Consider the following 244,529-nt stretch of genomic DNA (forward strand, 5'->3'; position numbering starts at 1 on the left):
TAGAATCATTAATGAAATCATCTCTGAAGAAGTGGCATGAACGCTGAGAATTAAAACCCAGGGTCAGGCACAAGCTTTGGTATTTGAAACACAGAAAAAAGCCAAGATTGCCAAAAGCCCAGTGAGTATTGGGAGACGAGATAGCATGGGGGGGTCTAGGAGAGCCTAAAATCAAGGACAGGGTTTAGGGTTAATATTTTGATTTTTATTCTGATTAGGATAGGAAAGCATCAGAATGTGTTAAATAGCTTCTCAGAAAAGAGGCCTGGTGGAGGCACAATTACATGATGGGGCAAACGGGGCTATTCTAGCTCCTGCTTCATGGTTTCATGCTCACATAACGCATGAGATTGTCAAAGCAACCGACTTCTGCAGTTGATGTTTAGGGCTTTATCCATGGAATGTGCTTTCCTCAATGAAGAAAAAAAAATTCAGGATGGGCCTCTGACTCCAGAGAGTAGAAAATTAGGCCAAACCTATCAGTTTATTCAACAGGGAAAGGCTATAAAGATTTAAGGTAGTGAGGTGGGCCACCTTGCTTTGAATCCTATATGTCTTCTCAGTCAAAAAAGGTAGAAAATCTTACCTTTGAGGGTCAAAGACCATTCATCTTTGTTTTAGAACTTCAGATACCACAGTTACTAGGGTTCCTACTCATCTCTGGGAAGTAAAACTGGTAGAAGAATTAACCTAAACCTAAACCTCAAGAACCCAGAAAATCAACCTTCCCAGGAACGGGAGTGTGCCACAATTGTACTGTGTCATTTCATGTCTTATCAGGAAAAGAAATGGCTTTAGGTATCTCAGAGGAAATGTAATACAGGAAATGGGAACATCTGGGAAGTGCCAACAGAGAAAAGCCAACAGGTGTAGTCAGTCAGAGAAATTGCTAGTATTTGCCAGAAGTTGCTCCCATCCTCAAGCCTGGGGCACCAAAAGGACAAGGCTTCTCATGGTCCATGATCTCCACGCCATTGCCAGAGCACCCACTGCCAGTGGTGTTTGAACCACGACTGTGGTTTCTTTGCAGAAAGTGTGGGGTCTAAAGTTGCCCACAGCAATCACGGCTGCTAGTGGAACCAGGATCCATGGTGGTTTATTGCACTGCCTGGCAGGATGCCAGAAGTCTAGGCTTTTTCTACCACCACTATTCCCTTGGCAGGACTTCAGAGGTACAGAAAGTTTCATCTCCTTTTCTCCTGCCTTCACATCTCCACCAGGGCCTCCCATCCACCGAGGAAGCCACCTGGCAAGGGAATTTCAGCAGTGGGGTTTGTAGACTTCTGGACCACCCTCCCCCAGCAATACACAGAGCATGGAAGAGGGGAATGAGCCAGGAACCAACATCCAGATAAATCAGCACTCCTCATCTTGGTCTTCACTGTCAGAAGGCCAAGGAAGCCACAGTAAACCCAGACTGTCTGGAGACATTCTGAAATGCATTTAAAACTAAAGAGAAGAGGGGGAAGATCAAAATCCAGAATGGAGGAGAAAAAGCTCATGAGACCATTGACTACATTGGTGCCTCGTTTTTCGTTTTTTAAGATTTCATTTTTCTAAGTAATCTCCACACCCAGCGTGGGGCTCAGATTTACCACCCTGAGACCACAAGTCAGGTGCTCTACCAACAGAGTCAGCCAGGCGCCCCTTCCACGCTCCCCCTGCATCCCAGATCCCTTCCCAAGCCACCTTCCCATACCAGTCAAGCCACTCACAAAGCCAACCCACGCTCATTCACGCTAGTGTGGAAATGATGGATAATAGTTTTGAGAACATGCCAGGCTAGTAGACAGGAGAAACTTATAAATAACATCAACAAAAGCCTTTAAAAAAAGAAAAAAACAATGCTTAAGATGTTCTATCTGGGTTAGATTCTGGTAAGGCCTGGGGCCTCAGGACCCAGTCAGGCCCACCTCTGAGGGTAGAAGGGCAGACTGACCACCTCCCAGAGACCTCTTAGAGGTCTCACAGCATCTTAGGTGTCACCGAATGGGCCCACTGCTCTAGAGTAAAGAAGGCCTTCACCAGTTGGATGAAACACCCCAGTGGAAAGCCCAACCAGATCCTACAGACCTGCTCCGACTCCACCTTCGATGACACCCCACTGACTGACGGACATCTCTTCACCGTGGTCCCTGGCTATTGTCGACATGACACTGACACCCTCACCTCAGGAGCTGGACTTTACCTTGCTGCCCCTTCTGACTGGATTTTCTCCCAGAAACTTGTTAATGTTATTGCTTATTGGGCAGCCTTAGGAACCTTAAGACGGATTGCTAAGTTCATAGAAAACACTATTACCAATAGATGATACTGATGCCCTCTAAACTAGGTGTTTAAAAGGGCATCAAAGGGGGGAATGATAGGGGAAAACTGTTCTCTAAGATGGCCGACCAAACCAGCTAGGAAATTCCAATCCCTGTCTCAAAGCCCTTCCGGGTTCTTCTTTCCTACTCCATTTCCCCCATGTATGCCAAAAGCACCAAGTATGCAGAAGTAGAAGGGTATAAATCCCCCTCCCTGCTTGTGCTCGAGTCTCAGACCTTTGGAGAACAACCTCCTCTGAGCCCACCCGTGTTAAATAAACCACCGATCCTAAAATAAATAAATAAATAAATAAGATGTTCTATCTGCCAGGATAGAAAATCTTGTCCTCCAGTTCATATCATCTAAAGGGGAGAAACACATGGTTCAAATAAATAAAATGCCAGGTAGAAAATATGTAACAGGTAAATAGGAAGGAGTAGTAGCACAAGGAAAACTCGAAGATGTTTCTCCATGTCAGTGCTCTTGGCATTTTAGTCCAGCTAATTCTTTGTCACTGGAGGGCTGGGGAGGGGCCTATGTATTAGTGGAGGTTCACCAGCACTCCTGGCCAGTAGCACCCAAACCTGTGACAACCAAGGATTTCTCCAGCTATTAGCAAACATTTCCCAAGGAGCAGGATCAAAGTATCCGACACTTCAGTGGAGAGTGAAGTATCTGAAGGAGTTGCCTAACCCGAGAGGAAGGCGGGGGTTCCAGGCAGAGAAACCCGTCACAGGCCAAGGTGTGAACAGATGTGCCAGCATTGGGCGGGAGCACAGGGCGTGTGGAGGAGCCTGGAGAAAAAGCTCAGAAGCAGAAAGTATGGCCTATGGTGAGCTTCATCTCTAGACAGTGGGAGCCACTGAAGGACTTTGAGTACGGCAGGAATTTATTCAGATTTTGCATTTTGGAAGCCTGTCCTCGGTGACTGTGTGGTAACCAAAGGGTGGGGGAGGTAAAGGGAAGGGGCACAGCTCACTGGCTGCCGTCATCCTGATAAGGACAGATGTGAAGGCCATCAAGGCAAGATGATGGGAAATCTTGGGAAATCGACATTACTGACTAAACAAACATGGGAATAAAAAGGAGGAAGACAAGAACTGAAGGCTCAAAACGATGGGGAAATGAGACAACTTGAAAAATGTCCATGGGGCGCCTGGGTGGCTCAGTGGGTTAAGCCACTACCTTCAGCTCAGGTCATGGTCTCAGGGTCCTGGGATCAAGTCCTGCATCGGGCTCTCTGCTCAGCAGGGAGCCTGCTTCCCACCTCTCTCTCTGCCTGCCTCTCTGCCTACTTGTGATCTCTCTCTGTGTGTCAAATAAATAAATAAAATCTTGAGAGAGAGAGAGAGAGAGAGAGAGAAAGAAAGAAAGAAAGAAAGAAAGATAGATGAGTCCTACCTTCAGTATGTGAAGTTTGAGTTCTCTGTAGACCTCCAGGTAGGAATGTCTAAGAAGCAACTCTATGTATACATATGTATGTACGAATGAACGCTCATTGCTCAGGGAAAGGATCTGGGCCAGATCAGCTGGGAAACCTTCAGAACAGGCAACAACTGATATGCCCATGAACTGCCACCACGGAGAGACGACAGACAGCATGAGTCAGGACCTAAGGACAGACATCCAGGGAGCGTTGACATTTGGGAGCAAGAAATCCAGACAGAAAACCTTAAAGGGATTCTGCATAGAAACAGAAGGATAGAAGAAATAAGAGCTGGTCGAATAGCAGCAGCTAAAGAAACAGGTGGAGAGGGAAAGGTTGGTTCACGGTGCCAAGAAAGCAAGCAAGAGGACTAAAAATGGCCTCGTGGATCGCATGATCAGGGTCCCGCGAACGTTCACCAAGGGAATGTCAGGAAGGTCCGCGAGTCTGACTGCAGGGAGCAATAAAGACAACGAGAGAAACAAGAGTAGAATAGGCAACTGTGTTTTATATATACCCACAACGCTTTCAAAAACCATATTATATTGCTGTTATTGCCCTGGAGAGACTGAACACGTTTACAGGTTAAGAGAATGGGCCCAGAAAAGGACCGATTAGCAGCGGTCAGTCCCTGAAGAAGGGAGTGGACCGAGGCATGGTGGGAGAACACATCTGACCGAGAGGGGTTTGAAGTAGGTGTGTGCAGGCAACAGAACATTTGTGCTGCCTCTGAGACACAGGAGGCAGGGCCACCCAAGAACTAGATCAGTTGAGAACATTTGAGAGAAAGAACTAGATTCAGCGTTCTGGGGAGGAGCAAACATTTCTGAGAACAACCTGAGGATGTTGGTGGGAAATTGCCAACCCAGAGACCAGGCAGCTTTGAGGATTCAGCTGAGATCTGAACCCACTTGTTTTCAGAAGGTCCGCTTTGTAGGGATGTGCAATTTTTCTGAGCTGCGCTCAGCAGCTCACGTTAGGCGTAGACTGAGTTTGGGTCGACCCCGATCCCACCATCAAATAGATATGGTGGAAATGAAGCTATGAAAGCTATACCTGCTGAAGGTCTTTGCTATCTTCACTCTTGGAGCCCTGAGCCACCGTATAAAGAAGTTTGACTCCCCTGCTGGCAGGACCATGTGAAGAGACAGAGACAACACAGAAGATGCCCGGCTAAGCCCAGTGTTCAGTGAACCAAGTGTTCAGCCACTTACTGCCACCAAGGTGTCAGGCATGTGAGCAAAGCTTGGCGTGGACCCTCCAGACATCCTGAGCACAGTGACCCAATCCCATGCTACGCGGTGCACTGAGTCTTGCCCAAATTCCAGGCCCACAGAATCATGATGGAAAATGATGGCAAGTTAGGGTCTCAGTCAAGTCGGAGACTCCAGAAGTACGGCTGTCCCAAGTTTGGCCAGGGAGTGGTCAAGATCCTGGAGGTGTTATAAATGTGGGCGGAGAACCTCTATGGAAAGTTTGGGGGGGAAGGAAAAAAATACTACCTAGGTTCAATTTATTGCTAACCATTTCTGGCTGTTACTGGTTTTTTTTTTTTTTTTTTTTTTTTAATTCAGGGAGGAAAATTGTTCACTACCAGTCACCTCAGCTGCCACTGTGATGCCTGGTGACACGTAATTAGAAAACAAATGACAGATTAGTTTAATAATATTCATTAACAACTAATGAAACTGACAGTGTTTCCTCCTGAAAGCAGGTCGGGTGTGCGAGGATTTTAAGCAAATTCTGCTCCAACCCTCCCCTCTGGGCTCCCTTCCCCTGTCTGCCTTTCAGCTACGGAGTGTGGGGGGAGGGGCACTGCAAAGGAGTCACAACACAGGGTGTCCAGGGTGCGATGTTGAGGGGACAAAGAGAACAAGCCAACATCAGAGTCGGTGGAGAGGGAGACGTTCCTGGGGGCCCAGGGAGAATGAGGTGAGTTTAACCTCCCCCACCAGCTGTCTCCAGACAAGGAACCATTGTTAAAAAACGAAATTTCCATTTGCCTCAGGAAGGAAAGAGTTAACAAGGGGGAAAAAAAAAAATCAGTGCTGCTTTTCAGGCATTGTTGTTTTTTTTTTTTTTTTCCTTAAGAAAAAAATTATCCTAAGTAAGAATTTTAACGATATGCAGAAATCATAGCTGTCTTGCTGAATCGCTGTAGGACTGACCCCCCTTGACAGTTCTTAAATTATTCAGCTATCAAGGGCCTGCTAAACATTAAATTAAGCATCCTCTCTCCCCTGTCCTAAACCATTAAGTTATGCAAATGCACAGATAATGGGGCATATGACAGCTGGAGGCATTAATCACGCAGCTCTGTCTCTGGGCTGTTGTTATGTAGAAACTGCATCTGCCAACAGACCGAACAGCCACAATTAGATCTCACTTATTGGAATGAGGAGACACTACCTAGCCCTCCACACTCGTGTTAGGTTGTAGACCCGGGAGTGAATAAGGCACTTGGGAGATCCGCCCGCTCTGGCTCCCCCTCCCCCCTGCTCTCTTTTTAATACCTGCTCCTCCAATTGAAATGAAAAATTACCTGTAATTGTTAACATTTGCAAACAAAACCTGTCAGAAGACAAACCTGCTGTTTACAATGGATGTTTTTGTTGTTCCCCAGGAAGATTCTTTGGGGAATTTCCTTCTTTTTTTTTTTTTTTTTTTTTAAACTAATTCTGTCTTGGAGAGAAGGCTGGGGCCTGGGAGTGGGAAGAAGCCGACAGACTTCCCAGTCCCGGCCTCTAAACGGCCATCTGGAAGACGCAGACTGACTCACCCCCCACGAGGCTGTTTGCTGGAACTTTCCGCAGCTCACCTTGGGCTCTTCAGTACCTGCTTTGCAGGAGTGGGCACCTGCCTGGCGGACAGCATCTTAGCTATGCTCCGCCCGGGTCTCTCCCACGAAGCCGTGAGCGAGATGTGGGGGGAGACGTCCCATCCTCTTCCCAGGAGCTGTTCATTTCACTTCCTTACAACTCAAACATCACTTTGCAGTTTATGAATTTTTTTTTAAAGCCTAACGGACCACCTTGTAAATGTTCAACAACTGGTTTTGTTGTTGTTGTTGTTGTTGTGTGTGTGTCTGTGTGTGCGTGTGTGTGTGTGTGTGTGTGTGTTTTGGAGGGGTGGGGTTGTTTTGTTTTTTAGTTTTAAGATACAAAGACCACAGGGATTCTTTGTAGGAGTATCTGTGATTTGCTAACAGTTGCCATCTGTCTACTGAGTTGGCGTATCTCTTTAATACCGAAACACGGGTTTCCAAATGGTTTGTCACGAAGCCTGTGGTTCCACACAGTCCTTCTGGGTAACTAGGGTAGGAGAGATTCATGACCCCCACCGTCCCCACCCCCAAACAGCAAGAACACCACTTTTAACTGTTTGGAATCCTGAGCTTTTTGTGTTGGGGGAGGAGGGATGAAAGTTCTTCTGTTTAAAATACGTAGTTTGGGGGGGCGCCTGGGTGGCTCAGTGGGTTAAGCCGCTGCCTTCAGCTCAGGTCATGATCTCAGGGTCCTGGGATCGAGTCCCACATCGGGTTCTCTGCTCAGCAGGGAGCCTGCTTCCTCCTCTCTCTCTGCCTGCCTCTCTGCCTACTTGTGATCTCTATCAAATAAATAAATAAAATCTTAAAAAAAAAAAATACGTAGTTTGGGAAACCACGGTTTTAAAACCAAGCCAAGGAGACATTCAGACTCGGACCCTGGCAGCATTCAGTCTCTGATCAACTATTTGCTAAAATTAGAATCCTCCTCAATCAATAGCACTTGCCTCCTTGCCTCAAAATCTCTCCAACACTTTTAGAAAGTATACACGTATTTATGAGCAAGAAACCCAAAGTGGAAACTAGGGTGACGACCTCTCTCCCTCCCTCATTAAATTCCACTAACCCCTTTTTAGGGCTGATTAGCTCTAAGCGGGGTGAGTACACCCCACCTCCCTCTAGAAGCTCCACTCCATGTAGAAAGAGAGCAATCCAGTTGGAGGAAATCGTACTGCTGAAGGAAAGACACATGCACCTGTTTTGGGTAAGATTCAGTGAAGTCTGCTTGAGCAGGAAGAGGCTGCATTGCGTGCCTGCCAAGCCTTCCAGGACTGCTCTGTTCCGTGCTGTCTGTTCCCAAACCATCCAGCCATTCTTCCTCTTGGCTCCATTCCCAAGTCTGGAAGAATCCACCCACATGGTTTCAGGTCCTGCTGGTCTCATCTGGAACCCTGGTCTCCGGAGTTCTGTTCCACCCTTCCCTGGCCCATCATCTTCCCACAAACACAGAGTGTTGGGAATTAAACAGGTAGGTATTCAGGACCAGGGTCCCCCACGAGGAACGAGGGAGTCGGGGCAGCTAGAATAAAACAGCACTGACACCCTGTTTTGAAGCTTAGACGGGACCCCACTAGCATCCTGCTTTCCAGTCTTTGGAGAAAGGACTTCTGCAAAATGTCCTAAAATAAAACCATTAACCACAAAACTTTTGTCACTATCACCTGCAAGGGGCACTTAAGACCTAAGCCCCTAGATGTCAGCCAAAAAATACCATCAGCGCACTGACATAAACCTAAGAGGTAGACAGATGCGTGACCCATGCCTAGATGGACCCGACTCTGCACACCCCGATGGCCTCAGAGAGTTTTGCTGAAGAGCGCATAGAAACCCCTCAACTTAGAAACTCCACGGGCAACCCTCTCTGGGCCCCCTCCCTCTCCAGGAGCTTTCTCCTCTTGCTCAATAACTTTGCTTTGGCTCCTCCACTCCTCATCTGGCTTACCTCTTCCTTCTTCAAAGCAGGATGACTGAGAACCATGGGCACTGAAGGCAGAAAATTCCTGCAAGAGTAGTAGTATCTCCACCACAAATCTCGGTGACCTTCCTCCACTTAACCCTGTATGCGTTTCACCAGTTCTTTATCTTAGGGGTGGTCATTGCCCTGGAAAGCCCTCCTAAAGCCCCTTCCAGGCCCATCGCTCCTATGCTAGCTGGGCATCGCTCATACCCCCTGCTGTGCTCCTGCTTGCAGCTTTCACAGGGAGTAGCCCTGCATTCGCAGGGGGGTCCGTCGTCAAACTTGTGACCTGATCCAGCTGAGTGTCTAGGCCTATCCGCCAGTGCTTTTCCAGGTGCATGCATGATTCACAGATCTTATTTAAAAAGCAAATGAGAGGCGCCTGGGTGGCTCAGTAGGTTAAGTATCTGCCTTTGGTTCAGGTCCTGGGATGGTCCTGGGTCCATGGTCCTGGGATTGAGCCCCATGTCTGGCTTCCTGCTCAGCAGGGACTCTGCTTTTTCATGCTCTTTCAAATAAATCTTACAAAATAAAATAAAAGGACGAATTCCATTATCTCAGGGTTGCGGGATCCTACCCCATGTCGGGCTCACACCCTGGGCCTGGAGCCTACTTGGGATTCTCCCTCTTCCTCTGTCTCTCCCTCTCTAAAAACAAAGTGATCACCGAGCGTGGGTGGGCCTGAGATTCTGCATTTCTAATGGGTTCCTGGGGACTGTCACTGTTCCCATTCGTGAACCACATCCCAAGTATCCAGGCCCTGGAAAATATTCTAACAGGGCCTCTGTGCTGAGAGTGCAAGGCTGGAATGATTAGCCACCTCCCACCACTGGTTGTTAAATGACTGACAGCCAAGTCTACCTAACGAGGCTTGTGTCCAATGAACCCACAATAGGCCCTCATATAATTAGGCTACTTGTTACTAGAAACAATTCAGGTACCCGGACAAATGGCTAATTAGCCCCCTATTCATCTCAAGGCATCTCAGAGTAACCTCAATAGGAAGCTGACTCCTCCCCCACCCCAGCCCCGCAACCCTGCCCCTCCCTGCACGACTGTCAGCGAGCAGTCTTCTCCCTCCAAGCACTGTTAGAAGGATTTTTTAAATTGAGTGATGGTGCTCAAACAAAGCAACAAAATCTATTCACAGATCTCGTTCCTGGCTTTTTGTCCGTCTTCCCACTGGAGGGGAAGGTCCATGAATGCATGTCCGTCTCCAGGTCTCATCACCTCATCAGTACAGAACACAGTGCCTCGCACTGAAACATCAGAAAGCAACTGGAGCGCACAGACCACCAGGGCACTTGAACCATAGGCTTCTGCAAGTTCAATGAGCCCATGCCTACTTTCCACGGAGGCTTTTAACCACCCTTGTTCTTCCTGTTATAAAAATGGATAGACCCAGAGCCAAAAAGGCAGAGATCTGATTGAAAACATGTATTCACCTTGCAGCAGAGGTACTGAACATCATTCAGTAGCTTTAAACGTCAGCCAGTTTTGGAAATGCTGATTTGCATGGGGAGGAAAAAAAGCCATCATTCTTCCCTGATGATCTTTATTTTTGAGGATCCTAGTACCTCCTGCGCTGTTAACATGTGTTCTAAGACAGAAAGCTTTCCATTTTTGTCCCAGGGGTTTGATCTTCTAGGAAAGTTGTTTAACAAAGCCCCCACCCATGAAGCCTGGCTCGGGGGAGGTGCATAAATTTGGAAGATGGTTTCACGAAGGCAGCTCTAAACTTTAGAACAACACTTTAAAAATGGCAGTAGAGGAAATTTGCATTTTCCGACAGTAAGAACTGGGCCTGGATTGAAATATTAAAGATTTAACTATTTTTCCATGAGCATTTACTTCCACAAATATCAGAAATTGTTTAGTTGAAAATTAAGAAACAAGGCAGGAAGAACAAATATAGACTCATCTACCCTCCCTTCTGTATTTCTAGTACTCTATTTTGCTCAGGTATATTTTCAGAGTAACAGTAGGTAACCCAATTCATACCAGTTAAGCTAAGACATAAAATGAGTTGGCTCATATAATGGTCAAATTCACAGCAACAGCATCAGGAATAGCTGGATCCAGGGTTTCTACCAAGGTCAGATATTAGATCTGTAACTCACAAATTCTTCAGCACAAACAGTATGAAATCACATATATGTTAGTTAAGCTTTAATTTTAAAGATAATGTGCAGCCCTAGTAGAACCATTACATAAAAAGGGAAACCCACAAGAGGCAACAACTGCATATAGTTCTATTATCTGTATCAAAGCCAACACCAAGGCTTTGGCAATTAACATAGTAAGTGTAAGAAAACAGGGGTTAGGGGTACCTGGGTGGTTCAGCCAGTTAAGTATCTGCCTTCAGTTCAGGTCACGGGGATTGCCCATATTAGGCTCCCTGCTCAGTGGGGAGTCTGCTTCTCCCTTTCCCTCTGCAGCTCCCCCTGCTTGTAGTTGCTTGCATACTCTGTCAACTAACAATCTTAAAAAAAAAAAAAAAGAACGAAAGAAAGAAAAGAAAAGAAGGGCTAGTTAATTAGCATAATGAATGTTAGAAATCTTTTTTTTTTTTTAAGATTTTTATTTGACAGAGAGGGAGAGAGATGGACAGAGCGCAGCAGGGGTAACAGCAGAGGGAAAGGGAGAAGCAGGCCCCCAACAGAGCAGGGAGCCCAAGGCAAGGCTCCATCCCAGGACTGCAGAATTATGACCTGAGCCAAAGGCAGATGCCCAACTGACTGAGCCACCCAGGCATTCCAGAAAGGTGTTTTTAATGGTGAAATTTTAAGTTATGTGGGCGGGCCAAGTATTTTTTTTTTCAGATGTTCCTATCCCTTATGAGAATAGTATATATCATTTCTGGTAGACCTATTGCTTTCACCCCTAGAGAAAGATCTCAGTGCTTCCCTAACCAAAATTTTATTATTATTATTATTATTATTACAGTAATTATTTGTCTTCCCTCTGTCAAACCCTGAGCAAACCACTTTCCCTGAGCTGCCTGTGGAGGTATAGGAAAAGGAACATAGAGGGCAGATGACACACAGGAGGAAGACCTATGGGAGCTGGACACGGCCCCTTCATGTGGCAAAGAGGCTAAGAAGGGTCACCATCAGGCAAAAGAGCCCCACGGCGTCCAAGAGGGGAAAGCCCAGAATAACGTAGGGGAAGAGGTGCTGCTTCAGAGAGGGGGTCCTGGCATAACCCATGACAAGGCTCCCAGACACAGTCCCAATCCCAGCCCCAGAGCCAGCCACCCCTACCACGGCAGCCCCAGCCCCAATGAACTTGGCTGCTGTGTTGATGTCCTTGCGACAGCACCAGTTCAGAATCTGTGGCTGGGAATGAGTGAGATCAGGGGACGTGAGGCTGCCAGGCTGCTGAGACTCTTGTAAGGTACCTCACCCATCAGCGTGTCCGATGGTTCTAGCACCCCTGCAGACAGTGATCGGCTCAACAGCCTGACCAAGAAGGGGGTTGAGATGAACTTCGCACAGGGGTCCATTTTCAGGGGTTGAGGGGCTGGGGCAGGAGTGCTCGTACCCGTGCAGAGAACTTCCCTGACCAATCTTGTGTCAAGCCATGGGTTTGGAAGGCTTCCGGTTATTGGATGTTGACCTTAAGGTAAAAGAAGGTCACCTCTGAAATCCCTCTGTCTCTGCCACCAGCAAACATTCTGTGTGAAAACTCTGATGGGGCCGCTCTGCAGAGGGACCCCACGCAAAATCTGGTTCTGTTTGTCAAGACTAAAGGAGAAGACACTGGCCTGGGTTTTTACCCTGGTTAGGGAGAGGGGCCAGGGAGTCAAACATGGTTTGACTTTTTCCTGCACCAAAGGAAGGAACACAGAGGCTAGAAAGCAAGTCAACTTGCCCACCTATGGGGCAGAAGGGGAAGACAAAGGCTTAGAAGCTGCCAGCAAACATCAAAAATATGAAGTCAGATTTTTTGCTGCAGGTCTAGAAGAATAAGAATTTTGAAATTCATCAATCTAATAAAGCAAATTGATCTATTTAGCTCCTGTTTCCACTTGAATTACTTAGCGCTTATCTGTGTATGTGATAGAGTTTGTGTCAGACCTTCTTTCCTTATAACCAAGAAGCAAGGTTCTTGAGTAGTCAAGCCTACCAAACTTAAACCTCTTGGTGGTTACAATAACTAGACAAAACCATGTAAGGGCGTGTCCATCAATAGATGAATGGATAAAGATGTATGTACGCACACACACTGGAATATCAGCCATAACAAAGAATGAAATCATGGGGCGCCTGGGTGGCTCAGTCATTAAGAATCTGCCTTTGGCTCAGGTCATGATCCCAAGGTCCTGGGATCGAGCCCCACATCGGGCTCCCTACTCAATGGGAAGCCTGCTTCTCCCTCTCCCACTCCCCCTGCTTGTGTTCTCTTGCCCACTGTGACAATCTCTATCAAATACATAAATAATCTTAAAAAAAAAATAAAGAATGAAATCTTGTCATTGGCAACAATGTGGGTGAATCTAGAGGGTACTACAGTAAGGGAATTAAGTCAGAGAAAAAGGCCATAGGATTTCATTTCTATGTGCAATCTAAAAAACTAGACAACAAACGAATGAACAAAAGCAGAAACAAACTCATAAACACAGAGAACAAAGTGATGGTTGCCTGAGGGGCAGGCAGATGGGCAAAATGGGTGAAGGGGCGTGGAAGATGCAGGCTCCGAGTTATGGAATGAGTAAATCCTGGGGGTGACAGGTACAGTATGGAGAATATTGTCCAAGATACTGTGATAGCATCATATGGTGACCGCACTTCTGGGGTGAGCCGTACCTTGTGTAGGTTGTGAAATCACTATGTTGCACACCTGAAGCTAATGTCACCTTGTGTGTCCACTATCCTTCAGTTTTAAAAATGAAAACCTATCTCAGGGTTTTACATGATAGGTAGGTTTACGAGACCTCTGTTTTCTATCCACTCAAACAGGTCCTCTCCGAGTTGTGAACAAAAGAGGTCAGCACACTTGTCCCCAGCGACCCTAACCAGGGGACAGGCCTCTGTTCTGTGAATTCAGGAATGGGTGGGTCGCAGGTCTCCACTAGACCCACACCTCTGATGGGCCAAGCCTGGTGCCCCTCCACTGGCCTGAGGACCAAGTTCCTCCACCAAAACCTCGTGGCCCCCGAGGGAGGAGAAGACACCCATCCATCTCAGGCCCTTCCCCGGGTCACAAGTAAGACCACCTTTCACCACCCTTTTCCAACTACCAGTGCAGGGTGCAGCCAACAGTGTAATACTGTCCAGCCGTAAAAACGAAGGCAGTCCTGGCACACGCTGTAACAGGCATAAACCTTGCCAACATGTCACTGGTTGAAAGAAGCCAGGCATTTAAAACTCACATACTTTGTGATTCCTTTTATCGGTGATATCTTAGAATCTGCACATCCAGAGACAGGAAGCAGATTGGTGGTTGCCTGGCAGTGGGGGATGGGGGAGTGGCCACTGATGGGCCTTGTGTTACTTTTGGGGGTGATGAAATGTTCTGGAATTAGTGTGATGGTTATACTTCCAATTAGCCTTACACTAACGTATGAATAGCCTAAAATCACTGAATTGTATAGAAGGTGAATTTTACAGTATGTGAACTCTATCTCAACCTAAAATGAAAATAGTCTGCATGTTTAAAAGAAAGAAAGTAACCTTATAGGTAGAATTAATTCTAGTAGAGGGGGCGCCTGGGTGGCTCAGATGGTTAAGCGTCCGTCTGCCTTCAGCTCAGGTTATGATCCCGGAGTCTTGGGATCAAGCCCCGCATTGGGCTCCCTGCTCAGCGGGGAGTCTGCTTCTCCCTCTGCCTCCAGCTCCCCAGGCTTGTGCTCTCTATCCCTCTTTCTCTCCGTCCCTCTTGCTCTCTGTCAAATAAATAAAATCTTTAAAATAAATTCTGGTAGAGAGGACTTTGGGCCACATGGTATTGGTCCCTTCTCCTTTGACATCCGGGAAGAAACTATGGAGGCCACAAATGAATTGATACTTGAATTATGCGATGGCAAGTCACCCATGTGCTGGCTGCACCTGAGGCTCTCTTCCTTCAAATCACAATTTCCCGCACTGGTCCTTGGCTGATGACAATTCCTCAGAAGTCTGGAAATACTGGATGTATTTAACAAGTTAAAAACCTTCCTTCTGGGGCACCTGGGGGGCTGGGTGAGTTGCGCATCCACTCTTGATTTAGGCTCAGGTCATGATCTCAGGGTTGTGAGATCCAGCCCTGCATCAGGAGTGGAGTTGGCTTCTCTCCCTCTCCCTCTGCCCCTCCGCCACTGACTGTGGCACTTTGTCTGTCTCTCAAATAAATAAATCTTCAAACAAACAAACAAGCGTTCTTTCTAGAGTGCCTAGATGGTATAGTTGCTTAAGCATTCGACTCTGTTTCAGCTCTGGTTGTGATCTCAGGGTCATGAGATCCAGCCCTGTGCCAGGCTCACTGCTCAACACAGCATCAGCTTGACACTCTCCCTCTGCAACCGCCTCCATGCACTCTTTCTCGCTCTCTCAAATAAATGAAACACACACACACACACACACACACACACCCCTTCCTTCTGCAGGATTTTTGAGGGTCTCATCATGCTAATGAGCATTGTGAACCACTAAGGAAAATCGGTATGGTTCTTCTCACATTTATTTGACTACAGAACAACTTGGGTTCGCCTCCCCCCAAGGAAACATCTTCTGGAATTTCATTCTATGGAAAGTACCTTGAAAAACCATCTCCAGAGCTATCAAACTCTTCATTTCTTTGGATTCTGTGTGTTCCTTACATAAGCAGGTCTCATTATAAAGGACGTTTAGTTGATGTCAGGGTTGGACTCCCAGCCTCATTTTTTTTGGCTATGTGACCTTAAACAGGTTCCTTTGCTGAGAGGAGTTTTCCATCTACCCAAATGCGAACAGTACCAACTTCCCAAGGATGTTAGAAGAACCCAGTGAGAATGGATGTAAAATGCCGAGCACTCTCCTTGGTACATAGCTGGTACTTTAAAAATGCATCCTCTCTCTTTTCGAAGTAGATCAGAAACCCTTGGTGAAGAGGTAGGCATAGATCTCTGCAAGCCCCCTCAACACTGGCAAGGGGCTGTGTTCACCACTGACTTTCAGTATTTGCTAAGTGCGTGAAGGCATGTTCGATGCCCTGTTGGCTCTACATGCCAGAACCATACAAATCCAGGGTAGACAGTCCATGACAATGTGATGATCTGAGATTTTCACCAAACCACCCCCTCCCCAAAATCTCTCTCTCCGCCTTGCTCTTGACAGATCTATGTGTCTCAAGTCTTTGCTTAAGGACACTGATGGATGACACAATATTGTTTCTCTACTGTGGACAGATGGATGTTCCTACTGCAGACAGCCTTAAAGCAGAGAACCATCAGTCCAGAAGGCCAAAACAACAACAACAACAAAACAAAAACACACACACACAAAAACAAAAACCCCAGCACTTGGACTTTGGAACCAGACTACCTGGGTTTGAATCCAACTCAGTCTCACATGACCATAAACAGGTACTTAACCACCTCAGGCCTCCGTGTCTTGTCTGAGCCCTTACCTGGAGAGCAGCGGAGAGGATTAAAATTGGTAAATGAGAAATACTCAAGAGCAGGGCTTGGATCCTAGTGAGTACTCCATAAATCCTGACGGCTCTTTATTAGCAATTGACCTATTATGAATTCTTCCTCGTAAACCCTTTCCAGTCCTGTTCAGCCCTTGTCTCATCTAACCATCCTCTGACATCATGGCTGAAACCTAAGAGACTCCACAATATAGAAGGAATTACTGAAGAAACTGGATTCATTGAACAAGTGTGGAAATTTCTTTTTATTGGTATTAAGAGGGAATTTTCAAGCTGTAATACTGCCTCTTTATTCCTCAAAGGGAAGTAGTTATTGTAATGATGTACTTTGAGCCCACGGCTAGTTAGCACCTTCTCTCTTCATTGGAGAACCATGAAATCTATTATGTTCCCTGAGGAGGCCAGTATTCAGTGAGAAATTGCTACATTTGTAAAGAACATATTGACCATGATGGAAAGATTTTATCCAGATCTACACAGTGATGACAAAATTGGATGTGACTAAAAGGTTTGGAGCAGCCCAGTTCTCAGGGACAAAACTTAGAAACAAATGTCATGATACCCAAGAAAATGCCTCGATGTGTCACAGGACACCAAGCGAAGCCTTTATTCACATTCTGGAATAGACGGCCTCCAGGGTGTTTCAGATGAGCAGTTTTCAAACGTGTTTGAACCCCTTCTCAAACAAAATCTTTGACGGAACTCAAATATGTAAATGAGAACAAAATAGGGCTGAGGAACTCTGGGTTGAAAACCCATAGGATGGGAGTTCCTTCCGCCGCCCAGCAGTAACCCCTGAGCTCTGCAAAGAATTTTCCAGATTCCAGGAGTCCCGGTGAGGTCTCAGGAGCCCCCTCCTCCAATAAACTCAGACACGCACTTGAAGATCAGGACAAGTAGGGGAGGAGAGTGTTTTGCAGTGTAAGAGACTGGAATTACCCCCGGAAGACTGATCACTCTCTAAAGGGACTTGCTAAAATTCTCGGATCATGCCAAGTTCTAAAGTGCGTCAGAGTAAGTAACATTCATTTTTTCATTCTAACTCCACGTGGGGCCCTTAAGGAATAGCCGATCCACTGGAGGAAAGCTTAAGAAACTAGGCTTTCTCTAAGCATGTCAGTTGCAGTTGAAATTTGCAACCCTGTGTGTTCTCTAATGACCTTCTCATTCTAACTGGGGCTTTCCTCAAGTTCTGCATGGTCAGCAGGTAGGCCTAGATTACTTTTGCAAGGGGCAGGGGTGGAGTGGGGGCGGGGGGCAGGGGCAGGGAAGACAACATCTTGAATGTCCTGAGACAGGCAGCAGCATCCCTAGTCTGTGTACTCGAGGTGCTGGCAGCAAGCCCCACATAACAACCTACAGTGTCTCCAGATATTCTTGATGTCCTTTGGGAGAAAAACTGCTCAACACTCAGTTGAGTGCCCTGTTCTAGCCAAACCCCTTCCAGACCACTTCCCATAGCTGCAGGAGAAATCTAAGACCCAGTCTAACCAAGGGCCTGCCTGGCCTCCCTGCTGCATGCAGGAACTTCCAGAGCTCCCACAGCCTTCAGAGGGCACCCACTGACCACAGGACTCTGGGACCTAAGTCTGCCTCCACTTGCATTTTGACCTTCTGTAGCCTCTATCCACCCCCCAACCATCATGCAAGACCTAAAGATGTGTGCCCACACTTGGCATTTGGTGCTTGCGTTCTCCTGTGTCTAGAACCCCCTCTCTCAACACACCCATCTCCCTGAGAGCTTTGCCCTCTTTTAAACCCCTGGACAAAACTCCCTTAGGAGCACCGTTAGAGGACAGAACACGGTTCCTGCTGAGACTTTGTGCATATTGCAATTACTGGTTTACTCATCTGCCTGTCCCTGGAGATTGAAACTCCTCAAGGACTTCATACAAATTCAGCAACCACCACATCTGTTAGAACTTAGTAGACTAGCATTTTGCCACACTTACTCAAATTCAAAATTTTGAGGCCTACAGTACTAGGGTTAAATGCCACTAGCGTTGGGGGGGTGGAGGTGGGGTGTGGAGCAGGGACACATAATCCACAAAGGAACATTCCATAGGAAAAAAAGATACTAGAACTTCTCTTATCTTGAAGGACATCAAGAGAGTAACGACTAGGGTGCCTGGGTGGTTCAGTGGGTTAAAACCTCTGCCTTCAGCTCAGGTCATGATCTCAGGATCCTGGGATCGAGCCCCACATCCGACTCTCTGCTCAGCAGGGAGCCTGCTTCCTCCTCCCCACCTCTTTCTGCCTGCCTCTCTGCCTACTTGTGATCTCTGTCTGTCAAATAAATTTTTTTAAAAAAAGAGTAACGACTATACCTAGGAGAAAGTGCTACTTGATAATTAGTTGATAAGTAATCCACTAATTTCAGTTCTATGGATCCTAAGATTGCTGGAGAAAAATAAGCCTGGTTGAATGTAATTTTGAGCCTTCTCTCCAAAAGCTTTGTACCAACCAAAAGCTATGTATTAGGTTAAATCTCCGCTGGCTTCTCTAAATTTGTGTCCAGACAAATTGCAAACATCACACCAACCGGTGGTCACTGAGTCTGCTCTTAACAGGCTGATTGATTTTTATAATGTTCCAGGCAATTTCAAGTTGTCAGTAAGAACTAATTCTGTCTCGTTACCGCCTTCACTCTTGGCAGCTCTGTGACCACTTATTGGTTTTTTGTCTTCATGTTCATTTTCTTCTGCTAATCCTAAAGTCTTTTTTCCCCTCTCCAGCCCCATTCAAAGGTCTGAAGCTATAACCGTAGGAAGCCCCCAGCACAATTATAGGTGAACACCTCTGCTCTTCTCATGGGCTCCCAAGCTGAACCCCGAAGCCCCACATCCCATGAAACCTTCTGCCAAACCCAAACCCATTAGAGCCTGGGATGCTGTATTACTTCATTAATCTGGTGACTCTGTTGCTGATGCCCTCTTTCAAGCTGATATTAAACCAACTTGTCAATCCATAATTGTGGAATCCTACACTCTTTTCTCAGGCAGCTTGGGAATAGAATTGGACTGGCACATACCTGACCTTTCTACATGTATTTCCATACAGTCTAAAATAGAAATAATTTACAGACCACTTTATTCAGAGTCCATATGGCGGGTAAGGCCTCATTGTCATGAGATCTCAACAAGAGCATTTTACAGAAGTGGGACTGATAAAAAAGATTCCTAATAGGCCTCACATATTCAGAATGAAATTCCCATCATTAGGCAGAAACATAGGCATTTATTCTCTTTATATCATACATACTTCTTAGGCAGTGGAAGGCACCGTAAGACCCAGACTCCAAAACACACGAGTGGCACAGCACACCCAATAATATAAATAAAATGCTCTATGCCTTCTCCCTAGTTGATGAGGTCTAGGTATTAGGAGGAAAACAATGACAGCTCCTCCAACAATGATACATACATGGTATCTGACCCCCACGTGATGATGGAGAAGCAAGCGTTCTTCAGGTACAACCATGAGGTGAATAAAATATGCCCTTGAGGAACTCAAAAATCAACTGAGGCCCTTAAAACAGACACTGTCATAAAAGTAGTAGAGACTATAGAGGTCCACAGAAAAGAGAAGCACTGAAACCAATGCCTCGTCACCACCACCAGCACCACCACCTCTCGCCTTAACCTGAAACTGAGCATCAGGGTGAATTCCACAGAGAAGAGGAGAGAGCTGTGCCGGGAAAAGAGGAGGAGGAGTCAGCCAGCAACAGGTAAGGCTGCACAGCTCTTTGTAGAATGGTCTAAGCACAGCCAAAAAAGCCGGGCAGCGTGGGGCGGCGGGGGGATTGGGGGGGGGGGCATCAGTAGGCTTCAGAAAAAGTCAAGACTGCTACAAATGAGGCTCTAGAGACAGACTTTGGGAAAAGTCTGTGTTATCCCATGCACCTCAGAAGTTTTAAACATCAGAGGTACTCGTTTTAGAACTCAAACAAGATGGCCTCAAAACTTCCCTCAGCTTAACTAAACTCCTTCCTCAGCACTGAACCTCGCTTTTCTTAGAGCACTTTCTTGAAACTGGTAAATTCTTCCTCTGCCCCCTTTGAAGTGTACATAAATCTTGTTAAAAGCCTCTTGGGAGTTTACAGGCCCAGGTCGGTCTTTCTCAAGGGCCTGGGTACCAGCTCTTGAAATGCAATCAAAGGGTGCCTGGGTGGCTCAGTGGGTTAAGACTCTGCCTTCAGCTCAGGTCATGATCCCAGGGTCCTGGGATGGAGCTCCGTATCAGGCTCTCTGCTCAGCAGGGAGCCTGCTTCCCCCTCTCTCTCTGCCTACTTGTGATCTCTGCCAAATAAATAAATAAATAAAATCTTTTTAAAAATGCAGTCAAAGTTGATACTACCTGAACCACCCGGTTTCTAGAGGAGCGTTGAGCCCAACCTCTGTGGGCTCCTTGCTGCAAGTCCTAAAACTACTTCCTCTCGTAAAATATGCGAAGTTAAACATTCCTTTGCATAAAGTCAATTAGCAAATGGTTGGTCTTTATTTTTTTCAGCACAGCCCTCAAAATCCCTACCACCCCCTGCTTCAGGCCATCAGCATGGACCACATATCACGCATCTCTCCTCTAGTGCAATCATCTTGAATAAAATCGTCCTTGTCTATTTAACTTTGTCAAGGATAGTTTTAGCTTGACAAAATATTCTTTCTTCCTTGGACTCTGCATCCCCCTTCAGCGACCCCTCCCCCCATTTCTCTTCCCCTCTTACAGCAAAACTCCTTCTTAGACTTGAAGTATATTCTGTCTCTCTTCCTCCCGGTCCCACTCTGACTTTCATACCCACCGCTCCACCAAAACTACCCTGTCACCCTTGCTGAGGACCTCCTATTAGGACTTCATTAAATTACCATTTGTTAGGTGGAACCCAAGGGTGCCCCTTGGTGAAGGGTGGTTCAACAGACCAGAAGAGAAATTTAGATCAGGTTTATTACTCACAGATCCTGGACGGGGTATATGGTACAACGCGTGGGGCCACACTGGAAGTCAAGGCAGAGTGTAAACCGAGAGACAGGACTTAGGGCATGTGCCTTTATTAGGGTCTCTGGGTGGAATGCTTTGGGGTTCCTGGGATATGACTGGATTGTTCAATTCAAACCAAAAGAGTTGAGTTCAGGTAAGCTCCCCAGGAAGGGGTCTTATCTAAGGGGAACACGAGGCGAAGGCCCTGGGAGGCAAGGAAGGCTACTGATCACAAAAGGATTGGGGGGTTCCTATCAGGAACTTCTAGGTTCTCGTAATTCCACAGGCTGTTATCCAGGCCCTATGTTTGCTTGAGGGGCTGGTGTCCATTTCAGGTCCTGTAAGCCATTCAGCTAAACGAAATGGACACACAGGTAAGGCTGCTATGGAGTAGCTAAATTCTGAGCACCTCCATTGCTAAATCCAAGGATCCCTTCTTAGTCTTCATCTTGCTTGAAGAAACAGCTCCGGCCCTGATCTCGGTGTTGTGAGATCAAGCCCACATTGGGCTGTACACTCAGCATGGAATCTGCTTGAGTTTCTCTCTCCTTCTCGTGCTCTCTCTTGTGCTCTCTTAAATAAGTCTTCAAAAAGTGTGTGTGGCGGGGGAGGGGGGGGTGCTTGGGTGGCTCAGTCAGTTAAGCCTCTGCTTTCAGCTCAGGTCATGATCCCAGGGTCCTGGGATCGAGTCCCGCATCAGGAACCTTGCTCAGTGGGAAGCCTGCTTCTCTCTGCCTCTGCCTGCCACTCTGCCTGCTTGTGCTCTCTCTCTCTCTGACAAATAAATAAAATTAAAAAAAATAAAAGCATAGAGGATTCAGTGCACTTAGGCCATGTGACCTCTTGCTACCTAACAGTCACAATCACACAAACCCATATGCAATGTGGACATCTGGTCTCAAAGACGAGGACTAAAACTGCTCTATCAGCTGAAATCCTTCCAGTCCCCAGCAACAGCCCACCAGACTGACATAGGCCGATGTGACAGACACTTCATCTTCTCCCAACAGGGGATCTAGGAACAGGCAGCCCAGTTTTGGGGACAGCCTTCCAATAGCTGGGCTTCAGCTAATTTCTGATTTTCTTTGTTCCTCTTTCTTAAATGTTTAACTCAGAGTTGTCAATCGGCTCCTACTGTTCCAATGTGTCATCACAGCGGTGTTCCATACTGGAAAGAAGAGGTAGGAAGGAAAGTTTTCTCCCCATAAGACTTTTTATTTGGGAACTTTAAAAAAAAAAAAAAATTCTCCTAGAAACCACCACCATGGGTCAGGGCCATGTGTGACCAGTTAGAGTCACAAGGGAAGTTGGCAAAAGGAATGGATTACAACTGGCTTAGACCTCCAGGTCCCTTCTCTCAGGATGGGAGAAGAGATCTCTGGCTCCCTAACATCCCGGGATCTCCAGCCTACCAGAAGGGAGAGAGGATAAGGGCAGTTGCTTAGGCAACACACAGTTAGCCATGGCTGCCAGCGGTTATGGCTTTAAGGCCACTATACTAGTCCCAGAAGTCCCTGGTACATAAAATGGCTATGACCCACCAAACCTGACTGCCTGCCAAGGGCAGCCCACCAGTGCTGTGTTGTTGGTAAACGCCTACAAACAGAGCACTTAGGATCCCACAAAAGAAGTACTGGGAAGGGGGCACCTGAGTGTCTGCCTTCAGCTGGACTTGGGACCTCAGGGTCCTGGGATCACCCATCTATCTCCTTAGTCGGGCAGTCTCCGGGTCCTGGGATCAGCCTGGGCTGGGCTCCCTGCTCAACAGGGAGTGTGCTTCTGCTTCTCCCGCTGCCCTTCCCCACTCCCTCCCCGTGCTCTCTTGAATAAAATCTTAAAGAAAAAGAAATGCTATGAAGAATGAAATCTTGCCATTTGCAACAACGTCAATGTAGCTAGAAATCATTATGCTAAGTGAAATAAGTCAGAGAAAGACAAATACCATATGATTTTACTCATATGTGGAATTGAGAAACAAATGATCATAGGAGGGAAAAAAAAAAAAGAAACCAAGAAAGTCTTACTTCTAGAGCACAAACTGATGGTTTGGGGGGGGGGAGGGGGAACAGATGATGGGATTAAGGGAGGGACTTGTTGTATTGAGCCTGGGGTATGGTACCTAAGTGATGAATCACTAAATTGTTCACTGAAATTAACACTTCACTCTAGAGCTGTGACTCTTAATCTCACAAAACAAACTGAGGGTTGCTGGGGTGAGGGAGTGTGGGAGAGGGGGCTGGGGTTATGGACATTGGGGAGGGTATGTGCTATGGTGAGTGCTGTGAAGTGTGTAAACCTGGCGATTCACAGACCTGTACCCCTGGGGATAAAAATACATTATGTTTATAAAAAATTAAAAAATAAATAATTTAAAAATTTAAAAAAAAAAATGCTGTCGGGTTGACCCTTGCATACCACAAATTTGAACTGCTAGGGTCCACTCTATGCAGATTTTTGACAAATAGAGTGCCATTCTGTAAATGTCTTTTCTCTTCGGATTCTCAACATTGTTCTCTAGCTTACCTGAAGAACACAATGTATTATACACGTAACATACTAGACGTGTTAACTGTTTAGGTTCTCGGGAAGACTCCTGATCAACAGTGGGTTATTTATTAGTTGTTAAGTTTTTGGAGAGTCAAAACTTATATGCTGAGGCACTCAGTCAGCTGAGCATCTGAACCTCCGTTTCTGCTCAGGTCAGGATTTCAGGGTCCTGGGATCAGGCTGGGCATTGGGCTCCCAACTCAGCAGAGAGTCAGCCTGTGGAGTCTTTCTTCTCCCTCTCCCCCACCCCTGCTCACACAGGTGCTGCTGAAGACTTTCTCTCCCTTTCCCTGCCCATCCCCCACCCCTCCTCACACTTTCTCTCTCTCAAATAACCTTAAAAAAACAAGTTATATACAGATTTCCAACTGTGCAGGGGGTCAGGAGTTAGTACCCCTAGCCTCCCCACCCCCAACAGTTCAAGGGTCAACTGTACTTTCTGTCAGAAGTTGTGAGGCCCATGGCTGGGGGCAAGTAGCCAGCAACCCGAGTGTCCGCATCATAAGTCTTTTCTTCCTAACTAGACAGTCCCCGGCCTATGACAAGTGAGCCTCAACGTGCCCTACTCTGACGGCAATTCTTATTTTCTTCCCCAACAAGACTAAGCTCAACCCCAGTCACTACTTCCGCTTCCTCGGTGTCTGAATGTCAGGGGCTCACACGAGGAGGAAAGGATAAAGCCCCGGAGAGGCGCAGGCAGAGGGAACTCCCCATTGGTCCTGACGTCTGATGGAAGCACCAGGGCAATGAGCCTTATGCTGTCCTCACCACGTTCTAAGTATGACGGACTGTACTGTAAGCACAACCCTTGAGTAAGAGCCTGAGATCAGTTGATCTGGAAACTTTCTGAAAAATCATCTCAACCTGAGAATGCCAGTCTTTCTGTACCATTGGGAGTACTTCTTTTTACCAGCCATTTTTCAAAAGTCACCACTAGCCAGAAGTGTAGAGCGTTCATTTCCCAACTCGAGCACTTTTATGCAAATTTTTCCTCTTCCTAGGCTTGAGAAGCCCAAGGAAAACACGGATGGCGTGGGCTGCGTGGTAAAGGCCTGGCCCACCAGAACACAAGCTCCACAAAAGCAGGGATTTCTGCCTGGTTGGCTCATTCGGTGGCCCCCAGTGTGGGGGACACCTAACCCAGTGTGTCCACATCTGAAGCGTGGGTTGAACTGATGTCACAAGATGACGGTCCTTGTGCTGTAGGTTATGTCCTGCATCCCTCTCCCCTGGACGATTAAGGTATTGATGGAGCTTCCTTCCTTCAAAATCAATGGCATGCCCTGATGAGAAATAGGGATGTGGAAAGGAGGAAAGCATGTGAGCCAAAGCTATCTATTTAGTCTTAAGTGGAAACTCTCAGGAGACGCGTACCGAAGATGCTGGTTGGAGGCCCCAAGTCACAGCTCTCTTCAGGAGGAGCTGTGTCGTGCTAGGAAGTCCCTTAACATTAATAATAGCAAACGCTTACACAAACGCCACGCTTTATTCAAGTGCTTTGTGTAAATCACCTCACTTCGTCTTCAAAACAGGTTGTAAAGCAGACACTATTACTATCATGTCCCTTCAACAGACTGGAAAACTGAGGCAGTGAGTTCAATGAACTGTCCGATTTCACATACCCAGTTTGGGTCAGAATCAGAATTTGAACCAGGCAATCTGGCTTAAATATCTGGGCCCTGGCTTCGTCACTGTGGCCATATCAGCCTCCCAGAGCCTCCAGAATCCCCTTTTCCTGACAGGGGGAGGCTCAGGTGGGGTAGAGTGAGGAAAGAGAAATCAGTAGCCTTCCAACCTCCTCAGGTACCCCACTGTGTTCTTAAAAGAACTCCTCCCCGAGCTAGCCAAATCCACAGAAACAGGAAGTGGAGGGCTGGTTCCTCAGGGCTCGAGGGAGTGTGGAGGAGGGGACGACTGTCTTAACTGTCTTACAGTTCCGGTTTTGCAAGAGGAGAAAGTTCTAGAGATGTGTTTCATAACCACATCAACATTCTTTACGCTACAGAACCGTCTGCCTTCAAGTGATTCAGATGGTAAATGTTATGTGTTTTTACCACAATATAAAAGAAGAAATCTTACCTGGAAGCTCCATCCGTGAAGCAGAAGGGTTGCAGCCTGACGCAGGAGGGCGAGGGCCTACAACGCCAGCCTCTTGGCTGCTAAAACAAACGCTGTGCTCACCCATCACCCAGCAGGGAAGGCTCCTTCTACCCCCACCTTAGTGGCAAGTGGGGCTCTACCTCTGGGCCACAGGCACTCCGGGTGCCCAGTTTCCCCCAGCCTCTACCCGTGCTGGGGTCGTTACAAGAGCCCAGGACTCCCAGAGGGAACAGTAGAGGGACCAGCTCCGAAGAGACTCCAGCACAGAGAAGTGTTAATGACACCCCATCCTTCCCGATCCCCCGGACCCCTGCCCAGCATGGCTCTAAGCCCAAGGATCAGGGAAGGAGTGTACGGGGGCAAGGCAGCCTCGGCCATAAGCTCAGAGCAAAGAAAACCAAAGAACTCCAGCAGCAAAGTAAGCCAGGGCATTGGCACATCCTTTTCATTAAAACAAACAAAAACAGAAACAAAAAACACCTAACTAAAAGAACAATTATCATCTTTGTGATGTTCCTTGCATCTTCCTTAGGTCCTCAAGTGACCTACTTCTTTCTAGTACACGTACGTCGCACCTGTACCTGAAACCTAGCTCAGCTCTCAGGTTATATTCTGACCCAGTTTACACGGAGCTGACCAGAAGGAGGCACAGAACCGGAAAGCAAGGCACTTGAAAGGGAAATCCAAGCTTCCTCCTTTAGATCTGCACCAACTCTCTGGCCCACCGCGGGAAGTTATTTGGTTACTCATCCAGAGTAACCCATTTCTCTTTGCTTGGGAACATGGCGATTATACTCACAAGAGGGACTAAATAAGATAAAGGACATAACGAGCACTGGATTTCTCATTTGGTGAGCAGAATGAAAATCATTTCAACATATCCCTGTGGAAAAAAATAATCAATTTTTCATAGACTTGTTACAGGTTTCATAAAATACATCGCGCACATATTTTTAAAAGAAGATGGCTTTTTAATGATATTTAAAATATATGGCACAGCAAGAATTATTTAAAGTGCATTTCTGAGCCCGAAGTTTGGTACTCCCTGCTAAAATATAGATGATCTGGATAAGTCTGTTTTCTTGGGATAAATGTGAAACCTGGCTCATCCTTCTAGAAAGCTCTTATGACAGAACTCGATTGGGGCGGTTACATAATTGGGATAAATCCTCCCAAGATATTAGAACCCCTGAACCTCTCCCAGTGAGCAGTTGTCCATTGGCCTGTGTGACACTGAACTATCTTACCCTAGAGGACAGCAAGCCATGCACACGCAGAAAAAGCCAATACAGAGCAGAGCAAGAGGAAGCAGAGATGAATCCAACCCAAGTATGAACACCGCTCATCCAAGAAGTGTTTCCTGAGCGCGCAGCAGGCCCAGGAATGCAGGGATACAGGATGGAGGTGGTCTGGGGTCTCGATCCCTGATCCAAGGAGATTAACTTCATTTTCAGGAGCAAATGGCTTGATTTCCCACATTGGTAAGCATGCTTTCAACAGGTGTACATGTCCAATCTAGTGGAAGACGATGCCTCGTAAGCATTTCATGTCGGTCTACAAAAGGGCCGGTAAGAATCGGAGAACCACCTTATCCCCACAACTGCGGAAACAGGCATCTTTAGAGTCATGGTAGTAAGTCACGAGGGTCTTGTCCCTAGAGCATGGGCGGCCGCATTTATCACCGTTGCAGAAAATCAAAGTGTTTTCTCCACTCTCTGCCGAAGAGGGATTGCCAGACATGTATCTAGCTCCATGTGTTCACGCACATGACTGAACGGATGGATGCACGGATATTTAAAATCTATCTGAAGCAGATCCAATATACAAAAACAAGTTTGGGGGGAAAAAAAAACTTGGCTTTTTTTTCTATCATGTAACAGGCTACTTAAACATTACACTATTTTTGTGTCTAACATCTTCAAGAAGCTATAAGACATTCAACATCAGAACTGATGATCTAGCTAAGAGGAGGGGACATGCCCGAAACGAAGGTCACATCAAATACAGGACCCCAGCTTTAAAGCTTCAAGAGTTTACAGAAGAGAAAGGCACTCCAGGACAAGAAGCAGGGTGCACTCAGGACATGGCTCGACGGTAAACTGGAGATTATTAACGATGTGGAGGTAGAAGAACACAAGCAAAGCTTTAGCAGCAGAAACAAGCATCCTGTTTTGCTGAGAGCTAAGACAGTCCTTGCCCTGACCACAGCTGCAGGGAGACAGGCTCTTTATAGGGGAGCATCTTGTAATAGAGGAAAGGGTTAACAGGCTGCCTGAGAAGTTGATTTGTTACATTACGGAATCATTTTAGGATCTTCAAGGAGGAGTAACAGGGTGTTCCAACAGTAAGGAGAGAACTCACCCCAAGATTGCCTTGAAGAACACACGCCCCTTGACACGGAGTTGGGGATCTCATTTGCACTCAGCTTTTCAATATCCCGTCTCAGTGGTTCCCAACTTACACGCCACAGAGTTATGGCAAAAGTCCCCGAAGTCCAATAAGCACTGCCTAGAAAATGACTGGCTCCCGGAACATTGCCACTATCTGGTTCTAATAAACGTAGATACAGGGGAGATGTAAAATGCAAATTCACTCAAAAGCAACAAACCAGAATTATCCCCAGGCACCAGCCTGTGGCTGCACGTGGTCACTTTGACAACAACCCCAATGTCAATGGCACCAATCTCCCTGCTTATGCAGTACCTCAGCCTCCATTAAAATGCCCCTCAAGCCTGGGTGGCTCCGTGGGTTAAAGCCTCTGCCTTTGGCTCAGGTCATGATCCCAGAGTCCTGGGATCAAGCCCCACATCAGGCTCTCTGCTCAGCAGGGAGCCTGCTTCCCCCTCTCTCTCTGCCTGCCTCTCTGCCTACTGTGATCTCTCTGTCAAATAAATAAGACCTTATTTTAAAAAATGCCCCTCAAAATGTAAAACGCCCCTCACTTTTCTAGTAGTTTCCGGGGATTTTGCTCCTGTGCCTGCAAACAGGTTCATTCTCTCCAGACAGCCACTGGGTGGCGCTGCGTCTGCACAGCTCCCTCTCGGGCTCCTTCCCGTGCCCCATGCCTCAGACCCCAGCTAGACCAAAGCTGCAGGATGGTTTACACAGAACAGGGGAAAACGCTGTACTCCTCTTTTGAACTACCATGCCCAAAGCAGGCGTATTTGTGCCACACACTATTTTACCAAGGAATTTGGTCTTAAACAAAAGGAGTGCTTCCAGGTTTTACTTAAAGCCCCTAAACTAGAAATGAAAACTGTATTTGAACGTGAACCCGGTGGTGGTGGGTCAGGAAGAAAAAAATACCAGGGACAGATCCCATTCTGTGCTCATCGTTGTGCCCTGTAATCTGCTGTCAAAATGTCCATTCCTCCTTGACCCAAATTAAACTTCTAACTGTGTGAGTGAAAAGGACCCAAACGTCTGGCACAGAAAGGGTTAAATTAACTGCCCAGTCCTAGGGAAGGAGATGAGGGGCTGTTAAAAACAATGAGGTTGGCTTCTAAGTACTGCTCTGGAAGATTCAAGCTGTATTAAATGAAACAAGTCAACTGAAGCTGGTAACCAAAGAGTTAAGAGTTAATAGGGCACGTGGGCACAGCCACAATCGTTTTACCAAAATTTGCTCATTCTGGGAGTGCAGTCTGCCACCATATTTCTCTAATATTTTTGCTGACACCCTGGTAACCAAGTATTAATTTAGTTGTTTTGCAGAGACTCGAGGTTTCATCAAGAAGCAGGCCAGCACCGGTCAGGACCCCTGACCATCTCTCTGAGCACAACAAATGAAAGAAACCCTCCCCTACTCATTAACTTCCTTTGTCAGAGTTTGAGTCACATAGCCCCTGTCCCCTTTACCCAGACCCTTTTCCACTTGCCTTTAAAGATCCCGGAATCTGGGGCGCCTGGGTGGCTCAGTGGGTTAAACCTCTGCCTTCAGCTCAGGTCATGATCTCAGGGTCCTGGGATCAAGCCCTGCATCGGGCTCTCTGCTTCACAGGGAGCCTGCTTCCTCCTCTCTCTCTCTCTCTCTCTGCCTGCCTCTCTGTCTACTGGTGATCTCTGTCTGTCAAATAAATAAATAAAATCTTTAAAAAAAAAAAAAGATCCCGGAATCTCCCCCTTCCCAGAGGGAGAGCTGAGCCTTGCCTTTCCATCTCCTCCTTTGGCCAACTCTCCAATCAACCCTGTCCTTGTTTCCTATTCCTATTCAGTGACTGCCTTTTGCTGACCAGGTGGACGAACGTGGGCATGGCTCCATCAGAAGACATTAGGTATAGCATGACCCCATGTCAGATGGAGGGAGGGGGTGTGGCAGGGAGAGAGGTACACATGGATATTCTATGTCAGGAACAAAGTCTATTATAGTACTGACAGTGTTTCCCCCCAGCCCCACCTAAAGAGAAGTGGTTTGTTTCCACCCCGACCCATCTCAAACTTATTTGGGAGACAAATACAGACAAGTGCTGGAGTTCTCAGTTGGCCCAATTGTCTTCAACTGCTTAAGACCTGGACCGTGGTAGGGAAATCTGGCTGAAGTAACATTTAACCATCTACTTTTGGTCATGTGCCATATGACCGAACCACAGAGTCTGCCAATCAACCCCTGACCAAGATCTAGAACACCACTGAGGTTTGGGAATCAGATTGCTTTCTTTCTTTTTTTTTTTTTTTAAGATTTTATTTATTTATTTGACAGAGAGAAATCACAAGTAGACGGAGAGGCAGGCAGAGAGAGAGAGAGGGAAGCAGGCTCCCTGCTGAGCAGAGAGCCCGATGCGGGACTCGATCCCAGGACCCTGAGATCATGACCTGAGCCGAAGGCAGCGGCTTAACCCACTGAGCCACCCAGGCGCCCCAGATTGCTTTCTTTTGCATGTTTCTGTGCTACCTATGAGAGGAAAATAAGAAGCCTAGTTGAAAGGTGCCTGAGTGGCTCAGTGGATTGAGCCCCTGCTGAACAGAGAGCCTGCTTCCCTTCCTCTCTTTCTGCCTGCCTCTCTGCCTACTTGTGACCTTTGTCAAATAAATAAACAAAATCTTTAAAAAAAAAAAAAAAAAAAAAAGAATTCTAGTTGAAGACTACAGGTGAAAGAAAACAGCCAGGAAAGACATCCCAGAAATTATGCCAATGGTTACCTCTGCAAAGTTAGATGAGGTACTAGCGTACATTGTTATAATGAGTATATATTTTATTTATGTCTTTAACAGACATGTCTTTTACTCATACTTGAGACAGGAACTTGGGTGAGGTATGGTGCAGAATTTAAGGAAACACTGGCTCTCAGGGGCTTGCCAGCTCAGAGCTGGCAAACGCCCCTGTGAGGGATGGCTTACTTAAATTTAGCACCCTCGTCCCCCTGCTTGCTTCACCCCTGTCCTGGCCCTGCTCACCTCTCTTCTAGTTCACGCTCATAGTTCTGAATCTCAACTCAAGCTGGATGCCATCTGCCACACCATGACACACAGAGGAGGTTGTTATTTTCAAAAGTATTTTCACATACATATTTCCCTGATTCTTCACAACAGTCTTGGAGGAAAACAAGATAGATGTGAGAATTTCCATTCTATAGATGCAAGACTAGAAAGGTTAAGGCACCTGTCCAAGGTCAGCTCAAGTTGTGGTAAATTCAACGCAGTTCAGCTGACTCATTCCAACGATTGCCCATCCCCCTAGTGTTTCCATGATAACAAGCACACACACAAGTTGATATTGTTCTTCCATCAGAGAAATATGAACCTCTGAAGTGATCCTAAAGCAAATACTCTTGTCTTCCATCAAATAAGGCTGTGTGTCCATCCTTGCCCCCTTCCAAACCACAGCAGGAAGAAGCCCACTGGAGACCAAAGCACCCTCCCGCCAAGATGGCCGCCCTACCCCCTCACCCCGGGTGCAGCCCCTGAATTCTCCATCAGAGCCGCCTTCCACGAGGGCCTTCAGGCAGATCTGCGGCTGTTGGTTGGCACCAGGTGTGAGCCATAGAAACACTCTGAAAGTCTGGGGGAGGGGTGCATCTGCACAGAAGACATGAACCTAAGAGAAATCTGGGACTTCGAAAAAGCTAACAGGAATGCATGCTACTACTGGGGTCAGCAGTTGTTACTTTTCTCCTCAAAATGAGCAAAAGGGATAATATAGCACCAGTAGCTGCTAACCCAGAAGCTCAGCCAGGTGGCCTGGCTCCCTGTACGTTTGCTTAGGGAGTGGTTTCAGGTAGATGCTGAACCACGCTGTCCTTCCCGCTGCATCGTGGAGGACTGAAGATCTCAACACTGCATTGGATAAAACTGAAGACCATCCCTTGCCTTGCCCTCTGAGGATTTGTTTTTCTGGGTTCCCAACTGGTACTAAAACTGAAGTCAACAACAACAAAAACAAAATTAAGAAACTGAAAAAAACACTCTGGCTTGCTAATTGTGTGTGTTTTTTTATTCATTGGCGGAGGCTCTGTCATCCCTGGCAGAGTTCGTCCTGTTCTTGTTGACCTCCTCCTCTAAGAAAATGGATACATTTCTCTCTGGCCTAGGGTTTAGGTAAGGTGTTTAGTCAAGGTCTTTGCCTCCCTCTTCTGTTGAGAACAGAAATAACATGCCGCCAATTCAAATTTCGTATCTGAGAAAACTTAGAAGGAAACTCTACCCCAGGATGTTTACATAAGCAGTGTAAAGTGTATTTAAAGAAAGTGGGGTATTAGTGTTACCCACAGAACACTCAGATTAATACTTCCCAGAAAAAATATCCTTTAAATCAGATCAAATTAGGATAAATGGCACACTACCTGAGTCATTGGACAAAATCGATGCAGAGACTCCTTGATCACTGGACTAAAAGGTTCAAGATTGATTTTTCTCCCCCTTTTAGGAAAATACAAAACTCCCTGGTAACCCAGTGTACTACTGGAGTCCAGTATATTGTAGGAATTTACGTGGCAAAGGCATAGCATTCTTTCAACAGCTCTACCAATGGCTGAATTTGCATGATCTCATCAGGCAATGATTTTTAAAAGCATTAACCTCACAAATAGGGGGTAAAAAAGATTCAAGTTTCCTGCTGAGTACGAGAAATCTCAGTAATGAATTAATTTTTTTGCAAACTCCGTTATATCCTAAAGAATCAGTTACGACCTCTTGAGATATTCAGTGATATACAGGGAAGCCTGACTTTATAAAGGGCCTCCTACTTTCCAGAACGTAATGGTAGATTCGTTTAAGGGAGTTTTTCTTTCTGGGGAAGATGCCAGTACACCATGGACTACTAGAAGATTCTGCAGGGGCCCCTGCCACTTAATGATGAGCTATATCCGCGGTGGGGTCCCCCAGAAGAAGGACCATAGCGAGCATTGTGTTAGGCACTGTGCATATATACAACGAGTTATGATTATCTTTGTTTCTCGGGTTAGGAAATAGAATATAAAGGAACTTACCAGGGCATGTGGATGGCTCAGTTGATTAAACGACTGTCTTCAGCTCTGGTCATGGTCCTGGAGTCCAGGGAACTAGTCCTGCATCAGGATCCCTGCTCAGCCGGGAGTCTGCTTCTCCCTTTGACCCTCCCCTTCTCGTGCTCTCTCTCTCTCTTTCTCAAATAAATAAATAAAATCTTTTAATAAATAAATAAGTAAAGGAACTTACCTAAGGTGGCAGGTTAGGGGAGAGGCAGAGCCACAACACCAATCGACAGAAACTCAACATCTAAGCTCTCGACGGCAACACCTACGGCCTTTTAACAGCTCTGACGTAGCAAGAAGGCCTACCTGAGACCAGTATTTCTCCAGGGATAACAATCACCTGTGAAGCTTGTTTGCTTTCCTCCCCAAACACCCTACCCTACAGATTCTGGCTCAGGAAGTCTGTGTTCAGCCCAGAAATTGTGCTTTGAACAAATGAGCCAGGTGATTCTTATCCTCAGAGAACTATGGGAGTGGCCTTAGACCAGTGGTCAGCAAGTTAGAGGGCGAAAGAGTATTTCTGGTTCTGTTGAACCCATGGTCTCTGTCACAATACTTTGGTTCTGTCACCGTAATCAAAGTAACCAGAGAAACGTCATCAATGAAGGGCATGGCTGGGGTGCAGTATTTTATTTGCCCAAAGCAGATGGCTGGCTCTAGTTTGCTGTCCCCTAACGTAGACCCTTCATAACACCATTAAAAAGACACATGAATGCTTGCTATCTGTCACCTTACTAAGGTTGTTTCTCAAATGACAACTGATCCAATGGAAATCTCCCCAACGCCATAACACATCACCTACGGCAAGGGATGAAGACAGGGTTTGGTCTTCTCTCCCTCTTCAGGGAGCTGTACTTTTAATGTTGGAGGTGGGTTAGCGACTAACTCTGTCGACACAACTCAAGACAGTAGGGGAGGACATTCGGGGTCAGGCACAGGCCCATAAACAAAGCTTTCGCTTCCACCTAGTGGGATGTGTGGTAGGCAGAATTCTGAGATGGTCTCCAAGTTTTCCAACCCCTGTGGATTCACCCCTTCTTCCAATTATCCAATCATGCATGCATTCCAGGACCACTCTGCAGGGATTTTGCAGAAGTTTTTAAGGCACCAAACCAGGTGACCTTGGGATAGGGACATCATCCTAGTGGGCCTGATCAAATCAATGAAGCTCTTTAAACCTGAGTCCAGAAGTCACAGAGGAGTCAGAATCAACCTGAGAGGAAGAAACAGCTTGAGAGAAGAGTCTCCAATGCTGATAGAGAGAGGGCCACGAGGCAGGAACAGTGGGTGACCTCTAGAAACTGAGAGGACCTGCCTGACAGCCAGCCAGAAAAGGGGTCCTCCTGCCCTATGACCTCAAGGAAATGAATTCTTCCAATGACTCATGAGCTTGGCAGAGAACACAGATCCACAAATGAGCGCCGAGCCCTGGCCAACACCTTGACATCACCTAGGTAAGACTGCAGCAGAGCGGAGATCCAGCCGTGCCGTGCGCGGCTGGGCTTGCGACCTACAGGAACCACAAGAGAATTAAGGAAAGCACAGCAGGCTGCTGAGTTCGGGCTCATTGGTTACACAGCAGTAGAAACCTTATAGAGAGGTCCAGGGCTTTCATGTCTCCACTACTGCTGGAGATTTCTAAGTCCGAACATTTCTGGATTTAAATATAGGTGGAGGTGTCTTTTTATAGCCACATTCATACATTGTGCCCAGATCCTCCTATGACCCAGGCCTATGTGCACTGCCCGCCTTTCAGAAATATAGTTAGGGCTGCCTGGGTGGTTCAGTTGTCTAAGCTTCTGCCTTTGGCTTGGGTGGTGATCCCAGGATCCTGGGTTCGAGTCCCACATTAAGCTCCTTGTTCAGTGGAGAGCCTGCTTCTCCCTCTGCCTTCTGCTCCCCCTGCTTGTGTGCTTCTCTCTCTCTCTCTCTCTGATAAATAAATATAGAAATAAAATCTTAAAAAAAAAAAGAAAAGAAAAAGGAATATAGTTAAAGATGATTCCTGCAATGATGTTTATCCAAGATCAACTTGCAGGCTTATTTCAACACACCTGCCCTATGCAAAGCATCAAATCAGATATTGGGCAGTGGATGGCTGATAGGGGATGACAAGATAAATAAGGAGTTTACATCCTGGGTGAGGGACAGATGTTTGAAAAATTAACTGTTAGGCAGGCGTTATAATTGAAATCTATTTATTTAGACTCAATTACAGGCGTTTAGAAAGCAGGACAGTTCATTCTGATCCCCCAAAAATGGAATTTACATGAGAGGCCACTGTCTAAGCCACCGAACAGAAGTGCACAGTATTTTAAAGAAGTAGAAGCTGGTTGTACGTGTAAAGGAGACCGGTGGTAGGGGTGGGCTTTAGATTATGTTCTTCCTGTAAGGGACCCCAAGGACCCTCCTCCCCATCTCTTCCTGCATCCTGGGATTTAGTAGCTCTGACCACCACATAATCTTTCAGGACACCTGTTGTCATAGCCTTTATTTTTATTTATTTATTTATTTGTACTCTTCCATCAGAATGACTGATGCTCAGCTGAATCTAAAGGAGAATTTGATCTGTCTGGGGTCCTCTGGGGATGCCCCTGCCTAAAGGCATGAAAAGTCACTCAACATCACAGATCATTCAGCCACGAAGGTGAGAGCCACTGTCACCTCACCCCACCTCCAATAGCCAATGTCCTCTTAAGAGTCTCCCTAGTGCAAGATACAGAGGTGGGAGAGGAGAAGCAAATGAGAGCATGTGGCTTAATACAGTGGAATTTCTCTTGGCACCGGCTCCCGAGCAACCTTTTAACAGAGATGTTTAATTGATCTTTATTGAGCAGAACATTCCCTTCTGCTTATAAAAGAAAGGATCGCTCTCCCCCCTGGTTCTATCTGGAGGACTTAATAGCCCCTGTTTTCTCTTAGAGCAGAGATACTTAACGACCGGGAGCCCAGCATAGATAGAGTTTATTGTCCAAAATACAAGCCATGTTCTCATCAGCCTTCACACTGAGATCGCCTTGCTTGGAGGTGCTGATTTTTTCAGGGGCTTTTTCCGGACTGACAAGTGCATTGTTCTTGCCACTCGGGTCTGCTGTCAAATTAACAAATGCCTTCAGCAAAATAATCTATAGGCCCTTGCCAAAGACGCTTGAGGATGCCCTAATGTATATCGATTGGATTCCCTCCTGCAGCAGCTCTTGGATGAGGCCCAAGAGCTGAGCCATCGTTTGCCTGCCTCGTGCGTGAATATTGCACAGGCAGGAAGACAATCATTGCAACAGACCCAGGATTCAGGCATCCTTCCCCCGTCGGTACAAATAGAAACATTGCTCGGTGAGCTATGAAGAGTGATTGAGAGGAAAAGGAACATTTTCTAAGTTCCTTTTGTTCATTTTTGAAGGGATTTATTGATATTAGCATTACTCCTTGAAATAACCTACAAACAAACAAGTATTTCTATTTCCACTTTAGCCGGGAAATTTTGTCTTAAACGTTCCTCCTAGTACAGTATTCAAGGAATAAACTAGAGGCTAATACTTGATGCCTTAGAAAAGCATTATTATTTGGGGATTGGTTCTAGGGTTATGGATCTTCTGGCTCTTTTTTTCTCTCCCCCTTCTGGCTCGCCTTGCCCCCTGTCACCAGCCCCTCCCTCCTCAACCTCCAAGCTGCCATCTTGGCACGGTAGGCACCGTGGCCATAATTCCTGAACCAAATTTTGGAAACTGTTGTGTGGAATATACAAGTGTTCTTAGAGGGACAAGAAGACAGAATTTTTGAAATCATCACTCCCCAGAAAAATCTAAGGTATGTGATCACTCTAATCGCGAGGCTCTAACATAACCCCGAAAGGCTACCAAAAGATGTGGGAGGGAAGCACCTGCCCTTACTGACATACGAATAGTTTTTTTAAAAGATGTATTTATTTATTTGAGAGAGAAAGAGAGCATGAGCAGGAGGGGGAGAGGGAGAGAGAATCACCAGCAGACTGAACACTGAGTGTAGAGACCCCTGCGGGGCTCAGTCTCACGATCATGAGATCATGACCTGATCCTGAGATCATGACCAAGAATCCAATGCACCACCCCAGGTGCCCCAACTCAGGAATATCTTTAAAGCAGGCATAAAACCTGGGTCTGAGGTCTTACCTGAAACATAAGGGGGAGAAGGGAAGAGGTTTATCCCTGAGCTGTTGGCTTTTTTCCCAGTGTTAAGATATAACTAATGCATAGCATTAGTTTAAGTTATACAGCATAACAACTTGATATATGTATATTTGTGAAGTGACCACCACACTAAGTCTAGTTAATACCCATCACCTCAGGGCGCCTGGCTGGCTCAGCTGGAGGAGTTTGCAGCTCTTGATCTTGGATGAGGAGTTCAAGCCCCACACTGGGTGTAGAGATTGCTTAAATAAATTAATTAACTTTAAAAAATCCATCACCTCACATTGCTGTAATTTTCTTTTCTTGGGATGAGAACTTTTAAGATCTAATCTCTTAACAAATTTCAAAGAAACAATACAGTATTGATTACAGCTATCATGATGTACGTTACATCCCTGGGATTTGTTTTATAAGTGGACCCCCCCCACACACACACACACACCTCTGACAACCACCAGTCTGTTCTCTGTATAGAGCAGTTCTGTTTTTTGAGATTTCGCATTTAGGTGAAAACACATAGACTTTTTCCTTCTCTGGGCTATTTCATGCTCTCAAGGTCCATCGTGGCTTTTTCTTTTCTTCTTTTTTTTTTTTAAAGATTTATTTATTTATTTGACAGAGATCACAAGTAGGTGGAGAGGCAGGCAGAGAGAGAGGGAGAAGCAGGGAGCAGGGAGCCCGATGCGGGGCTTGATCCCAGGACCCTGGAATCATGACCTGAGCAGAAGGCAGAGGCTTTAACCCACTGAGCCACCCAGGCGCCCCATCCTGGCTTTTTCAATCGGTATCACAGTCAAACATTTCAGGACCATGTTCATGTTATTACCAGGCCCTTGTCAGGTGTGGGGGGGCTGAACCGTGTCTCCCCAAAATTCATACTAAGCCCTAAACCCTGGTACCTCAGAATGGAACTGTATTCAGAGTTAGGGACTTTAAGGTGGTAATTAAGTTAATATTAGGCCATTAGGGTGGGTCCTGCTCCAATCTGACTAGTGTCTCTCTAAGAAGAGGAGATCAGGACCCAGAGAAACCACAGACACCCACAGATGAAAGGCCCTGTGAGGACATGGGGAGAAGGTGGTTGTCTGATAGCCAAGGTGGGAGGTCTGGAAAGTTCCTTCTTACAGCCATCAGAAGAAACGAACCCTGCTGACACCTTCATCTTGGACTTCCAGCCTCCAGAACTGAGAGAAAATAAATGTGTTATTTATACTATCCCGGACTGAGGCGTTTTGTTATGGTAACCCTAGCAAACCAATACAGTGCCCCAAAAATGAACATGGAAGAAGGTCCGGAACATCTGGCATGTGACAAGCACTGTTCTGAACACATGTGCTGTGCAGGGAGCATCATCATTCTCATCCCCATTTTACAGATGTGGAAACTGAGGCACAGAGAGGATCGGTGAATTGCCTAAGGCGATACATCTGGTATGTGGCAACACCGGAATTTGAACCCAGGTACCAGCCTGGGAGTTCTGTTTTTCCTCAAATTCCTGCTGGTATCCCCCAACTGATCATCTATAAAACCTTCCAGAAAATCCAAATACCTTCCAAGACTGGTTTAGGAAGCAGCAAAGAAGGCAAATCTGAGGATACTGTTTCCCTCTCTTTAGAGGCAAGGAATCCCCACTTGGAAAGCTTTGGAGAGACAAGGAAAGTTGGTTCCTCTAAAAGACCCATGGGATGGAAGGAGATACGTGGGCCTGGTCAACTGAGGGCCAAGAGGTTTTCCCCACAATGGCTGTCGTCCCAACCCACAGCCCTGCAGGGATACGGCCCTGAGCCCTGCCTTCCTTCAGGCACACTGACCCCGACAGGCATAAGAGGTGGAGTCAGAAATGGCTCATTCCCTCTCCAGCAGCTCTTTCTCCAGAACGATCAGGGACAAGATGCCAGACTGAGAGGCAGGGAGGATTGCCTTCATCCTCCAGACCAGAGTTTCTCAGCCCTGGATCTAGTCATGGTTCGAGCTACATCTTTATTTGCTGAGCTGGGGTGGGTGGGGGAGGGGGGACAGTTGTCATGTACACTATAGGGTATTTATCAGCACCCCTGGTCCCTACCAACTAGATCCCAGTAGCATACCACCGACTGGTGACCACCAAAAATGTCTCTAGACATTGCCAAAGATCTCCTAAGGGACAAAATCACCCCCACTGAGAAGAATTTTCTATCCTTGAAGAGAAACAGAAAAAGATACTTCCTCAAGACACTTATTTCCATCTATTAGAAAGCTTTCATAATAATACATGCAAATGTTCTACATCTATGATATTGTATAGTGCACAACCTGCCCAAATGCCCATGGCAATCCTCCCTCTCAAGTCATTCTCAGGAGAATGAGACTAATCTGCCATACACTTGATCATTCCTCTCCACTTCCTAGACTCTGAGATACAACAAGGAACCCAAGGGCTGACTATACTGTCAAAATCCTTGCTTCCTGAACTAAGCTCGGGGCTGGGTTTCGGACTGACCTTTCTCCACCCTGAGGTAAAGATGAAGAAAATAAAACCTATACTAATCCTTCTGATTTTCTAGTCCAGCCGTTAACGTGACAGGCATGAGGCGCTAATAATCCTTTTTCTCCCTCATTGCTGCAGCGATAGATAAAACAATTTTAGAGCTGTGTTCCCCTATCCCTAAAGCAGGAAGTATTAATTAGGAAATAAAGCAGTGACAGGGTGTGCATTAATGGGCTATTAATGCCTGCCATGGGTGCCCTGCACGGTCTGGAGCCAAAGGCCAGGCAATTTCCACCGCCCAGTACGCACACTAATAGCCAATTAAAGTCTATCTTAAGTCGGCTCCTTTCTCTTGGTCACGAGTTTTTTCCATTTAAAAAAGTGATGAAGTTTCCAAGTAAACATGCGTTTGCTTTAATGCATGTTCCTTTTCTCGTCTTGCAATAAAAGGTGAATCTACCCACTGGGGATCAGGGGAAGGAAGAAGTGCAAGAAAGAACAGGAATGACGGGAGCTGATTTTTTTTTTTAATGTTTTATTTATTTATTTATTTTAAAGATTTTATTTATTTGTTTGACAGAGAGAGAGAGCGCGCAAGCAAGGGGAGCAACAGACAGAGGAAGCGGGAGAAGCAGGCTCTCCACAGAGCAGGGAGCCCAGTGCGGGGGTCGATCCCAGGACCCTGGGATCATGACCTGAGCCAAAGGCAGATGCTGAACCATCTGAGCCACACGGGTGCCCCTTTTTTATTTATTTGCGAGAGAGAGAGAGACCAAGCATGGGGAGCAGCAGAGGGAGAGGGAAAAGCAGGCTCTCTCCTCTGTGCAGGGAGCCCGACGCGGGGCTCGATCCCAGAGCACCGGGACCATGACCGGAGCCAAAGGCAGATGCTTAGCTTGACTGAGCCACCCAGGAGCCCTGGGAACTGACATTCTGACCCTGAAAGCAATACTTTGGGCCTGGTGGCTGGAGGCAAGGGGCACCTCTCTGTAGGCTTATTTACTTCCCCTAGAAGAAGGCTCACATGCTGTAAGAAATTTTGTTCTAGAGAATACTTAGTTCTGTTGACACCTTATCGTCTAACAATACTTGTCTCCTGGTAGAAATCACAGCTAATGTAACACAGACTGGAGGGTTACTATGTACCTGGGCTATTTATCTCATTCAATCCCCATAATGGCCCCTGAGAGATTATGATGATGGAGAAACAGACACAGAAGTTTAAATAATTTACCTGAGAGCAAACAGCCAGAGGGCAAGAGAGCCAGTTTTTAAACCCAGACTACCTGCCTCCAATTCCAGGTGTGGGGAACCAGACCCACAGCCTACAGGTTACCTCTGCTCCCCTTGACCTGGTGGTACAGGCTTGTGAGGGAGGTGGGTTATAGAATTCCCGTTACTGAAGTTTTCTCCTTCAGCAGCAGACATCTGGCCCTCCCAGGAGGCAGCTGCAAACGCAAGAGCTACAACCTGGGTATTTCTTTTTTTTTTTTTTTTTTTTTAAGATTTTATTTATTTATTTGACAGAGAGAAATCACAAGCAGATGGAGAGGCAGGCAGAGAGAGAGAGGGAAGCAGGCTCCCCGCCGAGCAGAGAGCCCGATGCGGTACTCGATCCCAGGACCCTGAGATCATGACCTGAGCTGAAGGCAGCGGCCCAACCCACTGAGCCACACAGACGCCCCACAACCTGGGTATTTCAAGAGCGGCCCCCGACCACCACCTGGGAGCTCACTGGAAACAGATGCAGACCCACAGGAGAACGATCAGGTCCCCCGTTCTGATAAGATCTACAGAAGAGTCATACACATCTTAAAGTTCGAGAAGCATGAAGCTAGAGTCCAAGTATCCCATCCAAGGGCCAAGTTCTTCTCTGCAACTAATGAAAAGGAAGCCAAGATTCATTCTATGCCTTCCACGCCTGCTATGCCTTAGTCACCCGGATATAGCACAGGCTCATGGCATCCTCCCCAGGACTGCAAATGATCCTGAGGGTCAGAGTGGTTAAGCACCCAAAGTGAAGAGGGCCCCCTGCAGTCCAGAGCCCCCATCAGAAGAGCCCCTCTGCACAGTGCCTCAGCCCAGCAGCCCAAGCTGTGGGTCAAGGAGGTCCTCAGCAGAGCACAGAGCAAAGGTGAGACATGACTTCTTTTTGTGGAGTCTCTGACTTTTGAGATTTAGAGAAGAAAAAGTCTTTTTCTGGGCTGGTTAAAACAGTATTACCAGGGAGTAAAGAGAGGGTGTCTCCAGGCCCCTTCCGGACTTAGGATTTAATGCCTATTTATTGAGAACCTCTCGGTGCATTTGCTCAGCACTACATCAAAATGGAGTTGTTCTCGGTGCCCTAAAAGCTTATGATCTAAAAAGGCCACAGAAATGGGGAAGACATAAAAAATGGCAGAACAATACAACAGCCTTAATCAGACTGTCTTTGCTTTTCTTTGCTTATAAGTCACCGGCTTTAAATTTAATATAGTGTCATGTCTTTATTTTTCTTGAAGTTTTCTTAAAAGACCATATAAAGATTTTCTTCCATGGTAAGACTTTTATATTGTATTTTTCTTAAAATGGAGTATGGTACATTTACCCTTCATCAGATGATTGCTTATAAGTCACCTTGCTTTATTAAGAACACTGCTAGAGGCTTCTATGCCCCTAGTAATAAAAATGTATTTTCAGGCCCATTCAAACCAATGAAAATCTGAGTTTTCAGAGCACAAGATAATGAAAATTCTCTAGATCGGTGTCTTTTACTACTTTTAATCTGTTAACAGACCCTGAGTGTCTCAGATGAAAGGTACTCTAGTGTGAATTGCTATCGTTAATAGCATTCCATACAGGTAACTCTTGATTATTCCAATTTCTCACAAATTTGGACACTTTTACTACCTCTATAACATCTCTAGGGGGTGTGAAAGAAAAGAGGCCTGTACAATTTATTTCTCAAAATATACACAGAAATATAATTGCACATGCATAGAGGAAACCTTATAAATATGTATGAGGAGCCATAGACTGTCAATCCTAGAACTCCTCATTTGGAATGACAGCACTGGTCCCAAAATGGCTCCTCACCAAAAGTGACTGGGAATTTCTAGGGACCACCAAACCAGAGATGGAGAATTACAGGAATCTGAGACGTTTGAAAAATGAAGGTTCCCGAAGACCTCTTTGCTGTCTTCCAACATGGCAAGAAAGTTGTCGTCCACATAATCTCCTTGTATCCTCACCCTTGGTGAGGTGACTTTCACAGCCTCTCCCACGGAGAGGCAGACTCAGTTTCCAGAACCCTGGAATCTGGGTTCACCGTTTAACAGGCCTCAGCCATTGGAATGGAGCAAGGATGACGGTGTCTCACTTCGGAGCCAGGCCTCAAGACACAGCGTCTACCCTTCCCTCCGGAGCCCTGTCACCACCATGAGGAGAAGCCCTCGCTCTCTGGCGGCTGGAGGTGGGGGGTGTGGGGGATGACCAACCTGCGGCCCCGTCCCCTGCGGACAGCCGGCCCTGAGCTGACCCCACTGTGATAAACTGGGTTTTGAGGAGGAAGAAACAATATATAGTAGGCTGTATAAAGTGCTCCGCATACGTGAGATACTACTTTTCCAAAGCATTTTGCTGCAGTGGTGAATGCCTGCACCGCCATCTTGAAAACACCCCTCCAGTCAGTGACAACGGAGAGTAAAGGCACACTGAAACTGAGAGGAAAATATATTAACCTGCCCAAATTCACCGAAGATGTTTATAAATGAGCAGACAAATCGTCTGAGGGAAAACAGACTCGAATGAGAAAACGAACCAAAGAACAAGGAGGGTAAGGAAACACATCAGTGTGACACCAGCTAGGCCTCAAGGGCGTCCTGGAAAGTGTATGTTTGGTTCTTCTATTGTTCGGATCACCGAAGCATTATCAGATTGTACCGTCTTAGAAGAAAAACAAGCATTAAGATTATCTATGGGTTTGCAAACTGGTGGCCGCTGGAGGGCCGGGGAAGAGGGCAGAGAGAGGCAGGTCCTGCAGAGGGGCAGGCGGCAGTGTTAAGCCAGGGAACTTACCAGGCTTGTCCTGGGTGGACGCGAAGACAGAGTGTCTCTGCACCCACCAGAACCTTCGGAGTTCGGACAGAAGCCCTAAATGGTTTCAGACGATCCCGAGGACCCACTGCTCTGCCAGGGTTGTGTCCTTGAAAGCAGCTCCCGCTGTGGGAACAGCAGGCAAGAGGGAGTGGGGAGCCCCCGCTTGCCCAGATCCAGCTTGCAGGTCAACTGGGGGTCAGGACCTCTGGATGACCTCTGCCAACGTTATCAGTAAGAACGAGGAAAGATACCAGAAAAGAGAGCCCACCGCAGAAACCACTCTCCACGTTATGGCGAACGCCAGGGCAACACAAAGGGGTAGATAGATACACAAGTCTCATTAGGGCTTGGAAATAGGAAGCATCCGGGGACCAGCCCTAGGCTGGTACCGACCTCCCTCCCCTCAGGGACAAGGATGGCAGGAAGCTGGATGGGGTCAAAAGGGAAAACAAGGAAAGGCAAGTTCGGGTGTGCAGTGATCTGTGGATCGCATGTCTCGGAACCGGAGCCCCCGGACCTGCGATCTCTCCCCATCCCCTGGATCCCCACCTCTCGGCACTCAGCCTCAGGCTTGGCTCACGCGGTGGCCTCCTCACCTCTGCCCACCAGTGTGGGTGGCAGTTCCCTCCCGCAGTGAACCAGCTTGGGGACCCAAGAGCTGCCGGGGAGGAGTGAGGCCACCAGGAGTCAGGAGAGGAAACAGGTTGTCGACAGGACAGGTGGGGAGGAAGAAGCAGCGTTCAGTGAACTCCCCTTCTAATGGGGGGGGGGGCGACAAATGGAAGGGGGATCCTGACGACACTGTTAATTTACATATTATATTTTATATGAATTCCATTAAAACCGTTCTGAATACCAAAGGGGGAAAACAGGATCCTTTAAACCGTGTCGGTGACTGTACCTCCCACTGCGCTCCATGAGCTCCCAGCCAGAGAGAGAGGGTGATGGGGGGGTGTGAGTCTGCCCTCGGTCCTCTCAGGAAGCCTCAGGGCTCGGAGCCTTGTCCTTGCGAAGTGTCTCTCCTTTTGTATTTTTCTTTTAAATGTCGTATTTATTTATTTGTTTATTTGAGAGCGAGAGAGCACAAGCTAGGGCAAGGGGCAAAGGGAGAGGGAGAAGCCGACTCCCGACTGAGCAGGAAGCCCACAATGGGGCTCGATCCCATGACTCCGGGATCAGGACCTGCGCTGACAGCAGACACTCAACCAACTGGGCCATCCGAGCGCTGCTGTCCTTTTGCGTTTTTCAAACAAATACTCACCAGAGCTGGTTTCTGCCCCATGACCCTCATGAAAGCAGTCTCTTTGATGCCCCAGGGCTTTCTCTGCTGATGAGTTCAAAGAAGTGCTTCTCAAGCCTCATTCATTCATTCATTCACTCACTCACTCATTCATTTAAAGAAGACTCCATGCCCAAGCCCAACGTGGGGCTCGAAATCACAACCCTGGAGAATCCTACACGTAACCATCGGAGCCACCCAGACTCCCCCCTCATCTATGTGACTTCTAAGCAAAGTCACCAACTCACACAGTTTCTAACGTGGCAGTATCTTCTGTCTTCAGTTTCTGTGCTGGCCAATCCTCCCAAAGTCGTTCTCCCTTGCCGGTGTCTTTCTGAGACTTCGTCTTTGGACCGTCTCTGCTCTCCTTCCCCTCTGCTGTCTCTCAGAGGATCTCACCCACCCCCCTTCTCCACCCCACCCCACTCACTGCGGCTTTCCACCTATGCACGTGACTGCCTGTTGAACACCCTCATTCCAATGTCTCATACAGGCACCACAAACTCAACACGTCCCTATTACTCAAGGCCCACTCAGGAAAATACCGCAAATTTCATATGGTGACAGAAATCTGAAAGGCAGGACAGGATGGCGAGACAGCCCAGAGAGTCACAGCAGCAGAAGCCATAGCTGCCCCATGGCTGGAGGGACTAAGAAAGGGATGACGTTGCCATGGCCAGAGCCAGGCTGCCAGGCGCAAGCTGGGAAAGCCTGCCTGGTTGGGACTGGACGGGAACTCAGAGGCCCAGCTGCAGGTGCCTGAAGCGAAAAGAGAGGGAGGCAGGAGATAAACCTGGCTTTGACCTTCCTCCCACTCTCCAAACTCTTGCCAGTGCTTTCCACTGGCTGAGCCTACCCGGACAAGAGGTGGCAAGGAAATCAGAGCAACAAGGGTTGCGGGGGCTCTCAGCAGAGCCATGGAAAGGCAGGTAGCAAACGGGCAAATGACAGCACAGTACACGTGTCTCCGTGTCCCTGATCCCGTTGAGTGGAAGCATCTTTTACTCATCACTTGCACCACACTTGACCTTTCCCTTTCCCTCACCTCCCACATCTGGTCATTCACCCTGTAAGGAGCTCATCCATCCCCCTCACCTCCCCACAGCCACCGCCATCACTCACTGTCGCCACCGCCATCACTCACTGTCGCTTCCGCCATCACTCACTGTCACCACCGCCATCACTCACTGTCTCCTGTCTGCAGACTCCCCCTCTCCGATCAGCCACTGCACCCGCCAGGACTCTTCTCAAGTGCACATCTTCTGCTGCTTCATGTCCTACAGCGGCTACCCACTGTGCTTAGGATCAAGTCCAGATTCCAAGGTAGGACTTGGCTGCCTCTTCGTCTTCTTGTGGTGACAAAACTCCACCCACATCCTGAACTTCAAGTTTGCCCTTGAGTTCCCTGGGGGCAGCTGGACTCCTGGTCTTTACGTGTGCAGAATAGCACGTTCTTCATGGAACACTCCCCCCCACCACCACCACCTGGATCCTCTCCCTCCTGTCCCTGTCTCGTGGGTCTCCATGGGAATTCTCCTAGGAAGGCTTGCCCCGTCCCCCTGTGTGTGTGTTCCCTTGCGCCTGACCCTTCCGCAGGTGGTGGGGTTACCAGATTTAACAAATAAACCATGCAAGTTTAACTGGACAGCTTGTTTTATCTGGCAGCCTGACCTGGTTTACTTGTCCCAGAGTATGACAATTGCGTGTTCATATTTTCCTTTCCCTACCAGGCTCCAATCCTTTTGGGATAATGATCTTGTCAACGCTGTTCCCCATTTCATTAAATGAATAGATCAGTGTGAGTGCGTTGGGTGGATGGATGGATGACTTGCCCAGCCTGTTCTGAGAGTCCATCGCCCAGCTCTAAAGCTTGTCTGTGCTTCTGCAGAGCTGAAAATGGCAGAAGAGACTGGAAAGATGATACCAAGGAAAAAATATCTTCTACTTTTTGCCTTGGGATGGTTTTCTAATAGAAAGCTCAGATTTTGCTCTTTGCAGACCCCGTACCCAAGGGTCAGGTAGGTAAAAAGTATGACCAAAAAAGTGGGCAAGGTCGGGGGCACGTGGGTGGCTCAGTCAGTAAAGTGTCTGCCTTCAGCTCAGGTCATGACCTCAAGATCCTGGAATTGAGCCCCATGTCATCAGGTTCCCTGAGCAGTGGGGAGTCTGCTTCTCTCTCTGCCCCTCCCTCCACTCGTGCGGGCTCTCTCTTTCATAAGTAAAATCTTAAAAAAAAAAAAAAAAGTGGACGAGGTGGAAAAAGGTAAGTTAGAGCCCTTCTCCCCATCTAAAGAGCAGCACTACTGGTTCCAGACACATGTCACCACACCGGAATGCAGGCCCAAATGTTCTATCCCTTTAAGAAAAGACAAGAATCAAGATATTAAGGCTTCATCTCATGATCTTTTAATATGGCCATTAATTTAATAATAAGTAGTAGATGGTTCAACCAAAACACAACTGAACTGATCACTCAGTACGGGCTTCCAAAACTACACAACAGAATCAAAGTGTATCTCCAGGCAGAGATCCCCTCACTCGGCAAAGCTCTGGCAGATGTTGATCCCAATGCTTAAGACACTTCAGAGAATATAAGAAAGCATTTGTGAAATCTTACCAATATCAATCAATATGAACATAGATTATTTTCCCATGGCTATCAATATAGTCGTTGATATGCTCAGTCAACATTTACTGGATTTCACCTACAGAAGGTTTGGTGGTCCTCAGGCTGTGGGAAGAGGCTGAGAAGAACAAGATACACTCAGGGCTGAAATCCAGCGGGTACACACACCTCTGTTGCCCTACCAGCTGTTTACCTGTTTATCTATGTCCAATCTACTTGGTTAATTGTCCCCATCCGAACTCCAGCCCTGTTGGCCCTCAGATCCCTGCAAGAAGAAGAGGGCCCCAGGCACCACAATGGCCAATGCTGGGTGCTCATCTCACCCCCTGTGGCTGTGGCCACGTGTGGCCAGGTGGCCCTTTCCTGCAGTTGCCCTCCTGTGGCCATTTGTACAAACTGTGGCATCACAGACCAATTCTTCAAACAGAAAATAAAATGATAAATGTCCCCCCAAATGCCCAAATTGCTCTTGTCTCTCCCTAATCTCTTTTCCCGATTAACTCCTGTTCTATCATTCAGATATCAACTAAAACATCACTTCCCACTTCCCAGTCCGGACTGCATCCCCCTGGCAGTCTCACACGTCTATTCCTTTACTTCCTATCTTGGATCCAATTTGTTTACTGTCTGCCTCCCCTGGTAGGCTGTGAGCTCTATAAGGGCAACGGAAAGCAGAATTTATTTGGCAAACTGTGTAGGCTTCCATAGGATGTAGGTGGGGTTGGCTGCCCACCCAGCCCCAAGGACGAGCTCTGATGTATTGTAGCCACTGAGCATATCCCCTCTTCCAAGCCCTAATATTTGGTTCAGGAGAAAGAACCTGACTAGGGCAGTCCAAGCAGAGTGAGCCTGGACTCTCTCATTGGGGAGGCACAAGTACAGACCTCTTGCCATCCCCTGGTCAAGCCAAGTACTCAGAGCCAGTGTCTGGTCAACCGCTGCCTCCACGGTTATTGTGAAGCCAGGGATGAAGGGCAAAATGTCCTAGAAAGGTGAACCCAAAGACCACATGTCTTGGGCCTCTGGAGCAAACCAGACCTGGGCTGGAACTACCTTTGAATTGTTCAGTTCCATCAGCCAAAGCCAATGGATTCCCTCCTCTGTTTTTGTTGGTGTGGTTTGGCTTTAGTCAGTTTAGATTAAGTTTTCTATCTACTGTGACCAACAAAATCCTAAGTGATAGGATTTTGCTTTGGTTACTTTGCTTGCCCCTGTGGCTACAAGAACCTTGCTCATGGAAGACAATTTTAAAAAGCTGCTAAACGGGGATACCTGAGTGGCTCAGTTCATTAAGGGTCTGCCTTCAGCTCGGGTCATGATCTCGGGAGTGGGGCTCCCCAGTCATTGGAGAGTCTGTTCATCCTTCTCCTTCTGCCCGTTCCCTTGCACTCGCGTGCACACTCTGTCTCAAATAAATAAAATATCCGCTGAACAATGCGACTGGGAGATCAGAAATGGCTTAATGGGGGAAATGACTGGGTGAAAGCCAGGTGGAACATTAATTTGAGTGTATTTCTTTGGAAATTGTAAGATTACCCAAGATTTAAATGCATCAAAAATTCAGAAATGTTTCCCCCAGTGTATAGTTTATAGCAGAATGCTTGCTACCTGAGGTTATTAACCTGCTCACCTGTCATTTCCTAACAACTTCTGAGGATTTCTGCTTCAACCTCTGGACTTTCACCCTAAAGAAAATATGGTTTTAAAGTGGGGGAAGGGAGCAGGAAGGAATACTGAGCCAGCAGGAAAACTTTTACTCTGCTGGGTAAGATCATTATTTTTCCCCCCAGAATGCCCTATAACCTCTTATGTTTCTTACATTTCAACTTCAGGTTTTACTTCTCAGACATTTAAGATGCTTTCAGCTCTTTACCTGGCTAGGTGGAAGCCGAGATTTTATTTTTCTCTTGGGGGCTATTCTGCTAGGATAGAAACATCAGAAGCAACCTTAACTTTAGGTTTTTATAGGACATCTTTCAAAGTATAATCAGGCTGTGTGGTTCACAATCCGGCTATTAGATTAAGGGCCTGTGTTGCCAAGGGGATGTTCTTTTAAAAATATTGAGAATTAAAGAAACCTGACTGGACAGGGATGGAAAATTCTACAAGTTGGTCCCTATATCCTGATCATTAGATTCTTTTCCTTCTTTCCTGTTTCACCAAAAAGCACACTTGCTCATAATATTCACGTTCTCAAAACACATTTGTTACTCTCAGGGCTCCTGGGATCTATAACCCCAACTGTTGACTTTTGACGCCCCAATGTATTATTTTTTTTTTTTTACACAACTTTGCTTATATGTTAGGGTTTCTTTTCCCTCTGGGAGAGAGAGGAGCAGGTTGTAGAAATATTGGTGGAAAATTAGCCATAAATCACTTTACCTTCTCATGATGAAGAACAGAATAGTCGGAACCTTGAAATCTCTCTCCATAAAATACTTATTAACTACAAAGGGACAAATAATAACCTGACAGTGGAGAATCCTCATGGACACCACCTTAAGACACCAGTAAGACAGACGGACATCAGATGCCTCCTGTCAGGGTACGCAGAGAAGGACATCACTTCTGTGGTACCCCTGCCAAAACAGGAAACAGGACCAACTCAAACCCACTCCATGATTTTCTACTACAAGCAGCCTGTGTTCTGCCATGGTCAATGATGTGAAAGACTAAAAGGTTGAAGAACTGTTTCATATTTAACTTAAGGAGACATGAGAGCCAGGCGTATGAGTGGCTCCGTCAATTAAATGTCTGCCTTCAGCTCAGATCGTGATCCCAGAGTCCCAGGATCAAGTCCCACATCGGGCTCCCTGCTCATCAGGGAGTCTGCTTCTCCCTCTGAGCCTCCCCCTGCCCGTGCTCTCTCTCTCTCTCTCTCAAATAAATAAATTTTTTTAAAAAAGGAGACATAAGAACTAAGTACCATACATGCTTGTAGACTGGTTCTTGGACTAAAATAAATAGCTATGAAGGATGTTACTATAATAACCGGCAAAATTTGAATACGGACTGCAGATGAGTCAACGGTATCAACATTACATTTTTGATTTAGATCATCACTGTGGTTACACAGGAAAATGCCCTTGTTCTCTGGAAATTGTCACTATTTGGAGGTAAAGGAGCACAGTGTCTCCAGCTTATCCTTAAATGGTTCTGGGGGGGGAAAAAAGTATAGATAGAGTGACTACCATAGCATGTGAAGCTAAATGTTAATAATTGATGAATGTAAGCCAAGCAAATAAAAGAGCTCTTTGTACTAATCTTGCGACTTCCCTGTAAGTTTGAAATCAGATCTATCTACATCTATACATCAGCACCTAGATAGATAAATAAAATAAACCACACAAATTCACAATACATTCACCACCCAGGGCATCAACCTAGAATCCAGCCTATTCCTTGGGTGTTCTCAAGCAATCTGTACAGAACCAAGGCTAGGATACCCACGGCGACCAGGTCAGCAGGCTCACTAATTAGTCTGTCTACATTTCTACTAGCTTCAATTATGTTTCATTTGAATAAAATGTATCAGACTTCCTTAAACTTAGTACTGATGACTTACACGCTTAAACACTCAAAATACAAATTCCATACTTTTCCCCCCAGTGAGGCCCAAGGTTGTCAATATTCTCACGCCCTAATAAGTAAGCAAGGCTACTTGGTATAACCCAAATGTAGAACTTCTGTGTACATAAACTTTTTCTATTATGCCCAGTTCCCTACTTTCCGAGAAAATCCAATTTACATCCCCAGGATGCCAGATACCAAAAATACCATGCTCTTGTTTTTGTCACATCAAATGAACCATTTTATTCTTTACCCTTCTTAAAAAGAAATTCAATAAATCTTTGCTCGCTGTTGGCTTTTCTATCTCTTGCCCAGCACCTCCTTCTGTGATTAAGCTTTTCCATCCACTCTGGAATAATCCAGGGGTAATTAGAACTTCTTACCTTCTTTAGCCCAACAGGAGCCAATTTATCACAAACTGTCATGAATTCCGAATCTAAATTACCAAGAGTCCAATTACCGACGGAGGCAAGGAATCTTCTTTCCAATTACAGTGATTGATTTCTTCCCAAACCCAGTAGCATTTCACTTTTTAATTATGTTCATTCTGATCAAATGTGAGAAAATTCTTCCTCATTTTATTTTCTTTCCAAAGAACACGTTACAACAAACATTAATCACGAAGTGATACAAGGCCAGACCTACTAATGCCTTCAGCGGAAATGAACATCTAATCTATCAGTGGGTCTTGTCCCTTTTATGGGTCTTAGTGGTTCCTTCAGCTCGGAACTGGGGGAAAAGGAATAATTATTTGTTACATCACCTAGTTCACCAAAGGGCTTGTCAAACCTTCCAGCATCGGCTAAATGGTGATGAAGGCTCATTGGACAGATAAACACAGACCAGTGGGGAATGAAGACTTGGAGACAGAACAGTTTGTTTCTTGTGCAAAGAACAGAACCACCGTGTTGGGAGACCAAGTAGCGTGTGGAGGCGAACGTAAGGAATCTGGGGGCGCCTGGGTGGCTCAGTGGGTTAAGCCACCGCCTTTGGCTCAGGTCATAATCTCAGGGTCCTGGGATCAAGTCCCACATCGGGCTCTCTGCTTGGCAGGGAGACTGCTTCCCTCTCTCTCTGTCTGCCTCTCTGCCTACTTGCGATCTCTGTCAAATAAATAAATAAAATCTTTAAAAAAAAAAAAAAGGAATATGGAAACAATTTTGTTCTTTCTCACTCAAGCAGCATTAGAATGACTATGTACTGGGAACAATTTTGAAGGAGAAAAATAAAACCTCAAATTCAGCTTGCGGGGGGTTGGCGGGGGATTTGGGAGTATCTGGAGGAACGTGAGGCCGTTGTGCCTTAGACTCCCCGAGGCCTGAAAGACACTGATTTTGTCTGCTCTGCTTATCTTCCAGGGAAGGCTGGCTGGGTCTGGCTCTCGCGGCCTGCTGACCCGGGAGCCTGTACCCTTATCTTCCCTCACACTTCTCTCCCTGTGGTCAGCAGACTGGCATCAGTTCATTCACCTGAGACACACAAAGGCCAAGGTTTTCACTTGACAAGCATTTTCCAGCAATCTGTGTCCCAACAAGTGACTCCCCTTTGTACTTGTATGGATGCTGTCCACTGACCATTTTCACAGATTTATAACGATGAGTCAGGGAGCTCTCCAAGACTTTCAATATCCCTGTTCAACCACGGAGTCCTAGTTGACCACTGTAGTGGAAAGTGAAATTGTATCATACACTTAGGTTTTAAAAAAAAAAAAAAAAAAAAAAATCCATATCTGTTAAGATTGTGCGTCTGCCTCTATTCCAGGTTCAGTTCGTAAAACTCAGGAAGACCAATACGACCTGCGTAAGACTCCTCATTCCTCGAACAGACGACTATTGAGTACCCCTGAAGGGCAAGGATGCCGGGTACCAGAAGTGGAGAAACAAGGCTCCTTCCGTGATGCTCTAAGGGGAGGGGCAGAGAAGCAGACACCTTGGTAGGGAATGCAGGCCTGTGAGGGGCGAAGGGGTCACCCCGTAAGAACACCATTCCAGGAGCACCTGGGTGGCTCAGTGGGTTAAAGCCTCTGCCTTCGGCTCGGGTCATGGTCCCAGGGTCCTGGGATCGAGCCCCGCATCAGGCTGTCTGCTCAACAGGGAGCCTGCTTCCTCCTCTCTCTGCCTGCTTCTCCCCCTACTTGTGATCTCTGTCAAATAAATAAGATCTTAAAAAGAACACTGTTTTGATGGAGGCACAAACGAGGCGGGAACTCCAGGCCCACTAGCTGTGCAAGGGAGGGGGCCTAGGGGAGACCAGGCTGTAGAAATAATCCGCCAAGGGCCAACATCAGAGCAGACCCTGGAGACGGGAATGGAAGTAAGTGGCAGTTTGAGACTTGGGGTTGGTACAAAGCACAGGGGCTTGCAACCACCAGGAAAGGATGAGAAAAGCGAGGCTGACTCTGAGCACTGTTTCATGTAAACACTGAGGAGGATTCCATGGACCGGCTGGCTTTGCTGTATAAACATTGATTGTAGTTATTATTCATATCTTGCCTTGACTCCTTGTTTGAAGCTCTTAAACATCTCTGGGACAAGTGGGGGAGTTACTTCAATCCTTCTTTTTACAGATGAGAACGAAGACAAGGGAAGTGTAGCACTGACCAGGGGAATGCAAATAACCCAATTAATTGATGCTGAGCTAGAATAAGAGATCAGCACAGTCGCTGTTACATAATCCAACAAAATAGAGAGATAGCTCAGAAGTGTCCTATGGGCATGTTTCTGGCCTAGGTGGGACAGAGTTCATAGACCTTTATACCATGAGCTGTGCTGGAAGGTGGTTTCTTGATAATGTCCATTTCAAGAGCCAATGGAAAGCCACCATGGTATACCAAGTCATTAAAAAAAAAAAAAAAATGGATGCACAGGACTCAAGACTTACACCTTTGGTGGAACTAAATTACCCTTATCAGATCCTACTTTCAGACTCAAGTTTTTCTATCACAAAGTTTTTAACAGAACAATCTGTTTAAAAGCAGGTAAAGTGGGGTGCCTGGCTAGCTCAGTCAGTAGAGCACATGATTCTTTATTTTTTTTTTTAAATATTTATTTATTTGACAGAGAGAAATCACAAGTAGGCAGAGAGGCAGCCAGAGAGAGAGAGAGGAGGAAGCAGGCTCCCTGCTGAGCAGAGAGCCCGATGTGGGACTTGATCTCAGGACCCTGAGATCATGACCTGAGCCGAAGGCAGCGGCTTAACCCACTGAGCCAACCAGGCGCCCGAGCACATGATTCTTGATCTCTCCAGGTTGTAAGTTCAAGCCCCACACTGGGTGTAGAGGTTTCTTAACATACACACATACATTAATAAATAGCAGGTAAGGAAATTTATTGACAAACGTTTAGATGTTTTGGGACTTTCATGTCTTCCACACAGTCAAGAGAAATACTGACAATGGACAAACAACAGGGAAAAAACTCTTCAGCGAAGGTTCTCCAGAACTCACAGCATCACTAGTCAAACACTATAAAAAACTGTCAAGTGAACCAACGAGAAGGGAGCTTAACAGAGAATTTTAATTTAACAGCTTAACCGAAAAAAAAAAAAAAAAAAGAAGAACATAGCAACCAAGCAACCTTCTCTTCTATCCACTAAAAGGAACATAAAAGGAAATCAGAGAACTTCTAAACCCTGTGAAGCAGGTATTTTGGAGAGAGAAGAGAGAGAGAAGGGACACACCGTTACAAGCGTTAACCCGTAATACGTGAGGTTAAGGATTCTAACAAATTCTCTTTAGTCTCTATGTGCATCCCCAAGAACCGTATTATTAGAAACAGACTGCACAGAGATATAAACTATTTGGTATTAAAAACAGACTTTGCTATGTGAACATATAGTATGTCACTTTTATCTCTTTAACGAGAGTAACAGGATAAAGAAAGATCCCCCAGCTTGCCCTTGAGCCTGGAACCTCTAAACATCACCACACAGGCAGTGTGGACCCGAATTACCAGGTGCAGAACCCAGGAGACGCCACCATGTCATTTTGTAAAGGATCAAGACTCAGCACCTGTTGAATCCCGGTCCTCACCCAGCCTCCGTGCCCTGCCTGAGTGTCTCCAGAAATCAGTAACTTCAATTTGCATCACTAAGGCCACAGGCAGGTTTGAATATTGAGATCTAACTAGAAAAAGTAGCAGCAAAGACAAAGTTAGCTAGAATTCGCTAGAAAAGCTAAAGGGAGTTTTTTTTTTTTTTTTAATGCTTCCAGTTCACTTGAGAATTAAGGTGGAGGCCATTAAACCCACCAGCTTTGCAGAGCTGTGGATGTTCTGCTGTCGTTATTTAAAAAAAAAAACTGAGATCTGTAATAAGCACGTTCACTCAAGAAAAATACCATGTTTGCTAGGTTTCTGTCCTCATTCCCAAGTTACTTTAGATTTTATACACTGTTCAAGGGCAGAGTATATACTGGTCAAGATGTGTTCATAGCTGATGCATCTCCAGAAAGTTCTTCATGAAGGCCGCCAGCTTTTGAACATCCTCAATCGTGACAGCATTATACAGAGAGGCCCGGATGCCTCCCACAGACCTAGAGCGACCAAAAATGCAGCCAGTGAGAACAAAAGCATCTAATTGAGCATCGAGACGACGGTCTTTCCAGTCACCCGCTCCTAAGAGAGACACAGCACCTGAGGCCATCATGTCCAACCTGTCACCTGAAAGCCCCCAGGTGGCCAGCACATCACAAGAAAATTCTCCCTAATGTAGCGACAGACCATCATGCCCACACGTAACCTGGATTAACTCAGTCAGGTATCTGATGGGCCTGCTCGGGAGGAAGGCGGGAACAGGCAACCACTGGGGGGCCGGTGTCTCGCCTCCCCTGTGGTAAGGACACACACTTTTCATAGAGCATGCAGGATTAACTATTTGATGTTCAGCCAGAGCAACACGGATCTGTTCTCTCCAGTCAAGGGATGGAAGCCTCAGGGCCGTAAAAGCCATTTCAGAGATTTGTCAAAGGGAATTATGACAAAAGCCTGCAGAGGTGGCCCCACTGCACACTCAGCCAGGGAATCATGCTAAGGGTTCCACAGGCAAAAGGAGAAGGGCGCCTGCCTGGCTCAGCTGGTAGAGCATGTGACTCCCGGTCTCGGGGTTGTAAGTTCAAGCCCCCTGTTGGGTGTGGAGATCACTTAAAAATAAAATCCAAGGGGCACCTGGGTGGCTCCATTGTTAGAGAATCCAGCTCTTGATTTCAGCTCAAGTTATGATCTCAGGCTCATGAGATCAAGCCCCATGTTGGGCTCTGTGCTCGGCATGGAGCCGGCTTAAGAGTCTCTCTTTACCTCTCCTTCTTCACTTACCCCCATTCTCACTCACGTATTCTCTCTCTCAAATAAATAAATAATAAGATATTTTTAAAAAAGGATTATCCTGTGACAACTGGTCTTTCCAACAGTTACAACAGCAGCTATTCCCAACTTGGAGACTCCTAGATGGGTAGATAGGTTTTGTTCTACATTTGAAAAACTATGGGGCACCTGGGTGGCTCAGTCGCTTAAGCATCCAACACCTGATTCCTGCTCAGATCATGATCTCAGGGTCAGACACACACACAGCGAGCCCCACTCCCACTTATGTGGGTGCTCTATCTCTCAAAAAAAAAAAAAAGGAAAAGAAAAAAGAAAAGAAAAAAAAACCCACTAAACCAATTCTTTGGTAAGTTTTTGGATTGATGTGTACTCACTCACCTATGTCCTTTCAAGGAGATCATATTGAGTTCAAGAGCTTTATCGAGAAATCTTTTTTCTAAAGCATCGTCTCCTTTGGCATTGCCAATGCGGAATGGAATATTCATCTTGCTTCTATACTTGGGCTCCACTGGACATCTGAAAAACATGATTGTTCCAGCTACTTCTCTGAAATGTGCAACAGCCACTAACAAATCAACAGAAACACTGCTTTAAACATTTTGTCAATACAAACAGAAGTTTAAAAAAAAAAAATCTGCCCCAGGACATGGATAATTTTTAGGGAGAACTCTCTTGCATATGGAACAGTGAGTTAGCATTCTCTTGTATGACTTGTACTTAATTTCCATGAGCCTCAGTTCCCTCACCTGAATAAAATGGAAATAATACCTTCATTTCAGACCAGCTGTGAGAGCTCAGAGGCACAACATATAGGAACCTTTCAATACATGGCAACCACATAGAGACGTGAGTGACCCTCTCTCTATAAGGCTAGAGAAAAAAACATATATATATGCTGGTCCTAACAGTGGCTGAGGGACTCAGCCATTAACAGCTTTCAAAGCCCTTGTCACAATGCACTGCCCCAAGCTGTGTGACCCTGAGCAACTTACTAAACCTCTCTGTTGTGTCTCACTTTCCTCATGTATTCTGGGGAGATTAATGGAACCTACCTACTAAGGGTGATGTAAGATTTAAGTGAGCCAGTATTCATAGGGGGAGTTTGTGGCTTCTAAGTGGCCACAAATTTGCTACAGCCCTCCAGGCAAGAAGTGGGTCTAGTTCTTCACATTTTTTTTTTTTAAGATTGATTGATTGATTGGTTGGTTGATTAGAGAAAGTGAGCATGAGTAGGGAGAGGGGCAAAGGGAGAAAGAGAAGCAGACTCCCTGCTGATCCCAGGACCCTGAGATCATGACCTGAGCCAAAGGCAGCCACTTAACTGACTAAGAAACCCAGGCACTCCTCTCCACACCTTTTGAATCCAGCTGGCCTTGTGACTTGCTTTAACCAAGAAACTGCACCATCAGGGTTGCTATGCAACCTCCAAACCCAAGCCTCAAGGGGAATACAGCCTCTATATCTGCCCTCTTAAAACATGGCTGCCATGTGGGCAAGCCTGAGCTAGACTGCTGGTAACAGGAGACCAGCAACAGCCAGCACCAACTCCCAGACATGTGAGTGAGGTCACTGTTGACGGCCGGCTGCAGGTGAATCACCGTGGACTCTAAATACATACTCCAGGTGAGAACAGCCGAAGAACCACCCAGCGAAGCCCAGCCCAGCCCGCTGACCCAAAGTCAAAAGCAAAAAAATTATTACTAAGTTGTTGCTTTAACAAAAACTGGTTTGTGTGTTCTGTGATGCAAAAACAGTGTCTGAGGGGGTGCCTGGGGGGCTAAGTCAGTTAAGCGTCTGCTTTCAGTTCAGGTCATGATCTTGGGGTCCTGGGATCGAGCCCCACTTCAGGCTCCCTACCTAGTGGGGGAATCTGCTTCTTCCTCTCCCTCTGCTGCTCCCCCTGCTTGTGCTCTCTCTGTCAAATGAATAATTAAAATGTTTTTAAAAATTTTTTTAAATAAAAATAAAAATAAAACAGTGTCTAGAACATAGTAAAACAAGCTAAGTATCAGTTAAAGTCAACAAATTCATCTTTTTGGTCCCAGCATTTTGCAGAAGGCTTCTCCAAACTCTCAAAAATGAAAGATGTGTGAGTTTTTAATCTAGGAGAGGTTAGTATTTTGACTTCAGTTTCTGATTGGAAAAATCAGCAGCCAAAATTATGGTCCATTGACAGTCAAAGGAGACAAAGGGAGGAGTGGGCATCCACTCCAGAATAAAAGTAGGAGGAGAACATGTAATCACCCCTTCTCCATTTTTAAGCTCACCCTGTTTTATTTTCACACTTGTACAGGATGTGATTCATTAAAATTAAACAGCAAATAAAAGCAGTGTGAGGAAGCCCCCCTGTGAAAAGTCATGCTCTCCCCTAAGGGCACATACATAATTCCTGCTAAAGTTAATAGGAGTCAAGTGCGCACCTACAGGCAAAAGAGATGCCAAGCAGGGAAAACAAGTATCTGGAATGGTCTTTGAGCCTGAATTCTGCGCACCACCCTTCCACGAGGTGGTAGGTTTCGTGGCTGACATTTAAATTAAAAATTCTGGCTACCCTCCTGATATCCTGCTGCCTCCGGCTCCCCGAAGGAAGGTCTAATTATAGAAGTGCCAGGCAAAGAGCACGTCTAATTTAAGGGGGAAAAAAATTAAAAGGAGGAAGACTTATTTACAGTCCAGCACCCTATGGACCCATCCTAACATGAAAGTGGATGGTATCACGGGAGCCATGAGTCAGCACACAACAAATTATTTACATGGTGCCTGAGACAGTCTCTGGGAGAAGGATCAGGAAGGGAAACAAGGATTCTAGGGGATTCACTGCTCCCGATCTAGTGAGATGGCTGTGTAGGGAATTAACATGCCACGTCAGAGGTCAAGTAGCACACAGCCGAGCAAGGAATTCTGCCCAAGAGAAAGCTGAAATGTTTCAGAGCGACATGGCAAGGTTAGGATGGGGTACGCCGGAAGGAAGGCCATTCTGGCAAAACTGCATCTACAAAGCCCTGGGGGACCCCCAGCAAGAACTCCGGGAACTGCAGGGTTGGGCTTCCTGGCCAGGGGCTGGGCCCGGACGGTGGGGGGGCCCTGCAGATACACTGACAGGAACTAGACTGGGTCCTTGAGCCATGAGGAGCAATCAGGTTGCAACAACATGAAATCTGAATTTTAGAAAATGAACACTAGCACACAGAGGAAAGAATGGAGTGTGGAACACCAAAAAGTGGAGAGACCTGCTAGAAAGCTCTTACAAAGATGCGTCCTGGTCAGGGGGCACCTGGGTGGCTCAGTGGGTTAAGCCTCTGCCTTCAGCTTAGGTCATGATCTCAGGGTCCTGGGATCGAGTCCCACATCCAGCTCCTTGTTCAGCAGGGAGCCTGCTTGCTTCTCCCTCTGCCTGCCACTCCCCCTGCTTATACTGTTTCTCTGTCTCCGGCAAGTAAGGAAATAAAATCTTAAAAAAAAAAAAAAAAAAGGACCCTGGAAGCAGCCCCCCGTGTCACCCCTCCTGTGCATATCCTGGCTTGTTCCCATTTCCCAGCTGCCCCTTCACCTGTCTGTGCCTCCGGAAAAAAGCCTTCAGTGTCTGCTTCACAGGGCTGTGCTGACAAAGGGTCAGTATTTGTAAAGCACTAGGGCTCTGCCTGCTTCCCTTTATGTTAGGGTTATCGCTAGACCCGTCACACACTCCTCTCTTTCCCAGGGTCTGGTCCCCACATGAAGGTAGCGAGAAAGGTGACCTCGGGTCTGGATATGGACACTATCACTTGGACATCTTTTGAATATCAAAAGTCAGCATTCTGAGTGCTTTCCATTGTAACCCAAAATAATATTAAGAACTAACTCTTAAGGAATGTTCCTTAGATGCCAAGTACTGCTTCTAGAGCTTCATGCAAATTAACCCACAAGGGAGCCCATGTTCTTAAGCCCTGTTGTATATTCTTTATTCACATGGATTTTCACTTAAGTCCTCAAGGCAGTCATAAGAAGTATGCCCATTGTATCCGAGTCTGGAGCAGTTAGGTCGTTGGCTCAAGGTCACATGCTAATAAATGGCAAAGAGGGGGTTCTCTACCCAGAATGCTACACTGTCCACGTGGGCGTAAGTCAGGGTCGACCAGCACCACGAGGGCGGTTAGGCCATATGAGGAAGAGAGGGACTTCGACGGCTGTTTCATCCAGTCTCGGCATCTCTACCAGCCTCACAGCCCCCAGGAAACTGCCCAGAACTCGGTTCAGTCTCCTATTTCTAGGTTACTTGGTATTCCTCTTTAAAACTGTTCACCTCCAGAGCGCCTGGGTGGCTCAGGCCTTAAGGGTCTGCCTTCGGCGCAGGTCATGACCCCAGGGTCCTGGCATCCAGCGGGACATCAGTATCCTTGCTCATCGGGGAGGCTGCTTCTCCCTCTCCCTCTGCCTGCAGCTCCCCCTGCTTGTGCGCTCCCTCTCTCTCTCAAATAAATAAAGTCTTTTAAAAAAGAACTGTTCACCTCCCTTTTGGCGCCGTATTTCTATAGTTCGAAAGAGAAACGGAGCATTTCCTGAAAATCCAGCGATCCCAGAAACAGCTATCAAGCACTCCGCAGGGAACGCGGAGCAGGGAGCAAGCGAAGGCCTGCGGACTCCAGTAACAGCGCCCGCGTGAACTCAGGCACCAGGCTGACATTTTCTGGGCCGGCAGCCCAGGGCGGATGGAAGTTCCCAGAAAGAGGTTTACTCTGAAGAAGATGAAAATTCTGGGTCAAGGCAGTACATAAGTAAATGAGAAGTTTGGGGGCGGTGGGAGGGAAGGTGACCTGATTGCCCAGGAGACAACCCACCCGCCGTGCTGGCCACAGCAGGCTACCTTCTGAGAAATGCCGGATTGGGTGCTTGGAGTTTAAAGCTTGGGGGAAAGGAAATCCAGGGATTCCCGGGCTTCCTCCTATGTTCTGTTTTGTTTCTAATTCCTGGATTTTTCCAGAGGCATCATTATTTCTTTCTGTCTCCCCATTTCGTTCCTACACATCTCCTGAGAAATAAATGGAATCAAAAGCTACTAGAAAATTTGGCCTCCACAATAACCAAGTGCTTTTCCTCACGTTCAGGTTCTGAGCACTTTTGGGGAGTCAGGAGAGATGCCTGTTCTTCTGGGCATCCCAGAGCCTAGAACAGTTAGCCGAGAGTAGGTGCTCAGGAACATGGGCTGGATGGTCGGACGGTGGATGGATGAACGGACAGATGGGTGTGTGAGTGGATGACGGACGGGTGGACGCATGGGTGCACAGGGGTGTGGGTGGCTGCCGCAGAGATGGGCGATGTCCTGGGTGGCTGGATAGATCACAGATAGAAACGTGGATGGTGGGTAGACAGGTAGAAAGGTGAACAGAGGACTGAACAGGTGGACGAAACATGTCTTCAGACCTTTCCCTACCTTCCTTCTAAGTCAGCATAATCATCACCTCCAGAAAACCCACTCTTTGCTCCCCAAGCACAATATCCTTTCTTCCCTCAATACCTTTGCAGGGATCATTCCCTGCCTTCCAAAAAATCCCTAACAGTAGTTTTGCCCTCCTCTGACTAACTCTAGTAAAACTCATTAAAAACAAACAAACAAACAAAAAACTGAAAAACCAACAACAAGCCTCCACCCCCTACAGGCTAAGTCGTCCTATCCTATTACTGCTCCAAGCTTCTAACTACTATTTAGCCCTTGGCTGGGAACTTCTTAGACCATCTGCCAAGCCCCCAGTCTGCACTTGGCTGTGGCACAGACCCAGAGCAGGCAGAAAGCACAGTGTGCACCCCTTCCCCCAGCCGGGAAAGGAGCCTAGAGGCTAAGGCATGCAGCCAAACTCAACTCCCCTAGGGCCTATGGCTGGAGGGTCACTGCACGGCAAGAACTCAGGGGAACAGGCAACAAGCATTTTAAGGGCAGAGGTAGCAGAAACATGCTGCTTTATCCTATCTGCTCCGAAAATAAGCCCTCAACCTCCACCCTTGGGTGGTCACAGGGACATATTAGAAGTCAGGGTTAAAGCACCATTTTATCCATCCCGTGTGGCACATGAATTCTCAAAGAAGAGTGTACACTCTCCTGTTACTATTGGTCAGTTACTATCATTGAACCCAAAAGAGTAGTGGTCCTTGAGGAGGAGGTCCCAGGCTTGGAAAATGAGTATGCGTTTACATATATGCGTGCAAATGTGTACAAACACCTATGTGTAGCATGCACATGCACACACACACACACAGCATAAAGCCTCATACATCTGACACTTTGAAGGCAGGGAAACGTTAATGAAAAGAGCCATCTATCAAGCTCCCCGTGTGCCAGGCCCTGTACTGGGTGCATCACACCCAGCATTTTGGTGAGAGGTCTCTATTAGGGGACTGGACAACCCCCAGAACTTGTGGATGTGACCTATTTGGAAAAAGGGTCTTTGCAGATGTCATTAAGTTACAGGCCTCTAGTTGTGATCAATCATCCTGGATATCTGGGGAGGCCCTAAATCCAACAACCAGAAATGAAAACACCCAACAAAGGCGAAGCCAGAGACCAGGCTGACAGCACCAACAAGCCAAGAGCTACCTGGAGCCACCGGAAACTGGAAGAGACCAAGAAGGGATTCCTCCCTAGAGCCTCTGGAGGGAGCAGGGTCTTGCCAACGCCCTGCCCTTCTGGCCTCCAGAGGAGTGTGAACAGGTTTCTGTTGTTTTAAGCCACCAAGTTCCTGCGTCTTTGTTCCAGCAGTCCTACGAGGCTAATGCAAGACCCATACACTCTCGTCCAGCGGTCAACGCACATTCATGATTCATCTGGTCACAACAATGTTTAACTAGAACTCTCCTCATACCATAGCCAATACCATTCACAGATGGCAGGCCTGGGATGGTGACATCCGTCCTAGAAGGGAAGCAGTGGACTTTCCTAAAAAAGGTAAGTGACCTGGGGTGCCTAGGCGGCTCAGTTGCTTGAGTGTCCAATTCTTGATTTCAGCTCCGGTTATGATCCCAGGGTTGTGGGATCGAGCCCCGGGTAGGGCTCTGAGCTCAAAGTGGAGTCTGCTTTAGATTCTCTCTCTCTCTCAAACAAATAAAACTTTAAAAAAAAAGTGAAGTGACCCGGCTGAGGGGCCCAGGAATGGGTATTTATACAAGGTTCTCCAGCGGAGTCCCTGAGTAATATTGAGAGCTTTTAGCAAGTACACGTGTTTTTTCCCAGGAGCCCTACAGAGGAAGCAGAGAGTGGGAGAAGGGGTCTACGCTGGAAGGAAGGTGAGATCTTTGGTGTGAGAAACATCACCACCCCTGGGGTTCCCCAGGTGGGGATGCACAAGGGAAGAGCTCACCTGCCCCGTAATCCTGGGGCCCTGGACTTCCCAGATCACCGCACTTCTAAGAGCTCAAGTAAAGGGACGATGTCCACTCCTCAAAGGCACACGACATATACACATTTTAAAATGCACAAGAGGCAAACTGTGAGATGAAAGCGCATCAACTTACACATAGAATCCTTGAGAATTATCAATAATATCATAAATCATCTGCGATTTGATGGCGCTGAGCTTCTCCATGGCTGCGGCCCCGCCATTGTTCTTAATCCACTCCAGGACCAAGCCCATGACGTAGATGCTGAAATAAAGATTAAAAATCCATCTAGCTCTGCTTTGCATAAGACATTCAGAAAAAATGTTTTAATTATAGACTCCTCTCGAGCTCACACCAATCCCTACCTGTCCAGCCCCAGCCCTAATGTAAATCCTCCTCTCTGGTTGCACCAGGTGTCCTCAGGACCCTGGCTCCCCATCCCCACCCAGTTAACCCCTTCACTTCCTACACTCATAGAGCCCTCTGCCCATCCATCCCATAGTTTGTACCATTCACTCACTTACTTTCTATTTCTCTGTGTCCATGACTTGGACTCCATGGCTGTGGGAGACCTGAAGCAGCGTTCAGCTTTTCTACCCCTGAGCCCTCCCATGCGGCCCTCTACTTGGCGGGAGGCAGTGTGGCAAGACGCTAGGAGCCCAGGCTCAGTCAGTCCTGACTCTAGTCCCATGGCTGCTGCCACTAACTAAGAAGACCACTCAGGGTTATTCACCTTGGGAATCCCAACCTTGGCTTTCCCACCTGGAAAGAGGGAGGCCTACCACCCTATGGGGGACACCTGGCATTTTAGCTGCCCTGATCCTCCTAACCCCATCCCCACCCAACAGGCAGAGCCAGCTGGGTCCCTTGTCCCCTGGTCTCACAGCAGGGCTGGGGACCTAACTGGGACAATTAGAGCCCTCCCCGGGACTCTCTGACTTTGGAGTGAGCACAGAGACGCAGACCTGTGTGTTGGTGACATTGTGAGTCTCTGAAGGAGACTCATCTGAGAAAATGAAGTCAATATTCCAGCAGAAAGAAGCAATGATCAGAAACAGAGAGCAGATGGGAAAAGGGGTGGGGGGGAATCTGGGTCCCTGGTTCCAGGAGCCACGGCCCCTTGGCTGCTCGTAAAACTTGGGAGGGTTCCTTTCTGAGCCAGAATGTCAACTCTGCCAGCCGTAAGACCTCGGGGCCCGAGAGGACTAGAGAAGAGAGACTAGGAGATGGGTTGGGGAAAGTGCTTAGCGCAGGGTCCAGCACCTGGTAGCTAGGTCACACAAGTGTAGATAGTGCCATCTTCATTACGAAGCCCCCAAAACTAAACCAAACACACACAGTGTTGAAGCGCGGTGAGTGGTTTCCCAATGGTCTTCTGAAAGCTCGTCTCTTATAAAGGTACCAAGGGCTCCTCCGAGTGCACCTGCCTGAAAGTCTGTAGGGACAGGAACACAGGTGTCCAAGGGAAGAGACTCCATCCTCTTGAGCTGGGAATATGAAGACCAGCTCTCAGCTAGGCACTCTCCAGAGGTGGGACAAAGCCAGTCCCCTCATGGGAATCTGTGCAAACTGAGTTGCCAGGAGTCAATGCCCAGCGACGATCCAGGATGCTAACCCCTGGACAAGAGCTACCTTGTTTATTAACACCACGGGGCTCTTTCCACCATGACAAGTTGAAGCAGGAGATCACTGGATCTGGAAAACACTCTAACAGCCAGAAGCTGGTGTCAGGGGAAGTCTGAGGCTCTGGCCAGTTCATTCACTGTCTCAACCTGGTAGGTAGAGGATTCTGGTGTTTCCACACCCAGAAGTTAAGCGGAAGTCAATGCCAGGCTGCTCGGTAGGCAATGGGCACCCAAAGCCATGTAAAAGGCTTTCTGGAGGGTGCCTGGGGGCTCAGTGGGTTAAGCCGCTGCCTTCGGCTCAGGCCATGATCTCAGGGTCCTGGGATCGAGTCCCGCATAGGGCTCTCTGCTCTGCAGGGAGCGTGCTTCCTCCTCTCCCTCTCTCTGCCTGCCTGTCTGCCTACTTGTGATCTCTGTCAAATAAATAAATAAAATCTTTAAAAAAAAAGAAAAAAAAAGGCGTTCCGGAGGCTTCCCTGCTTGAGGAATGAGAAACAGTAGCTAGTGGAGGAGAAGGAAGGAAGCAGAGAGTCCCTGAGTAATTTGGGGCCACAGCTGTCGCTCTCTGGATCGAGACTGAGAATGAGAGAGACAACGAGAAAGAAGAAAGAGGCCAGAGTATTTCCTAACATCTGTTATGGGGCCAGGCGCCCTGCTAGCTGTTCTCCCTTTCGCTCATCACAATAATCCTGAGGTCAGAGCTACCAACAGCCCATTTTACAGATGAGGAAACTGAGCTTTGGGGAGCTTAATTTGGCCAAAATCACCCATTAAGTGGCCAATAAAGCCAAGATTACAACCGGGTTGCTCTGACTCCAAAGCCCAAGCTCCTTCCACAGTAACCAAGGCATCTGGTTCAGGAGGGGCTCCAGGACCCCCCACCATGACCTCCCCTGCTCGTGGGGCAGCCCGGCTGGCACCAAACCTCCCAGAAACAGCTGCCAAGTGCAGGGGCTACAACAGCTTCATGGCACACGCGTGTGCATGTGTGTTCCAGACAGGATGCTGCCCACCCACCGCTCTGTTCAGGAAGATGCTCTGGAATTCCCATCTAACCCCAAACTGCTCACTCCCCCACAAACCCTGCCCTGTGATCCAAGCAGAGCCATGTGTGCCTGTTCACTACTCTTCAGAGGCCACATTGTGCTTCTACCCATAGCCCTGTGACCCTGAATTCCCTGACTGCTTTCTCGCTACTCAAGTCCAAGGCTGCAGCAAGGCCCAGGGCAGGCCCCCAAACCCAGCCAGTCCTCAGCCCCAACACACCTCCCTCTCTGTGGCTGTTGAGCTCAGACTCACGCTCACACGCCCTGCTGAATTTTTTTTTTTAAGACTTTATTTATTTATTTGACAGGCAGAGAGGCAAGCAGAGAGAGAGGAGGAAGCAGGCTCCCCGCTGAGCAGAGAGCCTGACGCGGGGCTTGATCCCAGGACTCTGGGATCATGACCTGAGCCGAAGGCAGAGACTTTAACCCACTGAGCCACCCAGGCTCTCTGTTCTGCAGGCGCCCCTGCCCTGCTGATCTTGGGGATCTGAGCAGCCAATGAGCAGAAAGCACCCCCCACCCCCACCCCTGCCCCCCGCCCTGCTTCACTCCCTGGCTGCCCGGAGCCTGCGCCCCGGGCCTCCTGTGAGGCCTCAGCCTGAGGCTGACCCCTCAGAAGGAAGCAGGTTCTCCCTGAGGCTTCTCATTCATGATTAACTCAGATTGCTACCCCTACACAATCCAAACTCTTCAAAACCCAGGGGACCTTGATGCTCACGCAGCTGTGCAACTTCACCTCAATTCTCCCCACACATCAGTGGAACATGCCTGATTTCTCCCTTTACTTCTAAAACGCCACCGGCTTCACACAGCAGCAAGTTCACCATCTAAAGCCACCTATTGATAAGTAACTCAATAAACCACAGGAGATCCACAGAATACCATACAGCACCTCAAAGGGGAAGAAAGAAAAAAGGCAGACATTTAAGCTGTATTAGAGTGTAAGAGTATACTGCACATGGCATATTGCTGGGGAGAAAAAAAGGAATCCACAGAACAGTCCATATGGTAAATTTCCACTTGCAGAATACATGGCTCTGGGTACTTGCATAGGCCCAGACACACAGCAGTTAACAGCGGCTACCCCAGCAGTTTCTGCTCACTCCAGAAACCTTTGTTAAGAACGTTAATTTTCTTAAGTAATACAATGTACTCTGTGTGCTGAGGCTTATAGAAGCAGAGCAGAGGGGTGCCCGGGGGGAGCTCAGCCGGTTAAGCATCGGACTCATGGTCATGATCTTGGGGTTATGAGATGGAGCCCCCGTGGGGCTCCATGCTCAGCGGGGAGTCTGCTTCCCCTCTCAGCTGCCCCTCCTGTGCTCACACACACTCCCACAAGTGTGCACACTCTCTCTCTCTCAAATAAATAAATCTTAAAAAAAGAAAAGAAAAAGAAAGGGAAAGAAAGAAAGAAAGAAAGAATGAATGAAAGAAAGGAAAGAAAGAAAGAAAGAAAGAAAGAAAGAAAGAAAGAAAGAAAGAAAGAAAGAGAAAGGAAAGAAAAGAAAAGAAAGAAAAGCATACCAGGAAGTCCTTGGGAAAAACTCTTCCTAGCTGTTTGTTCTGAAGAATCTAACTGCAGAGGCATATCTGCCTCTGGGGTTCATGGTGAGTGAGGTTAAGGCCCTGAGGCAGCCCCACGATCCTACTCTGCTGAGAAATGTGGGCTTGAGAGATGATGAGGTTATTTTGTTTCTTCTTGGTTACTTTACTTACTTCCTACTAGAGCAAAAACAAATTAATACTCACAGGTTCAGTTAGTTGTGGTAAATAACTTTTGTGGGGACAGAAAGGAAGCTTAGGCATCTTATTGCCTGTTCATTCATGGGCTCCAGTGTGATCTACTAAAGGGGGAAAACAGAATGACCACGTGATCCTTTCTTCCACCCCAATTCACTGCTCAGGGCTACGGCCCATTACGTGAAGGCCCGTTAACCCAGCCCAGTTCGCACAAAATGCCCAGAGCCTGTGGTCATTCAGCTCTGGTTTTAAAAGAAAATACAGAAGTAAATCAAGGCTTCTTTTCAAATATGGGGCCTTTTCAAGGACTTCTGTGTCACACAAAGTTCGGAAGCCTTTGGGCTGCCTTATCAGCTCACCGTCAAGAACTCGGGGAGAGAATGTGGCACGAATCTTCCCCTCTCTACCTTGGAGCTTATTCTCACTGGACAAGCTGTAATTTTCTAATCTTGAGTGTTTAAGTACCATGAGTGAATCTGAAGTTTTTCGAATCATAGATTTAGAGTAATTGCTCAATTGTACACACTTTTATTTTTCTTTCAGGGTTAAAGAAAGCAAAGCGACACCCGTTGGGGTCTTGGTCAGCATGCATTTAACCCAGACTCTTTCATCTGCTCCATTTCCACCATTCTAATCAACATTTAACAATCCTGCCCTGGGGTGGTCTCAGTGAACACTATTCTGGTCTGCCTAGGGGAAAATGTTTGCCCCTTTTCTGCCTTTGTTTCTGGCTCAGCAACCCCCTTAGGGCAGGAAAGCTCTGCGGAGGCAGTGCCCACCCTTCCCTACCGCCCACCACACCACCCTCCCCCAGGCGACCAGGTGACCAGCTGACCTGACTGGTCCAGGCCTGGGGCTGATGCCTGCGAGGGGCTGGGAGGGCAGTGCTCCTCCATGAGAGCCACTGGAACGAGCTCTTTCTCTCAGCCTGTCTAGGTCTGACTCCAGACCTCGTTATCTCCTATCATTGTCATATTTATTAGACAGACTGACCTGCTTTCTCACTGACTTTTCACCGCTGACTTTTCACTCTAATATTAACAAACTGCATTTTAACATATTCATTGCCTTGTTCAGAATTTGCTTCCCAGCAACTCGTAGTTACCACAGAAGGTAGCAGAGGGCGTGCCCTCCCCCAGCTCCTCCGGGCGTTCCTCCAATCTGACCTTGCCAGCTCTCAAGACACATTTCAGGGACAACATTCTCCTTGTCTCCTCCTGGAGCCCATGGTGGCCCCTGCCTTGCCCTGAAGGCCTCGCCTAACTACGAGCCAGGCCCTGGCCCCAGGGTGGGGACAAACACCCTGTCACTGTGCAACTTGGCATCTAAGCCGCTTCCCCAGGGTCCCTGCTCCCGTGCCTTCACAGCTCAGCACAACCAGTTCCCGTGTCCAAGCTGGCCAGTGATCCCTGGTTGTTTCACTGGCTGGAACCCCCAGAGACAGGACAGATGGGGTCGCGATTCAGCCCCACTGCCCCACCCCCCCCCTTTTTTTTTAAGTTTTACTTATTTCACAGACAGAGATCACAAGTAGGCAGAGAGGCAGGCAGAGAGAGGAGGAAGCAGGCTCCCCACTGAGCAGAGAGCCCCGATGCGGGGCTTGATTCCCAGGACCCTGGGATCATCACCTAAGCCGAAGGCAGAGGCTTTAACCCTCTGAGCCACCCAGGTGCCGCTGCCCCACCCTTAATAGGCATTTCAGAGACCCTTTCAACCACGGTGAAACAGAGTGGGGTTTACAGCTGACCGAGAGAGTAAGCACCAGAACACCCCATTCCCTGAGGAAAGCAGGAGACACAAATGAGCTGCTGTGCATCCCCGTCCGCTGTGCAGAAATCTAGCAGAAAGTTCCATCAGAAATCTAACTTTGAGGGGCGCCTGGGTGGCTCAGTGGGTAAAGCCGCTGCCTTCGGCTCAGGTCATGATCTCAGGGTCCTGGGATCGAGTCCCGCATCGGGCTCTCTGCTCGGCAGGGAGCCTGCTTCCTCCTCTCTCTCTCTCTGCCTGCCTCTCTGCCTACTTGTGATCTCTCTCTGTCAAATAAATAAATAAATAAATCTTTAAAAAAAAAAAAAAGAAATCTAACTTTGAAAAAAACAACACCTTTCTTTGCTATAGCCAAATAGTTGGGAGATTTTTCTAGAGGCAACCCCGTGGGGGAGAGCTCTGACAAAATCCCAACCTGGATGGAACCATAGCCTGACCCAGCCTGAGCCCACACTTCCACCCGCCACAGAAAAATCCATGAGTGGAAGAGCTAGACTCTAATGGTGACCTAGTCTCCTAACATGGGATCCTTCAGACACAAATAAATGCACACTGATAACTGCGCTTGTGGCAAGCATGAAGGTGCAGTGTATACAGGCCCCGGATCTGGAGCCAGGCTACCTGGGTTCAAATCCCAGCTCTGCCGTGTCCTCCAAGTATGGCCTCTGCTTCTTTGCTTGCAAAATGGATGCTACTTCCTAGGGGGCTTGGGAGGATGAAAAGGGTCACACATATGAAGTGTCGGCATTCTACACCATTATCTGCCCTGTGGCTCTCCCCTCCCCTGCCAAGCCTCTGGGAACTAACACAGAGACAAACAGCAATAATAGTAATACAGCAGCTAGCTTGCATAATCACCAGTGCCAACCATGAAGTGCTTTTCATATATGTTCTCTCCTCACAGCAACCCAGTTGGCAGGGTACTGTTATTACTCCTGGAGGAACTGGCTGCACAGAGAGGTTAAGTGACTTGCCCAAGGTCACACAGCCAGTGAGCACTACAATCCCCCAGGCAACTGTTAAATCCTAGGTGTCACAAGATTTTCACAAAATATCTGAGGCCAGCTTTTCAAAGATCATGGGGGGCATAGGGGGGCAAGGCTTGCTCTTCCTGAATGTGTTTCAACACCATTTTCTTGGCTAATGGGAAGCCAAGCTTACAGGGCACCTGCAGACTGGGTGAAAAACCAGAATGGTGTTTTTTCCAAGCCAGTATGTTTGCTGCCACGGCGGCCAGCTTCGGGCAGGCCCAGCAGGGCAAGAAAAGAAAGCGGGGGAGGCCTGGCCTTTCAAAGTCCTTTTCCAAAGCTTCACCGGTTGTTTGAGATACAAGCCTGCCACTTCATCTGCAGAGAGCGTCTGGGTTAATGGTGAACCACTAAGCTATGGAGATCAAACAAAACACCACCCCCAAAAAGAAAGGGCAAGAAAAACTGATCTGACAGTGCAGAGAAGGTTAACAGAGAGAGAGAGGCGAGCTAGGCCGAGAAGCCTGATAGGATGTCTGAACTACGAGGTCACTGGTTCATGAAAACACTCTCTACCTTAAAAAGCTATCTGTCTCCGCTTTGATGGGAAACAGTGAGACCCCTTCCATCAGTCCCCTGCCCCCTGCCACCCCCCAACCCCCCACCAGAGTTCACCTGAAGCACGGGGGCGTGTTGTACAAGGAGCCGTTTGCAGCCTGTACTTTGTATTCCAGGATCGAGGGGCACTCTCGGAGCGCGAACCCCAGCAGGTCCTCGCGGATGATCACTACGGTGACCCCAGCAGAGCCCACGTTCTTCTGTGCACCGGCAAAAATCACGCCAAACTGAGCAAGAGAAGACACGCTATTGTAGATACATACGGCCATTTTTCACACATGTAGCCCCATTTCCTGGTCTCTGTCCAAAGCACGAGGAACCAATTTTATTCCAGTTCTGCTCAAAGTGCATTCCGTTCTCTACTGGCATCTCCATCTGGGACAGCACATCTGTCCTCCCCAGGTCTGGGGCCTGCAGGTTAAGTATGTGCCTGGTCCTTCTCACCAGCAAGGGGCTAGTCTGAGCATCTCTATAAAGATCTTATACATACTCACCTTCGCTCTGTATACCTCCTTTCTACACCCAAACCAGTATTTAAAATGAGGCTGCTGGGACACCTGGGTGGCTCTGTCAGTGAAGCGTCTGCCTTCGACTCAGGTAATGATCCTTGCGTCCTGGGATCGAGTCCACATGGGGCTCCCTGCGCATCGGGGAGCCTGCTTCTCCCTCTGCCTCTGGCCCTCCCCCTGCTAGTGTGTGCACACTCGCTCGCTCTCTCTCACTCAAATAAACAAATAAAATCTTTTTAAAAATTTAAAACAAAATAAAATGAGGCTGCTAACTTTTCCTGGTAACCAAAAGAAACCATTCTTAACGTATTCATGTTTGCATAAAAGGACACTCAGAAGATGCTGAGAAATAGACAAGCTACCTGAGAAGAAATTTTAGCAAACAGAAATTAAGCTAAATGAACCTTTAGCTTAAAGGAACTTCAGAAAATGTTGTCCTATAAGACACACAGCCTTCTCCCACCTCCCCCCATGAAATCCTTCTAAACAGCAAATGGCATCCCAAGTCCGAGGGAAGAGGGTCTGGCCCGGAAGGGAGTATGTCACAGTTAGCATTGTTGAGAATTGCCAATGCACAGATCTGGTAATAAAAAGCAAGCTACAAAGAGAACGTGGGAGAACCACCCCATGGAATATTATTCAGCCTTAAAAAGGAATGATGTTCTGACACCAGCCACTGCATGGCTATCCCTGAGCCATACTCTAAGTGAAATGAACTTGACACAGAAGGACAAATACTGCATGAGTCCCATTTTATGAGGGAGCTGGAGAAGTCCAATGTGGAGAGTGGAGGCTCCCGGGGCCTGGGGGAGCCCTGAGGACTTACTGTTTTAGGGGCAAGAGTCCCAGTTTGGGAAGATAAACAGTTCTGGAGACGGATGGAGGTGATATTTGCACAACAGTGTTCAGATACCTAATTCCCCTGAACTGTACATGCAAAAATGGTTAAAATGGTATATTTTATGTTATATGTATTATACCACAATATTTTTTTTTTTAAAAGGCAGGCTACCATTGAGTGTGTTTGTTTCTAAATGCTTTACAGTTATTACACGCCCTCACGGCAAGCACCTGAGGGCACTGCTCCCCTGCCCGCCTTGACGTGCCGCCTGGAAAGCCCACGTGTCCTGTGGATGCTCTTGGAGTTGAGGTGGGCTCAAGGTAAGGGGGAGCCCCTTCCCAGATCCCCCGAGCTTGGATCATCTGCAGGTTCCCCAGAAGTCAGTGAGCTACTCCCAATGTATTGACCAAAACATTTCCTAAGAGGCACCCTCAAAGGCAGATGAAGTTCCCAAGGACTCCCTGTGACTCTGTGAGGCCATCATTAACACAAGGTGGAACCCATCAAGACTCACACGTCCTGACAAACTACTATAAATAAGGAACTTTCAGCCAGGGCATCGTGAGTTGTCTTGGCTTCAGGGTCTCTGTTGGCCCAAGACATTCTGGGCCTTTCCTTGTTTTCCTATTTCTTAAAATGCCTTCATGAAATCCAAGACACAGGGGTTCCCCCACCTGGCCCCTATACACTCTACCTTGGAAACATCCACTGGCTTGGAGAGGAAGTTTGAGGACATGTCGCAAACCAGCACTGCCCCCTTGACGTCAGGGATGAAATCAAACTCCACTCCGTGCACGGTCTCGTTGGCGCAGTAATACACATAGGAAGCGTCCGGGCTGAGGTTCCAGGTGCTTGGATCTGGGATTTCTATCACAGAAGAAGAGGTGGAGAGTCTGTGCTTTCATTCCTCTTTGCTCATGTAGATGGGAATGGCCAGGCAGGACAGCCCTCCCCTAGCTGTGAAAGGCTGATTCCAAAGTCCTCCCAAGGGAAACCACCCTATCCATCTTATATAATAATCCCCATCAACAACCTAAAAGGATGATTCATCCCATCCTCTTGACGGTTGTTGGGGGCAACTAATCTTCAAGAATGGTATGGTGGAAATTTTTCCTATTACCCAGTATCCATCCACCCTATGTCCACTGAGTTCCTTCTTGGGGCTCCAGCTGCCCCAACTCAGTCCATGTAGTTCCGGTGCAGTCAGTTTCACCCGCAGCCACATGACTGAATGGGAATGGGGCACAGGACATGTGAGGCTGTGACTGGGAATGCCTGCACGAAGGCGTTGAAACTTGGGAGAATATAAGGCCAGGAGCATCCTCTAAAAGGGAAAGGACTGTGGAGCCATCACAGAGGAGACCGGGAGAGACAGCAGGACCTGCAGACATTACTGGGGCCCTTGATCAAGCCATACCTAAAGCCAAATCAGCCATAGGTTTTTCAGCTGAGTAAATCAAAGAATATTCATTCTGGGGTGGCTGGGTGGCTCAGCGGGTTAAGCCGCTGCCTTTGGCTCAGGTCATGATCTCAGGGTCCTGGGATTGAGTCCTGCATCGGGCTCTCCGCTCAGCGGGGAGCCTGCTTCCCTCCCTCTCTCTCTCTCTGCCTGCCTCTCTGTCTACTTGTGATCTCTCTCTGTCAAATAAATAAATAAAATATTAAAAAAAAAAAAAAAAGAATATTCATTCTGTAGCAGCCAGTTAGTAATCTTAACAAGGGAGACTATCCACTCTAAATGGTATCAAATCAGCTACCAACCAGAAGGAATTAAAAACTGCAGGTTGCCCTGGGCAGGGATAACCAGGTATCTGAAAAGGGACCACCCACTCGGCAGCATTTGTCCACATTCTATTATCACTGTAGAGCTCAGATCCCAGCACTTACTCGTGTAACTCCCAAGTTTGGGGTGGACGATATTCACAGTCCCGAACTTCTTGGCTTCTTCTGCGGCCTTAGCTGACCAAGAGCCCGTTACCACGTAGTCAGCACACCTTCCTGCTTTCCGGCCAATCAGGTTTAAGGGGACAGCACTGAACTGGCCAGACCCACCTCCTTGCACAAAAATCACCTTGTAGTTATCTGGAATGGCTCTGGGCAGAAGCATGGGAGACAGTAAACAGAGACACACAAAGTCAAAGAAAGAATGAGCGAGGCTCTACCAGCACTTTACTTTGGGTGGATATACTACAAGAAATGTGGTAAAGTCCCAGCCCTGCTTTGCCTTCCCCAAAGCCCTTCCTTGGGCTCCCTGTGGAAGCCTATGGATACTTTTTGGAGGGAAGCTAGTCACACCCTGCTGTTCCTTTAGGGAATCACCTTGCTATCACTCTCAGTCCCCACGGTTCTAGGGTGGCCAACCCTGACTCCAGAGGATGAGCCCACAAGCCAAGATGGCCAGCGGAGTTCAGTTCTGAGATCTTCGCTCAAACTTCTGGAAAAGATGAATGGTCTCTATTGAGGGAACGAATAAACTAGCTAATCCTGCAACCACTGGTGGCCATCTGGTGAGGCCGACACATCCAAAAGCAAAGCCAGGAGATGGAGGAAAAGACCTTCCTGGACATCACCTGAGCTCCTCCTTAATCGCTCCTGCACTGTCCAGTTACACGAGGTAATACATTTCCTCTTCCGCTGAGAGTTGGGCTTCTGCAACCAGAAGTCCTAAAAACAGACATGTGCTGGTCCCTTACAGGAACCAAGTGGACCCTAGCAAAGGATCTGAGATAATGTGTTAGGCTTAAGCACGTCATCACATGTTGATGAACATCGAGATTACCAGTGAAAATCTTTTTACTCCAGCGTACAAAATTAAGATGTTTTCTGGAATAGCTGCAGGCAGTAGAAGGCCAGCCCCAGAGGGACTAGGCCATGGAAACTGGACCCCAGCCTTGAGGAAGCTCAGAGCTTAGGAACAAAGGCAGATGGCTGGGGACAGAGGTCCAGCACAGAGGCCTGAGTACCAAAGGGCAGGGCAATGTGAGAGGGTTTGAATGGGTGGTGTGCAAGTAAGTATCTGGTCCTGAACCCCATCTGCCCGCAATCATGTAGGCTAGCAGGCAGCTCGCACTGGGAGGCTCTAAAACACGAGGTTCTCGGCAGCCTTGAGGACTGGCAGCCCAAGGCACCGTTCCAGGTTTATGTTATTCAGACGCCAGACAGATAAGCAGGCCAACACCTGGATGGAAGGACATGAGACACAGGCCCAGGGACAGGGACACAAGACAGGCACTTGGTTAGGAAAATAAAGGATAGGCCCAGAAAGTGAACTGGAAGTCCGGTCCCAAGAGGCTTGCAGCCATACGGGTCAAATGCCACATCTTCTGGGCCGGGGCTCCAAATACCTGTTCCATGAAGGATGGCCTTGTGCTGTGAACATGACATGGAACCCAACAGGCACAACCCATGTGAGGCGCCAATCAAATGATGACCGGTTCTGGCCACCCACAATGCACTGGGCTCTAGTGCTCCTCACAAAAATGGCACCAGCCGGGGCGCCTGGGTGGCTCAGTGGGTTAAGCCTCTGCCTTCAGCTCAGGTCATGATCTCAGGGTCCTGGGATCGAGCCCCGCATCAGGCTCTCTGCTCGGCAGGGAGCCTGCTTCCCTCTCTCCCTCTGCCTGCCTCTCTGCCTACTTGTGATCTCTCTGTCAAATAAATAAAATCTTAAAAAAAAAAAAAAAAGGCACCAGCCCGCCCTACCTGAAGACTTTTATCAAGACAGTTCAAAAGGAAAGTAATAGTACAATTCCAATCGTGTTAGTGAAATCATGCAAACTTGCACCCTTAAAATGTTAACAATAATTACTTCTGACGGATGGGGTTATGGAAAATTTCAGTTTAGTTTGTGACATTCAGTTTTTCCTAAACTTTCTACCATGAATATACACTAGTTTTATGAGCAGGAAATGTTTATTGTTGTTTTTTTTTAAGATTTTATCTATTTATGTGACAGACAGAGATCACAAGTAGGCAGAGAGGCAGGCAAAGAGAGAAGGGAAACAGGCTTCCCGCCAAGCAGAGCCTGATGTGGGGCTCGATCCCGGACCCTGAGATCATGACCTGAGCCGAAGACAGAGGCTTTAACCCACTGAGCCACCCAGGCACCCCTGGTTTGTTTTTTTCTAAAGATTACCGCATTTGTAACATTTATGTGACTATACTTAGATAGTATAGAAATCTATCCCTTAAACAGCAATCTACTTAAGAGTAAGGTTTCCTCTGGGTAAGGAGAGTAGTGCAGATAAGCTAAGAGGGATCATTTGAGAAGTTCCTGGAGTGAAGAGCTCTTAAAATTACCCAAAGAGTCTGTTAAAGTTGAAGTTTCTACAGAGATTCTGATTCAGCTGGGCATGGTCGGCCCTGTACTTGAATTTTTTAATACCTGCCCACAGGCAGGTGACTGAACAGGTACTATGAGGCCCTTGCTTTAAGAACCAGTACACTGACCAAGATGACCATTTCTCTGTTATTTAAATCCCTTTTAATCCTGAAAAATCTTTCTTAGATATAATGATTTCAAATCATTGGAAACACCATTTAAAATAAAAACACACAGGGGTGCCTGGGTGGCTCAGTCAGTTAAGCATCTGACTCTTGATTTCCACTTAGGTCATGATCTCAGGGTTGTGGGATCGAGCCTCACATCGGGCTCTCTGCTTGGCAGGGAGTCCATACTGGGCTTGGAGCCTGCTTAGAATTCTCACTCCCCCTCTCTCCCTCTAAAAATAAATAAATAGGGGCGCCTGGGTGGCTCAGTAGGTTGAGCTGCTGCCTTCGGCTCGGGTCATGATCTCAGGGTCCTGGGATCGAGTCCCACATGGGGCTCTCTGCTCAGCGGGGAGCTTGCTTCCGCCTCTCTCTCTGCCTGCCTCTCTGCCTACTTGTAATCTCTCTCTGTCAAATAAATAAATAAAATCTTTAAAAATAAAATAAAATAAAATAAAATAAATAAAAATATAAATAAATAAATAAACAAACAAATTAAAATAAAAACACAAACGCAGGATGGGAAACAAGTAAAAAGCATATACTAATTCAGTGAATTTGGGAAAACTCTTCAAAAGATTATTTTTAACTATGAAATATTCTTAACACACAGCCAAGTAAATATTGTTAACAGATATTCACATATACAGATTATCAACCAAGAGTAATGACTCTGTTTAAAATTTTAAACTTACAACAATTCCCGCACAAGATTCTCTGCGTTGTTAATAATCTTGGCAAAATCTGACGACCTATGGCTCATTTCTGTGGAAGGAAAGATAAATAACAAGAAAAAAAAGTTCCTGTTTAAAACCAATCACACAGAAGTAACGTTAGAAGTAGCTACACAGGGCGCCTCAGTGGCTCAGTGGGTTAAAGCCTTTGTCTTCGGCTCAGGTCATGATCCCAGGGTCCTGGGATCGAGCCCCGCATCGGGCTCTTTGTTCAGCATGGAGCCTGCTTCCTCCTCTCTCTGCCTGCCTCTCTGCCTACTTGTGATCTCTGTCTGTCAAATAAATAAATAAAATCTTAAAAAAAAAAAAGAAAAAGAAGTAGCTACACACTTTGCAAATAAGATGATAAAGGGAAAACTCAGTTATTTTGCACTCAAATTGTGGGCCAAGTCTCACTTCGTCTATGGGGAAAATCCAAACTAATTTTCAAATTGCAAACATTGGAGACTTCTAGTCACAGAATGATTTTCAAGTGGCATACTCATTGAATGAGCCATTTACTAATTCATCCTTCTGTCCCTGTGATTTCTCAACATACTTCTCACAAATATGAATCCATGTACAAGGACTGCCCCATAGAAATAAGCCACTCTGTGGCTCTCACTGCACAGAAACCCCAGCGTGGCTGGGACCAAACCCACAGGAACAAAATTTAATAGCAGTGATCCTACAGTTAACCCTATAATCTCTCCATATTGTGCATCCTTGGGAGTTACCCCCCCACAAAAAAAAAAAAAAAAAAGGAAATTAAAATTTAAAATTTTTAAAATTCAAAGGACCCCTTCCTCAATGATAAAGGAGAAACTTAATGCAATTATTAAGGTGCAAGATGTGAGCAAAGGCTTATAGACTTTTGAACTTTTACTAGGTTCATTTTCAAGTTCAGTAAAAGAGGGCTGGAGTCCTGGGATGCGTATGTTCAGCATCCTCTGATCTCGGACACTATAAATCGCAAAAGTAATCATGAAGTGGTAAACGGACAAGCAAGAACCCCTCACCAGCATGTATGCTGATTTCAAAACTGCTTCTAGGAGAACATGGGTGGCTCAGTCAGTTGAGTGTCTGCCTTCAGCTCAGGTCATGATCCTGGGGTCCTGGGATCAAGCCCCACGTCAGGCTCCCTGCTCCAGCTCAGTGGAGGGCCTGCTTCTCTCTCTCCCTCTTCTGCTGCCCCCACCCTCATGCTCTATCTCACTCAAATAATTAAATAAAACCTTTAGAAAAAAATTTTAAAAGGTTTCTATCAAACATACCAATATTTAAAAATATATTTACAAAGGCCTAAAGGAGACAGAGGTGAAAATTCAAGGCAGATGCATTTTCATCAGTTCTCTTTGGAACCTGGATATTTAGAGTCAAAAAGTGAATCTTACCAAGAACACTAATCCCAATTCCTTTGTAGTCTAATAGTTCTTTTTGGATCTCTAACAATACCTAGAAGAAATAAGAGAAAATAAAATGATTTGAATATTCAGTCCAGAGCTCTGCCTCTGGACATCAGATCAGAGAGGGATTTTCCCAAAATGAATTTACTTAGATAAAAAAATTCACCTAGATTAAAAAAAAGAAAAATCAAATAGAGAATTTTTCTTATGACAACCCTTAATGATCAAGATAAGACCATTGGGAAAACCCAGATTCCCCAGACAAGTCTGCTCCACAGTTACACTTACCACTCTCTGAAAGCAAAAGTGCAACAAAATGCATTGAGTCCTGGGTTCAGGGAACAACAAAAAGATCAATTGGGCTGAAATTAAGCAGATAAATCAATTTCCCATCTTGCCAGTCTAAGGTGCTCAATTGGGATAGGTTGGGTGTACAGAAATTAGGAAGCTTGGCCTTGAATAAGATCAGTCCAGGAATAATGACATACTGATCCCTCTTGCCAACAGAGCCATGCGGGTGATACTCCTGTCCCCAGTTTGCAGAAGAGAGAGATCAGCAGAGGCTCTGAAGGGTAGGCACCTAGCCAGTCTCTTGACCCCTCTACTAAGATGACTGCAGCCCCTCAAGCACGTTCTACCTTACAGGGACACATGGGCAGGTGGGACCCAGTATACTGGCAATCCCAAAGAGTCAGAAAACAGGGGCACGGCTCACCACCCCTTGCAAAACACAGCTGACCTGGGAGGAGCCGTTTTCTCCCCCAAAGTGCGAAGAACGCAAGTAACTACGCGATGGGGAAAAAACCAAAAAACAACACCAATCCTTTATTTATTTATTTATTTAAAAGAGTTTATTTATTTATTTGACAGAGAGAGATCACAAGTAGGCAGAGAGGCAGGCAGAGAAAGAGAGAGAGAGGGAAGCAGGCTCCCCGCTGAGCAGAGAGCCCCATGTGGGACTCGATCCCAGGACTCTGAGATCATGACCTGAGCTGAAGGCAGCGGCTTAACCCACTGAGCCACCCAGGCGCCCTATTTATTTGTTTTTAAAGAAGACAGATAGAAAGTCTTATCAGAGATGAATGCTAAAGTGTTTTTGTGAAATGACATGATATCTGGGATTGGCTTTAAAATAATCCAGGGGCGGCTGGGTGGCTCAGTCCACTAAGCATCTGCCCTAGGCTCAGGTCAAGATCTCAGGGTCTGGCTCCCTGCTCAGCAGGGAATCTGCTTCTCTCTCTCCCTCAAAAAAAAAAAAAAAAAAGAAAAAAAAAATCGAGGGGCAGATAGGGAAAAAGAGGGTGTAGATAGGTGTTGCAAGTTAAAATCCTCAGAGACGTGTGCATGGATTCCCCTGCCTACCTTTGTGTCTGGGAGAACTGCCGTAACATGCAAAGAGAGGGGGGAAGCTCTAAAAATGTACACGAAACAGGTGAGACAAGCTCTCTGTAGAAGCATCCTGCCATCAAATTTCCTTGGAAGACAGAGACTAAATCAGATGTCACAAAACAATCTAAACTGGATGGCAACTTGTCTGAAATACAACATTTAACAATAAAGAATTAGACAAAAGATTTCCTGGCAAGGGGGCGTAGTTTAAGAATTTTTCATTGTTGGGGCACCTGGCGAGCTCAGTCCGTGGAGCATGTGACTCTTGACCTTGGGGTAGTGAGTTCAAGCCCCATATTGGGTGTAGAAATTAATTAAAAATAATAATAGGGCACCTGGGTGGCTCAGTTATTTAAGCGACTGCCTTTGGTGCAGGTCATGATCCTGGCGTCCCAGGATGGAGTCCTGTATGGGTCTCCCTGCTCGGCAGGGAGTCTGCTTCTCCCTTTGACCCTCACCCCTCTCATGCTCTCGCTCTCTCTCAAATAAATACACAAAATCTTTAAAAACAATAATAATATTAAAAGCTAGCATTTTAAAAAAGTATTTGTCACTGGTTTTGCAAACTATGGGATGATTATTATTATTGATGATTATTATTATCAGCACTGGCCGATTAAACACACTTCATGAATCCTTTCTTTGGTGAACACAAACAGATAGTAAAGGCATCTTTGCACCTGTTTAAGACAGGATTTCTCTTACAGGCAGTATCCCTTGAAATGAGTTTATGATCCAAATCATTACAAAGAGTTTTAAAGACTTCTACCCAAAAAGCATGCCCCTCTAGTCCAGTGGCGTTTATTTTTTCAAACTGCAGAATGCAATCGTTCTTATGGGTCACAATACATTTTTTTAAATAGAACAGACTAGCATTGAACACAGTACAAAAAGTATGTATGTCATAGTTATTTAGGCTAAATATTTCACAAGGCTTTAATTATACATACACTTCGTCATTTTGTAAAATATATTTCTCATTGTGGTCTCGGTCAGCAATAAAGTTTGAAAAGCTTCTCTAATCCTTACAATCAAATCAAATCAAAACTCATAAAAAGCAACATCTGCCACGTCCTCCCACCCCTTCACCCCTCAGAGAAGGCATCTGAGGAGAAAAATCCTCCCAAGAAAGTAAGAAATAACTGTCAACTTCCATTATAAGAAAGGCATAAGAAATTGCACAGAGAGGGACACCTAGCTGGCTAAGTTGAGATTCTTGATCCCCAGGTCCTGAGTTCGAGCCCCACAGGGGAGAGAGTACTTTTAAAGGAAAAAAAAAAAAAAAGAAATTGCACAGGGAACAAATACTCAGAAGGCTCCAAACCACGGAGACAAGACAAAGTTGAGGAGGGTACAAAAATCACTTGCACAGCTCTAAGCAGGGAAGGAATTTCGCCTAAAACAGGCTGCAGTAAGTGGGAAAAACCAAGCCTTGCTCTTTCCACTACTATGAGCTCTGCCCCTAGGAAAGCACGAAGTCCTTTCCCTTCTAAAATTGTTAAGATTCTCTGTTCTTACAACACAGAAGAGGCTCTATCCCAGGGAGATTTCTACTCTGTTCAACAATAGATAATTGTAAAGCACTTGGCTAAGCCCCATGTTGCTACAACATAGTATCAGAGTCAATGTGGTTAGAAAAATGAAAATATAACAACAGAGATAGCAGCTTGTCAATCAAGGCACACCACAAACTGCCTTCTTCACAGTTGGTGGGGGCGGGGGCGGACTGAAGATGATGTGGGAAGGAGAATGGGCGTTTGGGGGGAGGAGCCGAAACCTGGCGAGGGGCCTAGGGAGGCAGGGAGTGAGTTCCACTTGCACTTGAAAAGTCTGGTTGTGGCCCCGGGGAGAATTTAATCATTCCATTTCCTCCGAAACAAAGTGAAGCAAACTGGGCTGGCCGCCCACTGCCTACCAGAATTTGAATACTCGAACGCCTTTAGGAGTCAAGCCAGTTAAAATTTAAAATAATAATAATAAAAAAAAATTAAAAGCACGACTGAAAAAGGCGGGGGAAGGGAAGGTTCTCTTGGGAAACAAGGAAGGAAAGCCGGGACTGAAGGCTTTCAAATTTACATTTCTGAAAAGCAATGTTCCCAAGTGCTGGCTAAACCAAACACTCCTTACAAGAGGTCAGGCGCGGGACTCCAGTCTGCAATCCCCTCCAGTTTAACGCGCGATCCCCATTCACCATTCACTCAGTGTCCATTCACGGATCCACTCAATACTGCCTGGCTCGCAGCAGTGCCCTGCAAGGCGAACCCAGCGATGAGAGCTTTTTGCTTTGCGCCGCGCCCGGGCCCAGGACCGGAGAAGGCAGACCCGGAGTCTGCAGGTGCGCTGCGCCGGTGAGTCACGTCGTGCAAGCCGCTCGCCGGCAGTCGGCGCCAGGGGCAGCTGCACAGTCCTGTTGCCCAGTTTCCTTCTCCCAAGCGCATTCTTCCAGAAACCCACTTGCGAGGGGTCCCGAACTGGGCGTGCACGCTGGCGCAGAGGGTTCGGAGGGCTCCGACCGGGGAGAGGGGATCCTAAGACCCCGTGCAAAGATGCACAGCCACCCGAGCACGGGCTCCCGCTCGGACCCCACTCCCGGCGCGCGCCCGTGGGGACTTACCGAGCGCGGTAGCTTGGCAGGCCCGGGCCCGAAGTTGACCACCTGCGTCGGGGCGCTCATGGTGCGGCAGCGTAGGCGACAAGGACAACGGAGAGAAGCGTGCGCGGCGCGGGTCTGCTGCGGGCGCAGACCATCTGTCTTCTCCCAGCGCCCTGCGGCGCCACCATTGGCCCGCGCAGGAGCAGGCCCTGCGCTAATTGGTTCGCGCTACGGGGCTCGCATCCCCATTGGTCGTGCTCAACAGCCAAGGCCCAGGAGCAGTTGCTCCTCCTCTCGTGTACTGTTTCAACTCTTTTCTGATGAATGCAAGGCGCGCGGGAGATTGCGCCAGCCTTGGGACTCCGCAGAGTGCCCGCCCTAGCATCGTGGGCGGCGGGAAAAGGCTGCCCCTGCTAACGTGAGTTAGTGCCTCTGCATCCTGGATCAAGTCTGTTTCCGCCCTCCAACCTTGACCCCAGCCCCTCTCTCTCGGTCGCACCGGAAGATGTGGAGGAAATCGCTCCCCAATCCAACCACCTCTCCTTCACCAACCCCTGGGTTCTGATGCATATTTCAGAGCCAGCAGTTATTAATTCACCAAGCTTTTCTGAGCTCCCCCGCGGACCCCAGATACTCCAGTGGAGAGGCAGGGCTCCCAAGAAAGGAACTGGCGTGTGAAGGATGGGCCGGGAGTGGTGGGTGGGGAATGAGGTTCTCCGCACGTGCCCGGCGGCCAGGAGTTCCAGCAGGATGAAAGGATGGAAGCAGCCAAGGACTCTGGGAGGGGCACTAGCCCCGGACACCTGGATTGCACCCCCCCTTCCCCTTCCCGGGAGTCCTTGTAGGTTGCTGATTCTCCCTTTACTCCTATGAAAAGAGCGAGCTAGAATTAGACTTTAGCTCTCAGTTTGCGCCACCGCCGACAAGCTGTGAGTTTAGAAATGTGAGAGGTATTAACTGCAATGCAATATCCCTAGGGAATCGGCGCAAGCCTGGGGAGAGGCCCAGAGCCAGGCCGGGCGCAGGGCCAGAGCTGCTCAAACTTTTACACAGATGCATCCCTCTCAAAAGAACCCCCATGGGGTTCTGAAACCAAGAGGCCCCCTTCCCTATAGGAAAGACATTTCTTTGAAGTCTGGAATTTCATCATTTTTTAAACTACAAAGTTTGCTTTCTACTGCATCATGTAACCTAGTTTCTTTGAACATAAAAATATTGTACCAAATCTTTGAGCAAAATTGATGCTCCAGGAATATAAGCAGTGCCCATCCTGGGACTTTCTTAACACCCTCCACAGCGTCAATTATCCCAGTGTGAAAAGGCTTGTAAGCTAGCAGGGTTTGGGGCTTTTGCTTGTTTTTTTGTGGTATGTGGGTCGGATAGGGCAGGGGGCAGAGGTTCTGCTTTGGATTTGTGAGTTGGAGGGCAAAGTTTCTAGAAGAAGCTGAAGTGAACAAGGTCACTGCTTTCCATAGCACCTTGTTTAAAAACTGCAAAATTGAGCAGAGGATATGAATCTCAGTCCATAAACTAAGATTGCAAGAATCGTCACTTATACATTATTTTATATCATGACTTATCTGTAGACCCTTAGCAGCTAGTCCCCTGGGGAAGTGGGGGAGCTGGCCTTCCTCCTTCCTGGAGTCCCCAAGCACGGGGATATACATGGTCCTAAGGTTTGGGATGGAGGGGAAAGCAGGCATCCATTTAGTCCTCCAGCCCCAGAAAATATGGCTGTGTTGCGTCCGCCATCCAGGTTTATATGGCGGATTCAGCCAATTAGCTCTCTACCACTCCCGTGTCTCACAAGGTGATGAAATGTGGATGTTTTTGAGTTTGTGAGTGAAGAACGAATTCTTGAGAGCTTTTTGGGTCCAAAAAGGTGATTGTCTTATAGCACAGAGACAGAACCCATGGGTAGAAAGAGTTATACCAGGATTATGAGGAGATTATATATACATATATATATATAATTTATCTATCTATATATATTATATATAATACACACACACACGTTTTAATGAGTGGGGTTTAGGGATAGTGTATGTCTCCAAGGAATGTGGAAACAAGGCTTTCTGGTCCTTGAGGGGCTCAGTGCCATTAAGATAAGGTTATTTTTAGTCTTTCATAAAACGTAAACATTAAGGCACCCAGGCAGCCGTGAGTTCCTTGAGGAAGGTCAGGCTCTGCATGTCTCAGGTATCCATCCGTGGGCTGTCCCCTCAGTGGACTGTCCGCGATTAGGAGATTTAGTTCAGGCTGGATTTCTCTTGCCTTTGTTTCCCTCATCAAAGGGACACAGGAAATTTGGGTGGGGGGTTGGGGCGGGTGTCATCTCACCAGCCACCACCTGTCACGTTCAGTCATTCCACCTAGGGCCTTACAGTTTCTGAGATGATATTACAGGGAAGTGAGGCACACAGACCCTCAACTCAGGGACGTCGTTGTGAGTGTGCTTGCTACAAAGGCGCACACACAACTTCTGTCTTTCCACAATGTCAGATTTATTCAACCATAAAGCAAAGTTAAATCACAATTAGAAGGTGGGTTCAGGATTCCAAACTCAGTGACAGTTCACCGTGTGATTCAATTGGCTTCTTACACAGTGCACAGAGTAGGACAGAAGACAAACCACGCAACAAACAGGATAACAGAAGGGAGCAGGAAGTTAATGAACCAAATGCGAAGTCAGTCTGTGGGTGTGAAGCTGAGATAAGGCCACAGCCTGGTCCAGGTCAATTCTTGGCACTTACTGCTTCTGATGTTCAAGCAGGGAAGGCTTCCAGTTCTGTTCGGAGATCAATCAGGCAGAGCCTTTGGCAACAACTGCCTTTTTTAAGTGGTCAGACATAGAGGTGTCAAGTCTGAAGATTCTGACAGTTTACTCCCAAATCCTCCCCTTTTCAAAGGGATTTAATCAGTTTTGGGTCTCTGCAGACCTCCTCTGGTCCTGCTGCTTCTCAGTTCTGGGGTGTCAGCTGACATTGGTCTCGGTGATATCTCCTAGCTGTAGTACCTTAACTTAACTGTCTGCGTCTTTGCTAAACATGGGTCCTTGCTTGACACAGGCTCCTGCTTGACGTGAGAGACTCTGTTTTGCCCTCTACAGACTTGTAGACCTCTGCCTCAATGTCTCTCTTCCGCCCAGCACAAGGGAGCCTCTTTTTCATCCTAGAGAGAATCCACTTCTTTCTGTTTCTTCCTCACACTCTGTGCACAAATACCTTTGGTAACTGGTTCTAAGTCTCTCCTGCTGATTTTTCAATACAGATGTACAAGGACAGCCCGGGGAATTCCTGCATTTCAGGAAGGTCCCTATTCCCTTTTAGTGGCCTGTGTTGAGTAGGTAAAAAGAAGCTTCTTTATGAAAGACATGTGTTGTAAATGTTAATTTCCAGAAGAGTTTTTATTGGGCCCTTATTATACACACGTGAAAATGCTGCTGTTTCCAGTCAGATTGGCCGTTCCATTTCCAGAGGCATGAGGAGAGAAGGCAACTGAAGAGAGAAGAATCCCATTTGGAATGAGGTGAGATTATTTCTGTTGCCCTTTTTGTAGCTGGAGCTGAAGATCCTTCTTCTGTATCATTCATTATTCCCAGAGGAAATGAGAGATGGACAAGGGAGTCATTGTAGTTTAAGTAGCAAAAAAGAAACAAAAAGTCAAAGTCCTATAACATTCTTCATTCTGACCCCAAAAGACAGAAAAAGTTACTCATCCTACTCATTTTGCTTACCTCAGTTTATTTTTGTCCCCTACTTTGCTTCATTTTTAAAAAATTGAGATAAAATATACGTAACATGAAATTTACCATTTTAACCATTTTTTAGATATATTTCTTTTTTTTTAAGATTTTATTTTTTTCTTTGACAGACAGAGATCACAAGTGGGCAGAGAGGCAGGCAGAGAGAGAGGAAGGGAAGCAGTCTCCCTGTTGAGCAGAGAGCCCGATATGGGGCTCGATCCTAGGACCCTGAGATCATGACCTGAGCCGAAGGCAGAGGCTTTAACCCACTGAGCCACCCAGGCGCCCCCCCATTTTAACCATTTTTAAGGGTAGTTCAGTGGCATGAGTACATCCAGTGTTGGGCAACCATCACCACCCTCCACCGCCAGACTTTTTCATTTTCCCCACTGAAACTCTGACTATACCTATTGAACAGTAGGTCCCCACTCCTCTTCCCCCAACCCCTATAAACCACCATTCTGCTTTCTGTCCCTATGCACTCAATGGCTCCGAGTATCTCCTGTAAGTGGAACATACAGAACTTGTCTTCTGTGACTGGCTTATGTCACTTAGCACAATGTCCTCAAGGTGCATCCATTTTTTGAGCAGGGAGCCCAAAGTGGGGCTTTATCCCAAGATCCCAGGATCATGACCTGAGCCAAAGGCAGATGCTTAACTGACTGAGCCACTCAGGTGTCCTCTGTCCTCTGTTTTTATATGATCAGTATAGAGAGCATTCTACTGCAAGCTTTGCACAAGTAAAAGCTCTAAGGGAATCATTTTAAGAGAAATATTCTCTGTGGACCAGTGGGCAAAATTACACAGGGGACTGCACACCGCTTGTATCTTCGACAGCCTGAAAAGATTCTGGTATGGTAAAGGCATTAGGATTTTTTTTTTTTAACCTGAGAATGTACTTATTTCAGTACTGTTTTTTAAGGAAAGGAGCAAAACTGCTTGCCACCATCCATCTGGTGTGTAGACATGGTGTTCGCCACACCCAGCCGGACTCACAGGTGCATTTTTGGATCAGCATTCTTCACCTGGGCTACCTCACGCCAGGGTTTCACAGAGGCATGAAAATGGCTGCAGAGCACTTGTTTAATCACCTGTCCGGGTCTATATGTGTCAGAGTGCCTGGGCGGCTCGGTGGATTAAGTGTCTGCCTTCCGCTCAGGTCGTGATCTCAGGGACCCAGGATCAAGCCCTGAATTGGGCTCCCTGTTCAGCGGGAAGCCTGCTTCTCCCTCTGCCACTCCCCCTGCTTGTGCGCTGTTGATCTCTCTCTCTTTCTCTCACTGTATCAAATAAATTAAAAAAAAAAAAAAAACCAAAGTCTACGTGTACCTATTATAGAAATCATCAAGTCTCAGAATGACTACTGTAGTGTTAGTGATGTGGTGGTGATTTTATTTTTTCCTTTTATTTATTTACTTGTTTTTAGGATTTTATTTTTAAGTAATCTCTACATCCAGCGTAGGGCTCAAACTCACGACCCCGAGATCAAGAGTCATGCACTCTACCCACTGAGCCAGGTGGGTGCCTCTCCTTTTATTTTCTTTCTGGGGACCAGAGCAAATACCAGACAAAGGAAAGCCAGGGTAAATGGGGACAGAGCCCGTGGAGGACTCAGAACTTCCCGTTCCTGCTCCTTCTTTTTCTCATCCCCCAAACTAAATCCCAACTCCAACACACACTGCTTCAGAAACAGACGGTGGTTTTACCTAACTGATTGACTACCTTACGTTTGGTACAGAAAGGCAGCGAAGATTAATAAAAAATAGCAAGGATTCAGAGCTGCAAATGAGAGCCATTTCTGCAATCCTAGAGATGAAATGGAGGAAAGGCAGGCTGGAGGGCAGTGACTGAGAAGCATGGGGAGACGAGCTCAATACATCATGATTTATGCACGTGCTGAACTGCTGTACCGCTATTACAGGTGATGCATGCGAAGACCTTTATTATTTTTTTTAAGATTTATTTACTAAAGACAGAGGGAGAACATGAGCAGGAGAGTCAGGGGGAGAACATGAGCAGGAGAGCCAGAAGGAGAAAGAATCTAGCAGACTCCCTGCTGAGCGTGGAGCCAGACACAGGATTCGATCCCAGGACCTTGGAATCAGGACCTGAGCCAAATCAAGAGTCAAACTCTCAACGGAAAGAACCATCTAGGCACCCTCCTACGAAGACTTTTAATGACATAGGAATATACTCAGTATGAAAAAATCAAATGAAAACAAAAGCCACTTTCCATCACTGCAACCATGAACCAGCTCCATTCTGCAAACATAACAAGGATTTAGCCACTTAAATTAAAAGGGTCCCCTCGTTGGGGTCACAGTTCCTACTCACAACTTGGGCAAAAATTTATAGTCCCAAACCAGAACATTAACAAATGCATTCATTCAGTCCCATTTATTCATTCCACAAATACTGCATTCCTACCATGTACCTCAAAGACTGCAGGCATGGTCCTTGCCCTCCCACAGCGTCTGCGGTTTGATACGTTTATAGAGAATCTTTTCCTATTTTGCAGATGTCATCAGCTCAGTGAGGCCTGCCATGATCACCTTGATAATATCAAAACCTCGCCCTCAACACCTGGGGCTCCTGATTACTCTTACCCTGCTAACATTTCTCTTTTTTCCAAAGCATGAATCATCTTGCCCATGCAATAGAATTCATCCACTTATTATTTATTCATGTGTATGAAGGGAAGGAGAAATTCTTCTCTGTCCTTCAGGATCTTCCAGCTGGACTAAGAATTAAATTGACATGAGACCCATTCCCAGGAGGAAAAAGCAGAGTTTTATTACATGCTCATGGAGGTTCAGTAATGAAATGGGGACCCAAGAAATGACCAAAGCAGGCAGATTTCATACTTCTTAGACAAAGAGACAATAAACCTGTGAGAAATTGACAAGACAAAGAGAAGTTAACTGGGAGCTTCACTTACAAAGGAATTCTCAGCTGAGTTTGGGCTAGGGTAGCAAATTAGATTAGTAAAAAGTAACAAAGGTTGTTCATTCAGGCTTCTCTGCTCTAAATTTTCCATCTCTCGTGAAAAGGATGTCTCTTTACGGCCTGGTAGGGGAGGGGACTTTTCAGAGGAGAGTGTTATTTCCTGCTTTCAGGGGGATGGGGGAGGGGCTGAGTGTCCTTCTTGCGCAAGAAAATTTTATTTTTAATAATCAATATGCCAAAGTGGAACATTTCAGGGAAGCCTGTCCTTGGCCCCTCCACCTATACCCTGTGTGGTAGAATTCAGAGTCTGTGGATTTGCTGGTACACCTAGATGAATGTCTAGTCCAGGGTAAGCTCACAAGGATCTGTTGACTGAGAAAGACTGAGATTATAAATACTAGATCTGGACACCTGGGTGGCTCCCAGGCGCCAGGCGTGGTAGTTGGTTAAACAACTACCTTCGGCTCAGATCACGATCCCGGAGTCTCAGGATCGAATCCCGCATTGGGCTCCCAGCTCCACGGGGAGTCTGCTTCTCCCTCTGACCTCCTCTCCTCTCACGCTCTCTCTCACACTCTGTCTCTCAAATAGATAAATAAAAATCTTTTAATTAATAAATAAATACTAGATCTACTATGATAATTTTCCTAAACCAAAGAGGTCGGTCCCAAGGTTGAACTCTCTTCCTCTAGGGACAGAAAGCTGCTTGCCTTTATTTTTTTTTTAAGGTTTATTTATTTATTTGAGAGACAGACAGAGCCCGTGCCCAGGCGTGCAAGCATGGGGGAGGGGCAGAAGGAGCAGGAGAATCTCAAGCAGACTCCCCCTGAGAGCGGAGCCTGATGAGAGACTCGATCTCATGACCCTGAGATCATGACCTGAGCTGAAATCAAGAGTCAGACACTCGAATGACTGAACCACACAGGTGCCTTGCTGCTTGCCTTTAGTAATAAATGATTCCCCACCCCATTCTGCAAGGTTTCAGAGGAGGGTACACCACACCTTCCCTCACCATCCTATTTAATCTCTTAGCAAGTCTATTAAACCTCAGAACTTTTCTCCACCCCATCACTTCTCTCTGTCTCTGCTTGCCTAGCCAAGGTCCCATGGTCTCTCTCTTCCCAGACTCCTAGACCTGGCCCCCTTGCTTTCACTTTGCCCTCTTAGAATCCATTCTTCAAACAGAGCAACAGTTTAAAAAACACACAGAAAAAAACACACATGAAGTAGATGTTATAACTGCGCTGCTTAAAGCCTTTAACATTGGGCCATTACCTTTAGAAAAAGACCCAAATTCCTAACAGGCCCACAAGATAATACCTGGCCTGGCCCTTGGTCCCCCTCTTGGCTCCTTTTTACTCCATCAGTCCTGGAAGCCTCTCAAGCTCTTTCCCTTCCTAGCATTCTCTGGCCTCCCCAAGGCGGGCTCTGCCCATCCCACAGTTCACACCACCTCCCACGTCTTGCCTGGTTACCTCAGCCACAGTAGCCCCAGCAGACCCTTCGGCCCCTTACCATATTTCCTACGTTATTTCTCTCAGAACTTGCCAGTCTCTGAAATACTCGTATACTTAGTCACTGTCCACCCTCTCACTAGAACACACGTGCTCTGAGAACTGAGACCACACCTGCCCTATTCACACCGTCCCCCCAGCATCAGCACCATACGCGCTTGGTAATACTTTTTGAGCAAATGTCCAGGGCAGGAAGAAGGAATTAACAAGGCTGACAGTCTTTGTTGCTAGGAAAAAGAACTTGCATCTCCTAATGCTCCAGAATTTTCTATAGTGAATATTAAAAACAATAATCATTTTTTAAAAGTCGGTTATTTTTAGGGGTATCTGGATGGCTCAGTTAGTTAAGCATCTGCCTTTGGCTCAGGTCATGATCTCAGGGTCCTGGGATCAAGTCCTACATCGGGGGGGGCGGTCCTTGCTCAGCGGGGAGTCTGCTTTGGCCTCTGCCCCTCCCCCCACCCCTCCCGAATGCTCATGTGTACGCTCTCTCTCTCTCAAATAGATAAGTTAATTTTTTTTTAAGTTGATTATTTTTAAAGAGTAGGTGGGGACAGGCATTCGACCCTGAGAAAGTCTGGTGATCCTGGCCTACCACTTTGCCACATGGGGACTGCTGGGGCCCATCCTGCCCAGGCATGTGCTGAGACTGGAAGGCTTCCTTCTGCATCGAGTATGAACACGTCGCCGTGCAATTAGAATTCTAGGCACATGTTTTCACTGGTAAGGGAGGCTGCAAGGGGGACTCAGCAAACCTCTCACTGGCACTGGACCTGTCCGCACTACCCTGACCTGGTGCAACCCCCAGAGTTCACGGCAGCCCTCGGTGAGTTGCAGGTTGTGGAAGCGATGCATTTTGTCAGGGAAGAAGGGGTCGATAGAGGAGCAGGGGGCAGGGGGTGGAGACAGAGTGCCTGCAGAGCCGCAAGGAATCTTGGAACGTCCTCTCGAATCATCCACCTACACATTCTCAGAGCCGGCCTCTCCCAGCATTGTCCTGGGGCAGCAGGAAGGAAAATGACTTCCCCCTATAATCCCATGAAGTCCCTCCCCTTTGACTGCCTGAGGATTGGAGTGGAAGTTTACAGAACTGAGGAAGCGGATGAAAGATTGAAGACTTTTTCATTGATAACCATCTTTATATTGATGATGTCGGTCCTGGCAACCCTGTAACTCATATCGCCAAAAATCCTCAGGTTACACGGGATGACCTGGTGCCAGGCTGGCCCCGAGTCTCAAATCTCTAAGCATGACTAAACTTCCTTGCATTACTAACCAGGTAGACTGACCCTTTGGAACTCAGGGGTCGCAGGAAACTGTCTGCACTCTAAATGCCAAGGTTACAGATGGAAGAAAATGACCAAGTGTGCTTCTGAAGAATAAAATGAAAAGCACCTGTCCTCTTTCAAACACCAAGGGATGCTTCTCAGGTATGAAACTGAACTACTTCTGGTGTGTCTTACATCTGTCCTGGACTGTTTACAGCATTCACATGGTAGATCTCAGGCATTTACTGCAACTCCTCCAGCTTCTGATGAGGAAAAGGGATGGTTAGGGCTGGTCCTGCCCTCTGTGGCTCCACGGCTGCTACCTCTTGCTGAGGACTAACACCTGGTCCCACCTGGCAGAAGGAGAACGGAAACCCAGATCAAGGATTTGTCTAGGGTCACCAAGAGTCTGGTCAATCAACCCAAGAAGATAACAGACCATTGTGTTCTGAGTCCCCAGAACATACCCTTTGTCTTATACACACTTCCTTGCTTTCAAAAATGACTTCAGGGGGCACCTGGGTGGCTCAGTTGGTGAAATGTCTGACTTCAGTTCGGGTCATGATCTCAGGGTCCTGGGATCGAGCCTCACTTTGGGCTCCCTGTTCAGCAGGGAGTCTGCTTCTCCCTCTGCCTCTGCCTGCTGCTGCTCCTGTTTGTGCACTCTCTCCCTCTCTCGCAAATAAAGAAAAACTTCAAAAATACTGGGTGATGGACATTGGGGAGGGTATGTGTTCTAACGAGCACTGGGTATTACAGAAGACTGATGAATCTTGATTCTTGAATCTGATGTACTCTTGAAAGAATACATTATACGATAATAGTAAATTTTAAAAAATTAAAATTAAAAATAAATAAATAAAGATCACTTCGAGGTGTCAGCAAGATTATTTAAATTCTCCCACAAGCTCAGAAAATACAAACTGAACCCTGGGCGATCTGAGATCTAGAAAGGAAAGGGCATAGGCTGGGGAGGGAGTTGCATTTGCCCCACTTAGCCCCACCTCCGCTCCTCCAGGAAAATGCTGCGACCTCTCCAAAGTGTAGGCAAGAACTTCATATGAGTGTTCCCGTGCCTTTTGACAGGCATTGCTCCCCTGTTCTGCCAGCCCCGGAACTGGTCCAAGGTATCCCCAACAGCCTTGGTTACCCTTCCCCCATTTTTTTCTGTAGATCTGTGGTCCCTTTCCATCCCAAGCTCATTATCAGCTGATTTCATCCACTTACCAGCAAGTTAGCTGCTGCTGTTAGGCTGGTCTTCAGTCCTTCTGGAATTGCGAGTATAGAAGCAGGGTGGCAGAGGGTGACTCCGAGGAGAAGCACCGGTGATCTAAATGTAGAGACGTTTGTATTAGAAACCCAGTGGTTGGAAGAGTCCCTCTTCTTCCCTACTTTTTGAACTCGGTGCATTTATACACAGTCTTGGTCCTCAGGGAAATATCTGGCACTTTGCCTTTGTCTTCTTGGATCTCTGTACCTAGGAAAAATGTTAACAGCATGTGTAATTTTCCCGAGGCATATTTAAACATGATTGCTTTTAAAATGTTCAAATATGGGTGCCTGAGTGGCTTAGTCAGTTGAGCATCTGCCTTACGCTCAGGTCAGGATCCCAGGATTCTGGGATTGAGCCCCATGTTGGGCTCCCTGCCCAGTAAGGAGCCTGCTTCTCCCTCTGCCCCACCCCTGCTCATGTTCTCTCTGTTTCTCTCAAATAAAAAAATAAAATATTTTTTAAAATAAAAATAAAGTGTTCAAACATTATAGAAATTCAGAGCATAGGCAGAGAATGTCCAACTTTGAGACACTTTTACTTTAGGTACTGAGTCTATTTTTTGAATTGATAATACATTCACATGGTTCAAAAATCAAACATATAAAAGATGTACAGTGAACATTTCCTCATCCTCCACCCAGCTAGCTCCTATCTCAACTCCACTAGTAGATACCTTTGTCATTTCCTTTTGTGTCTTTTCAAGTTTCTTCAGCAAATACAAGCAAATATAAATATATAATTATTCCCTTTCTCCCTATTACACATAAGGTAACATAAGCACTGTTTTACATCTTGCTTTTTTATTGTACATAATAGATACCAAGCAAATTTTGATTAAGAATGTAAAAAAAAAACAAACAGAAATAAAAGCCCTATGAATATATGTGCACATGCATACACACGGGTCTGTGTGTGTGCCTGGGGCATGCACACGTGCGTGCGTGCGCGCGCGCGCATACACACACACACACACAAACACACACACTCTTGTTCTCCTTTTCTTTCTTTCTTTTGTATAACTAAGCAAGATAAACGAATTAAGCTGATGATTGTTCAATCTACTCCTCTCCATGGGCCAGAGGAAGAAATATACCAGGGATAAGATCTGACGAGAAGATTCTGTTTGATGGGTTGTAGCAGAAGGTGGGAGTAGGTGAGCCCATGGAGGGGCCAGAACTGCTCAAGTTCCTGTCTTGCTTGCTCAGAAGAAACTGTGAGATCAGCTACTTTAGGGACAACCAAATTTGTAGCTGTCTCTCTACTTGGAACCATTCCACCCTTTGATTCTTTCTATCACCAGGAAAGGAAAATGAGAGTACACCAAGAGAGAGAAACTAGAGAATGGGCTTCTTCTTCTCTATTCTTTACTAAATACAATGTCAATATAAATACAGACCTCCCCCATCTGTCTGAGAATAAGACGTCCCCACAGTCCAGGTAGCTTCAGGCCCGGAACTGGTGGAGCTCACTCCTTAGCAGGCAGCCAACAAAGGCTTTTTGCTATGAAGTTCAGCCAACTCTCTGAAAGCAGAATTATTGTAAGGAATCCTCTGACCCATTTTTAAATTTCTCCCAGCACAAACAAAAACTGAAAGTTAATGGGTCAACCAATGATAATCTTTAACTTCTTGAGCGCGCGCGCACACACACACACACACATGCTTCAAAGGAACAAGCAAGCATATTTTTCAGAGGGACATATCCTATTCAAGAGACACGACACTACTCCCCTTCCTCACAACACAGATGAGATATTTCCTGAAAAAAACAGAGAAATCCCAAAGTGTTTTGTTTAAGAACAACAATCCCAGGCTGTTGAGAGGCTCTTACATAGTTAGGTTGGGGGAAATCACACCTACACCGGGAGTTTTTCCAAGCCTTCCAAAGTAGCAACTCCAACCACTGCCCAAACAGCAGAACTCAACTCTGTCTGCATATCCCCTGCATTTTCAGCCACTTCTGTCCTGCAAGAAAACATCAGCCCGTGCATAGTAGCATTGAGCCTCAGGAGCAGAAAATGCCAAGGACAGTTGGTGATTCTTCTTTCTTCTGCCTTCTTTTTATGCCCTATAATGTCAATAACAGGTATCCTCTCTTTATTAAATATCTGATATTTCAGCTGGGGAGATACAGGGTGCACCATCTCTTCGTGTCTTACTCCCTCTAGCCAACACAGGAAGGACTAACGTTTAAACCCTGTTAAAATGAGCAAGACTTGGGATGCCTGGGTGGCTCAGTGGGTTAAGCCGCTGCCTTCGGCTCAGGTTATGATCCCAGGGTCCTGCGAGATTGAGTCCCACATCGGGCTCCTTGCTCGACAGGGAGCTTGCTTCTCTCTCCGCCTCTGCTTGCCTCTCTGCCTGCTTGTGTGCTCTCTCTCTCTCCTTCTTGCTGAAAAATAAATAAATAAAATCTTTTTTAAAAATGAGCAAGACTTAGGCAAAGAGTTAAAGGCAGAGTTGGGGTCAAAACCAAGAGAAGACTCAGTAGCATAAATCAAACTGACATTTCGATAGTTGAAAGAATATAAGCTGAAATGCCCTTTGGATGGTATTGTCTAGCTCCCTCGTTTTATGGAATTCTAGAATATAAATCATTTAGATGGTGCAGTTAATGATGGAGCAGAAGGCAGAGTCCAGTGTTCAAGCCTACTTCCTGCGACTCCCTGTTTTCTCAGGAAGGGAAGTCAGTAGCCTAATGTTGCACTGATTTATCTTCAAGGGACTCTCCTTGTCCTGTGGTGCTGGGTGTCCCATGCAGATATGCGCTGGGCTGCATCCCTGGACTCTTTCCACTGAAAATGACAGAAACTCAACTCTGACCAACTCAGGCAGAGGAGAAATGAATCCATTCATGGAACTGGGAGCCAAACCTCAAGGCGGTGGGCAAGGGTGAGGCTTTGCTTCAAGGACAACCTGGACAAAACCCCCACGCACTGTAAGCTGTGATTTTGCACATGTTTTTGTCCCCCATTTTTGTTTTTCTTTTCACACCATTTTGTTCTCTCAGACTGGCTTTCTCCTCAGGCCTGAAACCATGGCCAGGGACTGTCCCGTCTTTGCCATGAGAGAAGGGACTGTCTTCCCTTGCTTCTAGTTCAAAATCACCTTGAAAGGACTCTGGGGCCTTTGGGTCACACACCTACTCCTGCACCCAGGGGTGTGGAGCAGTAGGACTGGCAGCACCCCAATACTGAAGTGAGGTAGGATCAGCTTAATCCCACAGTGGGATAGTCTTCACAGAGGAAAGGCAGAGGGCTGAGAAAGCGAACACTATATATCCCCTCTCCTTCCCCTCCTTTGCATAGTTTGGCTTGATGACCTCATTCAAATTCTGTCAATAATCAGAACTCTTAGCTGTTTTGCTGATGTACACTGTCTGTCAGACATTCCAGTTCATCACCCATGCGGGTAAGACTACTCAGTATGAGGTATTGGCCCAGTGGAAAACCAAGTTTCAACAGAAAATCAATGATTAACATTTTTATCCTGAACCAAAGTGCTAGGTGACATTACAAAAGAAAGACATTTTTATTTTAAAATCACTAAATCCTTATTGCTGCAAATTGCACATGACCTTAAATGAACTCAGAAGATCATATATCATTGGGAAATACTGATCGTGTAAGAACACTGTATCCTAGGGCTTCAGCAAAAAAAGAAAAAAAAAAAAATAAAGACTGTCTCTCTTGCCCTTCCTGTCCTGGCATCTCAGATTGAACTTCTGAGATTTATTAATTTCATTCTTCTCGGCTTAGACAACTCGGAGAGTTGACACCTCTTTCTTTTACTGGTTAAAAAAAAAAAATACAGAATTGTTTCTTCTGCAAAAATTCCAATGACTCTTCAGTTTCATTTATGATTTTCTTTACCACAGACATTTTTCAGCCACAGGATTCCAGAGCTTTCCAGCATCTCACTGGTCTCAAATTATATGAAGGCTGGCGGCAGCAGCAGTGGACACTCAGGGCTCCTTTCTTCATAGGAGTGGAGGCGTTCTGCGCGGACACTGCCCACTGGCCACAATTGATGGCTTCGAGAGTGAGCCCCCGATGCAAGGGGCGTTCATCACAATCTCCCCCAGGATTTAAAAAAAATTGTGGTAAAATACAAATAACCAAAAACTCTACCATCTTACTCATTTTTATATGGACAGTTCAGTAGTATTAAGTACATTCATACTGTTGTGCAACTAACCACCAGAAGGCATCCAGCTTGCAAAACTGCAACTCTTTACCCCGTTAAACAACTTCCCCTCCTCCCAGCTCTGGCTGCTGTCATTCTACTTCCTGTCTCTGTGCATGTGACTACTCTCTTGTACATCGCATAAGAAAAAAACCAGTATTGGGGCGCCTGGGTGGCTCAGTGGGTTAAGGCCTCTGCCTTCGGCTCAGGTCATGATCCCAGGGTCCTGGGATCAAGCCCCAAGTCGGGCTCTGCTCAGTGGGGAGCCTGCTTCCTCCTCTTTTTCTGCCTGCCTCTCTGCCTACTTGTGATCTCTGTCAAATAAATAAATAAAGTCTTACAAAAAAAAAAAGAAAAAAAAAACAGTATTTACTCCCATAGGACTATCATGCTCACCACACTTCTGACATGGGAGGGGTGAGTGCTTTTCCCCACCAAGCAATTCTGCTACACCAGCTGAGGATCCTGCAATTTAACTTGCTTCTGACCTCTCTGCCTCATGTTAGCGTCAGATCCCACAGGGCAAGGGCTCAGTCCCTCAAGACTTTTAATGCCAACAGCAAGGAGTAGGTCCCCAGTTTACCCACGTCTTCTGTCTGACTTGGCTACAGCTAGAGGTTTGCATGACCGCCCCCACTGGATTCAATTGTTTACTGCAACAGCTCATAGAACTCAGGGACACTTACTTCTATCTACCAGGATATAACAAAGGATATGGAAGAACAGCCACATTAAAAAAATACATAGGGCAAGGTCTGGGAGAGTTCTAAGGGCAGGAGATCCTGTCCCCTGTATGGCCCACAACACCCTCCTGGTACATGGATGTGTTCATCGACCTGGAAGTTCTCAGAAGCCTATACTACTGGAACTTATTTTGAGGTTTTCTCACGTAGGCATGATCAATTATTAACTCCATTTCCAGCCCCTCTCTTCTCTTTAGAGAAGGAGGAGCCGAGCTGAAAACTCCAAGCTACTAATTATGTCTTGTTTCTTTGGTGACCAGCCCCCAACCAGGAGCCATCTGGAAGCCCACCCAGAGTCACCTCATCAGAACAAGAGATGCTTCTAGTGCTCTTATCACTTAGAAAATCACAAGGGTTTTAGGAGCCCGATGCCAGGATTCAGGAGCCCATGTATACAGATTTTAAATATATGTATTGTAAAGACTAATATATCTATTTTCTATTACCTCATATATATATATATACCACATTCTGTTTATCCATTCATCCATCAGTGGATGCTTGGGTGCCTTCCACATTTTGGCTACTGTGACAAATGTTGCCATGAACATGGGTGTGCAAGTACATATTTGAGACCCAGCTTTCAGTTCTTTGAGGTATATATTCAGAAGTGGAGTTGCTGGGTCATATAATAGTTCTATTTGTAATTTTGGGACAAACTCCATACTGTTTTTAGTAGTGGCTGCACCATGTCACATTCCCACGAACAGGGCACAAGGCTTCCTCTTTCTCCACGTCCTGACCAACCGTGGGTACTTTCTGGAGTTTGTTGGTTTGTTAGAGTAGCCATCCTAATGGGTGTGAGGTGATTTCCCTAGGATTTCTAACTGGAACTGAGGAAGATGGTCATTCTCTCCAAGGACAGAAGCCATGGTTAAGTATTATATTTTCTTGACAAATGTATGTTGTTTCGGGGATGCTAATTAATTCTACTGTTCTTCCAAGTTCTGAACCCAGCTGAAACCTATTCAAGGAATCCCAATAGGCCCTAAAGGGGATTAAAGTAGCCACTTGAGTACTTTTCAAGGGGAGCTGCAGCCTAGGAAGGAGGGCCAAATCCAAACTATCTTTGGATAGCGCCTTCTTCCTTCACAGGATGGAATGGACTTACCAGGCAATGGCAGGCTGTGGGGACAGGCAGGATCCAGAAGATATCCAGAAGGAGGAAGCTGAGCCTGTGTGATGAACAACCCCCCTGCTGACCTCAAACAGGCAGAATAAGGCCCTCCATCTTGGGAGAAGGAAGGGCGCCTGACAAGGAGAATGAACGCTGAGAGCCTAGAAGTTCTGAGAAATCAGACACTCAGCTTTACGGACTTCAGCTGACCCAAGAAGGGAGGGGGGAAAACGTCTCTCTCCTGACGTCCCCAGTGTTTCTAACATTTGGGTTTCTTAACACACACAGCTTGGCCCTGCCCAAGTGCAGCCATTCTTCCTGGGAAAACGTTGAGTGCTCCCCGGCCTCATCAGCGTCCCCTTGTGAGTCCTCCTGAGCTCAGCCATGGGACCCCGAAGGCTCTGAAGTGGGTCTCCGTGGAGCACGGATTAAACTCCCCCAAGCCCATCCCAATGCTCTGGCCTCAAAATGCACTCCGCAGTCTGTCTTCCATCTTGGATTTTCCCAGGTAAGGCATTCATTCATTCGCTAGAGCTCACTGGACATTATGCAATGAATTCAAATGAGGCATAAATCCATTCCAAAGAATAAATGCCGGATATATTAAAATGCCCTGATTTGAACTGTATGAAATGCCTCACATTATTAAATTCTCAGGGAGGAATTAAAGTCTAAAAAAAAAATTAATATCCTTTCTCTTGAAGGTTGAGCTCTACAGAAATTAAAAATCCACAATTATTTCCTGCCCACTTTCCCTTCAGTTCAGGGTCAGTCCGAGGGGGCTCGTTCAGCGACGGCGGGAGAGTCGAATTCTTTCCACAGCGGCCTCCACGGCAGCACAGTCTCGGCTTCCGGTTCTCCAGGCGGTCGCTTCCTGCGCTGTTTGTGTGGAGTCGCTGACTCGTGAACGGAAACTCAGCTGGGAGAGACCCACCTTGGCGGGGTCAGTCCTGCCGCCACGGAGTCCTCCCCACGGCTTGCACAGGGCCATCCCTGGCCTGAGGCCCCTGTGCTGTGGGGGGAGCTCTCCTCAGAAGCGGCTTCTCCTCAAAACCCACCTCAGGGAGACATCTTGGCCTGGGAGGTTAAGACTCGCCTCATTCCGGCAGGGACCCTGTCTCTTCCTCATGGGCCTTTGAAGTCCCTGAGGAGATGAAGCTGCTGCTGATTCCGCTGAAGTCCCCGGCAAGGGCTGAAGCTTCAACGTTGTTAGTCAGACGGCCGCCGGCCCGCAAGGCCCATTTCTCAGCCAAGGCGCGACGCATTGACTCTCCTTCAAGGGAGAACGAGGGAGACGAGACATAGGCGGAGAGGCATCTTTTTGTTGTAGAGAAGAGTGACAGGGACAAACCCTAAGTGATTACAATCTCTCTGTGAATTGAGGAACAGAGTTAGCTCCCGTGAGTGGAAAGTTCCATGCTGGTCCTGTTTATAAAAGGAGATACCTGAGTGCTTGCTTTGGCCGCACATTTGTTGAAATTGGGACAAAAAGGGAATACCTTATAGGTATGGCAAAATCATGGACAACTGAGGGTTGTAGGCCTGAGGCTTTATTTTAACCTAAAGCACTAAAATCTTAAGCCCCAGTAAAAGGTTCAGGGTAAATCTGCTCCTATCAGTGAAAGAAAACACCCAACTTCACCTTATCAGTTGTATTCAAAACCCAGGCCTTGAAGACTATGGACTTCACTCTGTATATGAGGAGTGATTTCTGCAAAAAGTTATTATTTATTTTTAAGTAGGCTTCACGACCCTGAGATCAAGACCTGAGCCGAAACTAAGAGTCCAACGCTTAACCAACCCAGCCAGGTGCCCCTGGCAAACGTTATGTAATTTTATATTTAATTGTTAAAAATAAAAAATGAATGGAAATCTATACCAAAATTTTTGAAGATTAGCCAATTTAAACTTATTATTTAGTTACAAGATTATTACATTAACTTCATTGGAGAAGAGAGCAACTATAGAAAATAATATAAGCATCCATAAGGAACGGGAAACCAAGAAAACCATGTTCCATAGCTTTAAATTTGCCTTTCTTGCCAATCAACCCAAAAAACAGCCAACTGTTCACTTGACTCTTAGCAGTAGCTTGAACCAGGGTATGACTGATAGAAAGGGTATGAAGATAACACCTTTGACCCCTCATAGGTTTTCAAGTCTTGGAACAATATGTGAAAATGTCTCCTACCTGATGTACAGCAAGGCACTAGATTCTTTCCTGCTTTCCTTTTTCTTTTTTCTTTTAAAAAACATTTTATTTATTTATTTATTTGAGAGAGCGAGAGCATGCACGCGGAAGGGCAGAGGAAGAGGAGAGAGAAAATCTCAAGCCATCTCCCCACTGAGTGCAGAGCCCAACGTGGGGCTCAACCCCATGACTCTGAGATCATGACCTGACTCTGAGATCATGACCTGAGCTGAAATCAATAGTTGAGCGCTTAACTGAGCCACCCAGGCGCTCCAATGTAAATCTTTCTTAAGAAAGATTTAGTTGGACTTTGGCGTAAATAAATTAGAGCTATTTACTAAGTTGATTTTAGGTTCTTTTTTAATTGAAATATTTTTGACATATAACATTTTGTTAATTTAAGGTGTACAACGCATTGATTTGATACATTTGTATGATTGTCATTGTAGCGGTAGTCAGTACCTGTACCACATCACACAGCTATCATTTCTTTTTAGTGGTAGGAGTAATCACGATCTAGTCTCTTAGCAAGCTTGATGATTATAATAAAAAATTGTTGCATTTATTTACTACACTGCGATTACATCTATAGGACTTACTTAGTACTTGTTGTAAGTTTGTAGCCTTACACAACACTTCTCCTATCCCCTCTCCGCATTTTTGTTTTTTCACACCATGGCCAAATTTTATCATATAAGATAAAATGACCTGGGATTATCCAGTTTTAAGATCCTTGTGAAGTTTTTTTTTTGGTATTTCTGGCATAGAGATAAAAGCCTCCTCCACGATGAAGGACGTTGAGGATTGTCTTTCGGAGACCTTAAAATAAACCACTGGTCAAAGTAATCCTCACTGGTCACTCAGGAACAAAGTTAATGATTATCTAATCTATAGGAGGTGTCCTTATTTAAATCTAAACTGCTTGGTTGTTTTTCTGTTTTTCACTATTAAATTCACACTAGTTTAAAATTTACAAACTGTACTAAGAGGGAATGAGCCCTTTCAACCCTTACAATAAGTACATTATGTGCCTTGTGAGCAACATCAAGTGAGGCCTTAAATCATAGACATTTGCCTTTTAATTCTTTGATCAAATTACATTTTTAAGATTCTGCATAGACGCATCAGTGTGAAAACTTGGGCTTTCACTGTAACGAAAGGGTTTTTTGTTTTTGTTTTTGTTTTTTTAGAGGGGAATCTCACATAAATTACCAGCTCAAGAAAGCTGGGCTTTGCAAGGAATGCACAAATGGAGAAGGACTTTGCCCTATAGAGGAACTAAGCAAAGGTGATTTTACACCTGCTGCAGTTTGGTCAAGAGTGGGCAGAACACATGTCTGAAGCATTCTCCCCAGTGTTTTCATACCACAGCTCATGACCCCATAGTGGATTGTGAAACCTACTTTAGTGGGTTGCAAACAGAATTTTCTTTAAAGGAATGAAACAGAACAGAACATACTAGAGTGTCACTAGAAGTACAGTAAGAACTGTTTGATGAAATTTTCCCCTCGCTCTGTGTGCACACAAGGCACTTGTGGGCCAGGACAATCACCTTTTCCTTTGTATAAAGTATAATTTTTACTGTGGGTTGTGGTTAAAAAAAAAAAAAAGGCAGTTTGAATATACTATGTAGGAAGCTGCCAGGGGTACAAAGCTCTGAGAGGTTACATGGTAAAGCTCATTTTCCACATGGATACTAGGACAGACATTTAAAAAAAATAAATGGACACAGGACATAACATACAGGATGACAGATTATATGTTTGTATTTTCCAAGGTCTCTGTGATGAACTCAGGGTCATGAGTTCAAGTCCTATATTGGACTCCACATTGGGCATGGAGTCTACATTGAAAAAAAAAATCAAATAACTTAAAGTGGAGTAAAATATGAAAAGCCCCCGTTTGTCCCTCCACATAGTACTACTGCCTTCTGCAGAGTCACCGTCAACAGCTTGATATGTATTATTATTTTCTAGGCACGCACAGACCCAAATGTATATCAGATGTTTGTAACCAAATAAACATAAAAAGTGTGCAATAAGTATTATGGCAGGACTTGTTTTTCATATCAGTATGTCCTTTTTGTCTTATTTTTTAGGTAATCTGTACACTCACCCTGGGGCTCAAACTCAACACTGATATCAAGTTGCATGCTTTCCTGACTGAGCCAGCGACGTGCCCTGTATCAGTACATCTTAAAAATATTTCCATGTCCATACTACAGAGCTGCTGTTTTTATCTGCTGCAGAGTACTGCGTGGTAGGAACTGATAAGTCCTAATTCAATAATTTCCACATTTATGTACAATTATATTGTTTCTTTTTTATTATTTCAAAATATGCTTCAATACACATTCTTATTACTGACTTTTAGGACACTTGTGTAAATATTTCTTTAGGCTGGATGCTTAGAATCATGGTTATTAAACCAGAGGCTAGACACGTTTTAAATATTGATATACACTGCCAAATTGTCCACCCCCAAAACTGTATGAAATTAAACTTCCTTTAGCAACAAGAGTGTTCTTTGCCCACATAATCTCCAGCACTAGCAGTCATCAGTCATTCTGTATCTGCCACTTCAAGGACTGAGAAATACTATTTGACTTTAATTTTTGATTTCTTATGAAGTTGAATGTTTATGTTTTTCTATATAAAAGTATTTTTATATTCTTTGTCCATTTTTTTCTCTGGTTATTAACTATGCTTAACTTGTTAGGTTTTACATATTTTCCCAAACTTTTGTCTATTTGTGTACAGAAGTTTGACTTTTTTTTTTTTTTTTTTTTAAGATTTATTTAACAGAGAGAGAGAGTGAGTGCAGGGAAGCACGCACAAACGGGATGGAGAAAATCTCAAGTAGACTCATGCTGAGCTTGGAGCCTGATCTCAGGACAGTGAGGTCAGGACCTGAGCTGAAACCAAGAGTGGGACACTTAACCCACTGCACCACTCAGGCGCCCCAGAATTTTAACATTTTTTTTTTTAGTGTGGACAAATCTATCAGTTTTTCTTTTGTGGAGACTGGGTTTTGCATCTTGCTTAAGAGGGCCTTCCTCACCCCATTTATTAAAAGTCGTTTTCTGATATTTCTAGTTATTTTTGTATTTCATCTGGATTTTATTTCTTTTCCATGGTATGAAAGAAGAAAATGTTTTCCAAGTAATGACTAATCAGAACATAATTTACTGAATAGTTCAAGTCTTCCTTACCTATTTGTAATGCATTCAAGTACTAAATTCCTGCGTATACACACATATCTCTGTTCCTGGATTCTCTGCTCTGTGCCTTTAACCTATTTGATTATTCCTGTGCTGGTACCACACTATTTCATAACTTTGGCTCCCTGGACTGCTTTGATTTCGATAATGTTTTGTGCATGGTCTTCCAGATGAGAATTGTGATCAGGTTGTCCTGTCCATTTAAAAACCTTGTTTTGGTTGTATGAAATTGCTTTGAATTTACAAGTTTATTTGGTGGAATGGACACATTAACTGTATTGGGTCTTCCCCTTAGAACTGTGGCATGCCTTTCCATTTGGGGTGAGTCTTTTTTAATATCCTTCAGCATAGATTATTTTTTATTATTATTCATAGGCGCCTTCACATTTCTCTGTTAACCTTATTTCTACACGAATGGGATCTTCTCCTCCATACATTTCTTAACTGGTTATTGCTGGTGTATAAAAAGGTTTTTGGTATTGGCGTAGGGTGTTGTGCCCTGACTGCTTACTGAGCTTCTCGTAAATTATAATACCATGCCAGTAGATGATCATTAGTTTCCTTTTTGTCCAAAAACATTTATTTACGATGACAACTGTCTTACTTTGTGTTGTGATTACTTTTTAGTACTATCTTTGGGCAGAGGAGAGGGAGAGGGAATCTCAGACACTCTGTGGAGCGCAGAGCCTGACTTAGGGCGTGATTTCACGACCCTGAGATGAACGGAGATGAAATCAAGAATCGAATGCTTAACCAGCTGAGCAACCCAGGCATCCCAGTATTTACCTTTTTAAAAGAAGTTCTCATACTACCTTTCCAATTTCTCCTTAATTACTTGGTCTATTTACATTTTCTACTTCTTTTTTTTTTTTTTTTATTTCCAGCATAACAGTATTCATTATTTTTGCACCACACCCCGTGCTCCATGCAATCCGTGCCCTCTATAATACCCACCACCTGGTACCCCAACCACCCACCCCCCGTCCCTTCAAAACCCTCAGATTGTTTTTCAGAGTCCATAGTCTCTTATGGTTCACATTTTCTACTTCTTATGTATTTTTAGTTCCATGTTTTTTTTTAAGGTCCTCACATTTCATCTAGTTCTTTCAAATTTATTGGAATGAAGCTATATAGTCACATTAGGAGCAAATTGTAATAGTACTCCCTTCAAATTAAAAAAGTCTCTATATGTACGTTATCTTTCTAAAAATTATTCTCATTATACATTTTTGTTCGTTACTTCTTACTATTTTTATATTTTTAAAAGGTTTGCCTTTTAGTGGTTTTTACTTTAGAACCTTTTAATTTTATTGATCAAAATATGTTTTCTATTTTATTAATTTCTGCTTTTAACTTTTAAATCCCTTCTTTCAGCTTACCTTGTTTTCTGGTTTCTAAAGTTAAGTTTTATTTCACTCATTTTCTGACTTCTCCCCTCCGTCCTTTCCACCTTTTTTAAAAAGACTTTATTCCTAAGTAATCACCACACCGAGTGTGGGGCTAAAACTCACAACCCAGAGATCAAGTTACATGTTTCGCTGACTGAGCCAGCCAGGTGCCCCTATTTTCAATTTTATTGCTTTTCTTTTTTTAAAGATTATTTATTTATTTATTTGACAGAGATCACAAGTAGGCAGAGAGGCAGGCAGAGAGAGAGAGGAGGAAGCAGGCTCCCCGCTGAGCAGAGAGCCCGATGTGGGGCTCGATCCCAGGACTCCGGGATCCTGACCTGAGCCGAAGGCAGAGGCTTTAACCCACTGAACCACCCAGGTGCCCCTTGCTTTAACATTATTATACAGTACAAATGAGATGGGAGGGGGTGCAGTTCCATGATTAAAAAAAAAAAAAAAAGATTTTATTTATTTGACAGAGAGAAATCACAAGTAGGTAGAGCAGCAGGCAGAGTGAAAAGGGGAAGCAGGCTCCCTGCTGAGTAGAGAGCCCTATTTGGGGCTCCATCTCAGGACCCTGAGATCAGGACCTGAGCTGAAACCAGAGGCCCAACCTACTGAACCACCCAGGCGCCCCCAGTTCCATGATTCTTGACCTATGTATGGGTTCGTATTACCACCACCACAATCATAATCACAATCATAATCCAGAAGTTCATCACTGAAGGGTACACCTCTGCACAGCCTCTTTGTAATCAAATCACCCCCCTTCCCCCAAACTTGACAACCACGGATCTATCCTCTATCACTATAGTTTTGCTTTTTCAAGAATGTCAAATACATGAAATCATGGAGTATGTAACTTTTGGGCTTCTTAGCATAGGACTTTGAGATCTATCCAAACTGTTACATACGTAACTCATTCCTTTTTATTGCACATGTGGATAACACTATCATTTGCTTATTCACTCGCCTGTTAGAAGAAGACATTTTGGTGATTATGAATGGAGCTGCTATAAACATTCACGTACAGGTTTTTATATGAACACGAGTTTTCATCTATTTAGAGTGAACACCCAGGAGTGATGGTGGGGTCATATGGTATGTTTAATGTTTAGAGACTGCCAATCTGATTTGAGTGGCCACATTATTTTGCATCTCTGCCAGCAGTCTATGAGAATTCCCATTGCTCTGCATCCTTGTGCCACATATTTTTTTAATTTTAGCCATTCTGATAAGTGTGTAGTGGAAGATCTACTGATTTTGGAGAGATGTGTTAAATCCTCTCTCATAACTGGTTCATTTTTCCTTACATTTCTAAAGTTTTCACTCCGTAAATTTTGAAACTGAGTTTTTAGGTTGCAGATGTATCTTAAAAAATCTTTCAGCAAGGGGTGCCTGGGTGACTCAGTTGGTTAAGCATCTGCTTTTGGCCTGGGTCATGGTCTGGGGTTCTTGGAATCAAGCTTCACATCGGGTTCCCTGCTTATCGGGGAGTCTACTTCTCCGTCTCTCCCTCTGCCCCTCAACCCTGCTTATACTCTCAATCTAAAATCTTTTAAAAAAAATAATGTTAAGAAAAATCTTTCAGCAAACTATACTTTTTATTAGTCAAAAAGAAATGCTTTGGGCACCTGGGTGGCTCACACATTAGGCATCTGCCTTCATCTCAGGTCACGATCTCAGAGTCCCGAGATCGAGTCCCATGTCGGGTTACCTGCTTGGCAGGGAGCCTGCTTCTCCCTCTCCCACTCCCCTTGCTTATGCTCCCTCTCTTGCTGTCTGTGTCAAATAAATACATAAAATCTAAAAAAAAGAAAGAAAGATAAAGAAATGCTTTTTTCTTTGTCTCCTTTAATGGTTTTCATTTTGGATTCTATTTATTCTTTTTAGCCAGAAGTTAACAAAGCCACATCCACTTTTGTTAGCATCTGTCTGGCATGCCTTTGTCTGTTTCTTTATAATCCATGATAATTTAGATTTGCTTTTTTGTAAATAGTGCATAGTTGGATTTTGTGTTTTTACTCAAGCCTAAGGAATATAATAATAAATAAGTATTTAGCCTACTCACACTTACTGTGAGAAAAGCATTTGGTCCTTTTTTTTTTCCTATATAACTTGTTGCTTTTCTCTTTCTTGACTTCTCTTCGATTTTCAAATTCCACTCCCCATTTCTGGTCGTTGGTAGCTATGAAAGTTGTTGACATGTATTCCCTTCTCTCTCCTTGTCTTGGCACACACTAAGTCTGCACTCTGCTTCCCTGCTCTGAACTCAGGCATGGCCATGTGACACTCTTTGGCTAACAAAATGAGAAGTGGCATGTGTGCAGAAGCTATAAGTCAGTGAATGTTGCCTCACTCTCTTTTTCCTTGGGTATTACAACCAGTAACATTCTAAATAGGGATGCTTCATCAGCTGGCTCCCAGGTTAAAGGTGATATGGAGTTCACTTTATTTTCCCATAGGCAGTAATATTCATTCAGACTTTTCTGATTATAGACATCTCATGATTACGGAGGGGAACAGCAGGTCACATGGCATCATCAGTTGCTTTGATTTAAAATCTTATCATGGGGATGCCTGGGTGGCTCAGTGGGTTAAGCCTTTGCCTTCAGCTCAGGTCATGATCTCAGGGTCCTGGGACTGAGCCCCACATCAGGCTTTCTGCTCAGCAGGGAGCCTGCTTCCTCCTCTCTGTCTCTGCCCACCTCTCTGAATACTTGTGATCTCTGTCAAATAAATAAATAAAATCTTTAAAAAAATAAAATAAAATCTTATCACAGATTCACTGTTCAGTTTGTTTAGTAATTCTTAGAGAAAATTTCTTTTAGTTGTTGAGTAAAAAGTCTAATACTGAAATCTTGTGTTTTCTCATTAATTCCCCAAGTATTTGTGTGCTTATTATATGCCAACTGCTTACTACTTGTGTAATTACTATACATCTGAGTTTGTGGAGGACTTGTACTTTTCTTTCATAATATTTACCTTTCATCCCTTTGCAGGGCATATTGGGGGATCTCTCAAATATTCCATCTCATGAATTTAAGCTTCAGCTGAACCCATTCTGCGATCTAGCCCATCTTCTGAGTGGTTTTTCATAAGCCTATTTTTAATTTTTAGAAATTAAATATTTCTTTTTCCTAGCATCTTATTCCTTATGGATACAACATGCTTATGACTCTCTGAAGAACTTAATCATATTCATTTTTAAATTTCTTTTGTTTCTTCTACTAATTACTTTCTTGAACAGGTTAATTTGTTTTAATTTGCTCTTGCCTTTTACAATACTGGTTTTCTTCCTGATTCTTGGCATATTTATAGATACGGATCTAAGATTATAGTTTGAAGTGATTTTCCTCAGCCAAATAATTGTTTCACTTTCAGCAAACACAAATGCTGATCGTGGCACCTCTCGTGATTAGAAAGGGAGTGGCTGGTCCCCACAGCCAGAGTGAATGGGTCCCCACAGTCAGAGTGAATGGGTGGCAGCACATCTTCAGTCCTTGGGGTCATCTGGATAACACCCTTCTTCTCTGATCCCAGTGTGTTCTGCATTAGAACTCCTACCTCAAAGTAGGTAGGAGCCTTTCTGAGCCTTAGCCTGGTGTTAAAGTCCAGAATTAGGTGCTTCAGAGGTGCAAGGAATAGCTGAACTGTTTCACTCTTTAATTAACTGATCCTTTGATAATCTATTTTTTATCTTCTAGTAATTCCACTCTTCATTTTCTTGTTTTCCAATTCTGCTATTAATCTATTTTTAATATTTCTCCAGTCATTTCAGTGAGATTCTGGAAGAGTAAAAGAATGTATTCAGTCATCTCTGTTAAGTGATAGGCTCCAGCATATAGTTTATAATCAGAATCTTTAAAAAAAACTGTCATCGCCTATCTTGCTGATCCTCTGAAAATCTTGAGATTAGGGATTATCCATGTGAAATAGGACTTCTTCCTGGACACAGTACTGGACAGTAATGGAAAAGTAATTATTGCAATAGTAATTATGACCCTTTGTAATTATGTGTGGATTTAAGGGAGGAGTACAAACTCCTTGCTACAACTGTTTTAAAAACTTCAAAAAACTCCTCTTTGCATAAGTTGCACATACTCTGGTAATCATTCAGCAAAGGTACACAGTAACTTCTCAGTAAATGTACAGGCTTGTAACTTCCTCTAACCCAGATGAAAATACTGTATTTCAGTGAAGTGACATTGCTTCAGGTGTGGTATTAGAAGTTTAACACCAAACTTCTAAAATCCTCACTTTAAACGACAAAATATCCACATCGATGATTCTTCTTTTTTTTTTTTTAAAGATTTATTTGAAAGAGAGAGCGAGTACCTTTGCAGGTGCATAAGCAGGGGGAGGGGCAGACAGACAGACTACCTGCTGAGCAGGGAACCTGACATGGGGCTCATCCCAGGACCTTAAGATCCTGACCTGAGCTGAAGGCAGACACTTATCTGATTGAGCCATCCAGGCACCCCGATGATTCTTAAAGAAATCATTTCAAATGATTTTTTAAAAAGTCACATAAACGATGCAACTATTTTAAAACTGTAATTTTGAACTTGTTTGTCTTTAAAAAACTGTGGTAAAAGAAAACGGAGGTTCTCAGCATAAACTCACTTCTACTTCTTCCTAATGCTGTTTCACCCCAAACTTGCCAGAATGCATCCCACTTGAAGAGTACAAGTCATTCTTAACATATTTTGCAATGTGAACTGTATTCCTGTTTTTTCCTTACCGTATTTCCCTGTTTTCCCGGTTCCCTAAGTTACTTCTCTCACCATTTTGCACTGCACGCATGGAGGTGAGCCGCCTCAAATTCACTGAGCAATCAAGTAATCTACATCCACACCTGTTCACATCTCTTTCTTCCGGTCCTAATAGCATTAACGCATCTCATGCTCCCGCCTCTGGCTCCTGCTCCTCAGGTGAGCCTTTCACTCCCCAACACCTTTACTATCTTTGTCAAGTTTGTTCCTTTCAATCTATAAACACTTAAGTCACTCTCAGTCTAAAAAAATTCTTTTCGAACTCATCGCTTCCTCTTTTCATCCAGACTCCTTCAAAGAGTAGTCTATACCCACTCTTCAGTGTCCCCTCAGGGTGGCCCTGTCCCCTCAACTTGTCTCAGTCTGGCTACTTGTCTACCACTTCACTGAATGACTCCCTCTAAGGTCACCAGGAACCTAACTGCCAAAGCCAAACACATTCTCTGCAGCAGGACACTGGTACCTCTTTCCTCCTTCTTGAAATGCTATTACCGCTCTCCTCAAAATCCCTTCTCTGCTTCTGACTTAAACTTTTTTTTTTTTAAAGATTTTATTTATTTATTTGACAGATCACAAGTAGGCAGAGAGAGGAACGGAAGCAGGCTCCCTGCTGAGCAGAGAGCCCGATGTGGGGCTCGATCCCAGGACCCTGGGATCGTGAAGGCAGAGGCTTTAACCCACTGAGCCATCCAGGCATCATCATCTCCTGAATTCTGTTAGGCAAACGTGATAACTACTACACTATGGAAACCCCACTCATCTCCTGAATTCTGAAGATGCTTTATTTTTTTAATTTTAAAAAGATTTTATTTATTTATTTGACAGAGAGAGAGATCACAAGTAGGCAGAGAGGCAGGCAGCGGGTGGTGGTGGGGGGAAGCAGGCTCCCCGCTGAGCAGAGAGCCTGATGCGGGGCTCGATCCCAGGACCCTGAGATCATGACCTGAGCCAAAGGCAGTGGCTTAACTCACTGAGCCACCCACGTACCCCTGAAGATGCTTTAAAATTCAACCTGTCCAAACCTTAACTCTTCTCCCTGATGCAGTTTTCTTTCTTTAAATATTTTATTTATTTATTTTATTTGAGAGAGAGAAAGAGAGAGAGAGAGAGAATGAGTGGTGGAGAGGCAGAGGGAGAAGTAGGCTCCCCGCCGCCAAGCAGGGAACCTGACACACAACTTGATTCCAGGACCGTGGGATCATGACCCGAGCTGAAGGCACACATAACCAACCCAGTTACCCAGGTCCCCCTCCCCCAACCCGCCCAATACAGTTCTTACTCCCTCTATCCAACCTCCATGATACCATCCCCGACCTCAGCCACATAAATAGGAGTCCAGCCTCTGCCTCCTACCACCTCTTTACTTCCCACAGGCAAGTCTTGCTTATTTTATTTCCTAAATAAAATTCAAACTTATTTCTTCCCTTGATATCTTATTTCAGATCCCTTTTCCTCTTGTTATTGCCTAATTCAGAAGTTACCAAACTCTTGTTTGGTGGATCTAGTTGTTAGACACCCCTTTTAAAAAAGGATTCTAGGGGCGCTTGGGTGGCTCAGTCAGTTAAGTGTCCAGCTCTTGATTTCAGCTCAGGTCATGATCTCAGGGTTGTGAGGTCAAGCCTTGTGTCCGACCCAGTGCTCAGCGCAGAGTCTGCTTGAGATGCTCTCTCCTTCTATCCCTCACCACCTCCATCTGTGCACGTACACTCTCTGAATTTAAAAAAAAAAAAAAAATGAAAAGGGAATCTATAATCAAATATATTTAAGAAGGGCTGTGTAACCTATGCCTGTCTTAGAAATTCAGAATGACCGTTAGCTTGCAGTAGCCCTGAGAAGTCATACAGTAAAGAAACCCGCTTAACTTTAAATCAGGATCTCCCTTACTTTTGTCCATGGAACCCTTTCAGTAAAGACGGGGGGAAGTCTTTAATTTTTATTTGAAAATTTAAAAACGACACTCCTCAGAAGAGTATGGCATCATCTCTGATCATTCATGATCTAACATGCAATCCTCCACATGTCATTACCGTTCTTCAATCCTTTTACTAGCTGAGGAGAAAGAACCAGCTCCGTGCAACATGGCTTGTAAGTCTCCTTGATAGCACTGTCTGATGACATCCCACCAACTCTGAAATCTACGCGGCCTTCCCCAAATACATCCCTCTCATGCCTTTGGCTCTATACTTCCGCTTATGTTGTTCTCTCTACCTTGAGGATTCTTTTCCTTCCTCCCCATATTCACCTGTTTCCAACAGGTGAAACAGACTTTCAAGACTTTAGATGTGAGCTCTTTAAATGACCTTTCTTGGCCCCAGTTCTCTCTTCCCCAAACACGGGCTACATTCCCTAAGTGGTCCCATTAGAGGATGTGATCTCTGCTTGTGCGTTTCCTTCTCTCATGCTACCTACTGGTTAAGGGCTATTATCTTTCTTTATTGTTTTACTCCCACAGCACTCAATCCATGATCCATGAACTCAACAGTACTGCAGTGGTCCTTTGAGAACAATCAGGCAGGGCCTTATAGAAGAAATCTGACACACCAGCTTTTCTCTGATTTTACCTGTCAAGTCACAGTCTGGTTGAACTTAATCTATGCATGTTCTACATAGGGAGGCATAATTTGGTCCTGAGATGTACATTCATATGCTTTTTACATATTCTGCCTTTAAGTACCTGACCTTGATGGGGGAGGGTCAGGCATACTTTCTGATAGTCCTGCTCTGCACTTGCAATGCTCACTGGCTTTTCTCTCCACGGCTTCCTCAAGCCCTTCTTCTCTCTCTCTCTCTCTCTCTTTTTTTTTTTTTTTAAAAGATTTTATTTATTTATTTGACAAACAGAGATCACAAGTAGGCAGAGAGAGAGAGGGAAGCAGGCTCCCTGCTGAGCAGAAAGCCCGATTTGGTGCTTGATCCCAGGACCCTGAGATCATGACCTGAGCCAAAGGCAGAGACTTAACCCACTGAGCCACCCAAGCGCCCCACGCCCTTCCTCTCTTAACAAGGTCACAGGACACAAAAGGGATTAAGAGCAAAACATGGGTTCTGGTTCAAATCCCAGCTCTACCACTTGTTTAAAGCTCTGTAATTTTGGGCAACTTACACCATCTGTCTCCTCAGCCTCCACATCTATAAAATGGGCCCAATAATGGTTTCTTGGCTTATATAGTTGCTATAATCCAGAAATAGGGTTAAGTACTTTGGTAAATGTTTGCTGCACTGGTTATTATGAATTAGGATATGCCAGTGGTTTCTGGCCCGTGATTTACAGTATTTCCACTTTTACCCAAATGTTAAAACTCCCCAATTTATTACCCTGTCTTTTCGAGGGCCTTATCATGCTTCCATATTTTTTTTCCTCCCTCCACAGGATATTAATTCCATCAATGTAAAGGTTTTATTTTGTTCATTGCTGAAAGCAAAAGCACCTGGAATAGTATCATACATATTAGGCCCACAGGAAATACTTGTTGAATGAAAGTTGGAGAGTGTCAAAAAGAAAACATATCCAAAAGTTTCGTTGCAATAAAAAGAATGAATCTTTTCATTCTTTAATGGGTCTCTCTAACGTCTTCCAGTACTATATTTTAAAATACTATATGCCACAATGAAAACATAAGTAATTTATTAAAATTTGAAGGCAAAAACATAATTTTAAAAGGTTTAGATCTATGTCAGGTGTGATACAGTATGGATGCTTTCTTGAAATTCAAAATCAGATCCAAGAGTATCACTTTCAGAGTGTTCTAACAGATTGAGTTTACTTTTAGTCGTCTTGGATGAAACAGTCACTATTCTACTTTCTTTCTTGCCAGAAACATGTTTTCTCAAAAACTCACTCTTAATTGGTTCATTAACCAAAGAATCATTTTGTCCGATTCCTTTACTATTCCTATTTACAGGTGAGTCAGAGCAAGAATGCAGATCCTTTCTGGGCTGTTTTTTAGCACAATATTTTTTGGTATATTCACCTGTTTTGGTCATTTTCTCTGAAGAAGATCTGTTATTTCTAGACAATTCATCTTCTTTTCTTTGGCTTCCAGTTCCAGACATCACATCTGCTGAAGGAGAACATGTTCTAGCAATGAATTCTTTGATAGAGTCCTGCTGCTGTTCATTGACTGGGACTTCCAGGTTGTCTCTAGACGTTTCTAAGGTCTCCTGCGTGGAAACGGGCACACGGAAGGAGTCAAGAGGCAAAGGAATTCTAGCATCACCTGTAATTTTCTGAAACTGGAGAGAAAAACAAAAGACGACAAAACAAAAATTCAGTGATGAACAAAGTCAACCATTAAAAAGTTGAGTCCATGACCTCAATGCTACTCTGTGATTGTATTATTAAGAGAGTCGTTGATTGGGGGTGCCTGGGTGGCTCAGTGGGTTAAAGCCTCTGCCTTCGGCTCAGGTCATGATCCCAGGATCCTGGAATCAAGTCCTGCATCGGGCTCTCTGCTCAGCAAGAAGCCTGCTTCCCCCCCCCCCGCCGCCTGCCTCTCTGCCTACTTGTGATGTCTCTCTGTCAAATAAATAAATAAAATCTTAAAAAAAAAAAAAAAAGACAGTCATCGATTAGTCAGAAGATTTTAGACCCAGTTTTTTTCTAATTCTATCTTGCCAGTTGATTCCCAACTTAACTTTGCTACATCCAAGGCAATGACTACTACATTTTCAGACTTTGTGTCTTGGATGATTCTTGCTCACTTCCCGGGGCACTGGGGTGGCTCAGTGGGTTAAGCCTCTGCCTTCCGGCTCAGGTTATGATCCCAGGGTCCTGGGATCGAGCCCTGCATCGTGCTCTCTGCTCAGCAGGGAGCCTGCTTCCCCCACCCTCTGCCTGCCTCTCTGCCTACTTGCGATCTCTCTCTCTGTCAAATAAATAAATAAAATCTTAAAAAATAATAATAATAAAGCCCTATTCCCTAAGAAAATTAGTTTCTTTTCTATCCTCCAGGAACATGTAAGGAGTATCCAATTTGTGATGAGACTATTCTCAAGCTGTCAGTTCCCAAGCCTGTCTAAGGTTGGCTGAGACGGGAGGTGAAGGGAAGGCTCCAGGGCAGGCCGGGAAAAAGCAGATGGGTTGTCCACTCTCGCTTCCCTAACTGGGAGGCTCCCTATAATATACTGTCTATTAGTTACGTCTGGATTACTTAGTTAAGAAGATTATCCATATCAGTACTTGTACCTTCATTAGTGTTCCTTCATTGTAAGCTGACTGCATACAAATAGAAACCTAGATGAAATATGAATAGAATAGACATTTACACAATTTAAAATTTGGAATGTTTTCTCTAATGTTTCATTTCTTTCTTCACTGAGGGTAGTTTGCTTTATATCATACATTTGCAAAAGACCTATCTTTCTTATTTGTAACTACACGGTATTATGAAATGGGTCCAAACTTACTAATTTCACATCTGGAAAGGACCCCTAAAAGGCTCCTCCCAAGTATGTGAGTTAAATAGGGACAGAGCATCATTAGTTTCTCTCTGACTTGGTAATTCCCTTTTGGCTAATCACCCTTAGAATCATAATATTCTTTTCTATCCACTTACTTGGATATTTTGCATCTGTCCTAGGGGGTTCTGCTTTGGTTCTGGTTTTTCTTCTTCAAGTGCCTTCTTTTCTTCCTTAGGCAGACTACTAAGAGTAGAATTCATCTGGGGACGACCCAGTAAATGAAAATCTGACTGATCTATACCAGCCATTGTGGCAAACTGCCCAAGCCTGGACAGGAGGAGGGAAGGAGGAAAAAGCAAAGGTTATTATAATTCCGTGCGAGCAGCTTCGATTTCCCTGTACCTATAATCATGAAATACCCTACTCCAGATACAAGCCCCTATTCTCTCCCAATTTCTGAGCCCTTCCAGATTCATGCTTTGGGACCACATTAGCCCACACAGCCTTTGCAGCCACCAGCCGATTTCTTACTCCATTTCAGCGCTTCAGCTTCTAGTAAGCACCCAGTGCATCACTTCTCACCTCACCCCCACCTCCTGACCACCTTTCCTCCAGTTTCCAAAAACGTGTTCATTCCTTCCTTCCCAACACCAACCCCTTCACCCACAAAACATCACTCCATCAATTTCAATCTCCAGTTCTTTCAGCATCTTCCTTTAGCAAAATTGTTCCTGGTTGAGAATAACTGATCTGTATCTATATGTGCCCTGCAGATTAATAATAATTTTTGTGTGTAGGACAAAAACCACTGTAATTCATACATATTTTACAAGGAAGATAAATAAAAGGGAAGGAAATTCCGATGCATTCTGGAATATTTTCAAGCAAAATTATCTTCATGTAGTCTTTCCCCAAAACTATACCTACAAATTATCTTATCAACAGGTTATTCTTTTATAATGGGCTCTCTCCTCTACCAAAGCAGGTTTAGCATTTTGCATTTCTTTTAATTCCTCACTTAACACCCTATATTACACACTAAAGACAACTACAGAAGCAATGAGAATTGCTCACATTTCTCAGTAAACCATCATTACAGATGCAAAGGGAATCATGCCACGGAGAGAAATTAACTAACCCGGCATCTTTAAGGAGGTCCAAGAAAGCATGGAACTTCTGAAAAGAATTCTCAATGCTGCCCAAAACACCTTCATCATCCAGCATCATGCCTGTCAAGGACTGTGCGTGCAGGGCTTCAGACAAAGAGAAGTTTATATTTCTTAACTGGGCATTTTCATGTTCCAGCTACAAAAGAAAATTGAAAATGTCTGACATGATTTTCTTCCATTGTCCTAAAAGAAACAGTTTTTAAGCAATAAAACTAAAACAGTTCAAATGTAATTAATTTGTAATTACTATTTCTGCCTATAAAGACAGAGACTACATCACTGAAGAATCAAAACCCAAGGGCTGCCTGAGTGGCTCAGTGGGTAAAAGCCTCTGCCTTCGCTCTGCCTTTGGCTCAGGTCATGATTCCAGGGTCCTGGGATAGAACCCGCATTGGGCTCTCTGCTCAGCGGGAGCCTGCTTGCCCGCACCCCACCCCCACCCCCGCCGGCCTCTCTGCCTAACTGTGATCTCTGTCAAATAAATAAATAATTATCTTAAAAAAAAAAAATGACATAAGTGGAGGGGCTCCTGGGTTGTTGCTCAGTAGGATATGCTCTACATTTGACTCAGGTCCCGACCTTAGGGTCCTGGGATTGAGCCCTACATGGGGCTTTCTGCTCAGCGGGGAGCCTGCTTCTCCCTCTCCTCCCTGCTTGTGCTCTCGCTCACGTTCTCTCTTTCAAATAAATAAATAAAACCTTTAAAAAAAAAAAAAAAAGAAAACCCACATATACCCAACAAAGTTTCCTATACAACACTTAGGTGGTATATAAATAAACCAAAGTAACCGTTTTAGTAAGGATCTTTTTAAAAATTAATTAATTAATTAATTTATTTGTCAGAGTGAGTGAGCACAGGCAGACAGAGTGGCAGGCAGAGGCAGAGGGAGAAGCAGGCTCCCCGCTGAGCAAGACCCACCCCCCCATGTGGGACTTGATTCCAGGACGGTGGGATCATGACCTGAGCCGAAGGCAGCCGCTTAACCCACTGAGCCACCCAGGCGTCCCTATTAAGGATCTTTTAAAAGATCTCTTTTCTAACTGGTTATATTCATAGCAGACCCTCATTTACATTAGAAAAATTAGTTGCTTAAGGTTCGCTTTAAATTAGAAAGTGAATTGGGGCGCCTCGGTGGGTCGTGATCCCAGGGTCCTGGGATCGAGCCCCGCGTTGGGCTCTCTGCTCAGCGGGGAGCCTGCTTCCTCCTCTCTCTCTGTCTGCCTCTCTGCCTACTTGTAATCTCTGTCTGTCAAATAAATAAATGAATCTTTAAAGGAAAAAAAAAATCAGAAAGTGAATTGCTACTCGGGCCTTTCGGCTAAGATCAAGTGTAGTATCTGTTCTTATCAGTTTAAATTAGAAAGTGAAATAGTCTGATTTGATCAAAGCATATTCCAACTTTGTTGGACATTAAGGATTAACTTTACTGAGCAAAATATTAAATGGCTAAGTTTAAAAGTTCTAAATCATACCCAACTTATTAACTGTACAATGATTAATATCTTCCTGGGCTTCTTGAAAATGTTTCCTCCCTCATGTGACTCCTCCCTCTCACCATCTATTCATCTAAAGCCACAGGTAAACCTGACTAGTATTTCTCAGAGAGGCTCTTTTGTTCATGACAGAGCTTTTACCTTACAGGTGCTCAACCTTTACTGAATGAATAAATGTTCGTCAATCCCATGTATGCACTTGGAAAAGTTCCTCACAAAACTCACCTTATAATAATTAATTACGTTTACATACAACTTCTGAGCTTATGTCCTGCTTCCATGCACAGTAGCCTAATGTAATTCTCATAGTATATATTTTTATTTTTCATTGCATTCTTAGTTTTCCAATATTTTATATGTATTAATTTAAATTATTCACTGTCAGTAAATAGTTTCATCATGTCTTTCATGTTACTATGTATGCTTTATAAGCATAAATGCTTTCTTTTTTTTCTTAAAAGATCTTGTTTATTTGACAGAGAAAGAGATATCACAAGTAGGCTGAGAGGCAGTCAGAGAAAGAGGGCAAAACACGCTCCCCGCTGAGCAGAGCGCCCGATGTGGGGCTTGATCCCAGGACCCTGAGAGCATGACCTGAGCTGAAGGCAGAGGCTCAATCCACTGAGCTACCCAGGTGCCCCCAAGCATAGGTGCTTTCTTGAACTGAAGTGTCATAAACAGAAAATAAGCTAACATCATAAATACACGCATGCACACACACACAAAAAAACCCTAAGATTTTTACTTTTTTTTTTTTTTTTAATTTGCCCCATGCCCAAAATAGGTGGACCTCAGTGCAGGGCTTGAACTCACAACGCTGAGATCAGGACCTGAGCTGAGATCAAGAGTCGATGCCTAACTGACTGAGCCACCCAGGCATCCCTAAGATTTTTCCATTTTAAAAACATTTTTTGGAATAGAGATCATATGACCCCTAAATATAAGGAAATACAGAAGTTCATATGATACAACCAACTCACAATATATTTTAGAATTTATAAACTGCATGTGTATGCCTTAAGATCAAATAAAAATAAAACCAAAACACTTTCAAAAGTATAAGAAAAAACTTGTTTACCTCACTGACTCGTTTATCAGCCTTAAGCCTTATTACTCTTTCCTCCTTTAACTGCTTTAGGCACTCCTCCAGTTTCTCCTAGTGTGAAAAAATAAAGTGTATTATAAACAATTCATAGTATCATATCCAAAAGCCTTTCCAGTTATAGATCTCACCAAGGATATAGGCACAGAGCCACAAGTAGACTCAGACTTCAGGATTTTTTTTTTTTTTTTTGAGAGAGACACAGCGAGAGAAGGAATACAAGCAGGGGGAGTGGGAGAGGGAGAAGCAGATTTCCTGTCGAGCAGGGAGCTGGATGCGGGGCTCAATCTCAGGACCCTGGAATCATGACCTAAACCAAAGGCAGACACTTAACAACTTGAGCCACCCAGGTGCCCCAGACTTCAGGATTATAATCTACTACTTATGATACCATACCGTGCTGGTGAAATTAATTACCAAAAATATCAAATTAGCATATTAAAAATTTATTTGAATCCAATACTTTTCAAGATAAATATGTGGCAGCTCACCATAAAAGGCATATGTGTATAATATAGTTGTCTGAAATAAATAAAAAACTAAGGCCAAAAAGGGAAAATTCTCCTTTTATTAATAGGTCCCTTTATAACTAGAAATCTTATTAACACAGTTAATCCACCCAAATTATGTTATTGCAGATTCAAATGCATTTTTTAAAAAGTAAACACCTTTAAAGCACGTAATAAAGCCCTTAGTAGGAATTTCCGGAATATTAATTTAATCATCAAAGCCCTACAAGGAAAGAACAATTATTAACTCCATGTCTTTTTGCAGGTGAGAAAACAGAGGCAGAGAGAAGTAGAGTAGGACACCCAAGACCATGTCACCTAAGACATTATGTTGTAGAACCACATTCTGAACTCAGGAAGCTGGGTGCCATGCCTGTTCACAGAAGTGGTCATTTCCCCATTCACCAACGTCCGTAAAATAAAATGCACACTGGTAAACCCCCCTTTAATTTCCAAGAACAAGACACTTAAAGTCCTTGCAGTGGTTGGCAGAATTCTAAGAGAGCCCCCCCCCTCCCGCCCTAAGATTCCTACCTGTTCAACTATAAATCTTCCCAGTTAACCAAATCCTAGTCTAGGTGCTGCAGTGAAGGGATTTTGCAGACGTAATTAAGGTTCCTCAAATCTTTAATTGATCTTAAGAGATTATTCTGGTGGATGTGACTAATCAGGTGGCCCACTGAAAGGGACTGGGGTCTTCCTTAAGATCTAAAGTAAAAAAGGGACAAGGGGAGATTCTCTGTGGCTGGCTTGGAACACGTCAAGTGTGATGTTGTGGCAAGGAAGGCAGGATGGAGGCCTCTAAGAGCTGAGCCTGTCCCCTGACATCCAGCCAGCACTGGATCTGTGTCCTACAACTCCAGGAACTGAATTAGGCTAATGAGCTGTGTAGTTGGGAGTAGGTTCTTTCCCAGAGCCTCATGATGGGAACACACCCTGACTGACATCCCGAGTTCATCTTGATGAGATGAAGCAGAGAGCCCAGTTGTGCCATACCTGGACTTCTGACCTACAGAACTGGGAGCTCGTCAGCAGGTGTTGTTTCAAGCCACTAAGTTCACAGCAACAGAAAATCAATATACTATTCAACCTTCAGGTTCATGAACAAAATAAGTGACTGTTACTGTTTTAAGCCACTGTTTTGGGGCTGGTGTCTTATGCAGCAATAAATAAATAAAATACCTCTATTTATTAAAACAAGGAGGTATATTTATATATTTTAAAGGCTTTTGAACAATCACTTAAACAAAGAATTTCAACTTAAAATTTAGTATGCCCCTGGTGCATGTGGGTTGAGGGGAGGAACTCTATTATATGCTGTCACTGAAAAAGGAAACTAGAACCAGCTTCTGGACAGTGAGTACATACCAATGATCTTACACCTAGGAATTTACCCTAAGGAAACCACCAGAGATGCGACAAAGACTTATCTACCGACATGTTATATGGGACTGTTTTAGAACTAAATCCTAGAAGTAAGCTACAAGCTTCCAAATTGGGTTAGTTTAAATAAAAACAGCATACCCATTTGAAGAAATGCTCCGTGAAGCCACTAAAAAACACTGACAACAAGAGGTCTTAACCAGAATTAATGACTGGGCCTCAGGAGTTCTATATACCGTGTGTTTTTTCAGGGAAGATAGTACATAAACTTAATCTAAGATTCTCTGGTGTATAAGAGTATTTAGTGATAGGACAAAATATTTTTGGTATCTTTCTATGGCAAAAGGGTAGATTGGGTATGTGTATATATAGAGGTGGCTTTTATTTTTTTCAGTAAGTTTTTCATTGTTTTTAAAATTTTGCTCAATGAACACACACTTTATACTCAGAACTTATGTTTAAAAATTTAAAAATAGTCTAATAACTTCAAATTCTTTAATGTTTCATTATACAGTTGAAGCCAGCCACATTTTTAATGGGGACAAAGACAAAAAAATTGCATAATTCCTCTACTCACTTCTATAATGGTTTTGATATTTAAAGCTTGGTTCACAGAAATTCTAAACAAACACCGCCGTCAGGGAAGGACAGACTGAAAGGCTCCATTCTCAACTGGCTCCAAGGATGAACAGCACATTGTGTAATTACCTGACACGGCTTCTCCCTCTAGTGGAGGGAGTCAGAACATCACGTTGGCTTTTCATGAGAAAGTGTACCCTCCTCCTCCAAAGTTTTAAGTAATTCATGCTCTTTAAAAAAATATGAGGGCGCCTGGGTGGCTCAGTGGGTTAAGCCGCTGCCTTCGGCTCAGGTCATGATCTCAGGGTCCTGGGATCGAGTCCCGCATCAGGCTCCCTGCTCAGCAGAGAGCCTGCTTCCCTCTCTCTCTCTCTGCCTGCCTCTCTGCCTACTTGTGATCTCTCTCTGTCAAATAAATAAATAAAATCTTTAAAAAAATAAAAAAATAAAAATAAAAATAAAAAAATATGAAATCTTACGAGACTCGTAATCATAGGAAACAAACTGAGGGTTGCTGGAGGGGAGGGGGATGGGGGGATGGCGTAACCGGGTAATGGACATTAGGGGGACACAAGATGTGACAAGCACTGGGTATTATGTAAGACTGATGAATCACTGAATTCTACCTCTGATACTAATAATACATTATGTTAATTGATTGAATTTAAATAATTTTTTTTTCAAAAGCTCAATGTCTACATTTAAAAAAAAATGGTACTAAAAGATTAGATAATAAAATTATGGGAGTGCCTAGTGTCTGCCTTTGACTCAGGTCACGATCCCAGGGTACTGGGATCGAGCCCTGCATCTGGCTCTCTGCTCAGTGGAAAGCCTGCTTCTCCCTTTCCCACTCCCCCTGCTTGTGTTCCCTCTCTTGCTGTGTTTCTCTCTGTCAAATAAATAAATACTATCTTAAAAAGAAAAGAAAATTACATGTCAGTCAGTTATGTAAATTAGACTAATGATCCTTCTTGTTATCTGCTCTCCTTGCCCTTCTATACATTGGTTGCTTTGATTTTTTCTGAAACAAAGCTCCCATCATACTATATATCTAATTTTATGTTCAATTTTTTTCCACTGTACATTAGATCAATCATTTTTTATATAATTAAGGGATTCATAGCCTTGATTTTTTAAAAAGATTTATTTTTTGAGAGAGAGAGCAGGTGTACCTGTGAGCTAGCAGGGGAGGGGGAAGAGAGAGAGAGAAAGTGAAAGAATCTCAAACAGACTTCCTACTGAGCAAGCAGCCCAACTCGAGGCTTGATCTCATGACCTGAGCTGAAATCAAGAGTCAGTCACTTAACCAACTGAGCCACTCCTAAACTTGAATTTTTTAATGGGCTATAAAATATTCCACTGAGCATGTCTCTTGGTTCTATAAGCATTCCCGCATTAAACATTTAAATTCTTGGGGCGCCTGGGAGGCTCAGTGGGTTAAAACCTCTGCCTTCGGCTCAGGTCATGATCCCAGGGTCCTGGGATCGAGCCCCACATCCGGCTCTTTGCTCAGCGGGGAGCCTGCTTCCTCCTCTCTCTCTGCCTGCCTCTCTGCCTGCTTGTGATCTCTATCTGTCAAATACATAAATAAAATCTTTAAAAAAAAAGAAAGAAAGAAAGAAAGAAAGAGCTGGATTTTCTTTAAAAAAAAAAAAAAAATTCTTTCTAGCCTTCCAATATAAAACAAAATAACTATTTTTACACATGAAGGCCTTTTTCCACATACAGAATTTTCTTGCAATAAGCCAATAAAAATGAGTTTAAGATCAAAGCAAATGAGCATTTTTAAGGTTCTGTGATAATGATCTTCCAAAGATTCCTAAGATTTTAGACTGCTTTCAGTAATATATCACTCGGTATATAACTTCTATTGTAACTGTTGGCTTGTTTCCTCACTTTAAAGTGCAAGAAATTTAAGGGAAGGGGGTATATCTTATCCTAGAACATGTGCCAGATTTAAAGTCCACGATAAGTAATTGCTGAATGAGATAAACCCATGCCAATATGAGATCTATGTGTATAATTAACAGTTACACTTCTGGGCCACCTGGGTGGCTCAGTGGGTTAAGCTTCTGCCTTTGGCTCAGGTCATGATCTCAGGGTCCTGAGATCGAGCCCCGCATCGGGCTCTGCTCAGCAGGAAGCCTGCTTCCCCCTCTCTCTCTGCCTGCCTCTCTGCCTACTTGTGATCGCTCTCTCTGTGTCAAATAAATAAAATCTTAAAGCAACAACAACAAACAGTTAAATTTCTCTTTCAGATTGTATTTTTAAAAATTCAGAATCTCTGGCTAAAACCTGGCCCTACCCCTTAGCAGTAGAACTTTGGGCAAGTTCAGGAACTCCAGGCCTCAATTTCCTCATCTCTAACATGAAGATAGGTTCCTCACACGACACAGTTCTTGGGAGAATTACATGAGTTAACACACACATAAAACTCAGAAGAGTGCTTGGTACAGAGGGTATGTTCAATTAATGCTAACGAATATATGTGAATGCAAACAGTAGCAAAGGACTTAAAATCAAATAGTCTCAACTCACTCACACATCCAGCCCCCTTGAGGAAAACTTTTCTTAAGCAGGTTTTAATTTTTTTAAGTAGTCTTTATGCCCACCGTGGGGTTTGAATTCACATTTCTGAGATGAAGAGCGGCATGCTTTATAGAGTGAGCCAGCCAGGTAGCCCTCTGGGCAGGTTTTAATTGTAAAATATGATATACATACTAAAAAGTGCATCTTTACATGCATGCATCCCTAGAAATTCCCTTTGGTTTTCCCAATTCTTAACTTCACTAAAAGAGAATCACAGTATAACCAGCCTTCCAGTCAATATTGTTTTTAAAAATTAATCTATGTTGTTGCCGGTAGCTCTAGTTCGTTAAACTTTATTGCTTTATAGTTTCCCACTAAATGAATACACATAATTTAATTTTTGACTCTTAAGGGACATTTGGGCTGTTTTCAGTTGGTGCTAGTGCAAATCACACACACGTCCTGTATGTGCCTCTAGTACATACACCAGCTGGGCAGGGGAGAGGGAAACTGGTTGGGTTGTGGAGTAGTAACACAACTTCAGGCAATGAATAATGCTGAATGCTTTCCAAAGTAGCTATGTAGATTTATATGCCTATATAAGCAGGGTGTGGGATTCCTATTATACTCCAGGTCTAGGAAACCCATAATTACCAGACATTTTTTGTTAATGGCATTGGAGTGTTGTGGCCTTTCATATTGGACACTTTTCTATGTTTATCAGCCATCTGGATTTCCTTTCTTCTTCTTTTTTCTTTTTAAATATTTTATTTATTTGATAGAGACACAGCAAGAGAGGGGACACAAGCAGGGGGAGGGGGAGAGGGAAAAGCAGGCTTCCCACTGAGCAGGGAGCCTGATGTGAGGCTCCATCCCAGGACCCTGGGATCATGACCCAAGCTGAAAGCAGGTGCTTAACAACTGAGCCACCCAGGTGCCCCATCCCTGGATTTCCCTTTTTTTAAAAAAGATTTCATTTATTTATTTATTTATTTGACAGAGCGATCACAAATAGGCAGAGAGGCAGACAAAGAGAGAGGAGGAAGCAGGCTCCCTGCTGAGCAGAGAGCCCGATGTGGGGCTCGATCCCAGGACCCTGAGACCATGACCAGAGCTGAAGGCAGAGGCTTAACCTGCTGAACCACCCAGGCGCCCCTGGATTTCCTTTCTTAATGAGCCTTTAGCCATTCTTATTTTCAATTCTTCTCTATTTCCAAGTAACAAACCTACATGACCATGTCATAATTAAGTTTTAGAGATTATTAACTTCCTACTTTACTAAATAAGATATTAATTCATTTACACTCTTTTCCTAAGTCCATTTCTCACACTGAAGTCACGTCCCCATTAGTTTTTCCACTGGTCATGAACTCTTGAACTTGCAGCGATATCCTTAAAAATCTGTATTGTTGGGGCACCTGGGTGGCTCAGTCAGTTAAGTGTCTGCCTTTGGCCCTGCATCGGAGGCCTCCCTACTCAGTGGGCAGCCTGTTTCTTCTTCTCCCTCTGCTCACCACTCCCCCTGCTTATATACTCTCTCCGAGACAAAGAAAGAAATAAAATCTTAAAAAAAAATCTATATTGCTAATTGACCATAAACTCTCCCCAAGCCCCACTTTGGGAATTGGACATTCATGCCTTTTTCCCTTCTTTCCACCTCTTGTTTACCTTCCAAACCTATCTTTTATGTTGTCAAAGCTGATATTTACATTTTGTTCTGTTTTCTGTTGAGATGCTAACAGCAAACAGTCCCTGGTCCTACCAGGTATGTGCTTTTACTCCTTTTCTTCCAACCCCCTACTTCCCACCCCCTCATGTTGCATGCTTTACTCAACTCTCAGACGAACCGGTTATTTTCTACTTAGGAACGAGAGCAGAAAGCTCCCCGGAAGCTCATGGTTGACTGCGAAGAGGTGGGTAGTCAGTTATAATAAGGAACCTCCCAAATACTCTTTTCTAGGGTGTACAACTGCACTGGGTGCCCTAGTTCTCCTCAGTTTTTTTCCTCAAATTTTTATTTAAATTCTAGTTAGTTACCATATAGTGTCACAGTGGTTTCAGTAGAATTTAGGGATTCATCACTTACATCTAACTCCCCAGTTTTTTCCAAAGTAAAATTATCTCATTTCAGGAGAATGAGGGTGGGGATGGGTGTCAACTCTCCCAAATACAAACCTCCCACACCCGCTCTCCGTATTTCAGTCACATTTTCACGAATTCCACTGTCTCCTCCCTGCGCACCTGAGGATGGAGCTATTCCTGCCAGGGGGATCAGATTCCCCTCAGCGGAAGCCAGTCCCTGTGCAATTCTAGGTTGTGGTGTTCCTCTGTTCACAGCTTCCCACCCTCCCACTCGTCTTCTGTCTTTGTAAAAAATGTTGAAAAATCCCTTCTCTTGATTGTTGTTAAAAATTTTGATACCAGCACTTTAATATCTTATCAAAATGGAGAAGAGCCGCGAGGGTCCTCAGCACATCTGAATCAGGTAATCCCTGGTTACAGTTCCTGACCTCCTTGGGGCTTCCCCAGTGCCTACTGCTGCTTTTAGAAGTACAATCTCCCTAGTGTCTTGGTGCGGGAAATGAACACATCTAAAATGACCATGACTGCAAATTAGATGGTCTGGGGTCTTGTCTCTACCATGCAACTTAGTAACAAAACACTTTAAGGGCTACAAATTGTAGATGCTCGTTTAGACGATAAAAGGCATAATTTGACATCAATTCCAGATTTGTCCCCCTCTAACATTTTATAATTTTCCAGGTACTTAGCTTAGAATTTCCCTATGTTACTGTCCTTAATTTTTATTAGGAAAATAAAAATCTGGCTTTCTTTTTTAAAAAAACAAATAGTAAAAGGGGCGCCTGGGTGGCTCAGTCAGTTAGGAAGGGAAAAATTCCTTTTTTGATTTTTTCTCTGAATTCAAATGTCTATCTTCCACATTGGTCTAAGCCAAGGAGGGAATGACAGAAGCCGTGTACAAGCTCTTCCGGTGTCCTGATCAGGCTTCCGCCTGCCCAATAACCACTACGGTTTAAAAAATTATCTCTGGATTTTTAAAGTGGTAACTTTGTACCTCTAATGCTTCTTGTTTTAAACTGGTTTTCTCAGGCTGCTCTTGAACACTTTCGGATGAATCGTCGACCTCTTCAATTTCTGAGGAGGAAGGACTCTCTACTGTCACAGTCACAGGAAAACCTGATTGCTTAGAGAAAGAAGGCAAGGTTGTAGAAGAGATAACAAAAATCAGATACCAAATATTATAGGACATTTAATAAAACTGATCTAAGGTATCATGTCATTATCTATAAATGTCTTCTACTACTTAGTCTAAAACAAGCAATGACAAAGTAAAATGACAGTGACTTATTTTTGCTGTCAATGTATGGAATTCTGTTAAGGTTAATATTTGGAGTCATCCATATTATTTTTAATTTTCTTTCACGTAAGCCAAGTGAGGAGCCAGGGTGCACATTTTATTCAGACCAACTTTACACTGAAGATGAGACATTTACTCTCCACTGTACAAAAAGTCTGGAAGAAATGTAGTTTTTGGAGGAAAAATCCATCAGGAGGGGAGTGGTAAGAATTAGAAGAATGATTAGAAAGTTAATGTTATCTAGTGAAAAAAATTTTTTTAAAAGTAAATCACTTACACATACACGACTAAAATGGACCCATCAAAAATCTCACCGTATCCTCCTTCAGCCACCGTAAACCAGAACTACTGTAACAGTAACACAACTCTCAGGTTTCACTGCCACTGGAATGCAGTTTAGTATGTTGTTTCCAAACACTTGAAAACTGACTTGATCACGACCCCATAAAGTCTACAGAGCAAAAAGAGGAGCGCTGGGATTGCCTAACTGCACAGAAGACAAGTCACTGGGGTGCCATTTTAACCACAGGCAACAAATCCCAAAGTACAGGAAAGTTCCAATGGTAGAAAGAGGTGTACACCCTTTCTTCTGGACATGCAGGGGGCAGGGCTCACACCTGGGGGGGGCTCGTCTCCCCATCCAGCAGTGTTACTCTACTAAGAGCAACTCTGCAGTCTCCCAGCACAAGGGGGAAGGAGAACCTGACACTCTGACAGGAATGGCTGGTTCTAAGACCATGAGGCAGCAGGAGAGGGAATGTGTATGATCTTGGTGAGAGAGGAAGTGCTCTGAGAGACGAGAGACTCTGGCTTCTTTATTTTGCCTTTCAAATCTGGAACTTGCACATGTAGCCCTCAAATAACATTTCTCAAAAACATAAGAACATTCTTGAAAATGACAACTCCATGTGTTAGGTCAGGAATAGCGGTCAAATTCCTTTCACTGGGTTAACAGGTGACCTGTGGGCTGGAGAAATGGCTTCCCTGTTTACAGATGGAACCACAAGATGCCCAGTGTGTGTCACAGTCACAGAACTACATGGTGTCATTGGGAGAGCAACCTGACAAGTTTCAAGTGGATTTATTTCAGAGAGGGAATGTTCCCTGCAAGGCTCTGTTTAGTCTAAAACACGAAGAGAATGACCTCCCACCGTTCTCACTTAATCTATATATGGTAAATATGAGAACTACATACCTGCAGATGATTATATACATCACGAGTTTTGATTAATGGAAAACCCCTAAAGAGATATCAACAAAGTAAGTTAAACATGAACATCATCAGTTAATGCCAGTTAATAAAATTTGCTAGAATTATGTACAATAATACTATTAGTAGTATATATGAATTTTGTATAAAAAAATAAGCTCAAAGTAAGGAGCCGGGAGGCTCTGCTATGGAGAAAACTGAACAGGATTTAGCAGATTGGCTTGTCATAACTCCCCGAACTGCTGAGGGATGTCCTCACTTTCTACGTTCAGGCTGGTTTAGACTTCCAATCTAACTTCTTTGACTAATAATCATTCTCCAATGGACAACTCCTTGTGATCAGAATGGTCTTGAGTTTAGTAAGTATCATAAAAAGATGATATGAAATCACAAAGTCATAAAACTGAAGTGTAAAGACTGGAGCCTGGGAACTAGAGTTTATGCAATAATAATTAATAACACCATTTGCAATGGAGAGTACATTTATCAATATAATGTGAGCATCAATTATTTTAGAAAGTACCTACCTCAAGTCTTATTTAAAATCAAGTCTTTGTATACAAACGTAGTGATCCGAAGGGGCACGTGCACCCGAATGTTTATAGCAGCAATGTCTGCAATAGCCAAACTATGGAAAGAACCTAGATGTCCATCAACAGATGAATGGATCAAGAAGATGTGGTATATATACACAATGGAATACTATGCAGCCATCAAAAGAAATGAAATCTTGCCGTTTGCGACGACGTGGATGGAACTAGAGGGTATCATGCTTAGCAAAATAAGTCAATCGGAGAAAGACAATATCATATGATCTCCCTGATATAAGGAAGTGGAGATGCAACATGGGGGGTTAAGGGGGTAGGAGAATAAATGAAACAAGATGGGATTGGGAGGGAGACAAACCATAAGTGACTCTTAATCTCACAAAACAAACTGAGGGTTGCTGGGGGGAAGGGGGTTGGGAGAAGGGGGGTGGGGTTATGGACATTGGGGAGGGTATGTGCTATGGTGAGTGCTGTGAAGTGTGTAAACCTGGCGATTCACGGACCTGTACCCCTGGGGATAAAAATACATTATATGTTTATAAAAAATAAAAATTAAAAATAAAATAAAATAAAGTCTTTGTTTCCTTTTTTCTTTTTAAAGATTTTATTTATTTATTTATTTGACAAAGAGAGAGACGCAGCGAGAGAGGGAACACAAGCAGAGGGAGAGGGAGAAGCAGGCTTCCTGCCAAGCAGGGTGCCTCATGTGGGACTCTGATCCCAGGACCCTGGGATCATGACCCGAGAGGAAGGTAGGCACTTAATGACTGAGCCACCCAGGCGCCCCAAGTCTTTGTTTTCTTGAGCAATTGTTAATCCCCAATTTCTTGAAAACTACCCCGTAAATTATTTAAAAATAATCTATAGCAAATTAATTCACTCAGCAGGCCTAAAATTATAGTTTGACCATTTAAAGAGACTTTTATACTTCTAGGATAAAAATTGCTAGGCACTGTTATCCTCTGGGTAAGTAATCAGCTAAAAGTAGTTAAATCTAATTTACTAAATCTGATTCACTAAAATGATTTAAGCCAGTTGACTGAGTTAGATTAAGTCTAATCCCTCCTCCTCACCCATTCTGCATTAAACTATTCCCCAGGCTGGAAATGTCTCTTTTCCCCCATTCCTTACATATCCAACTTCCTCCTCTTGCACTGTAGGGTCCTGCCCAATTATACCCACCTTTAATGAAACCTTTACTCACCTGTACCAGTGGGGAGAAGTTTATCTCTTCTTGACTCCCACAGGGTTACATTTGTTGTGACACAAGAAATAGCTTGCAACTCCCAATTATAATGGTTTTTATTTTGTTTTGTTTTGTTTTTCTTCCTTCAAGGACTCATTAGGCAGAAGCCACAGGTGAGTTATCATTTTTTCCTCTAGAGAAACCACTAGAGACCACCCACATAATAGAAGCTCCAAAATGGGGGCGCCTGGGTGGCTCAGTGGGTTAAGCCTCTGCCTTCAGCTTGGGTCATGATCTCAGGGTCCTGGAATCGAGCCCCGCATTGGGCTCTCTGCTCGGCGGGGAGCCTGCTTCCCCCTCTCTCTCTGCCTGCCTCTCTGCCTACTTGTGATCTCTATCTGTCAAATAAATAAATAAAATCTTAAAAAAAAAAAAAAAGAAGAAGAAGAAGCTCCAAGACGAAAATTTCTGAGTAACTTAAGTTAGGAAGATATATACTGTACCTGTTCCTTTTTGCACGTTCTGCTGTGCGCCACGGCAGGAAACCAGACACGCCGGGAGGTAGAGGTTCAGGAGCGTAACACTCTTTACCAAGGGAGTGTTTTCTTCCATTGCTTACAGGTTTCTTCGTGGCCAATCCTGTTTGCAAAAGCATTAAAGGACAAAATCAAGATGCACTAAATGGTGATGCAGCAATCATCATATGTTCACACTTTATAGAACAGGCACCTGCCAATAATGTGAGGCCATTAACAATAGGATCGTTCTGTAAAAATCCTTTTACATAGACTAGCAATGTTTACAAATACAAGTTCTCATAGAGTAACAAGTTATCATTTTAACTAAAATATATGAGATGTGCATATCATGCAAAAGTAAATAAAAAATACATCCCAAAGAATTAAACATGCATGATACACCTTATGTATCATGCAGAAACATTCATTTTATTGAATCTCAGAATATTTTTGGTATTTCTGAATCTCAAAGATAGAGAAACACTGATACATCCCTGATTCCTGCCAAAGAGAATCTGAATTGGACCAAAATTTCAACTTAAGTTTAGTTTTCCTATGTGAAAACAATCAAAGTAATTAGGACTGAAAGCTGTTAAGTGGCAGGTAAGTCAATGCTACCCTCTGTCAGTCTGTCACCTTCAATGCTCATTTGATTTCATATAGAAAATGAAAAAGAAATAAGACCCAATGGATAAAAGAGCAAAATATGGAGATTTGGTCCAATTTCAGTATTAAAAAGTCAAGCATCCTTATATGAAATGGTTAGTAGCAACAACTAGAACTACATGCCAATATTTTATTTAGAATAAACCATATATTAAAATTGACATTTAAATATTTTTTCTGTTACTCAAAATAAGTAACCTAGGTTCATTATATTATTCCTCAAATCTATTTTACTATACTACTTTGGCAGCATTAGGGTAGCATGAGAAGTAAAGTATATGTAGCAACAGAGGGTAAATATTTCATAGAGTATAGCTTATTGATAATCACATGACCTTGTATGATTTCTCTGGATGAATTTATATACCTCTTAAAATATATAAAAGTTCCATTCACTTTGCGCTATTTTTTGTTTTTAACTTAATTACTCTCAAGGAAAAATGTTTGTATATTTGTGGTTTGTATGTATACACTTCTCCCCTGACTTTCCGAAACTAATGCAAATATCATTTGTAATTAAATCCAAAATAATTTGCATGTATCTTGTTAGGAGATACAGTTCCCATTAAAGTTCCTATCTTCTTTCTGCACACATGATTACAATGTGAATGTGACACAACTCACACATTTAACCCTATACTCACCTGGATCTAACTACATAGCCAGACATTGCTGTGGCTTACCTCTATGTCTCCATATAACTGAGGCAAATACAAAAAAAAAGCCCAAGAAATAAAATTACTCTTAAATAGCTCAGTGAGCCTGTAAACTTCAGTTACAGTTCCACTTTGTTTAATCATGCTAAGGAAAAAAAAAAAGGACTTTGAATTTTTTATTCTCATTCCATGAAGTCCTATTATATACCACCAGATACTAAAATTACAGAAATCCCAATATAACATATATATTTTTTACCTATATATAATTCTATTTCTAATATTATATCAAGGGCACCTGGGTGACTCAGTTGGTTGGGCAACTGCCTTTAGCTCAGGTCATGATCCTGGAGTCCTGGGATCGAGTCCTACATCAGGCTCCCTGCTCAGCAAGTAGCATGCTTCGCCCTCTCCTCCCTCCTCCTGTCCACTCTCACTATTTCTGTGTCTCCTTTTCTCCAATAAATAAATAAAATCTTTAAAAAACAATAATATTATATCAAAATACCAGTTTAGACACTTTCAAGAATGTTTTACACATTATGCAAACTTTTAATAATAATATCTAATTACTGTGACATCACAAATCTCAGCTTCTTGCATATACTATTTGACTACTAAAATGTTTTAAAATAAAAATTGGTAGAAGAATTGTTAAGCTTTCTTTTGATTTAATAACTCCTACTTAGTATTTTATTGACCAAACAAGGAGATTAATGGAGAATAAAAAACATACCTTTTAATAGTTAAAAAAGAAAAGAAGTCGTATTTATGGAGATGTTTACAATACTATTAAAAAATTATATAATATTTAGGTTATTTTGAATTTTCCACTATTTATTTATTTATTTATTTGAAGTGGGCTCCCCCCCATGACCCCAAGATTGAGAGTCATGTGCTCTACCGACTGAGCCAGCCAGGCACCCCAAATCTTTCATTAATAAAAAATAGACTCAACTCAATGAAACCTTGTGAATACATAAATAAGTATTAACTATGAAATCATACAGAATTTTAATTCAATTTAAAATGAAGTGAAAGAAGGAAAATGGCAAATTTTATTTGAGCTCTGTGAAATCACATCAATATTCCATCCACCCTGTCACCTGTGTACCTACATTGTCTATGCTAATAGACCACAGGAAGAGAAAACTAAAATCTTAACCAAGAAATATATTCAAAATAATGAACTTTTTAAGAACACATCGCTGGTTAATTAAAAAAATGGAAATATTAGCATCATTTTAAAAATTGTTTCTAATTCCATAAATTCTCATAATCTGTATCTGAACATTTATAGTCTTTCCTATATGCAGTATGGTTAATCCTGGTTGTTACCCTCAGTATCACATAATGGGAAGAGATTCTAATTTTAGCCATCGGAACACATATAGGGCTCAAGTTCTAGCCGCGTTAAAATGCCAGGAGAGGAAGAGTTACCGATTCTAATAGTAGCTTTCCCCTTCCGACCATTTCCCAGAATTATAGTTCTCTTTTTCTGTCTAGCAGTTTTGAATGGTTCCTTCACTGACGGAGAAGTTATCCACTGGTACTGGAAGAGAAATAAAAAACACTTATTTCAGGGACGCCTGGGTGGCTCAGTTGGTTAAGCAGCTGCCTTTGGCTCGGGTCATGATCCCAGGGTCCTGGGATCGAGTCCCACATCGGGCTCCTTGCTCGGCGGGGAGCCTGCTTCTTCCTCTGCCTCTGCCTGCCTCTTTGTCTGCCTGTGCTCGCTTGCTCTCTCTCCCTCTGTCTCTTACAAATAAATAAATGAAATCTTTAAAAAAAAAAAAAAAAACACTTATTTCAGTTACAGGTTATTTATAAGGGTTTGATCTCAATTGGAAATTAAGCTATTTTGAGTTAACAAAAGGTTTGCAATCTGCATTTCTGGGACCTCAAATTAAAGAATCACACAATGTTTTCAAAACAGAAAAGCCATTTGATTTGACTTAATTGATTTAAGATGGCAGAAAAACGCCTTGATAGTTTTATTTTATGAGGATAAAAGAAAAACATGCAATTAAAGAAAAACTCTTCTAGAGAACATGTTACCTCTGACTTGGCACTCCTTCCATTCTGGAGAACTTTTTTGATAACTGCTTTCATCACAGAATGATCTAAAGTAAAATAAATCGGAATTATAGTAATTGCTTCCCAATGAGCGGTTATTCCCATTTAAAAACAAACAAATTACAGAAACAAATTACAAAAAACCAAACTAATTACTGCTTTTCACATAAGACTAAATATAAAACCCACATTATGTGGTTATATACGTATTTCCCCCTTTTTAGTATTCCAATTTCTTCCTCAGAAACCGAACACGAAAGTATACCGCCTCCCATATTGCCCACAATGACTGTTCTTTTGGCAGCAGCAAAGATGAAATCTAAACACTTTGTGTCTAATGTGGCTTTGGATAACTTTGGATAGAAAGCGGAAGTCTGGGCAATGTCCAGATGCTTAGGTACCTAAAGGGCATCTAGTCTGCCAAACCAAAGTCGTGATATTCTCTCAAACTGCTCCTCTCATCAGACCCCCTTTCTCAGTGAGTGGTACCAACCAGTTGCACCCGTTATCATCCTGCACTTGCTTCTTTATTACTATTTCCTTCATACCCCACACCCGATCTGTCTTATTAGCTATCCCCTAAAACACAACCGAACTGAACTGCTTCACCAGCCCCAACCTGCTACCCTAAGGCAAACCATAAACAGCCCGTATCTGGACTCCTGAGGGGAGTCATAGTCTCCTGACCGGTCTCCCCATTTTCCTTCTTTAACTCTCCCCCACCCCCAGGTCTATTCCCTACACCAGAGTCATCTTATTGAAACACAATCAAGCCTTTTCCAGCTCAAAACACTCCACTCATTTAGAATAATCCATGTCCTTACTCTGGCCTTCAAGACCTTGTAAGAGCACACCCCTGGCCAGCTCTGCGACCTCCCTGCATAACTTGCCCTCTCTCACTCAGAGTTCTGACCATGGTGGCCTCCATGTTTTCCTTAAATTCTCCACCCACCCTGTCACCTCCGTGCCCATGTACGCATTGCCTGCAGGTCTCCCAATGGCCAGCCACTCTCTTCATTCAGCTTTCCCCTCAAAAGTCATTTCTCCAGTGAAGCTGTCCCTCATCATATGGAATACAGCCCTACTGCCCACTTCGGGGTCTTTACCTTTGGCTGTTTTGGTACTTCCCGCCATCTAAAATCACACTACTTTATCTGCCTACTCATTTCTACTTGAATTCCTCCACTAGAACATAAGCTCCAAGAGGGTAAGACTTTGGTTGACCCTGTTCACTGCCACATTCCTAGTGCCTAAAGCCTGTGTCTGGAACACAGAAAGGATTCAAAAATTACTTGCTACCCTGAGAAATGAATGAAATGCTCTTTGCAGCAATGCAGAGGCAATAATTCTCCTGGTGGAAGCTAGCTCATAATCTAGGTTCGCCTTATTCAGAGTGGCAGCCAAGAGCAAGTTACACGTATATCTCATGTTAGTTAGTAAATTATCTGCTGAAACACATGGGAAGTACAAGATTAGGAAAGTATAGCATTAGGAAAGCAAACACATTAAGTTTTAAAAACTGTCAATACACGAACACAATCTTTCTGTTTTGTTATTTGTTCATCAATTAAAAAAGGAGTGACATACCAACGAGTGGATTTTTTCTTATATCCAGAACGACCAGAGTTCTGTTGGTTTCGAGGGCCTTTAGTAAAGCCTTTGCTCCTTCATTGGTGAGGCCACACTGCTGCAGGTCAAGTGCTTTTGAAGAAAGACAAAAGGTCACTTGCCAATTCTACACAGATTTGACACACATACAACTCTCACATATTCATGTAAAAGCTCAGGTAAGATTTCTGTACGAGAAGTCATGGCAGGTTTTTAATCTTGGGTGTTGAAGAAAGAAAAATAGAAAAGTACATACATACACATATAATACAAAATCCAATAAAAAATTCTTAGATGAGCCATGACTAGCCTGCTCTTAGTACCAATAAATGAGCCAACATATTTTCTAATTACAGAGGTGAAGAATAACTCTATAGATAGTCTGTGAGTGAAACACCTCACAAAAGGAGTCTCAGGGGCTGCCTGGGTGACTCAGTGGGTTAAAGCCTCTGCCTTCAGCTCAGGTCATGATCCCGGGGTCCTGGGATTGAGCCTTGCATTGGACTCTCTGCTCAGTGAGGAGCCTGCTTCCCTCTCTCTCTGCCTGCCTCTCTGCCTGCTTGTGATCTCTTGTCTGTCAAATAAATAAATAAAATCTTAAAAAAAAAAATGTGGTTCCTCATCAGCAAGGATGCTAGTGGCAGAGTCAACTTCACAGGCAAAAGCTGGGTGGAGCTCAGAGACCACGCTGCATTCTTTCACTACGATCTTGAGTTCCAAATCACTCTTAAAACTACTTAAAAGGAAAAAGCCAAATACCAGATATGTATTGTTATATATATACATTATATATAATGTATATAATATATATTAATATGTAATAATTAATATATAATATGTAATATATATTATAGATATGTATTGTTATATATATATATATTTATATATATATATAACTATTAGTTTTAGAAAAGAAAAAGAAAAAAGTCTAAGAGGGTGTAAATAATAACAAATCCGAAGAATGTGTGAATAGGGAACATATGCTAAGAACTTACCATGAAAGAATGATAGTCAAGAACACTGTCTTGTAAAGGTCAAAGAACAGAACAAATGATCCTAATACTAATAGTTCTGAGGCTGAACAACATACTCATTTAAACCAAAGGGATCATCACAAAAGCGCAAGTATAAAAAACACTACTAACTTAGGAGGAAACTATCATATGAGCCTCCCCTACTTTTTAAAAGAAGATTTTATTTATTTATTTAACAGACAGAGATCACAAGTAGGCAGAGAAGCAGGCAGAGACAGAGAGCGGGGGGGAAGTAGGCTCCCCGCTTAGCAGAGAGCCCGATGTGGGGCTCGATCCCAGGACCCTGGGATCATGACCTGAGCTGAAAGCAGAGGCTCAACCCACTGAACCACCCAGGCACCCCATTATGAACCCTTTTTTAAAAGTGTTGTATAGGGCGCCTGGGTGGCTCAGTGGGTTAAGCCGCTGCCTTCGGCTCAGGTCATGATCTCAGGATCCTGGGATCGAGTCCTGCATCGGGCTCTCTGCTCAGCAGAGAGCCTGCTTCCCTCTCTCTCTCTCTGCCTGCCTCTCCATCTACTTGTGATTTCTCTCTGTCAAATAAATAAATAAAATCTTAAAAAAAAAAAAAAAGTGTTGTATAAACCATTACACTAAAGTAACTGAGGTCTTTTAAAACCCCATGACACACAGAAATAAGCCAGACATATGGAAAGAACACGATGCAATCCTCACAAACTCTTACCACAAAATGGACAAAGGATATAATTAACCAACTAGTCAAATTAATAAAAATAGCCACTACATGTCACTAGTATGTAAACTGAATACAAATTAAAATAAAATGAGATTGTTCCAAGATCACATAACAAAAGGTCAAGATCACATAACAAAAACCTTGAAAATGTACATGCCATTCTGACCTAGCAGCTAAGAATTTGACCAAAGGAAGTAAGAGACGTAGGCAAGGATGTGAATCAGAGTACTGTTTTTAACAGTGAAAACCTGCAAAGAGCTCATATATCTAGCAATAAATAAGCAAAATGGACCACGGCATATTCATATAATGGCAAGTACTAAAAATGATGTGGGAGATGTAAATGTAGTGACTTCTTAAGATGGTCATACCATATGAAATTTAAAAAGCTATAAAGTTGGGACGCCTGGGTGGCTCAGTTGGTTGAGCAGCTGCTTTGGGCTCAGGTCATGATCCCAGCGTCCTGGGATCGAGTCCCACGACGGGCTCCTTGCTCTGCGGGGAGCCTGCTTCTCCCTCTACCACTCTGCCTGCCTGTGCTCACTCTCTCTCTCTCTCTGACAAATAAATAAATAAAATCTTAAAAAAAAAAAAAAAGCTATAAAGTTTGGAGTAATCCCACCTGCATAAAAAAGAAGGGGTTAAAAAAATAAAAAAAATTAAAATAAAATAAAAATTAAAAAGGAAGGGTTATCACTTTTATAGCATTACAGTTTTTACTAGTGACACAAGTCAGCATTTGTGAGGGGAGAGGCCTCACATGTACTGTTAAGGTGGATTATAAACTGGCACAGGATTTCTGGATGGGAATTCGGCAATGTGCAGTAAGTCATAAAAATATGTCACATTATGAGGTCTTTCCACTTTTAGTAACTTAATCTATAGAGCTAATGCAATGGTCACAGAGATGTGTTCACTACACACGGTTCCTGACAGAGCAAAGTACAAAGTGTTTAAATCTAATCGCAAAGGATTAAACTATTGTACATCAACATAATGGAGGACTCTATGATACATCATTAAGTAAGAGAAGAGCATGAAATAGTAACTGAAGCATGAGTTCACTCTTCTAGTCTCTGAAGTATATGAACATGTTTATAGAAAAACAAACACTGAAGGTACGCTAAAATGTGTATTAAGATTATGAGTAATTTTGTTTAGTTACTTTGTATTTCCTATAAAGAGTATATGCAACTCTTAGAGAAGCTTAAAAGCACCGTAAAAGGTATTGGAAAAAATAAGGCTTAAAAAAAAAAATCCCATGACTATGTTATCCAGCCAAAAGCTAAACATACTTAACATTTAAAAAATTCTAGGATTTACCTCTAAGCCATAAATCCTCACTGAGAGATTCTGCAAAAGCACTTGCGCCAAGGTCACCAATGAGCGTGTTGTAGTTCAAGGTGATACGCCTCAGACCAGCCATACAGTCCAGATCAGGCCTCCTGTAACGAAGACTCTCGGCCCAGATTTCTTCGTGCCTTCTCATGGTCTGATACTTCAAAGATTTAACAGGATGAAATTAAGATATCTGGATAAGGAAGCAGGGTATGCCTACTGAGGACGGCTTATCACGTCAGACATTTATACGCACATATAAGCATATAAGCCAAGAGAGTCACCCCGAGAGGCTCAACAGTCGATTCTAGCTCAAGAGTCTCAGGGACCCAGATTCTAATTTGCCAGTGATTAGATTCTAGCCAGGGAGTGACCTGTGGCTGATTAGTTACATAAACTTTGACAATCAAATTACATTCTATACATTTTATTTTCTTTATCTGCCAAGTCAGGGAATTGGTTCTAAATTCTGTTATTGCTGAGGCTCTAAGTTCTATCATTCTGTCCTCCTGTGGTTTCCAGACCCTTGACTGGGCATCCTGCAGTAGACTTTCTGTAACATGGATCTATTTATTGACAAATTATATACACGAAGTTACACATTCAGTTCTGCACATACACTTCACCTACATTATAAACTACACGGTTATTTTTTAAATACTACAAAAGGAATATAAAGGTTCTGGTATTTTCTTTACCCAACTCAATGGATCTCACTATTTTAGAGTTTGCACACCAACTTTAGAGGCCTCCAGTATGCAAAGCCAGTTTGACCTCCCTCAGGAAATTGATGGTTTGATTTTTAACCACAGATAAAGTCGTAAAGACACATTCAGTTCTCTGTATTCATAAGACAAATTTTGGTTAACAGGGAACACGGACTTTAAAAGAAAGAAATCTTATTACATGCTCAAACAAAAAAAGACTCAAAGTTCCTATGCCAGTCTAAATGGAAAATCATTGGTGCCGTTTTTCTATGAACAATAACTTATAAAAGCAAAAAGTAGAAATCACAGAAAAACACTTTCACAGTGCTTATAATGTGCCAGGCACTATTTTATACAAACTAGTTCATTTAATCCTCCTAATAAAGCACAGAGGCTAAGTAATGTGTCCATGGTCAGAAGCTATGAAACTGGTGAGCTGGAATCTGAAACTGGGATATTCGGCTTCAGAATCCATGCTGCTGACTGTTTTCTATATCTGGGGTCAACGGACTTGCTCTGCACAGGCCCAAATGTAATTTTTTCAGCTTTGTGGGCCATAAGGTTCTGTTGCAAATACTTAACTCTGCTGTTGTAGGACGAAAACAGCCACAGTCACAAAGTCAGCAAATGGGCCCGGCTACGTTTTAGAAACACTATAACACCCGGTGATGGGCTGTTTCAAAGAACTAAAAATACATGAAAGTATTATTTATAATGTATTATACACTAGATCTTTTATTACTACGGTTAAATGGATTACCTTTCCTTAGTGGTAGAACCCCAAACTGAAAACTGGTAATAATCTTTCAACAAAACCAAAACTGTAATCATGTATATCAAAAGACAAGAAAAGATGTGCCATCTTGTATAGGAGTATTAATGTGCTTTAATCACAGAATATGTTTTCATGAAAGTTTAAACAGAAAGTCACCTTTAAGATCTTGGCCATGTGATCTGCTCCCTGCCATGTCAGATTACACCCCGTGAAGTTTACTGTCTTAAGAGTGATAGAGTTCTTTATACCTTGACAAATAACTAAAAGGGAAAAAAAAAAAAACCACACACACGATAAGATGAAGAGCCCATACAGTCTGGTCAATTCTGACTTATTTGCTTTTCCTGAGTCTACCGGAGGGTTTATAGCTGTAGTCTTAAAATCACTATCTACAATCTTCCCAGGCAACGGATGGATTGGTGCATTCTAAAATATGTCAGTAATAAAGGGTTATTCTAGTTTACAGCAACAGTTTAATTTTACCTAGATGCTAGAATTGAATACGAATTGAATATTCTGAACCTGGCAAACTTTAAGCCCAACTAGTCAGTAAAGTACTCTGTACCTTTTGAGATATAAGAAAGAAAAAGAAAAACCTAAAAAGTCTAAAACTCTTCCCATATATTCCTATATTCCTATTTCCAATGATACAACCCAAACTCATTTATCAGTTATCCGTCAATTTAAATGTCAACTCTAAACCCAGAGTTTTATTAGGTGCTGTACTAGAGCAATATACTAGAGCAATGTAAGACAGAACATGTCAAGTCTTAATCCCCTCAAATTAAAATGCAGCCTTCCTTACACCCCAGACCACTAGTGGACACAATGAACACAGTAATTCTTCAGGACCCCAATCAACAATTACTTTCTCTGTGATTACCTCTATGATACACCCCCCCCCCAACACCACTGAATTTGCTGGCCTTTTATATACTCCCATAGCACTTTGCATGTATTTCCTATTTTAGTACATAACACAGTGCATTTTGTCATTATGATTGCATACAGATGTTTTTAACTATTTAAGGATAATAATTCTTTTGTCTTTACATTTTGCTATTTCCCTTCCCATAATTATTTCTTGATAATAAAAAGATGAATGAAATAATATAGTATATATTATACTGCATATATATAGTATTGCACTACATATATATTAACAATATAGTATATACTTGTGTGGCTTGTGGCTTAACATAATCTAAGTGAAAGTGGTTCGGAGAGTATCCAGCATGACAAACTTTCAGTGTACAGGTGAGAGGAGACCATGGTTTGATCAGGCCTGGGAGACAATACAGGCAGAAAAGGTACAGACAGCAATTAACATGCAAGCAGGGAGACGTGAGATCAGTCTGGTTGGAGGAGACGTAAAAAACATTGAAACTTACTTTCTAAACCTCCATCTCCAATTGGGCAGTTTGCAAGAGACAGGTGTACCAGAGAGGTGGATTTATTCAATCCCTTTAGTGGGAAGAAAAAGTTAAAATTTTTATGGGTTGAGTTTCCCTCCAAAGCAAATATCCAATGTTTGCAGGACACACTGGAGAAGCCTTACCTTTGTCAAGGCAGTCAAATCTCTCTCGCGCAGCACTAGTCCGTTCAGCTCCAGGTTCTTTAGTGCACTTGATATACTTAAGCAGCACTTGAGAGCTTTACATAACTGGAAGGTCACATCTTTGTTTCTTATCGCAGGAACACGACTTCTGCAAACTTTACTTCTGTCAGAACCTAAAGCAAAATTATTACAAAATATGTATTATCACCATGAGAAAGCATCTGCTCTGTGTTCTTAAAGCCCTCTTTGAGGGACAAATGTAAGCCCAAAGCATCAACCACACAAGATACAGAAATATAAACCATGGGTATAGAGGCTCCTATGAAAGCAAGATGCTATATCTAAGTGTGGCTTCAGGATAACCCTCAAGTTGAATCTAGAAAGGGAATGACCACATAGTCTGGGTGGGAGGAGCTTAACGTCAGAGGACACCTGCGCAAAGACATCCAAGCCTGACACCTGCTGGCCACGGAAAATACTGCAGGTGGGGACGACTAAAGGCCAAGACACAAGGGGGAGGAGACAGAAATTACAATACAGAGGTTAGCCAAAGCAAGGCTCCGATAAAAAGTCTCTGGCTTTTACCAGGAAAGCTGATGAGGACAGAGGCTACCACTGGCACAGTAAAGGTGCCTCTGCCGGTTAGAAAAAGGTACCTAAATCAGATAGATTAGAAAAAGCACCTCTTCCTCTGGCCAATTAGCCCCCTGAGGCTTGGCAGAGATTTCAAGCTTCTGTGCAGAGCAGAAATCTCGAAGCCCATACACAATAATCCTGTGCCAAGCATTATTTTAAGCATGTATTTTCATTTTAGAAGATCACTGAAGGGGCGCCTGGTGGGCTCAGTCAGTTAAAGTGGCGGTTCTTGGTTCCCGTTCAGGTCATGATCTCAGGGTCCTGGGATTGAGCCCCGGGTCGGGACTCCATACTGGGAGTGGAGTCTGCCTGTCCCTCTCCCTCTGTTTCCGCACCCCTGACCCCCATCTCTCTCCTTCTCTCTCTCAAATAAAGAAAAACATCACTGAAGCCCAGTAAGCAGATGAACTGAGAGAAACTGAACTCAGAGGCAGCCACATTAGCTAGAAGTTGGCAAGGTGAAGCGCCTGGGAAGCGCAGTTGATTAGAGGACCCAGTCTTGATTTCCGCTCAGGTCTTGATCTCAGGGTTGTGAGACTGAGCCCAGTGTTGAGCTCAGCACAGAATCGCTTGAAATTCTTTCTCTCCCTCTGTCCCTCCGCTGCTCATGCTCTCGCTCTAAAATAAATAAAATCAAAGAAAGGAAGGAAGGAAGGAAGGGAAAAGAAAGAAAAGAAAAAAGAAGAGGAAAGCAAAGCAATGCTGGTGAGAATAAATAAGCAAACCTAGGAGGTTGAAATCTACAGTCTGGAACCGCTGGAACAGGTTCAGGGAAGGAATTCTGAAGAGAGTGGTCTCTATGACACATTTTTCTTACGTTCAGTGTGAAAGATTAGGCAAGATTAAGTACAGTGGCCTTGACTTTGAGGTCTCTTCCCACTGTAATTGCTTCTGATTACTTTGGATACATCAAGTCCCTTCAGAGGTATGGAACAGTTACTACACCTGCATGAGATGAGAGAATAATGTGACTTCTCTTCACTAGGGGATAAATAGAAATGTCCTTGCAGAAGAGATAACAGATGATGTGAAACCCAGAGCCTAGAAAAAGCACATGATAATTGTTCAGATTTTTTTGGGTTTGGTTTTAAAGATTTTATTATTTATTAGAGAGAGAGAGAGAGAGAGAAGCAGACTCCCTGCTAAGCAAGGAGCAGGATGGGGCACTCGATCCCAGCATCCTGGGATCATGACCTAAGCTCAAGGCAGACGCTTAACCAACTGAGCCACCCAGGTGTCCCAAGTGTTCAGGTCTAAAAAAATATATCCATAGTCAACTTCTCTCCTGGATCTTCACATCCTGTGTCCTGGCTCTTTTGTCTCAGCTTGTAAACATACTCAAGTGGGTCCATTTTATTTTCTATTTATTTTTTTATTTTAAGGATTTTTATTTATGTATTTATTTGACCCAGACAGAGAGACAGCAAGAGAAGGAATACAAGCAGGGGGAGTGGTAGAAGAAGAAGACTTCCTGCTGAGAAGAGAGCCCGATGCAGGGCTTGATCCCAGGATCCTGGGATCATGACCTGATTGAAAGGCAGACACTTCACTACTTAGCCACCCAGGTACCCCAACGGGGTCCATTTTTTAAGATTTTATTTATTTATTTGACAGATAGAGATCACAAGCAGGCAGAGAGGCAGGCAGGGGGTGGGCGGGGTTAGCAGGCTCCCTGCTGAGCAGAGAGCCGGATGTGGGGCTCAATCCCAAGACCCTGGGATCATGTCCTGAGCTGAAGGCAGAGGCTTTAACCCACTGAGCCAGCCAGGGGCCTCCAAGCAAGTGGGTCCATTTTAAAAAAAAACATTCTTCAGGCTTAGGATTTTCTAGATCTTCTTTGTGGGTTGCCTCAGTTTCTCCCATATCTCAAACATTCCCCCATAAAGCCCAGATCTGCACCTGCAGCCCTGAGATGTCTAGCAGACATGCTAGGATGCCCGGCCGGGCCCTCCTAAAGCATTAAAGATGAAGTGAGATTTTCCTCCCAACCCAAATTCCCTCCTACTGTGCTCTGTGCCTCACAGAAAGATGCCGCTATAAACTGTCATCCAAGCTTGCTGCCCTCCCCACCAACTGGTCACCAGGCCCCGTCCATTCTTTCTCTTTGATCTCTGAAATCCAGTCCTCCCTTTCCATACCTTAATTTGGGCTCTCAGATTACTGTTTGTCCTCCTCCCAATCAACTGCCTTCCATATGGAGGGCACAGCAAGCTTCTAAATAAAAAAATCCATCTATCATCCTTGTGTCTCCCACAACCATCGGGATAAACAACTATTTGATAGGACAAACAAGGCCCCTCCCTGTGTGGCCCCTGCCAGGTTGGTTTCCAGTCTCGGGTCTCACTTCTAGAACCCTTAGTTCTTGTCCTGTACTTTAGTTTTGCCATATTTTTATATTTCTCAAACTTTCACACAAGCAGCTCCCTTCTGCCATTTGAATAGCTTCTCACATCCTCAGAAAGGAGGCACCTCCTCCAAGAAGTCTTCCCTGAACATTCCTTTCATTGTTCTCTGCTTTGCAGCACCAGAGGTCACTTCTTCCAGAACACTGACTACTGTGCTTGTGTTTACTTGCTGCCTCCCCCAGTAGAAGAGGAGATCCTCTAGGCCAGGGGCCTTGCCTCCAACAGTGTTTAGTGCTGGCTGAGCTCATCTGAGTGCCCAGAAACTTTATACAACTTGTGCAATTCTTTTTTTTTTTTTTTTTTGGTCAAATTTATTTTTTAAAAAAAAAATTCCAGTGTAGTTAACATACTGTGTTATATTAGTTTCAAGTGTACCATGCAGTGATTCAATAATTCTGTACAGGGGCGCCTGTGTGGCTCAGTGGGTTAAGCCTCTGCCTTCCACTCAGGTCATAGTCTCAGGGTCCTGGATCTCTGCTCAGTGGGGAGCCTGCTTCTCCCTCTCTCTCTGCCTGTCTCCCTGCCTACTTGTGATCTCTCTCTCTCTCTGTTAAATAAATAAATAAAATCTTTAAAAATAAATAAATAAATCATTTTGTACATTACTCAGTGCTCACCAGGTAAGTGTACTTTTAAACAACCTGTTAATTCTAAGAGGAGATGGAAAGAATAGTTTTAGTGCCACTTTACAAGTGTGGGGATTGTAGTTCAAAAGTAACTCGCTCAGGCCACATAGAGTCTATCCACTATAAGATGTCACTAAAAATAATAATAAAACAAAAACAGCTCCCCCCCCCCCCCAAGAGCTATGTCTTAATCAAACCGAAACGAAGCAAAAGCCTGAGCTGTATCAATTTTCCAAATCGCTTTGTTCTCTGTCAGGCTAACTCATCCAGAAAACCAGGCAAGATCTGTCGAACGCTTAATGATGCCCCAGACCGCGCGAAGTGCTCTACAAGCAGCAACTCCGTGCATCTTCGCAATCACCACGTAAAGCGCGTCCTGTTGGCCCACATCACGGATGGGAACGCTGAGACCTACCGGGCCGTAACTGACTCACTCCGGGCCACTGAGCTGGTAAGAGTCCCCGGGGTGCTGCACCCAGACCGCGGGACTGGCCACCCCGGTTGGTGCCCCGCCTCCACCCGGCACCGTCTAAAATCCCGCTTCGCCGCACCGTCTCCAGGGCCCCCGAAGCGGGAACTACAAACCTGTTTCGCCAAGCCACGGCTGGAAGAAGCTCTTGACAGAGACTAGGGGCAGATCTTTATTAATCTTGAGGGTGCTCAGGAGCGGCGCCCAGTCCACGAGGCGCAGGCGGTCGGCGTTGAAGTCCAGCACGCCCTCCCGCAGGCAAGCGCGCACCGAGGGCAGCGGCACCGAGTCCTGCAGCGCGCACAGGTATTCATAGTGCGAGAAGAAGTCGGCCGCACTGTCGCGGCGCAGCTTCACCGAGTCGATCATGGCCTGGCGTTGGCCTCCAGGGACGCCGGCGGCGGAGACAATGCCCGCAGGCGCCCGGGAGTGCCGGGTCGCTCACGGCCGGGCAGCTGCGACCCCGCGGCTACGCAGCACCGGCAGCTCAGCCAGAAGACGCGGGGTCCCAGTCCACAGCCAGGCCAGACCCTCGACGCCGCGCTCCCGCCCCGCCCCCCGTCCCCCGCCGCTGGCCGTTGGCTCCCGCCCCACCGCCCTTTGCCGCGCGGGACCGCGATTCAAGCCGGCGGGCGGAGCGCGGAGACGTCAGCACGCTCGCTGTGCGTCAGCACGCAGCGGGAGCCCCGCCTCTCGTGGGGACCCGGCGTGAGGGCAAGAGGCGGGACCTCCGAGGCGAGGGAGGTGCGGAAGGTAGGAGGTTTTCGGGATTTGAGGCTTGCGGAGAGGTTTTTCTGGTCGAGTAACAGTGAGAAACGGATGTAACAGCACATTTAAGAAGTGGTCTGAACTTCTGACGGGTGTCTTGTTTGCACCGCCCAGGAGAGAAGACCCTTAATTAGGGATGTGCAAGCGATTTAGTGGCTGTCCCCTGCTGTCCAGTAAATCTTTGCTGTGTTAATTCCTACAAGTAACTCTTCACTTCTGCAGTTTCGACTTACCTCACACGGCTGTTGGCATATTTAATGAGTTCCATAAATTCAGGACGATTACTAGCGATTACTGGTAATCGCTTTGTTTTCTGTTGACATTTAACTCTCTCATAATTAGTATTCTGTCTTCTAGCCTTTTTTTTTTTTTTTTTTTTTTTGTAAAACGATAGAAGTTTGTTAGATGAAAATACAGAAAAAGCTCTAGAGTGAGAGGGGGTCCCGACAGGGTTGCCTTTAGGGTTGGTCTTTTATAGAAAGCTAACCAGGGAACGTAAATGCTTTTAACATTTCTTTCTTTCTTTCTTTCTTTCTTTCTTTTTTTTTTTAAGATTTTTAATTTATTTATTTGACAGAGAGAGAGAGAGAGCGCGCACCAGAGAGCACAAGCAGGGGGAGCAGCAGAGGGAAAGAGAGAAGCAGGCTTTCGGCTGAGCAGGGAGCCTGATGCGGGACTGATCCCAGGACCTGGGATCATGACCTGAGCTGAAGGCAGATGCCCAACCAACTGAGCCACCCAGGCGCCCTGCTTTTAACATTTCTATTGATATCACCACTGAGCAAGGACTATCCATAACACCTTCAATGGCTTACTTCCTTTTTAGGGTCTGGTTGATTATCCCCCTGCCCTTTTAAAAAAGATTTTATTTATTTATTTGAGAGAGAGAGAGAGAGCAGAAGCCAGCAGGGATAGGCAAAAGCAGAAGCAGACTCCCTGCTCAGCAGGGAGCCCGACCTGGGTCTGAGTGGAAGGCAGATGCTTAACCAACTGAGCCACCCAGGCACCCCTCTTGCAAGTGATTATCATAAAAAAGGCACCCACCCCACTTGCTTAGGTCAGGGTGGCTGGACCCACCCTGCATACCCAAGGCATTATTTTTTTCTCAAAGGGTTTTATTTATTTATTTGAGAGAGAGGGAGGGAGAGCACAAGTGGGGACCAGGAGGCAGAGGGAGAAGGAGAAAAGCACTCCCCACTGAACAGGGAGCTCCAGGCAGGGCTTGATTAGAGGACCCTGAGATTGTGACATGAGTTGAAGTCGGTTGCTTAACCCACTTGAGTTACCCAGGCCCACCCTCCCAGGCATTATTTTAAGCACTGTTTAAGTATGAAATAATTTAATTTTCCTAACAACTCCATAAGGAATATATGATTGTATATCCGCTAAGTAGGTAGAACTCAGATAATTGGCCTCTGAACCTGCATTTGTATACAGTTTCTAGAACGGTGATAATCTTTAGGTGTTATGTTTACAGCATTCCTCTTCCACTATAGAGCCAAACTAAAATGGAGTCACTTATTTCAGGGACAAAATGAAGATGGTCAATTGCCACACATAAAGGAAACTTAAGTAATTACAGGAATATACAGCTCTGCTTAGAAATCAGCAAAGGACACCAGCCAGTCCCCAAATGCCAACTCTGATCTCACCTTCTCTGGACTTCCTTGTTCCCTTGACTCAGTTACCCTGATCCAAATAAGATAGAATTCGACTAGGCAACCAGTCAGCTGGAAAAAAATCAAATAACTTCTGCATTACCCCATAAAAATCCCTTAGCCTGCGAGAGACTCAGAATTGATTGCTCCCAGAGGTTGAAGCTCAAAATCCTTGAAATAAGCTCATCTTTCTGTTTTGTTTTATTCAATATGTGGAGTTTGGTTTTTTTTTTTTTTAAGATATTTATTTATTTATTTATTTGACAGACAGAGATCACAAGTAGGCAGAGAAGCAGGCAGAGAGAGGAGGAAGCAGGCTCCCTGCTGAGCAGAGAGCCCGATGCGGGCCTCGATCCCAGGACCCTGAGATCATGACCTGAGCCGAAGGCAGAGGTTTTAACCCACTGAGCCACCCAGGCGCCCTGGAGTTTGGTTTTTGACACCATCCACTGGTTAAGTGGAATCATTTTACCTCTCATTTACTGTATTTCACTGATCCATCCTGACATTTTTCCCAGACCTCCAACCCAGCTTACTTTCCCGTGGAGCCTCAGTTCTGATGCCTTCTTCTCATCTCTAATACTGATCTTCTCTGGACCTGGTTTCAGAGCAATGAGTTTATTGGATCCAGTCACAGACCTGTGTCAACCTGGTCAACAACATAGGCTTTCTTATTTTAACTGCCAAGTCATTCTCATTTCTTTTTTCCATCCCTTTACTTAAAACAACTCACAAGGGCTCTTCCAGACCTCCTCTATTCTTTTCATGTCACCATTAGATACTGTGTCCCTGCTCTCTGACCTGAAGAAGATACCTCTTATTTCACCAGCAAAATAAGTTTTCAGGCACAGACTTCTTCATCTTCTTTCCATGCCTTCCAATCCATGCTTCATAATGCAGCCCCTGCTTCCTGTTCGAATCCTTGCATGACTTTTCATTTCTCTTAGGATAAAGGCAGTCCTCCTCACAATTGTTTAAGATATAGCTACTCAATGTGGACTCACAGACTAGCTGCAGTTGACAACGGTTACTGATCTATAAGATGAGGAGCTTGCTTCAGAATGTAAATGCACTAACCATCCTGTTCATTTCAGCAGATGAGATTCTCTTGATGATGGTAGCAGTGTGTTGGTATATTCTAGAGCAAGCTCCTTATCTCACTGTCCACTGACACTTTGAGTGTCTGATCTACAGGGCACAGCATCCCTTGGATGTGATGGAGGCATGATCTCTACAACCTTATCTTGCACCCCTCTCCCTTTCATTTTTCAGGAGTCTAGCCCACAGTGGACTCCTCTCAGACCTACATACTTGTGGTTCATTGTCCATGCTTTCCCCTCTACATGAATATTCCCTTCCGTCTGTCTGCACCCGGTTAATGCCTTCTCATCCTTCTCAGGTCATGTGTCACATTGCCAAGGAAACATTCCCTTACCCACTCTACTCATCAAATCCCCCCAACCTAAGCTCTCATCACACCATGTCTCTCTCATTCATAGACTTCATCACATTTCACAGTGCATTTAAGATAGAAATAGAGATCACCATATGGTCCATGAGAAGAGATCATGTCTGTTTTGCATCTCTAGGGACTAGCAGTTACTACATGCTACATATAACTGTAGCACTAGTTACAACACTTCTTAAATGAACAAATGAATGTACCTAATCAATCATCAAGCCCTGGCAGGTTTTCCTTTATAGCGTCTCTCATACTCCTTTCTTCTATTTGCATTGCCATTATTCGCCATTTATTATCTGACATGTGGATTGCAATGATTGCTTCAGGCTCTCCTTACATCATTTATAAAGCTTCCCAAGGTTCATGGGTCATCCTGTTGCCCTGCCCAAACCTTCCATGACACCTGTTGCCAACACAACAAACCCCTAACTTTTAAGAATGAAATTTAAAACTTTCCATGGTTTGGCTTTAATTTCACTTACCAGGCTTGTTTTAAATCTATGGGTCTAATTATCTCTACATCTTTGCTTCCTTCTAGCTGTGTATTGTGTCAAAAACTCTTCTAGTCACCACCCTTGTGTCTCCTTCTCTGGAAAAGCTTCACAGACAATCCAAGCAAGATATGGATCCCTTCTCTCCTCTGAACTTGGGAACAGTTTAATAGGACATATCTGGCACTGCCATAAGGCATCTACATCTTATCTTCCCTGCTGGTATCTAAACTTTTTGAGAGCACGGATACATCTCTGTGTTCTGTGCGGTTCTCAGCATTGCTGTTATACACATAGTCAACCTAGTCAGTGAATATTTGGTGAATGAATGAATGAATGAATGTTGAATGAAATGAGTTTTCTGGCTCTTTCTGTCTTTTTCTACTTTTCAAGGTTCTGTAGTTAGTTACATTTGGACAATAGACTGCTTCATAGCAACATAATAACCCAGTTCACAGAGTGTTGCAAATAGCTGCTAAGAACATCCCTCTGCCACTTTAGAACAGCTTGTTCCCTCTCAAATGAAGAGCAGGATTCCATACTTATTAAATGCCTTTGTTCACTTGGCCTTTAGAGACACTGGGGGCATCAGTGCTCTACATTCAGCGAAATGCCTATTTTGATTATAATTTTCTCTTGTGAATAACAGCTATCCAAAGATGTTCCTGTACAATTTTTCACCCTTTTATATTCATAAAATGTATTTTAACTACATAAAGGCATAAAATAAATCGAACTCTATTTATTTTTGGTAAAAGTATAGGGAGAGGTCTTTATGACACATTACCAAACTTGTTTGGGGAGATTTTAACCATGTGAAATGTGTTAGAGAGGCACCAAGAGTTCAAGAATTCTCAATATTCAGACACAGTTGCCTCTTATATAGGCACAGTGGCAGTCATCTATATAACAATAATTTGGAAGATGCTGTATTAGTCCACTCAAGCTGTAATAATGTGGAACAAATCATTCTAAAACTTTGGTGACATCAGCAAGAATTTGGGGGTTTTTGATCTATGGACTAGCTGTAGTGACTGTTTCAGACGTCCAGGTGGCTGGTTTTCCTCCATGATTGGATCCATTTGAGGTCTGTCCCACATACCTGACTCCAGGGCCCAACTGTGGGTTAGCTGCCTCCAGGGCACACGCTTCTTACTGTGGCCACTGAAACACAAGAGGTGAGCCCACTTAAGCCCATTTAAGACCTCTGCTGGCATCATATCTGCTCACACTACACTGACCAAAACTCATCCCCAAACTCAACGATTGTTATTACATTGCTGGGAGAATTGGTGATGATAAGATGAGCACAAATGAAAGGTTTGAGATTCACGTCTTCCTTACTAACATTGACAGTCAATGGAATATTCCTGGGGAACTGAAATGGTAGCTTTTTGTGATTTCTATCACATTACAGTTTGCCAAAGCCACTTAAGTAAAATATACATAATATAGCACATCTCGTTTTAATTTTCCCTACCATTCCACCATGTATTATCAGTGTGGTACCTAACAGATAAACAGAAACAGAAACTGAAGCAACGCATTGCTAGCACAGCTACTTCACAAGAAATACTAATGGAAGTTCTTCAGATGGTATCAGACTCAAATCCACAAAAACAAAACAAGACAAAGAATTCAGATTAATAAGACAACATAAATTCACATTTCTTCTTTCTTGACTGATTTTAAAAGTACATAAATGTTATATTTATATTTGGATGATCAGGCACATAACAGAACTGTGGTATATCTGACAATTCAGACAAAGGAGGCAGTGAGAACAAAGCTGTGTTAGAGTGAGAATGACACTAGAGCATAACCTGAATCCATAGGAAGAAATGAGAACCAGAAATGGTAAATAGACTGACCTAACAAACTCCATTAATATTTATTTGCTCTTATTTATTCTTTCAGCTCCCCTAAAAGGGGTAAGATTATTTACAGTCATACTTAACAACAGTGTATTATTGAATATGTGATATATATAAATGTAATAAAACCAAAAAGGGATGAGGGAGGAGTTAAGTTTCTATATCTGACTGGAATGAAGTTAGTTTAAATTGAAGTAGATTCTGATAAGATATAGATTGTAAGCTTTAGAACGGCCATTAACTAAAAAAAAAATTGATAATAATAAATGGAGTTAAATGTTACACTAGAAAATATCCATTTAATATATACAAATATATTCTACAAAGTAGAATAGAGGAGCAACAACAACAAGAAAACCTCCAAACATGAGACATGTAGAAAACAAAAGTAAAATGACGTAGATCCTACCATATCAATAATAAAGTTAGATGTGAATTAATGAAACAATCCAATCAAAAGGCAGGATTATCAAACTGGATAAAAAACAAAAAAATGTGTGGACAGGAGGTACTCCTTAGATTTAGAGATACAAATATATTCAAAATAAAAGATGAAAAAATGTACATCTTGCCAATAGCAACCAGAAGAATGCTGTAGTGGCTAGACAAATACTGGACAAAATAGACCTTAAAACAACAACGGAAGGAAGTTGCTGGATATAAGAGGGAGATTTCATGATGCAGAAAGGGCCCAAACTGGGGTACCTGGGTGGCTCAGTTGTTAAGCCTCTACCTTCGGCTCAGGTCATGATCCTAGTGTTCTGGGATGGAGCCCCCATCTGGCTCCCTTCTCAGCAGGAAGCCTCCTCCTCCCTCTGCCATTCCCCCTGCTGTGTTCCCTCTCTCGCTGTGTCTCTCTCTGTCAAATAAATAAAACCTTTAAAAAAGAAAAGAAAAAAAAAGGGTCAATCCATCAGAAGTCATAAAAATTGTTAATATGTGCAACGTGTAAGAGAACACCAAAATGTGAGAAGAAAACAGCAAAATACATGAAGAATTGAAGGGAGAAATAGAGAATTCAGCAATATTAGTTGAAGACTTCTATACCTCCGAGTCAGTAATGGATAGATGAAGTAGGCAGAAGATTGACAACTAGGTAGAAGACTTGAACCATACCATAAACTAACTAGACCTAACAAAGATCTGTAAAACACTCAACCCAACAAGACTTAAATCCATCATCTTCTCAAGTACATATGAAACACTCTCCATGGTAGATCATGTTCTAGGCCATAAGATGAGATTGAAACCCACACACACTGTAGGTGGGAATGTAAATAGTGCTGTCAAAATGGTCTGACAGTTTCTCAGAATGTTGAGCATAAGAGTTATTCTGCACTTTCTGCTACAAGATATATACTCAGCAGAAGTAGAAACTTGGGTCCACACAAAAACTTTCATGTGAATGTTCATAGAAGCATATTAATAATGTCAAAAAGTGGGAATAACCCAAATGTCAATAAAAACTGCGTAATATTCATACAATGAACTATTTTCGAGCTATAAAAAGGAATGAATTATTGATACATGCTGCAACATGGATGAACCATGAAAGCATTATGCAAAGTGAAAAAAACCACTCACAAAAGACCATATATTGTATAACTCCATTTATTATAAATGCCCAGAATAGGCAAATCTGTAGAGACAGAAAGTAGGTGAGTGGTTGCCTAGGGCTGAAGGGTTGAAGACAATGGCAAAAGACTACTGATGTGTCTTGACTTTTTTTGGGGGGAACAAAAATCTTCTAAAATTGGGTTATGGTGATGGTTGTACAGCTCTGTGGATTGCACTGAATTGCTTACATTAATTGGTGAAATGATGGTAAATTATGTAGTGTAAATTATATCCCAAAGCTGTTAAAATTATGATAAATTTTATGCTTAGAAATTTGGAAATTCATCCAAGATTATAATTTCTTTAAAAAAATGCAACCTAAAAATAACCCAAGAAAGAAAAGAGTATCTAATAACCCCAGTTAAGTACATTTACAGAAAACAATTTCCAAGGATAAGTGACTTTCTTGGTAAATTCATCCAAATATTTAGGGAAGAAATAGGAATCTTAAAAAATTTCCAGGAAACATAAATAACAGAATACACTACTCAAATCTTTTTTTTTTTTTTAATAAGGCCATCATAAGCTTCAGACCAAAGCTGAAAAGATTATTACAAGAATGGAATCACAGGCCAATTTCTCTTCTGAACATGCATGCAAAAATTGTAAACAAAAGCACAAATAGTATCCATGGTATGTAAAACTATAATACATCCCAACTGAATTGGTTTTATTCTGGTATTCAGCTTACTGTCCAAACATAAAATAGATCTTAGGAATAAACTCAAATGGAAATAATTCATGAAAAAAAGAAGTCAATCAAAAAAAGTCAATCAGGAGAAACACAAGAATGAATAAGCACAACAGATAATGCCTTATGAAAAAAATAGATGAAAAATATTCTATAAGGGGCACCTGGGTGGCTCAGTGGGTTAAAGCCTCTGCCTTTGGCTCAGGTCATGATCCCAGGGTCCTGGGATCAAGCCCCACATCGGGCTCTCTGCTCAGCAGGGAGCCTGCTTCCTCCACTCTCTCTCTCTGCCTGCTTCTCTGTGATCTCTGACTGTCAAATAAATAAATAAATAATCTTAAAAAAAAAAGAAAGAAAAATATTCCATAAATTACCAAATATTCTAAAGTTTTAAAATACAAAAAAAGCAGTTGAAAAAGATTCAAGAGAAAGTGACGAATACTGAATATAGGCAAAAAAAAAAAAATCAAATATACAAATGATAGCAGCACCTAAAGAATAAAAGCAAGGAAACAGAACAAATACTAACAGTATAATTTAAGAAATTTTCTAGGGACACCTGGGTGACTCAGTGGGTTAAAGCCTCTGCCTTCAGCTCAGGTCATGTTCCCAGGTTCCTGGGAGCCTGCTTCCTCCTTTCTCTCTTTGCCTGCCTCTCCGTCTACTTGTGATCTCTATCTGTCAAATAAATAAATAAAATTTTTTAAAAAGAAATTTTATAAAATAATAATAGTAATAGTAAAAATAACACTAATAGAAACTGCATTTTGAACAAGTATATTACATACCTGGAATAGTAAGTCAGAATGATCAACACTGAATTGTATTCTAGAGAAATTTTAGACCTAAAATGGGAGGTTGGAATTTTAATCCTAACAAAACCAACTTTTAACTACAAAGGACATGGACCAACTATTAACCAACATGCAAGAGGTCAGGTCAGGTTATCTGAATTCCATGAACACTTATGAAGGAAACTATTAAAGAAAGAATATCACACAGCTGAAGTGACTAGAGATAATCAATATAAGTATGGCTGATGAGCATTAAGTGTAGTGATGCTTGTAGAATGAGAAGTAAATGAGGGTTAAACAGGAAAGACTGTCGTATGCAATGGAGGTAAGCTCTGGCAATGTAGGTATCAGTCCTGTAAGTGACAGAGAAACAATGAACAAACACCAAATGAAGTTAAAACTGTTTTCAAGCATTGTATGTTGAAATTGCAATTCTGAGTCTGTTCTGTGAGTAATATGGAATGGAACAAATGAGGAATTATGGAGTATTCTATTTTCTTATAAAAGATTTTATTTATTTGGGAGAAAGAGAAAATGTGCATGCATGGGAGGAAGAGCAAAGGTAGAGAGACAAGCAGACTCTGCACTCAGTGTGAGCCCAATACAGGGTTCAGTCTCACAACCCTGAGATCATGACCTGAGCCAAAATCAAGAGTTCAGTGCTTAACTGACTGAGCAACCAGGCATCCCTGAAGTATTCTAGTTATAACATCTGCGAGCTATGGAACTTGGGTTCTCAGGATGGAGGAAATGAATACAGAGGTAATATAGAGGATGTTTATTAAATCCTGCAGTGCTGAGTTAGAATTATCTGTCTGTAATTAGTAAGTCATTTTAGCTATATATATATGTATATATTTAAAGACTTTATTTATTTGAGCGAGAGAGAGAGCATGCATGCACACAAGTAGGGGAGAGGCAGAGGGAGAAGGACAAGCAGACTCCACACTGAGCAGGGAGCCTGACCCAGGGCTCAATTCCAGGACCCTGAGATCATGACCTGAGCTGAAGGCAGACCCTTAACCAACTGAGTCACCCAGGCATGGCATTTTTAACTGTATTTATATAAATAAAGGTATTTAGGTCTATGTGTATATCTATAAATTTATATATGTAATTATATACTCTATATATAATTATATATGAAAATATGTGTCAAGCACACACACATACACACACACACACACACATATACATTACACATACACACTATCTCTGACTATTGAATAGGACTAGAGCCAATGACCAACCCAGTAGGAACAAAGATCCATAGGGCTCAGATTATGATCTTGAAATGGCTGATTTAAGGTCTGTGGTGCATTTGTGTGAAATGTACTTGGAAAGTTTTGTGATACCAAATAACAAGGAAGTTATCAAAGAGCACTGGGCCATTTCAAGAGGACTCAGGGGCCAAATGTGAGAAGGCTTTCCATGAACAATAGAACAGTTTGAACTTCAGTAGGTGTAATAATTACAATGAATTAAAATCCACCAACTATGTTTAAATCCATGAGTTTCTATGGATACCAAAAAAAGGTCACCTTATGAGGATCATTGGGGGAAAATTCATTATAATGAAACCTGCTTTTTAAAATGGTGGAGGTAGAATGGGGTGGGGTGAGAGAATAACCAAGCTTTTAAACTGCCTTTCTGTTGTGAACTGCATCACTGTGCAACCAAATTGTAGATGAGGGGATAGATCTTTTCATAAAAGTATTCTTGCCAATAAGTGGAAAAGAAGTGATTAAGTTAGAATATCTCAATTTTGCAATCCATGATGAATTTATGCTGGGACCTGGTAGAATTTGGAAATGCAAGATTAACTTAGAAGAACTGTGAGTTCTAGTGATTGAACAAAAGATTTGTGTATTCACTGAGTATCAATGGCTGCTGACATCACATAGAGAGCAATAACCAGACATTGTCTGCTTCCTGACAAATAATACACCACAGTCTGTAGTCTTCCTGAAAGGATTGACCAGTTTCTTATTTTCCAGGAAATACAGAGGACACCATGAACATGTACTCAGCAAAATCCATATTGTGGGGAACTCTACAGTCAAGGTCAAACTCTACAGGTCAATGTATTCTTCAACAGATTCATTGAAGGTCAGTAAAAGGTTGGAAAGGTGACTTATAGAGTAAAAGAGAAAAAGTCATTATTTAAAACAGCAAAACTAAACCATGTCTAGGGTTACAAACTTGGATGATAAATTTATAAGAAATTTAAGGATGAGTCAATTATAAGGAAAATGATTACTTTTTGGAAGAAGAAAATTGCAATTGGATCAAGACACCAGGAGGGGCTTCAGGCAAAGTTCTGTTTCTTTAATTGTATGATGATTACAGGAGTATTTGTTTTCTAATATCATTAAGCTATATATTTGCCTTTTGTGATTTCCTGACTCTATAACATATTTTATAACAAAAATGTTTTAAAAAATCAAACACCTAAGAATAAATATGACAAAAGGATTATGAAAACTCAATACAGAAAACTGAAACTCTTTGAGGTAATCAGACTTAAATAAATGGATGTCGTTGGTCATTGATTGCATATTCAATATTGTAAATCAGTAATCTCCAAACTTTACAGATTCAATGCAGTAAGAGTCAATATCTTGTGTGTGTGTGTGTGTGTGTGTGTGTGTGTGTGTCTGTCTGTATGTATATATGTATATGTCTGTCTGTCCGTAAATTGATACGTTGAATCTAACATTTATATAGAGATTCTTAAGGGCAGTCATAGTAAGACATGAAAAAGTACAAAGTTGGAGGACTATATATCAGATGACATGATTGATTAAGCTATGATAATTAGAACAATGTGATACAGACAAAAGAATAGAAATAGAGCTATGGAATAGAACAGTACAATAGATAAAGGAATTTATTTATAGGGATTTTTTTTTGCGTGATATGTATATTGTCCAATAGGCCCTGAGTACTTTTTTTTTTTTTTAAGATTTTATTTATTTATTTCACAGACAGAGATCACAGGTAGGCAGAGAGGCAGGCAGAGAGAGAGGAAGGGAAGCAGGCTCCTCTCCGAGCAGAGAGCCCGATGCGGGGCTCGATCCCAGGACCCTGGGATCATGACCTGAGCCGAAGGCAGAGGCTTTAACCCACTGAGCCACCCAGGCACCCCGAAACTCATTCTGAAGCTGCCTACCACCTGATGTGATTCCATTTTTGGAGTTCTAAAGCAGGTGAAAAAAATCCACGATGACAGGAATCAGAATTGTGAATCCTGATGAGGCTTTGGGTTGCTTTGGGTTGCTGGTAATGTAAGAATGCAAAGCACTGGTTCCACAGATGTTCTTTTTTATTATTATTAATTATTTTTTATTAACATATAATGTATGATTAGCCCCAAGGGTACAGGTCTGTGGATTATCAGGCTTACACATTTCACAGTACTCACAATAGCACATACCCTCCCCAATATCCATAACCCAACCACTCTCTCCATCCCCCCAGCAACCTTCAGTTTGTTTTGTAAGATTAAGAGTCTCTTATGTTTTGTCTCCCTCCCGATCCCATCTTGTTTCACTTTTTCCTTCCCTACCCCCCAACCCCCCCCCCCTCAAATTCCTCATATCAGGGAGATCATATGATAATTTCTTTCTCTGATTGACTTATTTCGCTCAGCATAATACCCTCTAGTTCCATCCACATCATTGCAAATGGCAAGATTTCATCTTTTGATGGCTTCATAGTATTCCATTGTGTGTGTGTGTGTGTGTGTGTGTGTACAGACACTTCTTTATCCATTCATCTGCTGATGGGCATCTAGGGGTAGATACCCAGTAGTGTGATTGCTGCGTCATAGGGTAGCTCTATTTTCAACTTTTTGAGGCATCTCCATGCTGTTTTCCAGAGTGGTTGCACCAGCTTGTATTCCCACCAACAGCATAGAAGGGCTCCCCTTTCTCTGCATCCTCGCCAGCATCTGTCATTTCCTGACTTGTTAATTTTAGCCATTCTGACTGGTGTGAGGTGTTATCTCATTGTGGTTTTGATTTGTATTTCCCTGATGGCGAGTGATGTGGAGCACTTTTTCCTGTGTCTGTTGGCCATTTGGATGTCTCCTTTAAAGAAATGTCTGTTCATGTCCTCTGCCAATTTCTTGATTGGATTATTTGTTCTTTGGGTGTTGAGTTTGCTAAGCTAAGCTCTTTATAGATTTTGGATACTAGCCCTTTATCTGATATGTCGGTTGCAAATATCTTCTCCCATTCTGTCAGTTGTGTTTTGGTTTTAACTGTTTCCTTTGCTGTGCAGAAGCTTTTGATCTTGATGACGTCCCAGTAGTTCATTTTTGCCCTTGCTTCCCTTGCCTTTGGTGATGTTCCTATGAAGAAGTTGCTATGGCTGAGGTCGAAGAGGTTGCTGCCTGTGTTCTCCTCAAGGATTTTGATGGGAGTCCTTTCTCACATTGAGGTCCTTCATCCATTTTGAGTCTATTTCATGTGTGGTATAAGGAAATGGTCCAATTTCATTTTTCTGCATATGGCTGTCCAATTTGGTATTTATATGTCTCTAGGAATGCATCCATTTCTTTCAGATTGTCAAATTTTCTGGTGTGTAGTTGCTCATAATATGTTCTTATAATTGTTTGTATTTCTTTGGTGTAGGTTGTGATCTCTCCCCCATCATTCATGATTTTATTTATTTATTTGGGTCCTTTTTCTTTTTGATAAGTCTGGCCAGTGGTTTATAAATCTTGTTAATTCTTTCAAAGAACCAGCTCCTAGTTTTGTTGATTTGTCCTAGTGTTCTTTTGGTTTCTATTTCATTGTTATCTGTTCTGATCTTTATTATTTCTCTTCTCCTGTTGGGTTTAGTCTTTCTTTGCTGTTCTTTCTCTAGCTCTTTGAGGTGTAGGGTTAGGTTGTGTACTTGAGACCTTTATCTGATACGAGGATTGCCACCGTAGATTTCTTTTGATGTCCATTAGTATGGCAAATTGTTTTCCATTCCCTCACTTTAAATCTGGAGGTGTCTTTCGGTCTACAATGAGTTTCTTGTAGACAGCATATTGATGGGTCTTGTTTTTTTTTATTGTTGTTATTTTGTTTTTTTTTAATAATTTTTTTCCTTTTTTTTTTTTTAAAGATTTTATTTATTCATTTGACAGACAGAGATCACAAGTAGGCAGAGAAGCAGGCAGAGAGAGGAGGAAGCAGGCTCCCTGCTGAACAGAGAGCCCGATGTGGGGCTTGATCCCAGGACCCTGGGATCATGACCTGAGCCGAAGGCAGAGGCTTTAACCCACTGAGCCACCCAGGTGCCCCAATGGGTCTTGTTTTTTTATCCATTCTGATACCCTGTGTCTTTTGATTTGGGCATTTATCCCATTTACATTCAGGGTAGCCATTAAAAGACATGAATTTAGTGCCATTGTATTGCCTGTAGAGTGACTGTTACTATATTGTCTCAAGTTAGATTTTAGTTCTTTTATTTCTCCAGACTGGGATTTTATTTCTCCAGAAAGTGGTTCTCTAATATCTCCCATTCCTTTTTCGAGCCCAGCTAGCATCTTAAGAATTGTCATTCTGAACTCTAGATCTGCTATATTACCAATGTCTGTATTGATTAGGTCCCTAGCCGTTGGTACTGCCTCTTTTTCTTTTTTTTTGTGGTGAGTTTTTCCACCTTGTCATTTTATCCAGGTAGGAATAAATGAATGAGATTCCTGCCTCCAGAGGAGGAAGGTGAGTCTCCTTGGATCTGCCACTTGTGGCGTCCGTGCTGAAAGAGCAGTGGCCCAACTGTGCCGTGGATCGTGGTTTAAGGTAACCCCGAGCTGAGAGCCCCCTCCCCAGCTCTGTCTCTGCTGCCGGCTTCCCCGCTCCAATATCTGGGAGCTCTGCCACACTCAGATACCCCTGATCTTTCAGTGACCCCGTGGGTACTGAGACCACACTGTCCCTATGAGGGCTTCACCCCCACTTAGCCTCTGGAGCAATATCCCTCAGTGGAGCAGACTTCTAAAAGTTCTGATTTTGTGCTCTACTGCTCTGCCACTTGCTAGGAGCTGGACCCTCCCCCAACAGTCTATCTTCCTGTTGCTTTGGACTACCTTTCAGAAAGTGGTTGATTTTCCATTTCTAAAATTGATGCTCTTCTTCTCTTCTATCTCCTGTTGAGTTTGTAGGTGTTTGGAATGGTTTGATACCTATTTAGCTGAACTACTGCGACCTGATGTCATTTCAGTCTGCTACTCCTCTGCCATCTTCCTCTCCATCTCCCACAGGTGTTCTTTATAAAGACTCCTTGATGCTTCTGATTTGTGCACTTATTCTGAATGTATGTTACATTTCTAGTTTAACATTTACATAAAAATAGTTAGTTTTCTACCCTACAAACTCATTCTGCTGATAAATAACTTTTATTGTCCCTAACTATAATCTCCCCCATCTCCTGAACAAGGCAGTAAAATAAAAACCCAATTTATAGTATACCACTTAAAAGCTGACAATTTAGCAAAAATGCATGCAGCCTTGTTTTTGGAAAAAATATAGGTTGAGGAGTTAGACTAAAGTTTGTATCCAGGTTTCGCTGGTCATGTGACCTTGGTCTTTATTTTCCCCATCCGTATTATTAGTATGCATCAGAGAATTGCATGGCAAACTAATAACTGGAAATCATACAATATATACCTATTGTAAAAGGACTTGAATTCCTCCAAAGACTTATAATGGCTTCTTTCTTTCTTTTTAACCTAAGATTTTATTTATTTATTTGAGAGAGAGAGAGAAAAAACCTCAAGCTGACTCTGTACTGAGCCTGGAGCCCAAGACAGGGCTTGACCCCAAGACCCTGAGATCACAACCTTATCTGAAATCAAGAGTCAGACGTCTAACTGACTAAGCCACCCAGGCATCCTTCATAATGGTTTATAATGGCAACATTTGTACAATTTCCTCACATTACCATGGCCTTCATGGTCAGGTTGGCTTGACTTCTAGACCTCTGCTCATTCTTACCAGGGAAGAATATTCCTGAAATATTCTCTTAGATTTAACTTAAGGTAGATTGCTCTACTTATCCCTACACATCATTACCTACAATAGTGATCCTCTCCTAGTCAACCTCAGAATATACCAACATGCAGATCTGAAGAAGGTATTTGCTCTATTTTCTTCTCAGGTATTTTCCCTTAGGAATCGCTGCTTAATCAATAGGGAAGTGGTTAAATGAATTATGCCCATATCTATTTTATGGAATTCTATGTGGCCAATAAAATATTTAGCAAATTTGCATAAGTTGATGTAGCAAGGTATCCATGATACATCATAAAGTGAAACAGGCGAGAAACAATACAGTCAGACAAATACCATGCCCACTAGTAGGTAAGATAGGTGAGAACAGAGACCAAGTTCATCTTACACATCTGCAGTATCTAGTGGACATACAGCAGGCACTTGTAAATATTTGTGGATTGAATGTTAGAGCACAGAAAATGACCTGGAAGAACAGGGTATACCTTGATACCCTGTTATCAGGGTAATCCTTCTCTGGAGGAGCGTTTTTTGTTTACCACATTTCTGATGATCCAAGCAGTTTTATTAGAATGTATTTAATGTTTTATGCTTTCTGGCATGTAAGGTGCTTGGCCCTCCAGCAGTCAGCGCCTGTGTCTTTTTGTTGCTAGGGTGACTTTAGGCTACCAGAAATAGCCAGAAACAGCTGGCTCTGGGGAGCCGGACGTGGCTGGTCATTCACGTACCTGTCCCCATCCAGCTCTTAACAAATAACTGACAGAAGGAGTAAACGGATCCCTACAGCCTAGCCCTTGATTAGGCAACTCAAAGGGTGCATTTTGATTGTTTACAGCTCCCCAGTGATTCACCCTAAATGGCTTCACTGTCTTCAAGGGACTTTACTTGAAATTGTACTTTCTTTCTGGCCTCCTTCCAGTTCAAGCTTCCCTGGATTGTCTTAGAACAGTTCCCCCTCTGAGTCTGCTTCTGGGGACTCAATCTCAGTCACTTGTGTAATTAAAAACCATAAAAACAGATGGTGCCTATTAGAGGATGAGGTGTGTGACCTCCTCACCTCAAACTTGTCACCCTCCATAGCTTTAAATTAATCGGAAAATGTGTCCAGCCACAGCTCCATAACTGACAGGGCCCAGGGCAAAATGAGATTGTGGGGTCCTTTGTTTGAAAAGCAGGAAAAAAATGGTTGTAGCCATACTAAAACATAAAAGCTTTTCCTTTTTTCCAGAGTCTCTCTTTTTTTTTTTTTTTTTTTTTTTTTAAAGATTTTATTTATTCATTTGACACAGAGAGATCACAAGTAGGCAGAGAGTCAGGCAGAGAGAGAGAGAGGAGGAAGCAGGCTCCCCGCGGAGCAGAGAACCCGATGCGGGACTTGATCCCAGGACCCTGAGATCATGACCTGAGCCGAAGGCAGCGGCTTAACCCACTGAGCCACCCAGGCGCCCAAGAGTCTCTCTCTTTTAACTTGCTAGGATATTTTTTACTTCCTACTGACTATTGTTTGAAGTCAAGAAAAACTAAAGTATGGCATGATCAGCATGATTTTTTTTTCACTCATCTTTATTCTTGTGCAATGTGAATTTTAAGTGCATATATAAGAGCTTTTCACTTAAGTGCAGAATTACAAATTACACAATTTATTCTTCATGGATTCTATATGCATGTTTATTTCTTTCTTATCTAAGCCATGGAAATGCTGCACAACACTAGTTCAATTGTTTTAATTTTACTCTCCAACATGTAAACTTTCTCCCCTGATCCCTACCTTCTGCTCAGTGTTGCGTGACTAAGGACTGAAAGGAAAAAGAACCCCTGGTTGTCCTCTCTTTCCTTCTATGTCATCATTCCCAGGGTAAGCAGTTGGCTAACACAGGGCAGTGAATGAGTAAGGGAGGTTATGATGGGTTCCTTGATCTTTCATGTTTCTCAGAACTGCATTGCCTTGCCTGTGTGTGAAGGATTTCGGTAAGAATGTAAAAGCACAGCCTCAAGGGGCTGTCAGTCCTTCTGTTCACTCAGACATTTAGGTAACACGGGGTGTATCTGGCCCCGCTGCTGGTCCGTCTGGATGCTGAGCATGGCAACTGCTGTGCATGAATGAGGCAGCAAGAACGGTAGGCATGCTATTGCGCGGGTTCCTCTCCTTACAGGCATGTGTCCTCGTCCCATAGACTTCACTTAGAAAACACAAGCTGAGGGGTGCCTGGGTGGCTCAGTGGTGGATGTCTGCCTTCAGCCTGGGTCACGATCCCAGGGTCCGCGAATTGAGACCGACATCAGGCTCCCTGCAGAGGAGCCTGCTTTTCCCTCTCCCACTCCGCTTGCTTGTGTTGCTGCTCTCGCTGTCCCTCTCAAATAAATAAAATCCAAAAAAGAAAAAAGGAAACACAAGCTGAAAGATACAATCAAGAATTTCGAGACAGATGAGAGTAGAATATTAAACCAAGATAGGAGTTCTTCTAAGTGTGGGACCCTGGGGGACTGCTCATGAAGGCACCCCTGGCTGGAGTACAGAAGTAAGGCAGGCCTAGGCCTTGTTGTATATTACAAGCATATTCAATATTTATAATATTCAGTAAATTACATTCTTTACATGAATACATGTGATCAGATAATTCGTTCTTCATGCAGGGAATATATTTTAAATTTAAATAAATATATTTAAATTTTAAATTTAAATATTGTTTTTAATTTACCACATTCCCTGTGTATCCTAAATTTCATGCCCATTTGCATTGTGCTCAAGACGGTGAAGTAATCATTGCCTTTATTCCCGAGAAGAGAATCCTCCATCCTCTTATTCAATATAGACTACTTGTTTTTTGAACCTGCTGCACAGTGGCCACCCAGGGGCTTCCATTCCATGCACTCTTATTTGGGGACCCTATTTCCTATATGCTAAATTATCCTTTCTTTTTTTGTTTTTCCCTCTCATTTAAATGGTGACACATCCACCAGGATATGATTTAGATTTTTCTTTTTTTTTTTTTAAAGATTTTATTTATTTAACAGAATGAGATCACAGGTAGGCAGAGAGACAGGCAGAGAGAGAGGAGGAAGCAGGCTCTCTGCTGAGCAAAGAGCCCGATGCGGGGCTTGATCCCAGGACCCTAGGATCATGACCTGAGCCAAAGGCAGAGGCTTCAACCCACTGAGCTACCCAGGTGCCCCCCTGATTTAGATTTTTCTTAAGTGTACGGTGAACTTTGGATTTCTGCCCATATTTAGAAATAAGACCTTAAGTATATGGGGAGACTCCATGCACAAATGTGTTTTTGTGTCCAGAGTGAGTTGTGGGGAAAGCTTGTTTTTGGATTTGGACACTCAAACATATGTACCTGGAGGGCTTTTCTCGGGAATGTAAAATTTTCATAAGCAAGGCCCACTGATCTCCTGCCTTGGTTTCTGTAACTGACTTCTGGAGGGGTCTGAAGCAATGGTGGATGCTTGAGGTGTGTGGGAAGAGGGGAACCCCCATTCTGAAGGCGCTTTCAGGCAGTCCCTGCATCTCACCCCCACACTCTGCTGTACTTAGATCTCTGAGCTCAGAGTCTGTTCAGTTCCACTTCTCCAGTGATTAACCACCAACCCTACCCTCTGCTTGAAGCAGGGTACAGGATGGGGAGGAGGTAGAAGGAAGCAAATCCGGCGTTCACGGATGGGCAGAAACCAAGGAAGCGGAGGGGATCTAACTAGTCAGAGCTATAACCAATGCCTTGTTTTTAGCCTTCCTCGTTCCCCATTCTTTCTTTCTTTCTTTTTTTTTTTTTTTAAGATTTTATTTATTATTTACTTGGCAGTCAGAGATCACAAGTAGGCAGAGGAGAGAGAAAGAGAAGTGGAAGCAGGCTCCCTGCTGAGCAGAGAACCCGATGCGGGACTCGATCCGATCATGACCTGAGCCCAAGGCAGAGGCTTAACCCACTGAGCCACCCAGGCGCCCCTCCCCATTATTTCTTTTTTATTTTTTATTTTTAAAGATTTTATTTATTTATTTGACAGACAGAGATCACAAGTAGGCAGAGAGAGGGGACGGGAAGCAGGCTCCCTGCCGAGCAGAGAGCCCGATGCAGGGCTCGATCCCAGGACCCTGAGATCATGACCTGAGCTGAAGGCAGAGGCTTAACCCACTGAGCCACCCAGGCGCCCCTCCCCATTATTTCTTATTTGGCATCTCTAATAAGTCATCTGGTACTTTGTGGGCATTAAGGCATTATGTTTGGAAATAATTGCAGACTTTAAAAAAGTTGTATGAATTCCTGTGTTTTAAAAAATGTCCTTCCATTACTCTGTCTCTATATTAATCTGTTTCCTGAACATTTGACAGTAAAATGCATGGATCATGGTCCCTTTCCCTGAGTCCCTCAGAGTGTTCATCTAAAGTAGACTTCTTTACATTAAACTTAGGTCACATGGACACAGCCTTCTTCAAGGGCTGAGTGGAAAAATACCTCTCAAAGACACCAAAGAGGGTGAGACAACAAAGAAAAAGGCAAAGGAGATGTGGAGGTTCCCCCATGGCTGTATGATGAAATAAGCCACTGGAGCCTCCCTTTCTACCAATAGTGTCCTTTACTCCTAGAAGAGTTGAAAACTCAGGGGCACTGTGGCTCCCCTGGCTCTCCCAGGCTCCTCCCCTGCCCTAGGTTCTGGATTCTAGTCCTAGAAAAACAACCTTTAGTTCCTGTCACATGGGACAGACTTAGAGAACAAGTAAAGCCTGGAGTCTGAGAAATTTAATTTATTTAATAGTCTTTTGAATAATACTGCATACTATCATTGTGTTTGAGTTTTCCAACTTGAAGTGCCAAGATTTTCAGTGTATCCATTAAGTAGAAAAGGCAGAATTAAAAGATTGGGGAGATGAACCTCTAATGCCAGTGATCTCTTTCATGTACTTGGGGCTCAGGAACTTCTCACCAAAGGAGAGTTCATGCTTGGAAAGAGCTCAGGGACTGGTCTTTGTTACGTAGAAAGTCATTCCTGGAATCCTTTTTCTTTGGGTATCTCTGTACACACATAGCTGATGAAACAATCAGACCGGTTTCTACGCCAAGAGGGCTAGTATGAGAGAGTCCCAAATGGAGAGGGGGAAATTGTCTAGGGGAGATGCCTCAGTCTTGCTCTGCTTCAGCACTGCTTCCCTCCCCTTCTCTAACTCTCACCTATGTGGGGAAATATAAAGGCAGGGAAGCTCATTGACAGAGAGATAAGGGCACTCACATCAGGAGTCATTTTCAACTGCTTTGTGCCCACTCACAGGGCTCACTTTTGGTGTAACTAGGGGCCATCATTTATTTTGTTCAGAGTTGGACAGAAAGCACAAAGAGTTGTTCCTTAGCAGGTGTCCTGACATTATGCACAAGAGAGGTATATACCACCATATCTCACACCCCACATCTCCTGTCCGGGCAGCCACAGTGTATGAATTGGCTGACCCTGGGGAATGAAGAACATGGAACATTCGCAGAGGCTAGCTCTCACAAAGTTCTTTAAATTAGCATGGGCACGTGGATGAATGTTCTAGATCGTCGCTCGTTTTATGTCAAAGCATATACCGAAGTCCATTCAAAGCTCTCTTTCTGGGAATAAATGAAAGCAGAAAATATTTCCTGTTCTGTTCTTGTCTAAAAAAATACATGTATGTTTATATACAGATGTGCAAATATCTGTGTGTATGTGTGTGTGTGTGCATATTCCCAGAATAAACTCCCACTTCTGAAACTAACCCCAGCACATAATCTGGTAAGAAGGAAATTCTAATTCCAGTATCTTTACAACATCCATGAAGAACATACTGAAAACTTTATATACCCCAGGATATAGAGTTCAGCAAAGCAACTGTCCAAAGATATTCAAGTCCTATAGATTAGGGGTTTCTAATTATAGCAGATTGTATTTCTCAAAAAATGACCACAGCAGTTTTTCAGGTCCCACATTCCCTTCTAGAGCTTTGCTAGTCTCTATCAAAAGTTGGAGTCTATCTTTCCCTTAAAGTTGGTTGGACTTATGGCTATATCAATGAATAGAATGCAGCAGACAGGAGTGTGTTCCTTTCTTAGGGCAGATAACAGATAATAAAGTATCTGTGTGAATTAAACAACAGGAATATATTTTCTAAAATTTCTCAACGGTAGAATTATGAAACCAAGGCATCATCAAGATTGATTCCTTTTGAAGAACTCTGAGGAAAAGTCTGTTCCAAGCCTCTTTCCTAGCTTCTGTCAATTGCCAGAAAAACTTGCCATCCTTGGTTTGCAGATTCATCATTCCAATCTCTGCTTCCATTGTCACATGGCATTCTTCCTTGTGTGTGTGTCCCATATCCAAATTTTCCTCTTCTTTTAAGGATGGCAGTCATTGGATTAGGGCCCACCCTAATCCAATATGGCCCCATCTTAATTTACTTAAGATCCTCCCCCCACATTTTTTAAGTAGGTGCTACACCCAACATAGAGCCCAGTGTGAGGCTTGAACTCATAGCCCCGAGATCAAGACCTGAGCTGAATCAGGAGTTGGATGCTTAGCCAGCGAAGCCACCCAGGCCCCCCAAGGCCCAATTTTTAAATAAGGTTACATAAACAGGTAGTGGGGGTTACAACTTGAACATGTCTTTTAAGGAGACACAGTTCAATCCACAAGAGTGAGGTTAAGTGACTTAGAAGTTTAAGTCATAAGAGGCAATCCAGCTTCTGTCTGGATCTGTCTCACTAAGGATATTCACCTTTGGAACCCAGCCACCATTTTGTGAGGAAGCCCCAGACACAAGAAGAGGCCACATTTGAGTGTTCTGGCTGACAGCCTCAGCTAAGGTTCTAATCATAGAATCACTAATCATGTACCTGAAAAGGCCATCAGATGAGTCTAATTCCAGCCTTTAAGGGGTGCTACTTGATACTGATGAACTCTCTCTACTGATCCCTGTGAAAATCGCAGAGTCATAAATGAAATAAATGTAGTTGGTATTTTAATCCCTTAAGTTTTTGTTGTTGTTTTTGTTGTTTGTTTATTAATCCATTAAGTTTTACGATGGTTTGTTACACAGCATTTGATTATTGGAACGCCACCCAATGTCCACTGCCCTACCTGAGACATCTGAGTCTTCTGTGCTAGGATAACCCTCTGTAATGAGAAGGTGGCCTTGGGATCTGGCTATGGGTTTGTTTGGGGTTCATCATTCTTTAGGACACAGATGAAGCAGGTGACTAGGTATATAAATACAATCAGTTTCAGGCTGGCTTAAGTAAAATGTAGCCACGTGCTTAAAGTTTTTATTACTGACTTTTCTTGTGAGGCATTTCTTCTATCATCTGGAGTTCCAACCAAGGGGCATTGAAGTGTAGCTCTCATGCTTACTAGTTGCATGATCTGAGCCAAATTACTTAAACTCTGGCCACATCTATGTGCCACATCTATAGTGCCCATATCTATAAAATAGGCATAATGATATCTACCTCCTTTATGTAAGCTTGTAGCTGTTTCCATGGAAAGTTAAAGTGTTTAAAATTTTTTTCTATGTAAAATAATCTTGTTGGTGAAGGTTGGACACATTTGTAGAGTGTATCTATACTTTGTACCCAACTGTAAGACTACAATACTTTGAAATCACTGTTCTTCAGATCAGATAAGGGACAGTAAATACTTATTAAAGCAATATAATCTTTGTTGCTACAACTCACAAGGACATATTTAAGATTGGTGGCCCTAAGCCAGGAGAGACTATAAAATTGACAAACTGAAAGGAGTTTTCTTTTTCTAACTGGCTGTAGCCTCCTTACAAAAAAAGAGAGAGAGAAAAAAGCCTACATCAAATGCTTGGGAAATTCTAACTAAATAGTTTCTCTTTTCTGATGGCAAGATTTATCCTATGAGAAACACATATGGCATGAGACTTTGTGAATTTTGCTGGGATGAGTTTATAGACTATAGGATTAGCTAGATTTGGGAGGAGCACTAGAATTTCAAGTGGGAGCCAAACTTAATGCTTCCAAGCCATGCTGTTTTTATATGTGAGATTCTATTCTGGTAATTTTTATTTAGCCTTTTGTATGTGTCAGGGACTTGGACATTTTATGAACTGCAAAATAAATACGAATTTCATCCACATAGCCTTAGGCAGAAAGAAGTTTCTTTCAACAGAGTCTGTTTAGTTTTGTTTGTTTTTTTCTCATACTTACCAGTGCATACTAAAGGGAATCCATTCTTATTTATATTACTGTCTTTTTTTAGAGATCCTTTGCACTTTTCACAAACCTGGACTCTACCGGTAAATGACTTTTTGTCCCTGCATTCCGTGGAAGGCTTACAGACCCTGAATGATAAGTGGAAAGTAATCAAAGCTCCAACTTGCAAATCTGTGCACTTGAAAATGTGCAGCTGGAGTCAAAACTTCGTTTGGAGCCTTGCTTCTCTTGCTAGGTGGCAATGTTCCCTTACCAAAAGGGTGGTTAGAGTCTGCAGGTCCTTTTCTGAAACAGAAAGGAAAACACTGCCCTACTGCCTCTTCATTAGCAACTCAACCAGGTTTCCTGGTTTTAGCCCACAAAGAGGCACTAACACTGTCAAAATTGCCAGGCTGGAATAATCAAAACCAAAATTTCTTCCTTGTCGCCACTGTCCATTGCAAAATCAGGCAGTCGGTGACATCAAGCATGTGGTTGTTTCCAGTGACTGTAAAAATCCATGATGGGCAGGGACCCGAGCTATCCCAGGCCTAGTAAACAAGTGATACAATCTCACTGTCCAGTGACTGCCAGTATAGTATTCAGTTCACAAAAGAGCTCTAGCATTGTGGTCAAGAAACGTCTGTGGATGGTGTGTGTAAGACCTACTGAAGGTGCCTTTTAAAAAAGGAATTGATTTCACTCCGATGCCAGATAGGAGTGCCAGATTTAGAAAATAAAAATTCAGGGCAGCCAGTTAAATGTGAATTTCAGATGAATAGTGAATTTTTTTAAAAAGTCAGGTTTACTGAAGTATAATTTACATTTGATAAAATTCATCCTTTTTAGGTATACGGTTCTGTATATTTTTACAAACATATACATCATGTAACTACTACCACACTCAACATCTAGAATAGTTTCCTCACCCCCAAAAGTTCCTCCATGACCCCTTTTAGTCAGTCTTGCAATTTCCCTCCACCCCTGGCAACTACTGATCAGATTTCTGTCTTTGTAAGCTTACCTCTAACACAGTGTAGGTGGAATTGTACAATACATAGCCTTTTGTGTCTGGCTTCTTTCATGTAGCACAATGTGAACACCGTTGGAATTTTTTTTTTCTTAGTGTAAGTATGACCAATGGAATAATTGGGCCTCACTTATAATAAAAGTATCTGGTGTTTATCTGAAAATTTCTTTTTTTTCTTTTTTATATGTTTCTTTTTTTTTTTAAGATTTTATTTATTTATTTGATAGACAGAGCTCACAAGTAGGCAGAGAGAGAGAGAGAGAGAGAGGGGAGGAAGCAGGCTCCCCACTAAGCAGAGAGCCCAATGCAGGGCTCGATCCCAGGACCCTGGGATCATGACCTGAGCTGAAGGCAGAGGCTTTAACCCGCTGAGCCACCCAGGTGCCCCTATCTGAAAATTTCTTAATCAGCAGACCAGGAGTGGAAGTTGGAATCTGCATTTTAACAAAAACCCATGGTGTTTCCCATGCAGGTGATTCTCAGATCACACTTCCACATAGTGAGATTCTGAAGCAGTGCAGTTGTGAATCTCCTTGAGAATTTGCTTCATTCAATCAAGTCTTTTACTGGGAAAATATTGATAGACACCCAGAGCTTTCACACAGTTCAGGAGGTTGCAGGAGTAACCAAAATTCACAAACTCCGTGAAATCCAGATTGAGAACTGGAGTGTTGTCATCTCATGTGCTTTACTGAAAAGTTCATGTGCTTTACTGAAAAGCTCAAGTTTTCCCCAGAAGTGAGAGGAAAACAAGTTTGTTTGGGTTTCTCCTACTCCCTCTACTCACCATCTTTCCCCACGCTTCTCAGAGCAAGAGGGATTTTTTTTTTTGTCTTTCCACAAGATATAAGGCCTTTCTATTACTATTTGAGTGTGTATTATTTTTCTTTTTTTAAAATAATTTTTAAATTTTTTAATAAACATATAATGTATTATTAGCCCCAGGGGTACAAGTCTGTGAATCGCCAGGTTTACACACTTCACAGTACTCACCATAGCACATACCCCCCACAATGTCCATAACCCCACCCCCCTCTCCCTACCCACCCTACCCCGGCAACCCTCAGTTTGTTCTGCGAGATTAAGATTCTCTTATGTTTGTCTCCCTCCCGATCCCATCTTGTTTCATTTATTCTTTTCCTACCCCCCCCCCCGCCCACGTTGCATCTCCACTTCCTCATTCAGGGAGATCATATGATAATTTTCTTTCTCCGATTGACTTATTTCACTAAGCATAATACCCTCTAGTTCCATCCACATCGTTGCAAATGGCAAGATTTCATCTTTTGATGGCTGCATAATATCTACATCTATATCTATAGATATAGATATAGATAGATATATATATCACATCTTCTTTATCCATTCATCTGTTGAGGGACATCTAGGTTCTTTCCATAGTTTGGCTATTGTAGACACTGCCACTATAAACATTCAGGTGCACGTGCCCCTTCGGATCACTACATTTGTATCTTTAGGGTAGATACCCAGTAGTGCAATTGCTGGGTCATAGGGTAGCTCTATTTTCAACATTTTGAGGAACCTCCATGCTGTTTTCCAGAGTGGCTGCACCAGCTTGCGTTCCCACCAACAGTGTAGGAGGGTTCCTCTTTCTCCGCATCCTTGCCAACATCTGGCATTTCTTGACTTGTTAATTTTAGCCATCCTGACTGGTGTGAGGTGGTATCTCATTGTGGTTTTGATTTGTATTTCCCTGATGGCGAGTGATGTGGAGCACTTTTTCATGTGTCTGTTGGCCATCTGGATGTCTTCTTTGCAGAAATGTCTGTTCATGTCCTCTGCACATTTCTTGATTGGATTATTTGTTCTTTGGGTGTTGAGTTTGCTAAGTTCTTTATAGATTTTGGATACTAGCCCTTTATCTGATATGTATTTGCAAATATCTTCTCCCATTCTATCAGTTATCTTTTGGTTTTGTTAACTGTTTCCTTTGCTGTGCAGAAGCTTTTGATCTTGATGAAGTCCCAATAGTTCATTTTTGCCCTTGCTTCCCTTGCCTTTGGTGATGTTTCTTTGAAGAAGTTGCTGTGGCTGAGGTCGAAGAGGTTGCTGCCTTGTTCTCCTCAAAAATTTTGATGGAGTTCTCTCTCACATTGAGGTCCTTCATCCATTTTGAGTCTATTTCGTGTGTGGTGTAGGGAAATGGTCCAATTTCATTCTTCTGCATGTGGCTGTCCAATTTTCACAACACCATTTGTTGAAGAGGCTATCTTTTTTCCATTGGACATTCTTTTCTGCTTTGTCGAAGATTAGTTGACCATAGAGCTGAGGGTCTATTTCTGGGCTCTGTATTCTGTTCCATTGATCTATGTGTCCATTTTTGTGCCAGTACCATACTATCTTGATGATGACAGCTTTGTAATAGAGCTTGAAGTCTGGAATTGTGATGCCACCAACTTTGGCTTTCTTTTTCAATATTCCTTTTCTGGTTATTTGAGGTCTTTTCTGGTTCTATATAAATTTTAGGATTATTTGTTCCATTTCTTTGAAAAAAAAATAGATGGTATTTTGATAGGGCTTGCATTAAATGTGTAGATTGCTTTAGGTAGCATAGACATTTTCACAATATCTGTTCTTCCAATCCATGAGCATGGAACATTATTTGAATATTTATTAACACAAAAGTGGATTAATCATTTACAGAGCATAAAAACCATACATAGTGATGACAAAAAGCTAAAATTGCAAAGAAAATTAGAAAATAGAAAAATAGTAATACATAGTCCTACCGCCCAAAGAGGTAGTGAGATAATCATTTTATTTAATTGTCTACATTTTTTTTTCATAGTTTTGGTAATAATGTAATTGATGCCTGGGTCCTATGCCAGATATTCTGATCTGTTTGGTATGGGGTATCTTCTGGACTCAGCAGTTTTCAAAGGCTTCTTAGGTGATTGTAACATGCAGCAGAGGTTGTGAGCCTCGGCTCCAGCCACCTGCCATGGATTTGCTCTCTGTGTTCTTTCTATATTCTTCGTTGGTTGGCCTTGCACAGTGGGTCATAGAATGTACCAGGAATCAGTTGTTATCACAACTGGGCATCAACATGAAAGAGAAAAATCTAATTACTAGCTCATGCTGGAGGGATGTCTACAACTGGCCATTCATGATGAAGAATAGGGGAGCCCAGCTTGAAATAAGATTAGATCTGAATGGGAGAAGATTATATGCTGGAATTATTAGATTTCACCACAAACCCCTGGAGTTGCCTGAGTTCCTGTGATTAGGGAGAGCTAATCAGGGCTGAGGAAGAAAAGAAGACATGGCAGCAATGCTCCAAGAGGAGGACCTAATAATAGAGCTAAGACTCTAGGCACAAGGGCACCTAGGTGTCTCAGTAGGTTATGCCTCTGACTCTTGTTTTCGGCTCAGTTCGTGATCTTGGGGCTGTGAGATGGAGCCTGGCATTGGGCTCTGTGCTCAGCGTAGAATCAACTTGGAATTTTCTCTTTCTCCCTCTGCCCCTCCGTGTCCCCTCTTTCAAATTAGTAAATCTTAAAAAAAAAAAAAAATTTAGGGTCAAGGCAGAACCAAGTCCCTGGAAGTGATACAGGCATGCCCTGGTGACTTGAAATCCTATCTCCAGCAAGCAAGTATGTCAAGACAGGGGTACTCACAACTCCCCCACTCCTCCAGGCCCACGCTCTCCTGAGGCTGCATAGGAGACTCCAGTTTGCTTTCTGTGTGTTGAGAATTTTAAGTAAAATCACTGTGCAGGTCCAGGCACCAGCCTCCCGGTGTTCACTAGTCCAAGTTACCAGGGTGTTTAAATTCAGTGGCAACTTTAGGTTGGCACTGAACCCTAGGAAAGGGATTGAGAATTTGAGGTTGATTTTATAAGAGTCTCAAGGTCGTACCCCTTGAGATCTCCATAATCACAACAAAAACTTGTCCCCATCCTTAGACACCCTGGATGAAAGGACTGAAATGGTCAGGGGCCTTCCCAGTGTTTCTCACACATCAGAAACAGGCGTGCTAGTCCTTCTACTGATGTTAGAAGAAATGGGTCAGGGGACTCAGGATGGAAATTGTTTATTATTATTATTGAAGTGTAGTTGATATGTTAGTTTCAGGTGTATAACAGTGATTTAGCATTTATATAGACTATGATACATATAATCGCCATGGTAAATCTAGCTATCCTTTGTCAACTTTCAAACTCGTTACAATATTATTATTATTTTTTTCTTTTAAAGATTTTATTTATTTATTTGACAGAGAGAGATCACAAGTAGGCAGAGAGGCAGGCAGAGAGAGAGAGGAGGAAGCAAGCTCCCTGCTGAGCAGAGAGCCCGATGCGGGACCCGATCCCAGGACCCCTAGATCATGACCTGAGCCGAAGGCAGCGGCCTAACCCACTGAGCCACCCAGGCGCCCCTCGTTACAATATTATTAACTATATTCTCTGTGTTGTACATTTCACCCCTCTGTCTTTTTTTTTTTTTTTTAAAGATTTTATTTATTTATTTGACAGAGATCACAAGTAGGCAGAGAGGCAGGCCAGGGGGGTGGGTGCGGGGAAGCAGGCTCCCCGCTGAGCAGAGAGCCCAATGTAGGGCTCTATCCCAGGATCCTGAGACCATGACCCGAGCTGAAGGCAGAGGCCTAACCCACTGAGCCACGCAGGCCCCCCTTCACCCCTGTGTCTTATTTATTTTATTTTTTTTGTTTTTAAAAACTTTTAATTTTTTGAAAAATTTATTTATTTTTAGTAATTTCTACACCCATTGTGGGGCTCAAACCCGTGATCACATGCTCTTCTGACTGAGCCAGGCAGGATCTCTTTATTTATTTTATAACTGGAAGTTTGTACCTTTTAATCCCCTTCCCCGACTTTACTCATTTACCCCTCCCCCTCCTCCTCTGGCAACCAACAGACTTTTCTCTGTATCTATGAGTCTCTTTCCGTTTTCTTTTACATACTTGTCTGTCTTGTTTTTTAAGATTTCACGTATAAGTTAAATCATATGGTATGTGTCTTTCTCTGACTTATTTCACTTTGCATTATGCCCTCTACCTCCATCCATGTTGTTGCAAATTTATATATTTATATGATTTATCCATTCTTCTATCAGTGGACTTCTAGATTGTTTCCATATCTTGGCTATTGTAAATAGTGCTGCAATGAATATGGGGGTACATGTATCTGATCAAACTAGTGTTTTCTCTTTGGATAGATATCTAGAAGTAGCATTGCTGGATTGTATGGTAGTTCTATTTTGATTTCTTTAGGAACCTCCGTGCTGTTTTCCATAGTGTCTGCACCATTTTGCATTACTAGCAACAGTGCATGAAGCTTCCCTTTTCTCCGCATTCTTGCCAAAACTTATTTATTGTCTCTTTTGGTAACAGCTCTTCTAAAAGGTGATAGCTCGTTTTGGTTTTGATGGGATGGTGACTCTTCCGTGTACCTCCTATTATAGTTGTTGCAGAGGTCTTGTAATAAAATTTACTATAAAATCATGGTAGCTAGCAGGCTAGCTGCTAGATATTGTTATTTATTAATAAAGCAGAACATTAATTACTAAAACATATTAGTATTTTAACAACTGTATTTCAGTATCATTGGTATTCTTTGTAATACAACGTATTTTATGTAGTTGCAAACATGAACACGCTTCGTTTTGTATTATTTTGATTCATGATGCTTGTCACTTCCATTTTTTTTGGTTTAAAGGTGATTTAGGAATCAGGAGCTGAAAACTAGCAGAGGGAAATAGGGACATTTACCTCGCTAGAGCTGAAATTCTTTTATTCCAACCTTTATTTTCTTTGTTCCCAGGGTATTTTTTTTTTTTAAATCTGCTAGTATGATTTACATATGCAAATTTGCTTTCTATAAGAGCTACATTGGAATTACCTTTCACGGTGAATAATTATTTGCTTCCCATTGGGGGCTAGATCAACTCCTGCTGGTTCTATTGCGGAATCAATGATAAGGTACATTAATAAGGTACATGAAGGAGCCTCAGAATCACTCCCATGAGACTGTTTTCCTTTCTATGCTCTATCTCATTGATGTGGCCTCTCCTTTTCACGGTGTTGGGAATTGTAATTCAGGTACCATACTTATTAGCTTATCCTCTGTGTCTTCGGATCACAGGTGGAGATGTGACTTTCAAAACCATCTCATATTCAAAGTTCCAAAATCAATAGCATAAGCGCAGAGATGGTTTAGTACCAACTAACCCCCCTTGATATTTTAGGAATAAATGTTAAGAATAGAAGTGGAAATTATCTATTCTAACAGGCCTAGTCGTAAACATTCTCAGGGCTATTTTTATGGGAGAATATGCTACAACACTGTTCGTGAACTCTTTCCTCAGAAGGACACACACAAGACTGGCACCTCAGAGCCTTGTTTTACCAGATATAACAGTAAAGGAAACTTACATTAGTACTAGTGAAAGTTAACATGCAAAACAAATAATAAAATGTATTTGTTTTTGTGCATTTTAACATCTCCCTCTGTAATGAAGAAAATTGTATTTTTATCATATGCTTTTTGTAGTGTCTTATGTAATTCCTTACCATTTGATAGGAGGTCAGCCCTTTTCATATTCAACACCTTTGATGAAACCCCTAGAGACACAGGGTGCAGGGTAGGTTAATATATGATGCTTTGTAGTTAAATAGTTCTTTAACTCTCTCCCCTTCATCTTATCTTGGGTCTGGGACCTGAGAGAATTCTCCAGAAATACCCTCTCTGTTGTGGGCCTTAACTGCAAGAACTGATGATGGTAGCAAGGCCAACATACGGGATTTCTTGTAGAGAACACTTTCCTACTTTTTAAAAAAATTTTAAGTCCCCTGTGTATTTTGCACCCTCTTTTGTAGCTATTAAGCTATTTATTTTTGTAACGCATTACATTTATAGATGCATACATTTAAATGAGTCCAGTTTAATGAAGAAGGATCATGATGAGGAAATGTTTTCCATAATCTTTCTCTCTCTCTCTCTTTAAACAAAAAGAGCACAAAATGGTTTCATTCTTAAACATTTATTAGAATAATCTTTTGCACAGGGTTCTCTTTGAGCAAATCAACTCCTCTTATGCTCTGGCAGATAACAATGTTGTGGAGAAACATAAACACAATGGAGCCTGTCGGTGCATAGCTCTGTGATGCTGTGCACTGCAGGGTGTTCAAGGACGGTCTCTGCCAGAACCTTTGATTCTTCTTCTGGCGAGGAGGTAAGTACATCCCCAGAGCTCAAAGCAGAGAGATGCAAATGATATGAGAGATCTACCTGAGGAACTTCGGGAGTTCTAAAGAAGATGAACATCCGATTCCAGGGCTTCGCCCACAGAAACCTCCTCGGAACATTTGCATGTGGTCCCAGAATCTGTACGAGGCATTTCAGAGTATCTGCTGCATGTGGGCCCCACACTGCATTTTGAGAAATACCAATCTACTTAGTCTTTTCATCAATTCAGGTTCTTGTTTTTCCTTTTGCGTATAGATTCTTCTTGTTCCATTTAAGTACTCAGTTGTGTTAGCACATTGCAATAGTATCCAGAACACAGCACTTACATACTGTGAGAGCTTGCGCTCTGCCATGCCTTCTACTGAATGACTACTAGGTCCACAATCTCTTATTGGAAACCTTTTGGGGTAAATGCGTTCTAGGCTTAAGAATTTTTCATAGAAAGGTGCTAAATAAATGATCCATCTCTAATGACACTGTTAGCTTACATTCAACTGTCAGCATCAAAACTCTTCAGGACCCCTCACCTCTCTCTGACCCTCCCATTGTGACCCTACCAACCCCCAGCACTCAAAGTCTTCCCACACTGCTTCTTCCCACCCCCCACCCCCCGAAGAGAGAGTGCAAGAGAGTACAGGACGGGTGGTGGTGGTGTCGGAGGGGGAGAATTAGAGGGGAAGAAAGAGAGAGGGAGGATCTGAAGCAGGCTCCACACCCTGGGCAGAGCCTGACTCAGGGCTCAATCTCGTGACCCTGAGATAGTGACCTGAGCCGAAATCAAGGGTCAGATATTTAACCAACTGAGCCAGCCTGGTGCCCCTCCCCGCACTGCTTCTAAGAACTTCCATGTTTTTCTGAGATAATCTACAAATCTATTTTATATCAAAATTTTACCAAATTCTATCAAATTGTATTATGCTTCTATTATTATGCTTCTATTCTCATTGATAGCATCAAAACATTTGTATTATGCTGCTCAGCTTTAATATCAATTTTCAGATGTATTTTTATTCACTATTGCTTTTTTAAAAAAGTAACATATATTATTTGCTTCAGGGGTACAGGTCTCTGATTCATCAGTCTTACTCAATTCACAGCATTCACCATAGCACATACCCTCCCCAGTGTCCATAACCCAACCACCCTCTCCCTCTCTCCCCCTCATTCCCCAGCAACCCTCAGTTTGTTTCCTGAAATGAAGAGTCTCTTAAGACTCCCCGGTCTCTCTCCCCAGTTCCATCTTGTTTCATTTTTGTCCCTCCCTACCCACTGTGATCCCCTGCCCTCCCTCTCAAATTCTTTATGTGAGAGAGATCATACGATAATTGCTTTTTTAATTTGGTATATTCCTTCTCGTTGGGTTATACTTTATTCTTTCTGGAATACATTCTTGCTTAATTCTATATAAAAGGCATTATGGTGATATGTTTCATGGAAAACATTTTTTGCCATCAACCTTAAATACTGGTTTAGAGTGATAACGAACTCTGGGTCAGACTTTCCTGCCGAAATGGAAAGACATTATTGCTTCACTCTCTGTCATCCCATATTTCAAATGAGAAATTTGAAATCAATCTGATTCTTGCCCTACTGTAATTTTTTATTCTGTGGGTAATTTAGTATATTAATATTACACTTAAAATTTTACTAGGACTTTTGTAGATATTTTAATAAGTGTTTTTCTTTCTCTCCATTTGATAAGGCAGATTCTTCTAAAATGGATGCTCAAGCTTTTTTTCAACATGGGGAGATTTTTCCGTTCTTCGATTTTCTTTATTCCATTGTCCTAAAGCTAAGACCTTAGAGGCCCTGTGCCTCTTATAGTTTCTTCTTTTTTTTCTTTTGTATGTTCTCTGCAAAATAAGGTGACTGATGCTTTGGCTCACTAATTCTGTCTTCAGTAGGATTCATCCTGCTATTTAGCCTTCCACTGAGTTTAGTTTTGTGTTTCAGGAATTATGTTTTTAATTTCCCAAATTCCTGAATGCTTATTTTTCACAGCAGCCTTTTTCTGCCCCCTTAGTAAAATACCCTATCAAATCTCTCTCATGTTACCAACTCTTTTCTTCTTCTGTTCCCTTTATTGACTCTGCTTCTCTGAGGACTAGTTCTGTTTGTTGAGTTTAATTAATTTTTCCATGAGCAAATATTTCCTTTAACTTAAAAAATTTCTAAGCTGGGCATATTTCAGGGTTCTCCTTGCAATATTCTCCTTTATCCTCATATGAAATTGAGAATTGTTCAGCTCTGTTGGGTTTTGCCATCAGTTTTTTATTTTCTAGAAAAATCCAAAGGGTTTTGAACTTCAGGCATGCTGTAAACCAGTATGGGTTTATGGTTGTGTATGGTTTTTGCTATTAATAAAGAGCTATTTTGTTTTCCATTTGGTTATTTTTTCTTGCACCTATTTGGTGTGAAACCCCATAAGGAGAAGCAGTAAGTGGTAAACAATCAAGGCAGGATTGTTAAGATCATAATAGCATATAATCTTTTCACCAAACAGGTACATATTGACATCCAGTGTGGATATGGACGTAAGAACTAGTATTTGGGCCAAAGTACCATTTAGGGAAACTGAATCTCAGTGAACCTATGATAATTGACACTGTCACTTGAGTTAATATTAGATTGTTAGGAAAAGAGGTACTTTGGGGGAATCAGAAGATGGTGATCTCAAGATAGGCAGTGCTTCAATATACAAGTGTTTTAGGTACTGTTCAGTACAGAACTTTTTTTTTTTCCACCAGAACTTATTTTTCCCTTCATTGTATTGTTCAGTCACAATTGTGGGCCAGTATTTTTTAAATTATATTTATTTATTTAATTAATTTTTAATTTTTCAGATTTATTTAATTTTTAATTTATTTAAATTTAATAAATTTATTTATTTATAATAATAAATAATTTATAATAAATTTATTTATTTACTTAATTTTTAATTTTTTGTGGGCCAGTATTTTAAAGTGTAAAAGCCTGAGCACTAGGAAACACTGATGTGTGAAACATTTGGGATTTAAATTCTTAGTGCTTGGCGTGGGTAGGTGGCGCTAGAATTGTAGTTACAAATCTAGTGTCTCCTTATTTTGAAGAAGATGCAAGGAAAAGAAAATCACTGTCTCATTCAGCATTCGTTTCATGTGGCTTGTCCTCAGCTCCTGGAATTCATGACCCTGGTCCCTCACCGTCTGGTCTGTACCAGCACATGCCTCCCTGTTCTGGTTCTGACTTGTCCATTTCATAAACTCAAATTACAGATGTGAGTCAAGCTTGGGAATTCAACTGTGGTGGGGTCAGGGTAGGGGCTGGCATGGAGGATGATTTTATTTTAAGCAAATGTTTAAAGAAATGGAAATCCTTAGGTTGATGTAGAGAACAAAGAAACAAATTCAATGATATTATTAAAATCTAAGGACTTAAAAGGAAATTTAAAAACTTGTGCCCAAATACTATGCCTTCAGAACTCAAGTTTGCTTCAAAACTTGGAAAGGAATGTGATCATCTCATGAAATAGGTGTTAGTAGTCAGAAAAGGAAGAATATGAAACATGTCTTTGGTTTTCTTTCTGCTGTTTTCTTTGTCTACCCACCTTTCCCAAGAAAATATTAGAAAATATTAAGTCTCTGCTCTGTTCTTTGACTGCCAACACGAATGTGGTCTGGGTTATACCATATCCTTGGATCTAGAAAAATAATTTTGCTTAGAAAGAAGCTGCTATCACGACGTGGTATTAGTTTGTATTTGGTGGGTGTAGGATCTACTGATGTTCTTACATGTTCTGCTGATTGTTATGAGCTTGAGAAAACCAGAGCAGTGAGACAAGTCAGTTTGCATTAACTCCGTTTTAGAGGGGGTTTGAGAGCGCTTCTCCCATCTCAGTGGAAGATGTTCCAGGCCACAGCTGTGAACAAAGCAATTGCTACTCCATGTGAGTGAACCAACTCCAACTGGGAGTGAACAAAATAAGAAATGAGGATGGCAAGAAAAATGGAATGTAAGTTCTTTTAGATTTTAGTTTCACCAGAAGCAGGGGGGTTTTGTTTAGGACTTCCATTTTACTCTAGTGAATTAAATGGGAGAAAATTAAGGTTTCTCAGTTTCGTATTATTCTTTATCTTCTTTAGGCTTGTAGTATAAATTCTGGTGAATCAGTCTGAACATCATGATTACACATAGGGGATGGAAAAAGAATAGATGGTGAATTTCTTGCTTTAAGTAACCTGTGATGTTTAAGTTAATACACTTTTGTGGCTCGTTTCAGAGACTTTGGGGGACAACAGCTAAACTAAACAGATTCTTGATGGTTCTAAGGAAAATTAATGAAGTAATTGATATTGGGGGAACTTTTCCAAGTCTGAGGGAAGCTCCACTACTTTAAAATACTCTTGGGCTCTGATGGGGTAACCAACTTGTCCTGATTTGCCTGGAGCTTTCTTAGTTTTAAGTGTGCCAGAAAGCCTCCCCTATTTCTGTTTATTAGTCAGGGTTCTCCAAAGAAATAGAACCAATAGGAAGGGAGGAAGAATGGATGAATTGAAGGATGGATGGATAGATGGATGGATGGAGAGAGAGGAGGGGAGAGAGAAAGAGAGAGAGACTCATTGTGAGAGATTGGTTCACACAATTTTGGAGGCTAAGCCTGTAATCTGCCCTCTGCAAGCTGAAGACCCAGGAAAGCTGTTAGTGTAATTCCAGTCCCAGCACCTAAGAACCAGGGGAGCCAATGGTATACATCTCAGTCCAAATCTGAAAACCCAAGAGCCAGAAGAGCCTGCATCCCAAGGTAGAAGAAGATGGATGCCCCAACTCAAGCAAGAGAGCAGATTTGCTCCTCCTCCACCTTTTTGTTCTGTCCAGACCTCTGTGATTGGAAGCCTACCCACCTTGGTGAGGACAGTCTTTTTTTACTCAGTCTATTCAAATGCTTATCTCTTTCAGAAACACCTTCACAGAATGACCCCAAAATAATGTTTTACCAGCTATCTGGACACCCCTTAGCCCAGTCAAGTTGATCACAAAATTAACCATTACACCCTGTCTGACTGGAGGATAGCCCCCCATCAGTGGACCTTAATTTCTGTTTGCAATCCCAAGGGGATGAGGCAATCAAATATGAAAATGAAGTGACAACTTCTTTTCACTCTGCCTACCTGTATACTGTTCCCTGAGGAGGACAGAGTTGTTAATCAACATCGTAAGAGCCCTAGACATTCACTGGGTGTTTTTGTTGTTGTTGTTTGTTTTTGCTTGCTTTTACTTCTGGGTGAGGTTATTTTACTTGAAAAGTCAGCATCCATGTAGGGCTTATGCTCTTGCTCCTCCCTCTGAACAAAGCAGAATCTGCTTCCCAGAGACAGGCCAGCCGTTCTCTTCTCCATTAGTTCCCAATACAGGGGGAGTTTTGCCTCCCAGGAACATTTGTCAGTGTCTGGAGACAATGTTGGTTGTCGTAACTGGAAGCGTGTGTGTGTTATTGGCAGTTAGTGGATAGAGGTCATCAGGAGATGCTGCTGAACTTCCAGAGATGCACAGATTAACACTGCGTTTGTGCACGAAGAATTAACTCATCTAAAATTTCAGAAGCGCCCAGACAGTAAAACACTGTGCTTACTTTCTTATTCCATGAAGTTATATATGTGAGTAGACCAGGGTGTGCAAGCACCACTGAGTGTGTTGCTGACATGTGGGGGAGCAGGATGCCTTACTTCTGTCTGCAGGTCTTAGCTGAGTTTTTAAAACACAGACTTAATGAAACAGTCTTGCATTGTTTATTTTGTCTAATGATTTAGAAGGCAATAGTGTATTTCCTTTTTGCCCATTATTCTTCACATTTGGTTTCTTCCATTGGGAATTCTGTAGGAAAGACCGGTGAATATTGAGTCATGATTTGGACTCTCCTTGTTTCTTGGCTATAATACCATCATCATATCATGAAAATGCTGCCTCTTTCCACCTGTTGTCCCCCATCAGTGTATCTTCAACCTTTTCCTCTGTCCAGACTCTTTCCTATCAGTAGGAAGACATGTTCATACTTTAAACTGTAGTTTAACTTTAAAAATCATCTTAAAAAAGCTTTTTTCTTTCTCCCACATCCCTGTTCTCTATTTAATATTGAAGATTTTTGAGAGTTGAGAAATGGCAAATTTAGCACAGCCAGTGAGTGTTCCAGTGGTAAGTGAGGTCCACACTGAGACCCAGATGAGGTAATGTGCCCATAATCAAAGCATGCATTATTGCTTTCATGCAGCCCATGCTTACTTAGTATTGTTATGGGTGAATGTAGAACAATATATTACCTTTCAAAGCTCTTGTGGAAATTTGAACATAGGAACATTAAAGAAAGTCAAGAAAATTTCAAAGTTGAGGATCCTTAGGGTTGCAAACAGATTACTTCTAATATGGAATCCAGACTCTCACTTTCTCTGACTGCCCTGATGCTAAAACACAAGCTTATCACTTAGAACTCACCAGATGCCCCTGCATAAGACTGAGACTTAGAAACTAGTGACACAATATTCTGTACGTGATTAGTTGTGAGGATAGCGGCATCCTGGGTAGCACTCCCCAGTTTCCAGAGGCAGTAGTGGTATTTCCCGTAGCCAGGTCCCCAGGCCAGAATGGGTGGTGGAGTAACATAGGGAGTTTTCTTGTCCAGCAGCAGAGCAGTGTGACCTTCAGGGGACCACTTCCATAGATTTTGAATATTGTTCCTTGTTATGTTGCCTCTAGACCTGGTTCTTTAGCCTTTCTGCGTATGAAATGAGCTACTTATATGATTTAATTCAGTCTTTCCTGAGCAAATTAGCCAGAATTTGGTTCTGTTGTTTGCTGCTGAGCATTTCGTTGGTCCACAGTGGATCCTCCTTGACAAGATGGCAGCCAAATGTGGAATAAATATAACATAGTCAGACCCTATCACCGAAAAAGGGCAGTTAAGTGAATTGTTTAATAATAACCATATTTTACTTTTTAGATTCTCTGCTCTAACCTTGCCTCTTCCCTCCTACCTCCATTCATGTAGTTGCATCTGTTAAAATAGGGATGGCCAAGCTGTTTTTTCTGGATTTTGGGATTAAATCCCAACTTTCCCCTTAAGTTATAATTAAGTCTTAACTATCGCTACATAGTGATAGATGAAAAATAATAAAAGAAAGGAAGGGAAATAAGGGAGAACTGATAAGAGGTATGGATGCAGACTGTTCAGATTGCAGTACTCAGTGACAGAGGCCTACAGATGTTTTCTATAAGGAAATATATAGTAAATATTTTGTCTTTGTGGGCCATAGATTTTGTCCCAGTGACTCAACTCTGTCATCATAGTGGGAAGGGAGCCATAGACAACACATAAGCAAATACATACAACTGTGTTCCAGTGAGATTTTATTCATAAAAACATATGGTAGACTGAATTTGGCTTACTGGGTATAGTCTGCAGCCCCCTGCTCTGTTATGCCAGGTTCTAGATTTTTCCCCCTGTTTACATTTAGGGCCAATTTTCTTGTGTTCATTCATTCATTCTATAATCATTCATTGAGTACATATTTGTTTCCGCAGGCAAAGATTCTTACAAATACTCAAGGAGCATACAGCCTTTGGTGGATCAGGTAGGAGTATTATCCTGTTGGTGTCCTGGCCATGCCCCCTCAAACTTATCTCCTCAGTTCACATCATCCACCTTCCCACTGCCAGAAGCTGCATTTCTTTGCCTCAGAAATTTCTCTGGCCATGAGTTGTATAGACTCATATCTCTCAAAGTATCCTAATACAATCCTTCTCTTGAATCTGGGAGGGCTCTGTGACTGATTTGACCAATAGACTGTAACAGGTTTAAGTCCGGTAATATCTGGGCCCGGGCCTGAAGAGATTGCTAGCTTGCTCTTCTTTACCTCTTAGAACATTTGATCTTAGAATCTAGGCTGTATGCTAGGAGGAAGTCCAAAGAGCCTCATGGAGAGACCAATATGGAAAGGGCCCAGTGCTAGTTTGCAGTACCTAGCCACGAGACTGAACCAGGAAGCAGGTCCTCCAGCCTTAGTCATGTCATCCCAACTAATACTGTGTGGAGCAAGACTGAACTCTCTCCACCAAGTGCCTGTATCTCAGATCCACAAGCAAAATGAGCTACATAGTTGTTTGAAATCTCTTAATTTGGGAGTTTTTTAAAAAATTAAAATATAATTAACATACAATATTATATTAGTTTCAGAGGCACAACATATTTATTTAACAATTCTAATAATTACTCAATGCTAACCGTGATGAGTGTAGTCACCACCCATCAACATCCAATGTTATTATAACATTAATGATGATATTCTCTATGCTGTAATCTTTATCTCCATGACTTACTCATTTTACAACTGGGTGTTTGTACCTCTTAATCCTCTTTATCTATTTCACTCATTCCCCCATCTTCCTGCTCTCTGGCAACTGCCAGTTTTCTTTATTTAAGAGTCTGTTTTTTGTTTGTTCATTTCTTTTGCTCTTTAGAATCCACATATAAGTGAAATCATATGATATTTATCTTTCTCTGATTTATTTTGCTTAGCAAAATACTCTCTAGGTCTATTCATGACATTGCAAATGTCAAGATCTCATTCTTTCTTATGGCTGCACAATATTCCTTTATGTGTGTGTACATATACATGTACACACATATACATATATATGTATATGCACATATATACATATACTTCTGTAGATACATGTACATGTACATGTATCTGTACATGTACACACACACACACACACTGCCTCTTCTTTTTTTTTTTTTTTTAAGGTTTTATTTATTTATTTGACAGAGTTCACAAGTAGGCAGAGAAGCAGGCAGAGAGAGAGAGAGGAGGAAGCAGGCTCCCTGCTAAGCAGAGAGCCCGATGTGGGGCTCAATCCCAGGACCCTGGGATTATGACCTGAGCCGAAGGCAGAGGCTTTAACCCACTGAGCCACCCGGGTGCCCCAACACTGCCTCTTCCTTATCCATTAATTTATGTATGGACACACTTGGGTTGCTTTCATATCTTGGCTGTGTAAATAATGCTGCTGTAAACATAGAAGTGCATATGTCTTTTTGAATTAGTGTTTTTTGGGGGAGGGGGTAAATGCCTAGTAATGGAATTACTGGATTATATGGTATTTCTATGTTTTTTTTTGTTTTTTTTTTTAAGATTTTATTTATTTATTTGACAGACAGAGATCACAAGTTTTTAAAGAATTATTTAGGGCGCCTGGGTGGCTCAGTGGGTTAGGCCTCTGCCTTCAGCTCAGGTCATGATCTCAGGTTCCTGGGATGGAGCCCCGCATCAGGCTCTCTGCTTGGCAGGGAGCCTGCTTCCTCCCCTCTCTCTCTGCCTGCCTTTCTGCCTACTTGTGATCTCTCTCTGTGAAATAAATTTAAAAAATCTTAAAAAAAAAAAAGAGAGAGAGAGAATTATTTAATTATTTTAAAGAGAGAGAGAAAATGCAAGGGGTGGGGGAGAGAGAATCCCAAACAGACTCTGAGGGTACCTGACATGAGACTCCATCTCGTGACCCTGAGATCATGACCTGAGCTGAAATCAAGAGTCAGATGCCTAACCAGCTCAGCCACCCAGGAGTCCCTAGTATTTCTTTTTTAATTTTTCTGAGGAACTCCCATACTGTTTTCCACAGTGGCTACACCAGTTTACATTCCCACCAACAGCTGCATGGGGGTTCCTTTTCCTCTATACCCTTGTCAGCACTTACTTGTCGCCTTTCTGATTCTAGTCATTCTGACAGATGTGAGGTGATAGTGCACTGTGCTTTTGGTTTGCAGTCCCCTGATGATGAATGATGCTGAGTCTCTTTTCACGTGTTTGTTGGCCATTTGGATGTCATCTTTAGAAAAATGTCTATTCATGTCTTCTGCCCATTTCTTAATTGGATTATTTGTTTTTTGATTGTTGAGTTGTGTAAGTTCTTTATTTGGATATTAACCCTTTATCAAATATAACATTTGCAAATATCTTTTCCCATTCAATAGATTTCCTCCTTATTATGCATATGGTTTTCTTTTTTGTGCAAAAGCTTTTATTTTAGTGTAGTTTCAATAGTTTAATTTTGTTTTTGTTTTCCTTCCCTGCAGAGACATACCTAGAAAAATGTTGCTAAGACTGATGTCAAAGAGATCACTCCATATGTTTTCTTTAGGAATTTTATGGTTTCAGGTCTCACATTTAGGTCTTTAATCTATCTTGAGTTTATTTTTGTGTATGCTGTGAGAAAGTGGTCCAGTTCCATTCTTTTGCATGTAGCTACTCAGTTTTCCCAACACCGTTTATTGAAGAGACTGTGCTTTCCCCATTGTATGTTCTTGCCTACTTTGGCAAGATTAATTGACCTTGTAAGTGTGGGTTTTTCTGGGGTCTCTATTCTGTACCACTGATCTGTGTTGTACCAGTACCATGCTGTTTTGATTACTCTATTCTGTACCACTGATCCTTTTTTGTACCAGTACCATACTATTTTGATTACTATAGCTTTGTAGTAGATCTTGAAATCTGGGATTGTAATAACTCCAGTTTTGTTCTTTCTCAAGAATAATTGTTGTTATCTAGGGTCTTTTGTGGTAGCATACAAATTTTAGCATTATTTTTTCTAGTTCTGTGAAAAATGCTGTTGGTATTTTGGTAGGGATTGCATTAATCTTTAGATTGCTTTGGATAATATGGGCCTTTTAAGAATATGAATTCTTCTAATTCATGAGCATGGAATGCCTTTCCATTTGTTTTTGCCATCTTTAATTTCTTTCTTTAATGTTTTATAGTTTCCAGGGTACAGGTCCTTCACCTATTTGGTCTAATTTACTTCGAGGCATTTTATTCTTTTCAGTGAATTGCATAATGTATTTAATACATTAAATATACATAATATAATGTATTATTATAATACATTAAGGAATTTTTTTCTTAATTTCTCTTTCTGCTACTTCATTATTAGTGCATAGAAATGTAACCCATTTCTGTGTATTAGTTTTGTATCCTGCAACTTTATTGAATTAATTTATTACTTCTAATAGATTTTGGTGGAATTTTTAGGGTTTTCTATGTATAGAAATACATTGTGCAAATATTGACAGTTTTACTTCTTCCCTTCCAATATGGGTGTCTTTTGTTTCTTTTTGTTGCCAGATTGTTGTGGCTAGGACTTCAGTACTGTGTTGAATAAAAGTGGTGAGTGTGGACATCCTTGTCTTTTTCTTGATCTTAGAAGAAAAGTTCTCAGTTTTTCACCATTGCATGATGAAGCTGTGGATTATTCATATATGGTTATTAAGTGGAGGTATGTTCCCTGTAAAGTTACTTTGTTGAGAATTTTTAACATGAGCGCATGTTGAATCTTGTCAAATGCTTTTTCTGCATCTATTGAGATGATTATTATATAATTTTTATGCTTTCTGTTATTGTTAATGTATTGTTATTATATATCTTTCATAATTTTGGTGTATCACATTGATTTGTGTTAAATCATACTTACATTCTTGGAATAAATCCCATTTGATTATGCTGAATGACCCTTTTAAATGTATTTTTAAATTCAGTTTGCTAATATTTTGTTGAGGACTTTTACATCTATGTTCATCAGAGATTTTAACCTATGGGTTTTTTGTTTTGTTTTGTTCTGTTCTTTTTTGTTTTTCTTTTTTTTAATGTCTTTGATTTTTGGTATCAGAGTAATGCTGACCTCAAAGAATATTTTTGAAAGCTTTGCTTTCTCCTCTATATTTTGGAATAGTTTTTTTTTTTTTTTAAGATTTTTGAGGAGAATAAGTATTAACTCTTCTTTAAATGTTTGGTAGATTTCATCTGTGAATCCCTCTAGTCCTGGACTTTTTTTTTTTTTTTAAAGATTTTATTTATTTATCAGAGAGAGAGGGGGAGAGAGCGAGCACAGGCAGACAGAATGGCAGGCAGAGGCAGAGGGAGAAGCAGGCTCCCCGCTGAGCAAGGAGCCTGATGTGGGACTCCATCCCAGGACGCTGGCATCATGACCTGAGCCGAAGGCAGCTGCTCAACCAACTGAGCCACCCAGGCGTCCCTAGTCCTGGACTTTTGTTTGTTGGGAATTTTTGGATTACTAATTCAATTTTGTTGCTAGGAATAGGTCTGTTCAGATTTTCTGTTTCTTCTAGATTCGGTTTTGGAAGACTGTTTCTAAGGATTTATCCATTTCTTCTAGGTTGTCCAGTTTGGTGGCATTTAATTTTTGTAGTAGTCTCTTATAATTCTTTGTATTTCTTTGGTGTTGGTTGTTACTTCCCCTCTTTTATTTCTGATTTTATTTATTTAGGGTCTCTCTTTTTTCTTGATGAGTCTGGCGACAGTTTTATCAGTTTTGTTTATCTTTTCAAAGAACCAGGTCTTGGTTTCTTTAATCTTTTCTATTGTGTGGCATTCTTTTTTGGTCTCTATTTCATTTATTTCTGCTCTGATCTTTATTATATACTTCCTTCTACTAACATTGGCCTTTGTTATTCTTTTTCTAGTTCCTTTAGGTGTAAGATTAGATTGTTTTTTGTTTTTTGTGGGTTTTTTTGAGATTTTTTTCTTGCTTCTTGAGGTAGGCCTGTATCACTATAAATTGCTGAGAACTATTCCAGAGAATTTGGAAATTTCTGGTTTCCTTTTCATTAGCCTCCATGTTTTCTCTGTTTGTTTCTATGTATTTTTAAAATTTCCTCTTTGATTTCTTTGTTTACCCATTGGCTGTTTAGTAGCATGTTGTTTAGCCTCCAAGTGTTTGTGGTTTTTAAAGTTTTTTTCTTATCATTGATTTCTAGTTTCATATTGTTGTAACAAGAAAAGATGCATGATATGATTTGAATTTTCTTAAACTTTTTAAGACTTGTTTTATGGCTTCACATCCTGGAGAATGTTCCATGTGCACTTGAAAAAAAAGATGTGTATTCTCTTGTTTTTGAATGGAATGTTCTATATTTATCTGTTAAGTGCATCTGGTCTAATGTATCATTCAAAGATACTGTTCCCTTACTGATTTTCTGCCTGGATGATCTATCCATTGGTGGAAGTTGGGTGTTAAAGTCCCTACTACTTTTGTGTCATTGTCAATCTTTCCCTCTGTGTCTGTTGATGGATTTTGGTGTTCCAATGCTGGGTGCATAGATAGGTAAAATTGTTATATCCTCTTGTTCAATTTTTGGAAGTTTTTTTTTTTTTAAGATTTTATTTATTTATTTATTTATTTGACACAGAGAGAGAGAGACAGCAAGAGTGGAACAAGCAGGGGCAGAGGGAGAGGGAGAAGTGGGCTTCCCACCAAGCAGGGAGCCAGACACAGGGCTTGATCCCAGGATCCTGGGATCATGATCTGAGCCAAGGCAGCCGACTAACGACTGAGCTACCCAGGCACCCCTGGAAGGTTTTTAATGCAGCAGTAGATGCCCACGACATTTATCCTGGACTGAAAATAGTTATTTTTATCAGCCCTTAGCAGATGAAGGAACTGAAGTTCAGAGAAATTAGGTATGCTTTCCCCACGGTTTTACAACTAGTGTGTTACAGATTAAAATTTCAAACCCAGGCCTGCCAGATTCCAAAGCCCAGGCTCTTTTAACCTACCACATTGCCTCTCTGAGCCAAAAATTGAGATCAACTAAAATGAAATAAAAGGAAGGAAAAGGAGGATGTAAGAATAAGTCAGGATCATAGGTGATTGCTAAGCTGAAGCTGTCTAGTGCTGCTTTTTGGGGAAGTATTTCAGGATTACCATTCTTCCCCCCCACCGCCCACCAGACCTGCACCTGCCCATGTTAACTGTCCCTATTATTACTATTATTATTATGACTGCTGCTGTTGTAACACTTATCCCATGCTCTACTTGTCTGTCTCCTGAACTTGGGTGAGCCTCCCCTAGATATCTTTAATTTATGTGCTCCTATGCCTGGCTTAATGCTTGCTTCATAGCAGAAACTCAGTAAATGTTTTTTTTTTGGGTGAATGAATAAATTCTGGAATATATTGTTGATGCACAAAGAACCTTATCAACTAGACTAGAGATACAACTATTAGACACGTGCTGTCTCTAACCTGGAAAGCAATGCAAAGATTATAAATAAAGAGTTAAGCTCTCTCACTTTTTTTATCTCCACCCACACCTGACTCCCCAAGGTAATCTGTGTTAATAATCCACCTCTTTTTTTCATGTCCATACAAATTGAAATACATAAATTCATTATGTAGTTTTTTTTTAGCTAGTTTGTTTTTATTCAAATATCATCTTACTTTCCATCTCTGAGCAATTCGTAAACTAGTGTATGGATAAAAACAGATTCTCTCTCTTTCTCTCTCTCTCTCTCTCTTTTTTTTTTTTAAACAGACTCTCATGTCAAACAGATTAGGCTTGCATCCTGGCTCATTGTGAAGTAGCTCTACTATCTTTGGTAAATCACTTAACCATTTTTGTGCTGTTTCCTTATCCATAAAATAAAGTGGGAAAATAATTGTTCTCATTTTATAATATCATAAAGTGTACAGCACAAAGCTGTTGCATTGTAAACATTCTAAAAACATCAGCTACTATATCAGCCATTAACAGATGGGGCCTAACTAATTTTTGTTTTATTGTTTCTAAATATTTATTTGTTTGTTTTAGAGAGGGGGGAGGGACAGAGATGGAGAGCAAGTCTCAAGCAGACTCCATGCACTGAGTGTAGGGCTTGATCCCACAACCCTGAGATTGTGACCTGAGCTGAAACCAAGATCTGGTCGCCCAACAGACTGTGTCACCTGGCGCCCTGGTGACTCATTTTTAAACATCTATATAATAGTCCATAGAATGGAAGTACCAAAATTCATTTGACCATTCTTAATGATGACCTTTACTTGCTGCCAGCACTGTTACCACTATAAACATTGCTACAATAGACATTTCGGGGCATAAAGCTTAGTACTTTTATTTTCATAGAACAGATTACTCAAAAAGGAATTGCTGTATCAGTTTAATTAAATAGATTGACACCTGGCATAGGAGGGAATTCATCATTCTCCATGCATCTGGGTCTCAAGAGATTCACTACTACAGTCCCAGGCTATTTCGAGATTAACTACTGTAATCCCTCTGTTCCAGAGACCAGGTAACAGTTGTTTATAGCAGGAAATCAAATGAGCTATGCGAATCATATGTCTGTCCTACTTTTGGCTAGAGGTTCAGTTAGCTTTTCTTGGTGTGAGGTTCTAGCTCCTTGTGGCTGAGAACATTGTCTTTCCTAAGCAAGTTTATTTTAATAGCCATTCAGGTAAGAGTGTTGAAGAAATGCTTAATAACGAAGTCCTACTAGAGCCATGCATTTTTTCTCCGTAGAAGAACAGTTACATAAAATTAAAGACACAGAAAGAATTAATAGGCCAATTCCCTGTGGTATCCCCCAAATTGGGGATACCTTATTTTTTCAAATCTATTGCGCTATGTGACTCAACTCAACTGACCTTCCACTTGGGAATCTATGGTAATTCAAACAACCCTGCATGAAAATGTCTTTGGCCTCGTACAGGATCCGTGTCCAGTGTTTCTTCAGTGGAATAGGCTATCTCTTTTTAAATTGAGTTCTTCTTGTTCCGCATTTTTCATTTCCTCTTTCCTTTGTACTTAGACCTCAGACCCTTGGATAGGCTTACAGTACTACCCCTGAGATTTAGAAATAGATTACTTTCAAACTGCCATTTCCTTACAACAAAAGCAGCTTTTCTGATTTCTCAGGGACTGAGCACTTTGAAAGTTCCTAAAACAGAATATGCAATATTCTTTGACATCTTCCTGCTTATCACTGATCTTCTTTCCTAAATATTTTGTAAAAATATTTATTGCTCCCCTTTTGTGGGAATGAAATGATCTGGCTTCCTTCTGCTGTGTTCTAGTGGAAATGAATACCAATATGCTTCCCAAAATAAACAGGCCTCAGGCACCCACGAGCATTAAAAAGCACTCACCCATAGAGAGGTATTTGAATCTGTACTCAGCAGCCTTTTTTTCTTTTTTCTTTCTTTCTTTTTTTTTTTTTTTTTTTGTCGGTGTGAAAGCAAAACAAAACAAAATAGGCCTAGCCTATTTTTTTTTATGAGTTACTCCTAGCAGCCTTTTGTTGATCTGAAACTGGAGAGCATGGAGCAAGAAATATAACCAGTATAAAGGAAAGTAAGCATTTCTAACAAACTGGTTAACTTTAGCATTTCTTATGCAAGCCTTCAACAGTAGCAATATGGCTTTTAGAACATGGGGAGAGCCCTAAAATGTACTAATACTATTGCAGTTGTCTTAAAATAATTTTGGGGGGTTGTTTTTGTTTATACCTCTTCTTTTCTTGTCCTCCTTTCTAGTTTTACTTTAACTTCAGACTCTGACCACATTCTACAAACATATATTTTTTTAACCCACTGATTTTCACTTCTAGTTTCTGGCCTTGGAAACAGAAGGGAGAGAATTTTTCGAGGCAGTTCAAGCTACTTCCCTCAGCCAGAAGAGCACACCTTCTGAGGACTGCTCTCTGAAAACAGATTAGGTCTCATTTCAGGATGTCTTTTGTCTCCGGCCAATTGTCCGAACTACACACTGACTTAGCAACCCTTTTGAAACACAAACAAATGAACACTCAAAACTTTTCTGATTTCTTGTGAAGGGACAAATTCTTTCTTATGTCAGTTATTCCTACATGATCTTTTTCAATTTCCTTGCTTTTCCAGGCCAAGTTGTGTAGATCTAAAAAGGATTTCACGTACAGGAGAGTAAAATGTCCATATTAAAGACACTGCTTTTCAAGAAAGGTTAAAAATATTTCTTGAAAATGAAACAAAACAGAAGGGTTAAAATAAAAGGAAGGGCAAAGTTAAGTGAAGTCTCACAAAAATGAAGCATACGACAATATTTAGTTAAATATACCAGAATTAAAAAGGTTTTTGAAAGAAGGTGGAATCCTCCAGGGAGATAAAAGAGTTATAAATCTTTATGCCCCATGTAACATAGGACGTACATAAAGGAAATACTTCTAGAAATGCTGAGAAAATGAAAAATGCATGATGATAAAAAAAAAATCATGATGATAGTGTTAGACTAACAGAATCCTGTCAGAATTGATATGTCAAATGTTCAAAATTTAAATGATATAAGACTTTGAAAACTTGAATATCTAATTAGTAAGAATGATTTAATAGATATATTGTTAAATGTTCCCAATGAACAGAGAATCATGTTTTTTCTAATAGTTATGAAACATATATAGTATTGGACTAAACAGTAGGCCACAAATAAAATATCAACAAATTCTGGAGAAATATATTAGGTTATACTATTTGACTATAATTAAAAAAATCTAAAAATTAATATTAAAAGGCAGCTATATGTGTGTGTATTTAAGTCACACAAACAACTGGAATTAAAGTTTTCTATGTGAATCTTGGGTTAGAGATTTTTAAAAGCTAGAATTACAAATTAATAGAAATAAATGATTCTAATAGGTCCACATACTCTCAACAGGATGTGGCCAAGAATACAGACAGAAATAGAGAGTTCAGTGTACAGGATAGGCATCAATCCATGTGCAGGGGAGGAGATAGCAGGATTGGGCCAAGAGAAAAACCCATCAGTGGAGTCTTGCTTTAGATCTGTGGGGGTGGATTTTATATCCCTGCCGTGATCAATCACTGGCTGAGGCAGCTCTCTGTAGCTGAGGAAGTATGAGCTGTGGCAGCAAGTTCCCTCTTGAAAGGGGATTTAAGTGGTTCACCTCCATGCCCACCACAACCTGATTTAAAAAAATTGTGACTTAGAGTTGTCTCTAGTAAAGTTAGGCAAGGTGATTGCTGATACTGCTACTATTCATCACAGCAAATCATGGACAATTCAATAACACAGGGAAAAGAAACTGGTAAGAGGTGTACATATTGGAATGTAAGAGACAAAACTATTATTTGCAGGCAATATGACGACATACAGAGAACACGTAAGAAAATCAACAACAGCAAAATAAAACCCTAATATTTGTTCTACAAGATTTGCAGAATGTCAAATCAACAGACAGGAATTATTAGCTTTTCTAAATATCCACTCTCCCAAATATCATCCGAAAAAACTAAAACATTAAGTAGATAATAAATGTTTATAAATGTTTGCTAACTTGTTAAACAAGACTAACATAGATCCCTCACCCTCAACCACAAACACATTGAACTGCTGGATAAAATATGGATAAAAAGCATTCGATACTTAACAGAGCTCAAAACAAAAAAGGACATTCCCCAGAGGGGAGAACTCAGATGAAACATAGCCTCTCAGGGCTATAAGCTTGAAATTGACTTCCTACAAGCTAAGAGGAAATAAAGCACAATGTCAGTGATAGCCATAAAGACAGTTCTGGTGTGAATCGTATTCTGTGGAGGCGTGCAACAAAACATTCTCCTTGGAAAAGATAAATTCTAGATAAAACCAGGTCTCTGGAAGAGCTGCCACTTCTGAAAAAGGAAAACTGAAAAAAACTATGCTCATTGGTCCTGGGAAGCCAAAAAAGGAGCTTGGCATTAGGAGCCTCAAAATAGAAATCAAACATGCCCTCCCTAAGACATCAAAGTCTCACATCTGAACTCTGCATAGGTGGAATAAAAAATTGTATTATACATTTAGTGTGGCATTTGCCACACTGCAATATTAATATAAAAAACAGGTCTTAAGAAACAAAAAACAGTTCTTAGATTAGTCAAAATTCTTAGGAATCCCAGATGAAGCAAACATTTAAACAAACGAGTAATAAAGCCAAAGATCAGTTTTACAACACTGTATTTATACAGTGTATATGAGAATTTATAAAATTCTCATCAGGGAAAAAAAATTCCTAACGAATGTTTGCTCGTTAAGAGATAATTACAAGTCACATAAGGAAGTGATCAACTCTGAGATAGCCAGCAGATAATCAGGAGTATTATGACCCTAAAAACTAAGTAATAAAATGATCTGAACAACTCTTTTAAGTAAATATTTATTAATATTTACATAGATTTTTATAAAGGAATAGATATAGTAGCTCATATTCTAGATTGTGTACCAAGCAGCTCTTTCTTCTAATTTCTTGTAGTAGGTGCTACTTTTGTTTGGATTGTAAGCAGCCACATACTTCAGAAGAGAATGGGCTCCTTCCCAGACTTAGGATGCAAATTATAATTGGTATAAGTCAGCTATGGTAATTCCAATACCTTCTAATTTATGAACAATACAGCAAAAATCTGGCCAATAATACATGAGGAAAAAATTGTTATAAGCTTTTGGCAAAGTCTTCTTTGATCACACAAAGGGATGTTTGAAGAGGTATCTTCCTTTCTGCTCTGGGACAACCTACATAAAGATGAGGTCCTTGGAGCTGCTGCAATCATCTTAAGAGGTTGAGGACAAAAGCCAAATACTTAAGATTGAGAGTACAAAGTTGGAAAGACCCTACATCCTTAATATGCCTGATCCACTGAATTGGACTTCTGGAGCTGCCTTATCTCTGAATTTTCTATGTTGTGGGATAAACTTCTGATAGTTTTAATGATTTGCCCTTAGTCTTTTATTATTTATAGCCCAGATCAAAGCAACTGTTAAATTATACTGGGAAAAAGAGAATACTATTAAAAAAAAAAAAGAACAAGAACAAGCATGTTTGAACACAGTGAAATAATTTTCTAGAAATGAAAAATGTAACTATTGACATTACAAGCTTATTTAACAGGTTAAACAGCAGATTAGACCAAGCTGAAGTGACAGTAAAATAGAGGACAGATCTGAGGAATCTTGAAAAGTGCAGTGTGAAATAAAAGAAATATCAAAGAGTAATAGACTGAAAGATAGAATGAAAGGTCAAATTCACATTCAAGTTCTCCAAAGGAAGAGAATAAAGAGAAAGATGAGTGAATGGAAATATTTACTTATTTAATGATGGATAATTTTCAAAAATTGATGAAACATATCAATTCTCACATAAGAGAAAAACAATGAATCTTGAGCTGGATAAACAAAAGTAATTTCTCAAAGACACATTATAGTGAAAGGGAAAACAAAAGGGGAAAACCTTGATCAGAGAGTAAAATGGAATTATTTATAATGAAAAATACACTGTCCTCCTTCTCAACAAATATCTTTCTGAATCCACAAACCACTGGCTTTCTTTCAAAACTCTTATTAGAACTCTGATTTTGTTCAAGCATTGGATGGAGATTTCTTGACTAAGCAGTAAAATCTAAGTCATTTCTAGCCACGCTGAGGTAATAACTTTTGTGATATATGTGTAAGACATATATCTGTTATTGTATATGTAAATAACTGGATTTTTAGACAATGTCCAGTAGACTTATCACGAATGATCCCTGAGACTATGGAAACAAATGAAATCCCATAAGCACCCTGGATTCCTGTAGAGACACATCTTCTGCATGATGGTGGAAGGAGAGAGAACTTAAGTAGAGCACAGCAGTCTCAATGAGGTGGAGACAGATCAGAATCCACAGACCTGATAGTAGCTGAAATGTGTCTGGAAGGCTAACGTGGGGAAGGCAGCTGTGTGCTGAAGAAGATCCAGAAATCCACACTGCAGACCCTTAAATATCGACCAGATGCTAAGCTGTTCATGAGGGGTGTTAGACTTCACAAGGCTGGGAAAGAACCACCACTAGGGAAAGAACAACGACCAGAGTGCTGTGAGATAAACATCTTTGGGTGGCTCAGGAGTAGAAGACATTTGAGTACTGGCCACACTGAGGAGAGAGAATTTTTGGAATACCCAGAGCATGCAATAGAGACCCGAGAAAGGACACAATTTAGGAACACGGCTAATCTGGCACCAGAGGGAGAAAAAGCAACTTTAGACTCCCCCAAGCAAATCTTAGAAGGAACAGTGGGAGAGATTAAGCTAATCCTCAAGTAAATTACCTGCCTTCCAGAACAAAGCTCAGTGCTCTAATTAAGGAAACAACAGAATCCCAATACGCAAGAAATTAGCATATATCTAGCGTAAAAAACTTCTAGATATGGAAGAGGTAGGAAAGTTTGCCTCATAATGAGGACAAATATCAACCAATGAAGAATATCTAGAAATCACGAGATGATAGAATGAATAGCAAAGATTTAAAACAAGATCAAGGATGTTTTTGTTTTATTTTTATTTAAATTCCAGTTAACATATAGTGTAATACTAGTTTCAGGTATACAATAGGGTGATTCCCACTTTCATACAACACCCAGTGCTCATCCTAGCAAGTGCACTCCTTAATCCCCATCACTGATTTCACCCATCCCTCTGCACTCCTTCCCTCCTGTAACAACTCTGTAGTTAAGTGTCTGTTCTTTTGTTTGCTTTCCTCTCTTTTTTTCCTTTTACTCTTTTCTTTTGTTTCTTAAGTTCCACATGTGAGTGAAATGATATAGTATTTGTCTTTCTCTGACTGATTTCACTTGGCATTATACTCTCTGGCTCTATCCATGTTACAAATGGTAAGATTTCATTCTTTTTAATGGTTGAGTAACATTCCATTATATATATGTATCCGATCTTCTTTATCTGTTCGTCAGTCAGTAAACACTTGGGCTGCTTCCATATCTTGGCTATTGTAGAGAATGCTGCTATAAACATAGGGGTGCTTGTATCCCTTTGAATTAGTGCTTTTGTATTCTTTGGGTAAATACCCGGTAGGGCAATTGCTGGGTTGTAGGGTATTTCTATTTTTAACTTTAGGAGGAAACGCCATACTTTTTTTCAGAGTGGCTGCACTAGTTTGCTTTCCCACCAACAGCGCACATGCGTTCTTTTTCCTCCACATCCTCACCAACATCTGTTGTTTCTTGTGTTGTTAATTTTAGCCATTTTGACAGGTGTGTGGTGATATCTCATTGTAGTTTTGATTTGCATTTCGCTGATGGTAAGTGGTGATAAGCATCTTCTCCTTTGTCTGTTGGTCATCTGTATAGCTTCTTTGAGGAACAACATTAAGGTTTTAAAGGAAAACATAATGAGGGGATAAATACAGAAAGCAAGAGAAAAGAAAACAAATGGTTTATTAAAAAAAAAAAAAAAAACACCAGAAAGTTCTAGAACTGAAAACCAGGATAAGAAACTTAAAAATTACTGACTGGCATATTGGATACTGCAAATGAAAAAAATCAGTGAAATGGAAGACTTGGCAATATGCACTATCCAAAATAAAGCATACAGAGAGAAAAGAAGAGGTAAAAGAACAGAACCTCTGTGACCTCCGAGAAAATACAAGTAGTCTAAGATATGTGTAAGTAGAGTACCAAAGGAAAGAACAGAACCCTTAGGTAAAAGAACAGAACCTCTGTGACTTGCGAGAAAATATAAGTAGTCTAAGATATGTGTAAGTAGAGTCCCAAAGGAAAGAATATGTGGAAAAAAACCTTGAAGAAATAATGGTTGAATAATATATGTCCAAATACATACTCAGTATATACCCCAAAAGTCTGATGAAACTCAAGCAGGATAAACATGAAGTAAACTACATCAAGGCACATGATAGTCAAATTGCTGAGGATCAGTGATAAATTGAAAATCCTAAAAGTAAGTAGAGGAAACATTTTGCCCTTCTACTATTCTTATTTTTAGTATGGTCCAATAATCAGTGTTTTCATTTATAAACTGTAATTTTTACCCAACCTTAAGCTCATGAAGCTGTATTTAAAAAAAAAATTATAGTCTTACTTTTGAGATCTAGATCTTCATTTAGAATTAATTTTTCATATGATATAGTATCCAAGATTTGTTTTTCACATGTATTTTGGCTCCTCAGTATTTATTGAGAAGTCTACCTTTTGTCATAAATCATGTGACCATATTTGCGTGGGTCTGTTTCATGACTTTCTGTTCTGTTCTTTCTATTTGTGTGCCACACTCTCTTTTTGTTACTGTAATTTTATAATAAGGCTTGATATCTGATGCAGCAGGGATACCAGGAGATTATTAAAAGACTATTGCAGTAGGACTGGAAGTATTGATGGGAAGACAGCATAGTGGTTGCTGTGGTGTGCCACCAAGACACCCCCGTTAGGACTGAGGAGGTATTCTCCCAGATACTGAGAATGTTGGTACATGATGACTCTCATTTGGATCCTCTCTAGAAATTGCCATCTGTCAAAGAAAGCCTGCTGGGATCAATGTAACACCACTCCCCACGGGCAGCTTGCTTCCAGTGACAACCGTAGCAATCAATGCTGAGATCCAAAGTCTAGTGCCCTTGCATCCAGGCCCGAGGTAAGGACCATCCCAGTTCCAGAACTCCCAAGACCTTTGTTGCAACTCCATTTCAATTCAGTTCTCCTTCTCCAAACTCTACTTCCTTTTATCCTTTACTATTTTTTATCCCCAAAGAATTCCCTAGTAAATTTTCTGCATGCAAATTTCCACCTCAGTATCAGTTCCCAAGGAACGGAACTCAGGCCACATGGGCCAGTATAAAAGAAATAGAGGTGTTGAAGAGTGAAGGATTTTAGGGGCGCCTGGGTGGCTCAGAGGGTTAAGCCTCTGCCATCGGCTTAGGTCATAGTCTCAGGTTCTTGGGATCGAGCCCCACATTGGGTTCTCTGCTCAGCAGGGAGCCTGCTTCCCCCCCTCTCTCTGCCTGCCTCACTGTCTACTTGTGATCTCTGTCAAATAGATAAATTTTAAAAAATCTTTTAAAAAAGAGTGAAAATTTTTAGTTATATATTTAAAGCAGTGCCAGTATGATTCCCCAGTGGATTTGTTGTAGGATGTGAGGGAAGGGGAATAGATACGGTAGATTCCAAATATGAGGCTGAGAAATTAAGTAAATGGAGGTGCCATTTACCAAGTAGAAGAATCACTGGGAGAGAAGAGTAAAAGAGAATTAGGTATTGGACATTTTGGGGTCTCTGGGTCGCTTAGTCCTTTGAGTGTCTGACTCCTGGTTTTGGCTCTGCCTCTACCCACACTCATGCTCTCTTTCTCTCTAAAATAAATGAGTGCATTTTAAAAAAAATTAGGTATTGAACATTCTAATATTAAGATACCTATCAGATATTCAAGAGAAATCTGAAAGATATAGTCAGATAAATAAGTCTGGACATCAGGGAAGAGTTTGGGATAGGCTTTACAGCATTTAGCATGTTGTAGAAAAATTTAGAAGTCTTTCTAAGGCAAACAACATTTTAACTGATTAAAGAAAAAAGAACTGTATGATCATCTTTATATGATACAGGAAAAAATGATTCATTGAAATCCAATTTCCACTCATAGTTAAAAACTCTTTGCAAACTAAGAAGAGAAGGGAATCTCCTTATACTTAATGGACAAAGGTATGTACCAAAATATCACAGCAAACATTAGTCTTTTTCTTTTTTAAAATTTTTTATTAACATATATATTATTAGCCCCAGTGGTACAGGTCTGTGAAGCACCAGGTTTACACATAGTCTTTTTATTTTTATTTATTTTTATTTATTTTTTAAAAGATTTATTTGTTTGACAGACAGAGATCACAAGTAGGCAGAGTGAGGAGGAAGCAGGCTCCCCGCCGAGCAGAGAGCCCAATGCGGGGCTCGATCCCAGGACCCCGAGATCACGACCCGAGCCGAAGGCAAAGGCTTTAACCCACTGAGCCACCCAGGCGCCCCAGTCTTTTTATTTTTAAAGATTTTATTTTTAAGTAATCTCTACATCCAGTTTGGGGCTTGAACTTAAAACCCCTCGGTCAAGAGTCATGTGCTTTACTGACTGAGCCAGACAGGCATCTCCAAACATCAGTTTTAATAGGGAAAATGTAGCTGAGTCCTCCTTAAAATCAGGCATGAGACAGGGTATCAAATTTTATCACTCTGCCATAATTACACAAAAAGAGCCTATGCAATAAGATAAATAGAGTAAGAGGAGTAAGAATTGAAAGTAAATTAATAAGAGGTTTGGCTGTGTGTGTAACAGAAATTTTAAAATAATCACCTTGAATAAGATAGGATGTTATTTTTCTCTCATGTAAAAGGAATTCAGAGATAGGCCATCCAGGTCTGGTATGGTCCACCACCAAGATATTTTCTGACTTTGCGTTTTGCCATCCTGAGTGCTTAATTTTCAGTCTTAGCATTTCTCCGTGTTCCAAGGTGCTTCCTTGAAATCTAACAGTAATGTCTGTATTCCAGGCAATAGGAAGAAAGGAGGTGAGAAAATAAAAAAGGTGTGCCATTTTGTCCTTATTTGAAGGGTCTGTCCCAGAAATCGTATACATCAGTTTCTACATATAGTCACATGACTGTAGCAAGCAGCAAGACAGGCGCTTTTGTTTTTAAGTTTTATTTATTTAAGTAATCTCTACACCCCATGTGGGGCTTAAACTCATGGATCGGAGATCAAGAGTCCTGTGCTTTTCTGACTGATCCAAGCAGAAGACCCAAGTTTTTTATTTTAGTCGAAACTATTGCTCTCCTAAAAAGTACTTTCTTCTATTCAGGAAGATGGGAGAAATGTGTATTGGGAATTTCTGGATGTTGACTCAAATCCATTCTCACTTTGTTCCTTATAAGGCACATGACCATCTAGCCAAAGGCTAGTTTAGTAGCTTCCCTTATTGCCACATGTGGGCTCATTAAGTTCTGGCTTTTGGAATTGGAGTAAAATTGGTATATGTAGTGTCGGCCTCACTAAGAAGAAAATCTCTTGCCCTAGTTATTCCTTTCCCCCTTCCTGTGAGCTGTAATATGGACCTGCAACAAGCCAGCTTTGAATATCCATTTGAAGATGATTTCTTAGGGATGGAAGAGAATCAACATTGAAGGAAAATTAATTTTCCACATGAGAAGAAATGATACCAGATCCCTACTTTACACCATCCATAAATATCAATGCCAGATGGATCAAAGACATAAATGTGATAAAACAAAGTTTCAAAAACTTTTAGGAGGGGCGCCTGGGTGGCTCAGTTGGTGAGGCATCTGCCTGCCTTCAGCTCAGGTCATGATCCCAGGGTCCTGGGATTTAATCCCACATCCAGGCTCCCTGCTTGGCAGGGTGTCTGCTTCTCCCTCTATCGCTCCCCCATGCTTGTGCACGTTCTCCCTCTCATAAAAATAAATAAATAAAATCTTTAAAAAAACAAACTTTTAAGAAAAAAAATCTATAGTCTCCAGATCAGAAGGGATTTCAGCATTTTGTACTGCTACTCCTTTCTAATTGCTGGATGGGACACTGTCTGATTTATGAATCACTAAATAAAGTCAATTAAAACTTCAAATTAAAAAATGAGACACAAAAACAAATCATAAAGGAAAAGATTGAAAATGTCAACATTAAACTTTGAAACTACTCAATGATAAAGGAAAATAGAAACATTTAAGAGATAAGATAGGCCTGTGGCTAAACTAATATACAAACTGTTCCTACTCATTGCTAAGAAAACTACACAATGCAATCAAAATATGGACAAACATTTGTAAACCAATTTAGAAAAGAGGAAATTCTAATTGGCCAAGAAACAGACAAAATCAGCTCAGACTTGCTGTTGATCAGGGAAATTCCAATTAAAACAACAAGGTATTTTTCTTCATACCAACAAAGATTGTAAATTTTGAGTCTACCACAGAGAAAGAGAAGACTTACTACCTATAAAAAGGGAAATTGATGAATAAACTGGAGTAGATTTGTGCTATAAAATATGCAATTACTAAGAGAGTAACTCTGTACTTGGAAAGAAGTCTCTAATATATATATATTTTTTTAAAAATATGTTTTTTAAAGATTTTATTTATTTATTTGAGAGAGAGAGAGAGAGAGACAGCACACAAATGGAGGGAGGCACAGAGGAAGATGGAGAAAGAATCTCAAGCAGACTCTGTGCTCAGCACAAGCCTGATGGGGCGGCTTGATCCCATAACCCAGAGATCATGACCTGAGCTGAAACCAAGAGTTAAATGCTTAACCAGCTGAGCCGCCCAGGTGCCCCAAGTCTCTATATTTTTAAATGAAAAAAATCCTGTCTTAGGATAATAAGGATAGTGTAATCTCATATTTATAAAAATGGAAAAATCCTGCCCCTTGTAAGCAAGCTAGTCCTTATAAGTGCATGTAAAATGGACACATTTATTGATAGTAAGTGGGTCCACTTATTAAGGTAATTCCCGCATTACAACACGGGAGCTTTCAGGAAGCTGTGAGCAATTTCTTTCTGCCGCTGGCACTGCTGTCCCATTTACTTGTTTTCCATTTTTTACAAAAATCTAATATGCAGGTTTGGCTTTTGTAGTAATACCATTCCCCAAGGACACAGTTATAAGAAGATGAGGCCTTAGCAAAGAGACTATGCAAAGACTTTGTGCCTTAGCAAAGACACGACAAGTGCACCCGCTTGAAAGTTCTTACTGTTTCTTTAACACCTATATGAATTTTCCTGAAAGCTTTCAAAAACATTCATATCCAGATCTTTAGAATCTTGAATCTGCTGAGAATTTTGTTCACAAAACCACTTTGTTTTTGTGCTGAGGTTGGGATAAACCATTATTCAGGAAGTTTTCAAAAAAGCTATTACATTTGAGACAGAGTCTGGCATGTGGCCAAGTCGCTTTCTTTCTTTCTTTTTTTTTTTTTGTTATATAGTATTTTATTTATTTTTTTTATTTCTTTTCAGCGTAACAGTATTCATTGTTTTTGCACCACACCCAGTGCTCCATGCAATACATGCCCTCCTTAATACCCACCACCTGGCTCTCTCAACCTCCCACCCCTGCCCCTTCAAAACCCTCAGGTTGTTTTTCAGAGTCCATAGTCTCTCATGGCTCACCTCCCCTTCCACTTTCCCTCAACTCCCTTCTCCTCTCCATCTCCCCATGTCCTCCATGCTATTTGTTATGCTCCACAAATAAGTGAAACCATATGATAATTGACTCTCTCTGCTTGACTTATTTCACTCAGCATCATCTCTTCCAGTCCCATCCATGTTGATAAAAAGTTGGGTATTCATCCTTTCTGATGGAGGCATAATACTCCATAGTGTATATGGATCACATCTTCCTTATCCATTCGTCCGTTGAAGGGCATCTTGGTTCTTTCTGCAGTTTGGCCAAGTCGCTTTCTATCAAACGTTTGATACTTGAGTAGTAACATTAACTGATTCATGCCAGTAGGATGCTGTTATTTAGTGCACCAGTAATGAGCCAAATTATTCTCAGTGTAATGTCTATTCCCAGGGAGATTCTTAAGAAGAGTAGAGTTCATTATGTTCACTGATGCTGTGATATTAGGAATCAACAGAGTAATCACAGGGAGATACACAAGTGGTAGAGGAACAAAGATATAAGGCACCTTAATGCAGTTGAAAATATTTTCGGCCTAGTGGTGCTAGAGACCTTTACTACCGACAGAGTTGGGCCACTAGCTGTGTACATATGCTGGGGTCTCCTGATCTGAGAATGAAGGGCTTGTCTGAGATTATAACTTTTTTAGCCAATGTCTCCAAGTTCACAAGGGTTCATGAAAGTTTCTCAGGGGAAGAGATGGGAGAGGCTGTACAGAGTGCTAACAAAGGTGAAGCTCTAGTCTTCTCAGGTCTGATAAAACCAGAACAGCTCTGCTTCTTTCAATTTTGTGTACTATGGTTCTATGTAATATTTAGTTTGAAATAACACAGTTTGAAAATCTCTTCACCAGACTATTTCTTTGTTCCCATCTAGTTCTCAAAATTCCACGGTTACAAGTATAGATGGAAGATGTTACAATGGAATTTACTGAATTCACATTTTTCACTGTGCCAACAGGAATTTTTTCCAAAGTTTCTTTGGAACTCTGGTATTAATAGGAAAAAGAGGGGAGGGCTACTATCTGGACAAATATGTTTCATAAAATCTTAACTGTGGGACTTCTCAGAGCTTTTTATATGTTTATGCACAATGTGAATTTTAGATGGGTTGCTGTAACGCTTCTTCATACTTCTTTGTGCTTTATCTTGTGTGACCTGATTCCTGCTGAGCTCCACCTTCCCACACCTTTATACTAGGATCCCAGCAAGCTGAATTTCATACAGCAAATACCTCCACATCCCAATTTACTTTTGATTTTTTTCTTAAAGATTTTATTTATTTATTTTTGCAAAAAAGACTGAGAGAAAGAAAGAGAGTGTGCACGAGCAGTGGGGAGGGATGGAGGGAGAAGCAGACTCCGCTGAGCAGGGAGCCCGGTACAGAACTTGATCCCAGGACCCTGGCATCATGACCTGAGCTGAAGGCAGATGCTTAACTGACTGAGCCACCCAGGCACCCACCTTTTGATTTATCTTCAATTTCTCTCAGTCTAAGAAACTTGGGATAGAGAATGGTGCCACCGTTAACCCAACTTCCTAGCTCCACATCTGGGGCATTATTACTCCGTGTGTCTGTAGCATGTACTTATGTTTTTGTAAGGCTCAGTGTGGCACTTCATAGATATTTGGGGATGGAGAGGAAGGTGAGGGGTGGCTGGCTTTAGTCGGCTCCGGCTGCCATAGCAAAAGACCTCAGACCAGGGGACTTAGCAGAAATTTATTTCTCACAGTTCTGGAGGCTGGGAAGTCCAAGATCAAGGTGCTAGTTGATTTGATTCCTGGTAAGGCGTCTCTTTCTGGCCTGCAGATGACCTTACATGGTGGATAGTACAAGTGAGCTCTCTGGTACCTGCTCCTCTAAGGACTTTAGTCATATTGGATCAAGACCCCATCCTTATGACCTTATTTAACCTTAATTATTTCTTTACTTCAAATACAATGACATTGGGTGTTAGGGCTTTGACATAGGAATTTTGGAGGGACACAATTCAATTCATAGCAGGGGTCATTTGTTAACAGTGACATAAACTAGCCTATTCTAATACATTATCTACCTACTTGCAAAGTCAGTATCTGTGTATTATCTTTGATTTCTCCTTCTCCATTACCCTTCATACAAATATAATACCAAGTTTTGCAGTATTTACCTTTTTAAGATCTTTCTAGAATATTCATCATCTTTGTTCTCACTGCCAACTCAAGCCATACAAAAGGAGCAGTCCCATGTCTTTACTCATGCTTCCTATGCCTCCAATCTAATTACATTTTCTTTTCCAGAAAATAGGGTTGGGAAATAAGGGGAATGTGATGTGATGAAAAGGAAGCTTCGAGCAGATGCAACAGAGAAACAGTATTTATTTATTTATTTATGTATTTATTTTAATTTTTTATTTTTTATAAACATATGTTTTTATCCGCAGGGGTACAGGTCTGGGAATCACCAGGTTTACACACTTCACAGCACTCACCAAAGCACATACCCTCCCCAATGTCCATAATCCCACCCCCTTCTCCCAAACCCCCTCCCCCCAGCAACCCTCAGTTTGTTTTGTGAGATTAAGAGTCACTTATGGTTTGTCTCCCTCCCAATCCCATCTTGTTTCATTTATTCTTCTCCTACCCACTTAAGCTCCCATGTTGCATCACCACTTCCTCATATCAGGGAGATCATATGATAGTTGTCTTTCTCTGCTTGACTTATTTCGCTAAGCATGATATGCTCTAGTTCCATCCATGTTGTCGCAAATGGCAAGATTTCATTTCTTTTGATGGCTGCATAGTATTCCATTGTGTATATATACCACATCTTCTTGATCCATTCATCTGTTGATGGACATCTAGGTTCTTTCCATAGTTTGGCTATTGTGGACATTGCTGCTATAAACATTCGGGTGCACGTGCCCCTTTGGATCACTACGTTTGTATATTTAGGGTAAATACCCAATAGTGCAATTGCTGGGTCATAGGGCAGTTCTATTTTCAACATTTTGAGGAACCTCCATGCTGTTTTCCAGAGTGGCTGCACCAACTTGCATTCCCACCAACAGTGTAGGAGAGTTCCCCTTTCTCCGCATCCTCGCCAGCATCTGTCATTTCCTGACTTGTTGATTTTAGCCATTCTGACTGGTGTGAGGTGATATCTCATTGTGGTTTTGATTTGTATTTCCCTGATGCCGAGTGATATGGAGCACTTTTTCATGTGTCTGTTGGCCATCTGGATGTCTTCTTTGCAGAAATGTCTGTTCATGTCCTCTGCCCATTTCTTGATTGGATTATTTGTTCTTTGGGTGTTGAGTTTGCTAAGTTCTTTATAGATTCTGGACACTAGTCCTTTATCTGATATGTCGTTTGCAAATATCTTCTCCCATTCTGTCAGTTGTCTTTTGGTTTTGTTAACTGTTTCCTTTGCTGTGCAAAAGCTTTTGATCTTGATGAAATCCCAATAGTTCATTTTTGCCCTTGCTTCCCTTGCCTTTGGCGTTGTTCCTAGGAAGATATTGCTGCGGCTGAGGTCGAAGAGGTTGCTGCCTGTGTTCTCCTCAAGGATTTTGATGGATTCCTTTCTCACATTGAGGTCCTTTATCCATTTTGAGTCTATTTTTGTGTGTGGTGTAAGGAAATGGTCCAATTTCATTTTTCTGCATGTGGCTGTCCAATTTTCCCAGCACCATTTATTGAAGAGGCTGTCTTTTTTCCATTGGACATTCTTTCCTGCTTTGTCGAAGATTAGTTGACTGTAGAGTTGAGGGTCTATTTCTGGGCTCTCTATTCTGTTCCATTGATCTACGTGTCTGTTTTTGTGCCAGTACCATGCTGTCTTGATGATGACAGCTTTGTAATAGAGCTTGAAGTCCGGAATTGTGATGCCACCAACGTTGGCTTTCTTTTTCAATATCCCTTTGGCTATTCGAGGTCTTTTCTGGTTCCATATAAATTTTAGCATTATTTGTTCCATTTCTTTGAAAAAGATGGATGGTACTTTGATAGGAATTGCATTAAATGTGTAGATAAATATTTTCACAATATTTATTCGTCCAATCCAGGAGCATGGAACATTTTTCCATTTCTTTGTGTCTTCCTCAATTTCTTTCATGAGTACTTTATAGTTTTCTGAGTATACATTCTTAGCCTCTTTGGTTAGGTTTATTCCTAGGTATCTTATGGTTTTGGGTGCAATTGTAAATGGGATTGACTCCATAATTTCTCTTTCTTCTGTCTTGCTGTTGGTGTAGAGAAATGCAACTGATTTCTGTGCATTGATTTTATATCCTGACACTTTACTGAATTCCTGTATAAGTTCTAGCAGTTTTGGAGTGGAGTCTTTTGGGTTTTCCACATATAGTATCATATCATCTGCGAAGAGTGATAATTTGACTTCTTCTTTGCCGATTTGGATGCCTTTAATTTCCTGTTGTTGTCTGATTGCTGAGGCTAGGACCTCTAGTACTATGTTGAATAGCAGTGGTGATAATGGACATCCCTGCCGTGTTCCTGACCTTAGCGGAAAAGCTTTCAGTTTTTCTCCATTGAGAATGATATTTGCGGTGGGTTTTTCATAGATGGCTTTGATGATATTGAGGTATGTGCCCTCTATCCCTACACTTTGAAGAGTTTTGATCAGGAAGGGATGCTGTACTTTGTCAAATGCTTTTTCAGCATCTATTGAGAGTATCATATGGTTCTTGTTCTTTCTTTTATTGATGTGTTGTATCACATTGACTGATTTGCGGATGTTGAACCAACCTTGCAGCCCTGGAATAAATCCCACTTGGTCGTGGTGAATAATCTTTTTAATGTACTGTTGAATCCTATTGGCTAGTATTTTGTTGAGTATTTTCGCATCTGTGTTCATCAAGGATATCGGTCTACAGCTCTCTTTTTTGGTGGGATCCTTGTCTGGTTTGGGGATCAAGGTGATGCTGGCCTCATAAAATGAGTTTGGAAGTTTTCCTTCCATTTCTATTTTTTGGAACAGTTTCAGGAGAATAGGAATTAGTTCTTCTTTAAATGTTTGGTAGAATTCCCCCGGGAAGCCGTCTGGCCCTGGGCTTTTGTTTGTTTGGAGATTTTTAATGACTGTTTCAATCTCCTTACTGGTTATGGGTCTGTTCAGGCTTTCTATTTCTTCCTGGTTCAGTTGTGGTAGTTTATATGTTTCTAGGAATGCATCCATTTCTTCCAGATTGTCAAATTTATTGGCGTAGAGTTGCTCATAGTATGTTCTTATAATAGTTTGTATTTCTTTGGTGTTAGTTGTGATCTCTCCTCTTTCATTCATGATTTTATTTATTTGGGTCCTTTCTCTTTTCTTTTTGATAAGTCGGGCCAGGGGTTTATCAATTTTATTAATTCTTTCAAAGAACCAGCTCCTAGTTTCGTTGATTTGTTCTATTGTTTTTTTGGTTTCTATTTCATTGATTTCTGCTCTGATCTTTATGATTTCTCTTCTCCTGCTGGGCTTAGGGTTTCTTTCTTGTTCTTTCTCCAGCTCCTTTAGGTGTAGGGTTAGGTTGTGTACCTGAGACCTTTCTTGTTTCTTGAGAAAGGCTTGTACCGCTATATATTTTCCTCTCAGGACTGCCTTTATTGTGTCCCACAGATTTTGAACCGTTGTATTTTCATTATCATTTGTTTCCATGATTTTTTTCAATTCTTCTTTAATTTCCCAGTTGACCCATTCATTCTTTAGAAGGATGCTGTTTAGTCTCCATGTATTTGGGTTCTTTCCAAACTTCCTTTTGTGGTTGAGTTCTAGCTTTAGAGCATTGTGGTCTGAAAATATGCAGGGAATGATCCCAATCTTTTGATACCGGTTGAGTCCTGATTTAGGACCGAGGATGTGATCTATTCTGGAGAATGTTCCATGTGCACTAGAGAAGAATGTGTATTCTGTTGCTTTGGGGTGAAATATTCTGAATATATCTGTGATGTCCATCTGGTCCAGTGTGTCGTTTAAGGCCTTTATTTCCTTGCTGATCTTTTTTTTTTTTTTTTTTTTTAAAGATTTTATTTATTTGAGAGAGAGACAGTGAGAGAGAGCATGAGCGAGGAGAAGGTCAGAGGGAGAAGCAGACTCCCCACGGAGCTGGGAGCCCGATGCGGGACTCGATCCCGGGACTCCGGGATCATGACCTGAGCCGAAGGCAGTCGTCCAACCAACTGAGCCACCCAGGCGTCCCCCTTGCTGATCTTTTGCTTGGATGATCTGTCCATTTCATTGAGGGGAGTGTTAAAGTCCCCTACTATTATTGTATTATTGTTGATGTGTTTCTTTGATTTTGTTATTAATTGGTTTATATAGTTGGCTGCTCCCACGTTGGGGGCATAGATATTTAAAATTGTTAAATCTTCTTGTTGGACAGACCCTTTGAGTATGATATAGTGTCCTTCCTCATCTCTTATTATAGTCTTTGGCTTAAAATCTAATTGATCTGATATAAGGATTGCCACTCCTGCTTTCTTCTGATGTGCATTAGCATGGTAAATTCTTTTCCACCCCCTCACTTTAAATCTGGAGGTGTCTTCGGGCTTAAAATGAGTTTCTTGGAGGCAACATATAGATGGGTTTTGTTTTTTTATCCATTCTGATACCCTGTGTCTTTTGACAGGGGCATTTAGCCCATTAACATTCAGGGTAACTATTGAGAGATATGAATTTAGTGCCATTGTATTGCCTGTAAGGTGACTGTTACTGTATATGGTCTCTGTTCCTTTCTGATCTACCACTTGTAGGCTCTCTCTTTGCTTAGAGGACCCCTTTCAATATTTCCTGTAGAGCTGGTTTGGTGTTTGCAAATTCTTTCAGTTGTTGTTTGTGCTGGAAGCTTTTAATCTCTCCTTCTATTTTCAATGATAGCCTAGCTGGATATAGTATTCTTGGCTGCATGTTTTTCTCGTTTAGTGCTCTGAAAATATCATGCCAACTCTTTCTGGCCTGCCAGGTCTCTGTGGATAAGTCAGCTGCCAATCTAATATTTTTACCATTGTATGTTGCAGACTTCTTTTCCCGGGCTGCTTTCAGGATTTTCTCTTTGTCACTGAGACTTGTAAATTTTACTATTAGGTGACGGGGTGTGGGCCTATTCTTATTGATTTTGAGGGGCATTCTCTGAACCTCCTGAATTTTGATGCTTGTTCCCTTTGCCATATTGGGGAAATTCTCCCCAATAATTCTCTCCAGTATACCTTCTGCTCCCCTCTCTCTTTCTTCTTCTTCTGGAATCCCAATTATTCTAATGTTGTTTTGTCTTATGCTGTCACTTATCTCTCGAATTCTCCCCTCGTGGTCCAGTAGCTGTTTGTCCCTCTTTTGCTCAGTTTCTTTATTCTCTGTCATTTGGTCTTCTATATCACTAATTCTTTCTTCTGCCTCATTTATCCTAGCAGTGAGAGCCTCCATTTTTGATTGCACCTCATTAATAGCTTTTTTTATTTCAACTTGGTTAGATTTTAGTTCTTTTATTTCTCCAGAAAGGGCTTTTATATCTCTCAAGAGGGTTTCTCTAATATCTTCCATGCCTTTTTCGAGCCCGGCTAGAACCTTGAGAATTGTCATTCTGAACTCTAGATCTGACATATTACCAATGTCTGTATTGATTAGGTCCCTAGCCTTCGGTACTCCCTCTTGTTCTTTTTTTTGTGTTGAATTTTTCCGTCTTGTCATTTTGTCCAGATAAGAGTATATGAAGGGGCAAGTAAAATACTAAAAGGGTGGCAACAACCCTAGGAAAATATGCTTTAACCAAATTAGAAGAGATCCAAAATCGTGAGGGGGGAGAAAGGGGATAAAAAGAGGTTTAAAAAGGAAGAAAGAGAAAAAAAAAGAAAAAAGAAAAAGAAAAAAAGAAAAAAAAAGAAAAGAAAAGAATTAAAAAAAAAGAAAACACCTAAGAAAAATGTAAAAAAGAAAAAATATATATATATTAGATAAACTAGTAAAAAATCGTTAAAAAAGAAAAAGGTAACAGTTAAAAAAAAAAAAATTTTACCCGAAGGTGAGAGAAAAAAAAAAACAAAAAATGAAAAAGAAAAAAAAAATTAAATTAACTGCAAGACTAAAAAAAAAATCACAGGGAAAAAGCCATGAGTTCCGTGCTTGGCTTTCTCCTCCTCTGGAATTCTGCTGCTCTCCTTGGTATTGAAACCGCACTCCTTGGTAGGTGAACTTGGTCTCGGCTGAATTTCTTGTTGATCTTCTGGGGGAGGGGCCTGTTGTAGTGATTCTCAAGTGTCTTTGCCCCAGGCGGAATTACACCGCCCTTACCCGGGGCCGGGGTGAGTAATCCGCTCGGGTTTGCTTTCAGGAGCTTTTGTTCCCTGAGCGCTTTCCGTAGAGTTCCGGAGGACGGGAATACAAATGGCGGCCTCCTGGTCTCCGGCCCGGAGGAGCCGAGAGCCCAGGGCCGCACTCCTCAGTGCGCCCTCAGAGAACAGCGCCCAGTTACTCCCGTCTGCCTGACCTCCGGCCGCGCTCCGAGCTCACCGAGCCTGCGACCGGTTCAAGGTAACCCCGAGCTGTGAGCTTACTGTCGGTTCTGTCTCTTTAGCCAGCTTTCCCGTTTCAATACCCGCAAGGTCTGCGACACTCAGACACCCCCGATCCTTCTGTGACTCTGCGGGACCTGAGGCCACGCTGAACCCGTGTGGGCTTCGCCCCGGTTTAGCCTCTGGAGCGATGTCCCTCAGCGGAACAGACTTTTAAAAGTCCTGATTTTGTGCGCGGTTGCTCCGCCGCTTGCCGGGAGCCGGCCCCTCCCCCCGGGGTCTATCTTCCCATCGCTTTGGATTCACTTCTCCACCGGTCCTACCTTTCAGAAAGTGGTTGTTTTTCTGTTTCCAGAATTGCTGTTCTTCTTCTCTTCGATCTGCCAATGGATTTTCAGGTGTTTGCAATCTTTAGATAAGCTATCTAGCTGATCTCTGGCTAGCTGAAGCAATCTCAGCCTGCTACTTCTCCGCCATCTTGACTCCTCCCCTGTTCTTCTTTTTTTTTTAAGATTTTTTTTATTCATTTATTTGACAGACAGATCACAAGGAGGCAGAGAGGCAGGCAGAGAGAGAGAGGAAGCAGGCTCCCCGCTGAGCAGAGAGCCAGAGGCGGGCCTCGATCCCAGGACCCTGAGATCACGACCCGAGCTGAAGACAGAGGCTTAACCCACTGAGTCACCCAGGCACCCAATATTTGTTCTTCTAAAGAATATCTTTTCATTTGTTTGTGTCATCTTCAACTTCTTTCATCAGTGTTTTATAAGACTACAGGTCTTTTATCTCTTTGGTTATGTTTATTCCTAGGCATTTTATTGTTTTTGGTGCACTTGTACATGGGATTGTTTTCTTAGTTTCTCTTTCTGCTCCTTCAGCCTTAGTATATAGAAATGAAATTGATTTCTGTGCGTTGATTTTGCATCCTGTGACTTTACTGAATTCGTTTATCAGTTCTAGCAGTTTTGGTGGAGTGTTTTGGGTTTCTATGTATAGTATCATGTCATCTGCAAACAGAGTTTTACTTTTCCTTACCAATTTGGATGGCTTTCATTTCTTTTTGTCATTTGATTGCTGTGACTAGGACTTCCAGTACTATGTTGAATGGAAGTGGTCAGAGAGACCATCCTGTCTTCTTCCTCATCTTAGGATACAGATCTCAGTTTTCCCCCATTGAGTATGATGTTAGATGTGGGTTTTTCGTAAGTGGCCTTTATTATGTTGAGGTATGTTTCCTCCACACCTATTTTGTTGATGGCTTTTATCATGAATTAATGTTGTACTTTTTCAAATGCTTATTCTGCATGTGTTGAAATGATCATATGGTTTTATCCTTTCTCTTGTTGATGTGACATATCACACTGATTAATCTGAAAATATTGAATCACCTTTGCATCCCAGAAATAAATCCCACTTGATCATGGTGAATGACTTTTTAATGTATGGTTGCTCTGATTTATTACTGTTTTGTTGAGGATTTTTCATGTATATTCATGAGAGATGTTGGCCTGTAGTTCTCTTTGTTTGTGGTGTCTTTATCTGGTTTTGGTATCGGGGCAGTGCTTGCCTGAGAGAATGAATTTAGAAGGTCTCCTTCTATTTTTTGGAGTAGTTTGAGAAGTATAGGTTTTCTTTAAATGTTGGTAATATTTGCTTGTGAAGCCATCTAGTCCTGGATGTTTATTTCTTAGAAGTATTTTTAAAATTATTTTTATTAACATATGATGTATTATTTGCCCCAGAGGTACAGGTCTGTGAATCGTCAGGCTTAAACATTTCACAGCACTCACTATATCACATATCCTCTCCAATGTCAATAATCCAGCCACCCTCTCCATGCCTCCCCTTCCCCCAGCAACCCTCAGTTTGTTTTGTGGGATTAAGAGTCTTTTATGGTTTGTCTCCCTTCTGATCCCATCTTGTTTCATTTTTTCCTTCCTTAACCCCCAAAACCCCCGCCCTGCCTCTCAAAATCCTCATATCAGGGAGATCTTATGATAATTGTCTTTCTCTGATTGACTTATTTGGGTCAGCGTAATACCCTCTAGTTCCACCTACATCATTGCAAATGGCAAGATTTCATTTCTTTTGATGGCTGCATAGTATTCCATATATGTATACCACTTCTTCTTTATCCATTCATCTCTTGATGACCATCTAGGTTCTTCCCATAGTTTGGTTACTGTGGACATTGCTGTGATAAACATTCGGGTGCATGTGCCCCTTTGGATCACTACATTTGTATCTTTAGGGTAAATACCCAGTAGTGCAATTGCTGGGTTGTAGGGTAGCTCTATTTTCAACTTTTCGAGGAACCTCCATGCTGTTTTCCAGAGTGGCTACACCAGCTTACATTCCCACCAACAGTGTAGGAGGGTTCGCCCTTCTCTGCATCCTCGCCAGCATCTGTCATTTCCTGACTTGTTAATTTTAGCCATTCTGACTGGTGTGAGGTGGTATCTCATTGTGGTTTTGATTTGTACTTCCCTAATGCTGAGTGATGTGGAGAAAGCACATTTTCATGTGTCTGTTGGCCACCTGAATGTCTTCTTTGCAGAAATGTTTGTTCATGTCCTCTGCCAATTTCTTGATTGGATTATTTGTTCTTTGGGTGTTGAGTTTGATAAGTTCTTTACAGATTTTGGATACTAGCCCTTCATCTGATATGTCATTTGCAAATATCTTCTCCCATTTTGTTAGCAGTCTTTTGGTTTTGTTAACTGTTTCCTTTGCTGTGCAAAAGCTTTTGATCTTGATGAAGTCCCAATAGTTCATTTTTGCCCTTGCTTCCCTTGCCTTTGGAGATGTTTCTAGGAAGAAGTTGCTGCCGCTGATGTCAAAGAGGTTGCTGCCTGTGTTCTCCTCCAAAGATTTGGATGGATTCCCATCTCACATTAGGTCTTTCATCCATTTTGAGTCTATTTTTGTGTGTTGTGTAAGAAAATGGTCCATTTCATTCTTCTGCATGTGGCTGTCCAATTTTCTCAACACCATTTGTTGAAGAGACTATCTTTTTTCCATTGGACTTTTTTTCCTGCTTTGTCAAAGATTAGTTGACCATAGAGTTGAGGGTCTATTTCTGAGGTTTCTATTCTGTTCCATTGATCTGTGTGTCTGTATTGTGCCAGTGCCATACTGCCTTGATGATGACAGCTTTGTAATAGAGCCTGAAGTCTGGAATTGTGATGCCACCAACTTTGGCTTTCTTTTTCAACATTCCTCTAGCTATTCAGGGTCTTTCCTGGTTCCATATAAATTTTAGGATTATCTGTTCCATTTCTTTGAAAAAAATGGTTGGTATTTTGCTAGGGCTTGCATTAAATGTGTAGATTGCTTTAGGTAGCATAGACATTTTCACAATATTTGTTCTTCCAATTCATGAACATGGAACATTTTTCCATTTCTTTGTGTCTTCCTCACTTTCTTTCTTGAGTACTTTATAGTTTTCTCAGTACAGATTCTTTGCCTCTTTGGTTAGGTTTATTCCTAAGTATCTTAATGGTTTTGGGTGCAATGGTAAATGGGATTGACTCCATAATTTCTCTTTCTTCTGTCTTGTTGTTGGTTTATAGAAATGCAACTGATTTCTTTGCATTGATTTTATATCCTGATACTTTACTGAATTCCTGTATGAGATCTAGCAGTTTTGGAGTGGGGTCTTTTGGATTTTCCACATAAAGTATCATATGATCTGCGAAGAGTGAGAGTTTGACTTCTTCTTTGCTCATTAGATGCCTTTAATTTCTTTTTGTTGTCTGATTGCTGAGGCTAGGACTTCTAGTACTATGTTGAATAGCAGTGGTGATAGTGGACACCCCTGCTGTGTTCCTGACCTTAGAGGGAAAGCTCACAGTTTTTCCCCATTAAGAATATTCTCTGTGGGGTTTTCATAGATGACTTTGATGATATTGAGGTACATACCCTCTATCCCTACACTGTGAAGAGTTTTGATCAAGAAAGGATGCTATACTTGTCAAAAGATTTTTCAGCATCTATTGAGAGTATCATATGGTTCTTGTTATTTCTTTTATTAATGTACTATATCACACTGATTGATTTGTGGATGTTGAACCAACCTTGCAGCCCAAGAACAAATCCCAGTTGGTTGTGGTGAATAATCCTTTTAATGTACTGTTGGATCCTGTTGGCTAGTATTTTGGTGAGAATTTTCGCATCTGTGTTCATCAAGAGTATTGATCTGTAATTCTCCTTTTTGATGGAGTCTTTGTCTAGTTTGGGGATCAAGGTAGTGCTGGCCTCATAAAATGAGTTTGGAAGTTTTCCTTCCATTACTATTTTTTGGAACAGTTTTGGGAGAATAAGTATTAATTCTTTTTTAAATGTTTGGTAGAATTCCCCTGGGAAGCCATCTGGTTGTGGGCTCTTGTTTGTTGGGAGATTTTTGATGACTCTTTCAATCCTTACTGGTTATGGGCCTGTTCAGATTTTCTATTTCTTCCTGGTTCTGTTTTGGTAGTTTATACGTCTCTAGGAATGCATCCATTTCTTCCAGATTGTCAAATTTACTGGTGTACAGTTGCTCATTATATGTTCTCATAATTGTTTGTATTTCTTTGGTGTAGGTTGTGATCGCTCCCCTATCATTCATGATTTTATTTATTTATTTGGGTCCTTTTTCTTTTTGATAAGTCTGGCCAGTGGTTTATCAATCTTATTAATTCTTTCAAGAGCCAGCTCCTAGTTTCTTTGATTTGCTGTGGTGTTCTTTTGGTTTCTGTTTCATTGGTTTCTGCTCTGATCTGTATCATTCCTCTTCTCCTGTTGGTTTAGGCTTTCTTTGCTGTTGTTTATCCAGCTCTTTTAGGTGTAGGGTTAGGTTGTATACTTGAGACCGTTCTTGTTTCTTGAGAAATACTTGTATGGCTATATACTTTCCTCTCAGGACTGCCTTTGCTGTGTCCCACAGATTTTGAACAGTTGTGTTTTCATTTTCATTTGTTTCCATGAATTTTTTAAATTCTTCTTTAATTTCCTGGTTGACCCATTCATTCTTTAGTAGGATGCTCTTTGGCCTCCATGTGTTTGAGTTCTTTTTACCTTTTTTCCTCTCGTGATTGAGTTCTAGCTTCAGAGCATTGTGGTTTAAAAATATGCAGGGAATGATCTCAGTCTTTTGGTACCAGTTGAGACCTGATTTGTGCCCCACAATGTGATCTTTTTTGGAGAACGTTCCATGTGCGGTAGAGAAGAATGTGTATTCTGTTGCTTTGGGATGGAATGTTCTGAATATTTAAGGCCTTTATTTCCTTGTTGATCCTTTGCCTGGATGATCTGTCCATTTCAGCGAGGGGGTGTTAAAGCTTCCTAGTATTATTATATTATTATCAATGTGTTTCCTTGAGTTTGTTATTAATTGAGTTTATATAGTTGGCTGCTGCATGTTAGGGGCATAGATATTTATAATTGTTAGATCTTCTTGTTGGACAGACCCTTTGAGTATGATATAGTGTCCTTCCTCATCTCTTAGTATAGTGTTTGGCTTGAAATCTAATTTATCTGATATGAGGATTGCCACCCCACCTTTCTTTTGATGTCCATTAGCATGGTAAATTGTTTTCCATTCCCTCACTTTTAATATGGAGGTGTCTTTGGGTCTACAATGAGTTTCTTGTAGACAGCATATTGATGGGTCTTGTTTTTTTATCCATTCTGATACCCTGTGTCTTTTAATTCGGGCATTTATTGCATTTACATTCAGGGTAACTATTAAAAGATATGAATTTAGTGCCATTGTATTGCCTGTAGAATGACTGTTACTGTATATTGCCTCTGTTCCTTTCTGGTCTACTACTTTTAGGCTCTCTCTTTGCTTAGAGGACCCCTTTCAATATTTCATGTAGGACTGGTTTGGTGTTTGCAGATTCTTTTAATTTTTGTTTGTCCTGGAAGCTTCTTATCTCCCCTTCTATTTTCAATGATAGCCTAGCTGGATATAGTATTCTTGGCTGCATATTTTTCTCATTTAGTGCTCTAAATATATCATGCCAGCCCTTTCTGGCCTGCCATGTCTCTGCGGATAAGTCTGCTGCCAATCTAATATTTATACCATTGTATGTTACAGGACTTCTTCTCCTGAGCTGCTTTCAAGATTTTCTCTGTGTCACTAAGACTAGTAAGTTTTACTATTAGATGACAGGGTGTGGACTTATTTTTATTGATTTTGAGGGGGGGGTTCTCTGTGCCTTCTGAATTTTGACGCTTTTCCCCTTTGCCATATTAGGGAAATTTGCTATTATAATTTGCTCCAATATACCTTCTGCCCCTGTCTCTCTTTGTTCTTCTTCTGGAATCCCAATTATTCTAATACTGTTTCATCTTATGGTATCAATTATCTCTTGAATTCTCCCCTTGTGGTCCAGTAGTTTTTTTGTCTCTCTTCTACTCAGCTTCTGTATTCCCCATTACTTGGTCTTCTATATCACCAATTCTCTCTTCTACTTCATTTATCCTAGCAGTAAGAGCCTCCATTCTGATTGCACCTCGTTAATAGCTTTTTAAATTTCAACTTGGTTAGATTTTAGTTCTTTTATTTCTCCAGAAAGGGATTTTATTTCTCCAGAAAGGGTTTCTCTCATATCTTCCATTCCTTTTTTGAGCCCAGCCAGCACCTTAATTATCATCATTATGAACTCTAGATCTAACATATTACCAATGTATGTATTGATTAGGTCCCTAGCCATCGGTACTGCCTCTTGTTCTTTTTTTGTTGTTGTGAGTTTTTCCACCTTGTCATGTTATCCAGATAAGAATAAATGAACAAAAGGATAAAATACTAAAAGGGTGGCAAAGACCCCATAAAAATGTATGCTAGCCAAATCAGAAGAGACCCAAAACCAGAAGGAGAAGAAGGGGGGGAAAAGAAATAAAAATAAAATATTATATATAATATTTTATTTATATATATAATATTAAAAATATATATAATATTGATATATATAATATATAATATTTTATTATATATATATTAGACTGATGAATAAAACAGAGCCACCCACTTGATTTTGGGTATATTCTAGTCTCTTAGAAGAAAGTACTTCCCAAAATTTTAAAGAAAGAAAGACATATATATACAAAAATAAGGGTAAACACAATGAAGGGATGGAATATGACTGTAAAGATGAAAAATTTTTTTAAAATTCTAAAAAGGAATTGATAAGTTGGTTGGAAAAAGAAAAAAAAAGAGAGAATGTGCTCAGGCTGGAGACTAGAATAAAGCCATATGCTAGATTTAGGGTATATTTTGATCTCTCAGAAAAAATTATATCCCAAAATTTTAAAGAAAAAAACACTATACATATACAAAAAATAAGGTTAGATACAATTAAGGGATAAAATAGGAGTATAACAATGAAGGTTAAAAAAGATATTTTTTAAAGAAAGGTACTGTTAAGATAAACTAGTAAAAAATGTTAAAAGAGGAAAGAGGAAAAGCTAAAAAAAATAGAATACGGAAAAAAAGTTAAAAAATATTTGACTTTGCAAGACTAAAGGATCATGGGGAATAGTCATGAATTCTATGCGTTGCTTTTGCCTTGCTCTGGAGTTCTGCTGTTCTTGATTGGTGAGCTTGGTCTTCATTGGATGTTCTTGCCGATCTTCTGGGGGAGGAGCCCCTTGCAGTGATTCTCAAATGTCTTTGCCCGAGGCGGAATTGCACCACCCTTGCCAGGGACCCGGCTGAGCAATCTGCTCAGGTTCGCTCTTGGGAGCTTTTGTTCCCGATTGCTTTTCGTACTGCTTTGGAGGATGGGAATGAAAATAGCAGCCTCCCAGTCTCCAGCCCACAGTTGCTGAGAGCTCAGGGCCCCACTCCTCAGTGTGCCCTCATAGAAAAGCATTCAATCACTCCTGTCTCCCTGATCTCCGGCCGTGCTCTGTGCTCACCTGGCCTGTGACCAGGTGTTTCTATCTGGCACATGGCCCCATTTGGAGCCTCCAAATGGAGCAGATTCCTGCCGTGCATTCCTGCACCGCTTCTCCTGGAGGAGGAAGGAGGGGTCTCTCTGGATTTGTCACTTGAGTCCCTGCTCCAAGAGCAGTGGCTTGACTGTGCCTTGGATCATGGTTTAAGGTAACCTCAAGTTGAGATCTCACCCTTTGGCTCCATCTCTATAGCCAGGTTCCCCACTCCAATACCTGGGAGCTCTGCCACACTCAGACACCCCCAATCTTTCTGTGACCCTGCAGGGCCTGAGACCACACTGTCCCCACAAGGGGTCACCCCCACTTAGCCTGTGGAGTGATGTCCCTCAGTGGAGCAGACTTCTAAAAGTTCTGATTTTGTGCTTCCCTGCTCCACTGCTTACCAGGAGTGGCGGTCTATCTTCCCGTTGTTTCAGATTCACTTCTGCGCGTGTCCTACCTTTAGGAAAGTGTTTGATTTTCCCTTCCTAGAATTACTGCTCTTCTCTAACTCCTGTTGAGTTTGTAGGTGTTCAGAATGATTTGATAACTATCTAGCTGACCTTCTGGGACCTGATGTCATTTCAGTCTGCTACTCCTCCACCTTCCTGTTGGAAGTATTTTTATTTGGAATTCATTATCCTTGCTGGCAATTGGTCCATTCAAATTTTCTATTTCCTCCTGCTTCAGTTTTGGTAGGTTATATGTTTCTAGGAATTTATCCACTTCCTCTAGGTTGTCCAATTTTCTGAAATATAATTTTTGATAATATTCTATTCAATTGTTAATATTTCTGTGGTGCTGGCTATTACTTCTCTTTTATTTGTGATTTTGTTTGAGTCTTTTCTCTCTCTCTCTCTCTCTTCTCTTTGGATGAATCTGGCTAAAGGTTTATCAATTTTATTTATTTTGTTTTCAGAGAAACAGCTCCTGGTTTCATTCATCTATTCTGTTGTTTGTTTTTCAGTTTCTATATCATTTATTTCTGCTCTAATTGTTATTATTTCTTTCCTTCACGTGGTGAGTTTTGTTCTTCTTTTTCTAGCTCCTTTAGGTTTAAGGTTAGGTAGGTTATTTGAGATTTTGTTTCTTCCTAAGGTATGCCTGTATTGCTATAAACTTCCCTCTTAGAACTTAGATGCTTTTGCTGCATCCTAAATATTTTGGACTGTTGTGCTATCATTTTTGTTTGTCTCTGTGCAATATTTTACTTTTTCTTTGATTTCTTATTTGACCCATTCATTGTTTAGTAGCTTGTTATTTAACCTCTGTGTATTTATGCTCTTTCCAGATATTTTCTTGTGGTTGTTTTCTAGTTTCATAGCATTGTGGTCAGAGAAGATGCATGGTATGACTTCAGTCCTTTTGAATTTTTTGAGAATTGTTTTGTGGTCTAATACATGATCTGTTCTGGAGAATGTTATGTGTATTGTGCTGCTTTAGGATAGAATATTCTAAATATATCTATCAAACCCATCCAGTCCAGTGTGTCATTGAAAGCCACCATTTCCTTGTTGATTTTCTGTTTGGATGATCTATTGATATAAGGGGTGGGGGAGTGTTAAAGTCCCCTACTGTTATTGTATTACTATCAGTTAGTTACTTTATGTTTGTTATTTTTTTTTTACTAATTATTTTTATTAACATGTAATGTGTTATTTGCCCCAGGGGTACAGGTCTGTGAATCATCAGGCATACACATTTCACAGCACTCACCTTATCTTTATGTTTGTTATTAACTGTCTTATATATTTGGGTGCTCTCCTGTTGGGTGCACAATTATTTACAATTGTTACATTTTCTGGTTGAATTACCCCCTTATTATTATATGTTGTCCTTCTTTGTCTCTTGTTATAGTCTATTTTGTGTGTTGTAAGTATGGCTACCCTGGCTTACTTTTGACATCCAGTTGCATGATAAATATTTTTCTATCACCTCACTTTCAATCTGTAGGCATCTTTAGATCTGAAATGAGTGTGCTGTAGGCAGCATATAACTGGGTCTTTTTTTTTTTTTAAATCCATTCTGTCATCCTGTGTCTCTTGATTGGAGTTTTAGTCCATTTACATTCAAAGTAATTATTGATACATATGTATTTATTGCCATTTTGTTACTTGTTTTGTGATTGTTTTTATAATGTTTCTCTGATGTTCTCTTGCTATCTTTTAGAGTTTGCTGCCTTTCTTTAATGATATATTTGGATTTTTTTTTTTTTTAAGATTTTGAGAGAGAGAGAGAGAGCATGAGAGGAGGGAGTGTCAGAGGGAGAATCAGGTTCCCCACTGAACAGGGCACCCAATGTGAGATTCACACTGGGTGCCCTGGATCATTACCTGATCACTTTGGGACTCCAGGATCATTACCTGAGCTGAAGGCAGTCACCCAACCAACTGAACCACCCAGGCACCCCTATATTAGGATTTCTTTCTCTTTTTTCTTTACCTATATTACCTATATATATATATATTTTAAATATATTTCTTTACATATATATTTCTTTATATATATATTACTTTGTTTGTGGTGACCATTAGGTTTGTAAATAACATCTTCTGTATGTAGCAGTCAATATTAAGTCAATGATCATGTAATTTCGAACTCATTCTTCATGCCACTTCCCCATAAGTTTAGGTATATGGTGTGATATTTTACATGCTTTTTTTTTGGTGAATCATATGACCGATTTATACAGATCTACTTATTTTTACTGCTTTTGTATTTCCCGCTTTTCATACTTTTACTTATCATCTTTCCTTTTCACTCAAAGAGTCCCCTTTAACATTTCATGTAGGGCTGGTTTAGTGGTAAACAAAACAAAACTCCTTTAGCTTCTGTTTGTCTGAGAAACTCTATATCTCTCCCTCTGTTCTGAATGATAGCCATGCTGGATAGAGTATTTTGGGCTGCAGATTTTTCCCTTTCAGCACTTTAAATTTATCATGCCATTCCTTAAGCCACCAGTTTTTGGTACTTCATTACAACAGCCCTGGAAAATGAATACACCATTATTCTGGAGGTTCAGGTCTAAGAGATGTCTGTTACTCCTGGGAAGCCAAGGCTTGAGTTACTTCAGGAGTACTTAGGCTCAAAGCATTTAGAGACTAACATGAGACAGATGGCCATGCAGGTGGATAGGGAAGAGGACAACCCTGCGGGCTCCTTCATTCCCCTTGGTCCACAGCAGATCCTTCCTGGACTACCTGAAGGCAGGTGCGGGTGGTGAAGGGTGGGTTCATCCAGCCTTACCTCACTCTCCCCTCCCTGTCCCAGTTGTCACTACCAACTGCCCCAGCAATCGATGTATATGTTTTCAAACAAAGTTTAACTAAAAGAGTTTTGAAAATATCACAGCCATCAGCATACCATTTGGAAATATAACCACTTGAGATGATCGAGAAGGAGCCTATAGATTTGGGCCAAGTGGTTAAAAGCCATTTGTCCCAGGCCATGACCCCTTTAACATCTCTTGAGGTTGCCTTCCAGGCATCCTTACTCTCCCTGCTCTTTCCTACAGTCTGAGACCATTTCCCCCAATGCTGCAATTCTGACTTCCACACTTTGTGGTTTACCAATCTGGCTCTGTGTATATTACAAAGTAGCTTTCCTTTCCCAGCCAACTCTAAACTGTTAATACATTAAATCAATGGGAACGTTCACCCCATTGAACATCTGGGTGTGGAGAATAGATTTAGTTGGAGTAGGGAAAGAAAAAAAAAATAGTCCATCTAGTAAAAGCCAAATTACCTCTCCAAAGGCTGGGCTCATTCCATGGCTGATTGCAGGTGTGGGTTTCCAGGTATGCTAAGAAGCTGTGGCTCCTCTGGCTGTGTCAGTAGAAGGACTTCAGGATTCTGATGGCTACCTAGCACAACCAATTTGCTCTCTCGAATAATCTGATTCCATTATAAAATAAAGATAGCTACAAACTAAAATAGCTAAAGTGGATGCATTTGAAAAAAAAACACAGCAAAATGGCAATTATGGTTTTCTCTAAGGAGTAGAATTAGGAGTGATTTTTACTTCTTTTTTTGTACCTTTCCGAATTGTATGTCTTTTTATTTTTTAACAGTAATAAGTTTTAGTTTAGATCCAGACAAGTAAAGCTGTCTCACGTTTGAAGGCAACCACCACCACTCAATGCAGAGAGTAGGTAATATGCTGATTTAGCCTAGCTAAAGAGAAAATTTCTGGGGCGCCTGGGTGGCTCAGTGGATTAAGCCTTTGCCTTCAGCTCAGGTCATGATCTCAGGGTCCTGGGTTTGAGCCCTACATTAGGCTCTCTGCTCAGCAGGGAGCCAGCTCCCCCAATCCTGCCTAGGCTCCCTAACCTCCTGCCTCTCTGCCTACTTGTGATCTCTATCTCTCTGTCAAAAAAAAAGAAAATTTCTTGATTATACAGTAAATAAAAACAAAACAGAAAAGCAGCTATTAATGTGCCTATTTACCAGCATTGGTTATTAAAACTCTGGGTTCATTACAAGGCTACGCAATTTAAACTTAACATGGATGTATTTAAAAGATACTAAATGGCTTCAAGAAATAGAACATCTGGGGCACCTGGGTGGCTCAGTGGGTTAAAGCCTCTGCCTTTGGCTCAGGTCATGATCCCAGGGTCCTGGGATTGAGCCCTACATTAGGCTCTCTGCTCAGCAGGGAGCCTGCTTCCTCCTCTCTCTCTCTCTGCCTGCCTCTCAGCCTACTTGTGATCTCTGTCTGTCAAATAAATAAATAAAATCTTAAAAAAAAGAAAGAAATAGAACATCTGAGTAAAAATAGCTTAGACAGTAGAGGTCTATTTTTTCCCTTATAACTAGAATTTGTACATAGCTCTAGGTTTAACTTCTTTGTGATTCTTTTGGCCTTGCCTCATGGTCACAATATGGCTGCTATAGTTCCAAATATCATGCTGCCAGTAACAAAAGCAGGAAGGAGAAAGTTTCTATTTTATTAAAGAAGAAAATCTTTTCAGTTTTCTCAGGGCATTCCTCTCAGGTCCCATTGGCCCAGTTAACTTGCTTACCCATTCCGGCAGCGAGGGATGCTAGGAAACAGAATATCTGATTTCTTCAGTATGTAGTGGAAAGGAAGGAGTCTCTTTCCACTAAGAGGCACTATGAGCGCATGGCTGTGGACTAGGCAACCAGGATTATCTGCCACAGTAGAGAACTTGGAGGAAGTCCAGAGAAAAATATATTCAAAATTAATCCTTTACAAAAACCTTCATAATAATCTAAGATTTCTTAGCCTGAAGAAAAGTAAGCTAGCAATCGGGTTAATAACTTACTTTGAAAGTATGACATTTTTATACCACAGATAGTGGTATACATCTATCATATACAAAGCACTGTTGTAGGTGCTTTTAAAAATATGAAAGTGTCATGGAGGAAGGAAAAATATCTACTACGTGCTAAGTGTAAGTCAGGCACTTTGGCAGATGATTTAAATATATCATTTCTTTTACTACCTTAAGGGAGGATTTACTGAGTTTATTTTGCAGATGAGGAAGTGGAAATCTCATGGAATCAGACCATTTTTGCCAGCCTTCTCTCCTGACCCTTTCACCTTGCACCAGTCCCGTACTGAGCAGTGCACCTTCTTGGGAACAGCTTGGCCAGATTACACAGGTGTACACAGAATATGACTCAGCCAAACGGTGAGTTTATGCATTGGTAAAAGACAGTGGAGGTAAATATGGTGATCTCAAAGCTGATTAGGTGCTATTTATTTTCGTCTTACATTTACTTAATCTTAACAGTGTTTTGAAAGATGAGAATGCTTTTGAAAGTTTTAGTAGAGATCCAAGCTAGATTCAAGAGGAGTGTGTTTGGCTAATTATAAATAGTTTCTTTCCATATTTATGTTGTTTTGGTGGTTTGAAAAAAGAATTGTGTATCTGTTATATATATTATGTTCATTATATTTATGTTATATACTATATACTATATATATATTATGTTTTTATTCAACATAATACTGGAAGACCTGGCCACAGCAGTCATGTTACAAAAAGATATACAAGGCATCCTGGGGTGCTTCGGTGGCTCAGTGAGTTAAGTGTCCAGCTCTTGGTTTCAGTTCAGGTCATGATCTCATGGTTGTGGGAATGAGCCCCATGTTGGACTTTGCGCTCAAATTCTCCCTCGCTCTCCCTCTCTTTACAGCTTGTTCATGCATTCTTGCTCTCAAATAAATAATAAAACCTTTAAAACATGCATTCAAGTTAATAAGGATTTTAAGAATTTTAAAGACTTTTTTGTTGCTCTTTTCTAATTCCCAATTCTATGTATAGATCTGTTCTCCTCTCTCTGAAAGCTTTCAGAAGTGTAGCTCTATCCCTTGTGATCTAAAGCTTTGTGATGTTCTTCGTTGGTATGGAACATATATTTTTTTTAAGATTTTATTTATTTGACAGACAGAGATCACAAGTAGGCAGAGAGGCAGTCAGAGAGAGGGGGAATCAGGCTCCCTGGTGAGCAGGAAGCCCGATGTGGGACTCGATCCCAGGACCCTGGGATCATCACTTGAGCTGAAGGCAGAGGCTTTAACCCACTTAGCCACCCAGGCATCCCTGGAACATATTTTTTATCCATTACACTTCACACTCTACAGCCTCTTCCACCATACATTCTCATTCTTTATTTCTGGAAATATTTCTCATTAAGTCTTCAATAACTTTTCTTTTTTAATTTCTATCTTTCTAGAATGTCTAAGTCTCCTGTCTGATCCTCTCATTTTCTTTTTTCTATCCAATTTTCCATCTCAAATTGTCTTTTTGTTCTAATTTCTAGAAGACATCTCTACTTTATTCTTCAACCATTCTATTGATTTTTATATATCAGCTATTATATTTATAATTTAAGTATAGCAATCTGACCCTCTTTTGGATGGAATAATTCTCCCAAATCTCTGCGTATGATAATGATTTGAAGTCTTCTTCTGATGTTGGTATTTAGTGATTTTCCTTGGGGTTTCCTTTTTTTTTTTTTTTTTTTAAGATTTTGTTTATTTGTCATAGGCAGAGAGAGAGAGAGCACAAACAGGCAGAGTGGCAGGCAGAGGCAGAGAGAGAAGCAGGCTCCCTAATGAGGAAGGAGCCCTTCCCAGGACCCCGGGAGCATGACCTGAGCCAAAGGCAGCAGCTTAACCCACTGAGCCACCCAGGTGTCCCACCTTGGGGACACCTTGGGGTTTCCTCTTATTTCCCATCTGTTCTGGTTCTTATGCTTACTGTTAGGGGTTGTCTCCAAATGCTTATTGAGCCTTCGTATTCTAAACATGTTGACTGAGGGTCTCAAAAGCTGATTGGTAGCTATCAAATATAATCAACTTCACAAATTCCTGAGCCTTTCATGGGTAGGGGGGACATGAATTAGCTTCCTTTTTTTATAATTAAAAAAAATTTTTTTTATAAACATATAATGTATTATTAGCCCCAGGAGTACAGGTCTTTGAATTGCCAGGTTTACACACTTCACAGCACTCACCATAGCACATACCCTCCCCAACGTCCATAACCCCACCAACCTCTCCCTATCCCCCTCCCCCTGTCAACCCTCAGTTTGTTTTGTGAGATTAAGAGTCCCTTATGGTTTGTCTCCCATCTCATTTCATTTATTCTTTTCCTACCCCCCAAACCCCCAATGTTGCATCTCCACTTCCTCATATCAGTGAGATCATGATAGTTGTCTTTCTCCGATTGACTTATTTCGCTAAGCATAATACCCTCTAGTTCCATCCACATTGTCACAAATGGCAAGATTTCATCTTTTGATGGCTGCATAGTATTCCATTGTATATATATATATACCACATCTTCTTGATCCATTCATCTGTTGATGGACATCTAGGTTCTTCCCATAGTTTGGCTACTGTGGACATTGCTGCTATAAACATTCAGGTGCACGTGCCCCTTTGGATCATTATGTTTGTATTTTTAGGGTAAATACCCAGTAGTGCAATTGCTGGGTCATAGGGTTTGGCTTCCTTTTTTGTTTATGCCTTACTTCTTCAGCTTTCTCTGGTTTTCCAAGTCAGTTAACACTTGCATATCTGCCATCAGGATTTAAAATGTAAATAATGTCTCTCATCCACTGGAATGTCTAATGGCATTTTCTTTTACCTTTTGGGTGTGTTCTCTTTGTTAGTTTTTTATTTTTTATTTATTTTTTTTTTAAAGATTTTATTTATTTATCAGAGAGAGAGAGAGAGAGCGAGCGAGCACAGGCAGACAGAATGGCAGGCAGAGGCAGAGGGAGAAGCAGGCTCCCTGACGAGCAAGGAGCCTGATGTGGGACTCGATCCCAGGACGCTGGGATCATGACCCGAGCCGAAGGCAGCTGCTTAACCAACTGAGCCACCCAGGGGTCCCTAGTTTTTTATTTTTAAGCAATTATTTTGTCATCATTTAATTGTGGTTTCAGGAGGCAACAGAGAAACACTTGCGTTCAGTCTATAATGTTTAACCAGAAGTTACATCTAGTATCCTACCTGCTTTTAGTTTACATAATTGGTTATATTGAAGAATACAATTTACTGTCCTATTCCTTTATGTATTATTATTATTATTATTATTTTTAGAGAGAGAGAATAGGGGGAGGGGCAGGAGAAGAGGGAGAGAGATAATCTTAAACAGGCTCTACATTCAGTGTGGAGCCCAATGCAGGGCTCTGTCTCATGACACTGAGATCATGACCTGAGCTGAAATCAAGAGTTGGATGGTCAACTGACTGAGCCACCCAGGTGCCCCGTCTTTTATGTATTATTTTTAAGTATTTTTCCAAGATAAAATGTCACTACTTTTTGAACACTAGGATGATAGTCACATAATTCACTCTTATTTCAAGTATACAATTGTCTTGTCTCTAGCCTCTTTCTCTCTCTCTGTCTCTCCCTCACCCAACCATATGTGTGTCCATGTGTGTTTGCATGTGTGTATGACATACCCATCATGGTTCTGGGAAATGCTTTTGAACCATTTGAATATAGGCAGAACCAATCATCACACATTTATCTTATGATTTTATGGAAATAGTGTTCACAATATTTGAAGAGAAAATGAACTTCATTTAGCATTAGGAAAAAACTGATATTTTATCTTATTATCAGTTATGTCTGGCAAGGGGTATAAATACTATTGGACTTAGGTACTTTAGAAAACTCTATATTACTTTTGTTTCCTGCTTGGGCTGCTTTTTGTTTATATTAACACTCTAATCAGCTTATCAGTACCTGGTCCTTTCACATTTGATATTCAAGACACACAGAGCCAGCTATTTTTTTTTTAATTTGGGTGTGCACATTCCTTTACTATAAATCCCAGAAGAGCCACTATGTGTGATAGTAAATCATGGTCATGGAAAATATATTGTAGTTTTCAAAAATCATTAAACCCTGTGAAATTCTACTCAGTTAAAAAAAAAAAAAAGGCATAGGCCCTATTTATATTTACCAAACCACCACCAAAAAAACCCAAAAAACAAAAAAAAAAACAAGAATAGATGCGGCTGCTTCCACTCCTCCACCTCTTTGTTTCCATTACTAACCCATCCTTCCTTGAGCCTGATACTCCTTCCTCCTAACCTGGGGGTTTGATTGCTGTTGACAGGGTTGCCTGTGCTTGCTGCCCTACCCTTGCTCTGCAAAATAATAGAGGGCAAAAGACCTGGGAAAAATAACAAATAATCATCATTTAACTATGAGACATTGTTATCTAGAAAAAGCCATATTCTATACTAAAATCAATTCTGTACACCTTCCCCATCAGTGAAATGGATTCAGAGGCCGTTTGGCTGAAATTAAACAATGAGAAGAATAGACAGGATGAATGTAATAGGAGAGCTCCCTCAGGAATGCTTTCCTCATGCAGATTATAAGATTGGCCTGGAGACAAGATACAATAAGGATGGGGAACTTCTCCTGAACAGACAGATGTCTGTGCGAAGTCTCAGTCTTCTAAAAACAGAGCTTTGGTAAATTCTGCCCTTATAATCACTTTCCCTAGAAGCAGGTGGTGGAAGGAGTAAAGAGAATTACAAACTCGGATCAAATTCTAAAGAAAAATGAAGAAATTACAGTGGGAAATGATAGAATTCGGAGTTTCATGCTGAGTGTCAGAATGGGGGAACAGAAAGCGGAGAAGTAATCATACATACACTCCAGACTATAAGAAAGCAGTTTTAAGAAAACACAGAAAGGAAGACAATTAAATGGCCAGGGGGAAGGGGATTCTATAAATAAAATTCTTTGCTTTTGACTGGGAATGTTTCTAATGCAGAAGAATCTTCAGTGTATTTGGTGATGTACATAGCCAGTTGTGAGTTTATGTTCTTAAAGAACAGGTACAGAAGTTATTGCCCTTATAATCGTTGAATTCCAGGAAGCTTGGACATAGATTAGTAACTAAGCTGCTTAACTTGAATGTTTTGAGCAGTTATTTAAATGTACTGCCTTTTTCTTTTTTCTTTTTTATCCAGTAAGAATCTGAAATTACCCTCCCACTGTACACAACTAGAAAAGTGGGCAAAATATAGGAAACACCTATTTTTAGATATTAGATATAAGGCAACTATGGACTTTATCCCTGAGAAAAGAAAAAAGAAGTGATTCCCCCCTCCCATTGCCTAGGTTTTCTGTCCTGGGATAATTCTTAGACTATGACACAGAAGGAGTTTGACAATGTTCTGGGATTAGGGCGACAGACATTAGATTTCAGGGAATTAGAATTTATAGGACAAGAGAGGATAGAGCTACACAGAGAAACAACTTCGGAGATTTGCTTGAGTTCCCTCATGTTTGAACAAAATACCAATCTGTAACTAAATATGATGAGGTCCCATGAAGCTGGAAAAGAGCAGCTTCCAAGGAAGGAACACTGCTGCGGAGCTGTAAGGTGAATAGTCCGCTTGCCCACACATTCATTAGTAGAGTTTCTTCTATCCAAACTAGAGAGACTTCACTGAACACAAAGGACATTTGGTAGAGTCCATAAGGAATATACCTTAGAAATGAGACTAAATTAGCTCCAGAAAAAAACTTTTGTAGACTCACCCTAAGAAGACTTTTCAATAATCTTAAAAGGATCAAACTAACCTGCCAGTAACTTACCTACTGGTCAGAAAATGTTTAACATTTGTTAAGGAACACAATATTCATTCCCAAATAACGTAACACTCACAAGATCCAGTATCCAATAAAAAATTACTAGGGAACAAGACAATGATGTCCACTTTTGACACTTTAATCAATATAGTATTTGAAGTCCTAGCCAGAGCAATTAGGCAGAAAAAGAAATAAAAGCCATCCAAATTGTAAAGGAAGAAATGAAACTGTCACAGTTTGAATATGACATGATATTATATATGGAAAATCCTAAAGACTTCACCAAAAACTGTTAGAACCAATAAATTCAGTAAAGTTTCAGGATACAAAATCAAAATATAAAAGTCTGTTGCATTTTTATACACTGATAGTGAACTATCAGAAAGAGAAATTAAGAAAGCAATTCCATTTACGATTGCATCAATAAGAATAAAATACCTAGGAATAAAATTGTTCAAGGAGGTGAAAGAACTGCATACCGAAAACCATAAAACATTGGTGAAAGTACCTGAAGATATAAATAAATGGGAAGATACTCTGTGTTAATGAATTGGAAGAATTGATATTGTTAAAATGTTCATACTATGCAGAGCAATCTATAAATTCAGTACAATCCCTATAAAAACCCCAATGGCAGTTTTTTTTACAGAAATTGAGGAAATAATCCTCAAATTTGTTTGGAACCACAAAAGATCCCAGATAGACAAAGCAGTCTTGGGAAAGAAGAACCAACCTGGAGGGATCCTTCTTTCTGATTTCAAATAATGTTACAAAGCTATAGCAATGAAAATAGTATGGTATTGGCATAAAAACAGACACATAGATCAATGGAACAGAATGGAGAGCCCAGAAATAAATCCATGCATACATGGTCAATTAGTTTATGACAAAGAAGCCAAGAATATGGAAAGGACAGTCTCTTCAATAAGTAGTGTTGGGAAAACTGGAAAACCACATGCAAAAGAATAAAATGAGACCACTATATTATGGCCTATGCAAAAATGGATTAAAGACTTGAAAATAAGCCTTGAAACCATAAAATTCCTAGAAGGAAATAGGCAGTAGGCTCCTTCCATTGGTCCTGCTTATGATTTTTTGGATTTGATCCTACAAACAAAGGCAACAAAAGCAAAAATAAACAAGTAGGATTACCTCAAACTAAAAAGCTTATGCACAGCAAAGGAAACCCACAAAATAAAAAGTCGATTTACCAAACGGGAGCAGATTTTTACAAATCATATAACAGATAAAGGGTTGATATCCAAAATGTATAAGGAACTCATACAATTCAATAGCTTAACAAATAAATAAATCAGATTAAAAATGGGGAGAGGGGGCGCTTGGGTGGCTCAGTGGGTTAAGCCGCTGACTTCAGCTCAGATCATGATCTCAGGGTCCTGGGATCGAGGCCCGCATCGGGCTCTCTGCTTAGCAGGGAGCCTGCTTCCCTCTCTCTCTCTCTCTGCATGCCTCTCTGTCTACTTGTGATCTCTCTCTGTCAAATAAATAAATAAAATCTTAAAAAAAAAAATGGGCAGAGGATCTGAATAGACATTTTTCCAAAGACATACAGATGGCCAACAGATACATGAAAGGTGCTCAACTCCACTGATCATCAGAAAGTAAAAATCAAAACCACAATGAGAATATCACCTCACACCTCTCACAATGGCTAAAATCAAAACGCAAGACATAACAAGTGTTGGCAAGGATATGGAGAAGAGGGAACCCTTGTGCACTGCTGGTAGAAATGTAACTGGTACAGCCACTGTGGAGGAGCCTCAAAAAATTAAAAATAAAAGTACCATATGATCCAGCACCCCTGCTTTTGGCTCTTTATCTGAAGAAAACAAAAACACTAATGTGAAAAGATATCTGTGCCCCCATAGTCACTGCAGCATTACTTAAAGTAGCTAAGACATGAAAGCCATGTAGGTGTCCACAGATGGACGAATGGATAAAGAAAATGTGAGAGATGTATATATGTATATGTGCATATATATATATATATGAGATATGTGAGATATATATAATTCAGCCTTAAGAAAAAGACTGAACATATAAATATTTATTGATTTATTCATATAAATATATTCATTAATTTATTCATATAAATATAAATATTCATTATAATTTATAAATAAACAAATATATAAATATATAATGGAATATTATTCAGCCTTAAGAAAAAGAATTCTTGATATATACAACAACATGGAGGTCCTTGAGAGAATTATGCTAAGTGAAGTAAATTAGACAGAGGGGCACCTCGGCAGCTCAGTCAGTGAAATGTCTGCTTTCCACTCAGGTTATGACCTCAGGCTCCTTGCTCAGCAGAAAGCCAGCTTCTCCCTCTCCCTCTGTCTCTCCCTCCCCGCCAACTTGTGCATTCTCTCTGTCTCTCTTGCTCTCTCAAATAAATAAATAAAATCTTTTAAAAAAAAGAAAGAAAGAAGGCAGACAGAGGGAGACAAATCCCATATGATCTCACTTATATGTGAAATTTTCAAAACGTCATAGATATGGAGAACAGCTTGGTGTTGCCAGAGTTGGGGGGTGGTGGTGAGTGATGTGAGTGAAAGGTGGTCAGGAGATAGAAACTTTTCTTTATAAAATAAATAATTCCTGTACAACATAGTGACTATAGTTAATAATACTGTATTGTATATTTGAAAGTTGCTGAGAGAATAGATCTTAACAGTTCTCATCACATGAAAAAAATTGTAACTACATAAGGTGACAGATGTTACCTGGACTTATCATGGTGATCATTTCAAAATGTATACAAATATTGAAGCATTATGTTATACGCCTGAAACTACTATAACATTCTATGTTCATTATATCTCAATAAAAATAAAGTTCGACACCCCTTTAATTCCTTTCAACTGAACAAAATAGCTTAGGAAAAGGAAACTAAAAATGTGACCTTCTCCCTAGTGTGAAAGCCCTAAGTATCCACAAGTAAATTGTGAGAGAGGAGGATACTGAAAAAGCCTTGAAATACTGCAAACTGAAGATGCGTGACGAGAAAATAACTCAAGTGTGGCTCCTGACACATCAGTGCAGAGAGGAATTAATCAGATAAAAAGCTTACCAGAGGCGCCTGGCTGGCCCAGCTGGAAGAGCATGTGATTATTGATCTCAGGGTCATGAATTCAAGCCCCACAGTTGGGTGTAGAGATTACTAAAAAAAATACATAAACTTAAAAAAAAAGTAAAAAAGCCTTAACAAACTTCAGAGGACATCAGGAACCAACAGTCTGGAGAGAGAATTAAATGAGTCCTTTCACAGAGGGTTCAAGGGACAGTGATGTAATAGCTAGTTCAGACATTCCTGTTGTGTGGCAGTTTCATAACTTGGCCACAAATTCTCTGGCACTCGTTTTATCTGGGCTTGTGACTCCTTCAGTCAGTATCATACAGTAGAAGTAACACTATGTTTTTTGATCACTGGGACACTCGTTCTTGGAGCCCTCAGTGGGCATGTAAGAAGTCTATCTTCCCCGAGGCTGCCGTCTGAATGGGAAGCACAGGTCACACGGAGAGGCCACATGTAGTTGTGGTCGACAGTACCATCTGAGCATGTATCAGCCGTTTAGCCCAAGCACAAAACAACGTGAGTGAAGAAGCCATCTCGGAAGTGGGTCCTCTGGCTCAGCGGTTGACCAGCACCCAGTCGTCTGCGTCATTCCGAGCTGAGGACCCAGACATCAGGGAGCAGAGAAGAGCCATTCCCCACTATGCCCTTTGTGAATTTCTGACCTACATAATCCATGAGTTCGTAAAAACTTTTGTTTTACAGGTGTGCCTGGCCGGCTCAGTTGGTAGAGCACGTGACTCTTGATCTTGGGGTCATGAGTTCAAGCCCCATATTGGACATAGAGTCTACTTAAAAAAATTTTTTTTTCTTGTTTCATTTTTTCCTCTCTTCCCCTATGATCTGCTGCCTTTTTCTCAAATGAAACAAGAAGAAAGCGGAGAGGAAGACAAACCATAACAGACTCATAATCTTAGGAAACAAACTGAGGGTTGCTGGAGTGGAGCGGGGAGGGAGGGATGGGTAGCTGGAGTGTAGACATTGGGGAGGGTAGGTGCTATGGTGAGCACTGTGAATTATGTAAGGTCTGGAGGAATCACAGACCTGTACCTCTGAAACAAATAATACATTATATGTTAATTTAAAAAATTAATTAAAAAGGTTTTGTTTTGTTTTGTTTTACACCACTAAAGTTTGGGTGAGTTGTTAGGCAACAGATGATCTGTGTTCAGAACTGTGTTCCCCCCAAATGTATATGCTGAAGCCTCTGTACCTCAGAATGTGACTGTATTTCAAGATGGGACTTTTACAGGTAAATTAAAATGAGGCCATTAAATGGGCCCTAATCTAATCCAGTTGGTGTCCTTATAAAAAAGAAGGGATTAGGACACACAGAGAGACATAGGGTTGTGCAGACATGGAGGAAAGGCCATATGAGGACACAGCCAGAAGGAGGAGATCATTTGCAAGCCAAGGAAGGAAACGTCAAAAGAAACCAGACCTGCTGACACCCTGTTCTTGGACTTCTGGCCTGTAGAGCTATAAGAAAATAAGTTTCTGTTGTTTAAGTCACCTGTCTGTGGTACTTTGTTATTGAAGTTCTGGCAAACTCAAGAAAAATCTTTCTTTCCCCACCCCATTCCCACCTGATTCTGTCAAATCATTGAGTGAACCTCAGACTCCTCTCTCTTTTTTTGTGCTAAGCAACCCTCATTTTTAACTTAAAGTCCAGACCTGGATTCCTGCTCAAACCCAAGGGAATGCCATCCTCTTCGCAGAAATTGGATCTGAGATTTGGGGAGAACTTGGGGATCTCTCCAATGTGGGCTCACAGGGCAGATAGGGCCAGTCTGCAAAGGCCAGCTGATAGACCAGATGCCCAGAAATGAGCAGGTAAAAAGGTAGGGGAAAATTGTTCAAGATTTCCTTTTTCCAGTCTAACAGAACTTTCTTGAGGCCCAGCTATATTTCATATATTCTGAGAGATGGTCTGGTATTCTTATTGTAGACTCTACATTTTGACTAGGTTAGCTCAAGCTGGATTCTATGACTTGCAACCGAAGTCCTAAATAACTCAAGTGTCAGGTTGGGTCCACCAACAATGGATATTTGTGGGGTGGGGCCTAGACAGAAGAACTTGGTCGGATTCCCGACCCCAGCTCTCACTCCTGGCACACCCAGAAATAACTGGAAAGACCTTTGGTGAGGTCAGGAGCAAGGGGGCAAGATGAATCAGGGAAATCTGAGTTACTACTATAAATGTGATCCCATTTGTACTCAGCCTTGAGTAGAAATTTGAGTTACGGAGAAATAAATCCAAAAGAATGACAGAAACTTGTGACAAAAGTGCCAGGCAGGCCAAAACCCAGAATGAACTGGGGCTTTAAAAAGTGCTAAAGAAAAAAAATCACTCCAGAAACACAAGAAAAATCAAATCTGCTGGCAGTGTGTTTTGAGATGGCTGGCCAGGATTAAAAATATATATATATATATATATATAATAATAACAAAATAAAACAAAAACAGTCTTTCAGGAAGAAGCTGTATGAGCCAAAAAGGAAGAAGCTCAGGGTAGGCCTGTGACCCAGCTGTTCACAAGAGAGGAAAAGGAGGCATCCATTCCATGCTTGTTCCTTTCTTATCGATTCTGACGTAAGCCTGGTCTCTAAGCAGACCGGGAACCCACAATGGATGAGAGAAGAAGAAGAAATGCTGGAAAACTGGCCTAGGGAGGAACTAGGGGGTCATTACCCCAGCCAGAAACTCAGTTATAGCCAGTGACCCAGAAGCTTCTTGTTCCTTTGCAATGTCACATATACCCTGATAGAGAAGCAGATCGATCCTGATAGGCACATGAACCCTGATAGCAACATATATCCTAACAGCAACAACATATATGGTAAACTGTGCCCCAGGGGAGGATTATACTTCCCTATAGCACTGATCTCAGGCCGCTCCCTGAAATGTCCTTTGGCCGACGAAGTGTCAGCAGAAGTGGCATGTGTCATTTCCAGACAGTCACTTTTAGACCCAGTGTGTGGTTTGCCATTTCTCCTTTTTCTCGGCCATGAGACTGGCCATGTTCCAGATGGAGGCTCTTCTCTCAGTGTCCCAGGGCAAAAACAGTATGAGCAGAGCTTACTGGTTCATCATGAACATGAAGTGTGATGAGAAATAATAAGTCTTCACGTTAGCCATGGTGATTTGGGAGGCCCTTTGTTACTGCAGCACAGCCTGGCTTCTCTTTACTCTTACAACCTGCAAGGTCAGTAGCGCTGGGGATGAGACAGGAGCATATATCTGGTCACCCAGGACAAGCTGCAAGCTCCAGAGGATGGCACTGGAAGAGCATTAAAGGAAGACCCAGGGCAATCTGCCAGAAGCTCAGGGCCAAGATAAATGTGAGAACTGTCTGGAGAAAGCAGAACATAAGAAATCCCCTGGAATACAAAGTGTATTATTAATTTTTACTTCAACTGAAAACACAATGGTCTGATGATGTCTGATAAGACAGATTGTATTAATGAACAGGGTTTGAGGGGATTTTGAGATTTTGTTTTGTTTTGCTTTTCAGCTAGGTCCTAAGCCAAAAGGTAAAGTGAGGATTAGGCTGACTTAATTGAGGAGGAAGAGCAGATGATGACAAATGAACACATATTACCTGGAACCACCACTGTTTGGGGATAAAGTCTTTCTTTTTTTTTTTAATTACAAGGAAATTTTTTTAGAGATTTTATTTCTTTGAGAGAGAGAGCATGAGTTGAGGGAAGGAGCAGAGGGAGAGGGCGAAGCAGAGCCCACACTGAGCAGGGAGTCCAACATGGGGCTTGAACCCAGGACCCTGGGATCATGACCTGAGCTACCCAGACACCCCAGGGAAAGAGTCTTTTGAATGTAGAATCCAAAAATGGTAGTGCTCTGCTGTTCACACAGTCTCTGTCTCCATTATAAAAGTCAGTTCTAACCTTCTATTTAACCTTCTATTTAAATAAGTTCTCCATTGAAACCTTGCTTTGCTTTATGCAGCAACCTTTCTGGGGACAGGAAATATGCCTGAACCTTTGCCTGAGGGCAAGGACCCTCTTGGCCCAGGCACCACATTTCCTTCCTGCTATCTGCCTGTCTACTGGGTTCAGAGTGTTCCACATCAGACTCCATTCTAGGTTCATTGCCCACTTAGGAAGACATCAGTACCATCTTGGAATCATCACCCTCCCATCCTTGCTGGCCCTTTGCCTGAAATAAAACAGGGATTCTTGGGATCCTGGGTCATCTTTCTTTGCTTGCCAACCTGAGGCCCTTCATTTGTCTGAAGTTCCTTCATTCCACCCCATTCTGGTCCTCCCTCAGTGACTGACTCTTGTGCTCAGCTCTTCTCTCCTGCTGCAAAGCTGTGCTCATCATGTGTGGGCATGTCACAAATCAGGGTGACCCTAAGAAAGAAAGGGAGATTCAACTTTTAAAATGATCCAGTGTAGGACAAGACATTAGGTTTTGAAGCTGGGGACCAAGAAAGATTTCTCAAGACATCGTTGGTGCAAAAAGGTGATTTTATTAAATCACGGGGACAGGACACATGGGCAGAAAGAGCTGCACTGGGGTCATGAGGAGTGGCCCATCATATATTTTCAAGTTGGGAGGGGGTTAGGGATAGTGTCAGCTTCTAAGCCATTTTGGAAACAAGGTTTCCAGGACCTTGAGGAGGCTAGATATTGTTGGGAAAAGATCATTTAGTACCATCTAGTAGAACCCAAGTCATGAGACCCTTCAGATGTATATCAGTGGGACATATGCTTGGGGGCTGATTGCCAACATGTCTTTTGGGGGTTGTAGAAAAAGGAAGTTTCTGAAGGAATTTTTATACGTTAAAGTAGGCTTTCCAGATCCTGGGGGTTGGGCTAAGGTTACCTGCTGGCCTTAGCAAAGTATTAACATCGAAGCAGTTGAGTCCCTAAAAGAACGCCACTCTGTTTCAAGGACTTGTCAATGAGCTGTAGGTAGTAAGGAAATTTAACAATTTTTCTTCTGCCTTTGT

General features: G+C 42.5%; 2 protein-coding genes, 1 long non-coding RNA gene and 2 pseudogenes across 5 annotated transcripts; 2 read left to right on the forward strand and 3 right to left on the reverse strand.

Moving 5' to 3' along the window:
- Positions 1-11,594: 11,594 nt before the first annotated feature.
- On the reverse strand, positions 11,595-12,061 carry LOC116570017 (annotated as a pseudogene).
- Positions 12,062-55,697: 43,636 nt separating this feature from the next.
- Positions 55,698-83,931, reverse strand: LOC116570711 (phosphoserine aminotransferase). Its single transcript, XM_032308201.1, has 9 exons — positions 83,769-83,931; positions 79,754-79,814; positions 78,342-78,411; positions 75,046-75,251; positions 73,853-74,025; positions 71,866-72,035; positions 64,180-64,308; positions 57,076-57,213; positions 55,698-55,910 (listed from the first exon to the last, which is right to left on the reverse strand). The coding sequence occupies exons 1-9, from the start codon at positions 83,826-83,828 to the stop codon at positions 55,805-55,807; spliced, it is 1,113 nt and encodes a 370-aa protein (XP_032164092.1). The 5' UTR covers positions 83,829-83,931; the 3' UTR covers positions 55,698-55,804.
- Positions 83,932-115,114: 31,183 nt separating this feature from the next.
- Positions 115,115-149,013, reverse strand: CEP78 (centrosomal protein 78). 3 transcript variants are annotated; one of them, XM_032308208.1, is made up of 16 exons: positions 148,488-149,013; positions 144,236-144,408; positions 144,069-144,141; positions 142,834-142,937; positions 141,181-141,355; positions 138,106-138,219; positions 136,501-136,565; positions 135,883-135,994; positions 133,106-133,241; positions 130,854-130,899; positions 129,356-129,484; positions 121,256-121,333; positions 118,653-118,819; positions 117,670-117,841; positions 117,300-117,347; positions 115,117-116,347 (listed from the first exon to the last, which is right to left on the reverse strand). In XM_032308208.1, the coding sequence occupies exons 1-16, from the start codon at positions 148,738-148,740 to the stop codon at positions 115,784-115,786; spliced, it is 2,409 nt and encodes an 802-aa protein (XP_032164099.1). In that variant the 5' UTR covers positions 148,741-149,013; the 3' UTR covers positions 115,117-115,783. The 3 variants fall into 3 exon arrangements, with proteins under 3 accessions (XP_032164101.1, XP_032164099.1, XP_032164100.1); XM_032308209.1 differs by lacking the exon at positions 117,300-117,347; XM_032308210.1 differs by lacking the exons at positions 142,834-142,937; positions 144,069-144,141 and having other exon boundaries at positions 115,115-116,347.
- On the forward strand, positions 119,982-120,110 carry LOC116571271 (annotated as a pseudogene).
- Positions 149,014-149,056: 43 nt separating the features above from the next.
- Positions 149,057-231,241, forward strand: LOC116570726. The gene is made up of 3 exons (XR_004277537.1): positions 149,057-149,124; positions 159,724-159,835; positions 230,855-231,241. It is a non-coding gene; the product is annotated as an uncharacterized LOC116570726 (long non-coding RNA).
- Positions 231,242-244,529: the final 13,288 nt, after the last annotated feature.

The sequence above is a fragment of the Mustela erminea genome, chromosome 12 (genome assembly GCF_009829155.1).
Source record: "Mustela erminea isolate mMusErm1 chromosome 12, mMusErm1.Pri, whole genome shotgun sequence".
NCBI classification, from domain to species: Eukaryota; Metazoa; Chordata; class Mammalia; order Carnivora; family Mustelidae; genus Mustela; species Mustela erminea.

Bases quoted from the DNA above. Each gene is read 5' to 3' on its own strand.
- LOC116570711 (XM_032308201.1), bottom strand. From the start codon at position 83,828: ATGAGCGCCCCGACGCAGGTGGTCAACTTCGGGCCCGGGCCTGCCAAG. The intron at 79,815-83,768 runs GTAAGTCCCCAC...TATTTCTTCTAG, and splicing joins CTGCCAAGCTACCGCGCTCG to GTATTGTTAGAGATCCAAAA. The intron at 78,412-79,753 runs GTAAGATTCACT...TTCCTTCCACAG, and splicing joins AATTGGGATTAGTGTTCTTG to AAATGAGCCATAGGTCGTCA.
- CEP78 (XM_032308208.1), bottom strand. From the start codon at position 148,740: ATGATCGACTCGGTGAAGCTGCGCCGCGACAGTGCGGCCGACTTCTTC. The intron at 141,356-142,833 runs GTGACTTTCTGT...AAATCTTTGAAG, and splicing joins ACATGGCCAAGATCTTAAAG to TATCAGACCATGAGAAGGCA. The intron at 121,334-129,355 runs GTACAAAGTTAC...TTTTCACACTAG, and splicing joins TAAAACAAGAAGCATTAGAG to GAGAAACTGGAGGAGTGCCT.